General features: G+C 45.0%; 10 protein-coding genes across 10 annotated transcripts; 6 read left to right on the forward strand and 4 right to left on the reverse strand.

Annotated features, from left to right (window-relative positions):
* The first annotated feature begins 17,410 nt into the window (after nt 1-17,410).
* Nucleotides 17,411-20,342, forward strand: LOC142189545 (uncharacterized). Its single transcript, XM_075262158.1, has 4 exons — nt 17,411-17,441; nt 17,485-17,549; nt 18,030-18,141; nt 19,307-20,342. The coding sequence occupies exons 1-4, from the start codon at nt 17,411-17,413 to the stop codon at nt 20,227-20,229; spliced, it is 1,131 nt and encodes a 376-aa protein (XP_075118259.1). The 3' UTR covers nt 20,230-20,342.
* A 10,625-nt stretch (nt 20,343-30,967) lies between these two features.
* Nucleotides 30,968-188,973, reverse strand: LOC142189546 (uncharacterized). The gene is made up of 6 exons (XM_075262159.1): nt 188,799-188,973; nt 187,274-187,459; nt 55,014-55,134; nt 51,968-53,318; nt 34,070-34,137; nt 30,968-31,974 (listed from the first exon to the last, which is right to left on the reverse strand). Exons 1-6 carry the CDS (start codon nt 188,874-188,876, stop codon nt 30,968-30,970), a joined length of 2,811 nt encoding a protein of 936 aa, XP_075118260.1. The 5' UTR covers nt 188,877-188,973.
* Nucleotides 72,736-104,151, reverse strand: LOC142191167 (uncharacterized). Its single transcript, XM_075262335.1, has 4 exons — nt 103,846-104,151; nt 103,636-103,738; nt 101,757-103,011; nt 72,736-73,959 (listed from the first exon to the last, which is right to left on the reverse strand). Exons 2-4 carry the CDS (start codon nt 103,715-103,717, stop codon nt 72,927-72,929), a joined length of 2,370 nt encoding a protein of 789 aa, XP_075118436.1. The 5' UTR covers nt 103,718-103,738; nt 103,846-104,151; the 3' UTR covers nt 72,736-72,926.
* On the forward strand, nt 81,781-90,636 carry LOC142189547 (uncharacterized). Its single transcript, XM_075262160.1, has 11 exons — nt 81,781-81,841; nt 82,509-82,646; nt 85,131-85,313; nt 85,392-85,515; nt 85,599-85,663; nt 85,756-85,864; nt 87,311-89,067; nt 89,349-89,451; nt 89,771-89,923; nt 89,972-90,151; nt 90,473-90,636. Exons 2-11 carry the CDS (start codon nt 82,569-82,571, stop codon nt 90,634-90,636), a joined length of 2,916 nt encoding a protein of 971 aa, XP_075118261.1. The 5' UTR covers nt 81,781-81,841; nt 82,509-82,568.
* On the forward strand, nt 117,793-156,825 carry LOC142189549 (uncharacterized). Its single transcript, XM_075262161.1, has 14 exons — nt 117,793-117,937; nt 118,094-118,279; nt 118,358-118,481; nt 118,565-118,629; nt 118,731-118,833; nt 119,380-120,436; nt 137,996-138,026; nt 139,705-139,842; nt 140,001-140,186; nt 140,265-140,388; nt 140,472-140,536; nt 140,644-140,746; nt 141,776-142,472; nt 154,760-156,825. The coding sequence occupies exons 1-14, from the start codon at nt 117,860-117,862 to the stop codon at nt 155,700-155,702; spliced, it is 3,900 nt and encodes a 1,299-aa protein (XP_075118262.1). The 5' UTR covers nt 117,793-117,859; the 3' UTR covers nt 155,703-156,825.
* LOC142189550 (uncharacterized) lies at nt 149,811-154,648 on the forward strand. The gene is made up of 9 exons (XM_075262162.1): nt 149,811-149,863; nt 152,127-152,254; nt 152,589-152,774; nt 152,853-152,976; nt 153,060-153,175; nt 153,559-153,633; nt 153,764-153,887; nt 154,396-154,542; nt 154,632-154,648. Exons 2-9 carry the CDS (start codon nt 152,177-152,179, stop codon nt 154,646-154,648), a joined length of 867 nt encoding a protein of 288 aa, XP_075118263.1. The 5' UTR covers nt 149,811-149,863; nt 152,127-152,176.
* LOC142189551 (gastrula zinc finger protein XlCGF66.1-like) lies at nt 166,093-187,244 on the reverse strand. Its single transcript, XM_075262163.1, has 8 exons — nt 187,072-187,244; nt 176,539-176,684; nt 176,229-176,408; nt 176,027-176,150; nt 175,879-175,943; nt 175,463-175,571; nt 175,194-175,277; nt 166,093-166,930 (listed from the first exon to the last, which is right to left on the reverse strand). The coding sequence occupies exons 2-8, from the start codon at nt 176,614-176,616 to the stop codon at nt 166,206-166,208; spliced, it is 1,365 nt and encodes a 454-aa protein (XP_075118264.1). The 5' UTR covers nt 176,617-176,684; nt 187,072-187,244; the 3' UTR covers nt 166,093-166,205.
* Nucleotides 188,974-200,950: 11,977 nt separating the features above from the next.
* On the forward strand, nt 200,951-202,536 carry LOC142195901 (uncharacterized). The gene is made up of 4 exons (XM_075266043.1): nt 200,951-201,004; nt 201,590-201,735; nt 201,866-202,395; nt 202,512-202,536. The coding sequence occupies exons 2-4, from the start codon at nt 201,679-201,681 to the stop codon at nt 202,534-202,536; spliced, it is 612 nt and encodes a 203-aa protein (XP_075122144.1). The 5' UTR covers nt 200,951-201,004; nt 201,590-201,678.
* Nucleotides 202,537-203,124: 588 nt separating this feature from the next.
* LOC142190298 (uncharacterized) lies at nt 203,125-204,241 on the forward strand. The gene has a single exon (XM_075262284.1). It carries the CDS (start codon nt 203,149-203,151, stop codon nt 204,172-204,174), a length of 1,026 nt encoding a protein of 341 aa, XP_075118385.1. The 5' UTR covers nt 203,125-203,148; the 3' UTR covers nt 204,175-204,241.
* Nucleotides 204,242-226,984: 22,743 nt separating this feature from the next.
* Nucleotides 226,985-258,605, reverse strand: LOC142189968 (uncharacterized). Its single transcript, XM_075262263.1, has 7 exons — nt 258,490-258,605; nt 258,180-258,359; nt 257,978-258,101; nt 257,830-257,894; nt 257,620-257,722; nt 255,786-256,391; nt 226,985-228,530 (listed from the first exon to the last, which is right to left on the reverse strand). Exons 1-7 carry the CDS (start codon nt 258,565-258,567, stop codon nt 227,383-227,385), a joined length of 2,304 nt encoding a protein of 767 aa, XP_075118364.1. The 5' UTR covers nt 258,568-258,605; the 3' UTR covers nt 226,985-227,382.
* Between the last annotated feature and the right edge of the window lie 6,289 nt (nt 258,606-264,894).

The following is a 264,894-nucleotide window of genomic DNA, read 5'->3' on the forward strand; positions in this document are numbered from 1 at the left end:
ATATGGGTACCATAATCCTATTAATATTATAAATGTGAAAGTTTGTGGGTTTGTGTGTTTGGATGTTTGCATGTTCGGATGTTTGTTCCTCAATCCGCTCCACCGATTTGGCTGAAATTTTCCACAAACATAGTTAATACACTCGATTAAACAATAGGCTACTTTTCGTCACAATAGCGCACATACGTTTGTGCCAAGACCCGCACAAAACCCAAACTCACACCACCATCTCTGCAATCTCACACACTTTGGACCATAGCAAGCCACAAAATTCCTATTGCCCTCTGCAGCCTCGCCCCTAACCCCACACAATGACATATACATATACTTTACCACTTTGCCCCTCACCTTAACGATACTCCAGGAGGTTCTCTTTAACGCTCCGGAGCAGCCATGTTTGCCAACCCCCACCACTCTGACAATCCACGACACCCCCCACCCATGTCAATACCCCTAGGAGGTCTAATAAATGCAAAAAAAAAGTTTTAAAAAAGTAAAAAAAATATTTAAAAAAAAATTAAAAAGGATTAAAAATTCAAATCACCCCCCTTTCCCTAGAACACATATAAAAGTAGTTACAAACTGTGAAACACATACATGTTAGGTATCCCCACGTCCGAAAGCGCCTGCTCTACAAAGCTATACAAATATTTTTCCTGTTCGGTAAACGCAGTAGCGGGAAAAATGGTCAAAAGTGCCAAACCGCCATTTTTTCACTGTTTTGATTCTGATAAAAAATTGAATAAAAAGTGATCAAAGCAATAACATTTCCCGAAAATGGTAGAACTACAAAGTACACCCGTCCCCGCAAAAAAAAGACGCCCTATACATCCCCGTACACAGACGTATAAAAAAGTTACGGCTGTCGGAATATGACGACTTTTCAAAAAAAAAAATTTTTAACACAGTTTTGGATTTTTTTAAGGGGTCAAAATGTAAATAAAACCATATAAATTTGGTATCCCCGGAATCGTAACGAAACACAGAATACAGGGGACATCTCATTTTGGTTGCACAGTGAACGCCGTAAAACCAAAGCCCGTAAGAAAGTCGCAGAAATGCATTTTTTCTTCAAATCCACCCCATTCTGAATTTTTTCCCCTGCTTTCCAGTACATTATATAGAATAATTAATGGTGGCATCATGAAGAAAAATTTGTCCCAGGAAAAATTAAGACCTCATATGGCTCTGGGAGCGGAGAAATAAAAAAATTATAGGTTTTAGAAGGAGGGGAGTCAAAAACGAAAATCAAAAAATGCCATCGGCAGGAAAGGGTTAACTTCAAATACTTCTGTCCCAGTCACTATGTAAAGTTTCTCACAACACCGTATATATAGCAGCTCAAATACAAAGTAACTGCAACACAAAAGTCTCACGTATTCTCTGAATTACAGCAAAAACAAGATACAAAGTTACATTTCATATCCCATACCTTATACACACTACGAAAACCTTACCCGCGCCTGTATATACCCACTGCTACAATCACCGCAGACGAAGTCGCGGGTAACAGCTAGTTATAGATATTTTATAATATAAGTAAATTAGAAGTTAGGTAGGGGAGAGGGTTTATTGGTTAATTCTTATTTTATCCCAGATAACCCCTTTAAGATTGTTGATATTTTTCCACAATTTTGGCTCTCAGGTGAAATTCTTATATTGCCCACACCAAATATTTGTTTGTGATGGCATTATTAAGGATTATGTATGATGTTTTTAGGGTGTTGTTTTTATAGTGGTTGAGTGGTATTGAAAAGTGGATGTGATATGTATGGTATGTTTGTGTTGGATTGCATGGATGGCCAATGAGTGCGGGCTCCAGTGCTGAAACGGCGATGGGGACGTACCCACTGCTGGGCCAGAGCTCTGTTCCAGTGAGGCCTCCATCTTTAGCAGTAAAGTCCGCCTCTTATGTGTTGCGATGCGGTTCAACTGATGGTTGCACAGTAGGGTCCTGTATTGAACTCCAAGAGCAAGAGCGGGCTCCCAAAAATGGCTGCTGGGCGGTGGCCATTTTTGGGTGGCTGCTCTTGTTGTTGTAGTTCAATACAGGAGCGTACTGCGGCGGGGCATCAGGCATTTTTGGGAGGGTGCTGTACGCTCCTGTATTAAACTGCGCAGGCGTGGTAAGTGAAACCGTGTGGGAAGACAGAAGAGGCGGGGTTGCAGCTGAAGATGGAGGCGGGGCTGGAACAGAGCTGTTGTGCAGCAGTGGAGATGTCCCCATCGCCATTTGAGCGCTGGGGCCCGCCCTCATTGCTGTGGAGAGCTCATTAGCATACCGCTTAAAAAACTGTATTTGTAAGGACCGCGGCGGCGGAGAGCACGTGTAACGCTAATAGATTAATAGTCTTTGTTAAGGTTTTTCTGAGGTGTTATCAATCTCAATGGGCACTGACTGCTACACTTTCTCTTATAACAAACAACACTTAGCATAAAACATAACTTTTAATGTCAAATATGGTCAGCTAAAATCTTTCAACGGTATAGCTAGGGCTAAAATTAGAATACATAACTCAATAAGAAAAGTGTCAGACACTGAGTACTGGCTCCCACCATCGGGGAACCGGGAAATGCGGTTTTTACCGCAACATCTTCTTTATTATTTTTCCTTATCCTCTCCTGATGAGAATATGTAATCGAAACGCGTAGAGAGATTAATTATTTACAGCATATCTAGTGTGGACCCTATAAAATGGCATTTTTATCAAGTGGACAGGGACACTAGTTATATGTTTAGGTGTCAGGTTAACTTTGCTATTGAGTGGACGCTTTAGGGCAGTGTGAACAGCATCAAAACAGTAGGGGGGAAGAAGGTATTTACTCTATACAACATTGTTATCAGCTACAGTATCAGTGAGATTATCATCATCTAGGCACCTATTTAGTGCTAACCCTCACCTGTTAAGTTGTGATTATCACTCCCCTAAGCTGAACTACCCTGCAGTATCTAGGAACATTGCAAAAAGCTATATCTCTATAGTGTTCCCTACTTTTCTTATTGAGTTATGTATTCTAATTTTAGCCCTAGCTATACCGTTGAAAGATTTTAGCTGACCATATTTGACATTAAAAGTTATGTTTTATGCTAAGTGTTTTTTGTTTTCTGAGGTGTTAATTAGAAAAAAATGTGGGTTTACTGTTTCAATCCCTTTAATATGTGGTTTGTGCAGTTGTTAGACCCTGCAGGGGTGGCGTCTTTTTTTGCGGGGCCGGATGTACTTTTTAGTTGTAGGATTTTTGGTAAATGTTATTGATTTGATCACTTTAGAAGGCAGTTTTTACCTGAATCAAAACAGTGCAAAAACGTCCATTTGCCACTTGTGACTGTTTGCCGCTACGGCGTTTACGGAATGGGAAAAACATTTTTCTAGATTTGTAGAGCGGGCAATTTGGGAAACAGGGATACCTAATGTATGTGTTTCACAGTAATGAACTACTTTTATATGTGTTGTGGTGAAAGGGGTGTGATTTTAATTTGTAATACATTTTTTTTTTTTTTTTTTTTTTTTTATTAGACCCCCTAGGGGTGTTGAACCCCAGGAGGTCTGATTAATGCAAAGCATTACAATGCTAATGCATTGGAGTTTGGAGGCCAAAATGTACTGTCCCAATACGAACTTACCAGTGTCCTGGAGAGCTTGGGAAGGTAGACTGTCGGGAAGGCGGGAGAGCAGTGAGCTCACAGCAGCGTCGGGGAGTGTGGCGGGCTGGAATAGATGTCGGGTGTTGCGGCCTAGGGTGGAGGCGCAAACTGTTGGCACGCAGGAAGACGTTGTGTTCGTAGGGAAGTTACACATGGTCCTGGAAAGGGTGGGTGGTCGGAGCAAACACTGTGTGGGCGGGCGGTGTGGGGGATGGTGATACCAGTGGGGGTCGGCAAACATGGCAGCTGTGGTGCGTTGAAGAGGTATCCTTCAGTAACGTTAAGGTGAGTGGCGAAGTGGAAACGTATGTTTAAATGTTATAGGCTGGAGTTAGGTGGTAAGCCTGAGAGGGCAATAAGGAGTTTGTGGCTTGCTATGTTGTAAAGTGTGTGGAATTCCAGAGCTGGTGGTTTGAGTTGTGGGTTTGTGGGTGTCCTGTCCAAAAGGTATGTCCGGGATTGGAACGAAAAGTAGCCTATCGTTCAATCCTGCCTAGGAACTATGTTTGTGGAAAATTTGAGGCAAATCGGTTGAGCGCTTTTTGCGTGATTGAGGAACAAACATCCAAATACACAAACCCACAAACATCCAAACACACATACTTTCACATTTATAATATTAAGTAGGATATGCATTTACATATTTTGTGTTGTTTTAATATACACAAAGAAAATAAACATGCATATACCAAGTTATGTGTAATTGCAATAATTTTTTGGGAGAAATACTTAATTTTCTGGGGTGTCAATTTCAATGGTGCCAACACTTACGGCCATGACTGTACATATATTAGGGCAGATTTATTAAAGGGATGAATAGCCTTAAGAAAGGCTATTCTTCACTCACCTTTCTTTTTATGATACGTGCCACTGTTCCTGAGAAATTTCTTATTTCTTTCCTATTTAAATGAGTTTTCAGACCGCACAGGGGGCATTCCCTTTGCTGAAAAAACTCTCCAACGACGTCTCCATCTTCTTCTACCGATCACCACTTCGTCTGCCACATCTTCAGCCAAAAGTGCCCACTGCGCGTATCTGTCGGCCATTTTCCTGTGGAAGAATTAAGAAATTTCTTGTGGCAGAAAACAAGTGTGAGTTATAACGGAAATCATTGCCAGTTCCTCACTTGTGTAGATTCCCATTCTGGCGCAGGGACGTCCAGCCGATACATGAAGAGGCCACAGCTCATTCCCTGCACCACTCGGGACCTTTATTAACACTGACGTGCAATACGCTAGTTATAATACACTTACACCAATAGCTATTGCTATGTTCATAATGGCCCAAGCTGTAAAATTATCATGTTTTTCATTCGATGTAATAAATCCTTAAAGAGTAAAAATAATTTCAAAAACTGCTAAAATAGCTGAGTTTTCACCACTGAAAAAATGTTTTCAAAAGTGATCAAAAAGACTTGTTTTCTAAAATAGCGCCACTAAAATTGGCCATCCTGCTAAAAAAAAAAAAAAAAAACAACACCTTACTCAATACTCTTTAAATGTTTGTTTTTGAAAAAAATTTAAATTTTTATTGGGTTAAACATGTATAGTATAAAAACCAATATAAATGTGGTACTGTTTTAGTCTTGCTGCTTCCCCTCGCTTAACATCATGGTCGCCTGACTGGATAGACTTTAGCAGTTTGTGCATCTTTTCCAAGGAAAAAAACGGCCTGCCAAATCCCCCAGTGTGATCTTCATCCAAAGAATGTGTCTCCTCTAGTACATGATATTATTGTTTATTTACTGTAGCTTACTTGTATAGCACCTTCATATTCCGCAGCACTTTAAGATAAGATAATCCTTTAATAGTCCCACAGTGGGGAAATTTCAGTATGTTACAGCAGCATAGTAATACAGATACAGGATAATACACAGTAATATATTACAGATGTAGACACAAATATGCTGAGAAGAGAAGATATACTAGGAGTCCATATCAGCTAAGGAACAGAAGAAGGAAGACTTCATAGTCATAATCATTAGTTCTCTGTGCGGAGTGTCTTCACTTGATCTGATGTACATTATACAGCCTGGTCGCGGTTGGAAGGAAGGACTTGCGATAGCTCCTTCTCACACTTGGGGTGAAGCAGACAGTCACTTACAGTGCTGCCAAGTGCCATCAAGTTCCCATACATGGGGTGGGATTTGTTCTCCCGCATGGAGGTCACCACAGACAGTATCCTTCTGTCACCCACCACCTGTACTGGGTCCAGGGGGCTCCCCAGGACAGAGCTGGCCCTTCTGATCAGCCTGTCAAGTTTATTTCTGTCCCTGGTTGATATACTGCTCCCCCAGCAGGCCACACCGAAAAAGATGGCTGAAGCAACCACAGAGTTGAAAAAGGCCCTAAGAAGTGGCCCCTAGACTCCGAAGGCCCTCAGCCTCCTGAGCAGGTAGAGTCTACTGTGGCCCTTTCTGTGCAGCGCCTCCAGGTGGTCAGCCCAGTCTAGTTTATTATTGAGGATCACGCCCAGATACTTATAGGCCCTGACTATCTCAATGCATGTCCCTTGGATCTCCACCAGGGTCAGAGCACTTCTCCGTTTACTAAAGTCCACCACCATCTCCTTGGTCTTCCCAGCATTAATCCTGAGGTGGTTCTGCTGGCACCATTTAACAAAATCTTGGTTTAAGTCTCTGTATTTCCTATCGTTGCCATCAGTAATAAGGCCTACTATGGCAGAGTCATCGGAGTACTTCTGTAAGTAACAGCTGGATGAGTTGTGCCTAAAGTCAGCAGTGTACAGTGTGAAGAGAAATGGGGTACCCCCGTACTACAGATCACAGTGTCAGACACACCGTCCTGGGCTCTCACATACTGAGGGCGGGTTGTCAAGTAGTGTAGGATCCAGTTGGACAGGTGGTGGTCCACTCCATCAAGGTTCAGTTTCTCCCTCAGTAGCCCTGGCTGAATGGTGTTGAACGCACTGGAGAAATCAAAGAACATTATTCTCACAGTGTTCCCGGGTTTCTCCAGGTGAGAGAGAGCTTTGTGAAGGTGGATGATGGCGTCATCTACCCCAATGCCCGGCCAATAGGCAAACTGGAGGGGGTCCAGAGCAGAGCTCACTAGGGGGCGTAGGTGTGTCAGGACCAGTCTCTCTAGGACCTTCATCAGGTGGGATGTCAGTGCTACAGGTCGGTAGTCATTGTAGCCCATTGGGTTGGGTTTCTTTGGTACTGGTACCACACAAGATGTCTTCCACAGTTGTGGTACCACTCACAGCTTTAGACTCATATTGTACATGTGTGTAATGATACCACCCAGCTGGTCACCGCACAATTTAAGAACTCTTGCGCTTATTCCATCAGGTCCTCCGGCCTTGTCTGGCCTATCCTCTTGATTTCACACCTGAGACTCCTTGAGGATCAGATAGTCAGATTGCAGTTGACTGCAGGTCGGTGGGGGTTGGGTCTTGGTGTGTGAAGGGAGGGGGGGTTTACTGACATGCTGGTGAAGGGAGAGTCCCTCAATGTCACCTGGAAATGTGTCTTGAAGCACTTCCCATAATGTTATATTAAAACAGTCCCTCGGAGTCTTGACATTTTCCTCTGACCAAATTTTCACTGTACGGGTAACCGCTGGTTCTCTGCGCACCAGTGGAGTATATGTGGGTCGCAGATGTACCAGGTTGTGATCCGATCTGCCTAGGGGCGGTAGGGCAGATGAGTTATATGCGTCCCTTACATTGGCAAAGAGCAAGTCCAGCGTTTTGTTGTCTCTTGTGTGGCAGGTTACATACTGTGTGAAACCTGGTAGAGTGGATGCTGGAGAGACATGGTTGATATACAGACATTGTCAGTCACTGTCCCATGTAGAGCTCACAATCTACTTTCCCTATCAGTATGTCTTTGGAGTGTGAGAGGAAACCCAGTCAAACATGGGGAGAACATACAAACTCCTTGTAGATGTTGTTTTTGGGCAGGATTCAAACCCAGGACTCCAGCGTCCACTGGAAAGTACCACATACTGAGACTGTCTATAAGTATGAGGCTTTTTGTTGATATGGGAGATTGACTCCCTGTCTTGCACATATTCCTTGACCCATACAATAATATCCTTCGGGAGGAACGCCACGGCACTGATGGCAACAGTTGCAATCATATCTGTTAGGAAGAAAGATATCACACTCTGTACAAGCCAGATGTTTGCACTGGGAGGAACTCTTCCTTCTGGATGAATCACAACCAGACTTTTTGTCAAGTGCTTGGGATCCAAGGCAATCTCTCCGGCCCGAGCAATGGCTAAAGAAGGAAACAAAATCGACTCACTACAACGACTGTCAAAGAAAAACCGCTGGGGGCAGCACGGTGGCTCAGTGATTAGCACTGTAGCCATGCAGTGCTGGAGTCTGTATTGCAAAATTGACAGGGATCTCTGGATTCCTGTAAGATTGCTAAGGTTCTTTTGGATTCCTTTAAATAGAATAAAGAAAAAGACAGGCCACACCCACTTATCAGATTACATAGTTTATTATGCAATTAACAGACTGAGCTCATTATGCAAAGTAAGAGACTGACTTAGCTTATTATGCAAATAAACTAGGAGTTACTTACCAATCTGCCACGCCTCATTGATGCCGATCGGTTCCCATCAAACTTCAATGGCAGAATCAATATTGAGTGCCTTCAATACAGGCGTCCCTGTATGGCCTCAATAACGAGTGTCCACTAAAGTGTCATGGCGTAACCGTGCTTATATAACTTGTGGGCGGGTTATTCCTGGACAGCACGCAATTCGCATATGCTAGTTGCGAGCTATTCATCACCTTTCTTGGAAATCCCTCCACAGAGTGGCCATCCCCATGGGAAGACTGCCAAGAAGGAGCCCACTGCTCTGAATAGAGGCGATAACAGCTGTGGCTCGATAGTATTTGCTGATGATATAATATTGTACTTGTTTACTCCACTTGAAGTTGCCTGAGTTGACCTTATAAACTGAGACAAAATGGCTTCCCCGCACTTACTTATGATTTTTCATTACAGAGTCCTGGGTTCGAAATCTGCCTGGAACAACATCTGCAAGTAGAGATGAGCGAGAACTGTTTGGATCAGCCGATCCGAACAGCACGCACGCATTGAAATGAATGGATGTAGCTGGCACGCGGGGGGTTAAGCGGCCGGTGTCAAAGCGGAAGTACCAGGTGCTTCATTCATTTCAATGCGTGCGTGCGTGCTGTTCGGATCGGCTGGTCCGAACAGTACTCGCTCATCTCTATCTGCAAGTAGTTTGTATGTTCTCCCTGTGTTTGCATGGATTTCCTCCTATTCTCAAAGACATATTAATAGAGAAAAAAAATTACATTGTGATCCCTATATGGGGCTCACAATCTACATTTATTTTTTTTATTTATTTTTTTTAAAAAGAAAAATCGCTACTGCAAAATGGCTGATATTTTTGTGAGTACATTCCAACGCATGCACGAACATATTCCCCAACTTTGGTTGACAAGTGTTGCCATCTACATGTGGAGGTCAGAAACTTTTCAGACTACCCTCGTATATATGTACTGCACTATACTGTATACCAGGAGTCAGCAACCCCCGTTACGCATGCCAAGAATGGCAGACAAGGCTTATTTCCCTGGCACGGGCAGCCCAAATCCTCGTCAAAACTGCTATTATTATACTGTGAGGTCTCTTCAGTATGATAAGCCGAGCACCAGGGGAGATGATGAAACATGAAAAATAATGTTACTTACCTTCCCTGCGCTCCGGAGCCGCTCCGTTCTCTTCAGCGCTTCTGCCCGATGTAAGAGACCACTGATAAGGCAGCAGGGGTTACATCGGCGTCATTTCACATATCGTATAACCCCTGAGACCCAATCAGCAGTCACTTACTTCAGGCAGAAGCACAGACTAGAATGGAGCGGCTCCGGAGCACAGAGAAGGTAAGTAGCATTATTTCTTATGTTTCATCATCTCCCCGGGGGCTCCACTTATTATACTCTGGGGTCTGAAGAGAAGCCACAGTATAATAATAGCTAGTGAATGTCCAAAATTGGAATATTATTAAAGTTGGATTATTATACTATGTGGAGGGGCCACTATGGGACATAATACTGTGTGCAGGGGCCACTATGGGACATAATACTGTGTGCAGGGGCCACTATGGGACATAATACTGTGTGCAGGGGTCACTATGGGACATAATACTGTGTGCAGGGGCCACTATGGGACATAATACTGTGTGCAGGGGCCACTATGGGACATAATACTGTGTGCAGGGGCCACTATGGGGCATAATACTGTGTGTAGGGGTCACTATGGGACATTATTCTGTATAAAGGTGTGTTTTTCCATCCAGATACATAGTGGGTTTCTACCACAAGGATGCTGCCATACGGTGCTCCTGGACACATACATTTAGCACTAATGATGTGGCTACACATGGACTTTTATCACTTCTAATATATAACTACACCTACAATGTGTAACCACACATACAATTTATACACACACCTACAATGTATGACCACACCTACAATGCATAACTACACATACAATTTATAGCCACACCCACAATGTATAACCACACCCACAATTTATAGCCACACCCACAATGTCTATAAATTGTCCTTATTGATCACATAATTCTAGATGTGACTGTGACTCTCTGAGCCGCCTCATATTAATTGTACAGGGTTAGGCAGGGAGGTATGGATGATTTGAAATCACAGTTACACACTCATTTTTCAACGAAACTCACATTTTATTTTTTCAATGTGTAGCTTGCCATTACAAAAATCAAATCTGAATCATCTTCCGTAGTCGCTTTGCTGCAACTGTTGGACAACCATCAGCTTATAGGGATGAAAACGCAGGTCCAGGTGAACTGATGGATCCGACATGTGACGAGCTCGAGCACGTTTGGTCACCTTTTCGTGCAGTTCTAGGTCTCAAAGAACCTGTTCGCTGAAAGTTACTCCCCCACTCTTCATTATCGTGTCAAACTTCGGAACACGACCATGACGGCCAACGCTGAAATGATTCCGGAAACGTCTCTGTGTTTGAATGACAGAACGGCGGCTTCAATAAAGTTGTTGTACACGAGCACACGATGCTTTATCACCCAGGTCTCCATTGCTGCTGAAATGGCGGCTGGTGAGGAGCAGATCCCCCCACTCTTTCTCCACCAGGGTTATCCGCACCTTGTGTGGCGCCCCCTATAGTCACCCAGACCTCCCGGCCTAACCCTGTACTAGTCTGGACTTCCATCCGATGACACTTAGACTGCGCTCACTATAGATATAGGGGAGCCCTGAGGGGGGGCTATAGCCATGTCCCGGCACCCAGTGCTGTTACCTGTGAGGTAATTCCTCCCCCTCAGGGGCCGGATAGAACAGCGGCATTTACCACACAACAAGCGGCAGCCATATGTTCTACCAGAGAGAGGCTGAGGGGAAGTTTCCTATCATTAATACTGTCCCGTCAGGCAGCCAATAGGGAGAGGCCACAACCCACCAGCTGTTACTAGGGAACTGCCTGCCACACGGCAAAGCCTACTGAGCTAAAGGACCTTTGATGATGTCACAGTCATGTGATCAGCCACATGTGTGGGAGGAGTCAGGCTCCAGGCTGTGCTGGGGAGAAGTTTCATCTGACTCTTAGTGGAGAGATTGTCCGAGACTGAGAAGGTAAGAGAGACGTGTATACTGTATTATACTATATATATATACACAGCACTGTACCGTATACAGCGTATATACACAGCACTGTACCGTATACAGCATATATACACAGCACTGTACCGTATACAGCGTATATACACAGCACTGTACCGTATACAGCGTATATACACAGCACTGTACCGTATACAGCGTATATACACAGCACTGTACCGTATACAGCGTATATACACAGCACTGTACCGTATACAGCATATATATACACAGCACTGTACCGTATACAGCGTATATACACAGCACTGTACCGTATACAGCGTATATACACAGCACTGTACCGTATACAGCGTATATACACAGCACTGTACCGTATACAGAGTATATACACAGCACTGTACCGTATACAGCGTATATACACAGCACTGTACCGTATACAGCGTATATACACAGCACTGTACCGTATACAGCGTATATACACAGCACTGTACCGTATACAGCGTATATACACAGCACTGTACCGTATACAGCGTATATACACAGCACTGTACCGTATACAGCGTATATACACAGCACTGTACCGTATACAGCGTATATACACAGCACTGTACCGTATACAGCGTATATACACAGCACTGTACCGTATACAGCGTATATACACAGCACTGTACCGTATACAGCGTATATACACAGCACTGTACCGTATACAGCGTATATACACACACTGTACCGTATACAGCGTATATACACAGCACTGTACTGTATACAGCGTATATACACACACTGTACTGTATACAGCATATATACACATATATATTGCATCTGTAGTGTGCAGACTAGACTTAGGCCTGTAAGGATATTGCCTCCATCATTCATAATCTTCATCTGACTCTGCTCTGTCTCCATTCTCAGCTATGTCTTCCTCTTGAATTCACCATGTAACTACCGTCCTGCTTCATGCACTACAACCCCCAGCATTCTCATCCTGCTACTATTGTGTGTTTAATTTGTCATATGTTGTAACCACTCTGTAGTAATGGCAATAGCCTTGCTCCCCTTGTCTCCATACCCTGCCCCCTCCCCCCTGCAGGGGCATTTCATTTGCAGCATGCATCTTAACCAAAGTGCACTTATACATGGCACTTAAACAGGGCACGGAACAGGCTAACCGTGGCAGAACACCAGGTAAATTGCCACCTAAAACAACAAGTTTTACCACATGGTATCCTATAGCTGCACTGTCTCTTACTATCTTAGCCATTGTCTTCCTGCAGACCTCTCCTCCATCTCTACCACCAGTACACACCATCGATGTCAGTCCCTCTCTTCTTCCTTCTCCCATGTACAGCTCTCACACACTTTAATCTCCCCTTTACGTCTTTTAGCAGTGATACCAAATATAAGCGCTCACATAAATCACTGAACCACCTTCTGTCTCTGTCCATGTTACTCCTCCTCGCTGCTGGGGACATCTCTCCTAACCCTGGCCCTCCTTCCTTCACTAACTCTTTTTCCTGCACACATAGAAGGTGTCAAACCTCATCAATATTTACGTGTTCCTTCTCCTCATCTCTCCCCTGTCTCTTTTAACTGCTCTCTCTGGAACGCCCGCTCAGTGTGTAACAAACTAGACTATATTAATGACTTATTCCTTAGTAAATCCCTCGGCCTGCTCGCCCTTACTGAAACCTGGATCCAGCAGGCAGACACAGCCTCCCCTGCTGCTCTGTGTCATGGTGGCCTACAATTCTCACATACCTCTAGGCCTGATAATAGGCAGGGTGGTGGGGTAGGATTACTTCTGTCACCGCAGTGCATTTTTCAGGCCATTCCACTGGTACCCTCACTTACATTCTCCTCATTTGAAGTCCATGCTATCAGACTTTTCCGCCCACTCTCCTTACGTGTAGCCGTGATCTACTGTCCACCTGGCTCACCCTACCAATTTTTGGACCACTTTGCTTCTTGGCTTCCCCACTTTTTATTCAGTGACATTCCTACCCTCATCATGGGTGACTTTAACATTCCTATTGCCCCCCCCTCACTCCCCAGCTGCCTCACAGTTTCTCTCATTAACCACTTCTCTTGGTCTTTCACAATGTTCTTCTTCTGCCACACATGTAGGTGGCAACACAATTGATCTTGTCTTCCATCGACTCCTCACGGTTTCTAAACTTACTAACTCTTCTCTGCCGCTTTCTGATCATAACCTTCTATCTCTCACCATCAGTGCTCTCTCCCCTTCACAAGACACCCCTACCCATCACACATATAGGAATTTGCATGCTATCGACATCCAGCACCTCTCAGATACTCTACAGTCCTCTCTGTCCCCTATCTCCTCAATCTCCTGTCCCAATCTGGCCACCAGTCACTATAATGAAATCCCTAAAAATGCATTGGATGAGGTTGCTCCCCCCTCCACTCGTAAAGTCCCACATAGGAGGCAGCAACCCTGGCAAACGCCACAGACATGATTTCTTCAGTGGTGCTCTAGGTGTGCCCAGCGTCTCTGGAGAAAATCACGTTCACCTGCAGATTTCCTCCACTTCAAATTTATGCTTAAAACATATACCTCTGCTCTTTACCTCACCAAACAAGACTATTTCACCTCCCTCATCTCGTCTCTCTCCAGCAACCCTAAAAAGCTTTTTGAAACGTTTCCAGACCTTAGTGCCGATGACCTTGCCACTTATTTCCATGGTAAAATTGATAAGATCCGTCAGGAAATAATTGCCCGATCCCCAGGTGGCATTGATCCCATCACCTACCATAGTACTGAACCCTTCACCAACCGCACTTCAGACTGTCCATTCTCATCTTTTGAACCTGTTACAGAAGAGGAAGTCTCTCTGCTACTTTCTTCAACTCGCCCTACAACCTTGCAGTAGTGACCCCTTCCCCTCACACCTTCTCCAATCTCTGTCGCCTGCTGTCACGACTTACCTTACTAAAATATTTAACCTCTCTCTCTCTTCTGGAATCTTCCCATCCTCCTTCAAGCATGCTGTTATAACTCCGCTATTGAAAAAAAACCCCTCTCTTGACCTGTCCTGTGCTGCTAACTATCGACCCGTCTCTAACCTCCCCTTCATCTCTAAACTCTTGGAACGCCTGGTCTATTCTCGTTTAATCCGCCATCTCTCTGCTGACTCTCTGCTTGACCCCTTACAATCTGATTTCTGCGCTCTGCACTCTACAGAAACGGCTCTCACAAAAGTCTCCAATGATCTCCTAATGGCTAAATTCAATGGTGACTTCTCTCTTCTTATTCTTCTGGATCTCTCTGCAGCTTTTGACACTGTTGACCATAAACTTCTCCTCACTATGCTCTGCTCAGTCGGCCTCAAAGACACTGCGCTCTCCTGGTTCTCCTCTTCTCTCAGACCACACTTTCAGTGTATCATTTACGGGCTCTGTTTCCTCCCTTCTTTCCCTTGCTGTTGGGGTTCCTCAGGGCTCGGTCCTCGGCCCCCTGCTCTTTTCTCTCTACACAGCCCCCATTGGACAAACCATCAGCAGATTTGGCTTCTGGTACCATCTTTATGCTGATGACACCCAATTATACACATCTTCCCTTGACGTCAACCCTGCATTAATATAGAACACTAGTGACTGTCTCTCTGCTGTCTCTAATATCATGTCCTCGCTCTATCTGAAACTAAATCTCTCCAAGACTGAACTACTACTGTTTCCACCATCTAATAGATCTGTCCCTGATATATCCATTGCAGTCTCAGGCCTTACTATAACTCCTAGGCAGCATGCCCGCTGCCTCAGGGTCATGTTTGACGCAGACCTTTCCTTTACCCCTCATATTGAATCACTCGCATGTTCATGTCACCTCCACCTCAAAAACATCTCCAGAATACGCCCTTTCCTTACCAGAGATACACTAAAGACACTTATTGTCTCTCTGATTCATTCTCGCCTTGACTACTGTAACTCCTTACTAATCGGTCTTCCCCTCACTAAACTCTCGCCTCTACAATCTATTCTGAATTCTGCGGCCAGGCTCATCTATCAGGCTAGACACTACAGCGATGCCTCGGGTCTGTGCCAGTCACTACATTGGCTGCCTATTCATTATAGAATAAAATATAAAGTTATCACCCTCATCCACAAGGCTCTCCATAATGCCGCACCTCCCTACATTTCCTCTCTCATCTCTGCCCAACCCGTGTTCTCCGCTCACTCAATGACCTAACACTTAAATCCTCTATTATCAGAACCTCCCACGCTCGTATACAAGATTTCTCCCGAGCTGCACCAGTTCTCTGGAATACTCTACCCCGGACAATCAGATTATCTCCCAATTTCTACAGTTTCAAGCGCAAACTAAAGACGCATCTTATCAGACAGACCGATCACAATTTCTAACGTAAACCCTTCCGTACTATAATTAGAATCGCCAAAATTTAACCCTCTTCTGTCCCCGCTCCCACACTTCCCCACATGATATGATTCCATTTCAGGCTAACTTTATAGGTCCAAGCTCCATCCACATGTTACAGGACATCACTAGTGTCCACAACCTGGCCCCTCCATATATCTCTGACCTCATCTCCCGCTACCTGCCCACACGTAACCTCAGATCCTCCAATGACCTCCTACTCTGCTCTGCTCTCATCCGCTCCTCACACAACCATCTCCAAGATTTCTCCCGTGCTTCCCCCGTACTCTGGAACTCCTTACCAAGACACATAAGACTGACCCCACAATCACAGGATTCAAGAAGGCCCTGAAGACTCCCCTATTCAGGAAGGCCTACACCCCCCAATAACACTATCACCACACTGCCATCTGTACAGTCTCCCCCTCTCCATCTGTCTCTCCCTCTTCCCTCATAGACTGTAAGCCCTCGCGGGCAGGGCCCTCTACCCCACTGTGCCAGTCGGTCACTGTTAGTATTATATCTACCTGTATATTTTGTGTATTGTATGTAACCCCCAAATGTAAAGCACCATGGGATTAGTATAATAATGTACAGCACCATGGGATTAATGGTGCTATATAAATAAATAATATACACAGCACTGTACTGTATACAGTATATACACACAGTACTGTATACAATCTATATACACAGCACTGTACTGTTTTGTAACAAAAGAAAATTCAGACTGCACATCCCGATGTGAATAGGTGCTTACCCTTATACTATATATGTATATATACTGTGCAGATATTCAGCTGTGTGTCCGTCTCGTGTCCTCAGACTATCGTAGTGCGTTACGTTACAGCCTCTGTACTATGACTACAATTCCCAGCCTGACCACAGGTGTCCGGACCTGGACTTACACCCCTGTAGTATTCAGAGCCTCTCCTGTCTTTCTATGGCCGCCTGCAGGGCTGGATCCTCCAGTTCATCCAACACAGAACGCTCCTTCTCCTCAACAACCCACCAAGGATGGACAAGGACGGGAATGAGATCAGCAGAAGGTTATTAGACTTCACCTTGGAGATCATCTACCTGCTGACCGGAGAGGTGACCTTATTAGATTTCTAGTGACATCTATATAGAAGAGACATAGGAGATGGCCCTTGTATTATGTCTGTTGTATCTTAGTATATTATATCTGTAGATTTTTATCTCTGGTAATGAAACATATATAAAGGTTTCCACCACGACCTCCCTTTCCCTTCTTCTTCCTTTTGTATTGTTTGGTCAAAATTTCTTACTTTTTGCTGAGGGAGAAATACTGGCTTCAGTTCCCTAACCGTCTCTCTATACGCAGGATTGCAAAATAGTGAAGAAAACATTGGGGGACTGTGTGATGTCCAACATCCATCTCCATGAGTCAGGAGGATGGAGCCGAACCCAGAACCCCATCACAGAGCCTCCACCTCACCCCCTGATACAGGAGGAGATCAATGGACAGAAGATCCTAGAACTCACCTACAAGATGCTGGAGCTGCTGACTGGAGAGGTGACACTGCTGGGAATGCTGGGACATTATACAGTAACTGGAGGGGTCGGGGTGATGACTGTATCATTGTGTTGTCAGGTTCCTATAAGGTGTCAGGATGTCGCTGTCTATTTCTCCATGGAGGAGTGGGAGTATTTAGAAGGACACAAGGATCTGTACAAGGAGGTGATGATGGAGGACCACCAGCCCCTCACATCAGCAGGTAATAGACATGACTATATACACATGGACTTCCATTATTTGTATGTACAGAATGAATTCAGTCCCTGTCTGTGTTTCCTACAGGTAGATCCAGTAAGAGGACAACCCCGGAGAGATGTCCCAGTCCTCTTCTTCCACAGGATGATCAGGTAGATGGAGATATTCCCTATGATGTGTAGACGGGCTGTGAAGTCCTTGTGGTCAGTCTTGGGTTCTCCAGCAGTATTAGATGGTTTATACTTGTGTAATGAGAGGTGGAGATGGAGGATAAAGCTGACCATAGACATTACATGTTGTCTGGATCTTCTCACAATCTTCTGGCTATGGAGACTGCTGGTTGGAATAAGGAACCATCAGGTTGGATTTCTACCGATCTGATCCTTTATATCCACTGAGACAAACAACCCCGGATGTATCTGGTAGAATCTGATCTCCTCCACTCACAACCTGAAGCAGGTCTAGCCATGCCGAGTATACATGTGTATTAGGTTCTCTAGGATGAGTTGTCTTCTAATATTTACTGTATGTTCAGCTTTTAGATGATCGGTAGCTATTATAATACTTGCTCTTATAATAATTTCTGTATTTACCACAACTATCTACTGACTTTCACATTATTTGCTTCACAGTTTTTCCATCAGGGCAAAGATCTGAGTGATATTAATGTTATAATAATAAAAGACGAGCCCTATGTGAGTGGTGATGAGTATGAGGAGGACATTCCTACCGGGAACCGCCCAGGTGAGGAGTCAGATCTTTCAGTTGTATATTCCTATAGTTGGATAACTCACACTGTGCATATAAAAATACACATGGAACATGGACTTGAAATCTGTCCATGTGAACAAGGCCATTATCTTCATCTACTATTGTCTGTATTGATAAGGAAATGTGTTTGCTCAGTTTTACGACTAAGGAGCCATTAGCTCCTACCGTACTAGGATCTGAGGCCCAGTAAGTGGTGTATTTGGGCCACATCTCAGAATGGAGCGCCTAAGAAACTAAACCTTTTGCAATTTGTTTTGGATGAACTGTCAAAAATGGTGGCTGCTATAAAAACATGGGAAGGCTTGTTTGGTTATTTGAGTTTATTACGGTTATCTGTTTGCTTATTGTTGTTTTCTATCCTAAAACCTATATTCTCCCTTTTTACGAAGGGTGAGTGTAGGGCTCAGCGTAGACTAGGGTCAAGTTCCACTTGGGGGCACTGACTGTTCAGGGCGAGGGCCCCGAGTTAGGCACATAAGGTTTCATAGCTCTGGCGCTGAGTAGGGTCTTTGTATGTCTTGGGCCATCCTACTTGTTCATGGCCTCCGCTCTATGCCCATCCGTAACCCTATAAACTACCTTCTTGGCTGAATCTCATAATCTGAATCCCGGTAAGACCTGGTTATTTATATCAACCTATTTGAGGCCACCATGCTTGGATTACTTGGCATAAGTATGTTTTTCTTTTGGTTTTGGGTATATATTGTGCACATTTATTTATTTATTTTACACAGTTTTTGACATTTGGTTTATATACGTTTTAAAGAGATGGAATGAAAAGTTATGTATTCTGTCTTTGACGACTTCAGATGACCAACAATTGACAAGTTAAGCGTTGTTTGTTCTGCCTGAATACCGGGCCCTCTCGATATCTACCTTGCTGTTTGTACGGAGGCTTTTATATAGTTTTTAAGGTAACCTATCAGCTGGTTTGGGAGCAAACAGAACATAACAATGGTAGAGGGCCCGCTCTTTCGTCAATATACATCTTGTCATGGCCCAGTCCCGGCCCATAGAATTGGGGCCCTAGACCCTGCTGTATAATGCCATACTGATAGTTTAGTGGTCGCAAACCAGCTGCCAGGTTCCCTTTGAGGCTATATTGTTGAAAAATAAAATCTTCTTTTATTTTTGGCAGATGACTGTACCGAGCACCCATCTTGGCATCTGATATCTTTAAGAGATGATTGTGGTGTCCACCAAGATAAATGTGATCCTAAAAATACTCCAGATATATTCTCAGCCCTTCACAACCAAGATCTATCATCTGATCCTATTATACACGTCCGATCTTCTGATTCATCGCAGAATCTTAAGATAAATAAAAGTCACAAAAATGGGTTTGAACATCAGCGAGATCACACAGGAGAGAAGCCATTTTCTTGTCCCGAATGTGGAAAATGTTTTAGCCGCAAATCGCATCTTGCTCAACATCTGAAAATTCACACTGGAGAGAAGCCATTCTCATGTTCAGAATGTGGGAAATGTTTTAAATCCAAAGCGGAACTTACAATCCACCAGAGAATTCACACAGGGGAGAAGCCATTTTCATGTGGAGAATGTGGAGAATCTTTTAGATATAAAGAAGCCCTTGTTGGACATCAGAGAAGTCACACAGGAGAGAAGCCGTTTTCATGCTCAGAATGTGGGAAATGTTTTTGCTATAAATCAGATCTTGTTAGTCATGAGAGAGCTCACACGAGAGAGAAGACCTTTTCATGTTCACAGTGTGGGAAATGTTATGCTAGTAAATCAAATCTTGTCAGCCATCAAAAAATTCACAAAGGACAAAATCTAAGTTCATGTTCCGAATGTGGAAAGTTCTTCACTGAGCCATCAAAACTGGTTAGACATCTTAGAAGTCACACAGGAGAGAAACCATTTTCATGTTCAGAATGTGGGAAATGTTATACTCATAAAACCCATCTTTTAAGACATCAGAGAACTCACACAGGAGAGAAGCCATTTTCATGTTCAGAATGTGGGAAATGTTATACTCATAAAACCCATCTTGTAAGACATCAGAGCAGTCACACAGGAGAGAAGCCAATTTTACATTGAACATGTAAATGTTTTCACTTTAGATCTTATCACTAATTGGAGAATTCACACAAGAGAGAAGCCATATTCATGTTTATGATGTGACGTGTTTCTTTAATATGAAATCACATCAAAGAGCTCACACAGGACATTCCACATTTATGTACTGTATACAATAAACATTATTTTCCTGTATAACTTATCTGATTCTGTTGTCTATCATTTTTTATCTATTAGATACTAAGATATTACCTATTCATATAATTATAGACCGTCCAGTCGTATTAATGTGATCACCCCCTAATTTTGACTTCAACGTTAAATAACCAATCGCAGAAGGCGTGTGTCATCAGCGATCTGGGTGCACTCATCATTGTGGAAGGCACGATGGATTAGCACAAGTATGCATCTATCCTTGCGGACCATGTTCACCCCTACATGCGAATAGTTTTACCTCAGGATGATGGCATCTACCAGCAGGACAATGCGACATGTCATACAGCTCGCAGTGTACGTGAGCGGTTTGAAGAGCACCAGGATGAGTTTACCGCACTCCCTTGGCCAGCAAATTCCCCGGACTTGTACCCAATTGAGAATCTGTAGGACCACCTCGATTGGGTTGTTCGCGCCATGGATGCTCAACTGCGTAACTTATCGCAGCTGGCGACGGCCTCTGGAGTCGGCATGGCTCAACATCCCATTGAACATCATCACAACATCCCCGCTCTTCCTGCACGTCTCACAGTGGTCCGCTCTGCCAAAGTGGTTATTCTGGATTTTGACAGGTGGTCACATTAATGTGATGGGACTGTGTATATTGTGACCTATATGCAATACAAGTATATCCTACAGAAAGTCAGTAAGCCTTATTACTCAATCAAGTTAAAATACCCAAACATGGAAATAAACTTCCAAGAAATGAGTATAGTGAGGCTGGCTACAATAATGCAGACAAACTAAACTCTGTCTATCTGGGTCCCATTCTCACATAGTCATAGTCTCATAGTTGTCTGAGTCACTACTTCACCCTCTGCTCGCTGCCAAGTTATGGATGGGATCGATACGTGCATGTGTCAGAGGCTGACAGAATGGGAGCAGAGCTATCATTGGTTATAAAGCAGGAATTTCATGCCATTCCTGACGCATGCCAGGGGGTTGCTGAGCCCTGTTATAGGGCAAATATACCATTTTCCAGATTATGCTAATTATATTTTTCTCTGTTTTTCCTAAATGGTCGATACAAATGACAATCAGTCTAATGTTCAAATCTTCTTTCCCCTCCTCACTCCTGCTTGAGTTTTTGTCTTCTATCCCCTTGTTATGAGGATTCGTTTTCTGCTTTTGGTTCCAGGTTTTGGTTAAAAACTCCTTGTCTTTTTGTCCGTAACTTCCAATCCACTGTCTGGTGGTGATGAGTCCTTCAAGGGTTAATCTGCTTCTAAATGCAAATATCTTTGCCAATGACAGCTATGAATTCAATACATGTCACCTGTGCCGCCCAAAGGAACCTTCTAAGGAACAATTATCAGAGATGGGGTTTGGGTCAAGGAATATGTCCAGGACATCAGGAAGGACTTGAAAAAGCCCTTAACTCACTTGTCCAAGCGGTCTAGACCTAGTGAGACATCAGCTTCTGTCATACGATCTGGCGAGAATTCAGGATCATAGAGGAAGCTAATTTTTCATCTGAGGATTCAGATATGGATATAGCAAAAATGCTTTTTCCTCTGGAGAAAATTTGGAGATTATTGGAGTCCATTGGGTCTGGGCACCATGATGTTGACCATGGGGAAGCCTCTAGTAACACTTCTAGGGGAGCCTAGGGCCTTCAAAGTGGACAATATTCTTAAAGGACAAATGTTCATTGAGTGTAAACACTCAGAGAAGTCCTGCATGTTATCCGAAAAGTTCAAGACACTCTTTCCGATATCTAGGACCTGTTGGGATTTGGGGACTTAAGGTTGACATGGCAGTTGCCAAATTGTCCAGGCGAACACTTATACCCTCTGGAGGATGGGTCTAACCTTTAGGATCCGATGGACCGCCAGGCAGAGTTCTCTCAAAAGAAGGCGTATGCAGCTTCTTCCTCTGCACAGTGTTTGATTGGTATAGCTAGCCAGAAAGCTTTTCTTCTGACCTCTCTTCATGAAAGAGATATTGATTCTGGGGTCCCAGAAGGTGGTATTGTCCTCTTTGAAGGGTATAGCCCTTGAGGCTGGTTATGTCAATGAAGCCTCTCTTCACCAGGTGAAGTTATCTGCCAGAGCTATGGCCTTGACTACGACCGCCCGTCGCCCCTATGATCGGGTGGGTACTCATTAAAATTATGGAAGGACTAGTGGACTTTCGTGGAGAGGGTATAGAGCGTCGCAGAAGACAGACTCCTCAAAGACTGCCACCTGCAAGAGGTCAGATACATAGACATTCCAGGTTCCAATGAGGGGACTCCAACCGTTGTTTCTCCGGTGACGACCAGATGTCTGACTTACATTATCCCTCCAAGATACGAAATTCCTCTGGGGGGTGCCTAGCCTTTTTTCTTTATTTCTAGTGAAATATATATAATATATACACTCACCGGCCACTTTATTAGGTACACCTGTCCAACTGCTCGTTAACACTTAATTTCTAATCAGCCAATCACATGGCGGCAACTCAGTGCATTTAGGCATGTAGACATGGTCAAGACAATCTCCTGCAGTTCAAACCGAGCATCAGTATGGGGAAGAAAGGTGATTTGAGTGCCTTTGAACGTGGCATGGTTGTTGGTGCCAGAAGGGCTGGTCTGAGTATTTCAGAAACTGCTGATCTACTGGGATTTTCACGCACAACCATCTCTAGGGTTTACAGAGAATGGTCCGAAAAAGAAAAAACATCCAGTGAGCGGCAGTTCTGTGGGGGGCGGAAATGCGTTGTTGATGCCAGAGGTCAGAGGAGAATGGCCAGACTGGTTCGAGCTGATAGAAAGGCAACAGTGACTCAAATAGCCACCCGTTACAACCAAGGTAGCCAGAAGAGCATCTCTGAACGCCGCACAGTACGTCCAACTTTGAGGCTACAGATGGGCTACAGCAGCAGAAGACCACACCGGGTGCCACTCCTTTCAGCTAAGAACAGGAAACTGAGGCTACAATTTGCACAAGCTCATCGAAATTGGATAATTGAAGATTGGAAAAAGGTTGCCTGGTCTGATGAGTCTCGATTTCTGCTGCGACATTCGGATGGTAGGGTCAGAATTTGGCATTAACAACATGAAAGCATGGATCCATCCTGCCTTGTATCAACGGTTCAGGCTGGTGGTGGTGGTGTCATGGTGTGGGGAATATTTTCTTGGCACTCTTTGGGCCCCTTGGTACCAATTGAGCATCGTTGCAACGCCAAAGCCTACCTGAGTATTGTTGCTGACCATGTCCATCCCTTTATGACCACAATGTACCCAACATCTGATGGCTACTTTCAGCAGGATAATGCAATGCCATGTCATAAAGCTGGAATCATCTCAGACTGGTTTCTTGAACATGACAATGAGTTCACTGTACTCCAATGGCCTCCACAGTCACCAGATCTCAATCCAATAGAGGAGCATCTTTGGGATGTGGTGGAACGGGAGATTCGCATCATGGATGTGCAGCCGACAAATCTACGGCAACTGTGTGATGCCATCATGTCAATATGGACCAAAATCTGAGGAATGCTTCCAGCACCTTGTTGAATCTATGCCACGAAGAATTGAGGCAGTTCTGAAGGCAAAAGGGGGTCCAACCCGTTACTAGCATGGTGTACCTAATAAAGTGGCCGGTGAGTGTAATATATATATATATATATATATCTCCCACCGTCCCAGATTCCGTGGGACATTCACGGATTCGGTGTTCTGTCTCGCGGTCCCGGTCGGCGGAAGGTATGTCCTCGTTTCATCTCAGATCTGCTTCTGTTTTTTTGTGTTAAACATTGAGGTGGAACATAATGAAGGGGGCCCATGAAACTGGGGGGAGATGGGGGAACATGAAACTGGAGGAAGAGATGGGGGACATGAATCTGGGGGAAGAGATGGGGGGGACATTAAACTATGGGCAGAGATGGGGGACATGAATCTGTCGGCAGAGATGGGGGGACATGAATCTGTCGGCAGAGATGGGGGGACATGAATCTGTCGGCAGAGATGGGGGACATGAAACTGGTGGCAGATGAAGGGTGTATATGAAACTGGGGAGAGATGGAGGGGGACATATAATTTATGGGTGACTGTAGGAGGATTATACTGTGTAGGGCCATATGAAAAATGGATGAGAATTGGTGAAGTCAACATAAAAGTGGGTGGGTTGTCTCTCTTTCGGTTCTTCAAAAGTTGGGAAGTATGTGTATATATATATATATATATATATATATATATATGTGTACACAGCAGATTAATTGGAGTTGGCTTGGTCCTGTAACAGCTGAGTTTTTTCTGTGCCTCCAAGGGCGGATTTATATGGCGCACTCACCTCCCTGCTGTCCGTCAGAAGGCTTTAGAATCCTCAATACTGGACTATGTAAGAAAGCTCCATCTTGGAAGAGATTCCACTGCAACATCAACGGTCTGAAACTAATTCAACAGTCTTCCTGGTTCCGAAACCCTCAGGAGTAGAGATGAGCAAATTGAAGCTGATAAAAGTGGAATTCGGTCCGAATCTCAGGAAATCTTCGATTCGACAAGAAGCCGGATTTCCTCATACTTCGATGAATCGAATCGCATTTTTTTCCTAAAATGGCTGCTGCACATGTTAGGACAAGGGGCAAGGAACTCTGTAAACGTGGGATCACCCACAATGTCATGTGCAGCTAATCAGCAGCCAGTCAGCCCTGTCACAGCCCTATAAAAACCCTCCGCCATTTTAGGGTCAGTCATTTTATATTGTACGGTAAGTGGTAGAAAAGACTTCAAAACTGATAGTTTGCTCAATAGAAGTTCAGGGAAAGAGCATTAGGAAATGTGGGAAAGGATACGGAGGAATTTACACAAGAGTATTGCACCACCATCTGGTTGCAGCGTCGGTAGTAGCAACAATCGCACATTGCTGCAATGACTGCCATTATACTGCTGCTCATTGCAGGTTTGCAATAGATCATACCTGTGTATTAGGGCTGAGCTATTGTGTTCGGAAAAGATTGGATTATGATCATCGATTGAGAAAATTTCACGATCGCGAACGGAATTCCAAACACGATCTTTATAGGTGGGATCGAGATTGGTGATCATTTCCCACAATACTTTGCTAGCTAGTCTCCCATTAGAACATCTCTAGTAGCTACTTACCTGCAGAGATGGCTGGTCCGGTGCCCGGTGTTCTCGTTCTTCTTCGCCTTGCTGCCCCTGCCTCCCAGGTTCGTGTTTAAAGAGCTAGGAAGAAGGCGGGGCTTGTGGTTTAGGAGAGTGTGGGCGGGTAGAGGGCGGGGAGCCGTGACGTCTCCCCTCCCAGTACCCGCCCACACTCTCCTAACCTGGGAGGCGGGGGCAGCGAGGCGAAGAAGAAGGAGAACACCGGGCACCGGACCAGCCATCTCTGCAGATCCACTACACAGCGTGGATTCTAACAATTGAAGCGTTCTATTATTAGATTCCATGCTGTATAGTGAATAGGATTGTTTTTAAAATCCAATCTCCGATTAGTAAAAAAAATCCCATTGACTTGCATTGGGATCGGAATTGAGATCGGGTTAGAATGAAAAATGATCGGAAATCGGATTTCAAAATCGATCCTGAAAAGTCAAGATCGGCTCAACCCTACTGTGTATTCAAGGTAGAACATTACAAGCCTTTCTGCAGTGCAGTAGTGTCAAACTCCCCCCCCCCTTCCCCCTGAATTCTTATCCATTAATGGATAAAGTTTACATCTTGGGAGACAGATTTGCATATTCTTCCCACATATCCATTAATGTGCACAGTTATCGATTATATTGCCTTCTCAAGGTGTTTATTCCCCCCCACACACACACACTAATAAAGGTCATTGTCTTGAAGGAAGAAAAATTCCAAGCCTTTTTTCTTCCTATTAATTTCCTTGTCAGATACTTATTTGATCTTACAGTATGTCAGCCAGAGACGTGACAGGCCCTCCACAGGAGAAGGGCACAGGCCTAAATGGTTCTGGCGCAGGCACAGGTTGCAGTAAATTAAGGGGACATGGCAGCAGGGGTCACTCACAGAGGCCTGAGTTCCCAGTGTCAGCTAGCGGTCATATCTTGACCAGCAACCTAACGGTTGTTGAATGGTTGACTCGATCATCCACTTCTTCCCAAGTCAAGAGTTGGTGGGTTCGTCAGACACAGACTTTAGTTGGCATGGCCTGGGAGCAGGCCCTGTGCCCTCAGGTGTCCTCAACCTGCCTCCATCCTTTTCTGTTCCCTCAGCCAGAGAAGTATTCTATGCTGTGGGCTCAAATCCACTATACAGTGATGATGACCTACTACAGGACAGTTAGCGGCTACTGCCCAGCCAAAATCTGGAGGAGACATCCTCCGCTTCCTCCAGTAGGCAGGCAAGTAATGATGAGCAGAGTGGCATGGGAGCTGGTGTTGCGAGCGGTCAGGCTCCTGGCTCAGAGACCGTTGAGGAAGACATCAGTGACCCACAGACAGTAGTGGATGACTGTATAGCCGATCACATTTGGGAGCCGGGTGACGAAGGAGCTTCATCATCATTGGGAGAAGAGGGTGGCAAATTGTGCATGAGGCAGCGGCTGAATCAGCAGGGTGGCAGCAGTGAGAGGTTGGGAGACCAACGTACCCGGGGTAGACCACCTGCTTCGCAGCAGCCTATCTGCCCAAAAGCAGTGGTGCAGGGGTTGACGTAGGCAGTCTTTCTAGCAGTCAGCATGCAGTGTTGGGGGTAAAATCACATTCTTGCCATGTGGCAGTTAAGTAGTTGAACATGGCCATATGTGAAATCTGTGGGCAGAAGGTGAAGTATGACCAGGGTGCCCATGCTGGAACCACAGCCCTGTGTCAGCATATGCAGTGTCACCATAAAGTGGCCTGGACAAAGACCTTAGTCCTTCCACTTTGAAGGTTCAAGTTGCAGCTTAGGAAAGCAGTTTTTTATAAACCTGCTCGTTAAAAAGTTTATTAAGGAAGCATCCAGGCTCAGACGCCTGTTACCCACCCAATTCCCCAATGGGATTTGTCTACAGTTTTGAAGGGGTTATGGGATTCCCCTTTGAGCCTCAGGGAGAGGTTGATGTTACATTTCTTACACTATCCTCAGCTAAGAGAGTTGGAGAACTTCAGACCTTATCTTTGGTGGAACCTCACGTATTTTTCTATCCAGATAGAATGCAATTAGGGGTTATGCCGGGGTTCCTCCCTAAGGTACCCTCATATTCTAAGTTGAACAAAGTTATTTCTTTTCCAGTCTTCTATTACAGTCCGTCAACCCCAGAGGGAGTTAAAATTTACTCCCTGTATGTTGTCAGATGTTTCAGAATTTATATTCAGAGATCTCTGCCCTTTAGGCAGTCGGAGTCTTTTGCTGGGAATAACAAAGGGCCCAAGGCTTCTAAGACCTCTTAGGCCCAAAAAGGAAGCCATAACCTACTTCTACTTCACAGGAGTTAGAACCCCCTGAGTCTGTTCGGACTCATTCTACAAAAGCCATTTCCACCTCCTGGGTGGAAAGGAACTCAGTCCCTTTGGAACAAATCAGTTCTGCAGCTTCATGAAGTTCTCTCTATACCTTTGTAAATCATTATAGATTTAACATTCAGGGTATGGAGGCCAAGTTCTATTCTTCAAGAGCGCCCTCCCTAGGGTTTCTTCTTGCTAGATCCCTAGTATTGTGCTGCTGGTGGGACAAAAGGGAAGCATAGATTATAATGTTCATCTGTTTTCCCTTCATCCCAACAGCAGCACAAGGCTCCCTCCCTATGTGTTATCTATTTTTTCTTTATAATTACACATTGGGGGAGTTGAAACTTCCTTCCTTATATTGCGGAGGGGGAGGGGTTAATGTTTAACCATTTAATTGTTCACTAAAAGTACCATTCTGCCGACCAGCATACAGTGGCAGAAATACCCCTGTATAAGGGACTAAGGGAAAATGGATTCACATTAATTTTTTTTAATTAATTAATTTTCCTGTGTGCTAGTGTGTGGCAAAACCAAAATCCTACTTTAAAGGGTCGATTTAAAGGGACTGGCACACTTATCTTTGTTGATGTCTTATCCTCAATATAGACATGCAAGACTCCCAACTGATGAGCTGTTTCAAGGGGCTGTGACCCCTTCACTGTTTACCTCACACATTGTCTGTTTTCTAGTGGTCATGTGATGTCATTACAGCCTTGTCTCATAAAAGCGAATGTGGTGAGGCTGAAATTAAATTTTACGGCTACTATGAAACAAACGAGGTGGGCTGTAAACAGTGAAGGGGTCGCAACACTTGCAGGAACATCTGATCAGCGAGAGGTACATGATGTCAGACCTCTGATTTTTTTTTCTTTTATTTTGACCTATAAAGTTGGGTATGGGTAATTAAGGGCACAGGTTTTTAGGGAACACAGCATCTATGTCAGGGGTGCCCATTACGTCGATCGCGATCTACCGGTCGATCGCGATCTACCGGTCGATCGCAAAGGACGTATGGGTCGATCACGGGATGTAACCAGGGATCCCCAGTGTCTGCTTGTTCACAGTGCAGGCTGAGAGTCGACTCTCAGCCTGCGCTGTGAACAAGCACTCCGGACACTTGCAGGCCGGGCAGCAGCAGCTCCGGGGGATGACGCGCTCCCCGCTCTTAGGGATGGAGGGAGCCGGGGTGCTGCTTGTTCACATGTTACCCATGTTCTGTATGTTTTACTATCATATCTCCAAGCACATCATATCTGACAACACAAGACTCCCCAGCTTCCAGCTAAACGTAAAGGCAACACTGTTAGTCCTCTAATATTTAACGTGATCTGATTTCTTCGACAAAACATCTAGGACCCTGTGTATGAAAATATTTGTTATCTCTATGTGACGTCTTTATTAAATCAGGTAATTTTTATTGACAACAATTCTCCTTAAAGAGTCAACAAGCAACCAAACTATCAGCACAAACATAGGTAGTCCAGTAAACCCGAGAACCTCCTTTCTCCAGAGCGAGTCTTCATAAAGTTCTGTACATACATCAGAACATTTAGGTCTTATTCACACATGATCCAGGTCATTACACTCAGCCACTAATTGTGCAAGTTCTCCCACTTACAAAGATGAGGTCGGCCTGTAAGTGACATCATAGGTGACCTCAACTACGAGAGACAAAATGAGAAAACAAATCCAGAAGATTACATTGTATGATATGGAAAGAATTTATTTGGTCAATAATAAAAGTTCATCTCAGTACTTTGTTCTGTCTCCTTTGTTGGCAATGACAGAGGTCAGATGTTTTCTGTAAGTCTTCACAAGGTTGGCACACACTGTTGTTGGTATGTTGGCCCATTCTTCCATGCAGATCTCCTCTAGAGCGGTGATGTTTTGGGGCTGTTGCTTGGCAACACGGACTTTCAACTCCCTCTAAAGGTTTTCTATAGGGTTGAGATCTGGAGACCGGCTAGGCCACTCCAGGACCTTGAACTGATTCTTACGATGCTGCTCCTTCGTTGCCCTGGCAGTGTGTTTGGGATCATTGTCATGCTGAAAGACCTAGCCACGTTTCATCTTCAATGCCCTTGCTGATGGAAGGAGGTTTGCACTCAAAATCTCACAATACATGGCCCCATTCATTCTTTCATGTACCCGGATCAGTCGTCCTGGCCCCTTTGCAGAGAAACAGCCCCAAAGCATGATGTTGCCCCCCATGCTTCACCGTAGACATGATATTCTTTGGACACAACTCAGCATTCTTTCTCCTCCAAACACAAGTTGTGTTTCTACCAAACAGTTCTAATTTGGTTTCATCAGACCATAGGACATTCTCCCAATACTCTTCTGGATCATCCAAATTCTCTCTAGCAAACTTCAAATGGGTCCAAACATGTACTGGCTTAAGCAGTGGGACACGTCTGGCACTGCAGGATCTGAGTCCCTAGCGGCGTAGTGTGTTACTGATGGTAGGCTTTGTAACATTGGTCCCAGCTCTCTGCAGGTCATTCACTAGGTCCCCCCGCGTGGTTCTGGGATTTTTCCTCACCGTTTTGAAATGAGATCTTGCGTGGAGCCCCAGATCGAGGGAGATTATCAGTGGTCTTGTATGTCTTCCATTATCTAATTATGGCTCCCACATTTGATTTCTTCAAAACCAACCTGGTTGCCTATTGCAGATTCAGTCTTCCCAGCCTGGTGCAGGGCTACAATTCTGTCTCTGATGTCCTTCGACAGCTCTTTGGTCTTCATCATAGTGGAGTTTGGAGTCTGACTGTTTGAGGATGTGTACAGGTGTGTTGTATACTGATAACAAGTTCAAGCTGGTGCCATTACTACAGGTAAGGAGTGGAGGAAAGAGGAGACTCTTAAAGAAGAAATTACAGGTCTGTGAGAGCCCACCATAATTTACAAATAAATTCTTTCCAAATCAGACAATGTGATTCGCTGGATTTGTTTTCTCATTTTGTCTCTCATGGTTGAGGTCACCTATGATGTCAATTGCAGGCCTCTCTCCTCTTCTTTAGTGGGAGAACTTGCACAATTGGTGGCTGACTAAATACTTTTTTTCCCCACTGTACATACATAACAGGCTATCCATAAGCCGTATGGCCTTGATGGGAGACCAGGGGTATTTATCCATAGGCTTCAGATTTTCTCAAACAATGTGATGTCTTTGATGCCGAACAAAACTTGCTTTCACATTAAAACATTTCCCACATTTTGAACATGAATAAGGCTTCTTCCCCGTGTGAGTTCTCTGACGGTCAATAAAATGTGACTTCCGGCTGAAAGATTTGCCATATTCCGAGCATGAAAATGACTTCTCTCCTGTGTGTTTTCTCTGATGTCTAATGAGATCTGGTTTATAAATATAACGTTTCTCACATTCTGAACATGAATATGGCCTCTCCCCTGTGTGAAGTCTCCAATGACAAACAAGTTTTGATTTCTCCTTAAAACATTTCCCACATTCTGAACACGAATATGGTTTCTCCCCTGTGTGAATTCTGTGATGTCTAATACGTTTTGATTTCTCCTTAAAACTTTTCCCACATTCTGAACATGAATAAGGCTTCTCCCCTGTGTGAATTCTTTGATGTATAACAAAATGTGATTTGCAGCTAAAACACTTGCCACATTCTGAACATGAGAATGGCATATTGCCTGTGTGAATTTTTTCATGCATAAAAAGGTTAGATTTCTCTTTAAAAGATTTGCCACATTTTGAACAAGAAAATGGCTTCTCTCTGATGTGCGTTTTCTGATGTCGGAGAAAATGTGCTTTCTGAATAAAACATCTTTCACATTCTGAACATGAATATGGCTTCACTCCTGTGTGAATTCTCTGATGTCTAACAAGTTTTAATTTCTCCTTAAAACATTTGTCACATTCTGAACATGAGAATGGCTTCTCTCCTGTGTGAATTCTCTGATGTGCAATGAAATCTGATTTAAAACGGTAACATTTCCCACATTCTAAACATGAAAATGGCTTCATTTCCTTAACAGTCTGTGATGAATTAGAAGATTTGACCTTGTTTGAGGGTATATCAGGGGTAATAGCAGGCGTGTTCTTTTCACGTGGATGTTGTATTATACCAACATCATCTCCTTTAAGACCTGAAGATGTTGGGCGTACCTCTGAGCTCCTAGTACAACCACCTGCCAAGAGTATAACATTTTTAAATAACATAATCTTAAAATGATATTCGTTATTTAGATTTTAATTAAAAAAAAAATCAAAAATTTATATTCATATCAACTGGAGGGTCAATTTAAGGGGTAAATGCTCATTGTGGTGTGTAGTATCATCACTCTATAATGGGGAGAATTCAGTGGTGACTCCTCACCTGGGCAGTTCCCGGTAGGAATGTCCTCCTCACACTCCTCATCACCACTCACATAGGGATCTGTAGTATTAATATTCTTCACATCTTTATCCTCAGTCAGAAGCTGTGAAAGAAATATTGTAACTAACATCTAATACTGCTGGATAACCCAAGACTGACCACAAGGACTTCACAGCCCGTCTACACATCATAGGGAATATCTCCATCTACCTGATCATCCTGTGGAAGAAGAGGACTGGGACATCTCTCCGGTGTTGTCCCCTTACTGGATCTACCTGTAGGAAACACAGACAGGGACTGAATTCATTCTGTACATACAAATAATGGAAGTCCATGTGTATATAGTCATGTCTATTACCTGCTGATGTGAGGGGCTGGTGGTCCTCCATCATCACCTCCTTGTACAGATCCTTATGTCCTTCTAAATACTCCTACTCCTCCATGGAGAAATAGACAGCGACATCCTGACACCTTATAGGAACCTGACAACACAATGATACAGTCATCACCCGACCCCTCCAGTTACTGTATAATGTCCCAGCATTCCCAGCAGTGTCACCTCTCCAGTCAGCAGCTCCAGCATCTTGTAGGTGAGTTCTAGGATCTTCTGTCCATTGATCTCATTTCTCAAGGGGTGAGGTGGAGGCCCCGGGAATGGGCTCAGGGTTCCTATCCATCCATCAAATACAAGGGTCTGACAGCGCCCACTAGAGGTCTTCTTCACTACTGTGTAATCCTGGTTATGGGGAGACACATTAATAAATCTCACTACATACATGTCCAGAGTCCATCACCTCTCCAGTCCTATCATCTGTTATTACAATTGTTTGGGGAAAATATCTGTGTAAAGAGAGAGATTAGAATTCATTCTGCCATCTTGATCTGAAAATCTCCATTCTGCCTGTCATGTAGCTTGCTTAAACCTTGAGATTTGCAGTTCTGCTCTCTTGTCTTATTTAGACGAAAAGGTTGGAACGTTCCTAAGTATATCATGTTCCATAACAAGACACATAATCTTCACAAGATATGAAGTCAGTTCTAATCTCTTGTTTTGTGTAGCATCCACTAGCATGAAACCTGGAAGGTCATGGCATCTATTTTATCAGACTGTGCTAACATAATTACACACTAGAATGGATGACACGGACAAATATGTGTTAACTCATGTATTGCTTATGCACGTATTTATCATTTGTGAATGCCCATTTTGTACTCTGACCAATGATAACTCATATTTCTATATGATGTAGTTTGTTATGCCTAAATTAGCATACAGCCATTATTCCTCTATAGAAGCTAACCACTAACCCTGGGCGTAGAGCCAGAAGTAACAGATAAGGTGCTTCCCCAGGATGGGTGCAGTAACCCTGAGACTTATGTTTTGACTAAATGGACTACGACAACATATCCAGGGGCAGTTGCCCCCTAACACTATAGATAGGAATGATGTAATGATGACATCATCAGAATCTCTCACCTCACCAGTAAGCTGGTAGATGATCTCTAGGGTGAGATTTAATAGACTTTCCGCCATCTTGTTCCTGTCTCTTTCCATCCTTGATGGGACAATCAGGAATATTCTCTTATATAGAAGATACTGAGAGGATTCTATATTGTAGGGTCCTGAATGGAGAGAAGATGACACAATGTAATAAATACAGAATTACTGGAGATATTATGGGGAATTCTCTCTATTTGTATGGACTAAGGGACGGTGTTGGGAGGGGAAGGGGGGACTAGGCAATTGCCCAGGGTCCCTCTTATACATACTATAAAAATCGGCATATTTGCTGACATGAGCAGAGTGCACACAGCAGAGAAGGAGGAAGACAGGCGATGCTCCTCGAACTTCTCATCCAGAAGGCAGTGCTGACTGGAGGAGCGGGGATTACTGTGGGGTCACTCACCAGCAGAGATATTCTTACATTGGGTAACTGATAAAGTTTGTCTCTCACATGACCAGGACTGCGGAGAGCTGTGACATCATATGGGCATTGAAGAAGTTACAGCTCACTGAGTTAGCTCCTTATCTTATTTATCTTTGAGTTTGTAGGTGTTATATCTTCCAGGGGAAGCAAAAGCTGATAAATTCTGGGGGAAGGGTGAGCTGATGAATGGTGTGAACTCATGTCCCTGTACTGTGTTGGTCAGGTTGTGACCAGCGCCGCACCTCCCATGAGGCGACCTGAAGTGACCGCTTCAGGCGGCGCTATGCTGGACCACCCGGGGGGGGGTGGCGTTTTTGCTGACCTAAGCCAGTCCAGGACAAGCTGTCCTAGACTGGCTTAGTGTCACCGTCTCGGCAGCCCAGCACGGGAAGCGAGCGGTGGATTGGAGAGGCCCTGTGGACGCAGCGCTGCTCCACCGGCCTCCCCTGACGCTCAGGCAGAGAGCAGGTCCTCTCCCTGCCAGCTAATGCCGCCCCGTCCGCTCCGCCCCCTACACCCCACCCCCTCTGCTCTGCCCCCTCCAACAACACGCTCATTATATGGCGTCCCATCGAGCTGCTGAGATGACGGAACAATCATAGGCACAGCGCGAGGAATGAGTTCAGTGGCAGGCCAGCTTGACAGCTGCCGAAACGTCAGAGCAGCAGGATCATCAATGCCAAGAACACGCTCATTATATGGTGTCCCAGCGAGCTGCTGAGATGCCGGAACAATCATGGACACAGCACATAGAACGAGTTTAGCGGCAGGCCAGCTTGACATCTGCCGAAATGCCAGAGCAGGGAGATTATCAATGCCAAGAACACGCTCATATGGCGTCCCATCGAGCTGCTGAGACGCCGGGACAAACACAGGCACGGCGTGAGTAACAAGTTCAGCAGCAGGACAGCTTAGGAGCTGCTGAAAAGCCAGAGCAGACAAACCATTGACGGCAGCAATTTGCTAAATATAGGCAGATCATCGACGCCAACAACACGCAGACGAAGTTGTGGGCAGAGGCTAGTCTGCCATAATGCATACCAAAAAAAGCCCCTAAACTATCTTCAGCACTGTGATAGCAGAGGCTATGGCTTGTCTATGCACATACACCAGTGAAGTTATACACGCTGCTCCATCACTAAGGGTTAATATTCATCTGAATGGCAGACCGCAAGCACACCCACTGATATTAAAGGCGTTCACCACCTCATAGACACCAATCCCACTTACGCAGAACTACCATGTAGCAGTAGCTCAGCGCTGCATGGTCCATGATCACAGCTGGATAGTGGCGGTGACATCACCCATGACTAGCCCATTACAAAATTTTCAGCGGTACCGTGTGGGTGAAATGAACTCATCTCTCATCCACATGATGTGCTTAAAACCAACTGTGCAAAGTGACCAGCACTGAGGGTTTGTAACACTTGGTTCAAACTAGTGGTCGGCTTTCCTTCATTCAGATCCACATAGCGACCCAAAAGATGGAAACCCTGTCTGCTTAAAGAGGACCTTTTATGTCCTCCTGCATGTGCGGTTTTATATATACCGTATATACTCGAGTACAAGCCGACTCGAATATAAGCCGAGGCCCCTAATTTTACAAAAAAAAAACCTGGGAAAACTTATTGACTCGAGTATAAGCCGGAAGGGGGGGGGGGGGGGGGGATGCAGCAGCTACTGGAAAATTTCAAAAATTAAAATGGTCAGAGATTTTGGGTGCAGTAGATGCTGGGAACGGGGAACGCTTCCCTGAGCTTGAGGACTGTTTTTTTTCCCCCCACTTGAAATTCAGCCTATAGGGTATCCTGACGGAACAGGAGCACTGTAGATACCCTATATTCAGTAGACCGGGCACTGTTTGCGGTGCACAATGTGTTGGTCGTCTTCAGACTTCATAATGCCATGGACACGGTCAAGCAGTCCAGTGCCAGAGGCAGCAAAGCAACCCCAAAACATCAGGGACCCTCCGCCATGTCTGACTGTAGGGGGCGTATTCTTCTCTTTGGAGGCCTCTTTTTTCTCTGTAAACTCTATGTTGAGGCCTTTTCCTACTTTTGTCTCATCTGACCAGAGAACATTCTTCCAAAACGGTTTTGGCTTTCTCAGGTAAGTTTTGGCAAACTCCAGCCTGGCTTATGTCTCTGGGTAAGAAGTGGGGTCTTCCTGGGTCTCCTACCATACAGTCCCTTCTCATTCAGACGGATAGTACGGGATATAAAAATATAAAACTTTTTGTGCACTGAGCTGATCTGCAATTAGAGTGGCTATACCACAAAATGAATAAAGAAGAAAAATAATAAAAAGGTTCCTATGAGCAGCAGTTCTATCAACGCCCCCTTTAGAGGGGGGAGCAGCCAAACACAACAGTAAACCAATTGGGTAGAACCCAAAATATAGATAACTGCGCTGAACCAATAGCTAAAACCACGTGGTTTTAGTTATTGGTTCAGCGCAGTTATCTATATTTTGGGTTCTACCCAATTGGTTTACTGTTGTTTTTGGATAGTACGGGGTGACACTGTTGTACCCTCGGACTGCAGGGCGGCTTGAACTTGTTTGGATGTTAGTCGAGGTTCTTTATCCGCCATCCGCACAATCTTGCGTTGAAATCTCTCATCAATTTTTCTTTTGCGTCCACATCTAGGGAGGTTAGCCACAGTGCCATGGGCTTTACACTTCTTGATGACACTGCGCACGGTAGACACAGGAACATTCAGGTCTTTGGAGATGGACTTGTAGCCTTGAGATTGCTCATGCTTCCTCACAATTTTGCTTCTCAAGTCCTCAGACAGTTCTTTGGCCTTCTTTCTTTTCTCCATGCTCAAGGCACTGCAGTAATGTAGGGCCCAGTGTGAGAAAGCGGGGTCTCCCTCAGAGGTCAGGGCTCTTCCAGCAGGACAAGGACCCAAAACACACTTCAGGTCAGCACTAGAAAATGGTGGTGAGAGAAAGCCCTGGAGACTTGTAAAGTGGCAGCAATGAGTCCAGCCCTGAATCCCATAGAACACCTGTGGGGGAGGGGGAGAGATCTCTTGGTGGCAGTTTGGAGAAGGCCCCCTTCACATCTCAGGGGGGACCTGGAGCAGTTTGCCAAAGAAGAATGGTCTAAGATTCCAGCAGAGCCTTGTAAGAAACTCATTGCTGGTTAGCGGAAGCGGTTGTGCGCAGTTATTGTGTCTAAAGGTTGTGCTACCAAGTATTAGGCTGAGGGCGCCAATACTTTTGGCCAACGCTGTATACTGTCACTGTGAGCTGACTAAATATCACTGCAGTTCAGGACCCGACCACTAGGGGGCAGTTAGTCCTATTTCCCTAATCCCAAATTCTGGAACCTTAAAGGGTTAATAACCCACGGGTGCGGCAGAGATCCTGACACCAGTGTGAATACCCACATACCTCCGTGTGCGGTATCTGTGACAGGACCTCTGATGATGTCACATGTAGGGGAGGAGCCTACAAGTCACATGATCAGATCCTTCCAGATACCAGATTCTAGGGTGTTAAAGAACCTTTGATGATGTCAAAGTCATGTGATCAGTCACGTGTAGGAGGAGTCAGACTGTGCTGGGGGAGGAGCTACTACAGGGTCTTTCTCCACAAGAGGATATAGAGACCCCCAAACCTGTGCTATGTGACCGCAGCTATGAGACCCCCAAACCTGTGCTAATAAGTGACCGCAGCTATGAGACCCCCAATCCTGTGCTAATATGTGACCGCAACTATGAGACCCCCAAACCTGTGCTATGTGACCGCAGCTATGAGACCCCCAAACCTGTGCTAATAAGTGACCGCAGCTATGAGACCCCCAAACCTGTGCTAATAAGTGACCGCAGCTATGAGACCCCCAAACCTGTGCTAATAAGTGACCGCAGCTATGAGACCCCCAAACCTGTGCTAATAAGTGATCGCAGCTATGAGACCCCCAAACCTGTGCTAATAAGTGACCGCAGCTATGAGACCCCCAAACCTGTGCTAATAAGTGACCGCAGCTATGAGACCCCCAAACCTGTGCTAATAAGTGACCACAGCTATGAGACCCCAAACCTGTGCTAATATGTGACCGCAGCTATGAGACCCCCAAACCTGTGCTAATATGTGACCGCAACTATGAGACCCCCAAACCTGTGCTAATATGTGACCGCAGCTATGAGACCCCCAATCCTGTGCTAATAAGTGACCGCAGCTATGAGACCCCCAATCCTGTGCTAATAAGTGACCGCAGCTACGAGACCCCCAAACCTGTGCTATGTGACCGCAGCTATGAGACCCCCAAACCTGTGCTAATATGTGACCGCAGCTATGAGACCCCCAAACCTGTGCTATGTGACCGCAGCTACTAGACCCCCAATCCTGTGCTAATAAGTGACCGCAGCTATGAGACCCCCAAACCTGTGCTAATAAGTGACCGCAGCTATGAGACCCCCAAACCTGTGCTAATAAGTGACCGCAGCTATGAGACCCCCAATCCTGTGCTAATAAGTGACCGCAGCTATGAGACCCCCAATCCTGTGCTAATAAGTGACCACAGCTATGAGACCCCCAAACCTGTGCTAATATGTGACCGCAGCTATGAGACCCCCAATCCTGTGCTAATAAGTGACCGCAGCTATGAGACCCCCAATCCTGTGCTAATAAGTGACCACAGCTATGAGACCCCCAAACCTGTGCTAATATGTGACCGCAGCTATGAGACCCCCAAACCTGTGCTAATATGTGACCGCAGCTATGAGACCCCTGTGCTAATATGTGACTGCAGCTATGAGACCCCCAAACCTGTGCTAATAAGTGATCGCAGCTATGAGACCCCCAATCCTGTGCTAATAAGTGACCGCAGCTATGAGACCCCCAATCCTGTGCTAATAAGTGACCGCAGCTATGAGACCCCCAAACCTGTGTTAATGTGTGACCGCAGCTATGAGACCCCCAAACCTGGGCTAATAAGTGACCGCAGCTATGAGACCCCCAAACCTGTGCTAATAAGTGACCGCAGCTATGAGACCCCCAAACCTGTGCTAATAAGTGACCGCAGCTATGAGACCCCCAAACCTGTGCTAATAAGTGACCGCAGCTATGAGACCCCCAATCCTGTGCTAATATGTGACCGCAACTATGAGACCCCCAAACCTGTGCTAATAAGTGACCGCAGCTATGAGACCCCCAAACCTGTGCTAATAAGTGACCGCAGCTATGAGACCCCCAATCCTGTGCTAATATGTGACCGCAACTATGAGACCCCCAAACCTGTGCTAATAAGTGACCGCAGCTATGAGACCCCCAATCCTGTGCTAATATGTGACCGCAACTATGAGACCCCCAAACCTGTGCTAATAAGTGACCGCAGCTATGAGACCCCCAAACCTGTGCTAATATGTGACCGCAGCTATGAGACCCCCAAACCTGTGCTAATATGTGACCGCAGCTATGAGACCCCCAAACCTGTGCTAATAAGTGACCGCAGCTATGAGACCCCCAAACCTGTGCTATGTGACCGCAGCTATGAGACCCCCAAACCTGTGCTAATATGTGACCGCAACTATGAGACCCCCAAACCTGTGCTAATATGTGACCGCAGCTATGAGACCCCCAAACCTGTGCTAATAAGTGACTGCAGCTATGAGACCCCCAATCCTGTGCTAATAAGTGATCGCAGCTATGAGACCCCCAAACCTGTGCTAATAAGTGACCGCAGCTATGAGACCCCCAATCCTGTGTTAATGTGTGACCGCAGCTATGAGACCCCCAAACCTGGGCTAATAAGTGACCGCAGCTATGAGACCCCCAATCCTGTGCTAATAAGTGACCGCAGCTATGAGACCCCCAAACCTGTGTTAATGTGTGACCGCAGCTATGAGACCCCCAAACCTGGGCTAATAAGTGACCGCAGCTATGAGACCCCCAAACCTGTGCTAATAAGTGACCGCAGCTATGAGACCCCCAAACCTGTGCTAATAAGTGACCGCAGCTATGAGACCCCCAAACCTGTGCTAATAAGTGACCGCAGCTATGAGACCCCCAATCCTGTGCTAATATGTGACCGCAACTATGAGACCCCCAAACCTGTGCTAATAAGTGACCGCAGCTATGAGACCCCCAAACCTGTGCTAATAAGTGACCGCAGCTATGAGACCCCCAATCCTGTGCTAATATGTGACCGCAACTATGAGACCCCCAAACCTGTGCTAATAAGTGACCGCAGCTATGAGACCCCCAAACCTGTGCTAATAAGTGACCGCAGCTATGAGACCCCCAATCCTGTGCTAATATGTGACCGCAACTATGAGACCCCCAAACCTGTGCTAATAAGTGACCGCAGCTATGAGACCCCCAATCCTGTGCTAATATGTGACCGCAACTATGAGACCCCCAAACCTGTGCTAATAAGTGACCGCAGCTATGAGACCCCCAAACCTGTGCTAATATGTGACCGCAGCTATGAGACCCCCAAACCTGTGCTAATATGTGACCGCAGCTATGAGACCCCCAAACCTGTGCTAATAAGTGACCGCAGCTATGAGACCCCCAAACCTGTGCTATGTGACCGCAGCTATGAGACCCCCAAACCTGTGCTAATATGTGACCGCAACTATGAGACCCCCAAACCTGTGCTAATATGTGACCGCAGCTATGAGACCCCCAAACCTGTGCTAATAAGTGACTGCAGCTATGAGACCCCCAATCCTGTGCTAATAAGTGATCGCAGCTATGAGACCCCCAAACCTGTGCTAATAAGTGACCGCAGCTATGAGACCCCCAATCCTGTGTTAATGTGTGACCGCAGCTATGAGACCCCCAAACCTGGGCTAATAAGTGACCGCAGCTATGAGACCCCCAAACCTGGGCTAATAAGTGACCGCAGCTATGAGACCCCCAAACCTGGGCTAATAAGTGACCGCAGCTATGAGACCCCCAAACCTGTGCTAATAAGTGACCGCAGCTATGAGACCCCCAAACCTGTGCTAATAAGTGACCGCAGCTATGAGACCCCCAAACCTGTGCTAATAAGTGATCGCAGCTATGAGACCCCCAATCCTGTGCTAATAAGTGACCGCAGCTATGAGACCCCCAATCCTGTGCTAATATGTGACCGCAGCTATGAGACCCCCAAACCTGTGCTAATAAGTGACCGCAGCTATGAGACCCCCAAACCTGTGCTAATAAGTGACCGCAGCTATGAGACCCCCAATCCTGTGCTAATATGTGACCGCAACTATGAGACCCCCAAACCTGTGCTAATAAGTGACCGCAGCTATGAGACCCCCAAACCTGTGCTAATAAGTGACCGCAGCTATGAGACCCCCAATCCTGTGCTAATATGTGACCGCAACTATGAGACCCCCAAACCTGTGCTAATAAGTGACCGCAGCTATGAGACCCCCAAACCTGTGCTAATAAGTGACCGCAGCTATGAGACCCCCAATCCTGTGCTAATATGTGACCGCAACTATGAGACCCCCAAACCTGTGCTAATAAGTGACCGCAGCTATGAGACCCCCAATCCTGTGCTAATATGTGACCGCAACTATGAGACCCCCAAACCTGTGCTAATAAGTGACCGCAGCTATGAGACCCCCAAACCTGTGCTAATAAGTGACCGCAGCTATGAGACCCCCAATCCTGTGCTAATATGTGACCGCAGCTATGAGACCCCCAAACCTGTGCTAATATGTGACCGCAGCTATGAGACCCCTGTGCTAATATGTGACTGCAGCTATGAGACCCCCAAACCTGGGCTAATATGTGACCGCAGCTATGAGACCCCCAAACCTGTGCTAATATGTGACCGCAGCTATGAGACCCCTGTGCTAATATGTGACTGCAGCTATGAGACCCCCAAACCTGGGCTAATATGTGACCGCAGCTATGAGACCCCCAAACCTGTGATAATATGTGACCGCAGCTATGAAACCCCCAAACCTGTGCTAATATGTGACCGCAGCTATGAGACCCCCAAACCTGTGCTAATATGTGACCGCAGCTATGAGACCCCCAAACCTGTGCTAATATGTGGCCGCGGCGGTGAGACCCCCAAACCTGTGCTAATAAGTGACCGCAGCTATGAGACCCCCAAACCTGTGCTAATATGTGACCGCAGCTATGAGACCCCCAAACCTGTGCTAATATGTGGCCGCGGCGGTGAGACCCTATGATAATACAAGCATTTCTCTGTATATATACATATATATATATATATATATATATATATATATATATATATATATATATAGATCATATGAACTTAGAGTAGGGGAGTAAATCCTACCCAAAAAGGGACAATAAAATATAACCTATAACTGCTCCACTAAAGGCTCCGTTTATAGCCTATCTATTCATGCTATTGCATACTATTTGCTCTAGCCAAGTTTGTACACAGACCAATGACTAGTGCTGTGTGCATTAGCACGAATTGATAGGCTACTAATTAACAAAGGCTACAAAAAGGAGTAGAGCAAACAATGAAAGATAACAGCGATCTCTGCTCTAGCCAAGTGTGTACACAGACGAATGTTTATTGCTGTGTGCAATAGAATGAATAGATAAGGCTATAAACGGAGCCTTTAGTGGAGCAGTGCAGCATTTGGAAAAGACTAATAGGAAATCGATGTAAGAAGTTATTTGTCTAGATTTCCTGTATTAGCAGGGGTTTCTAGGTGTTTAAACAGACACAGTATCTATATTCCCTAGCCTAATCCCCTTTCTTTTTAAATGGGGAATTGTTTGTTTTGTTTGTTTTTTTGTTCCTTTTGGGTGTTTTAATTTTACCAATAAAGGTTATATTTTATTGTCCCTTTTTGGGTAGGATTTACTTCCCTACTCTAAGTTCATATGTTCAAGCTGGGTACATAACAGATAAATCGACACATTTAGTGAATTTTGATATATATAGATCAAGCACATAGTGCATTTAAAAAACTGATTGGAAATAAACAGGGCAGGAGACAGACTGAACTACCACTAGCAATAAAAATGTGGGTGGGAACAGCAACACTGCGTCTGTATCCTGCAGCAAATATCCCACTGGATGGAACCAACTCCAACTGGGCAGCGCTGCCAGCGACAATTGCACCAGTTAGGATAAGTAACACGTTGTCCTTGTATGGTCATGTCCTTAATCTGACGGTTTGCCGCTTTTTTAACCTGTATAGTGGCTTAAAAGAGGTGTCCTCATGGCCAGAACAATCACTCTGCATTTCAGCCATTCGTATATTGCTTGATTTGCAGTGACCTAAAGATCTGCCGGTATCTACCAGGGGTAGCAGTGGTAGCGGCTTTAAGGCGTACATTAAGGTACCTGGTGGGCCCCTGATGTTGTTTTGTTTTTTTTTTTTTATATGCCGTTACCTTCTGGAGTAACCCCATCAGATAACCGGCACCCTATTTACTTACTGATCCCCGCTCCTGCACACAGTTGCCTGCGCTTCCCCTTCTGTGGATGCGGAGGTGGCTGAAAGCAGGGATTGGTAAAGAGGCCGTGGGCCCGCAAACCCCACAAACATTGCTTTGCTATCATTATACTCTGGGGTCTTTTCTGGGGACTCTGTTACTTACCTCTCCATGCTCCGGCAGTCTGCGGGCCTGTTTGGCAACGTTCCAGATGTCACGTAGGCCAGACCTGTTTCATTATGGGTCGCGACGCAGGCCTGGCTCACGTGACGTCTGTGCCACGATTGAAGATAGCCAAAATCAGCGGGGTGTAAAGTTTTATCATTTTGTATCCTGCGTGGGTCTCCAATGATTATACTGATCAGGATTACACTGATGCTGCAGTTATAAATGTTAACAAATTTGGTGGCCTCTGTAAAGGGTCTGAAAAGCTGGAACACTTATCTTATGAGCCTCCAGTGCCACATCTCAAAGTAACACATTGTCACATTATCGCTGTGATCTTATGCATGCCATCATTGTTCACCACAGGGTAACTAGGAATGGCTGGGGCCCCCACTGACCCAGAAGGACCCCAAGCAGAACTTTATTCTCTGCCTGATTCGCACGGACACTGCGAGGAAAACACACGGACCCCATTAAAGTCCATCTAGTTTCATTGCTCACTGCTTTTTAATGCGTTCGGGCTTCCGTTCGTCTGGTCCGCTTGGGAATCCGATGAACGGAAACCTAATCCACTTAAAAAGGCTTTGTCCAAGGAAGACGTTCTCCTAACCATGTTGGGATCTCAATATTGTGTGAATATTGTCTTACGATGCAACTCTTTGTACCTGTGTCCAGAACTAGTATTAAATAACTTTCCTGGAAAAAATGCTTTCTTAGCGGCCATTACTACAGTTAGGAGAGTACCGAATATACTCGAGTATAAGCCGACCCGAATATAAGCCGAGGCCCCTAATTTTACCACAAAAACTGGGAAAACTTATTGACTCGAGTATAAGCCGAGGGGGGGAAATGCAGCAGCTACTTTTCAAAAATTAAAATGGTTTTTGGGTGCAGTAGGTGCTGGGGAAGGGGTGTTTTGGTTGTCTGTCTGCCCCTTCCCTGAGCTTGAGGACTGTTTTTTCTTCCCCCACTTAGAATTCAGTCTGGCTGAATATAGGGGATCTGCAGTGCTCCTATTAACCCCTTCCTGACAGAACAGGAGCACTGCAGATCCCCTATATTCAGTAGACCGGGCACTGTCAGACACAGGGAGACCTAATGTGTGTTTGTGTTTCACAGTCATTTCCTACTTGTATATGTATTCTAGGGAAAGGAGGGATTTACAACTTTTATTTATTTAATTTTTTTATTATATTTTTTAAAGCATCTTTTTTTTTTTTTCACTATATTATGGGAGATTCTATGCATTACTATTGCGGCTGGTCATAGCCCCCCCCCCCCCTCCTTCTCAAAAAAACCCCAGTAAAAATTTTTTTTTTTTTTTTTTTGCTTGACTCGAGTATAAGCCGAGGGGGGCTTTTTCAGTACAAAAACTGTGCTGAAAAATTTGGCTTATACTCGAGTACGGTAAGTGAAATACAGGCTTTCCCTGTCGTCCTCAACAGCGGCACAATGTGGGGTATTTCTGCCCCTGTGTGCTGGTAGGACAGGCGGATATTTAATTAGCCAATAAAATGCGTGGCTGGCCCTATAAGAGGGCACAAGAACCTCCCCTCTGCGTGTTTTTTTCTGTCCTGTGTGGACAGAGGACAGGTGGGAGGACTTGTGTCCTCTTATGGGGCTCAGCAGGGTCACTTACCCTCTGAGCGTCAGTATCATCTTCTTTCTTCAGGATCTTTGATTGAAGTTCATCTTCTTGTCCTGCAAGAGAGAGGGTGTTTGTTGTTTAGCCTGCGTTTGGCTGAAGGCTGTGCATTGTGTACTTGGCTTGGACTTTGCCAGATTGCACTCTATCCAAACCTTATTGGTATCTGTTGCTTCGCTGTCCGGTCTACTAGACCCGGTAAGATCTACCCTTTTATTTTCTGGGTTGTTGTCATGGTGACATTGCTGCATGGTCTATATCTCTCTCTGCAGGATATGTCATCCTCTACTACCCCTCCTGGGGATGGTAGGAGGAAAACCTCTTCCAAGAGGAAGCACCTTTCCTGTTTTGACTGCGACACACCGCTCCCTGATGGTAGGTAGCGGCTTAAAGGGTTAATCCCTTCGGGGTACTACTGGTCCTGTAACTTGCCTATTATTTTCAGGCTACGAGTGGGCCCGTTGTCGCGGGTGCAGAGGTCCTCCACCTGAGGAGCCCTCTCCCAGAGATATGATGGCCTGGGTCAAGGAGATAGTGAGTTTGGGCATCGCTTGGGTAAATAGGTTTTCCCTTGCTTGTACTCTCCTTTTTGTTTTGCAGGATGATTCCCTCAAGGGAATCCATTCCACCTTGTCTCAGCTCACCAAGAGACCATGCTCTGAGCACCGTTCCTCGTCTCTCCCCCCCCTGGAACATCTGCGGGTGGCAGAGGATGATTCCTCCGAGGACGACTCAGTCATTTCCAGCAGACCTGTGTTCCACTATGAACAAACAGGCAGGCTGCTGAAGTCCATCCGGTCTACAGTGGGCCGAGATGTTGACGGGGAAGCCTCCACGTCTGCCTCTGGGGGACATATTGCCTTCCATGCGGACGCCACGCTGACCGACCTTATGGCGCAGCAGTGGAAACAGCCAGAAAAAGGACACTCGCTTTTCAGGATCTTCAAGAACTTATTCCCTGTGGACACTGCACAGTGGGATTCCTGGGGGCCTCCCCCGAAGGTGGATTTGGCCGTAGCGAAGCTGTCCCGCAGAACCCTGGTGCCCCTGGAAGATGGTTCAAATCTTCAGGACCCCCTGGATCGCAGGGCTGACTCCGTTCTAAAGAAGGTCTACTCTGCCTGTTCTGCCCAAGCTTCAGTGGCCATAGCCTCCACCACGGTTGGTGACTTTCTGCGCAGCCGTTTAGCCGCTTTAGCGGGATATAGACTCTGGCGTTGACAGAGATGAGATTCTGGCCTCTATGAAAAATCTTCATAGGGCGGCAGATTATTTGGCAGAATCCTCCCGCCATCAATTAAAGATCTCTGCCAAATCTATGGCACTGTCTACTGCGGCCCGTAGACCCCTATGGCTAAAGCCTTGGCGGACGGACTTTGCGTCCAAAGCTGCTCTTTGTGCTCTCTTTGAGCCGGGAAGAGTGTTTGGCCAAGGCTTGGACGCCATCATGGAGGGGTTAGCTGAAGGTAGGGGAAAGTCCCTACCTCAAGCATCCAGGGGCAGACGTGCTCCCTCTAGAGGCAGAGGGTCCTCCTCTAACTATAGACGCCCATCTCAACAGCGGCGTTCTAGGTACCGCCCTAGGGGAGCTGGGCGAGGCGCTTCCAGGGAGGACTTCAAGAGGAAGCCGGAGTTTTGACATGGGGCAGCTCCCTGTGGCCCCCCCCCTTCCTGTGGGAGGACGCCTTTCTTTTTTTTTTTTCCAGAGCATGGCTCACCCATATCCAAGACCCATGGGTGTTGAAGATCATACAGCACGGGTATCACATCGACTTTCATCTTCCACCTCCAGATCGGTTCGTTTCCACCCGATCTCTTCCACCTTCTCAGCAGGCCAGTCTAGAGACCTTGGTCGCCGAATACGTTACCAAAGGCGCCCTGGAGAAGGTACCAGCCTCAGACCATGGTCTGGGAGTTTACTCCCCCGTCTTTCTGGTCCCCAAGGTCACCGGGGGCTGGAGGATGATAATAGTCCTGAGGTACCTCAATCGGTTATCAGGAAGAGGTCATTTCGTATGGAAACCGTGGATTCCGTGACTACTTTTCTTCAGCCAGGAGAGGTGATGGTTACCCTCGACTTGAAGGACGCATATTTACATGTCCCCATTGCTCGTTCCCACAGGAAGTTCCTCAGGATTGCCGTCTCTATGGCCGGCCACAGGGAGCACTATCAATTCACAGCTCTGCCGTTCGGCATCACATCCGCCCCACTGTATTCACCAAGGTGATCGCTCCGGTCGCCGCGGCCCTCAGACTTCAGGGTCTTTTCATCGTCCCTTATCTAGACGACTGGCTACTGAAAGCTCAGTCTCCTGCTGCTCTCCTCCAGCAGCTCAACCTTGCCATCAACTTCCTACAAGTGTTAGGATGGATCATCAATTGGGAGAAGTCCGAAATCGTTCCATCCACCCGGAGAAAATTCCTCGGATTCATAGTGGATTCGGAAGCGATGCAGATCTTCCTCTCCAGTCCAAGAAAGGAAAGGATCCAAGCCAGTGCACGATTCCTATTGCGCACTCGGCGTGTAACCGTCCGGACTGCCATGAGAGTCCTCGGCCTGATGTCATCCTCGGCCAGGGCGGTCCCTTGGGCTTTATGGCATTTGCGTCCCCTCCAGATGGAAGTGTTGAGAACCTGGAACAGGTCTCCACGGGGATTGCACAAGAAGATCTGCCTTTCTCCCGCTACCGGTCTTTCCCTCAGATGGTGGATACACCTGAAAGACGGAAGGTCCACGGTCCCGACAGTGTGGACCCTGTTGACAACAGATGCATCCCAGTGGGGATGGGGAGCCCATTGTCAAGACAAAACTGTACAAGGACGATGGAGATGTCCGGAGCTGGGGTCATCCAATCTCAAGGAACTCAGAGCAGTGTACCTGGCCCTAGTACACTTTGCCCCAGAATTGAAAGGCAAGTCTGTCAAGATCCGGTCAGACAATACGACGGTGGTTGTTTATATAAACAAACAAAGGGGCACCAGGTCACCAACCTTGCTGAGAGAGACGAACTTCATATTTGCCTGGGCAGAGAAGAATCTGGTCCAGTTATCCGCTGTTCACATAAAGGGCTCCCTGAACATAGTAGCGGATCAGCTGAGTCGGGGTATTACCGTATCAGGAGAATGGTCTCTCAATCCAGACATGTTTCAACAGATCGTCCAGAGATGGGGTCTCCCGGAGGTCGATCTTATGGCTACCCGACTCAACGCCAAGGTAGGGACCTTCTGCTCCCTGTACCAGGAGGACAATCCCTTGGCAGTGGATGCCCTGTCCATCCCATGGAGGTTCAGGCTGTTTTACATATTCCCTCCAATTCCAATCATACCGAAGGTATTGATAAAAATAAGACAGGACCAAGCCTCGGGAATAGCCATAATCCCGTTCTGGCCAAAAAGGGCTTGGTTTGCTCAGCTCATACAAATGAGTCAGGGCATATATTGGAGGCTTCCCCCTCTCCCAGACCTGGTAACCCAAGGAGAGCTGAGATGCCAGGATCTGAGGAGACTCAACCTGACAGCCTGGAGGTTGACCAGTCCCTATTGAGAAATAGAGGACTGTCACAAGCCGTCTTGAAGACCCTATCCAGCGCCAGAGCAGATTCGACTAACAGGAACTACCGTCGAATAAGTAACATCTTTAATGCCTGGTGTCTGCAGCATCAAGTAGACTCCACCGATCCCCCTACGGAGGCGATCCTGGACTTCCTTCACGACGGACTAGACAGAGGTCTTGCTGTGGCCACACTCAAAGTACACGTAGCGGCCCTGTCCGCCTATCTGGGGAGGCGTTTGTCTCAAGATTCCTTAGTGAGCACCTTTATTAAAGGGGCAACTAGGCTGAGACCGGTGGTAAACACCCCCGTCCACCAATGGGACCTTACTCCGGTCCTGAACGCTCTATGTGACCAACTATTAGAGCCTCTGGAGGATATCTCCCTCAAGTCACTAACCGGCAAAATGGCGCTGCTATTGGCAGTCACAACTGCCAAACAGGTTAGTGAACTACAGGCCTTGTCTGCTGAAGAGCCATACACTATCTTCTTTTCTGACCATGTACAGCTTAGGTTCCTCCCGGGGTTCCGTCCCAAGGTTCCATCTGCTGCAAACAGGAATCAACGGATTTCCCTTCCGGTATTTTTTCCTTCCCCTTCTTCACCTGAAGAAGAAAGATGGCACAAGCTGGATGTGGTCAGATGCCTGCAGATCTACTTGCAGCGCACTCGTCCTTTTAGGCGAGCTGAAAACCTGCTGATCAGCTACACGGGGAAAAACAAAGGCGCTAAAGCCGCCAAAGCTACAATATCACGGTGGGTTACCGAGACTATTAAAGTCGCCTACACCGCTCAAGGGCTGTCGGCTCCATCCTTCCTTCATGCCCATTCAACCAGGGCAGTGTCCACCTCACGAGCGGAAAGGAGCGCTTTGTCTATCGACCAAATATGCGCAGCTGCTTCTTGGGCATCTGAATCCACCTTCATCCGGCATTACCGTCTGAAGGACCGGGTGGCAGATTCCACTGCCTTTGCCCAGACCGTCTTAAGCTCGGTCATGGAGTAGTCCCACCCATCTTGGGGACCTGCTTGCTATATCCCCACATTGTGCCGCTGTTGAGGACGACAGGGAACGAGTGATTATGAAGATAATCTTGTTTCCCTTAGTCCTAACAGCGGCACAAGATTTCCCACCCTGGGAATCATATCTTATGTATAAAACTGTATATAAATGTTATGGAGGTACTTTTGTATTAACACGCAGAGGGGAGGTTCTTGTGCCCTCTTATAGGGCCAGCCACGCATTTTATTGGCTAATTAAATATCCGCCTGTCCTACCAGCACACAGGGGCAGAAATACCCCACATTGTGCCGCTGTTAGGACTAAGGAAAACAAGATTATCTTCATAATCACTCGTTGTCAACTAGTGTAAGCCTTTAAGGGCTGGGCCATTTTTTATTTTTGTATTTCCGTTTTTCCCTCCCCACATTCCAAGATCTGTTTTAATTTTTCACTTCACAGACTCACATGATGGCTTATTGTTTGCGGGGCAAATTGTATTTTGTAATGGTTACATTCAATATACCGTGCAATGTACTGTGAAGCTGAAAAAAATCAATTTTAATTTTTTTTTTTTACACTGTAATTATTAAACCCTCTAGGGAACTTGAACCCCAGGGATCTGACGACCGACACTTGTTTTGCAGGCTGCATAAAGCAGCCTCTACTGCATGTGTAAGCAAGATAAACCTAGGAGCCCTCAATAGGCTCCCGGCTGTCTTGGCAATGGTTGCAACCCTTGGATCTTGTTTGATTTTGACTGAGAAGGCAGAAGGGTTAATCCCTATCGTTGGTGTAGTCGGGCATAGTTAGTGATTAGTATGCCTGACTACACCAATGATACAGATCTGATGAAGGGGTGGTATTATGCTTAACACCAAAATCCCGAAACGCGTTCTTCCAATAAAGCTTTGACTTCAATATACGTCTCTCTGGTTGCCGTTCTTAAGGAAGCGTGCGCTCACGCGGGTTTGTTTGGTGGAATTCTTTGGGTTCCACTGTTCTGCTCTGTTTATTCCATATATGTCTCGCCTAGTATAGTTATTTGAATAGGTTAATAATAATACATTTTATTTATATAGCGCCAACATATTCCGCAGCGCTGTACAATGTGTAGGGTTCAAATACAGACAGAAAGATACATTACAAAGAAAGTCATTTCACGCAATGGGACTGAGGGCCCTGCTCGCAAGAGCTTACAATCTATGAGGTAGAGGGGGTGACACAAGAGGTAGCAGGGGCGGCATTGCTTATGCAGAGGTCAGACACTTTTGTAATAGAGGTGACTGTCATTACACAAACATAAGACTTTATGAGCCGTCACTAGTGGTGTCCTGTAACGTGGATGGAGCTTGGACCTATAAAGTTATCCTGAGATGACATCATATCATGTGGGGTAATGTGGAAGCGGGGACAGAGGAGGGTTAGATTTTGGGGATTCTAATTATAGTACGGAAGGGTTTACGTTAGACATTGTGATCAGCCTGTCTGATAAGATGTGTCTTTAGTTTGCGTTTGAAACTGTAGAAATTGGGAGTTAATCTGATTGTCCGGGGTAGAGCATTCCAGAGAAGTGGTGCAGCTCAGGAGAAGTCTTGTACACGAGCGTGGGAGGTTCTGATAATAGAGGATGTAAGTGTTAGGTCATTGAGTGAGCAGAGAACACGGGTTGGGCAGTAGACAGAGATGAGGGAGGAAATGTATGGAGGTGCGGCATTATGGAGAGCCTTGTGGGGGAGGGGGATAACTTTATATTTTATTCTATAATGAATAGGCAGCCAATGTAGTGACCGGCACAGACCAGAGGCATCGCTGTAGCGTCTAGCCTGATAGATGAGCCTGGCCACTCATAGGTTCTGACGTAATATCTTAGCATCTAAAGGTTAGAGCAAAAAAGAAACAGAAGCAGATAAGTTGTACAAGAAAATGTTTATTATATACAGTATATGAATGTGAAATGTTCTCTGCACATAGATGACATCTGAGTTATCTGCTGGTTGGACAACACTTAATGGTATTTCTATACATTTCCTATTCATCACTTACTGTTCTACAACACTCTCCCGTTCCGTTGTATGACATATGACTTTACTTTGATTGTAACTAGTAAATGTACCTTTTTATATCCCTACAGACTTTCCTCTGTATATAGGCACTGTTCTCTGTGAATTTTTTGATGTTCGATAAAACTTGATTTAGTACTATAACATTTCCCACAATGTGAACATGAATATGGCTTCTCCATTATGTGAATTCGCTGATGACTAACAAGGAGCGTTTTAGATCTAAAACCTTTTCCACATTCTAGACATGGATATGGCTTCTCTCCTGTGTGAATTCTCTGGTGAATAACTAGATCTGATTTCTGAGTAAAACATTTGCCACATTCGTTACATGAAAATGGTTTCTCTCCTGTGTGAATTTTCTGATGTTCACCAAGAGTTGATTTCTGAGTAAAACATTTCCCACATTGTGAACATGAGAATGGCTTCTCTCCTGTGTGAATTCGCTGATGTCTAACAAGTTCAGATTTCTTTATAAAGCACTTACCACAATCAGAACATAAATATAGGGACTGTTTTTTGTGACTTCTTTGATGGTTGACAAGACTTGATTTAGTACTGTAACATTTCCCACACTGTGAGCATGAAAATGTATTTGGCCCCGTGTGAGTTTTCTCATGACTAATGAGATCTGATTTATAGCTAAAACATTTCCCACATTCGGGGCATGAAAATGGCTTTTCCCTAGTGTGACTCCTAACATGTCTCACATATTTCGATTTCTGAGTAAAGCCCTTACCACATTCTGAACATGTAAATAGGGAAGGACCTACGTGAATTTTTTGATGGTTGACAAGACTTGATTTAGCATTATAACATTTCCCACACTCGGAACAAGGAAATAACTTCTCACCCGTGTGAGTTTTCTCATGACTAATGAGATTTGACTTAAATCCAAAACATTTTCCACACTGTGAACAAGAAAATGGCTTCTCCCCTGTGTGAACTTTATGATGCTCAACAAGATTTGATTTCTGAGTAAAACTTTTCCCACATTCCGAACATGAATATGGCCTCTCTCCTGTGTGAATTCTCTGATGTGTAACATACTTAGATTTCTGAGTAAAGCATTTCCCACATTCCGAACATGAAATTAGAGACTGTCCTTTGTGAATTTTTTGATGGTCGACAAGACTTGATTTACTAATATAACATTTCCCACATTCTGAACATGAGAATGGCTTCTCTCCTGTGTGAGCTCTTTGATGTTCTCCCCTTCTGTGACTTTTATTTTGCTTCTTTGATGAATCAGAAGATTGGATGTGTATAGTAGGATCAGATGATAGATCTTTGCTGTGAAGGGCTGAGGATATATCTGGGGTAATGATATGTTCTTCATATGGATCTAGTGCGATACCATCATCCTCTACTTTAAACTCTGTAGATATCAGATGTCTCTCTGAACTCCTGGTATAGTCATCTGATAAAAAATAAAGCAGATTTTATTTTTCAATTATATAACCTCAAAGAAAACTCGTCAGCTAATTTGGGTCCCCTACACCATCTACTACCCATCAGGGGTACCAGTAAGAGTTGGGTTTAGTCTAGTACAGACCTGGGCAAAGCCCGGCCCCCGGGCTATATACAGCCCTCTGACTGATTCAGTCCAGCCCGCACAGCTTGACTAGGGAGGCGTGTCTAGGGGGGGGGGGTGTGTCTAGGGGGCGTGTCTTAGTGCCGGCAGGAAGATGGAGACGTGGTGTGTGTCATAAGGTATTGAGAGATGTAAGGTGAGATGCAGGCTGGAGAGTGTGTGTGTGTGTCTATATGTGTCTGTCTGTCTGTGTGTCTCAGTAACCTAGGGGCAGAGATGGAAGGGGATTGTTATACTAGGGCAGAAATGGCAGATGGAGGGGGGGACATGAGACTGGGGGAGAGATGGGGGGAGGACATGAAACTGGGGGAGAGATGGAGGGGACATGAATCTGGGGGCAGAGATGGCAGATGGAGGGGGGACATGAAACTGGGGGAGAGATGGAGGGGACATGAATCTGGGGGCAGAGATGGCAGATGGAGGGGGGAGATGGAGGGGGGGAAATGAAACTGGGGGAGAGATGGAGAGGGGGCATGAAATGGGGCAAATAAAGGGGGATATGAAACTGAGGGAGAAATGGAGGGGGGGACATGAAACTGGGGGTAGATGAAGAGGGCACTTAAACTGGGGACAACTGGAGGGGGCATTAAATCGTGGAGGTAGCTGTAGGGGTACCTGTCTGCCTCTAGTTGCCCCTAGTTTAATGTCACCCTCCAGCTACCCCTACGGTTTATTGTCTGCTTCCAGCTTCCCGATTTTAATGCCTCTAGTTACCCCCAGTTTCATGTCCCGCTCCAGCTGTCAATTTATTGCCCCCCTCCAACTACCCCCACTGTTTAATGTCCCCCACTGTTTAATGTCCCCCTCCAGCTGCCCCAGTTTAATGTCCCCTCTAGTTTCCACCAGTTTACACTGGGGCACCAGGAGAGGGGCTTAATACTTTGGGGCAGTTGGAAGGGAACATTATAATGTGGGGACATGTAATGTACAGGTGACTGTAGGAGGATTATACTTTGTAGGGGCACATGGAAAGATGATTGGGAATGGGCGGAGTCAACATAGAAGTGGGTGGAGCTAAATTTGCTGTGGTGCGGCCCTCTACCATAGTTTCAATTTCTTATGCGGCCCCATGGGAAAATTAATTGCCCACCCCTGGTCTAGTAGCAGACCATCTACTGATGGTAGGTTACCAGGGTGAGTGCACATCATCAGAGGATATAGTGGGTGGGGAAAGAGAACATACGGAGGGTGTACTGAGTGTAGATGAAAACTAGTAGAGTGTTCAAAGGGCTGGGAAGGACTTCCTGGAGATGTACTGACACTCCCCCAACCAGGTAGTGTAAACAAGCTTGAAATGTGAGGAATAAAGATCCTCAGTTGTGTTTGTTATTCATATAACAAGGATTTCCTGCCTTTAATAAGTTTATATTATTTTACTGGCCTATAACTTTATCACATTTCCATTGTATTTCATTTGCGTTTTGGCTGAATGGGGGAATATACAGAGGAAAATCTTGTTGTAGCCAAAGAGTGAGGAGAATCTGCGACTCTCATCTGCTTTATTTAGTGGTGACTCCTCACCTGGGCGGTTCCCTGTAGCAAAGTTCTCTTCAAACTCCTCATCACCACTCACATAGGGCTCTTCTTTTATAGTTATGGATAAAGTATTAATATCGTCCAGATCTTTATCCTGATGGAAAAACTGTAAAATAAATATTGTAAAGTCATCAAACAGAGAGACGTCACAGAAACTGTCTTAGATGACGAGAACAAGTCAATGACCAGTAGGACGACCAAAATGTCACGACAGTAAGTGTTATCTGACAGTCTCAAGGAAGCTGGACATAAGTAGTACATGGTGACCACTGAAAATTGTGAGAAGATCCAGACAACATGTAATGTCTATGGTCAGCTTTATCCTCCATCTCCACCTCTCATTACACAAGTATAAACATCTAATACTGCTGGAGAACCCAAGACTGACCACAAGAACTTCACAGCCCGTCTACACATCATAGGGAATATCTCCATCTACCTGATCATCCTGTGGAAGAAGAGGACTGGGACATCTCTCCGGTGTTGTCCTCTTACTGGATCTACCTGTAGGAAACACAGACAGGGACTGAATTCATTCTGTACATACAAATAATGGAAGTCCATGTGTATATAGTCATGTCTATTACCTGCTGATGTGAGGGGCTGGTGGTCCTCCATCATCACCTCCTTGTACAGATCCTTGTGTCCTTCTAAATACTCCCACTCCTCCATGGAGAAATAGACAGCGACATCCTGACACCTTATAGGAACCTGACAACACAATGATACAGTCATCACCCCGACCCCTCCAGTTACTGTATAATGTCCCAGCATTCCCAGCAGTGTCACCTCTCCAGTCAGCAGCTCCAGCATCTTGTTGGTGAGTTCTAGGATCTTCTGACCATTGATCTCCTCCTGTATTAGGGGGTGAGGGTAAGGCTGTATGATGGGGCTCTGGTTCCATCTTCCTGATTCACCGGTAAGGAAGTTGGAAATCACACGGTCACTTGAGGTCTTCTTCACTATTGTATAATCCTGAGTATGGAGAGAGACATGGCCACCAACTTTTCAGACAACTTAGTCTCGTTTTATAGACAATGTGATTGGACTAAAACATAATGCGCTTTAATTACATAGTAAGTAGCTAGTTTCAGCTTAAAAACTTAAGGTGTCTCTGTTCTGGCTATTTTGCAGTGACCTCTTTTGTTACAAAGGAAGTCCATCCATAGATACTTAGATAAGCAGGATGTGTCACACAGTGATTGGAGAGGGGAGAAGCGGATTCTGCACACACTTCTAAAGCTTCATATATCTTACATGAGGAAGAAGAAGGGAAAGGGAGGACATGATGGAAACCTTTATATCACTCCCTATTATAGATTTGATAAATCCCCCAATAAATCCCATAGAAATCTAATAAGGTCACCTCTCCGGTCAGCAGGTAGATGATCTCCAAGGTGAAGTCTAATAATCTTCTGCTGATCTCATTCCCGTCCTTGTCCATCCTTGGTGGGTTGTTGAGGAGAAGGAGCGGTCTGTGTTGGATGAACTGGAGGATCCAGCCCTGCAGGCGGCCATAGAAAGACAGGAGAGGCTCTGAATACTACAGGGGGGTGACATACTGAGGCTCAGTGAGTACTTGTGTGTGTGAGAGTCTGGACTTCTGGATATACTTCTTAAATGATGTTTTTTTGGGTGTCTAAAGTGCTAATTTAGGTGACCGTATAGTGGGCACATATTAGTGTCCGTATGGCAGCCACAATATAGATACCGCCCTTATGGGAAACAGCGACACAACACAAACTACGATATAAGTGACGTGTCATGTTACTAAGCAGACCCCGGGCCACAGAGGTAATGTCAAGGCCCAAACCCAGAGACGACCAGCTCAGAACCAGCAACGCGTTTCACCATCTAGATCTCTAAAGGGATATATGGGAATATACAATTCTATAAGCTCAGGTCACGACCCCTGGGGTCACCTAACCTGGTCCTAAACCTAGGGAAATGGGACAGACACACAGATGGTATACAGTGTAATGATGTGTGTATATAGTGTACAGTACAGTGTACATATACAGTACATTGCAGTATATATAGTGTACAGTATATACATGGTGTACAGTGATGTGTATACATTACAATGATGTGTATATATAGTGTATAGTATAGTGTACATATACAGTAAAGAGGAGTATATATATAGTGTACAGTATATACATGGTGTACAGTGATGTGTATATATAGTACAGTACATATATGGTATACAGTTCAATGATGTGTATATATAGTGTACAGTGTATATATACACTCACCGGCCACTTTATTAGGTACACCTGTCCAACTGCTCGTTAACACTTAATTTCTAATCAGCCAATCACATGGCGGCAACTCAGTGCATTTAGGCATGTAGACATGGTCAAGACAATCTCCTGCAGTTCAAACCGAGCATCAGTATGGGGAAGAAAGGTGATTTGAGTGCCTTTGAACGTGGCATGGTTGTTGGTGCCAGAAGGGCTGGTCTGAGTATTTCAGAAACTGCTGATCTACTGGGATTTTCACGCACAACCATCTCTAGGGTTTACAGAGAATGGTCCGAAAAAGAAAAAACATCCAGTGAGCGGCAGTTCTGTGGGGGGCGGAAATGCGTTGTTGATGCCAGAGGTCAGAGGAGAATGGCCAGACTGGTTCGAGCTGATAGAAAGGCAACAGTGACTCAAATAGCCACCCGTTACAACCAAGGTAGCCGGAAGAGCATCTCTGAACGCCGCACAGTACGTCGAACTTTGAGGCTACAGATGGGCTACAGCAGCAGAAGACCACACCGGGTGCCACTCCTTTCAGCTAAGAACAGGAAACTGAGGCTACAATTTGCACAAGCTCATCGAAATTGGACAATTGAAGATTGGAAAAACGTTGCCTGGTCTGATGAGTCTCGATTTCTGCTGCGACATTCGGATGGTAGGGTCAGAATTTGGCGTCAACAACATGAAAGCATGGATCCATCCTGCCTTGTATCGGTAACGGTTCAGGCTGGTGGTGGTGGTGTCATGGTGTGGGGAATATTTTCTTGGCACTCTTTGGGCCCCTTGGTACCAATTGAGCATCGTTGCAACGCCAAAGCCTACCTGAGTATTGTTGCTGACCATGTCCATCCCTTTATGACCACAATGTACCCAACATCTGATGGCTACTTTCAGCAGGATAATGCAATGCCATGTCATAAAGCTGGAATCATCTCAGACTGGTTTCTTGAACATGACAATGAGTTCACTGTACTCCAATGGCCTCCACAGTCACCAGATCTCAATCCAATAGAGGAGCATCTTTGGGATGTGGTGGAACGGGAGATTCGCATCATGGATGTGCAGCCGACAAATCTGCGGCAACTGTGTGATGCCATCATGTCAATATGGACCAAAATCTCTGAGGAATGCTTCCAGCACCTTGTTGTATCTATGCCACGAAGAATTGAGGCAGTTCTGAAGGCAAAAGGGGGTCCAACCCGTTACTAGCATGGTGTACCTAATAAAGTGGCCGGTGAGTGTAGATATATATATATATATATATATATATATATATATAGTATAGTGCAGTATATATATGATACAGTATAGTGACGTGTGTATACAGTGCAGTATACAGAGATATTTATAATATAAAGTACAGAATATATATGGTATACAGTACACGGTGGATACATAGTATACAGTACAATGCAGTATACAGATAGATATATAGTATACAGTACAGTGTACATATACAGTATAGTGCAGTATGTATAGCATACAGTACAGTATATATGGTATACAGTACAATGATGTATATACATAGTGTGCAGTGCAGTATACAGAGATATATTGTATACAGTACAGTATATAGAGTATAATGCAGTATATATAGTATACAGTATCAGTATATGGTATACAGTACAATGATGTGTATATACAGTACAGTCTACTTATACAGTACACAGCAGTATATAGATGGTATATAGTACAGTACAGTATACAGTACACAGCAGTATATAGATGGTATACAGTACAGTACAGTACACAGCAGTATATAGATGGTATATAGTACAGTACAGTATACAGTACACAGCAGTATATAGAAGGTATACAGTACAGTACAGTACACAGCAGTATATAGATGGTATACAGTACAGTGTATATATACAGTACACAGCAGTATACAGTAGAGTATACAGTATAGTACACAGCAGTATATAGATGGTATATAGTACAGTACAGTATACAGTACACAGCAGTATATAGATGGTATATAGTACAGTACAGTATACAGCAGTATATACATGGTATACAGTACAGTACACAGCAGTATATAGATGGTATACAGTATAGTACACAGCAGTATATAGATGGTATATAGTACAGTGTACATATACAGTACACAACAGTATATACATGGTATACAGTACAGTACACAGCAGTATATAGATGGTATATAGTACAGTACAGTATACAGCAGTATATACATGGTATACAGTACAGTACACAGCAGTATATAGATGGTATACAGTACAGTACACAGCAGTATATACATGGTATACAGTACAGTGTATATATACAGTACACAACAGTATATAGATGGTATACAGTACAGTACACAGCAGTATATAGATGGTATATAGTACAGTACAGTATACAGCAGTATATACATGGTATACAGTACAGTACACAGCAGTATATAGATGGTATATAGTACAGTATACAGCAGTATATACATGGTATACAGTACAGTACACAGCAGTATATAGATGGTATATAGTACAGTATACAGCAGCATATACATGGTATACAGTACAGTACACAGCAGTATATAGATGGTATACAGTACAGTACACAGCAGTATATACATGGTATACAGTACAGTGTATATATACAGTACACAACAGTATATAGATGGTATACAGTACAGTACACAGCAGTACATAGATGGTATATAGTACAGTACAGTATACAGCAGTATATACATGGTATACAGTACAGTACACAGCAGTATATAGATGGTATATAGTACAGTATACAGCAGTATATACATGGTATACAGTACAGTACACAGCAGTATATAGATGGTATTTAGTACAGTACAGTATACAGCAGTATATAGATGGTATATAGTACAGTACAGTATACAGCAGTATATACATGGTATACAGTACAGTACACAGCAGTATATAGATGGTATATAGTACAGTACAGTATACAGCAGTATATACATGGTATACAGTACAGTACACAGCAGTATATAGATGGTATATAGTACAGTACAGTATACAGAACAAAGCAGTATATAGATGGTATATAGTACAGTACAGTATACAGTACACAGCAGTATATAGATGGTATATAGTACAGTACAGTATACAGTACACAGCAGTATATAGATGGTATATAGTACAGTATACAGCAGTATATACATGGTATACAGTACAGTACACAGCAGTATATAGATGGTATATAGTACAGTATACAGCAGTATATACATGGTATACAGTACAGTACACAGCAGTATATAGATGGTATATAGTACAGTATACAGCAGTATATACATGGTATACAGTACAGTACACAGCAGTATATAGATGGTATATAGTACAGTACAGTATACAGCAGTATATACATGGTATACAGTACAGTACACAGCAGTATATAGATGGTATATAGTACAGTACAGTATACAGCAGTATATACATGGTATACAGTACAGTACACAGCAGTATACACACATATATACGATACATCACGGCTTTAGCTCTCTGTTACCTTCTCATCAGGTCATTTTATGGAGAAAGAACTTCAGGAAACTCCTCCCCCTGCTGAACCTGGAGCCTGGCTCCTCCCACACACGTGACCGATCACATGACATTTACAATGTCCTTTAACCCTTTCGTATCCATTGAGCGGATAATTTAGTACGCGCAGGACCAGATCATGTGACTCTGTGACTCCTCCCCTAGATGTGACATGCCCAGGTCCTGTAACCAGGGGCGACACTGAGGCGGCCTGTGAGCTGACTATAGTGATTAGCGGCCGCTCCACCAGGTGGCGCTGTGCTGAGGCTCCAGCAGGTGGCGCTGTGCTGAGGCTCCACCAGGTGGCGCTGTCTTATTATCTGTGCGGTGTTTCAGGCTCTCCCAGTCACTGCCCTCATCTGCCTGGTGTCTGCAGCGCCCCCTACTGGAGCTTCTCTAACATTGGGATGAATTCTCTTTTGTATAGTGAAGCTTTATTTGTCCTTCCATGGTGACATTTCTGGACATTTCACTGGTCACAACTTCTTCAGGTAATATTTTATAGGTTTGTGTGGCGACGTCTTGTAGGTAAGATAAGCAGATGGGTGAGATTCTCAAGTCACAGCAATGGCGCCTGCTACTGGCCACAGTGCTGAGGTAAAAGCCTCCGCGCTCATGAGGAGATCCCACCATCACACTAAGGCCGCCTTCACATGAGCGAGGAGCAAAGCAACCCTGAGAATGGAGATTCATCACCGCCATCTTACACCCTGAGGAATACCTGAGAGAGAGCAAAAATACAACAAGACACCCCCTAGTGGTGACATACTACATGAAGGAAAACAGCAGGGCGCCCCTAGTGGTCACATACTACATGAAGGATAACAGCAGGGCGCCCCTAGTGGTCACATACTACATGAAGGAAAACAGCACTGCGCCCCTAGTGGTCACATACTACATGAAGGAAAACAGCACTGCGCCCCTAGTGGTCACATACTACATGAAGGAAAACAGCAGGGCGCCCCTAGTGGTCAAATGCTACATGAAGGAAAACAGCACTGCGCCCCTAGTGGTCACATACTACATGAAGGAAAACAGCAGGGCGCCCCTAGTGGTCACATACTACATGAAGGAAAACAGCAGGGCGCCCCTAGTGGTCACATACTACATGAAGGAAAACAGCACTGCGCCCCTAGTGGTCACATACTACATGAAGGAAAACAGCACTGCGCCCCTAGTGGTCACATACTACATGAAGGAAAACAGCAGGGCGCCCCTAGTGGTCACATACTACATGAAGGAAAACAGCAGGGCGCCCCTAGTGGTCACATACTACATGAAGGTAAACAGCACTGCGCCCCTAGTGGTCACATACTACATGAAGGAAAACAGCAGGGCGCCCCTAGTGGTTACATACTACATGAAGGAAAACAGCAGTGCGCCCCTAGTGGTCAAATGCTACATGAAGGAAAACAGCACTGCGCCCCTAGTGGTCACATGCTACATGAAGGAAAACAGCAGGGCGCCCCTAGTGGTCACATACTACATGAAGGAAAACAGCAGGGCGCCCCTAGTGGTTACATACTACATGAAGGAAAACAGCACTGCGCCCCTAGTGGTCACATACTACATGAAGGAAAACAGCAGGGCGCCCCTAGTGGTCACATACTACATGAAGGATAACAGCAGGGCGCCCCTAGTGGTTACATACGACATGAAGGATAACAGCAGGGCGCCCCTAGTGGTGACATACGACATGAAGGATAACAGCAGGGCGCCCCTAGTGGTCACATACTACATGAAGGAAAACAGCAGGGCGCCCCTAGTGGTGACATACTACATGAAGGAAAACAGCAGTGCGCCCCTAGTGGTCACATACTACATGAAGGATAACAGCAGGGCGCCCCTAGTGGTCACATACTACATGAAGGATAACAGCAGGGCGCCCCTAGTGGTCACATACTACATGAAGGATAACAGCAGGGCGCCCCTAGTGGTGACATAGTACATGAAGGAAAACAGCAGGGCGCCCCTAGTGGTCACATACTACATGAAGGAAAACAGCAGGGCGCCCCTAGTGGTCACATACTACATGAAGGAAAACAGCAGGGCGCCCCTAGTGGTCACATACTACATGGAGTATAACAGCAGGGCGCCCCTAGTGGTCACATACTACATGAAGGAAAACAGCAGTGCACCCCTAGTGGTTACATACTACATGAAGGATAACAGCACTGCACCCCTAGTGGTCACATACTACATGGAGTATAACAGCAGGGCGCCCCTAGTGGTCACATACTACATGGAGTATAACAGCAGGGCGCCCCTAGTGGTGACATACTACATGGAGTATAACAGCAGGGCGCCCCTAGTGGTCACATACTACATGAAGGAAAACAGCAGGGCGCCCCTAGTGGTGACATACTACATGAAGGAAAACAGCAGGGCACCCCTAGTGGTTACATACTACATGAAGGAAAACAGCAGGGCGCCCCTAGTGGTGACATACTACATGAAGGAAAACAGCAGTGCGCCCCTAGTGGTTACATACTACATGAAGGATAACAGCAGGGCGCCCCTAGTGGTCACATACTACATGAAGGATAACAGCAGGGCGCCCCTAGTGGTGACATACTACATGAAGGAAAACAGCAGGGCGCCCCTAGTGGTTACATACTACATGAAGGAAAACAGCAGGGCGCCCCTAGTGGTCACATACTACATAAAGGAAAACAGCAGGGCGCCCCTAGTGGTCACATACTACATGGAGTATAACAGCAGGGCGCCCCTAGTGGTCACATACTACATGAAGGAAAACAGCAGTGCGCCCCTAGTGGTCACATACTACATGAAGGAAAACAGCAGGGCGCCCCTAGTGGTTACATACTACATGAAGGATAACAGCAGGGCGCCCCTAGTGGTTACATACTACATGAAGGAAAACAGCAGGGCGCCCCTAGTGGTCACATACTACATGAAGGAAAACAGCAGGGCGCCCCTAGTGGTTACATACTACATGAAGGAAAACAGCACTGCGCCCCTAGTGGTCACATACTACATGAAGGAAAACAGCAGGGCGCCCCTAGTGGTCACATACTACATGAAGGATAACAGCAGGGCGCCCCTAGTGGTTACATACGACATGAAGGATAACAGCAGGGCGCCCCTAGTGGTGACATACGACATGAAGGATAACAGCAGGGCGCCCCTAGTGGTCACATACTACATGAAGGAAAACAGCAGGGCGCCCCTAGTGGTGACATACTACATGAAGGAAAACAGCAGTGCGCCCCTAGTGGTCACATACTACATGAAGGATAACAGCAGGGCGCCCCTAGTGGTCACATACTACATGAAGGATAACAGCAGGGCGCCCCTAGTGGTCACATACTACATGAAGGATAACAGCAGGGCGCCCCTAGTGGTGACATAGTACATGAAGGAAAACAGCAGGGCGCCCCTAGTGGTCACATACTACATGAAGGAAAACAGCAGGGCGCCCCTAGTGGTCACATACTACATGAAGGAAAACAGCAGGGCGCCCCTAGTGGTCACATACTACATGGAGTATAACAGCAGGGCGCCCCTAGTGGTCACATACTACATGAAGGAAAACAGCAGTGCGCCCCTAGTGGTTACATACTACATGAAGGATAACAGCACTGCACCCCTAGTGGTCACATACTACATGGAGTATAACAGCAGGGCGCCCCTAGTGGTCACATACTACATGGAGTATAACAGCAGGGCGCCCCTAGTGGTGACATACTACATGGAGTATAACAGCAGGGCGCCCCTAGTGGTCACATACTACATGAAGGAAAACAGCAGGGCGCCCCTAGTGGTCACATACTACATAAAGGAAAACAGCAGGGCGCCCCTAGTGGTGACATACTACATGAAGGAAAACAGCAGGGCACCCCTAGTGGTTACATACTACATGAAGGAAAACAGCAGGGCGCCCCTAGTGGTGACATACTACATGAAGGAAAACAGCAGTGCGCCCCTAGTGGTTACATACTACATGAAGGATAACAGCAGGGCGCCCCTAGTGGTCACATACTACATGAAGGATAACAGCAGGGCGCCCCTAGTGGTGACATACTACATGAAGGAAAACAGCAGGGCGCCCCTAGTGGTTACATACTACATGAAGGAAAACAGCAGGGCGCCCCTAGTGGTCACATACTACATAAAGGAAAACAGCAGGGCGCCCCTAGTGGTCACATACTACATGGAGTATAACAGCAGGGCGCCCCTAGTGGTCACATACTACATGAAGGAAAACAGCAGTGCGCCCCTAGTGGTCACATACTACATGAAGGAAAACAGCAGGGCGCCCCTAGTGGTTACATACTACATGAAGGATAACAGCAGGGCGCCCCTAGTGGTTACATACTACATGAAGGAAAACAGCAGGGCGCCCCTAGTGGTCACATACTACATGAAGGAAAATAGCAGGGCGCCCCTAGTGGTCACATACTACATGAAGGAAAACAGCAGGGCGCCCCTAGTGGTCACATACTACATGGAGTATAACAGCAGGGCGCCCCTAGTGGTGACATACTACATGAAGGAAAACAGCAGTGCGCCCCTAGTGGTTACATACTACATGAAGGAAAACAGCAGGGCGCCCCTAGTGGTCACATACTACATAAAGGAAAACAGCAGGGCGCCCCTAGTGGTGCCATACTACATGATGGAAAACAGCACTGCGCCCCTAGTGGTCACATACTACATGAAGGAAAACAGCAGGGCGCCCCTAGTGGTCACATACTACATAAAGGAAAACAGCAGGGCGCCCCTAGTGGTCACATACTACATGGAGTATAACAGCAGGGCGCCCCTAGTGGTCACATACTACATGAAGGAAAACAGCAGTGCGCCCCTAGTGGTCACATACTACATGAAGGAAAACAGCAGGGCGCCCCTAGTGGTTACATACTACATGAAGGAAAACAGCAGGGCGCCCCTAGTGGTCACATACTACATGAAGGAAAACAGCAGGGCGCCCCTAGTGGTCACATACTACATGAAGGAAAACAGCAGGGCGCCCCTAGTGGTCACATACTACATGGAGTATAACAGCAGGGCGCCCCTAGTGGTGACATACTACATGAAGGAAAACAGCAGTGCGCCCCTAGTGGTTACATACTACATGAAGGAAAACAGCAGGGCGCCCCTAGTGGTGACATACTACATGAAGGAAAACAGCAGGGCGCCCCTAGTGGTCACATACTACATAAAGGAAAACAGCAGGGCGCCCCTAGTGGTCACATACTACATGGAGTATAACAGCAGGGCGCCCCTAGTGGTCACATACTACATGAAGGAAAACAGCAGTGCGCCCCTAGTGGTCACATACTACATGGAGTATAACAGCAGGGCGCCCCTAGTGGTCACATACTACATGAAGGAAAACAGCACTGCGCCCCTAGTGGTCACATACTACATGAAGGAAAACAGCACTGCGCCCCTAGTGGTCACATACTACATGAAGGAAAACAGCAGGGCGCCCCTAGTGGTCACATACTACATGGAGTATAAAAGCAGGGCGCCCCTAGTGGTCACATACTACATGAAGGATAACAGCAGGGCGCCCCTAGTGGTCACATAGTACATGAAGGATAACAGCAGGGCGCCCCTAGTGGTCACATACTACATGAAGGATAACAGCAGGGCGCCCCTAGTGGTGACATACTACATGAAGGAAAACAGCAGTGCGCCCCTAGTGGTTACATACTACATGAAGGAAAACAGCAGGGCGCCCCTAGTGGTCACATACTACATGGAGTATAACAGCAGGGCGCCCCTAGTGGTCACATACTTTATGAAGGAAAACAGCACTGCGCCCCTAGTGGTCACATACTACATGAAGGAAAACAGCAGTGCGCCCCTAGTGGTGACATACTACATGAAGGAAAACAGCAGGGCGCCCCTAGTGGTCACATACTACATAAAGGAAAACAGCAGGGCGCCCCTAGTGGTCACATACTACATGAAGGAAAACAGCACTGCGCCCCTAGTGGTCACATACTACATGAAGGAAAACAGCAGGGCGCCCCTAGTGGTCACATACTACATGAAGGAAAACAGCACTGCGCCCCTAGTGGTCACATACTACATGGAGGATAACAGCAGTGCGCTCCTAGTGGTTACATACTAAATGGGGGATAAGAGTAGAGTGCCCCTAGTGGTCACATACTACATGAAGGAAAACAGCAGGGCGCCCCTAGTGGTCACATACTACATGAAGGAAAACAGCAGGGCGCCCCTAGTGGTGACATACTACATGAAGGAAAACAGCAGGGCGCCCCTAGTGGTGCCATACTACATGAAGGAAAACAGCAGGGCGCCCCTAGTGGTCACATACTACATGAAGGAAAACAGCAGTGCGCCCCTAGTGGTGACATACTACATGAAGGAAAGCAGCAGGGCGCCCCTAGTGGTCACATACTACATGACGGAAAACAGCACTGCGCCCCTAGTGGTCACATACTACATGAAGGAAAACAGCAGGGCGCCCCTAGTGGTTACATACTACATGAAGGAAAACAGCAGGGCGCCCCTAGTGGTCACATACTACATGAAGGAAAACAGCAGGGCGCCCCTAGTGGTCATATACTACATGAAGGAAAACAGCAGGGCGCCCCTAGTGGTGCCATACTACATGATGGAAAACAGCACTGCGCCCCTAGTGGTCACATACTACATGAAGGAAAACAGCAGGCGCCCCTAGTGGTTACATACTAAATGGGGGATAAGAGTAGGGTGCCCCTAGTGGTGACATACTACATGAAGGAAAACAGCAGGGCGCCCCTAATGGTCACATACTACATGAAGGAAAACAGCAGTGCGCCCCTAGTGGTGACATACTACATGAAGGAAAACAGCAGGGCGCCCCTAGTGGTCACATACTACATGAAGGAAAACAGCAGGGCGCCCCTAGTGGTCACATACTACATGAAGGAAAACAGCAGGGCGCCCCTAGTGGTCACATGATACATGAAGGAAAACAGCAGGGCGCCCCTAGCGGTTACATATACATGAAGGAAAACAGCAGTGCGCCCCTAGTGGTTACAAATTACATGAAGGAAAACAGCAGGGCGCCCCTAGTGGTTACATACTACATGAAGGAAAACAGCAGTGCGCCCCTAGTGGTGACATACTACATGAAGGAAAACAGCACTGCGCCCCTAGTGGTCACATACTACATGAAGGAAAACAGCAGGGCGCCCCTAGTGGTCACATGCTACATGAAGGAAAACAGCAGGGCGCCCCTAGTGGTTACATACTAAATGGGGGATAAGAGTAGGGTGCCCCTAGTGGTTACATACTACATGAAGGATAACAGTGCGCCCCTATTGGTTACATACTACATGGAGTATAACAACAGGGCGCCCCTAGTGGTTACATACTACATGAAGGATAACAGCAGGGCGCCCCTAGTGGTCACATACTACATGAAGGAAAACAGCACTGCGCCCCTAGTGGTCACATACTACATGAAGGAAAACAGCAGGGCGCCCCTAGTGGTCACATGCTACATGAAGGAAAACAGCAGTGCGCCCCTAGTGGTTACATACTACATGAAGGAAAACAGCAGTGCGCCCCTAGTGGTCACATACTACATGAAGGAAAACAGCACTGCGCCCCTAGTGGTCACATACTACATGAAGGAAAACAGCAGGGCGCCCCTAGTGGTTACATACTAAATGGGGGATAAGAGTAGGGTGCCCCTAGTGGTCACATACTACATGGAGTATAACAGCAGGGCGCCCCTAGTGGTTACATACTACATGAAGGAAAACAGCAGGGCGCCCCTAGTGGTCACATACTACATGAAGGAAAACAGCAGTGCGCCCTTAGTGGTGACATACTACATGAAGGAAAACAGCAGTGCGCCCCTAGTGGTTACATACTACATGAAGGATAACAGCAGGGCGCCCCTAGTGGTCACATACTACATGAAGGAAAACAGCAGGGCGCCCCTAGTGGTCACATACTACATGAAGGAAAACAGCAGGGCGCCCCTAGTGGTCACATGCTACATGAAGGAAAACAGCAGTGCGCCCCTAGTGGTTACAAATTACATGAAGGAAAACAGCAGGGCGCCCCTAGTGGTCACATACTACATGAAGGAAAACAGCAGGGTGCCCCTAGTGGTCACATGCTACATGAAGGAAAACAGCAGGGCGCCCCTAGTGGTTACAAATTACATGAAGGAAAACAGCAGGGCGCCCCTAGTGGTTACATAGTACATGGAGGATAGCAACAGGACGTCCCTATTGGTTACATACTACATGGAGTATAACAGTAGGGCACCCCTAGTGGTTACGTACTACATGGAGGATAACAGCAGTGCGCTCCTAGTGGTTACATACTAAATGGGGGGTAAGAGTAGGGTGCCCCTAGTGGTTACATACTACATGAAGGAAAACAGCAGGGCGCCCCTAGTGGATACATACTACATGAAGGAAAACAGCAGGGCGCCCCTAGTAGTTACATATTACATGAAGGAAAACAGCAGGGCGCCCCTAGTGGTTACATACGATATGAAGGAAAACAGCACTGCGCCCCTAGTGGTCACATGCTACATGAAGGAAAACAGCAGTGCGCCCCTAGTGGTTACATACTACATGAAGGATAACAGCAGGGCGCCCCTAGTGGTTACATACTACATGAAGGAAAACAGCAGGGCGCCCCTAGTGGTTACATACTACATGGAGTATAACAGTAGGGCACCCGTAGTGGTTATGTACTACATGGAGGAAAACAGCAGGGTGCTCCTAGTGGTTACATACTAAATGGGGGATAAGAGTAGGGTGCCCCTAGTGGTTACATACTACATGAAGGATAACAACAGTGCGCCCCTAGTGGTTACATACTACATGGAGTATAACAACAGGGCACCCCTAGTAGTTACATATTACATGAAGGAAAACAGCAGGGCGCCCCTAGTGGTTACATACTACATGGAGGAAAACAGCAGGGCGCCCCTAGTGGTCACATACTACATGAAGGAAAACAGCAGGGCGCCCCTAGTGGTTACATACTACATGGAGGATAACAGCAGGGCGCCCCTAGTGGTTACATGTTATCATCTAATGAATCACTTAGGAAAATTGCTGCTGACCTTTGACCAATATTTCACAGGGACAATAAACTAAATATAATATTCTCCGATTTGCCTCTTTCTCGCATATAAACGACCACCAAAGTTGAGGAATCTCCTGGTTAGAAGGGCCCCCGCCTCACCCTGACACCGGCTCATCTCCAGGCATTTCCATTTCCACCATTGCTGCTGTTAACCCTTTACAAACTGCGGTCAAACGCGACCGCTGCATGTAAATTGTGCAGGCGAGACGAGCGCTGCCATTTTCCGCCGATCGCCGCCCTCCTGAACGTCACCGGAGGGCGGTGATTGGTTGCTGTGACCGCCGGAAGCCTATTGAAGGCTTCCAGGATTGTCATAGCATTGGTTCTATTGCAGGATGCCAGAGGCAGCGTCTAATAGAACTGCTGTGATTTTGCTATTCACTACAATACTGTAGTATTGTATGAGCGATCACACCCCCTAGATTTCAAGGTACCTAAGGGGTAGAGGAAGAAAAAAAAAAGTTTTTAAAAGTATTTAAAAAATTCCAAAAATATAAAAGTTCAAATCACCCCCCTTTCCCTAGATCAGATATAAAAGTAAATAAAGAACATTAAACATAAACACATTAGTAGGTCTCCCTGCGCTCCAAAATGCCCGAACTATTAAAATATTAAAACATTTATCCCATACTGCAAACGGTGTAGCGGCAAAAAAAATAAAAATAGCCAAATAGCGTTTTTTTCAACACTTTGCCTCCTATTAAAAAATGTAATAAAAAGTGATCAAACCATCTTTCCCCAAATAGTATCAATAGAAACGTCATCTTGTCCCGCATAAAAAGACACCGCACCCAGCTCCATACATGTAAATATGAAAAAGTTACAGGTGTCAGAATATGACGACAAAGTTTTTTTTCTATTTTGCAAAGTTTTTCATTTTTTAAAAAGTATCAAAACATTACAAATACTATATAAATTTGGTATCGCCGTGTTTGTACTGACACGCAGAATACAGGTAACATGTCATTTGTACCAAACAGTGAATGCTGTAAAAATTAAACCCTCATGAAAATGGCGCAAATGCATTTTTTCTCCAATTGCACCTCGTTCTGAATTGTTTTCCAGCTTCCCAGTACATTGCACAGCATAAAGGAGGTGTTACTCATTGTCAGAAAGGTTTCTTCCCATTTCAGCTTTCCTTTGTGGCTAAAAACATTCTCCTGGACTTGTGCTGACAATATGGTCTGCCCTTGCAGCCCCAAGATCAAAGAGACAATAGATTTGGTCAATGTTTTGTTACACGGACTCACCCACTACGCTGTAAGTAGTGGAGATAAGTTGGTATCCATGTCCTCAAATATAAAAGATGTCACCGGCCACCATTGGTCTCATTTTTTCACTGCCCTCTCACTAACTGCAAATCAGACGCAGATTGAGTCACTACATAGGTCTCGAGGCTCCTTGTTACGTCCTCACTTGTTCGAATGAGGCCGGAGTACGGCGCAGGAGGCATATCCGCTTATGATTACCTGCTCCTGGACTGTTAGGGTTAACTTTTGTGTGCTTGTGATTGACAGCTTATCTGCCAAGCCTGGGGCAGGTTCTGGACTTCCGTAACTGGCCATCAGTCCACACATGGTTGCTGGCTATTGTGTCTCTCACCTTGCTCAATGTTTTTCTAATCTCTTGTATTGTATTCACTGACCTCTGCTTTTTGACTACTCTTTTGTATTGCGATTTGGTACTGTTTTTTTTACCTCTGGTTTGACCCTTGGCTTGCTGACTCCCCTTCTGTGTTGTGTCTTGTCCTGTGCAACACTTATCTAGAGTAGGTTTTGTCTTCCAGTTGTCTCTGTCATTAGAACAGTTGCAGCAAATAGGTAGGGGCACGGGGTGGGCCTAGTTTTAGGTCTCACTATCTCGGTCTTCTCTTTCCCTATCAGCTGTTATTGGAAATTACCTTCAGCAATTCTAACACTCCCTCTACACAGAAAATATCTATCATTACTAACATCACAAGATTCCCTAGTATCCGAACGCACATCGCCATACGATTAGAGAACAAAGACTGGACCTTCCTGTGTCAAAACATTTCTGTAATGAAGATCATAATATCACCAATGACATGAAAATTTAGATTTTAAGAGGTAATTTTAAATAAAAGGAAACAGAGACAGATTTATGAGTACAAGTGCATGACCCTATTTAACACTCTGGAGAATGGAATGAATCTTTCACATGGGTTCATGTCATCCTACAGAAATCACTGAACTTAGACATCCATAAAGATAAGAACCTGGGAACTGTTTGCGTGTATATACCAATAAGCCTCTTCCCCCTTCCCTCCTAAAATTCTATCCCTAATTGTCCTGTTGTACATAAATGTGCAGCCTTCAGAAATTGTTTTTAGTTATATCTGAAGAAGAAGCTGGGAGCTTCGAAACGTTATAATTAGGGTTGAGCCATTCTTGAGATTTCAAGATCGATTTTAAAATCCGATTTCCGATCATTTTCCAGTCGATCTCGATCCCGATCGTGAAATTTGCTCGATCGCCGATCGGAATCCAATCTTTTCTGATCCCGATCTTCAACCCTAGTCAATGCTTTTCTATGGGAAAAGTCACTTTTAGGGTTGAGCCGATCTTGAGATAACCTCCGATCTCGATCCCACTGGAAAAGATCGGGTCGGAATTCCGATCTCGATCGTGAAATTTGCTCGATTGCCGATCGGAATCCGATCTTTTCTGATCCCAATCGCTCAACCCTAGTTATAATCTGTCATCAGATCATCTAGTATCCGACTGAATGTGGAAGCAACACTGAGTTACCCATTATCTAAATTTCTAATAAAATACTTTTCTAGATTCTGCGCACAAAAATGTCTTCTTCGTTTCTAAATCAGCCCATTTTTATTGAACACTGACAACCTTTTTCATAACATAAGGATTCTAAAAGCAGCACAAATACAGGCACAAACATAGACGGGTGCAGTAAATGCAAGTACCTTTCTTCTCCAGATTGAGTTGAGTAGCAGTCCACTAGCATTTGTGGAACCTGTAGGGCCTATACACCCAAGATTATATGGTTTACATTACATGATGTCAAGCTATGTGACGTTTTTGATGTCGAACAAGATGTGATTTGAAAATAAAAGATTTTGCACATTCTGGACATGAGAATGGCTTCTCCCCTGTGTGAATTTTCTGATGTCTAACAAGTTTAGATTTTTCCCTAAAAGTTTTCCCACAATCGGGACATAAAAATGGCTTCTCCCCTGTGTGAGTTCTCTGATGATTAAATAAATGAGACTCCCGACTAAAAGATTTCCCACATTCTGAACATGAAAATAGATTCTCCCCTGTGTGAATTCTTTGATGTTCGACAAGAGCTGATTTACTGCTAAAACATTTCGCACATTCTGAACAAGAAAATGGCTTCTCTCCTGTGTGAATTCTCTGATGATTAACAAGATGCGATTTATAGGTAAAACATTTACCACATTCTGAACAAGCAAATGGTGTTTCTCCTGTGTGAAGTCTTTGATGTGTTACAAGATATGATTTCTCCTTAAAACATTTGCCACATTCTGAACATGAAAATTGCGTCCCCCCGATGTGACTTCTCTGATGTCGAAGCAAATGGGATTTAAAGCTAAAACATTTGCCACATTCTGAACATGAATATGGCTTCTCCCCTGTGTGAGTTCTAAGATGTATAACAAGATCTGATTTATAACTAAAATATTTGCCACAATCTGAACACGAAAACGGCGTCTCCCCCGTGTGAAGTCTCTGATGTGTAACAAGACGTGATTTATAACTAAAACATTTGTCACATTCTGAACATGAAAATGGTTTCTCACTCATGTGAGTTTTCTGATGTCGACAAAAATGTGCTTTCTGTATAAAAGATTTGCCACATTCTGAGCATGAATATGGCTTCTCTCCTGTGTGAATTCTTTGATGTATAACAAGTTTCGATTTCTCCTTAAAATTTTTTCCACATTCTGAACACGAAAATGATTTCACTCCATTGTGATTTCTCTGATGTCTAACAAGTTTTGAGTTCTCCTTAAAAATTTTGCCACATTCTGAACATGACAATGGCTTCTCTCCTGTGTGAGTTCTCTGATGTCTAAAAAGAACTGATTGATAGGTAAAACGTTTCCCACATTCTGAACATGAATATGGCTTCTCTCCTGCATAAAATCTTTTATTCTTTTCCCTTCTGTGAATTTTATTTTTCTTAACAGACTGTGATTGGACCTGGGCTGGGGGTATATCTGGGGTACTAGCAAGCTTGTGCATTTCATTTGGTTGTTGTGTGATTCCACCATCATCTCCAGTAGGATCTGAAGATATCGGATGTACCTCTGAGCTCCTGGTACAGTCATCTGCCAAGAATAAAACAAATATTATCTTTCAATATTGAAACCTTAAGTCCTGGTTCACATCTGCATTCGGTATTCCATTCGAGGAGTCCGCTTGGGGACCCATTACTGAGTGCATTAAAAAGTGGCGAGCAATGAAACCACACGGAACCCATAGATTAGAATGGGGTCCGTGTGTTTTCCGCGCTATGGTATGAGATCAACATATCATGATTTTCGCACCATCATGTCTTTACTTTTCTGTCCTCACAGCGTTTTGTGGCTTGAAATCAGTATTCGCGGCTTCCGACAATCGCGGCTTCCCCTTCCGGAGATGGCTCAAATGAATGGGCCGACTCTGGAGGTTGCTGCTTTGAGGCGGACACCGCGGCTCGGAATCCTCCTGAAGAAAGGGCAGCCCGCTTCTTTTTTTCTGTGAGCGGCAGCATGCCGCTCACGGTAAAAGTAGACTGGTGGTCTACATAGACCACCATTGTGAGGGGGTGGATTATCACGTGGATTACGTGCCATAATCCGCCCCCTCTATGCCCGTGTGAACTAGCCCTAACTATCATATCATACATTTTGATTTACTGAAAAAAATTACAAAACACATAACGATAGTCTAACACAAAATTGTTGTATACAGTGAATATGAAGAATCTGAGACTGCTCTGTAGTGACTCCTCACCTGGGCGGTTCCCTGTAGGAATGTCCTCCTCACACTCCTCATCACCACTCACATCGGGATCTTCCTGTATTCTCATAGATATAGCATTAATGTCGCTCACATCTTTATCCTGATGGAAAATCTGTGAAACAAATAATGTAAAATTCACCGGACAAATGGGGAAGTCACAGAGAATGTTCTAGATCATTAATCCGCAGGAAGATGAAAGATGTCCTGACAGTAGCTGCAGGTCTGTGAGAAGCCGGAGAAACATATTAGATGGCGGCTCAATGACACCGCCCATGTATATAACCATCTAATACTGCTGGATACAACAAGACTGACCACAAGGACTTCACAGCCCGTCTACACATCATAGGGAATATCTCCATCTACCTGATCATCCTGTGGAAGAAGAGGACTGGGACATCTCTCCGGTGTTGTCCTCTTACTGGATCTACCTGTAGGAAACACAGACAGGGACTGAATTCATTCTGTACATACAAATAATGGAAGTCCATGTGTATATAGTCATGTCTATTACCTGCTGATGTGAGGGGCTGGTGGTCCTCCATCATCACCTCCTTGTACAGATCCTTGTGTCCTTCTAAATACTCCCACTCCTCCATGGAGAAATAGACAGCGACATCCTGACATCTTATAGGAACCTGACAACACAATGATACAGTTACAGTTAAAAGGACAATAGTGCTGATGCAAGATACCGAACTATCAGCTGTGAGTAGGAGATCTCACCACCTACCAAAGGAACTGCCACATGTTATCATGATAGCTGCATATGTCCTCACCTCTGCAAAAAATTTCTGCTTGTTATATCCACATGCTGTGACCCCCCTCCTCGTGTCCTACAACCAAGTCGGCTGTATTATTATTATTATTATTATAATTATTATTATTAACATCAATCTGCACAGAGAACTAAATGATCCTGCAGTATGTCTGTGTTTCTTTCTTTTTTAGTTGCTATGATTCCTAGGATTTCTCTATCTGCCATGAGCTTCTATGTGTTTCTCTCTTGTTATATACTACTGTACCATCTATGAAACTGTATCACTGAAATTTCCCCATTGTGGGACTATTAAAGGAATATCTTATCTTATCACCCCGACCCCTCCAGTTACTGTATAATGTCCCAGCATTCCCAGCAGTGTCACCTCTCCAGTCAGCAGCTCCAGCATCTTGTTGGTGACTTCTAGGATCTTCTGTCCATTGATCTCCTCCTGTTTCAAAGGGTGAGGTGGAGGCCCTGGAAATGGGCTCAGGGTTCCTCTCCATCCATCATACACAGGAGCCTGACAGCGCCCACTAGAGGTCTTCTTCACTACTGTGTAATCCTGGATATGGGGAGACACATTAATAAATCTCACTCCATACAGGTTCAGAGTCCATCACCTCTCCAGTCCTATCATCTGTTATTACTATAGATAAGAATGATGTCATGATGACATCATCAGAATCTCTCACCTCTCCAGTAAGCTGGTAGATGATCTCTAGGGTGAGATTTAATAGACTTTCCGCCATCTTGTTCCCATCTCTTTCCATCCTTTGTAGGTCAATCAGGAAAATTCTCTTATAAAGAAGCCCCCAAATGATAGGATTCTATATTGTAGGAACATGAATGGAATGATGCAGAAAGGATTAGACTTGGCTACAAATACGGTCAAATAGACATGGACTGTAAACAAAAAAAAAGCTTTATTATTAACTAGCAAAATCACACAGTTCTATAAGAGTAAATGGTCCACGTGCGGTAGTGATCCTGATATAAGACCACCAGGACAGCAAAAGTGGGAGAGGCCTTGATAAGGGGCGTGGCCTTTATAACAGGGCACAGTTACATATAAGCAGACCCCATATAATAATAGGCCCATATTCTATCTGGTTGTATATAATAAACAATTGTGCCATTTTTATTTATGCCATTTAGTAACTACGTTAAAGATTGTGACAATTCTATCTTGTGGTTGGTAATGATTTCCCATCAATTTAAGCTTTATTGTTACACATTTTTTCATTATGTATGCGCCAAGGCTTGAACCCAAGAAGTCAGCAATGCTCTTGCTGACTGTACTTGCTGAGCCTGAGGCTCTATGAGTTTCTATGGTAGATTTTTCTCACACCAAGCATCAATAGCAGTTTCCTTACTGTGAAGGATCTTGCAATCCAAAGCCACTGGCACACCTGTAATCACCTTTCTTACCTTCCGCTCACGTTCCTTGAGTGTCTAGGCTCATAGGATAATACGAAACGAGCTTTAGAAATTATATATATTTATTAACCCGAGTGGGTCGGTACTAGCCACTAACATATATATAGAAATATATATCAATGGATTGTCAAGCAAATACAGATAAAGTACAATATAGTACATAAAATATTACTTTTGGGTAATTGTTCAGTGTGTGGACCTTTCCCTTGCTCTCAACTGCACAAGATATGGACTGGATATGTGCCTTCACCTGGTGCATCTGAGGAATTTATCAGGGTGACTGCATCATGTTCTCCTAGGCAAATAGTATCATAAAACCATAACAATATTAGCACTTGTGTGTAAACAAAGGCCTGTGTAGGCGCCTCTCTGGAGAAAAAAGGGTTTAATTAAACCAGAAATACCGCATTCCTGTGATCAAGAAGGGTTAATATGAACATATGATATTACACAGGAGAAAAATACATGACTGAAAATACATACGGCATGGTCTCTTCATCACGCCTTTGTCTTTTAGAGCATGCTTGGAGGAAGGAGATTTTTACCTTCACCTTCCTCACGGACCTCTGCGGCCTTATCCGACCAGGGCAGGCCTTGGTACCTGAACCACTTCCAGGCTCACTAATACCCTCTTCTCCTCCAGTATGAGTGGAGACTATTCTAAGGTTCCAGCTCTCAGCCCTGCACATCTGGCTACCTCTGGCCTGCTATGGGTCTCCCGGAGTTCTGGCATCTCGCAGATCCACACTCACAACCCCAGGTCATTGAGGTACCAGTTCAGGGACTCCTTCCTGGCAGTCTCTCAGGGTTTCTAGGGAATTCATTACCTTCCCCCTACATGGGGACACCTCTGGTTCTGGCACAGGTTTAAGTGCCACCTGTTCTCCTTCCCAGACACACTGTCCCCCTGACATCATATTCCCCCAAAACATTCTCCAACAATCCAATGACAGGTAATGCATTTGGCACGTTCCCTTCTTGTATACCAGCCCCACCACACCAGGCCATATGAACCTTGGGCATAGGTACTGCTGGATGGCATCCAGCTACCCCTGTCACAGGCAAAGTCTTTCCAGGAATAATGTCCTCAGATTCTATCACTTATGGCCGGACCATTGAACAACTTGCACCTGAGTCTCTTAATCCCTGCATGACTTTACCTCTCCCACTCACAGGAACAGTCTGATAAGGCTTGAAGACAAAAGGCTATGGTCAACTCCCGCTTTGCCTCTCCTTCCATTTTGGGGGTCTTTGCATTGTGGCTCCTCCCTCTGTCTCTGGTATCCTGTTGGCCACATGGGAGTCTGCAATCCGTGCAGTCCTAATCAAGTTGTTGAAGTTCTCTACATCAGCCATCTGCTGGAAGCCATTGCCAAATAAAAGATAGGATAGCAAACAAAGAAATTTTCACCATATCTTAAAGCTTGATCTAGTACCAAGCTCGATTGATAGGGTTGTCGCAACCCGCAACGTCTGAGTGATACCGCACCCAAAACACTGTTAACCTATATCCACCACTGTCACCGTTGTGAAGAATCTTGCCTTACCAAACTGCTTGGCACACCTGTGATCACCTCTTACCTTCCTACTGGAGTGATACCATATACCCTCCATCTTGAAAACAAATAACTATGAACAGTCATTATTCCTCACCAGATGATCAGTGTCAGGCAGGGGGTATGATGTGTTTGTGGCGAAACCAGTGTCTGAACCTTTCCCTTGCTCTCAACAGCACAATATTGGACTGGAAACATGCGTCTTCGCCTTGTGCACCAGAGGAATTTTTATCAGGAAAACTGTAGCATGTTTTTTGGGGAAATATTGTCCTAAAACCATATTTCCTTTGTTCCAGAGACAGAAGGGCCACCAACAGTGTTAGAAGACAAAGCACAAAGCACTCAATTTCCCTGTTGACTTAAACGGGTTGTCCAGCATAAACTGATAAATAAACTCCTTCCCCCACCTATCTTCTAAGTTACTTTGATAAAAAAAAATAATCTATAATTACGGCTCCTCCCTGCCTTCTAGTAGTGGGCAGAATAGGTTAGCCAGGGAGACAGGGGAGGGCTAGTAATGGGCGGGATCGCTAGTCAGTGAGATTGAGAGGGGCTAGGCTTAGCAAGAAAGTGATGGTAGATGGGGCAAGGCTTAGTGAGACGGAGGGTTTTGTAACAGAGTGAGAGAGGAGGTGAGAGCTGAGCGAGAGGGAGTTAGTGCAGCAGCTACACATGAAGCTGCACAGCAAGAAGCTATCACCATGTAAACAAACACAGAGGATGCCGCAGAAACCAGAGACACCCAGAAATCACCCCAATAACTACTAAAGGTATAGGGTGCACTTATTAACCCCTGACTAGCACTAACACACCTTTATAAAAAGAAAGATTTTCTGACCGGAAAACCCCTTTAATGACTTTCACACTTGTATGTAAAAAAAAGTCCTGTGTAGGCGCCTCTCTGGGAAACAAAGGGTTTGATTAAACCAGAAATACAGCAAGAAGGGTTAATATGAGCACGTGATATTATGCGGGGCTGGAAATACATAACTGATGGTGTGTTCATCACATTTACCCTGCATATGTATAATATATGGAGAGAAATATCTCTATATGTCACTACATTGGTATAAGAATAATCTACCTATAGCCGTGCTGGTGAACCTATGGCACGCCGGAGAGGGCACGTAGAGCTCCCTCTGCTTTCACGCACCCCGTCGCCCGAATCGCACTCTAAGGGTGCATGCACACTACGTAACGCCGGGCGTGTATGAGAGCCGTACACGCCGGCGTTACAGCAGGGCTGCCGAACACTTCCCATTCACTTCAATGGGAGCGCTCGTAACAGCGGCGTTTACGAGCGCTCCCATTGAAGTGAATGGGAAGTGTTCGGCAGCCCTGCTGTAACGCCGGCGTGTACGGCTCTCATACACGCCCGGCGTTACGTAGTGTGCATGCACCCTAACAGGGAATCCAGTTCCGTTAGTGAGCAATCCCTGCTTTCAGCTGGATGTGCAAATGCACAAACATCTGCAAGCTTTCAGTGTAGGCCACGGTCCGCTGCAGTGTGACCTCTACCCCGGCGCAGGCGCGATGATTTAAGTCATCAATGCCCGTAATCAACAAGAGAAGGAATCCCGGCGGGTCTTCAGGTAGGTAGATTTGTGTGTGTTCTGTATGGGGAGGGGGACTACTGTGGAGCATTTTAATACTGTTTGGGGAGGGGGCTACTGTGGAACATTTAATACTGTGTGGGGGCCATTGTGGGACAGATTGTACTGTGTGTAGTGGCCAATGAAGGGCAGATTGTATTGTGTGGGGCCCACTGTGGGACAGATTGTACTGTGTGGGGGCCATTGTGAGGTAGACTGCACTGTTTGGGGGTCACTGTGGGGCAGATTGTACTGTGTGGGGGTCACTGTGGGGCAGATTGTACTGAGTGGGGGTCACTGTGGGGCAGATTGTACTGTGTGGGGGTCACTGTGGGGCAGATTGTACTGTGTGGGGTCACTGTGGGGCAGATTGTACTGTGTGGGGGCCACTGTGGGGCAGATTGTACAGTGTGAGGGTCATTGTGGGGTAGATTGTACTGTGTGGGGGTCGTTGTGGGGCAGATTATACTGTGTGGGGGTCATTGTGGGGCAGATTATACTGTGTGGGGGTCACTGTGGGGCAGATTGCACTGTGTAGGGTCACTGTGGGGCAGATTGTACTACGTGGGGGTCACTGTGGGGCAGATGTTACTGTGTGGGTGTCGCTGTGGGGCAGGTTATACTGTGTGGGGGTCACTGTGGGGCAGATTGCACTGTGTGGGGGCCATTGTGGGGCAGATTGCACTGTGTAGGGTCACTGTGGGGCAGATTGTACTACGTGGGGGTCACTGTGGGGCAGATGTTACTGTGTGGGTGTCACTGTGGGGCAGGTTATACTGTGTGGGGGTCACTGTGGGGCAGATTGCACTGTGTGGGGGTCACTGTGGGGCAGATTGCACTGTGTGGGGGCCATTGTGGGGCAGATTGTACTGTATGGGGGCCACTGTGGGGCAGATTGCACTGTGTGGGGGCCACTGTGGAGCAGATTGTACTGTGTGGAGGTCACTGTGGGGCAGATTGTATTTTGTTTGGGGGTCACTGTGGGGCAGATTGTACTGTGTGTGGGGTCAAAAAGTACTAAATGCAGAGCTCTTTACCTTTCAGTACAAGCTCTGTAAAGCCCCAGTCACATGATTGTAATTTGTGGATCCGCACAGTATTGCGGTTACATTACCATGTTGGCACTCCGAGATAATTTATTGGGTTTTGGGTTGCAGTTTGGGCACTCGGTATCAAAAAGGTTCTCCATCACTGACCTATAGAGACCAAGCGGTGACATTGGTTGGGGTCTTGCCCCTACTGATACCTATAGAACAAACTAAATAGAGTAACCCTATAGACAGACGGAGATCGCTGAGCAACTTCCTCATTGCCATTCACTGCACTCAGGTGATGTCACCGAACTATCAATAATAATAAACCGACAGAACCGAGCGTCAGGTGACCGCGGAGAGGACCTGAAAACGAGGACCCTCCAAGGAAACCCCAAGTCCATACATAGCCACATACCTGAGAGTGCAGGGGAAGATACCACATCACACGGGGAGACAGGACCTGGATGATGTCACAGTCATGTGATCAGCCACATGTGTGGGAGGAGTCAGGCTCCAGGCTGTGTAGGGGCAGAAGTTTCCGGAGCGATTGACTAAGACTGAGAAGGTAAAAGAGACGTGTATACTGTATATACTGTATTAATAATAATAATAATACATTTTATTTATATAGCGCCAACATATTCCGCAGCGCTGTACAATTTATAGGGTTCAGATACAGACATACATAACAAAGAACGTCATTTCACACAATGGGACTGAGGGCCCTGCTCAAAAGAGCTTACAATCTATGAGGTAGAGGGGGGGAACACAAGAGGTAGCAGGGGCGGCATTGCTTATACAGTGTTCAGACAATTTTGTGCATTAGGAATTGTGATAGGCTTGTCTGTATTATACCATATATATATATATATACACAGCACTGTACTGTATACTGTATATATATACACAGTATTATACTATATACACACACAGCATTGTACTGTATACTGTATATATATACACAGTATTATACTATATACACACACAGCATTGTACTGTATACTATATACACACACACACACACACACACATATATAGTTATACACATACCCCTGTACTGTATACTATATATATGTCGTGTGTCCATCCCGTGTCCTCAGACTATCGTAGAGCGTTACGTTACAGCCTCTGTACTATGACTACAATTCCCAGCCTGACCACAGGTGTCCGGACCTGGACTTACACCCCTGTAGTATTCAGAGCCTCTCCTGTCTTTCTATGGCCGCCTGCAGGGCTGGATCCTCCAGTTCATCCAACACAGAACGCTCCTTCTCCTCAACAACCCACCAAGGATGGACAAGGACGGGAATGAGATCAGCAGAAGATTATTAGACTTCACCTTGGAGATCATCTACCTGCTGACCGGAGAGGTGACCTTATTAGATTTCTATGGGATTTATTGGGGGATTTAAAGGGGCTCTGTCATTGGCTATCGTGATTTTTTACTAAGCATATATTAGAAAGGCTATTACAGGGGCAACACAGTGGCTCAGTGGTTAGCACTGCCGCCTTGCAGCGCTGGAGCCCTGGGTTCCAATCCCACCAGGAAGAACATCTGCTAGGAGTTTGTATGTTCCCCCCCCCCCGTGCTTGTTGATTTGCTCCCATTCTACAAAGACCTAGTCATAGAGGGAAAAAAGTACATGGTGATCCTTAAATGGGGCTCGCAAGCTACAAAAAAAAAAAAAATGTTATTCCAGACATACCTTTTATTCAGTAATCCTCCCAGCTGCAAAAAGAGACCCACCTACCAGCTCTCAGTCCTCTGACTGGGGCAATATGGTAAGGTGAATTTTTGAGATCTGTTCACATGGTGTCTGCTGCTCCTGTGGCGCTGTGCCCATGGGGTGGTGTGACCCAGAGCTTGGGGGCTTAGTCTGGTGGCAGGGGTGTTGCCAGACCACTGGGTCGCTCACCCTGTGGGCACCGTGTTGCGGACCTATCTTGCCGTGGATTCCGTGGCTGACTCAGCCGCCGCGCGAGACTCCCTCCTGATGCTGTAACGGGATACCAGGTGCGGTATGTTCACGCACAGAATCCATTTTCCGCCATGTGAACATACCCTAAGAGCATCCTGATCTTCCTAGTGATGGAGAAGAACAGCAGGAAATGTGAAGATCTGACCTAATATGATGACATACCTCTCAACCATACTAGATTCTGCAGGACAGTCCCAGATTCTGGATATGTCCTGCGGCGGGAAGGTATGTCCCAGATTCAACTCATCTGCGTCTAGAGAGGACGCAGATGAGTTGAATACAGTGGTGAAGCAGGAGCAAATAGCCCCTACCTCACCATTGTTACGCTCCCTATGCTCTGGCCCCCGGGATCTGTAAGCAAGATGTGATGACATTAATCAGTGATCAGTATCAGCGATTTTATTATGTTAGGGCTAGTTCACACGGGGACATGGAGGAGGATTTTGACAGCGGAATCCACGTCATAATCCTCCTCCATACAATGTTAGTCTATGTAGACTGCTAGCAGGGAAAAAGAAGCGACATTACCTTTCTTCAGGCGTTTTCCGTGAAGTGAATGGGAAGCGTTTTTTTACCACACATTTTTTTACAAAAAAAGTATCATGTTTTTACAAAAAAACTTGCGGTAAAAAACGCGACACGTTTTTTGCAGCCCGTCCTCTTAAAGGATGGGAAAACCACCTGGAAGCGGTTTTTACAAAAAAAACGCTCCACAAAAAGCGTGTCAAGGTCAAAAAAACGCTTCCTAATTCGGAAGCGTTTTTTTTCTGGTGCCAAAATAAGCCACTGGTTATTTACGTGTGAACTAAGCCTTAAACTTTGGGGGGGACATTAGACTGGGGAGAAATAAAGGGGGACATTAAGCTGGGGGCAGATAAAGGGGGCATTAAGCTGGGGGAAGATGTAGGGGAGTAAATAAACTGGGGCAGATGAAGGGGGAGCATTAAGCTTGGGGCAGATGAAGGGGGCATTAAGCTGGTGGAAGATGTAGGGGAGTAAATAAACTGGGGCCGAGGAAGGGAGACATAAAACTGGGGGCAGATGAAGAGGGGGCATTAAGCTGGGGGCAGATGAAGGGGGTATTAAGCTGGTGGAAGATGTAAGGGAGCAAATAAACTGGGGCAGAGGAAGGGGGACATTAAACTGGGGGCAGATGAAGGGGGGCACAAAGAAAAAAATATTAAATAATTGGATTGGATATATTACCCCCTAAAATAATTCAGAAAAATGAGGAAAAAGTGAAGGGTCAATCACTCTTGGGGTAACTAAATATTAAAATGTTAATCTAAGTTATCTGACTTGTGTGGACCAGACTCTATTACATACATTTGTAGTTTCGGTGGCTTTGGAGAGGGGGCTCATGGTGGTGTCAGTTTCCGAGACCTACATCCAGTAAATACATAATATACTTCTTACACATTGACCCTACTTCAGACCACTCAAATTCTCAATGCTGGTTTGGTCTTTTAATAGGGAGTTTTTCTTATCTTTTAACTATGATATCAATAAAGGTTAACTTTTTAATATTTAGTTACCCCAAGAGTGATTGACCCATCACTTTTTCCGGGGCATTAAATTAGTGGCAGATGAAGGGGGACCTTAAATTGGTGGCGAATGAAGGGGGGCAATTAAATTGGAGAATTATTATACTTAGATTTATATAATTGAACATTTTATTATACCCCCTTTTCTTGCATTTAGTTTCTTCTCTTGTGTAACATATATAAAGGTTTCCATCATGTCGTCCTTTTCTCTTCTTTGTCATCCAGAATCAGTCACTGTGATAAATCTGGTGTATGTTCAGATTGTCTAGCGAAGTAATAGTAAATCAGGGCCATTGGCGTCAGTTCCTTTAATGTCTTTTTCAATTCACAGGATTACAAAATAGTGAAGAAAACATCGGGGGATGGTGGCATTTCCAAGATCCATAACTATGAGTCAGATGGAGGATGGAGCCAGAGCCCAAGGCCTTCCCCTCATCCCCCAATACAGGAGGAGATCAATGGACAGAAGATCCTAGAACTCATCAACAAGATGCTGGAGCTGCTGACTGGAGAGGTGACACTGCTGGGAATGCTGGGACATTATACAGTAACTGGAGGGGTCGGGGTGATGACTGTATCATTGTGTTGTCAGGTTCCTATAAGGTGTCAGGATGTCGCTGTCTATTTCTCCATGGAGGAGTGGGAGTATTTAGAAGGACACAAGGATCTGTACAAGGAGGTGATGATGGAGGACCACCAGCCCCTCACATCAGCAGGTAATAGACATGACTATATACACATGGACTTCCATTATTTGTATGTACAGAATGAATTCAGTCCCTGTCTGTGTTTCCTACAGGTAGATCCAGTAAGAGGACAACACCGGAGAGATGTCCCAGTCCTCTTCTTCCACAGGATGATCAGGTAGATGGAGATATTCCCTATGATGAGTAGACGGGCTGTGAAGTCCTTGTGTCTCTTTCCCTTTTCGCTGGCTTACATTATTTATTTCCCAGCTTCAGGATAAAGATCTGGACAATGTTTTGACCATAACAATAAAAGACGAGCCCTATGTGAGTGGTGATGAGGAGTGTGAGGAGGACATTCCTACCGGGGACCGCCCAGGTGAGGAGTCACCACTATATAAAGCACAGAACAGTCTTATATTCTTCTTATTTATTGACTGCTACAATTTTGTGTAGTTTTTCAGCTCCGTGTTCTATTAGATTTTTTTAACTGTATTTTCCCCCCATTCAGCCAAAATGGAAATTAAATATGGATGACAATGTGATAAGTTATAGGTGATCAGACACACAGGGCAGATAGAATAGGATAGAAAATACTACTGGAATATGGACATACAATATATCTCTATGTGATGTAACAATATGTGAACAAGGACAATTTCTTCATCATCCGGGATGCAGTTTGGGGTAGTTACCATTGGTTTGTGTGGGGACCTTATTTAGGATCTTTGGTCCAGTCAGTGGTATATCTGGGGCCCACTTGGAGATGGTACAGGTAATTCGGAGGACACATTAGATAAACTGAACGAGGGTCAAAATTAAGATTAGATGATAAGTGTAATGGTTGCCGAGTCTATTGTACAGCAGATACAGATGTAGCAAAGTTCATACTTAAAGGGTTTTTTCCCTTATAATGTAGCCATATTTAGATTTGTAGAGAATTAAAAGTTAAACATTTTTCCAAATATAAAGAATTACAAACTTTCTGAGTTTTAAAGATTTTCTCTAACCTTCCATGGTGACATCTGTTATCAGTGGATATGACCATGGTCTGGGACTTCTCAGAAATGAGGGCAGGCCCCAGCGCTCAAACGGTGATGGGGACGTCCCCCTGCTGCCCGAGAACTCCAGCGCCACCTCCATCTTCAGCTGCAACCCCGCCTCTTCTGTCTTCTGTTGGTCCAACTTCCAACTCCTGCACAATAGGCTCCTGTATTGAATTACAAGAGCAAGAGCAGCCTCCCAAAAATGAAGACAGAAGAGGCGGGGCTGCAGCAGCGGGGACGCTCCCATCGCCGTTTGAGCACTGGGGCTTGCCCTCATTGCTGCGGAGAACTCATTAGCATACCAGTAAAAACGGTATTTCTAAGGAACGGCGCGGTGGAGACCGCGTCTAAAGGTAAGAGACGAATAGCCTTTCTAAAAGCTATTCTGATGTCTAAAGCAGAAAAAACTGCGTTTTAGTGGTAGAATCCCTTTAAAAAGTTATAGAATATCAATTTAATTTTCAAGGCTACCTGTCAGCGGGCTTGGGCCACTAAACCACCAGGGTTTAGGGTCCTAAGTTTTTATAGGTTACTGCCTCCCATCCCCAGAATTAGAGCAAAACAGTGGTAGAAGTGGTCGAAGGTCCGCTCATCATAGTTCCCTGCAGATGTCCGACATATGTGTATTATGTCCGCATACCTCTCCTCATTGCACATAAGTTTGGGTCCTATACATTTGCATAACCACATGGTCATGGTTTTGCGATCCCAAACAAGCTGACCGCCTCCCTTAGAGGAAAAATAAATTTGTAAAATAAAATTTGCTTTATTATTGACAGATGACTGTACCGGGATCTCAGAGGGACATCTGATATCTACAAATTATACAGCAGAGGATAATGGTCTCACACAAGATCCATATGAAGAACATGTCATTACCCCAGATATACCCTCATCCCAATCTTCTGATTCATCACAGACTGGGAAGCAAAATGAAAGTCAGAAAAGGAGAAAACATCAAAGAGCTCACATAGGAGAGAAGTCTTTTTCATGTTCAGAATGTATGAAAAGTTTTAGTAGGCAATCAAATCTTGTTAGACATCTGAGGAGTCACACTGGAGAGGAGCCATATTCATGTTCACAATGTGGCAAATGTTATAGTGCTAAATCAAATCTAGCGAGTCATCAAAAAATTCACAAAGGACAGTCTGTATTGTCATGTTCACAATGTGGTAAGGGCTTTATTCACCAATTAGACCTTGTTAAACAGCAGAGAATTCACACCGGAGAGAAGCCATATTCATGTCCAGAATGTGAAGAGTATCAGGGAACTACTTCTGATGATGAGGTTCATGTTCCTTTGCCAGTGCTACCAAAACGTCATCCACTTAATTCACAAATCCCAGTTATAACACACAGACCAGTAAACACTACTCCCGCCTCGATTGTGCAACCCAAAGCGCCTAAAAGTGCTAATCCAAAAAAGAAAGGCTCCAAACAAACTGTGTGGTTATATTTCACAAAAGATAAAAATGACCCAACGAGGGTGATATGCAAGACTTGCGAGCAGTCACTTAGCCGAGGCAAGGACATTAGGCACCTCAATACAAATGCTATGCCTAGGCATCTGAAATCTGTACACCCATCACTTTTTAAAATATTTAAACAACAAGAAAGTGAAGAGAGGGATGTGCCTGTGAACGTTGATCCACCACGAGCTTTGGCTAGTTCTTCCACCTCCTTTTCCATTGCCGGTGTCACGTACACACCAACTTCATGTGCGCCAGGCAGCAGTGCTGGACAGCAGTCAAACAATTGGCATAAAAGAATTACAGGAACCACTGGCCAAAGAGCCACGTCAGAATTTCCCATGTCAATTGCTCCAACATGTTCCTCTCTTTCTGGCTCTACTATTCAGCCCACCCTCCAACAAGTAATGGAAAGGAAGAAAACCTATCCAGCCACACATGAGCATGCTAAGCTGCTTACCTACAGCATTTCAAAACTACTGGCCTTGGAAATGGTCCCTTTCCGCTTTGTGGAATCAAAGGCTTTTCGCTCCCTCATGGCCCATGCTGTGCCCCAATATGTTGTACCCAACCGCCATTACTTTTCACGAAAGGCGGTCCCTGACTTACAGGAGCATGTCAAGCAACAGATAAAGCGTGCCCTAAAGCAATCTGTTAGTGGATGTGTGCATTTGACAACGGACACGTGGACTAGCCAGCATGGGCAGGGCCACTATCTATCTCTGACCGCACATTGGGTCAACATTTTTGACCCGTGTCAAAATGTTGATGGCAGTTTGTCGTCTGTTCTTCCAACACCAAGGAGGGTTGTTAAGTCATTGGGGGTTCCAACTTCCCCATCAACAAATTCGGAAACTTCATTTCCTGAGAGTTCTGGGGACAGAATGACTTCCACACCAGAACCTCCACCAAATCATGGAGCTGGCAATGCACCTCATTTGTATCGGCGTGCTAGTGGGCGAAGGCAACAAGCAGTACTGAAATTAATTAGTTTAGGGGAACTGAGTCACACTGCCAAAAACATTAAAGATGCTATACTTGCTGAAACTGAGTTATGGTTTGGTCCAGTAGACCTCAAAATAGGCAACGTGGTCTGCGACAATGGTAGAAATTTGGTGGCGGCCCTGAATTTGTTCCCATTGACACATATACCTTGCCTTGCGCATGTATTCAATTTGGTGGTGCAAGCGTTCTTGAAACACTATCCCGATCTTGCACCCCTGATTGACAAAGTACGAACATTGTGTGCCCATATACGACGGTCCAAGGTAGCTTCATCTCTCATGGCTCAGTTTCAGCACAAACACCGCTTGCCCGTTCACAGGCTCATATGTGATGTCCCCACCAGGTGGAATTCCACATTGCATATGTTGCAGAGGTTTGTCGAACAGAAGCAAGCAATAATCGATCTTTTAATGACGAGAGGGACCCGACGTGCAAATATTCCCCCAGTAAGCCTCCATCTTATGGCTGTGGAATGGGCACAGCTGCATGACGTCTGTTTGGTTCTTCAGTGTCTAGAATACTGCACAAAAGTGGTCAGCGCAAACAACACCAGCGTCAGCATGACTGTGCCACTTTTGTGCACATTGAAAGACAGCCTCATAACTTTGAGGGATCAAGCATGTCCAACAGAGGAGGAAATTGTCTTTGAAGACAGACAGGACTTAGAAGACCGCCATGGCCACCATGACTCCAGGGCTGGACAGATCAGGCAATGGTTGGAGACTGGGTCACAGACTCGAATAGCCTCTGTGGGTACTTATTCAGAGGAGGAGGATGATGAGGACGATTTTGATCATGAGATTGATGTCACTGAGGAGGAGTCATTCCAGCAGTCAACAGGCATTGTCCGTGGATGGGGGGATGCAGAAGAGACTATAGTCCGCTTAGATGAGTTGGACAGTGATGAATCGCCACCAGGTACATTGGCACACATGTGTCATTTCATGCTTAATTGTCTTCTGGAAGATAAATGTGTGAAAAACATCCTGGCAGATCCTGAATACTGGGTGGCAACCCTACTTGATCCTCGCTTCAGGGATAAAGTTTCGCGCTTCATGTCCATCACACCACAGGCTTATAGGGATATCGATATGTACCATCAAAGACTGCTGGACAACTTAATGGACACATTTTCTACAGAAAACAGTGAGACAAGATCATCTCCAACTCCTGCACACCGTTCACAACGCCGTGGTGGTCCCAGAGACAGAAGCACAGCCCGTTGCAAGGGAAGTGTGGGCATAATGGCTAGTGCTTGGCTGTCTTTGTTGAGGCCTACTACTGCAACATTAAATGTAGAGGTATCAGACCAGAGACAGCATTTTTTGTTACAGGTGCAAGACTATATGAAAACGCACATAGACATCTTACCACAAGAGTCTTTCCTGCTGGACTACTGGGTGTCAAAGCTGGAAATGTGGCCTGAACTTGCCCAGTATGCCCTGGGGTTACATTCCTGTCCTGCAGCTAGTGTCTTCTCAGAACGACTGTTCAGCACTGCTGGTGGTGTTGTCACAGAGCTTCGGACAGGACTCTCTGCTGACAATGTCGATCGCCTGAGTTTCATAAAGATGAACGAGGCCTGGATTGAGAAGGGCTATAACGCACCATTGGCAGATACGGCATTATAAAGAAATTTATGTTGTTACAAAATGTCTCATTGATTTTTCTGTAGCTCCTCCTGCACATAAAATTTTTTTTGTATAGGTTACAATTTTTCAGAGGCTCATGTGCTTCAATTTTGGACTGTGTAGTGATTAAAAAACAATGTTTTATTTAAGTGTTCCCTTGCTCTTTCTATGCATTCCAAGAACTTGTATGTATTTTTTGGTAACTTTTCATAGCTTTTGAAAAAAAAATCCCGTTGACTTGCATTAGGATCGGGATCGGCTGCAAAATGATCGGAAATCGGATTTTAAAATTGATCCTGAAATCTGAAGATCGGCTCAACCCTACAGAGAATCTCTTACATACAAACACTTCTCAGGTCGGCAAGGAAAACTTAGTCACAGCGTCAGAACTGATAATTCTGACAACTCCATGTACGATATGTGGCGAATTAACCACCCCACAGACAAACCGTGTAACTTTTATTCCCCTCCCCATAGGGTACACATTCAAATAAACTTCTCCATGGTCACACCACTCTCCTGTGATGATTTACCAGTCTACTCATGGTGTGTGCACCAGAGTCTGTCACTTGCGGCTCAATGAAGCAATCTCCAGAAGGGTGCTGACGAGTGGGCAACTAAGCTCCCAACTTACCACTTTTTTGAGCTTAATGAGGGATTGGCTTCATGTAGGTAATGCCTTGGGAGGCTCATAAATCCGTAATGTGGGGACACTTTAAAGCTTTAGGGTCTCAGTTGAAACACAATGAAAATTCCTGCTTGATGGACTATGTTCCCAGTTACGTCGTACTGAACAGCCCATACAACCGAGAGGTCTCCTTAATTAATTAACATGTTCCATAGGATGAAGTCCTGTTCACATATTTGAAATATTGCGATTTGCCCTCCCTCACTCCTGCAGGATTCGCTTTCCTGAATAAGCTGCGGACGAAGTAGAACAACTAATTAAGAACCTCCCTAACGGGAAATCACTCAAGCCCCAACGCATTAACATACCTCTATTATAAAGTCTTTGGAGCGCAACTTGTCCCTTGTCTAACCTACTTGTTCAACATCTTCCATGAACGGGCTCCCATCCCTAACTCGCTTTCCTACTCTTTCCTTACCCTCATCCCTAAACCTGGGTAAGGCCATCTAGACAACAACAACTACCGACCCATAGCGCTTTTTGAATGAATCTTAAACTGTTAAACAAGATGCTGGGTTAAAGACTTGATATCTGCCTTCCCTCCCTATTACATAAAGATTGGGTCAGGCTTGTCCCTTGTCAACAAGGTCAGGGTAATATTAGGAAGACGACTGATATTATAGATGTCTCCTCCATGTCCAATATAAGTAGGATAAAAGTTAGGGAACAGATAGAGAACTCAAACTTCACTATTTGCAGAGGATGTGTTTATGATCCTGACCAACCACCATATAACTCTCCCTAATCTCCATGCCCTTCTGAGGCCCAGTTCACATCTGCATTTGGTATTCAGTACCGTCCCCCCGCCGAACAGAAACCTATATGCATTAAAAAGCAGTTAGCAAAGAAACCACACGGACCCCATAGACTATAATGGAGTCCGTGTGGTTTCCGCATGATTCATGTGGAGGGTAAAGTACTGCAAGGTTCCCGTACAAGTGGCAGGACTCCTTACCTGGATTTCCAACTCACAAAATCATTCCCCCTGCTACACCGCCCTAACTACCCTCCACTCTTTAGCCAAATACATGCACTTCTAACCAGATGGCAGACCCTTCCTTTGTCTCTCTTTGGCTAGATTTCCGCAATTAAAATGACTGTTTCCCTGTCGTCCCTACCAGCGGCACAACTGGGGTATTTTCTGCCCCTGTGTGCTGGTAGGACAGGTGGAATTTTAATTAGCCAGTATTGAATTCACATGGTTAGATCCCTTAAAAGAGCACAGCTTCCTCCCCCCTACGTGTTTTTTCTGTCCTGTGTGGACCAGGACAGGTGGAGAGGACGCTGTGTCCTCTTACGGGGTCAGCACCAGGTGCTTACCAGGGTCGTGGCTCCTTTTTTTTTCTTGCTTACTCATTTCTTTCTTCTTTTCTCCTCTCTGTAGGAGAAAGCAGAGGTCTGTAAGAGTTTCTCTCTGTCCTCCCTCCCTCCTCTCTCTCTCGGCAGCCATACTGTCTATACTCTTTGTGCATGTCTACTTACATGATCCTTGGTTATTCGATGCCCTCCGGGGTAGTCGGTGGCCGTCAATCTCTCTGCCACGCTTGTGACTGCCGCGCCGTGCAGTGTGCCGGCACAGGGAACTATCTTGCTGCGGCTGGGTTCCGGCCGGATTCTCTTGCGGGCGCACACTTCCGCTGCGGCCCTGGCGCTTCTGGCAGCAAGGCCGGAAGCGCTCATAGATGTTTTGCCTGTCTCCCTGCTCCATTTGCCATTTAAGGGTGTCGGAGCCTTAAGGGGAGTTGTGGAGAGGATTTGAGGAGCATATTTTAATCAAAGAATTAAATTAATAAGCGTATGGTTGTGCGCTCATTTAGCCCCGCCTCTTCTGGCCAGCAGCTTCAAAAGGAAGCAAGCCGCAGGGCTTTTTGCCCTCTAGTTTACTGGCGGGTTCCCTAGTGTATCTAGGTTTTTTCTACTTTGCCTTGCAAGTCAATTGCTGTGCTCCAAGTAGCAAGTTCTGCTCTAATCTTAAAGGTAAACCTTGCTGTGCCTTTCCAGCCTATAAGTTGCTCCTTACCCATGTCTGTTTCTGCACAGGTGACTTTCACCAGTGTTTCATCTGGGCAATCATGTCATCTTCCACTACACCACCATGTGACCGTGGTAGGAGGAAAAGGCCTACTAAAAGAAGGCGTCTGCCTTGTGTTGATTGTGACATTCCGCTCCCTGAGGGTAGGTGGCGGTCTTTTGTCTTTTCCTTCCTCTTATAACGGGGATTCTAATTGCCATTTTTGATTAGGCTACCACTATTCGCGTTGCCGGGAGAAAGCCTCCACTACAGATGATGTGGCATGGGTCAAGGAGTACATGGTGAGTACGGTGGCCTGGGAAACCTTTTTTCCACTTGACTTTTAAAACATCCTTCCTTTGTTGCAGGATGATCCTCTTAAAGATATCCGTACATCCCTATTTCAGCTCACGAAGAAGCAATGGCTGGAGAGGCGTTCTGTTTCACTACCCTCCATGGAGAGGCTCCATGTTGAGGACGAAGCTGTATCTTCGGATGAACAATCCTCTGGTTCCAGCAGACCTATCTTCCATCGGGATAAAACCCACAGGCTGCTAAAGTCCATCCGGTTGTGGTACCAAGATGTTGAAGTGGAAGCCTCCGCGTCCACCTTTGGAGGGTGGAGGGCCTTTCAAGTGGACACCTCCATGGCCAGTCTAATGGAACAAGAATGGAAGCAGCCAGAGAAGGCCTATGTAACATGAAGAGCCTTTAAGTCAGTCTACCCTATTAATCCATCACAGTTGGAGCGTTGGGGCCCCCCCCAAGGTGGACTTGGCTGTCTCCAAGTTATCTCGTCGGACCGTCATTCTCCTGGATGATGGCTCTAATCTCCAGGATCTCCTGGATAGAAGGGTAGATTTCACCCTGAAGAAAGCCTATGCTTCCGCATCCGCCCAAGCGTCAGTGGCCATCGCCACCATTGAAGTGGCTGATAATCTGCGAGCTCATCTTGATCGTTTGGAACGTGACAACGACTCCGGGGTGAATCGTGATGACATCCTTGCCTCCATAGGCGATTTACATCTTGCATCGGATTACCTCAGGGAGGCATCAAGACAGCAGCTCAAGCTTGCTTCAAAATCCATGGCTCTGACCAACGCCGCCAGGAGGCCCTTGTTGCTCAAGCCCTGGAGGTTGGACGCCGCCTCAAAATTTGCATTGTACTCCCTCCCCTTCGAGCCAGGGAAGGTTTTTGGCTGGGGGCTAGATGATCTGATGGAGGGGCTAGCCGAGGGTAGAGGTAAGTCGCTCCCTAAAGCTGCAAGAGGCAGAAGAAGAAGAGCCCAAAAAGAAATCAAGTTTATGATGGGATGCCTCTCTCTGTGGCCAATCCTCTGGTAGGGGGTCGGCTTTCCCTCTTTTCTGCTGCATGGCGTCAAAACATCTCGGATGCATGGGTCCTTCAAGTCATCCATCAAGGATATGCAATAGAGTTCACCCAGCCTCCTTTCAACCGATTTATTCTCACCCGGTCGCTTCTGGCTATACAACAGTTCTGCCTAGAAACATCAGTGGCAGAGTACATCTCAAAGAGAGCTCTGGAAAGGGTTCCTCCTTCAGAAATAGGTCTGGGGTCTACTCACCGGTTTTTCTTGTTCCAAAATCTACAGGAGACTGGTGCATGATAATCGACTTGAGATATCTCAATCACTACATCAAAAGGAAGCCTTTCAGGATGAAGTCCATAGACTCAGTAACCACTTTTCTCCTGCAGGACGAAGCCATGGTCACGTTGGACTTGAAAGACGCCTATCTTCATATTCCTATTGACCAACCACACATAAAATATCTTCGGATCGCCGTCCTCATATCCGGCCACAGAGAGCACTTACAGTTCACTGCACTCCCATTCGGCATTTCATCAGCCCCGTACGTCTTCACCAAGATGATCACTCCGGTTGCCGCCACTCTCAGACTGCAAGGCCTATTTGTTGTTCCCTACCTCGAGGACTGGCTCATAAAAGCTCAGTCTTCTTCAGTTCTTCATCATCACCTCCAGATAGCCATCTCCTTCCTACAGAAGTTGGGCTGGCTAATCAACTCGACACTAGCTCCACTAGTCCCGTATGAGTTAGCTCCTCTACGCGTTTCGCCGGACCATGTAGGAACGGCTCATCAGGAGGAATTAAAGATACCCTTTCGTAGGAAAACAAAAAAGGTTTTGCAGTGACAACTGCACTTCCCGCGCCCGATGGTAGGACGCGGTACTCAGATTGCCGACATGCGCGGCATTAACCAGGGTTTTTAAAGGATAACCATACTATCAAGGGTCAGCAATAATTGAAAAACATTGTATCGATTATTGGGAATGTGGTTATACAACAGATTGGTTATTATACCCTCACAGTTAGTTTATCTATAGACCACCCCAATCCATCATTTTAAGCTTTGGGGATATTTGGATTTTAATATTGTTATTAAAAGTTAAGTTTTATTAATTACTATTTACTCCTTCTGTGATGTACTCCTTGTAAATACCCGTCAGTGATATCTTTCTCATGGGCAGAGAAGAACCTGTCCCAATTATCCGCTATTCACATCCAGGGCTCCCTGAACATAGTAGCAGATCAGTTGAGTTGGGGCATCCCTGTATCAGGAGAATGGTCTCTCAATCAAGACGTGTTCCAACAAATCGTCCAGAGATGGGGTCTCCTGGAGGTCGATCTTATGGCAACCCGACTCAACGCCAAGGTGGAAACCTTCTGCTCTCTGTACCAGTAAGACAACCCCTTGGCAGGCAGTGGATGCATCCATCCCATGGAGGTTCAGGCTGTTCTACATCTTCCCTCCAATTCCCATCATACCAAAGGTATTGATGAAAATAAGACAGGACCAAGCCTCAGGAATTGCCATAATCCCGTTCTGGCCGAAAAGGCCTTGGTTTGCCCAGCTCATGTGGATGAGTCAAGGCTTGTATTGGAGGCTTGTCCCCCTCCGAGATCTGGTGACCCAAGGAGAGCTGAGATGTTAGGATCTGAGGAGATTCAACCTGACAGCCTGGAGGTTGACCAGTCCCTATTAAGGAAAAGAGGACTGTCTCAAGGCGTCCTGAAGACTCTTGCAAGTGCCAGAGCTGAATCCACAAACCGGAACTACCATTGGATTGGTAACATCTTTAACGCCTGGTGTCTTGATCATGAAGTGGACTCCTCCAATCCCCCAGTGAGGGTGATCCTGGACTTCCTTCAGGACGGCCTAGACAAAGGGCTCTCTGCTGCCACCCTAAAGGTACACGTAGCCGCTAGGGTTGAGCCGATCTTGACTTTTCAGTATCGATTTTGAAATCCGATTTCCGATCATTTTTCATTCGAACCCGATCTCGATTCTAATTCCGTTCCCGATGCAAGTCAATGGGATTTTTTACTAATCGGAGATCAGATTTTAAAAACAATCCTATTCACTATACAGCATGGAATCTAACAATTGTTAGAATCCACGCTGGGTAGTGATTTTTTTAATCACTAAGTAGCCCAAGGATTTTTTTTAATCCTCTAGCTACTTAGTCCCCCCTGGTGTCCACTTACCTGCAGAGATGGCTGGTCCGGTGCCCAGTGTTCTTGTTCTTCTTCGCCTTGCTGCCCCCGCCTCCCAGGTTAGTGTTAAAGAGCTAGGAAGAAGGCGGGGCTTGTTGCTAGGGCGGGGAGACGTGACATTTCCCCTCCCAGTACCTGCCCACACTCTCCTAAGCCACAAGCCCTGCCTTCTTCCTAGCTCTTTACACTAACCTGGAAGGCGGGGGCAGCAAAGCGAAGAAGAACGAGAACACCGGGCACCGGACCAGCCATCTCTGCAGGTAAGTAGCTACTAGAGATGTTAGCTAGTCTCCCTTTAGAATGAATGGACGCAGCCAGCGCGCTGGGGGTTAAGGCTGTGTGCCGGCTGCTTCCATTCTTTCCTATGGAACCGCGGCGGAGCCTTCACACTGAGTATACACTCTGCTCAGAATGAGCGGAGCGTATATATATATACAGTCCTATGAAAAAGTTTGGGCACCCCTATTAATCTTAATCATTTTTAGTTCTAAATATTTTGGTGTTTGCAACAGCCATTTCAGTTTGATATATCTAATAACTGATGGACACAGTAATATTTCAGGATTGAAATGAGGTTTATTGTACTAACAGAAAATGCGCAATATGCATTAAACCAAAATTTGACCGGTGCAAAAATATGGGCACCTCAACAGAAAAGTGACATTAATATTTAGTAGATCCTCCTTTTGCAAAGATAACAGCCTCTAGTCGCTTCCTGTAGCTTTTAATCAGTTCCTGGATCCTGGATGAAGGTATTTTGGACCATTTCTTTCTACAAAACAATTCAAGTTCAGTTAAGTTTGATGGTCGCCGAACATGGACAGCCCGCTCTCAAATGATCTGAAAACAAAGATTGTTCAACATAGTTGTTCAGGGGAAGGATACAAAACGTTGTCTCAGAGATTTAACCTGTCAGTTTCCACTGTGAGGAACATAGTAAGGAAATGGAAGACCACAGGGACAGTTCTTGTTAAGCCCAGAAGTGGCAGGCCAAGAAAAATATCAGAAAGGCAGAGAAGAAGAATGGTGAGAACAGTCAAGGACAATCCACAGACCACCTCCAAAGAGCTGCAGCATCATCTTGCTGCAGATGGTGTCACTGTGCATCGGTCAACTATACAGTGCACTTTGCACAAATAGAAGCTGTATGGGAGAGTGATGAGAAAGAAGCCGTTTCTGCACGTACGCCACAAATAGAGTTGCCTGAGGTATGAAAAAGCACATTTGGACAAGGCAGCTTCATTTTGGAAACAAAAATTGAGTTGTTTGGTTATAAAAAAAGGCGTTATGCATGGCGTCCAAAAAGAAACAGCATTCCAAGAAAAACACATGCTACCCACTGTAAAATTTGGTGGAGGTTCCATCATGCTTTGGGGCTGTGTGGCCAATGCCGGCATCGGGAATCTTGTTAAAGTTGAGGGTCGCATGGATTCCACTCAGTATCAGCAGATTCTTGAGAATAATGTTCAAGAATCAGTGACGAAGTTGAAGTTACGCCGGGGATGGATATTTCAGCAAGACAATGATCCAAAACACCGCTCCAAATCCTCAGGCATTCATGCAGAGGAACAATTACAATGTTCTGGAATGGCCATCCCAGTCCCCAGACCTGAATATCATTGAACATCTGTGGGATGATTTGAAGCGGGCTGTCCATGCTCGGCGACCATCTAACTTAACTGAACTTGAATTGTTTGTCCAAAATACCTTTATCCAGGATCCAGGAACTGATTAAAAGCTACAGGAAGCGACTAGAGGCTGTTATCTTTGCAAAAGGAGGATCTACTAAATATTAATGTCACTTTTCTGTTGAGGTGCCCATACTTTTGCACCGGTCAAATTTTGGTTTAATGCATATTGCGCATTTTCTGTTAGTACAATAAACCTCATTTCAATCCTGAAATATTACTGTGTCCATCAGTTATTAGATATATCAAACTGAAATGGCTGTTGCAAATACCAAAATATTTAGAACTAAAAATGATTAAGATTAATAGGGGTGCCCAAACTTTTTCATAGGACTGTATATATATATATATATATATATATATATATATATATATATATATATATAAAATATATATATATATAAAAATTTATAAAAAAGTAAAAAAAAATTTAAATAAAATAATTTTAAAAAATTAAAAACAATAATAGGCCAATAAATTGCCGGTATTAAAGATTATAGCCTCACCCCCGACAACACCAGACAAAATATAAAATTACCATAACGGAGAGGAAAAACTATTTTATAGAGTTTTTCAGTGACACTTTGTTATTAAATTTAAAAAAAAAAAAAAAAGTGAAAACCAGACACAATTTCCCTCCTATTTTGTTTATATTGCCCCAGATATAAAAAAAAAATGTAAACACATTCGAAAATAAAAACAACATAAAAATAAAGGCCCATGTGTCCCCGAAAAAAGACGCAAAAATTTGACTGAGACGTACGAGAAAAATGTTACAGCCCTCTAACCTGCACATGCAAAATAAACCTAAAATGTGTCTGGTCCTGGACCACAAAATGGCCCGATACTGAAGTGGTTAAAGGGGTTATCAGACAAAGCGAGAACAGGCAGACCTTCCTCCTGCAGCAAATTCGGCTGAACTTTCTTTATTAGTGGAAGTGCGGGGATTATTGCTTGCTTTAATTAAACCTAATTCTTCTTCTCTAGTCCTGAATCCCCACGTTATTATCTGTCCATTATTTCCTACTAGCTTTTACCCGCGTCTTCGTCCGCGGAACCCCGACCCCCTGCGGGACCCACCTGGAGTGGTGCGCAGGCTTGTTCCTTTGCCTTGTGGTAGCAGCGGGCCCTTCCTACACCTGTGGGTCCATGGACCCTCGGGACCCACTGGAACTGTTTACCTCCTCTCCCTCCTGGCTCCCGCCACCCCACTTTCTCCCTACCCGCTTCCCCATGTGGTCACTCCTTCCTCCTACCCCGTGCCCCTTTGCCCCCGAGGAACAGGGCCCCTTCCCCCCAACCCCATTTATTTATATAGCACCATTAATTCCATGGTGCTTTACATTTGGGGTTACACACAATACACAGAATATACAGGTAGATATAATACTAATAGTGACAGACTGGCACGGTGGGGTAGAGGGCCCAGCTCGCGAGGGCTTACAATCTTGCCCCCTCTCCTGTGTTACCTACTCCGTGCCCCCTTTTTTTCCTCTACCCCCGTCTTACCTACCCCATGCCCCCCCACCCTGCTGGAACTCTTTACCTCGTCTCCCTCCTGGCGCCCGCCACCCCCCTTTGTCCCCACCTGTTTCCCCATGTGGTCACTCCTTCCTCCTACCTCGTGCCCCCTTCTTACCTACCCCATGCCCCCTTCCCCCGTCTTACCTACCCCATGCCCCCTTTTCCCCCCACCAGACCCTGTCGACTGTGTGTCCCCTTTCCCCCTACCAACCTGTGGCCCCGTCCTCACCACACCCTGGGCTTCCCGTGCACCGATGTTCCAACTTGTAGTGTCCAGAGACGGCAGACGCTGCGGGACAGCTGGCCGAACCGGCGTTCCAGAGCGCGGCGCAGGCGACCCCCTGTCCGGCCGCAGCAGAGTACTGCGGTCCCGTGGTGAGGCCACACAGGTGGGGCAGTGTATGGACTTGTCGCTACCCCAGAGTAGAGGCCCTTGTGTAGGATGCTCCGGACCTCTCAGAGACGCTATGTTGGTGTGGACGGCGGCCGGACGATAACCCCGCCCACATAGAGCAGCGGCACCCAATCAGGTGAGCTGCTGAAGGGGCTAGGATGATGTCATCCCAGGTCCTACAGCGTGCAAGGTCCCGCAGCAAATTGAACCGTGAAAAGCACCGGGCACGGGAGTGAATTGCGGTGGTGTACGGGAATTTCATGTAGCCAAGGGGACCCAAGGTATGTATGTGCGCATTTTCAGACAAATCCGTTCGCCCGTGTAGGTGTGATTGCGGAACAAACATCCAAACACACAAACATCCAAACACACAAACATCCAAACACACACTTTCACCTTTATAATGTTAGTAGGATCTATCTTCTTATGACTGTCTGAAACCCACTATCTCTCTAATCTCTCCCCACAAAATAGACCCTTTTTCTTTCTGCCTGGAATTTTTATACTGCCTATTTGTAATCCGTGATTTTAGATCCTAGTTCCTCACTTTCGCTTGGTAGCTGCCATTATAGTCAGTATAAATTGTAATGCAAATTGTTCAGAATCAAAATTTTATTTTTTATTTTTTTTAAATCAATCCGTTCAAACCATCTCTAGCCCTGGGTAGTAGAACCTTCTATATATTTGCATGTTAATGCAGACAATTGCTTTTATTGTGGAACATCTCTACACCTCATGAGCACTCGATCCACAACAGAAATTGAGTATTTAGATAAAACCTGAATAAAGTAAGAATTCAGAATTTTGGCAAAATTACTTTTTGAAATTCTTGTACACGGACGATCTATAAATCTGATACTTGGAATCTATATCTATTGGTAATTGTATACCTTTACCATATGTTACTGCTCTAAGTCACTTTCCATTTCTCAGGTGTGACATGTGACTTTACTTTGCCTTTAAGAGTTGAATTTTTTTATTGTACTGTATGGAAACCCTTTCCCAAATTTCTCTTTTTGGAATATTACTCTTCTAAGAATTTTTTTTCTGCTTCTTAATCTAATTCTTCAGCTAAAATGTGTTGACTATTTTTTGGTTTCGGAATACATTCTACTCGCTAATTATTTAAAATCGTAAATATCAATAAATTTTCTAGGTTGAAAAAGTTGAAAAATTCATTTCTTCTTCTTTTTCCAATGACAGGTTGGGGTAAGGTCAATAAATGATATTTACCCACATGGGCACCAGATTACGTCAAACGATGTGACGTCTTTGATGCAGAGTAAGATGTGTTTTCACACCAAAGCATTTCCCACATTCTGAACATGAATATGGCTTCTCCCCTGTGTGAGTTCTCATATGTACAACAAATTGTGATTTATAGCTAAAAGATTTTGCACATTCTGAACATGAATATGGCTTCTCCCCTGTGTGAATTCTTTGATGTCTAACAAGCTTTGACTTCACGTTAAAATATTTTCCGCATTCTGAACATGAAAATGTCTTTTCCCCCGTGTGAGTTTTCTGATGTTCAAATAAATGTGACTTTCGCCTAAAACATTTCCCACATTCTAAACATGAAATAGCATTGTCTCCAGTATGCATTCTCTGATGACTAACAAGATCTGGTTTATAGCTAAAGCTTTTTTCACATTTGGAACATGAATATGGCTTCTCTCCTGTGTGAGTTCTCATATGTACAGCAATTTGTGATTTGTAGCCGAAACATTTTCCACATTCTGGACATGAAAATGGCTTCACCCCTGTGTGAATCCGTTGATGTGTAACAAGAGCTGAATTTTCCCTAAAACACTTTCCACATTCTGAACAGGAAAATGGTTTCTTCTCCTCATGTGTTCTGAGATGTCGCAATAAATGTGATTTTTTGCTAAGAGACTTGCCACATTCTAAACATGAAAATGGGTCCAACCCCCTGTGAACACTCTTATGTGCACTAAGAGCTGATTTAGAGATAAAACATTTCCCACAATCTGAACAAGAAAATGCCTTCTCCCCTGTGTGAATTTTCTGATGTCTAACAAGAGTTGATTTTTCTCCAAAACATTTCCCACATTCTGAACATGAATATGGCTTCTCTCCTGTGTGAATTTTCTGATGTCGGGAAAAATGTGTTTTCTGAATAAAACACTTTCCACATTCTGAACATGAATATGGCTTCTCCCCTGTGTGACTTTTCTGATGTCTAACCAGTTTTGATTTCTCCTTAAAACATTTTTCACATTCCGAACATGAATATGGCTTCTCTCCTGTGTGAATTCTCTGATGTATAACATAATCTGATTTACACTTAAAACATTTTCCACATTCTGAACATGAAAGTAGCTTCTTTCTTTTACATCGTTTTTTATATTTTCCCCTCTTGCATCTTTTAAGTTGCTTAACAGTCTGGTCTGGGAGTATATCTGGGGTAGTGGCATGTTTTTGCTTTTCACATGGATCTTGTATGATACCACCATTATCTCCTTTAAGATCTGAAGATATAGAGTGTAACTCTGGGGTCCTGGTGCAGTCATCTGGAAAGAATAAAACAAATATTTCAAATCTTACATAGTATATTAATATTTTATAAGTTTTGGTTTAGCACAGAACAATCTAATGTACATGGCCAGTTTAAGACAGAGGTTGCAAAACATCACAATCGAACAAACAATTTGCAAACAATTGCAAACAATCCTGCACAATGCAGGATAAGAAAGACATCTTTGGAAAGTCTAGAAGCCGCCCTACAAGGTACTGTCATTACTCTGATATTGATTTTCTTGTTGACAGACTCGCTTTAAAATAATAAACAGTACACACCCATCTGCCCATACAGCTGGGGATTCAGCGGAAAGTCTCTATATAGGTTCCCAGGCTTTCTGACCTTTGGCCTGAATACGAGCACTTCAGCCAATCAGAACATCAGCCACCAATTAGCTTAGACTTGTGTGCAAGAAAAAAAGAAAACAAATTTCAGGGACCCAAATGGAGACTCTCCACTAGATCCCCGAGTGAACGGAAAGGTGCACATGTACCCTTAGTTTCCCTATGGGATAAAAAATTTAACTGGAACACCCTTTTAAATATGCACACAACATTCTTAAAATTGGTGAAAGAATTCTGACTCTCCTGTGATATATTCAGTGGTGACTCCTCACCTGGACGGTTCCCGGTAGGAATGTCCTCCTCACACTCCTCATCACCACTCACATAGGGCTCTGTAGTATTAATATTCTCCATGTCTTTATCCGGAGTCAGAAGCTGTGAAAGAAATATTGTAAGTAACATCTAATACTGGTGGAGAACCCAAGACTGACCACAAGGACTTCACAGCCCGTGTACACATCATAGGGAATATCTCCATCTACCTGATCATCCTGTGGAAGAAGAGGACTGGGACATCTCTCCGGTGTTGTCCTCTTACTGGATCTACCTGTAGGAAACACAGACAGGGACTGAATTCATTCTGTACATACAAATAATGGAAGTCCATGTGTATATAGTCATGTCTATTACCTGCTGATGTGAGGGGCTGGTGGTCCTCCATCATCACCTCCTTGTACAGATCCTTGTGTCCTTCTAAATACTCCCACTCCTCCATGGAGAAATAGACAGCGACATCCTGACACCTTATAGGAACCTGACAACACAATGATACAGTCATCACCCCGACCCCTCCATTTACTGTATAATGTCCCAGCATTCCCAGCAGTGTCACCTCTCCAGTCAGCAGCTCCAGCATCTTGTTGGTGACTTCTAGGATCTTCTGTCCATTGATCTGTTTCAAAGGGTGATGTGGAGGCCCTGGAAATGGGCTCAGGGTTCCTCTCCATCCATCAAATACAAGGGTCTGACAGCGCCCACTAGAGGGCTTCCTCACTACTGTGTAATCCTGGTTATGGGGAGACACATTAATAAATATCACTACATACATGTCCAGAGTCCATCACCTCTCCAGTCCTATCATCTGTTATTACTATAGATAAGAATGATGTCATGATGACATCATCAGAATCTCTCACCTCTCCAGTAAGCTGGTAGATGATCTCTAGGGTGAGATTTAATAGACTTTCCGCCATCTTGTTCCTGTCTCTTTCCATCCTTGATGGGACAATCAGGAATATTCTCTTCTATAGAAGATACTGAGAGGATTCTATATTGTAGGAACCTGAATGGAGAGAAGATGAGACAATGTAATAAATACATATCCCAGATATACAGAATTACTGGAGATATTGTGGGGGATTCTCTCTATTTGAATGGACTGAGGTGAGGACTTGTCCAGGCAGCTCTTCTATGTTTCTAGATATATATATATATATATATATATATATATATATATATATATATATATATATATAGAGAGAGAGAGAGAGAGAGAGAGAGAGAGAGAGAGAGAGAGAGAGAGAGAGAGAGAGAGAGAGAGAGAGAGACAGAGAGAGAGAGAGAGAGAGAGAGAGAGAGAGAACATGACTAGTGTAAGCCATAGTGGTTACAATGGTGATCTGATAAAAGTGAGGTTAGATCTCCATACATTTCCTACTGATTCTCTGGATACAGGTCCTATATGAGACAGGAGGGAGGAGAGCAGTCTGATAGCTTTGTTTCCATTGCTATATATAAGTTAGCCTCTGCCCGCGCCTTCGTCTGCATGTTGTTGGTGTCTTTGATCCGCCTATATTCAACAAATTGCTGCCGTTGATGGTTGGCCTGCTCCGGCGTTTTGGCAACTGTCAAGCTGGCCTGCCACTGAACTTGTTCCTCGCAATGTGCCCATGATTGTTCCGGCATCTCAGCAGCTCACTGGGACACCATATAACGAGTGTGTTGTTGGCGCTGATGATCCCACTGAGCTCCGTTTCACGAGTACTCTGTGACTTCTGGCTCCTTCATATCTCTCGTTGTTTTAGAGTTTTGTGACAAATTAGATTTTCTTTTTCCCGGTATGTTTAAAATTGGGAAGCTGCCAATTTGGATTAAAGGTGTTTTCCCATCCAGTGTGTCAGCACTGCCTGGAGCAGATCAGATAATATGCAAATGCCTGTACATAATCCACTGAGTGTTAGCTGAGTGTCTACACAGAGAGATAACAGACCTGGGACCTGAGATAAGGCTCCTGCATATAGTATATGAACATAAATTCATAACAGTTGTGAAGCCATGTCACCAGGATAAAAAGTAGCCTATGTTTTAATCGAGGTTACAAAACATTTATGCGTTGAATTACATCCAAATCTGTTCAGCCGTTTTTGCGTGATTGAGGAACAAACTGTAACATCTATAATATTAGTAGGATATATAACAGCGCTCCTCATATTCCCTCTATGTAACGGTGTGTTATTATATGGGGTTCGCTGTGACTGATACGTTATCCACAATAGGGACATTGAAAACTACACCTCACACTAGTATATATATATAAATTATGCAAATCTATTCTCCAGGATATAATTAGGAGAACAGTCTCCGTACGCCTGTATAGGTGCACACTCTCCCTAATGAGTATGATTATCCCCTGATACTAGTATATATAGTATAGCTTTACATAAGTTATGGCAGCTGACTGGAGATGAGCGAACACTGTTCGATGGAATACATATTCGATTGAATATCAGGCCGTTCGATTCCAATCGAATACCACGAGGCAAACGCACTAAAAATTTGTATGCCCTCCCACCTTCCCTGGCGTGTTTTTTGCACCAATAACTGTCCAGGGGAGGTGGGACAGGAACTACGACAACAGAGGCATTGAAAAAAAATCTGAAAGAGTAATTAGTGGCTGAAATCAGGTGACCTCCAATTTATATGAATGGTGGATTTAACATTCGACTAATTTGGGACTGTGAACTATGTGACTGTGAGACAGGGACAGATGTACAGGCAGGGTTAGCTAGGGATTACCTTTATTTAGGGGGGAATGTCACTCACCCAGCTCTTTGGGGCTCTATCTGGTCGGGATCCCTGTCAGCTTGCGATATGCACGAGCTACTTTTTCCCATAGGAATGCATTGACCAGTGTTGATTGGCTGAATGCCATACAGAGTACAGCATTCGGCCAATCAACGCTGGTTCTGCCAGAGGAGGTGGAGTCTAAGATTGGTCCACAGCATTTTCCATTGTGGTCCGATCTCAGATGTAGCAAAGCTGAGGGTTCAGCAGCAGTGCAGCAGGGTTCAGTGCACACTCAGCTCTGCTGCATCTCGGCATAGGAATGCATTGACCAGCGTTGATTGGCCGAATGCCATACAGAGCACAGCATTTGGCCAATCAACGCTGGTTCTGCTGGGGGAGGCGGAGTCTAAGATCGGTCCACAGCAGTCTCCATTCTGGTCCGATCTTAGACTCCGCCTCCTCACAGATGAGCCTCCGGCAGAACCAGTGTTGATTGGCCGAATGCTGTACTCTGTATGGCATTTGGCCAATCAACACTGGTCAATGCATTCCTATGGGAAAAAGTCCGCTCCGGCATATCGCAAGTTGACAGGGATCCCGATGTAATACAGGTACTTGATGCCCCCAGACATGCTTCCCCTGCTGTCCCAGTTGCATTGCAGAGGTGTTGGCATCATTTCCTGGGGTGTCATAGTGGACTTGGTGACTCTCCTGAGTCCAATGGTGGGATCCCCTGTAGAAAAGCATTTTCTCCCATAGACATACCTCCCATCCGTCCCGATTTCCGCGGGACAGTCATGATTTGGGTGACATGTCCCGCGGTCCCGGTTGGAGGGAAGCATGTCCCAATTTCAACTCAGATCTGTGTCCAGAGGACGCAGATCTGAGTTGAACACATATGCGGCTGAAGCAAGGAGCTGATCTGTGTCAGCTCCTCGCTTCGCCGCTGCCGCCGGCTACTGGCTTGTAGACGCGATGTGTCACATGACACATCACATGTGTCACATCGCGTCTACAAGCCAGTAGCCGGCGGCAGCGGCGAAGCGAGGAGCTGACACAGGTCAGCTCCTCGCTTCAGCCGCATATGTGTCAGCGAGAGAGACACGCAGAGAGCGATGAGGGAGCGGAGGAGAAGGTAAGTTTAATGTGGAGGTGGAAAGTGAAACTGGGGGCAGAGATGGAGAGGACGGCATGACACTGGGGGCAGAGATGGAGAGGACGGCATGACACTGGGGGCAGAGATGGAGAGGACGGCATGACACTGGGGGCAGAGATGGAGAGGACGGCATGACACTGGGGGCAGAGATGGAGAGGACGGCATGACACTGGGGGCAGAGATGGAGAGGACGGCATGACACTGGGGGCAGAGATGGAGAGGACGGCATGACACTGGGGGCAGAGATGGAGAGGACGGCATGACACTGGGGGCAGAGATGGAGAGGACGGCATGACACTGGGGGCAGAGATGGAGAGGACGGCATGACACTGGGGGCAGAGATGGAGAGGACGGCATGACACTGGGGGCAGAGATGGAGAGGACAGCATGACACTGGGGGCAGAGATGGAGAGGACGGCATGACACTGGGGGCAGAGATGGAGGGGACGGCATGACACTGGGGGCAGAGATGGAGAGGACGGCATGACACTGGGGGCAGAGATGGAGAGGACGGCATGACACTGGGGGCAGAGATGGAGAGGACGGCATGACACTGGGGGCAGAGATGGAGAGGACGGCATGACACTGGGGGCAGAGATGTGGGGACATGAATCGGAAGAGGGACATGAAACTAGGGGTAGATGAAGGGTGTATATGAAACTGGGGGAGAGATAGAGGGGGGACATATAATTTACGGGTCACTCTAGGAGGATTATACTGTGTGCGGGCACATGAAAAATTAACGAGTGGGCGGAGTCAACACAAAAGTGGGCGGGGCTAAATTTGCCACGGCGTGCTACACGCGCCGCACATATTGTCCCTCTTTCGACTCTTCAAAAGTTGGGAGGTATGCATAGACTATAATGGGGTTCGATGTTCATTTGAATAGTTCAATATTGAGTTGCTATTTGTAATGAATATGGAATATTTCACTGTCCGCTGACACGTGACAGAACAATGACAATACACACATCACTGGGAAGGGCCAAAGTCATCTAAAAATGTTCTAAAAATCCGGCAGAGATCCTGACATAAGTGTGAACAGACACGTACCTGAGTGTGCGCTGCCCCTGGTTACAGGATCTGTACAGAGGTCACATGGGGAGGGGGCGGGGACAACCAGTCACATGATCAGCTCATCGCTTTATCTCTCCAAGACTAAAGGACCTTTGATGATGTCACAGTCATGTGATCAGTCACATGAGGGGGAGGAGTCAGGTTGTGCCGGGGGAGGAGTTTCCAGAAGTTCTTTTTCCATAATAAGACAATGTCCTGAGGAGAAGGTAACAGAGACCTGACGTCATGTAATGTATAGCTATATACTGTACTGTACTATATATATACAGAGACCTGACGTCATGTAATGTATAGCTATATACTGTACTGTACTATATATATACAGAGACCTGACGTCATGTAATGTATAGCTATATACTGTACTGTACTATATATATAGAGACCTGACGTCATGTAATGTATAGCTGTATACTGTACTGTACTATATATATACAGAGACCTGACGTCATGTAATGTGTAGCTATATACTGTACTGTACTATATATACAGAGACCTGACGTCATGTAATGTGTAGCTATATACTGTACTGTACTATATATACAGAGACCTGACGTCATGTAATGTATAGCTATATACTGTACTGTACTATATATACAGAGACCTGACGTCATGTAATGTATAGCTATATACTGTACTGTACTATATATATACAGAGACCTGACGTCATGTAATGTATAGCTATATACTGTACTGTACTATATATACAGAGACCTGACGTCATGTAATGTGTAGCTATATACTGTACTGTACTATATATACAGAGACCTGACGTCATGTAATGTATAGCTATATACTGTACTGTACTATATATATAGAGACCTGACGTCATGTAATGTATAGCTATATACTGTACTGTACTATATATACAGAGACCTGACGTCATGTAATGTATAGCTGTATACTGTACTGTACTATATATACAGAGACCTGACGTCATGTAATGTATAGCTATATACTGTACTGTACTATATATACAGAGACCTGACGTCATGTAATGTGTAGCTATATACTGTACTGTACTATATATACAGAGACCTGACGTCATGTAATGTGTAGCTATATACTGTACTGTACTATATATACAGAGACCTGACGTCATGTAATGTGTAGCTATATACTGTACTGTACTATATATACAGAGACCTGACGTCATGTAATGTATAGCTATATACTGTACTGTACTATATATACAGAGACCTGACGTCATGTAATGTATAGCTATATACTGTACTGTACTATATATACAGAGACCTGACGTCATGTAATGTGTAGCTATATACTGTACTGTACTATATATACAGAGACCTGACGTCATGTAATGTATAGCTATATACTGTACTGTACTATATATACAGAGACCTGACGTCATGTAATGTATAGCTATATACTGTACTGTACTATATATACAGAGACCTGACGTCATGTAATGTATAGCTATATACTGTACTGTACTATATATACAGAGACCTGACGTCATGTAATGTATAGCTGTATACTGTACTGTACTATATATACAGAGACCTGACGTCATGTAATGTATAGCTGTATACTGTACTGTACTATATATACAGAGACCTGACGTCATGTAATGTATAGCTGTATACTGTACTGTACTATATATACAGAGACCTGACGTCATGTAATGTATAGCTGTATACTGTACTGTACTATATATACAGAGACCTGACGTCATGTAATGTATAGCTGTATACTGTACTGTACTATATATACAGAGACCTGACGTCATGTAATGTATAGCTGTATACTGTACTGTACTATATATACAGAGACCTGACGTCATGTAATGTATAGCTGTATACTGTACTGTACTATATATACAGAGACCTGACGTCATGTAATGTATAGCTGTATACTGTACTGTACTATATATACAGAGACCTGACGTCATGTAATGTATAGCTGTATACTGTACTGTACTATATATACAGAGACCTGACGTCATGTAATGTATAGCTGTATACTGTACTGTACTATATATACAGAGACCTGACGTCATGTAATGTATAGCTGTATACTGTACTGTACTATATATACAGAGACCTGACGTCATGTAATGTATAGCTATATACTGTACTGTACTATATATATACAGAGACCTGACGTCATGTAATGTATAGCTATATACTGTACTGTACTATATATAGAGAGACCTGACGTCATGTAATGTATAGCTATATACTGTACTGTACTATATATAGAGACCTGACGTCATGTAATGTATAGCTATATACTGTACTGTACTATATATATACAGAGACCTGACGTCATGTAATGTATAGCTATATACTGTACTGTACTATATATATGGAGACCTGACGTCATGTAATGTATAGCTATATACTGTACTGTACTATATATATAGAGACCTGACGTCATGTAATGTATAGCTATATACTGTACTGTACTATATATATACAGAGACCTGACGTCATGTAATGTATAGCTATATACTGTACTGTACTATATATAGAGAGACCTGACGTCATGTAATGTATAGCTATATACTGTACTGTACTATATATAGAGAGACCTGACGTCATGTAATGTATAGCTATATACTGTACTGTACTATATATACAGAGACCTGACGTCATGTAATGTATAGCTATATACTGTACTGTACTATATATATAGAGACCTGACGTCATGTAATGTATAGCTGTATACTGTACTGTACTATATATACAGAGACCTGACGTCATGTAATGTATAGCTGTATACTGTACTGTACTATATATACAGAGACCTGTCGTCATGTAATGTATAGCTATATACTGTACTGTACTATATATACAGAGACCTGACGTCATGTGATGTATAGCTATATACTGTACTGTACTATATATATAGAGACCTGACGTCATGTGATGTATAGCTGTATACTGTACTGTACTATATATACAGAGACCTGACGTCATGTAATGTATAGCTATATACTGTACTGTACTATATATACAGAGACCTGACGTCATGTAATGTATAGCTATATACTGTACTGTACTATATATACAGAGACCTGACGTCATGTAATGTATAGCTGTATACTGTACTGTACTATATATACAGAGACCTGACATCATGTAATGTATAGCTATATACTGTACTGTACTATATATATATATAGAGACCTGACGTCATGTAATGTATAGCTATATACTGTACTGTACTATATATACAGAGACCTGACGTCATGTAATGTATAGCTATATACTGTACTGTACTATATATACAGAGACCTGACGTCATGTAATGTATAGCTATATACTGTACTGTACTATATATACAGAGACCTGACGTCATGTAATGTATAGCTATATACTGTACTGTACTATATATATAGAGACCTGACGTCATGTAATGTATAGCTATATACTGTACTGTACTATATATACAGAGACCTGACGTCATGTAATGTATAGCTGTATACTGTACTGTACTATATATACAGAGACCTGACGTCATGTAATGTATAGCTGTATACTGTACTGTACTATATATATACAGAGACCTGACGTCATGTAATGTATAGCTATATACTGTACTGTACTATATATATAGAGACCTGACGTCATGTAATGTATAGCTATATACTGTACTGTACTATATATAGAGACCTGACGTCATGTAATGTATAGCTATATACTGTACTGTACTATATATACAGAGACCTGACGTCATGTAATGTATAGCTATATACTGTACTGTACTATATATAGAGAGACCTGACGTCATGTAATGTATAGCTATATACTGTACTGTACTATATATACAGAGACCTGACGTCATGTAATGTATAGCTGTATACTGTACTGTACTATATATATAGAGACCTGACGTCATGTAATGTATAGCTGTATACTGTACTGTACTATATATACAGAGACCTGACGTCATGTAATGTATAGCTGTATACTGTACTGTACTATATATACAGAGACCTGACGTCATGTAATGTATAGCTGTATACTGTACTGTACTATATATACAGAGACCTGACGTCATGTAATGTATAGCTATATACTGTACTGTACTATATATACAGAGACCTGACGTCATGTAATGTATAGCTGTATACTGTACTGTACTATATATAGAGACCTGACGTCATGTAATGTATAGCTGTATACTGTACTGTACTATATATACAGAGACCTGACGTCATGTAATGTATAGCTATATACTGTACTGTACTATATATACAGAGACCTGACGTCATGTAATGTATAGCTATATACTGTACTGTACTATATATACAGAGACCTGACGTCATGTAATGTATAGCTGTATACTGTACTGTACTATATATATAGAGACCTGACGTCATGTAATGTATAGCTGTATACTGTACTGTACTATATATACAGAGACCTGACGTCATGTAATGTATAGCTGTATACTGTACTGTACTATATATAGAGACCTGACGTCATGTAATGTATAGCTGTATACTGTACTGTACTATATATACAGAGACCTGACGTCATGTGATGTATAGCTATATACTGTACTGTACTATATATATAGAGACCTGACATCATGTAATGTATAGCTATATACTGTACTGTACTATATATACAGAGACCTGACGTCATGTAATGTATAGCTATATACTGTACTGTACTATATATATATAGAGACCTGACGTCATGTAATGTATAGCTATATACTGTACTGTACTATATATATAGAGAGACCTGACGTCATGTAATGTATAGCTGTATACTGTACTGTACTATATATATAGAGACCTGACGTCATGTAATGTATAGCTATATACTGTACTATATATACAGAGACCTGACGTCATGTGATGTATAGCTATATACTGTACTGTACTATATATATACAGAGACCTGACGTCATGTAATGTATAGCTATATACTGTACTGTACTATATATAGAGAGACCTGACGTCATGTAATGTATAGCTATGTACTGTACTATATATATAGAGACCTGACGTCATGTAATGTATAGCTATATACTGTACTGTACTATATATATACAGAGACCTGACGTCATGTAATGTATAGCTGTATACTGTACTGTACTATATATAGAGACCTGACGTCATGTAATGTATAGCTGTATACTGTACTGTACTATATATACAGAGACCTGACGTCATGTGATGTATAGCTATATACTGTACTGTACTATATATATAGAGACCTGACATCATGTAATGTATAGCTATATACTGTACTGTACTATATATACAGAGACCTGACGTCATGTAATGTATAGCTATATACTGTACTGTACTATATATATATAGAGACCTGACGTCATGTAATGTATAGCTATATACTGTACTGTACTATATATATAGAGAGACCTGACGTCATGTAATGTATAGCTGTATACTGTACTGTACTATATATATAGAGACCTGACGTCATGTAATGTATAGCTATATACTGTACTATATATACAGAGACCTGACGTCATGTGATGTATAGCTATATACTGTACTGTACTATATATATACAGAGACCTGACGTCATGTAATGTATAGCTATATACTGTACTGTACTATATATACAGAGACCTGACGTCATGTAATGTATAGCTATATACTGTACTGTACTATATATATAGAGACCTGACGTCATGTAATGTATAGCTATATACTGTACTGTACTATATATATATAGACCTGACGTCATGTAATGTATAGCTATATACTGTACTGTACAATATATAGAGAGAGACCTGACGTCATGTAATGTATAGCTATATACTGTACTGTACTATATATATAGAGACCTGACGTCATGTAATGTATAGCTATATACTGTACTGTACTATATATACAGAGACCTGACGTCATGTAATGTATAGCTATATACTGTACTGTACTATATATATAGAGACCTGACGTCATGTAATGTATAGCTATATACTGTACTGTACTATATATATACAGAGACCTGACGTCATGTAATGTATAGCTATATACTGTACTGTACTATATATATAGAGACCTGACGTCATGTAATGTATAGCTATATACTGTACTGTACTATATATATACAGAGACCTGACGTCATGTAATGTATAGCTATATACTGTACTGTACTATATATATACAGAGACCTGACGTCATGTAATGTATAGCTGTATACTGTACTGTACTATATATATAGAGACCTGACGTCATGTAATGTATAGCTGTATACTGTACTGTACTATATATACAGAGACCTGACGTCATGTAATGTATAGCTATATACTGTACTGTACTATATATACAGAGACCTGACGTCATGTAATGTATAGCTATATACTGTACTGTACTATATATACAGAGACCTGACGTCATGTAATGTATAGCTATATACTGTACTGTACTATATATACAGAGACCTGACGTCATGTAATGTATAGCTATATACTGTACTGTACTATATATAGAGAGACCTGACGTCATGTAATGTATAGCTGTATACTGTACTGTACTATATATAGAGAGACCTGACGTCATGTAATGTATAGCTGTATACTGTACTGTACTATATATATAGAGAGAGAGACCTGACGTCATGTAATGTATAGCTGTATACTGTACTGTACTATATATGTATCTATATACTGCACTGTACTATATATCTATACTGTACTATATACTATATATATACTGTACTATAGACTATATATACACACACAGCACTGTACTGTATACTATATACTGCATACTATATATATTTACTACACTGTATATTATATTTATGAAGAAAAAAAAAAAAATCCAGCACGCGCAAAAATTTGAAAAATAAAAAATAACTTTTACTTCAAATCATTAAAAACGAACAAAGCTCCATAGAGCATGGATCCAGGATAAAATCGTTGATTTTATGCGTTGCGTTGATTGCGTTGATGCGTTTATGCGTTGATTTTATCCTGGATCAATGCTCCATGGAGTTTTGTTCGTTTTTAATGATTTGAAGTAAAAGTTATTTTTTATTTTTCAAATTTTTGGGCGTGCTGGATTTTTTTTGTTTGTTTGTTTGTTTGTTTTTTGTTTTCTTCATACTTGATTACCACCTGACGGTCGGAGGCTCCGTGCAGCCCGCAACACATTGGATACCATCTGGTTAACAACTCAGGTAGAGCGATTTCCTTTTTGAACTTTGATATTATATTTATATATATACTGTACTGTATACTATACACTGCGCTATACTGTATATTTTATATATATATATATATATATATATATATGCACACACACACACTGTACCATATGCTATATGTACTGCACTGTATGCTATATATACTATAATATATATATATATTTACACACAATGTATACTGCACTGTACTGTATTCTCTCTCTCTCTCTCTCTCTCTCTCTCTAAATATATATATATATATATATATATATATATATATATAGCAAGCCGATAGCTGGTCAGGTAATGGAGGGGTGTACATCTCACCTAGATTACTAAATTGGGTGAGATGAGAAAACTCTGTGGGACCTGTCATTCCACCCCCCTCCAGTCCACAGTTTGGGGATGTTGCGGCAGCGACTCAGCTGCAGAGAGTCTCCTCGTCAAGGAGGCTTAAGAAACCAGCTCCAGCAGCAACACTTGGGCAGAGTTTGGCTGAAGAGCTGACAGAGAGGTCATATGTTTGGAGCTGTGTCCTGAATGATTCTACTGATTTTGGATTCCTGTTCTTCTAGGTGAGGTGACCTATTCTATGTTAGTTAGAGCTGACCTGGGCAGGGAGTTATTTTTGTATTGTTTCCTTATGTTGCTGCACTACTTTTTTTGAGTGAAAATAAACTCTACTTTTGCTGTGCCCGTGATTGTTCTGGAATTTCAGCAGCTCACTGGGACACCATATAATGAGCATGTTGTTGGCGTTGATGATCCGCATGATCCGGCGTTTAGGCAGCTCGCAAGCTGGCCTGCCGCTGAACTTGGTTCTTGCACTGTGCCTGGGATTGTTCCGGCATCTCAGCACCTCACTGGGATACCATATAATGAGCATGTTGTTGGCGTTGATGATCCCCTTCAGCTGTGCTTGACAAGAATTTTGTGACTTCTGGCCCCTTCATAGTTCTGGTTGTTTGTGACAAATTAGATTCTCTTTTTCCAGGCTTGTTAAAAATTGGCAAAATGCCAATTTGGATTAAAAGTGTTTGCCCATGTCAGTGTGTTTGCACTGTCTGGAGCAGATCAGATAATATGCAAATGTATCTCCACACTGAGGGTTAGCGTGTATTTACACATAGAGACAACAGCCCTGGCTGAGATAAGGCTGCAGCTAAGAGCAGTGTAATATAGTATGTGAACATAAATTCATAGCAGTCGTGAAGCCATGTCATTTACCGGGATAAAAAGTAGCCTATATGTTAATCGAGGTTACAATCTATCTATGTGCTGAATTTCATTCAAATCCGTTCAGCCGTTTTTGCGTGATTGAGGAACAAACATCCAAACATACATTTATAATAGTAGGATAGGATGTTTCTATATAGTCACATTACTGAGATTCGGGCCCTCAGTCCATGGCTTCCCTGTCTCTTCCGTAGCTGTTTGAGGGCATCATTTCGCCTCTCCACTTTATCGTACAGTTGTTGTATTTCCACGGCCTCCATTATTTCTCTCGTTGACTGTCCAGTGAAGTGAGTTCCATTGTCACTGTCAGTAGTCTCGGAGACCCCTCTCTCCCCTTTACAATCTGTGCTGAGTGCAACCAAAATCTTTCCAACCCACCAGTACACAGATGCATCTGCCTTGTGTCAGTCATTACACTGTCCAACACAGAAAACACTATAAAATGATCACACTCACTCATGTATCCCTCCATAGCGCTGACCCCTCCTCTCCTCTCTGTCTACCTTTCCTAATCGTCCTCTCCAGTCGGCCAATGACTTTAGACTTGCATCCTCTGGTATTCGAACATCCCACTGTCTCCAAGACTTTTTTGAGCTGCACCAGTGCTCTGGAATGGTTTACCCCGGACAATCCGATTAATTCCCAACTAGAGCAGCTTCAAACATGTCCCAAAGTCACATCTGTTTAGGCGTCTTATCACATGACCTGATCAGATTGTTCAAAACCTCCCAACACTACACTAATATGTCTTCTCCTGAGCTATCCTTCCTCTTCTATTCCTCAGAACCTGACCCCTCCATCTAGAGGTTACCCTGCAATTCACGCACTGTATATTCACACTTTATCCAACCCAGAACGCTCCTTCTCCTCAACAACCCACCAAGGATGGACAAGAACTGGAATCAGATCAGCAGAAGATTATTAGACTTCACCTTGGAGATCATCTACCTGCTGACCGGAGAGGTGACCTTATTAGATTTCTATGGGATTTATTGGGGGATTTAACAAACCTATAATAGGAAGGATCCCGTGTCCTGTATTCGTATTATGCTTGGAGTACAAGTACAATAATCCTGCCCCTACTGTGTTCAGTTCCCTAAGTGTCCTCTCCATACACAGGATTACACAGTAGTGAAGAAGACAACGGGGGTCTGTGTGATGTCCAACATCTATACTGCCGAATCAGGGGAATGGAGTCGGAGCCCCATCACAGATCCTCCACCTCACCCCCTGATACAGGAGGAGATCAATGGACAGAAGATCCTAGAAGTCACCAACAAGATGCTGGAGCTGCTGACTGGAGAGGTGACACTGCTGGGAATGCTGGGACATTATACAGTAACTGGAGGGGTCGGGGTGATGACTGTATCATTGTGTTGTCAGGTTCCTATAAGGTGTCAGGATGTCGCTGTCTATTTCTCCATGGAGGAGTGGGAGTATTTAGAAGGACACAAGGATCTGTACAAGGAGGTGATGATGGAGGACCACCAGCCCCTCACATCAGCAGGTAATAGACATGACTATATACACATGGACTTCCATTATTTGTATGTACAGAATGAATTCAGTCCCTGTCTGTGTTTCCTCCAGGTAGATCCAGTAAGAGGACAACACCGGAGAGATGTCCCAGTCCTCTTCTTCCACAGGATGATCAGGTAGATATTCCCTATGATGTGTAGACGGGCTATGACGTCCTTGTGGTCAGTCTTGGGTTCTCCAGCAGTATTAGATGTTACTTACAATATTTCTTTCACAGCTTCTGACTCCGGATAAAGTTGTGAAGAATATTAGTACTACAGAGGCCTATGTGAGTGGTGATGAGGAGTGTGAGGAGGACATTCCTACCGGGAACCGCCCAGGTGAGGAGTCACCACTGAATTTACCACAGAACAGTCTCAAATTCTATTCATTCTTCAGTGTGAGGTACACTATCCCAAAATATACATTTCCATAGCATTGTCGATGTTTCTTTTTTTTCGCAGTAAATGTATAGGTATGGGAGGTTAGTAAGGTTGGTTTTTTAAAATTTTTTATTTAGTTTTGTTTTTTTGTGTAAAAATATTCTTGGAGTTATGGAGAATGTCCAGAATAACCTGGCAGTGAGAGGGTTACATAGGCTATCTTGTTTAACAACCTTGGCTTATGTCAGTAGGACAGGCAATTTAAGAAATGTTGTAAAGCTCTGGTATATCTTATCAGAGAAAAATGCTTCTTTCTCCACTTATCAGTCTTTTTTTCCTGCCCACTTCCCTTAGCTAAACAGACTTTTACTCTGAATCTCTGATATATCCAACTTGAAAAAGACTGTAGGTCACATGACATAAGTTACATTATATTGGGATCCATATATATTACACCCCTACCACCTACACTGGTGAACAATAATTTTGTTTTCTTCTTGTCAGATGACTGTACCAGGAGCTCAGAGGGACATCTGATATCTACAGATTATAAAGCAGAAGATCCTGGTATCACACAAGATCCATATGAAGAACATGTCATTACACCAGATATACCCTCAGATCTTCACAGCAAAGTTCTATCATCTGATCCTATTATGCACTTCCTATCTTCAAATTCATTTCAGATTATTGAGCAAAATAAAAGTCACAGAAGGGGAGAACATCAGAGAATCTACAACGGGGAAAAGTCATTTTCATGTTCAGAATGCGGGAAATGTTTTAATAAAAAAGCACATCTTATCCAACATCTGAGAATTCACACAGGAGAGAAGCCATATTCATGTTCAGAGTGTGGGAAGTGTTTTAACTTGAAACAAACTCTTGTAAGACATCTGAGAATTCACACAGGAGAGACGCCATTTTCATGTTTAGAATGTGGGAAATGTTATACTCAGAAGTCAAACCTCGTGGAACATCAGAAAAATCACACGGGGGAGAAGCCATTTTCATGTTCAGAATGTGGGAAATGTTTTAGATACAAATCAGTCCTTGTTAGTCATCAGAGAATTCACACAGGTGAGAAGCCATTTTTATGTTCAGAATGTGGGAAATGTTATACTCAGAAAGCAAACCTTGTTGAACATCAGAAAATTCACACAGGAGTGAAACCGTTTTCATGTTCAGTTTGTGGCAAATATTTTAATAAGAAATCAGATCTTCTTCAACATCAAAGAATCCACACAGGGGAGAGGCCATTTGTATGTCCGGAATGTGGGAAATGTTTCAATAAGAAACCACATCTTCTTCAACATCAAAGAAGCCACACAGGGGAGAAGCCATATTCATGTTCCGAATGTGGGAAATGTTATAGTTCTAAGTCAAGTCTTGTTGACCATCAAAAAGTTCACAAAGGACAGTCTCTTTTTTCATGTTCTGAATGTGGGAAATGCTTTTCTAAGCAATTAGAACTTGTTAGACATCAGAGAATTCACACAAAGGAGAAACTTGAGTTTTATCCATCTGTCATCAAAAAAAATGTTATAAAAGATGATCAAAAACTGTTATAAAACGTCTAATGTTCTCCACAATGGCACCATTAAAAATATCAGGTCTGCCTGCAAAAGTTAAGCCCTGAGTTATGAGTTAAACTATATAAACTACTTCAGTTTGACCACTGGAGTCTTGGCCTATCCAACAGATACCCTCACAGCCTGCTTCCAGAGTAAAATCAGGATTTATTCAGCCAAATTCATCTGAAGTCTACTAGCCATGGAGTCTTCCTCCATGCTGTCCATTGTGCTTTTACAGTCGTGAAGTGTATGGGGCTCTGGAATCACATTCCCCAATCTTCATCAGGAATGTCAAAGCGTTGCTTTAATATTTCCACCACCTTCAACCAAATAGGTGCCCCAGTGGCTCCTCATGCAGTCCACAAAATGGCACCCATTGGTATTACTTTCTGACATCATGGGGTACCACAACATAGTTCTGGTCTACTGCCAGAGTCACCCACCATGCTGGGTCGTTATCCTTCACAGGTTCTGCTCACTGGCTCTCAGGAACCTCATGGCCCTTGCACTTATATAGGAGCAGTATTACTGTGTGCCTTTGCATTGAACCAAATTTACACATAACCCACTTTATCATTCCAGTTGGTACAATTTGCAAGCCTCTCAAGGAAACCAAATGCATCGGGCTTCTGAGTAGTCCTGTGTTGGACCTTACATTTCCACCACAAAGGACCCAATAGTAAAATTAGCAATGTGACTTGTGTGTTTTACACCACTGGTTGGGCATTGTGAATGGCGCTTTAGACATCTTCAACTGAACTTGCATAGCTAGTAGAAATGGAGTAAATGGGCCCTCTATAGACCCCTATTTTTGAAGTTTATTAAGCAACAACCCCCAATTATGGGGTCGTATTCTAACTCATCTTGTTTACATCAGTTATTGCTGTCGTGATATTGTTATTGGAAATTTATTTTGCTTTGGGTTGAAGTAGATTTAAAGAGATCCTATCATTAAAAGTAATTTTTTTGTCCCTAACAGGTAGGAATAGCCTTAAGAAAGGCTATTCATCTCCTACCTTTAGATGTCTTCTCCGGGCTGCTGTTTGATATATAATCTGTATGCAAATGAGTTCTCTCACAGCACTGGGGGCGGTCCTCAGCACTCAAACAGCAGTGGGGGCGTCCCCAATGCTGAGAGAGAACTCTCCAGCGCCGCCTCCATCTTCTTCAGGAACGGCCTCTTGTTTGCACAGTATTGTAAGTGACCACTTTCTTGTGGCCGGCAGGCATTTTCTTCTAGGCCTAGAAGTTTGAAGCCACCGCCGGAAAAAGACACATGAAGAGCCTGTTCCAGAAGAAGATGGAGGCGGCGCTGGAGAGTTCACTCGCAGCATTGGGGACGCCCCCACTAATGTTTGAACGCTGGGGCCCGCCCCCAGTACTACAAGAGAACTCCTTTGCATACTGACGAAAACCGGATTATATACCGAACGGCGGCCCGGAGAAGACATCTAAAGGTAGGAGACGAATAGCCTTTCTTAAGGCTATTCCTACGTGTTAGGGACAAAAAATATCGACTTTTAATGATAGGATCCCTTTAAGCCCAATGACAGGCTCCAAATTTAGTCTGTAGAATGACCCCAAACATACAACCAATGGCATTAAGTACTTCAGCATAAAAAACAAGGAGTCCTGAAAGTGATGATATGGCCCCCACTGAACCCTGATCTCAACATCATCCAGTCTGTCTTTGATAACATGAAGAGACAGAAGGATTGGAGTTAATCTACATCCACAGAAGATCTGTGCTAAGTCCTCCAAGATGGCAGGAAGAACCTCTCTGCTGAGTTCCTTCAACAGTGTACTGAGAACAATAGATGGTAGACAAAGGTCACACCAAATATTGATGGGATTTAGTTTAACTTTGTCTATTAGGGATTTTTTTTTTAACTGGCAAAATAAATTATTAAACCTTATTTCTGAAAGCATTCTTACTTTGCAGCATTTTTTCATACCTGCCTAAAACTTTTGAACAATACTATACATATAATATACACAATCCAGTCACATTAATATGACCACCTGTCACAATCCAGAATAACCACCTTTGGCAGAGCGGACCGCTGCGAGACGTGCAGGACGACAGGGGGTGTTGTGATGATGTCACTTGGATGTTGAGCCATGACGACTCCAGCGCCGTGGCCAGCTGCGCTAGGTTACGTGGTTGAGCATCCATGGCACGAACAACCCGATCAAGGTAGTCCCACAGATTCCTGATTGGGTTCAAGTCCGGCGAATTTGTTGGCAGTACGGTAAACAGTACTGGTGCTCCTGGAACCACACACATACACTGAGAGCTTTATGACATGTTGCATTGTCCTGCTGGTAGATACCATTATCCTGAGGAAAAATAATTTGCATGTAGGGGTGAACATGGTCCGCAAGGATAGATGCATACTTGTGTTGATCCATCGTGCCTTCCACAATGATGAGTTCACCCAGATGGCTGATGACACGTGCCTTCTGTGATTGGTTATTTAACGTTGACGTCAAAAGTAGGCGGTGGTCACATTAATATGACTGGACTGTGCAATACGAGTGTGAGCTCTATGAAGAACCAGGTTCCAATCACATGGAAATATGCAGCCATAATGGAGAAGGATGCACATGAGACCAATCAGATAAGATCAGGCGGCCATATTTAAAAGCGTTATATGGGGGCAGCCATGTTTCTTTGGACCAAGCAACGATTAGATAGATAAATTAATAAGACAAGCTGGAAATCATACTTGATAAAGTGAGGCACAAAGTGTATACATCAGTGTGCATGAGCAAGTCCATGGGAAAATGGCACAGACACCGTGTGGATGATATTTGTGCCCTTAGGCCAGGACATTGACTGTTGAGGGTTGATAGTTCTCGGTTCACTGAAACTAGAGGAAAATATGGTTCCTTATGGGGTCCGGCCCTGTTGACACCATTTATTGTCTACATGTGCTGAGACTGAGATCAATCTAATTAGGAAGCTTAAAGAGGACTATAAAGCGCTACGGTACCGGCACCGATAGCGCTTTACCCGGGGCACAGATCAGGAAAGCCGATAGTGCGCTGAATTCAGTATATAGAACTGCCTGTGCCCAAATCGGTGAAAGGTCCTCTTTAATGTCTACTCCAAGCAGACAAGATGTTGCCTCAAAGGATGTGAATGTGGGCCAAGGTATTGGTATCTGATAGACCTCATAGGTGAGCCAATAAATAGCATGAGATTAAATTCGGCACTATCTGAAATATTCTACCTTTGTGCCCTTTGGATAACTTCAGAGACGTCTGGGAGACAATTGAGAATGGATTCTGCATCCTGGGAATTTTATTCTTTGAACCGGAAATAATTCAGGTTTCTCCTAGATCATGAAGTCTGAAGAGTGGAGAGCAGGTCAAAAGAAGGTGACATTGTCTGGGTGGAGCTATAGTCAAAGAATAGTCAAAAACGTGGACATTGCCCTCCGAAAAGATTTATAGATTGTTCTCTAGTTGGAAACTGAATAGATTGATGGTCTGGAAATGTAAGATGGAGAATTGGGTCAAGTCTGGACTTGATCTGCAGCTCAATGACATCTAAGGACTATCTTATAGGATTCATGAACGGTAGACATTAATTGTACAAGGCGTTAATAGTGAATCAGGTGAACCAGGCACTAGAGTATCACAATTTCCAATTTTTCAGACTTGTCCTGGTGTGACATTTGTGCAATATAGTGGCAGGGAAGCTGCAGTGCTCATCCAAGAGACAGTGTGGCCCTATGAAGTTGGTAGGAGGCACTGATTTAACAAAGTGGGGAGCAACTGCTGCAGTAAGGCACAATGGCCATGGTACCTAGATTTACTTTTGTAAAATAGGGGGAACGCCCCCAATCACCAGTACTGCAGTGTGGGAGGGGTGTTCTTAAGCACCCCCCCTCCTGCTGCTAGCAAATTCAGAACACTTGGCACATATGAAGAGGTGACATGGGACCTTCCTCCACCTGTTCGGTAAGACCACATCCAATCTGGTTTTTTTTTATCCAAAGACAGGATTGGATCCAGCAGGAAGTTTTTACGTTAAACCTGGACGAAATAATTGGCCTTACAAAAGAAAATGTCCTATGCATCACCATCCACAGAAAGATTAAAAAAAAGTTATGAGGTAAATTTGGTATCCCCAGCATCATACCGAAATAATAGAATACAGGTGACAGGTCTTTTTGGCTACAGAGGGAATGCCATAAAAACGAAGCCCATAAAGTTGCACAAATACAGTTTTTCTGCAATTCCACCCCATTCTGAAGTTTTTTCCAGCTTCCCAGTATATTGTACAGAATAATAAATGGCAACACGAAGAGCAATTTGTCCTGCAAACATTAAGCCCTCATATGGCTCTGTGAATAGAAAATACTAAAGTTATGGGGATTGTAAGGTGGGATCATCTCATCCTCATCAATCTCATCCATATTATTTGTATATGTAATAAACTTATATTCTAACTCAATTCCCCAATGGGTCCATGCAGTGAATGTAATAGTGGAGCTCTGTCTCATGGCTGGAACAACTCTTCCATAGTACAATCACCCTCGCTTATCCATGGCCCTGAGACGGATTCACATATGACGCGGTTCTGAGACGGATTCACATATCACGCGGTTCTGAGATGGATTCACATATCTCACGGCCCTGAGACGGATTCACATATCTCACGGTTCTGAGACGGATTCACATATCTCACGGCCCTGAGACGGATTCACATATCTCACGGCCCTGAGACGGATTCACATCTCCTGGAACCACATCAATCATTTTTGTAATAATTCCTCTATGACAGATATGAAGTATTGATCTATCTCCTCCTTCTACCTGCAGGAACCATTTTCGATGAGGATTTCCACACAGAACCCGATGCTGATTTTTTTTTTTTTTTTTTTTTTTAAAGGTGCCGAAATAGTGACAACTGTCACCCAAGTACAGGGTGGGGCAAAAGGTATGAACTGGTTTTAAAGGGATATAAAACAAAAACAACTTACAGAAATTCTGTTTATATTGCTTAATTCAGTTCAGAATCTAGTTTTTTTACATTAAGTTTTAAAGATGATATCAGGAAGATGGCGGCCGTCAGCAGCGATACACTCTTGAAGGCGAATTCTGAAGTTTTCAACAGCTCTTCTGCACATTTGGATGGGTATTGCCGTAACTTCCTCCCTGATTCTGTCCTTAAGTTCTTCCAGGGTATGTGGACGATTTTTAAAAACCTTTTCCTTTAGGTACCCCCAAAGGAAAAAGTCACAAATGCTCAAATCTAGTGATCGCGCAGGCCACTCCACGTCACCCCTCACAGAGACGAGGCGCTGGGGGAATATTTGCCTCAATCTCGCCATTGAAATCCTAGCAGTGCGGGATGTGGCCCTGTCCTGTTGGGAGACACTTCAATAGCATTTCTTACCAGGAGGACATTTTGAGGTGTTCTTACTTTTCCGGGTCTTCCAATTGCCAAAGGAGTTGCTGTTGAACCAGTTTTTTCCAATGTCCTAGCCAAACGTCTAATTGCATTACCCCCAGGGACGTTACCCCCAACAGGGATATTGAGGTGTAGTCGGAAAGGCCCTCTGCGTGGTGATAACAGAACGGCCATTTTGAAAAAACGTCCTCACAGCAAACTCACGATGCTCTCCCGTCCAAGGCATGGATGCTACTGACAACTAGACCCTCCCACAACGAAGCCCCGCCCCTCTTCCAACCACCACCACAGGCTGAGCGCTAGCCAGTCAAAACCGGTTCATACCTTTTGCCCCACACTGTACATGAAAAAAGTGGGGATGCCAGTAAAAAAAAGTGCATAGGGATGTGTCTATTGGTCCCCCGAACAAACCTCAACCCTCCGGGCCAAAAGGCACCAAGAAGGCTCGGGCACAACGATTTCCCTTCTGGAACAAGAAGACCGCTAGCTCTGGCCTCCACATGGGCTTTTACCCCAATGTGTAAGACCAAGAGATGACTTGTCCACTTCGGGCCTGCAAAGCCTTGCAGCCCTTTGGCTCTGGACACAACCCCCCTGTATCTCTTTGCTCCCCATCACTGGCGCTCTGTTGCCCCCCTACAATGCGTCACCATCTGAATCAGCGATGACACGTCCAGTGATGTCACCAATCCTATAATCTATAGTCAGTGAGAACCAGCCGGGAGCCCAAACATTGTCATGTCAACCGCACCTCAGGGTGTGCAGTGTCTGAGTGCTGCCCCTGGTTACAGGACATGTGATGATGTCACGTGTAGGGGAGGAGTCACACAGTCACATGATCAGGTCCTTCTGCCGTCAGTTCATACTAGACTAGATCCTAGTGGGTTAAAGGACCTTTGATGATGTCACAGTCATGTGATCATTCACATGTGGGAGGAGTCAGGCTCCAGGCTGTGATGTGGGAGGAGTTTCCAGAAGTTCTGATGTGCAGGTAAGGTTGCGTCTAGAATGGAGTTGCTCCTGGTAGGTCCTCCCTCCAGCAACTCCAATCTAGTCACCTCACTAGTGAACGGGCTAGAATGGAGTTGGTGTAGGTAGGACCTACCAGGAGCAACTCCAATCTAGACAATTCACTACAGAATTGGCTAGAGTGGAGTGTCTATAGGGAGGAGCCATAACTGGCCAAGAGAGACATTGTATATGTATATGGTATCAATAAGAATATAGGAAATACACATTCCTGGACATATATACATATGACACTGAGATATATATATATATTTATTTATTTTATATATATATATATATATATATATATATATATATATATTAAATTACATATATATAGATAGATATACCTATATATATATATTACATATATAGTTTATAAATATATATTTGCCATATGGTCTGAACAGGGCGTTGACGCCGCAGCCTTACGTGTTTTATTATAACTTGCGTCACTTTCTTGTTGTAAGTGATGATGGAAATATATGGCAATTAATAACTGATATAGAGCTAAATTCTGATGTATCGCTGTGCGCCTGATTTATCAGTATATAGTTACTACAGGTAGGTCCATGGTCTGGGTGTATTCTGTAGTTACTATAGGTAGGTACATGGTCCGGGTGTGTTCTGTAGTTACTATAGGTAGGTCCATGGTCCGGGTGTATTCTGTAGTTACTATAGGTAGGTCCATGGTCCGGGTGTATTCTGTAGTTACTATAGGTAGGTCCATGGTCCGGGTGTGTTCTGTAGTTACTATAGGTAGGTCCATGGTCTGGGTGTATTCTGTATTTACTATAGGTAGGTCCATGGTCCGGGTGTGTTCTGTAGTTACTATAGGTAGGTCCATGGTCTGGGTGTATTCTGTATTTACTATAGGTAGGTCCATGATCTGGGTGTATTCTGTAGTTACTATAGGTAGGTCCATGGTCTGGGTATATTCTGTAGTTACTATAGGTAGGTCCATGGTCTGGGTGTATTCTGTATTTACTATAGGTAGGTCCATGATCTGGGTGTATTCTGTATTTACTATAGGTAGGTCCATGGTCCGGGTGTGTTCTGTAGTTACTATAGGTAGGTCCATGGTCTGGGTGTATTCTGTATTTACTATAGGTAGGTCCATGATCTGGGTGTATTCTGTAGTTACTATAGGTAGGTCCATGGTCTGGGTATATTCTGTAGTTACTATAGGTAGGTCCATGGTCTGGGTGTATTCTGTAGTTACTATAGGTAGGTCCATGGTCTGGGTATATTCTGTATTTACTATAGGTAGGTCCATGGTCCGGGTGTGTTCTGTAGTTACTATAGGTAGGTCCATGATCTGGGTGTATTCTGTAGTTACTATAGGTAGGTCCATGGTCCGGGTGTATTCTGTAGTTACTATAGGTAGGTCCATGGTCTGGGTGTGTTCTGTAGTTACTATAGGTAGGTCCATGGTCTGGGTGTGTTCTGTAGTTACTATAGGTAGGTCCATGGTCTGGGTATATTCTGTAGTTACTATAGGTAGGTTCATGGCCTGGGTGTATTCTGTAGTTACTATAGGTAGGTCTATGGTCTGGGTGTATTCTGTAGTTACTATAGGTAGGTTCATGGTCTGGGTGTATTCTGTAGTTACTATAGGTAGGTCCATGGTCTGGGTGTATTCTGTATTTACTATAGGTAGGTCTATGGTCTGGGTGTATTCTGTAGTTACTATAGGTAGGTCCATGGTCTGGGTGTATTCTGTATTTACTATAGGTAGGTCTATGGTCTGGGTATATTCTGTAGTTACTATAGGTAGGTCCATGGTCTGGGTGTATTCTGTATTTACTATAGGTAGGTCTATGGTCTGGGTATATTCTGTAGTTACTATAGGTAGGTCCATGGTCTGGGTATATTCTGTATTTACTATAGGTAGGTCCATGGTCCGGGTGTGTTCTGTAGTTACTATAGGTAGGTCCATGATCTGGGTGTATTCTGTAGTTACTATAGGTAGGTCCATGGTCCGGGTGTATTCTGTAGTTACTATAGGTAGGTCCATGATCTGGGTGTATTCTGTAGTTACTATAGGTAGGTCCATGGTCCGGGTGTATTCTGTAGTTACTATAGGTAGGTCCATGGTCCGGGTGTATTCTGTAGTTACTATAGGTAGGTCCATGGTCTGGGTGTGTTCTGTAGTTACTATAGGTAGGTCCATGGTCTGGGTGTGTTCTGTAGTTACTATAGGTAGGTCCATGGTCTGGGTATATTCTGTAGTTACTATAGGTAGGTTCATGGCCTGGGTGTATTCTGTAGTTACTATAGGTAGGTCTATGGTCTGGGTGTATTCTGTAGTTACTATAGGTAGGTTCATGGTCTGGGTGTATTCTGTAGTTACTATAGGTAGGTCCATGGTCTGGGTGTATTCTGTATTTACTATAGGTAGGTCTATGGTCTGGGTGTATTCTGTAGTTACTATAGGTAGGTCCATGGTCTGGGTGTATTCTGTATTTACTATAGGTAGGTCTATGGTCTGGGTGTATTCTGTAGTTACTATAGGTAGGTCCATGGTCTGGGTGTATTCTGTATTTACTATAGGTAGGTCTATGGTCTGGGTATATTCTGTAGTTACTATAGGTAGGTCCATGGTCTGGGTATATTCTGTATTTACTATAGGTAGGTCCATGGTCCGGGTGTGTTCTGTAGTTACTATAGGTAGGTCCATGATCTGGGTGTATTCTGTAGTTACTATAGGTAGGTCCATGGTCCGGGTGTATTCTGTAGTTACTATAGGTAGGTCCATGGTCTGGGTATATTCTGTAGTTACTATAGGTAGGTTCATGGCCTGGGTGTATTCTGTAGTTACTATAGGTAGGTCTATGGTCTGGGTGTATTCTGTAGTTACTATAGGTAGGTTCATGGTCTGGGTATATTCTCTATAGGTTAGTCAGTATAGAACCTATATCTTATAAGCTCCACCTATAGTAATAATATTACTAAAACAAACACACATTTTAAAAAATATATATTTTATTGAAATAAAACCATCTGCACAATCCTCATCCATTTTAAAAAAACAAAACAATAAACAAACAAAAAACCTCCTCCACTAGTTATCACCATAGTCTATCAACACTCCCCCCCCCCCCCCTACTTACCTGTCCTGGTCTAGTATTGCCTGCTCTCATGGAATAAACCAGCCACTGTCGTCTCATGTGATGGGGTTACTAGAGTACAGACAGGATCACATGTGCGCCAGGCTGTACGTTGTTTAAAGATGACCTTTCACCTCCTGGGGCACATGCGGTGTAATACACCACTAGAAAGCCGACAGTGTGCTGAATTTAGCGCTCTATTGGCTTTCCCGTTCTGTGTCACCGGTGAAGAGCTATCAGTGCCGGTACCGTAGCTCTTCACTGTCAGAAGGGAGTTTATGACAGTCAGGAACGCCCTTCCTCCCATCAGCGCCTATAGCGCTGGACTGCGAAAGCGGGCAGGAACGCCCCCCCCCCCCACTACTAGTCTATGGACGAGTATTATCCCCAGGAACCTTCTCCACCATCACATAGATGACAACCCATCAGGGATCTGACCCCATGCAGACAGGTAGCAGCCTGCCCAGGGACGCCCACAGCCTCCCCTCACATCAGTGCCTATAGTGCTGTACTGTGAGAGCGGGGAGGAACGCCCCCCCAGTACTAGTCTATGGACGAGTACTATTAGGAGAGGGAGGGGGCGTTCCTTCCCGCTCTCACAGTACAGCGCTATAGACGCGCTCTTCCTGACAGAGTATCAGAAACGCCCTTCTGACTATGAAGAGCTCCGGTACCGGCACTGATAGCTCTGCACCGGGGGCACAGAACGGGAAAGCCGATAGAGCGCTGAATTCAGCCCACTGTATAAAACCACATGTGCCCCAAGTGATGAAAGGTCCTCTTTATACACCGTGGAGAGTGAGCAGTGCAGAGTGTTTATGCATACAGCTCACACCCTGGATATAAAGGCTGGGACAGTAGGATGTGGGGGCCATTCTATGTATAATGCAGGAGGAGGGAGAATATATAACACAGGGGGGGCACTACTGTATGTGATAACTTCAGCGTCCCTGCGCTATATAACCAGAGATACGGGATTTACTCTGCTTACACCCAAGCAGCCCCCTTCCCCCAACCACCTACTTCACACAGGGACTCCACACACACTAGAAAAGCGGCACTCCCCAGGAACCCCCTCCACCAACACACAGATGACAACCCACCAGGGACCTGACCCCATGCACACAGGTGGCAGCCTGCCCAGGGACACCCACAGCCTCCCCTCACACAGAGGCAGCACCCCCCACTTACATGAAGATAGCACCCCACACCAGACAGCAACCTCTAAGGGATCCCCCTTCCCAAGACACAGACGGCAGCCCCTAGGGACTGGAACCCGTATCATACAGGCAGCCCCCCAGGGACCAGATCACAACAGCTCACAGACAGCAGTCTCCCAAGTACCGGAGATCCTAGCACACAGATGCAGGCCCCCAGCATACAGGTGGCAGCCCCCCAAGGACCGGACCACCACCCTCCCCCAGCATACAGGTGGCAGCCCCCCAAGGACCGGACCACCACCCTCCCCCAGCATACAGGTGGCAGCCCCCCAAGGACCGGACCACCACCCTCCCCCAGCATACAGGTGGCAGCCCCCCAAGGACCGGACCACCACCCTCCCCTAGCATACAGGCAGCAGCCGCCCATGGACCGGACCACCACCCTCCCCTAGCATACAGGCAGCAGCCGCCCATGGACCGGACCACCACCCTCCCCCAGCATACAGGCAGCAGCCGCCCATGGACCGGGCCCTCCCCCCAACACACAAGTGGTAGCCCCCCAATGCCTGGATCACCCAGCACACAAGCAGCAGCCCCCAGGTCCTGGATCCCCCTAGCATACAGACGGCAGCCCCTGCGCCCATCTCAGGATACAGATGGTAGCCCCCCAGGGACTGAAGCCCCCATCCCCCTCAGCATACAGCAGAAGCACCCTAACACATAGGTGGCAACACCTCAGGTGCCGGACCCCTCCAACACACAGGTAGCATCCCCACACGCACACCGGTGGTAGGATCTCAGAGCCCATCAACAACCCCCGCCCACATACAGGCAGCATTGCAGGAATCCCCCATTTACATGTAGGCAGCAGCCAAATGACCTAAACACTACAAAGCAGTACCCCGGAACCTCCGCCACATGCCCACAGGTGGAAGTACCCAAGGGGCCACCACCAGCACCCCCTCACACACACAGGTAGCATATCAGGGACCTCCAAACAAGGACACAGGTGGCAGCACCCTGGGACCACCTCCAGAACTCCCTCTCACACACAAGCAGTGCCCCAGGAACCCAACCCACAAATTCAATACCCCTGGGATCCTATACAAACGCATGCAGCAGGTCCCCTGCCCACCATTACATGCAAACAGCACCCCAGGGATGATTACTCCCCCTTTAGATGCCAGCAGCACCCTAAAGGCCCTGCCCCTCCTTCAGATGCAAGCCGTACCCCAAAGACCCCCTGCCCCCCTTAGATGCCAGCAGTACCTCAAAGACCCCCTGCCAGGGGCGTAACTATCGTGACCAGCTAGAGATAGCCGGGGTCCAGTACCACTATGACAGCGGTCGAGGAAAGCCTGGTTCCCCGACCACTATATATATTGTAAATGAGAAGGGGCACCGCCATGTTGCCAGGCCCATTTTCTTTTTTTCTATGTAGATTGTGAGCCCCTCCCCCCACATAGAGCGCACAATGTACATTTTTTTGCCTATCAGTATGTCTTTGGAATATGGGATGGAAATCCATGCACACACGGGGAGAACATACAAACTCCTTGCAGATGTTTTTTTTGCCCTTGGCAGGATTTGAACACCAGGACTCCAGCGCTGCAAGGCTGCAGTGCTAACCACTGAGCCACCGTGTGCAGGGGAGGTGACTTAAAATAATAAATAGATATACTCACCTCTCATGGGCTCTGCGTCCTCTCCGGCGTCTTCCATCATATGCATGAGAATAGGCCCCAGCAGTCAGATGGAGCGCAGCGGTGTAATGACGTCAGTGTACCCTCACATGACTGCTGAGGACCAATCACAGGCCTCAACAGAGACGTCGGGAAGATGCTGAAGGCAGCCAGAGACAGGATGCTCAGGAAAGGCGAGGATTAGTGATTGTTATTTTTATTCACCTTCCCTGGGCCTCCGATTATTATACTCCGGGGTGTGAGGAGATCACAGTGTAGAATAATATCACCGGAGCGGAGGGGGGCTGTTGGGAGCAAATAATACTGGGGGGGAGAGGCACTGCTGGAGATATAATACGGTGGGTGGTGGGAACTTCTGGGCATATAATACTGTGGGGTGGGGGGACACTGCTGGGCATGTAATACTGTTTGGGGGTGGGGGACACTGCTGGACAGTGGCGTAACTAGGAATGGCGGGGCCCCATGGCGAACTTTTGACATGCCCCCCCCCCCTTTCCTGACCGACATCGAAGACCTCGACCGACGACCCCCCGCCGCATTCCTGCACGCGCTATTATGCCCCATAGTGGCCCCTGCACACAGTATTATGTCCCATAGTGGCCCCTGCACACAGTATTATGCCCCATAGTGGCCCCTGCGCACAGTATTATGCCCCATAGTGGCCCCTGCGCACAGTATTATCCCCCATAGTGGCCCCTGCACACAGTATTATCCCCCATAGTGGCCCCTGCACACAGTATTATACCCCATAGTGGCCCCTGCACACAGTATTATCCCCCATAGTGGCCCCTGCGCACAGTATTATCCCCCATAGTGGCCCCTGCGCACAGTATTATACCCCATAGTGGCCCCTGCGCACAGTATTATGCCCCATAGTGGCCCCTGCGCACAGTATTATGCCCCATAGTGGCCCCTGCGCACAGTATTATGCCCCATAGTGGCCCCTGCGCACAGTATTATGCCCCATAGTGGCCCCTGCGCACAGTATTATGTCCCATAGTGGCCCCTGCACACAGTATTATGTCCCATAGTGGCCCCTGCACACAGTATTATATCCCATAGTGGCCCCTGCACACAGTATTATCCCCCATAGTGACCCCTGCACAAAGTATTATGTCCCATAGTGGCCCCTGCACACAGTAGTATGTCCCATAGTGGCCCCTGCACACAGTATTATATCCCTTAGTGTCCCCTGCACACAGTATTATACCCCATAGTGGCCCCTGCACACAGTATTATGTCCCATAGTGACCCCTGCACACAGTATTATGTCCCATAGTGGCTCCTGCACACAGTATTATGCCCCATAGTGGCCCCTGCACACAGTATTATGCCCCATAGTGGCCCCTGCACACAGTATTATGTCCCATAGTGGCCCCTGCACACAGTATTATGTCCCATAGTGGCCCCTGCACACAGTAGTATGTCCCTTAGTGGCCCCTGCACACAGTATTATACCCCATAGTGGCCCCTGCACACAGTATTATACCCCATAGTGGCCCCTGCACACAGTATTATGTCCCATAGTGGCCCCTGCACACAGTATTATGCCCCATAGTGGCCCCTGCACACAGTATTATGCCCCATAGTGGCCCCTGCACACAGTATTATGCCCCATAGTGGCCCCTGCACACAGTATTATGTCCCATAGTGGCCCCTGCACACAGTATTATGTCCCATAGTGGCCCCTGCACACAGTATTATGCCCCATAGTGGTCCCTGCACACAGTATTATGCCCCATAGTGGCCCCTGCACACAGTATTATGCCCCATAGTGGCCCCTGCACACAGTATTATGCCCCATAGTGGCCCCTGCACACAGTATTATGCCCCATAGTGGCCCCTGCACACAGTATTATGTCCCATAGTGGCATCTGTACACAGTATTATGCCCCATAGTGACCCTACACACAGTATTATGCCCCATAGTGGCCCCTGCACACAGTATTATGCCCCATAGTGGTCCCTGCACACAGTATTATGCCCCATAGTGACCCTACACACAGTATTATGCCCCATAGCGGCCCCTGCACACAGTATTATGCCCCATAATGACCACCCATGAACAATTATTATACTCTGGTGTCTTTTCAGACCCCAGAGTATAATAAACAGAGACCAAGGGTGATACAAACATAAAAAAACACTGTAACTTGCTGCAGTCTTCGGTGGCGTCGGCCACCTTTAATGACGTACGGACGTCACATGACCCGGGCCTAGTTGTGTGATGTTTATTATGTTCTCTTACCTTTCCGGGGCCTCCGATCATTATACTTGGAGTTCTGAAAATAGTATAATAATAGTGCTTGGGGGCCCCGTGGTGTCACTTACCGATCCCGGCCCCTGCCGGTAACAGCCTATTAAAAAAAGAAAAAAAAGGCAGGGGTAGCGGCTGTCGCCAGGCCCCTAATGTCCCAGGCCCTGTGGCAGCCGCTACCCCGGTAGTGACGCCACTGCTGATGGGCATATAATCCTGTTTGGGGGGGAGGACACTGCTGGGCATGTAATACTATAATACTGTGGCGGGGGGCACTGCTGAGCATAGATGCCAGCAGTACCCCCAAAGATCTTCTGCGCCCCCTTAAATGCCAGGAACACCCAAAGGACCCTCCATGCCAACAGAATCCTATACCACCCTAAACATCAATCCAATCCCCCAGACCCTCCAGGATACAGTCCCATGTAACTACATCACTCTCTCCCCTCAGCCTCATCCAACATACAGTCCCATGTAACTACATCACTCCCTCCCCCTCCTCACATACAGTCCCATGTAACTACATCACTCCCTCCCCCCTCCTCACATACAGTCCCATGTAACTACATCACTCCCTCCCCCGTCCTCACATACAGTCCCATGTAACTACATCCCTCCCTCCCCCGTCCTCACATACAGTCCCATGTAACTACATCCCTCCCCCTCCTCACATACAGTCCCATGTAACTACATCACTCCCTCCCCCCTCCTCACATACAGTCCCATGTAACTACATCACTCCCTCCCCCTCCTCACATACAGTCCCATGTAACTACATCCCTCCCTCCCCCCTCCTCACATACAGTCCCATGTAACTACATCCCTCCCTCCCCCTCCTCACACACAGTCCCATGTAACTACATCACTCCCCCCCTCACATACAGTCCCATGTAAATGCATCACTCCCCCTCCTCACATACAGTCCCATGTAACTACATCACTCCCTCCCCCCTCCTCACATACAGTCCCATGTAACTACATCACTCCCTCCCCCTCCTCACATACAGTCCCATGTAACTACATCACTCCCTCCCCCGTCCTCACATACAGTCCCATGTAACTACATCACTCCCTCCCCCCTCCTCACATACAGTCCCATGTAACTACATCACTCCCTCCCCCCTCCTCACATACAGTCCCATGTAACTACATCACTCCCTCCCCCTCCTCACATACAGTCCCATGTAAATACATCACTCCCTCCCCCTCCTCACATACAGTCCCATGTAACTACATCACTCCCTCCCCCTCCTCACATACAGTCCCATGTAACTACATCACTCCCTCCTCACATACAGTCCCATGTAACTACATCACTCCCTCCCCCTCCTCACATACAGTCCCATGTAACTACATCACTCCCTCCCCCTCCTCACATACAGTCCCATGTAACTACATCACTCCCTCCCCCTCCTCACATACAGTCCCATGTAACTACATCACTCCCCCCTCCTCACATACAGTCCCATGTAACTACATCACTCCCTCCCCCTCCTCACATACAGTCCCATGTAACTACATCACTCCCCCCCTCCTCACATACAGTCCCATGTAACTACATCCCTCCTCCTCCTCACATACAGTCCCATGTAACTACATCACTCCCTCCCCCCTCCTCACATACAGTCCCATGTAACTACATCACTCCCTCCCCCCTCCTCACATACAGTCCCATGTAACTACATCACTCCCTCCCCCCTCCTCACATACAGTCCCATGTAACTACATCACTCCCTCCCCCTCCTCACATACAGTCCCATGTAACTACATCACTCCCTCCCCCTCCTCACATACAGTCCCATGTAACTACATCACTCCCCCCCTCCTCACATACAGTCCCATGTAACTACATCCCTCCTCCTCCTCACATACAGTCCCATGTAACTACATCACTCCCTCCCCCCTCCTCACATACAGTCCCATGTAACTACATCACTCCCTCCCCCCTCCTCACATACAGTCCCATGTAACTACATCACTCCCTCCCCCCTCCTCACATACAGTCCCATGTAACTACATCACTCCCTCCCCCTCCTCACATACAGTCCCATGTAACTACATCACTCCCTCCTCACATACAGTCCCATGTAACTACATCACTCCCTCCTCACATACAGTCCCATGTAACTACATCACTCCCTCCCCCTCCTCACATACAGTCCCATGTAACTACATCACTCCCCCCCTCCTCACATACAGTCCCATGTAACTACATCACTCCCCCCCTCCTCACATACAGTCCCATGTAACTACATCACTCCCTCCCCCCTCCTCACATACAGTCCCATGTAACTACATCACTCCCTCCCCTCCTCACATACAGTCCCATGTAACTACATCACTCCCTCCCCTCCTCACATACAGTCCCATGTAACTACATCACTCCCTCCCCTCCTCACATACAGTCCCATGTAACTACATCACTCCCTCCCCCTCCTCACATACAGTCCCATGTAACTACATCACTCCCTCCCCTCCTCACATACAGTCCCATGTAACTACATCACTCCCTCCCCCCTCCTCACATACAGTCCCATGTAACTACATCACTCCCCCCCTCCTCACATACAGTCCCATGTAACTACATCACTCCCTCCCCCTCCTCACATACAGTCCCATGTAACTACATCACTCCCTCCCCCTCCTCACATACAGTCCCATGTAACTACATCACTCTCTCCCCTCATCCAACATGCCGTCTCATGTAGAACAAACCTCTCTCTCCTCTTCCATCCTCCATTACCACGCTACAATCCCCTCTGCTTTCTCTTCTCCATCTCCATGTGCTCGGCTCCGGCTTCCTCTATACAGCACAGAGCAGTGAGGACCGAAACTCCGCCCTCATTTGAGAGGCCACGCCCCTTCCTGTGACATCATACCTACCAGGAGCAACTCCATTCTAGTCACGACCGTGCAGGTAAGGCGTCATTCACTTTCTTGCCAGTGTTCGGGCGGTGGAGGAGGAGGACGGTCACCTCAGGGTTAACAAGGCAGACCCCATTACAGTCCTATGTGCTTGAGGCGACTGTACTGTGTGTGTACTGTATATATATGTGCTGTACTGTATACCGTATATATATGTACTGTATACCGTATATATATGTACTGCGCTGTACTGTATACTGTATATATATGTACTGCGCTGTACTGTATATATATATGTACTGCGCTGTACTGTATATATATGTACTGTATACCGTATATATATGTACTGCGCTGTACTGTATACTGTATATATATATGTACTGCGCTGTACTGTATATATATATGTACTGTATACCGTATATATATGTACTGCGTTGTACTGTATACTGTATATATATATGTACTGCGCTGTACTGTATATATATGTACTGTATACCGTATATATATGTACTGCGCTGTACTGTATACTGTATATATATATATGAGTCCCCCTGCGAACTTCCGGTTGGCACATGCGCAATGGAAGGGCGGCAAGAAGACTTCCTGTTCCTTAGTGAATTAACCAGGGCTGGGTATGTACTTCAGGGTATGGTCCTCGGGTTACGACGAGCCTGCTGCAGAACCTCATTTTCTGAATGCTATACAGTGTATAGCATTCGGCAAATGAAGGCTGATTGTGTAGCAGGCTCGTCCTTGCTACAAGCAGGTAAGTATGCTGTTACCAGTTGACTTTTTCTCATTGAAATGAATAGACCAGCGTTGATTGGCCAGTGGCCAGTGATTTGGCCAATCAACGCTGGTTCTGCCAGAGGCTCGTCTGAGGAGGCGGAGTCTAACATCGGACTATTCATTCCAATGAGAAAAACTCTTGCCTACCCGTAGCAAGGACGTGCCTGCTGCAGAATCAGTGTTCATTTGCCGAATGCTATACATATATATAGCATTCGGCAAATGAATATATATACTGTATAGCATTCAGCAAATGAGGTTCTGCAGCAGGCTCGTCGTAACCACGAAACAGTATGCCTATACCACTGCTAGACATGGCAAACTCTCAAAACCGGAAAGAGATCTTCGACCGGAAATAGGAAGGGCGGGACATAATCCTTTGTTATTGTTGTCAAAGGGGGACTCATGTATATGTACTGCGCTGTACTGTATACTGTATATATATATGTACTGCGCTGTACTGTATACTGTATATATATATGTACTGCGCTGTACTGTATACTCTCTTTCTATAGATATATAGAGGGAGCACTGTACAGTATACTCTATATACACAGCACTATACTGCATACTATATATATATATATATATATATATATATATATATATATATACACACACACACATCTCTATACTGTCTGCTTACACAGCTACACTGCTTTGGTTCAGAGGTGTTTTTGTGCTTTGGATTTACAGATAATACTTTCCTGTGATCCAGACTTTAGGGTCATCTGAATTAGCACTTTAGTTCTATACACACTGCATTATGCAAATATGTCAACAAAAAAGGAATAAAATGTGATGTGTTAATAAACCATTATGTATGAGGTATATCCAGAAGTCCCGGCAGTCATATACACATATACACATACACTGAGCCTCAGTATGTCACCCCCCTGTAGTATTCAGAGCCTCTCCTGTCTTTCTATGGCCGCCTGCAGGGCTGGATCCTCCAGTTCATCCAACACAGAACGCTCCTTCTCCTCAACAACCCACCAAGGATGGACAAGGACGGGAATGAGATCAGCAGAAGATTATTAGACTTCACCTTGGAGATCATCTACCTGCTGACCGGAGAGGTGACCTTATTAGATTTCTATGGGATTTATCAAACTTATAATAGGAAGTGATAGGAAGGATCTCGAATCCTGTATAATCATATGTGGTCTTTCTGGATGATTGGGTCTCGTTTTACTGAATTAAAAATACTGTGTCAAAGTGTCCTCTGCATACACAGGATTGTACAGTAGTGAAGAAGACATCGGGGAACTGTGTCATATCCAGCATCCATATCCATGACTCAGGAGGATGGAGTCAGAGCCCCATCACAGAGCCTTCCACTTACCCTCTGATACAGGAGGAGATCAATGGACAGAAGATCCTAGAAGTCACCAACAAGATGCTGGAGCTGCTGACTGGAGAGGTGACACTACTGGGAATGCTGGGACATTATACAGTAACTGGAGGGGTCGGGGTGATGACTGTATCATTGTGTTGTCAGGTTCCTATAAGGTGTCAGGATGTCGCTGTCTATTTCTCCATGGAGGAGTGGGAGTATTTAGAAGGACACAAGGATCTGTACAAGGAGGTGATGATGGAGGACCACCAGCCCCTCACATCAGCAGGTAATAGACATGACTATATACACATGGACTTCCATTATTTGTATGTACAGAATGAATTCAGTCCCTGTCTGTGTTTCCTACAGGTAGATCCAGTAAGAGGACAACACCGGAGAGATGTCCCAGTCCTCTTCTTCCACAGGATGATCAGGTAGATGGAGATATTCCCTATGATGTGTAGACGGGCTGTGAAGTCCTTGTGGTCAGTCTTGGGTTCTCCAGCAGTATTAGATGTTACTTACAATATTTCTTTCACAGCTTCTGACTCCGGATAAAGTTGTGAAGAATATTAATACTACAGAGGCCTATGTGAGTGGTGATGAGGAGTGTGAGGAGGACATTCCTACCGGGGACCGCCCAGGTGAGGAGTCACCACTGAATGTACCATAGAAGAGTCACAGATTTGTCTCCTCAATTGTGTGAAATTTGTGTAGATTTTTTGCAGTTCTTTGTTCTCTTAGATTTTTCAGATATATATTACCCCACTCAGTTACATGCATATTATCTCCTTCTCGACATCCATCGTAGTATTTTGGATCTTTACATGTGGTGGGTGCTCAGGAGCCAAGGCCGAGGCATCTTTTTATTGCTAGGGCATAGGCACTGTCCCACGAAATAAGATCTGGGGTCGGTGATCTATTATCTATTGAAGGCTCCCAGGCTTGTCCTCTGTGCAGGTCTATTACAGGTTGCCATAAGCAGCCTTTGATACATGTCTATGGATTTAACAATACACTGCGATGCAATAGCATTACTATGTATTGTATTAGCGATTAGACCGCCTGGGGTTCGAGACCTATTGAATCCTCTTATGAACTCTCTTCTGAGCACTTCCTAAGATAAAAGTGGTGACTGAGATACTGTAACATGGACCGATATAGATATCCAGTAGCCTAAACTGATGATCTGCTAGTTCAAGCTCTGAGGCCTACTGCTATATTGTGATCTGTTTTGCAAGCACTTTCTTAAGACCTATTACACGGCCCAATTTTAGGGGCTATAGAAATACATAAAATCTAATAGAAGCAGTCATATCTGATTACTGGCCCCTGTAATTGTGCTCTTGATACTGTATTAGATGTATTGGCATCAGACTATTGCAGCACTTCACCCCCCCCCCATTTAGTTTTCACCTAATGTACTAGACATATGCAAACTACCACCAATTGACGTTTTTATTGTTGATCGTTGCTTGTCGTACCTGAATTCTGGGCCGTCTAATTGGACTCTTAGATGGTTTTGCTATGTCTTGCTGTTTGTATAAAAACTTATATAGAAATGTTAGAAAATATCAATATATTTTTTAAGGTTATAGTATTTAAACATGTTACAAAATCTCATTTTTAAAGCTATATTATTGAAAAATACTAATTTGTTTTTTTCTCGTCAGATGACTGTTCCAGGAGCTCAGAGAGACATCTGATATCTACAGATTATAAAGCAGAGGATCCTGGTATCACACAAGATCCATATGAAGAACATGTCATTATCCCAGATATACCCTCAGCCCTTCACAGCAAAGATCTATCATTTGATCTTATTATACACGAACAATCTTCTGATGTATCTAAAAATCGCCAAAGAGGTCACATGAGAGAGGAACCAATTTCATGTCCAGAATGTGGGAAATGTTTTGATAAGAAACCGTATCTTATTCGACATCTGAGAATTCACAAAGGAGAGAAGCCATTCTCATGTTCAGAATGTGGGAAATGTTTTTCTTTGAAATCAACTCTTGTTAAACATCAAAAAATTCACACAGGAGAGAAGCCATATTCATGTTTGGAATGTGGGAAATGTTATATTCAGAAATCACACCTTATTGAACATCAGAAGCATCACACAGGAGAGAAGCCATATTCATGTTCAGAATGTGGGAAATGTTTTGGATATAAATCTGTTCTTGTAAGACATCAGATAATTCACACAGGGGAGAAGCCATATTCATGTTCAGAATGTGAGAAATGTTTTGCAAGTAAATCGGCTCTTGTAAGACATCAGAAAATTCACACAGGAGAGAAGAGATATCCATGTTCAGAATGTGAGAAATGTTTTCCGGAGAAAGCAAAACTTGTTAGACATCAGAGAATCCACACAGAATAGAAGACAGAGATAAATCAAAGATCAAAAACCATCAAAAACTTTGACTCGTCCTACAAAATAATGTTGAAAAGAGACTCTCCTTTTTTTGTGTGTGTTTCTAGATGATATTTTATTTCTTTTGAGCAGTGGTTCTCAAAGCGTGGTAGACATACCCTGGAGGTATGTCCCACAATGAGAGTTCCCCTAATGGTAGTTCATGAGTTTTGCCACCTACAGACTGCTATTATACTCTGGGCTCTCTTCAGTGTTACTCACCTTCACTGGGCTCTGGCGCTGCTCTTTTGCCCTCAGAGTTGACATTAGGGACCACTGAGGCCTTTGTTTGGGTCTCAATGGTCACATGGTGCAAAAGGATCTTTGGCAGGAATGGAGGGGTGGGGAGACCGTGCTTTTTAAAGCTGGAAGCCAATGGTACACTTAGTCCACCCTGGTGGCTTACCACTCACCCCTTAAACATCAAGGTTAAGGGCACTGTGGGGGGGGGGGGGTGTCATTATTTCAAAAGTGGAAGCCATTATGCTGAGTATGAGGGCATTGATGTGGACCTTCTACTGAGTGTGGGAGCATTGAGGGGTCATTACGTAACTACTGCTGGGGGCTCCAAACAAAGCCTTATTTTATTAACACTACTTTGGCTGTCCTCAATTGGCACCTTTTGTCACTAGGGGCTACTTCGCTTGAAACGGTTGAGAACCACTGATGTGGAGAGTGGTATAAATATATATATGTGTATTTACGGCCATGACGATCAATCTGGAAGTGGTTCCCATGTTACCTCGCAATGCTTCTTTGTTGGACCATGTATTCTTATTGAATGATACTGTTATTTATCTTAGAAAATAGAAAAACTCAATAAAAATCATTTTAAAAAAATTTCACCAAGGTGTTATGTTCCTAATGAGTTAAATGCTTTATTAAGCAATCCAAACGTTAGACCTCAAAGAACTCACACAGGAGAGAAGCTAGTTTCCTGTTCAGAATGTGGAAATTTTTGAAGTAAAAAAAAAATCAAATCTTCTTAAGCATCAAAGAATTCACACAGGGCGACGGCAATTACATTTTTTTCAGTTTGTAATATTAAAGAGATCACTCAAGCACAATTTTTTCTAGGTACCACGTCAGAATAGCCTTAAGAAAGGCTATTCGTCTCCTACCTTTCGTCGTCTTCTCCGCACCACCGTTCGCCTACAATCCTGTTTTTTTTCGGTATGCAAATTAGCTCTCTTGCAGCACTGGGGGCGTACCCAATGCTGCCAGAGAATTCTCCAGCGCTGCCTCCATCTTCTTCAGGAACGTCATCTTCAGCCTCTTCTTCCGGCGGTGGCTTGTAACTTCTAGGCCTCGGGCAGAGCAGACTGCGCATGCCCACAGGCCACGAGAAAATAGCCGCTTGCACAGTATTGTAAGTGGACATTTTCTCATGGCCTGTGGGCATGCGCATTCTGCTCTGCCCAAGGCCCGAGACCTAGAAGTTACAAGCCACCGCCGGAAGAAGAGGCTGAAGAGGTTGCTGCTGACGAAGATGGAGGCGGCGCTGGAGAGAGTTCTCTCGCAGCATTGGGGACGCCCCCAGTGCTGCGAGAGAACTCATTTACATACTGACAAGAACCGGGATTCCTATGGAACGGCGGCGCAGAGAAGACAATGAAAGGTAGGAGACGAATAGCCTTTCTTAAGGCTATTCCGACGTGTTACTCATAAAAAAAAAAGGGTCTCCATGATAGGATCCCTTTAAAGCCAAAAATCATAATTTTAACTCCAAAAATGGTCCGGACAAAATTACTGACACTCTCAACTTATTTTTTCCAAACGCTGTGTGACCAAATATTAAATGAAATCAATGGCTTCCTATAACCACCCACAAGCTTCTTCTACATCTCAACTGAAATTTTGGACTGATCTACTTTTGAAAACTGCTCCAGGTCTCTCCTATTTGGGGGCGCCTTCTCTTCTCTCAACAGCAGTTTCACTATCTTTCCACAGGTGTTTCATGGGATTTAGATTCAGACTCATTACTGCCACTTCAAAACTGTCCAACACATTGTTTCCATCCATTTCTGGGGGCTAGGACCTGGACCTAGGATGCAAACCGAACTTTCTGACACTGGGCCCTACATTGAGACCTAAAATCCTTTGGTAATCTTCAGATTTCATGATCAAGGCACCCAGTGCCAGCAAAACAATCCCAAAACATCTTTGAACCTCCCGCATATGTGACTGTCAGTCCCGTGTTCTTTTCTTTGTAGGCCTCATTCCGTTTTCGGTAAACAGCAGAATGATGGGCTTTACCAAAATGCTCTATTTTGATCACGTGTGCAAAAGAAATTTTCCCAGAAGGATTTTGGCTTACTCACATACAGTTCGACAAACTGCAGTCTAACTTTTTTATGTCTCTGTGTTGATCATGTTGTGCACCGTGGACAAAGGAACATCAAGATCTCTGGAGATGGACTTGCAACCTTAAGATTGTTGATATTTTTCCACAGTTTTGGTTCTCAAGTCCTCAGACAGTTCTCTTCTCTTTCTGTTCTCCACACACAGTGCAAAGATTGAGTCAACTTCTTTCCTTTTTATCTGGTTTTATGTGTGATTTTTATATTGCCCACACCTGTTACTTGCCGCAATGCTTGAAACAAAGTTAATTTTGAAAAGGTGCCAACAATTTTTTCTGGCCCATTTTTAGAGTTTTGTGTGAAATTGTGAATTTGCCTTTTTTTCTCTGTTTTTTTTTTTAGTGTTGTTCCAATACACACAAAGGAAATAAACGTGTGTATAACAAAATGTGTGTAATTGCAATAAGTACTTCATTTTCAGTGGTGCCAACAGTTACAGTCATGACTGTACACATAATAGAGTAGATTTATCAAGGGATGAAACTGTGGTGCACATTTGTTGCAAGGCCCTTTCCTGTGTGAAACTTGTGGCACAACATTCATTCCACATTGTGCTCACCACATAGTGTGAATTTGGGCAGAGCAGGGCAGGCTCCTAAGGCGACAGTTTCATGATAACTTACGCAGAAAACAGGTGTGAGTTATAATGTAAATCATTGCCAATTCCTCACTTGCTTACACTGGGTTCACACCAGCGTTCGGTCTCTGTACTCAGATTTCCGTCTTCTGCCGGCAGAAGAACCTGTCAGAACGGGTCCGGCCGTGAGCGCCGGTGAGCGTTTTATGCTCTCTGCGGCGAAACCAGTTTTTTAAAACCGGACACAGAGTACTGTATGTCCAACTTTGTGTCGGATTTAAAAAAAACGTTTTCACCGCGGAGAGCATAAAACGCTCACCAGCGCTCATGGCCGGACACTTTTCAAACCCATTCATTTGAAACCCGGGCCTAAACTAATAGATAAAATTTTATCTATTAGTTTAGGCCCGGGGGAGGTGAAAAAAAAGAAAAGAAAAACATACTCCTCTGTCCCTGGTGCCTCACCACGTGGTTTGTTCCCTCCTGGTGGAAGTACCTGCTGCATGTGACTGCTGAGGACAATTAGCGGCCTCAAGAAGGGAACCACAGACGTCACTACCTGTGACATCCCTGGTTCTTTTCCAAAGGCAACTGTTTGGCCTCAGCAGTCATGTGAACGCTCAGGCCAATTAGGAAGGGAACCAGGACGTCACCTATTAAGAACATTCGGAGCCAGTGGTGAACCTAGCCTCTCTGCTGCCTGAAGCTGACGATCAAGAGGCGCCCCCTCTCTCCCCCCCTCCCCCTGTATTGAGTCCGTATTGGGGGGGGGGGGATGTTGTTCATCTTTTCGCCTCAGACAGTGCGCGGGGGGGGGTGAACTGGGGGTACAAAGGAAGCGGGGGTGGCAATGAGCAGGTCCGGAGGGTTGGTACACAGGCCACTACCTGCTGGAGATACTCCAGACGGTGTGTGCGTGTCACTGCAGCCGCAGCATCAGGGGTGACATCCGGCCTCTCCGTGTCCTCCTGGCAGTGGGACGTGCAGCCCGGCCACTGACAAGCTTGTGCTCGCCAACAATCACCGCAATCCCCAAGTCAACCCACACCCCGACCTCGTCACCATCCCCTCCGCACCGCGAGTGAGGGCAGGGTCTGGGCGCCCCTCTCTGGTGAGCCGCTGCTCATTTACACAGCTCCAGTGCCAGCCAGCTTCGGGCCAGCAGTCAGCAGTTCAGCATGTTCCGATGCTGATGCTGAACTGCGATGCTGACCCGATAACAAAAAAGTACCAAAAACAGTAAAAAAAAAAAAAATCACCCGTGCTGCTGCCCCCCTCCGATCCACCGCCTGAGGCGGGCGCCTCACCTCATTAGAGGTGCGGCGCTGTTTGGAGTACACTCAAGCAAAAGATCTATGAGGGTGGGGGTAGGTCACATCAGAACAACAGCTCTGGGAGGCGATTGTGACATCTGGCAAAGAAATATAAGCAGAAAGTATCCAAAAACTCACAAGTTCAATGGATGCAAGAATTATTAAGGTGATATCAGAGAAGGGTCCTATGTTATCATGTAACTTGGCATCTTAAGATGTTTTTGATTGAAGTAGCTAAATTGACCTCAATGCTACAAATTTAACAAATGTCCAATTTCTCAATTTTTTTTACAGCCTATAAAATGTTCAGAAACTCTGATGTGCAGAATAATTGGGAACAGTGGATTTAGATTTGTTTATTTAGAGAAAAAACTGTTATCATTGAGATACAATGATGTACAATAAAATGTGATTTACACACCAGGGCCCCGGCTCCACCTGCTTGCTTACAGCAGCCCAGTTCCTCTTGCACTCAACTGCCATCTGGTTACTGCCAGGGTCTGGGGTTGTCAGGTGGGGCGGCAGAGACACACAAGTCCAGATTCTTTAGTCCAAAAACAAAGGTAGAGTTTATTTTCACTCAAAAAGTTAGTGCAGCAACAAAGTAAACAATGCAAAAATAACTCCCTGCCCGGCTAGGCGCTAACTAACCATAGAATAGGTTACCTCACCTAGAATAACAGAAATCCAAAACCAGGAGAATCATTCAGGACACAGCTCCAAAAATATGGCCTCTCTGTCAGCTCTCCAGCCAAACTCTGCCAAAGTGTTGCTGCTGGAGCTTCTTAAGCTTCCTTGATGAGGAGACTCAAAACAGCTGAGTCACTGCCTGAACATCCCCAAAGTGTGGACTGGAGGGGGGTGGAATGACAGGTCCCACTACCAACCTACCTGCCGTTCCTAAAAATCCAGCCCAATACTGAGCATTTACCAAAATGTTCAGCAGACGAAAGTTACCTACTGAGAACAAACATTCCTGGAGTTTTCTCATCTCACCCACCTGGGTAGTCTGTGTTAGATGTACACCCCCTCCATTATCTGACCAGCCATCGACTTACATTACAATCTGATCTTCACAGAGTCCTACGTGTAGCGAAATTAGGAAGATAAAAGCAGACAAGGCCGGAGGACCCAATTCACTTCAATGTGTAGCGCCGGCACCCATTAAAGTCAAGATAAGATAAGATAATCCTTTAATAGTCCCACAGTGGGGAAATTTCAGCGTGTTACAGCAGCCTAGTAATACAGATACAGGATAATACACAGTAATATATTACAGACATAGACACACATATGCTGAGAAGAGAAGATATACTAGGAGTCCATAGCAGCTAAGGAACAGAAAAGAAAGGAGACGTCATAGTCATAATCATTAGTTCTCTGTGCGCAGTCTTCGCTTGGTCTGATGTAGATTATACAGCCTGGTCGCGGTTGGAAGGAAGGACTTGCGATAGCTCCTTCTCACACTTGGGGCGAAGCAGTCGGTCACTTACAGTGCTGCCAAGTCCCATCAGGGTCCCATACATGGGGTGGGATTTGTTCTCCCGCATGGAGGTCACCACAGACAGTATCCTTCTGTCACCCACCACCTGTACTGGGTCCAGGGGGCTCCCCAGGACAGAGCTGGCCCTCCTGATCAGCCTGCCAAGTCTATTTCTGTCCCTGGTTGATATACTACTCCCCCAGCAGGCCACACCAAAAAAGATGGCTGAAGCAACCACAGAGATGAAAAAGGCCCTAAGAAGTGGCCCCTGGACTCCGAAGGCCCTCAGCCTCCTGAGCAGGTAGAGTCTGCTGTGGCCCTTTCTGTGCAGTGCCTCCAGGTGGTCAGCCCAGTCTAGTTTATTGTTGAGGAGCGCACCCAGATACTTATAGGTCCTATCTCAATGCATGTTCCTTGGATCTCCACTGGGGTCGGAGCACTTCTCCACTTACTAAAGTCCACCACCATCTCCTTGGTCTTCCCAGCATTAATCCTGAGCTGGTTCTGCTGACACCAGTCCACAAAATCCCGGTAAAAGTCTCTGTATTCCCTATTGTCGCCATCAGTGATAAGGCCGACTACAGCAGAGTCATCGGAGTACTTCTGTAAGTAACAGCTGGAGGAGTTGTGCCTAAAGTCAGCAGTGTACAGTGTGAAGAGGAATGGGGCAAGAACTGGACCTTGTGGTGCCCCCGTACTACAGATCACAGTGTCAGACACACAGTCCTGGGCTCTCACATACTGAGGGCGGGGTGTCAGGTAGTCTAGGATCCAGTTGGACAGGTGATGGTCCACACCACCAAGGTTCAGCTTCTCCCTCAGTAGCCCTGGCTGAATGGTGTTGAACGCACTGGAGAAATCACAGAACATTATTCTCACAGTGTTCCCGGGTTTCTCCAGGTGAGAGAGAGCTCTATGAAGAAGGTGGATGATGGCGTCATCTACCCCAATGCCCGGCCGATAGGCAAACTGGAGGGGGTCCAGAGCGGAGCTCACTAGGGGGCGTAGGTGTGTCAGGACCAGTCTCTCTAGGACCTTCATCAGGTGGGATGTCAGCGCTACAGGTCGGTAGTCATTGTAGCCCATCGGATGAGGTGTCTTTGGTACCGGCACCACACAAGATGTTCTCCACACTTGTGATACCACTCCCAGCTTTAGACTCATATTGTACATGTGTATGATGGCGACGACAGGGAATACAGAGACTTATACCGGGACTTTGTGGACTGGTGCCAGCAGAACCAGCTCAGGATTAATGCCGGGAAGACCAAGGAGATGGTGGTGGACTTTAGTAAGCGGAGAAGTGCTCCGACCCCGGTGGAGATCCAGAGACGGGCATTGGGGGAGTCAGGACATATAAGTACCCGGGCGCGATCCTCAATAATAAGCTGGACTGGGCCGATCACCTGTGACAGTGTCTGAGTGCTGCCCCGGCTACGGGACCTCTGATGATGTCACATGTAGGGGAGGAGTCACAGAGTCACATGACCAGGCCCTGCTGGTATCGGTTAAAGGACCTTTGATGACGTCACAGTCATGTGATCAGTCACATGTGTGGGAGGAGTCAGGCTGTGCTGCTGGAAGGGAGTCTAGAAGTTCTGAGGATCAGGTAATAAAGGCGTCTACACAAAGCAATAGGCTGTATACTGTATACACTGTACTGTACTGTATATACCTCTGTACTGTATACTATATACTGCTCTGTACTGTATACTATATATATACTGCACTGTAGTGTACTGTATACTATATACTGCTCTGTACTGTATACTATATATATATATATATATATATATATACACACAGCACTGTATACTATATACTGCTCTGTACTGTACACTATATATATACTGCACTGTAGTGTACTGTATACTATATACTGCTCTGTACTGTATACTATATATATATATATATATATATATATATATACACACAGCACTGTATACTCTATACTATAAATACTTCACCTCAATATACTGTATACAATATATTGCGCTGTATATATATATATATATATATATATATATATAATAATTAGAGATGAGCGAGTACTATTTAAAACTCCCGTTTCACATAGCACGCACCCATAGGAATGAATGGAAGCGTCCATTACAGGTGACTGTAGGAGGACTATACTGTGTGGGAGCATGTGAAAAATGAATGAGAATAGGCGGAGCCAACATAAAAGTGGGTGGAGCTAAATTTGCACCACACATTTTGTCCCTCTTTCGACTTTTCAAAAGTTGTGAGGTATGCACTCAGGAGGACAGGCAGCAACCAATGGTTGTTTAATATGGCACACGCCATATTGCTGTCTGTCCTCCTGAGTGCTGGGTCGGCTCGTCACTTTCCTCAGCACCAATCTGTGTGGGGGGGAGGGGTGACTGAGGAAGGATCATTATTAGAGATGAGCGAGTACTGTTCGGATCAGTCGATCCTAACAGCACGCTCCATAGAAATGAATGGAAGCACCTGGTACTTCCGCTTTGACGCCGGCCGGCCGCTTAACCCCCGCGTGCCGGTTACGTCCATTCAATTCAATGCGTGCGTGCTGTTCGGATCGGCTGATCCAAACAGTTCTCGCTCATCTCTATTCATTATACTATCTATACACTAGATTAGACTTTTCTTCTTTACCACTGGTGGAACTGTTTGGCCATCAGGTCGCCCATCATTGACGGAGCCTTATCCAGCTCATTGGCTGTTCCGCAGCTTCCAGGGCTTAGAGGGAACATTGCTGTATACTCTATACTGTACTATGTGTGTGTGTGTATTATATATATATATATATATATATATATATATATATATATATATATATATATATATATATATATATATATACACACACACATATACCGTTATACTGTATTGTGTGTGTGTGTGTGTGTATATTATCATAGTGGTCTCAATGGGACCATTTAAGTATATTGGATGATAGTCAAATTTAAAGATAAGGACGCATAATGATGCAATCAACACAGAGACACAATTGAACCTGGGTAGAAGCATAAGTTTATTGTATACATCATGTTATATATATATATATATATATATATATATATTATTATTTTTATTTTTATTTATTTTTTTTTACACACAACACTGATATATATATATATATATATATATATATATATATATAAAACTGTATACTATATATACACACAGCATTATACTGTATACTCTATACTGTATTATATGTGTGTAAATATTATACACTGTTATACTGTATAGTGTTTGTATACATACATTTATACACACACAACACTGTATACTATACATGTGCCGGTATGTGCTTGCAGTTTTCAGCAGCTGGACGAGATTGTGCAGCTGCTGAAACAGGATGCCGGCTGTAACTACAGCTGAATCTCCTCTAGAGAAGGCAGGGAAGGTTTATTACTGTCTCTGTCTTTGCTGTGTACACAGTGCTCAATGAGTTTTGAATACACAGCTATGGGCGCCGCCATGATTCAGCTGCCCTCTGACCCAGAAGTCACATGATCCGTCGGGATCGGAGCCTGTTCCTACAGAACCCAGATCACCTCTATAGTAACGGGCAGGAGGCTGTATTCCTCCTGTAACTGGGGCTAACTGTACCAGCCTTAGTTACAGGGAAAATCAGCCTCCCCCTCCCCATAACAAAAAAAGTTATCAGATGTCCCAAAGGTCTATTATGACCTTATGGAGACACAATGTAAAAAAAATAAAGTCTTCCTACAGTTCCATTTATTTATAGGCTCCGCCTTACAATTTAAACTAGGTGACGTCACAGCCAATCAGAACCATGTGCAATAAATATATCAGCATATAAAATGCCGCATAGAGCACATGTTACAGAGCCTCTCCTGTCTTTCTATGGCCGCCTGCAGGGCTGGATCCTCCAGTTCATCCAACACAGATCCTGATCGACCCACCAAGGATGGACAAGGACAGGAATGAGATCAGCAGAAGATTATTAGACTTCACCTTGGAGATCATCTACCTGCTGACCGGAGAGGTGACCTTATTAGATTTCTATGGGATTTATTGGGGGATTTATCAAACCTATAATAGGAAGGATCCCGTGTCCTGTATAAGAGCGTCCAGACCTCCCAAAAATAACAGAACACAACATGATGATTGGGCCCAATATGATGCATGATGTATCATGGTAACCAGTAGTCCTGTAGTAGGCGCCTTTGACCACTCGCCATTTTCGTTAATGTTTGTGAATGCTGGTGAGATTTCCTGAACTAATCCAGGTGCGGTATTTCTAGATGGTTTGGTCAAAATCCCGTTTTTTTTCTGAATTAAAAATTCTGTGTTCCCTAAGTGTCCCTCTCCATACACAGGATTACACAATAGTGAAGAAGACATCGAAAGACCTTGTGTTTTCCAACATCCATGAATCAGGAGAATGTAGCTGGAGCAAGAGCCCCGTCACAGAGCCTTCTCTTCATGCACTGATACAGGAGGAGATCGATGGACAGAAGATCCTAGAACTCACCTACAAGATGCTGGAGCTGCTGACTGGAGAGGTGACACTGCTGGGAATGCTGGGACATTATACAGTAACTGGAGGGGTCGGGGTGATGACTGTATCATTGTGTTGTCAGGTTCCTATAAGGTGTCAGGATGTCGCTGTCTATTTCTCCATGGAGGAGTGGGAGTATTTAGAAGGACACAAGGATCTGTACAAGGAGGTGATGATGGAGGACCACCAGCCCCTCACATCAGCAGGTAATAGACATGACTATATACACATGGACTTCCATTATTTGTATGTACAGAATGAATTCAGTCCCTGTCTGTGTTTCCTACAGGTAGATCCAGTAAGAGGACAACACCGGAGAGATGTCCCAGTCCTCTTCTTCCACAGGATGATCAGGTAGATGGAGATATTCCCTATGATGTGTACACGGGCTGTGAAGTCCTTGTGGTCAGTCTTGGGTTCTCCAGCAGTATTAGATGGTATTAGTATTAGATGGTATTAGTGGTGGAGATGGAGGATAAAGCTGACCATAGACATTACATGTTGTCTGGATCTTCTCACAATCTTCTGGCTATGGAGACTGCTGGTTGGAATAAGGAACCATCGGGTTGGATTTCTACCGAGCTGATCCTTTATAGCCATGAGACAAACAACCCCGGATGTATCTGGTAGAATCTGATCTGCTTCCTCTGAAATAACGTCAAGCACATCTGGCCATTCTGAATACATGTGTGTATTAGGCTTCTGAGGTTAAAGTAATAAAGGCTAGAACATAGCTTGGTCAGGACCTCTGTAATGTCTGTACGTCCACAGAGAACTGTGCGGTTTAGTCTCAGGAGGACACTGCTGGCCTGAGCTTTACACCACACAAGCTCAGCCTGGCCACCAACTTGCCACTTAAACCAGTAAGTGGAGGGGAGAGGAGACAGGGGAGCGGGAGAAACCAATATATGGGAAGACCCCATGAATGTCTATCTCCAGCTTCTAGGGGAACAGCAGCTATTTGGCTCAAGTCATTTTTTTCTGCTCTTCTAGAATATTCTCAGTGACTTCTTCAACTCTCGTCAGAATTTAACAAAGTTTATTTCACAGCTTTCCGATGATTATAAAGATGACATCGCTATAATAGAAGTGCCTTATGTGAGTAGTGATGAGGAGTGTGAGGAGGACATTACTACCGGGAACCGCCCAGGTGAGGAGTCACCACTGAATATATCACAGAACAGTCTCAGAATCTGCTCATTTAGTGTTGTGAAGTTTCCATCACTCTATGTTACACGGCACACACACTTTGTCTGACCTCTTCACTCATGACCTGACGTTATCATCTTTGGGATCAAAATTCCACGCATGTACAGTCGGCATTGCCTCTTCAGGTTCAGGTAGAGCCGACAGCACATGCTCTGCCTGCCATTTTGGCTTGATCACTGAGTACTGAGCATACTCCATAGAACTACATGATCGTACTGCGCCTGTGTGGTACACTCGTGTAGTTATCGAATCAAGTTGGCAGGTGGAACATGTGGTGTTGGCTTTGCCTGAACCCAAAGAGGCAGAGCCATCTGCGCATGCATGGGATTTCGATCCCGAAGATGATATCGTCAGCTCCTGACAATATCATTTATAAGGTTATAGTATCAAAAAATAATTGATTTTGTTATTGGCAGATGAGTGGAACAGGAGCTCAGAAGGACATCTGATATGTAAAGAGTTTAAAGAAGAGGATTGTGGAATCGCACAATATCCAAATGCAGAATATGCCATTACCCCAGATATACCCTCAGTCCTCCAGAAGAATGAGAAATATGAAGAACGTACCATTACCCCAGATATACCCTCAGCCCTTAACAATCAAGACCTATCATCTGATCCTATACATTTCCAATCTTCTGATTTATCACAGACTGTGAAGCAAAATAAAAGTCACAGGAGAGTTATACATGAAAGCGATCATATAAGAGAGAAGAGATTTTCATGTTCAGAATGTTGGAAATGTTTTAATTGCAAAGCACATCTTGTTAAACATGTGAAAATTCACACAGGAGAGAAGCCATATTCATGTTCAGAATGTGGGAAATGTTTTATTCAGAAAGTGAACCTTACTGAACACCAGAAACTTCACACAGGGGAGAAGCCATTTCCATGCTCGGAATGTGGGAAATGTTTTAGACGAAAATCAATTCTCCTTAATCATCAGAGAACTCACACGGGCGAGAAGACTTTTTCATGTTCAGAATGTGGGAAATGTTTTAATACCAAAGCATATCTTATTCAGCATGTGAGAATTCACACAGGAGAGAAGCCATTTTCATGTTCAGAATGTGGGAAAAGTTTTATTCAGAAAGTAAATTTTCTTGAACACCAGAAACACCACACAGGGGAGAAGCCATTTTCATGCTTAGAATGTGGGAAAAGTTTTCGAAGAAAATCCATTCTCATTAATCATCAGAGAAGTCACACAGGAGAGAAGCCATTCTCATGTTTAGAATGTGGCAAATGTTTTACTGAGAAATCTAGTCTTGTTAAACATCAGAAACTTCACACAGGAGAGAAACCATTTTCATGCTTAGAGTGTGGGAAATGTTATGTTAAGAAATTCCATCTTGTTCAACATCAAAGAAGCCACACAGGGGAGAAGCCATTTTCATGTTCTGATTGTGGGAAATGTTACAGTGTTAAATCAAGTCTTGTCGACCATCAAAAAATTCACCAAGGACAGTCTCTCTTTTCATGTTCACAATGTGGGAAATGCTTTACTAAGAAATTAGAACTTGATAGACATCAGAGAGTTCACACAGGAGAGAAGCCATATTCATGTTCAGAATGTGGGAAATGTTTTAGCTGGAAATCAGTTCTTGTTAGTCACCAGAGAACTCACACTGGAGAGAAGCCCTTTTCATGCTCAGTATGTGGGAAATCTTATAATAGGAAATCGAATCTTCTTCAGCATCAAAGTATTCATACAGGACAGTAGCAATTTCATTCATTGCAGTGGCTTTCCACAACTCTATTGCCTTTTCATGGCGTAACTGCTGGGCTGTTCGTCAGTAGGAAGTGAAACTGTGTATTACGTCACACAATTGCGGTGCTGAGGGCTTCCCTTTACATCACTTCCTCTCCTCCTGCTTTCTCAAACTTAACATGGAGAAAACAGAGTTCATCATCTTCACCCCACCCCGTATGGCCCCTCCACCTGACCCATCTATCAAAGTTAACGGAACCACAATTACCCCTGTCTCACCGGCCCGATGCCTTGGGGTAACCCTGGACTCCCACCTATCCTTCAAGTCACATGTTCAAACCCTCAACACCTCCTGCCGCCTCCAACTCAAAAACATCCACCAAATCCGCTCCTTCCTCACCCCTGAAACTACTAAGATGCTCGTCCAGGCCCTCATAATCTCCCGCTTAGACTACTGCAACACCCTTCTCCATGGACTCCCAGCAAACACCCTCGCCCCCCTCCAGTCCACCTTAAACTGTGCTGCTCGTTTAATTCACCTCTCCCCCCGATCTTCATCGGCTGCTCCCCTCTGTCAGTCCCTCCACTGGTTACCTATAGCCCAGCGAATTGAATTCAAGCTACTAACGCTAACATACAAAGCCATCCACAACCTGTCCCCTCCATATATCTCTGAACTAATCTCCCACTACCTGCCCACACGTAACCTCAGATCCTCCAATGACCTCCTACTCTGCTCTGCCCTCATCCGCTCCTCACACAACCGCCTCCAAGATTTCTCCCGTGCATCCCCCATACTCTGGAACTCCTTACCAAGACACATAAGACTGACCCCCACAATCACAGGCTTCAAGAAGGCCCTGAAGACTCCCCTACTCAGGAAGGCCTACAACCTCCAATAACACTATCACCGCACCACCATCTGTACAGTCTCCCCCTCTCCTTCTGTCTCTACCCCCCTTCCCTCATAGATTGTAAGCCCTCGCGGGCAGGGCCCTCTACCCTACTGTGCCAGTCGGTCATTGTTAGTATTATATCTACCTGTATAATTTGCGTATTGTATGTAACCCCTAAATGTAAAGCACCATGGAATTAATGGTGCTATATAAATAAATAATAATCTTCTATTTTCACATGATCCGCTGCCCTCTGGTTTTTCTGTGTGTTTGTCAGATGTTTTTTATCACATACAGAAATATAATTGCAATCATATTATGAGTAATAAAAGCTTATATTGACAGTTAGAATGAGTTAATACAGCAAGTCAATATTTGCAGTGTTGACCCTTCTTCTTCAGGACCTCTGCAGTTCTCCCTGGCATGCTCTCAATCAACTTCTGGACCAAATCCTGACTGATAGCAGTCCATTCTTGCACAATTAATGCTTGCATTTTGTCAGAATTTGTAGGTTTTTGTTTGTCCACCTGTCTCTTGATGATTGACCACAAGTTCTCAATGGGATTAAGATCTGGGGAGTTTCCAGGCCATGGACCCAAAATCTCTATGTTTTGTTCCCTGATCCATTTAGTTCTCACCTTTGCTTTATGGCAAGGTGCTCCATCATGCAGGAAAAGGCATTGTTGATTGCCAAGCTGCTCTTGGACGGTTGGGAGAAGTTGATCTTGGAGGACATTCTGGTACCATTCTTTATTCATGGCTGTGTTTTTAGGCAAGACTGTGAGAGAGCCGATTCCCTTGGCTGAGCAGCAACCCCACACATGAATGGTTTCAGGATGCTTTACAGTTGGCATGAGACAAAACTGGTGGTAGCGCTCACCTTGTCTTCTCCGAATAAGCTGTTTTCCAGATGTCCCAAACAATCGAAAAGGGGATTCATCAGAGAAAATGACTTTACCCCAGTCCTCAGCAGTCCACTCCCTGTACCTTTTGCAGAATATCAGTCTGTCCCTGATGTTTTTTCTGGAGAGAAATGCCGTCTTTGCGGCCCTCCTTGAGACCAGGCCTTGCTCCAAGAATCTCCGCCTCACAGTGCGTGCAGATGCACTCACGCCTGCCTGCTGCCATTCCTCAGCAAGCTAATACTAACAATGACCGACTGGCACAGTGGGGTAGAGGGCCCTGCCCGCGAGGGCTTACAATCTATGAGGGAAGGGGGGTAGAGACAGAAGGAGAGGGGGAGACTCAAAACTCCCCCTCAAAACTTTTGGCCATGACTGTACAAGATGAATTACTTCATACACTCGAGTACTTTTACTATGAAAGACGACCATGACATGAAGCATAGATCAAGATTAGCAAAAAAAATTGGTTCAATGTCAATGAAGTAGAGGTGCTGGATTGGCCCCCACAGTCCCCAACCATTAACCCAATCCAACACTTGTGAGTAGAGTTGAAGAAATAACTGTAGTCGTACCCAAGTGAGTCGACGAGCACCAACATTAGGAACGCGTAGAAGAGACCTGGGATCAGATTTCAGTCGAGACATGCTTGAATCTGATGGAGAGCCCAGAAGGATTCAGGCAGCGGTGAAAGCCAAAGGTGGATTTACAAAATACTAAAAAATAAGATTTAGATAGTCACATTTCTGTATGAGCTAGCCAAGAGGATTGTCTATAAAAGGATGGTAGTCTTATGTTCTGTGTCACAAGTGCAAAACATTGTTACCCTTTTACCTGTCAGTATAAATTTGGTTCTGTTGTAATTGTGTTGTATATACCAGAAGTATTAAGGGGATATCGTCACTCCATAGAGAGAGACCACCATATAGGTGTGTGGAGTCTTATTAAGCCATGAGTGCTCCACTGCAAAGGAACATGGGAAGAATATGCAAATCTGACTTCCATGATGTAATTAGGATGCCAGTGCCTCAAGTATGCACACCAATAGAGGGCGCTCACTGAGAATGTGCAAGTCTATTTTCCATGATGTAATTAGGAAGACAGAGCCTCAGTCAAGCAAACCTATAGAGGGCGCTCCCTTTAACATCATGCTGACCTTCTCAGAGGCCTTTGTTTGCAATGATGTTGGGATTTAACCAGATACAGTCTTCTCAGCCAAGGACAGCTGTTTCGATGTACTTGCATCTCGTCAGCTTGTCGCAGAAAGGACTGATCTGGCAGAGGTGAGAGGCTTAGACAGGGTTAAGGGGATATCGTCACTCCATAGAGAGAGACCACCATATAGGTGTGTGGAGTCTTATTAAGCCATGAGCGCTCCACTGCAAAGGAACATGGGAAGAATATGCAAATCTGACTTCCATGATGTAATTCGGATGCCAGAAGTATATAATAATAATGAATCCCTGAGATATCTGTAACCCCAAATAGTGCCATCAAACACGACAACCTCCTGCAAAAAAACAAGCCCTTGCACAGCTTTGTTGATGGACAAATAAAGAAGTTGTAGGATCTGTGTATGCGATGATGGAAAAATGCTTAAAATGTCTTACTTATTAACGCCGTCCCTCCCGTTATAAACAACTTTTCATAATTAAAAATTACTTGTTAATATACAAAACTTTGTATGAAACTCGTATATCTTATTAAAGAAATACGTTCTCTCCACTTGTCATGTACTTTTTCTACATTGGACTATGAAGATTGGAGGGGGATTAGATAGGAAATTCTAATATTTGCTGCTGTTACACTCTCCTGTTCCTTGTTCTTTTAAAGTGTAACTAAACTTTTGGACAACTTTTGATTTTCTGGCAGTATTTGTCTCATTAATACATTTTGTAATTTACTTTATTAAAGAGGACCTTTCATGTCCTCGGACACATGCGGTTTTATATATACGACTAGAAAGCTTTCCTGTTATGTGCCCCGGGGAAAGAACTACCAAGTACCAGATGTCCGGAAGTTTAGCTATGCTTTAACACTACTAGGTTGTAGATAAAAGGCTAAGAGTGCACAGAATGAGGCGATAAATTAACCAGTCAGCAGGAGAGATCAGCTTCAGCTACCTCTATGACTATAGATGTATAGATGACTTTGTATTGTGGCCTAGCCAGCAGATGAGCGCCAAGGAGAGAGCTGTCAGTCACCAAGTGGGGGCAGAATTGAGTTACCATCAGCAGATAGCGAAGCCCAGAGAGCTAAAGAAACTCCCCTGAAGTCCATTTCTCCTCATTTTCATAAGGATAAAAGGCCGATTTTTTTCAAGAAAGGAACAACAGTCCTGAACAAGGAATTCATTGTAGCTGTGCTGATAGCCCTACAAAGTACTTCTATTAGTTTATATCCCAAATGTGTCATGACAGACCCCCTTTAAGTTTAGTCAGAGTATTATTGTCCTCATATGCCAGGAATGCAAAATACACATTAGGATTTAACACCCAAACAGACCATTAGCTTCACCCTTTTGTCTTTTGCTTATCAGTTGATCTTCCATTCGAGTTTTTCCACTTGACAGAGTTCCATAAGAACTGATGGAAAAAAACGAAACGTCTCCTATCAGTTTTCTCTCTTGCCTCAGATATGTAAATTTCAGTCTATTTAAAGAGGCCCTTTCTTTCACCACCTCCAACAAGTCTTGTTCTTAGCATCATCTAATAGACACTGCTCTGCTGATTCTAGCACAGTTGGAATTTTTTCTCTAGTTCCCACCATTCCTGAGCTATCAGTGCTGTTAGTTTTGGTGCCTGATATGCTGTTAAGGCTCTATACTGTCAGGTGGGCGGTGTCAGGCAGGAGCAGGCAAGGGGTGTGAGTCTGAGCTCTGACACTGGCTGCCTCTGATCAGAGTTCTGAATCACGCCCCCTGCCTGACACTGCCCACCTGACATTACAGAGCTTAAATAGGCACCAAAACTATCTGTGTGCTTGTTGCTCAGGAACGGTGGGGGCTAGAGAAAAAATTCCAACTGTGCTGGAATCAGTGGAGCAGCGCCTATTAACAGATGGTAAGAACTAGAATTGAGGAGGGGGGAGATCTTCTTTCTAGATTTATTTATTCAAAAGATCTTAATGCATTTACTATTGATAATGCTTGTCTTAGCCTTTAGTAACACATTCTCAAGCTCCTATGGCCATAACCATGAATGGTAACTCTTAGCACTTGTTGTACCATGCTCCCACAAATAGAACCAAATAATATTTTTTTCCCCAACGTATTGTAATTTGAGACCCTTTTTATACGTTGACCCCTGTAGTCTTAGCGCGCTTCTCTTGATTAGACCACATTAATACTACATTTATATATCCTATATCAATGTAAGTATATACCTTTATATGACATCACAAAGTAATGAATACTAATAATAATATTAAAAAGTAAATTTTAAAAAAATTTCATGTCATATTCTATCATCAAAAAGTTGAGGACTAGCCATATGATATGTTTGTTCAGACATGAAATATATATTGTGCTTTCACTTTTTTTTTAACTGTAATTTTTATTGGATTTTTACATAAATTTCCAAACAAACAGAAAGGCAGAGCAAACCAAATGTGCAACCAAAAAAGAAGATGGGGACAAACAGAACACAGGACACCCCATGTACAGGATGGGGTGACGAGGAAGTGGGGGGAGTAGAGACCGTGAAGTACAGGGTGGCCATAATATAACCTCAGGTGTTTGGAGTCGTGTGCAGGCTGACCCAATGGACGGAATTGCCTGAAAATTTGTATGTGTGCTAATCAAGGCATGGGGAAATGGACGGCATGAAAAAAAAACAAACCTAAAAATCACCACCAACTGCTTCCTCGTGACAATGACACCCGCATGACATTTGCATTAATGTTTCTGGCCAGAGTGGAAGTGGATACCAATTGGCCATGGAATATCCTGTGGAGCGACGAAGCGCATTTTTACCTGAATGGAACGGTCAACACACAGAACTGTCGCATATGGGCCACCGAAAACCCGCGTGCGCTCGAGGGGGTTCCGCTGCATTCGCCCAAGGTAACCGTTTGGTGTGGGTTCACCTCATCATTCATGATCGGACCGTTCTTTTTCGAAGATTTGGGCCCAACTGGAGTTGCCACCTGTTCCGTCACAGCGGCGAGGTACCGGACAATGCTGGAAACAGTGGTCGTTCCCCAACTCCAACAGCGGCAGTGTCTGCAGACGATCACCTTCTTGCAGGATGGAGCCCCTCCTCACATCGCAAATCCTGTGAAGAACGCTCTTCGTGCACATTTTCCCGATAACAGGATTTTGAGCCGCTCATTCCCTACAGCGTGGCCAGTGCGCTCTCCGGATCTCACTCCTTGTGATTTCTGGTTGTGGGGACACTTGAAGGAGCGTGTTTATCGGGGGAATGTCGAAACCCTGCCTGACCTCAAAGACCGCATCACGTTGGAAGTGCGCAGCATCTCACCAGAGACGTTACACGCAAGCGTCCAGCACGTTCTGCATAGGATGACCATGCTCGCCATCTCACCATGCATGATGGCGGCCACATTGAACAGTCATGCTAGTCAGTGGTCCAAATGGGACATCCCCAAGTATCGACAGACGGGTTTTGCGCCGCGCTCTCACTGTACAGCGCCACATTATCCCCTGGTGGGGAGTTTTCGTATTAAACTTTTTTTTTTTCATGCTGTCTATTTCCCCATGCCTTGATTAACACACATACAAATTTTCAGGCAATTCTGTCCATTGGGTCAGCCGGCACACGACTCCAAACACCTGAGGTTATATTATGGCCACCCTGGTATGCAGTAAGTGTCCCATGGAGACCTGATGGACTGGAAGGCGTCTGTTGCAGTAAGATGCTCAAGACTGCGCACTCCTTGGAAGATGTACACTATTCCAGTTGAGGGCCACAAGTGTTTTAGCAGCTGCACAAGGATACAGGAGGTCTTTTTACCGAGGTGAGTTAAGTAGGTATCTGAGAGGATCCAATGGGACACCCTGGAGAAGGAGCCCATCATTTAATATCTTAACCTCTGTCCTGAATGCACCAATCAAGAGCCAGTTCCAAAAAATGTGGTATAACGTGCCCTCCCCTGAGAGACATCTCCAACAGGTCGTAGGGCTACTGGGGTTGAGGGTCTATAAAAGGAGCGGAGTGTGGTACCAGAACATCAAAACCTTAAGGAATGTAATATGTGTGAGTGATCTGCCATTTTGCTGGGGAGATCGGCTTACCCCGAGCCGCCATCTACCTGACCATATATTTATGGACGGGGGGAGCACGTCCCTCCAGACAAGAGAGTATACGCTAGATACCTGCGCGGCAAATCCTCTTAAAGAGCGGAGGGAGAGACACTCGCAGGACTTAACTTCTTATTTTTATCAAACTTTTTTTATTAATTTTCCTTCCATTAAGAACCAAAATTATTTGACCTATTTAACCATTCATAAGTAAACACAAGAAAGTAATTTGTTTCCCTTTGTCTCTAATTCATGTCAGTATTTAGTAGACAGTTTATAGCACAGATGATATATATATAGTTCACCTCATATTTCATCATGTTATAATAGAACTTTTTAGTATAAAATAATCATTCATTAAAATGTAACCCCGACACGAGTGTCACGTCCTCTGTATAAGGATTTAGATCTTCGCAAACACATTGAAGCCGAAAGTTGAAGCCTCTGTAACCTACGATATATGTAGAATGAATTTATATGGACTTTCCTCTTCATTGTCGTTCTTTTAATCCAAATATATTTCATACTAGCAGGAGGACGCGGCTTTGCACGGGTATATTTCATTTTTTCTTTGTGTAGTGGCCCTGTAAGAATTGCCCAGCTTTGCACTGGTGTATTTTGCATGTCGTTTGTGTGTGTTTGTCCATAAGCGTCATGTGATCATGGATATCAGTGAAAAACCTGCGATCGGTTTCTATGGGTACCTGGAGTAAAGCTGTGTGTATGTGACCTTGTGTAACAGTGTCATCCACAGTGCCCTGCCTCTTTAAAGCTGACATACAGCAGTGAAGAAAAATGGCTGGGTCGTTATGGAAACCTGGAGTAAAGCTCTTGCATGTGATATCTAATCCTCCGACGTGTGATACTCTGTGCTCAGGTGTGTATCTAATCTTCTGACGTGTGTATCTCAGTTTGGATATCAGTGTTGGATACACCTGGAGTAATGCTGTGTACATACGAGAGAGTTGAGACCCTGACTAAAACCTTCCAGGACACCTGACGTATCTATGTGCCAAATTTGGTGAAGATCGGTTCAGTTGGTTGGTCCCGCATAGAGGACAAACAGATGGACAGAAAGACAAACTCATTTTCATATACATAAAAGACTAGCAGGAGGACCCGGTATATTTCATTTTTTGTTTGTGCCCAGTTTTGCACTGGTGTATTTTGTATGTCGTTTGTGTGTGTCCATAAGCGTCATGTGATCATGTGTATCTCAGTTTGGATATCAGTGAAAAACCTGCAATCAGTTGCTATGGATACCTGGAGTAAAACTTTGTGAATGTGACCTTGTGTAACTGTGTCATCCACAGCACCCTGCCCCTTTAAAACTGACCTACAGCAGTGACAAAAAAATGGCTGGGTTGCTATGGAAACCTGGAGTAAAGCTCTAATGTGTGATGGTGTGTGCTGAGCAGTGTATCTAATCCTCCGCCGTGTGATACTGCGTTTTAAGCTATTTATCTAATCCTCTGATATGTGATACTGTGTGCTGAGCCATGTATCTAATCCTCCAACGTGTGATACTGTGTGCTGAGCCATGTATCTAATCCTCCAACGTGTGATACTATGTTCTGAGCTGTGTATCTAATCCTCTGATGGTTGGATATCCGTGTTGGATACCCCTGGAGGAATCCTGTATACATGTGGAGTGACGGTGTGTTTGGAAGTTGGAATATGAGTGAAAGACTTACAGACTTGTGTTGGCTAAGGCAGGTCATTGTTTTGGGAATACTGTATCTCAGGAACGGTATGTCTGAGAGAGTTGAGGCCCAGTCTAAAACCTTCCCACACAGCTGATGTATCTCTGTGCCAAATTTGGTGAAGATCAGTTCAGTCGTTTGGTCGCGCATAAAGAACAGACAGAAACTTATTTTTATATATAAGAGATAAATGCTTACACAACTTTTCCTTAAAGAGAAAGAAAAAGAGCAACCATACAAAAAATGTAAAACTAATTAGCTTTATTAGTATCCCAAACTAAAAACACATGGATACACATGACAACCAATAAACATACATGTAAGACATGGGGGGAACAATGAAGTCATAATACCTGCAGACCAAAGTGGTGGGTGGTACAAAGTATAAACATGGTAGGTATAACAGATAGACAGTATGTTATACTTCCTGGATGTTTATAGTCTATGGGCAGTCCGGAAGTGGTTAAAGGGGTTGTCTGGTATATTTTGAAATCCCTACAATAATCTAAACACCCTCCTACTTTATAAATAACATTATTAATAAAAAAAAATAAAAAAAAAGTGTGTATCTACTCATACCCCTGGGGCGGTCATGCGGTCTTATGTCTGTCTTTAAACAATGGTTTTCCTCTTGCCGCTCTTCCATAAAAGTCAGATTTGTGGAGTGTACGACTTCTAGTTGTCCTGTGGACAGATTGTCCCTGTATTTAAGCTGTGGATTTCTGCAGTCACCATGGGCCTCTTGGCTGTTTCTCTGACAAGGGCTCTCCTTGTTTTCACTGTTTAGGTGGACGGCCATGTCTTGGTAGGTTTGCAGTTGTAGAATACTTTGTCCATTTTTTGATGATGGATTGATCAGTGCCCCTTGGTATGCTCAAAGCTTGGGATATATTTATAACTTAACCCTGCTTTAAACTTCTCCACAACTTTGACCTGTCGGGTGAGTTCCTTGGTCTTCATGATGCTGTTTGTTCTCTAGGGTTCTCTAACAAACCACTAAGGCCTTCACAGAACAGGTGGCTTTATATTGAGACTACATTATAAACAGCCAGACAATTGTGTGTACTGGGTTTTATTTAGGGGTATTATAGATACTAGGCATTATTTTCTTTCCACTTCACAATGAGCTGCGACTTTTTGATGTTACTGCTATTAATTGCATTGTTTTGTATGATATGAGACTTTACTTTGGCTGTAAGTGTTGAATTCTTAAGTGTTCTGTCTGTTAACCCTTGCTGAATTGCAGATGTGTTTTTAGCCTAGAAGACAAGGGCATGCATTTCTATGTGTACCCCATAATGTGCTTTTTTGTGTTTAGATATTTTTTTTTATCTTTACTGAATTCATGTTTTTTTTTTTTATTGATTTAAAATTGGAGAAGACATGAAATAAACCTAAAAAATTAAAATCGTACAAAAATAAGATTTTCCCATACTGTGTTAAGGCAGCTCAATGAATTATACTTACCCCAAAAATGTATTCAAGTCTTCTTTGCATATCAAGAACTCCATGTGATATTTAAATTTTTTTTTTTTTTTTTTATTAAACGTCAACACCCATTTTCCTAACAGGAGCAGTCTACAAGTTTTGAAATAGTGGCACAAAGGTAGGTGACTACAGGAAAGAGAAGAACTTTCCTTTTCCAGTCATTCATGCTGTACATACACAACATATTTGCCTAAGATCCCGGCCACAGATTATCCATAAGTAGAATTCTCAATGGTTGAGCCGGAGTGTTTATCTACCAGGTCTTGTCAAACTATATGATGTCTTTGATGCAGAACAAGATGTGATTTCACAGTAAAACACTTCCCACATTCTAAACATGAATATGGCTTCTCTCCTGTGTGAATTCTCCGATGTCTAACAAGAGATTGTCTTAAAGCAAAACATTTGCCACATTCCGAACATAAATATGGCTTCTCCCCTGTGTGAATTCTCCGATGTAAGGCAAGAGATTGTTTCATAGAAAAACACTTGTCGCATTCCGAACATGAGAATGGCTTCTCCCCTGTGTGAATTCTTTGATGTATAACCAAAGAATGTTTGAAGGAAAAAAATTTGCCACACTCTGAACAGGAGAATGGCTTCTCCCCTGTGTGACTTCTAAGATGTTGAAAAAAATGGGATTTCCGGCTGAAACATTTGCCACATTCTGAACATGAAAATGGCTTCTCTCCTGTGTGAGTTGCCAGATGTCTTTCGAGACCTGATTTATAGCTGAACCGTTTTCCACATTCTGTACATGAAAGTAACTTCTCCCTGGTAGGGTTTAGGTGTCCTTCCCTTCTTTGAGTTTTAGTTTGTGTTACACTCTGTAGTGAATCTGAAAATAACACTTGTGTAAAAGAATCAGATGATAAATTGTTGCTGAGAAGGACGGAAAGTACATCTGAGGTAGTGGCGGGCTCTCCATACGGATATTGGGTCATAAAATCTGGATATATGGGGTATCCCACTGAGCTCCTGATACAGTCATCTGCCAAAAAAAAAATAAATCACGTATTAATACTATAAATGTTTTAAAAGCTAGGGCGGGTTCACACCTTCACCCGTTCTCTGCTTTGTGGGTTTTGATCTTCTGCCCGAGAAGCTGGACAGGAGACGGAAACCCGGCAGTCAGTGTCCGCCATGGCGAAACCGTTTTTGTTTTAACCGGACACAAAGTCCTGCATGTCCGACTTTGTGTCCGGTTAAAAAACGGTTTTGCTGCAGAGAGGCAGAAGATGCTCACGGGCGGACTATTTGCATCCGTTTCTTTAATCGGTTAAACTGATGTACAAACCGTGATGTGAATGGCTTCTTTATTAGAGATGAGCGAACAGTAAAATGTTCGATATTTGATATTCGTTTCGAGTAGCCCCGCAATAATCGACTACTCTAATCGAATATCGAATCCTATTATACTCTATGGGGGAAAATGCTCGTTTCAGGGGTAGGCAACATACGATCAAAGCGGCCATTTTCTTGTAGTGTGCATGTGCAGTCGGCTCTGCCCAGGCCCGATGCCTGGCAGAGTGAATTCAGAGCCGGAAGACGCTGCGGGGACGCTGCGCAGAGAAGACTTCTAAAGGTAGGAGAAGAACCAGTGTTGATTGGCCGACTGTATAGCATTCGGCCAATCAACGCTAGTTCTGCATTGAATTTTTCCATTCGAATAGCAAGTGGTACTCGATCGAGTACGAGTATTTCGAATACCGTAGTATTCCATCGAAACCTACTCGATCGAATACTACTCGCTCATCTCTATTCTTTATACATACTTTACATTATTTCTGTGTAAAACATCCATACGAATTCTAAAGCATGAGCAAAATTCAATTATTACTATGGATGGCCATGTACAATTCCTAACTATCTACTTGCTTGTGTGACATCTCCCTTTTCTGAGGCTGGATAAACCTTATCACTTGTGCTGTTCTAAAAATCTGTTTTTATGTTTTAGGGGTGAGATTGTTGGTGCATGCCTGGTAGAAGTGCGTGATCTGAGCTGCGGAACTGTTTCCTTGATCGCATCACATTAACCAAATACTGGCAGAAGCAACTGTGGTTGAAACTCAAAGCTTGACATGAGGGACAGAAGATCACTTTGCTGAAACATAAAACTGATGGTTAAAGCTTGACGGTTTTCACTGATACTGGTGCCATTAAAGTTGTATTCAGCTCGGTGGCAATTTTAGTTGATTTGTTTGGCTGCAATTTCGCAAAGTGTTCTTCTGTCACTCACGTCAAGCTTTGACTTTCCACAATATCTGCTTTTGTCTTCAAACGTATTGCTGGTCTTTGTATGTGGTGATGTGATGAAGGAAAGACGACACCTCAACAGACCCATAAATTTATCAGCTTGGGTTGCAGATGTCTTTAGTAGGTGCGCGCCCACAATAAGTTCTCTTTTGAACTGACATGGAACGATCCTAAGCAGTAGATCATGATATTCGGCCACCAGACTGCTCTCTTGCAGTGTCACATGTATGTGGTGAATCCCAGTATCTCCATAGCTTCATGTGGCCTCCATCGTTTGCTGGAGAGATATCATTGACATCAGTCACATATGTCACTGGTTCCTTACCAGCAAGCGCTGCGGCTGTGGATTGACTCTCAATGCTCACATGTGGTGCAGGACCTAGGGCATTTTTGTAATGTTATACCTTCCCTGGCCTCCACAGAGATTTGTTCGATTCCTGGACAATCCCTTTGAGGATTTCTAGTGTTACAAAACACAATTGTCTCTGTGACAAATTCCCTCACGAAACCTTCTGTTGCAGAATCTGCCATGCTCTAATAGACTTATTCTAGTTGTCCATACACATTATCCCTTACAGCCATCGTTCCATTCCCAGGATCATATGCTAACTGTAGTACGTTACCCATTATATTCCGCGATCTATCTGGTTTTGTTTGTCAAATACAGTTGAGTATGTGTCTATAGTAGTCACAGTTAGAGATGAGCGAATAGTAAAATATTCCATATTCGATTTGAATACACCCTCAATATTCGACTATTCAAATATCGAATCCCATTATAGTCTATGGGGAAAAAAATATTCATTTCAGAGGAAACCAATATTCAACTAAGGAGAGTCACCAAGTCCACAATGACACCTCAGGAAATGATGCCAACACCTCTGGAATGCAACTGGGACAGCAGGGGAAGCATGTCTGGGGGCATCTAACACGCCCAAGTCCCAGTATTACCCCACTATCACAGCCTATCAACTAGACACTCCAAACTCAATAGAAGCTCCTATGGAAAGTGGAAAAATACTTGGAAACCTTCTTTCCTCTACATTACTATGGACAGAAAGACAAATTTTAAGCTAAAGAAACATTAGCATGCACCCCTTTAAATCTCATTGCCCATGACAACCATAGGCAAGGGGGAAATCAAACAGCACCCACCCTTAACTGTCATTGTGTGTGTGATATGGTGAGACCTCCAAAAATTACTTTTCTGGCTCTTGAGGTGAGCCCTTCCAAATTAAGTTCGAGGCTCTTAAGCTGAGCCATACAAAAATTTACTTTTCAGGCCCTTCGGAGTGAGCCCTCCCAAACTTAGCTTCAGGCCCTTGGGGTGAGGAGATCCTTGTACCAGCAGAGTATTAGGCCCTTGACATGAGTTGAGCCTTGTACCAGCAAAGTATTAGGCCCTTGAGGTGAGTTGAGCCTTGTACCAGCAGAGTTTTAGGCCCTTGAGGTGAATTGAGCCTTGGAGTAGCAGACTATTAGTCTCTTGGGATGAATTGAACCTTTTAGGAGCATAATATTATGCTCTTTGCACTTTAAATGTCGTTTTTCAACAGTGATGATGGAGGAAGAGGATGAACTGGTGAGCTGGAGCACAAACATGGAACTTCATGTTGGGTTGCTTGACCCTGGTGGACATGCAAAACCTGGGTCAATCCAGTGGCTGTTCATTTTGATCAGCGTCAGCCGGGTGCGCTTATCGGTGATGATGCCACCGGGTGCGCTGAAGACCCTTTCAGATAGGACGCTGGCGGCAGGGCATGACAGCACCTCCAAGGCGTAAAACGCCTGTTCCAGCCACAGGTCCAACTTCGACACCCAATACGTGTAGGGCGCAGAGGGATCAGAGAGGACAAGGCTGTGGTCGGCCAAGTACTCACGCAACATGCGCCTATGCTTGTCCCTCCTGGTGACACTAGACCCCTCAGTGGTGGTAGTTTGGCGAGGGGGTGCCATTAACATGTCCCAGACCTTGGAGAGTGTGCCCCTGCCGGGTGTGGACCGGGTGGCAGTTGTTAACCTCTTGGAGGAACTCTCCTCTCTGCCGCCAGTGAGGGTTGATGGAAACATTTCCATCATATTCCTCACCAGTTGCTTGTGGCAATCATTTATGCGATTGGTCCTCCCCTCTACCGGAATGAAAGACGAGATGTTATTTTTTTTACCAGGGGTCGAGGATTGCAAAAATCCAGTATTGGTTGCTCTCCATGATGTGTACAATGCGTTTGTCACTGAAAAAGCAGCCCAACATGAAATCAGCCATGTGTGCCAGAGTGTTACTTGACATGACTTCGCTGCCCCCACTGGAAGGGTCACTCTCCATTTATTCCTCTTCCTCCTCCCCTTCACCCCATCCACACTGAAGCAATGGGACGCACTGAACTTCGCACACGAGGCTAGCGGGGAAGCAGTAGACAACCGGCGCAAATGTCTCCGATTGGTCCCGGGACCAATCGGAGGCATTAACCCCTCCGGCGCCACGGGCCATTTTCCCGACAGCGCATGGGCGCCGCCATTTTGCCGGTGATCGCCGGCACCTGGAGCAAGTTCCAGGGCCGACGTCACATTGCCATGACAGCCGGGAGCCTTTACAAGGCTCCCAGGCTTGTCTGCAATCTCTTTCTTTTGCAGGCTGCTCTATGCAGCCTGCAAAAGAAATGATGATTTTTTGCAATGCATTAGCATTGTAGTGCATTGCATTAGTGATCAGACCCCCTGGGGTTCAACACCCCTAGGGGGTCTAATAAATGCAAAAAAAATTTTTAAAAAAAGTAAAAAAAATAATTAAATAATAATAATAATAGTAATAAAAAAAGTATTAAATATTCAAATCACCCCCCTTTCCCTAGAACACATAGAAAAGTAGTTAAATACTGTGAAGCACATACATGTTAGGTATCACCGTGTCCGAAATCGCCCGCTCTACAAATCTATAAAAATATTTTTCCTGTTCGGTAAACGCCGTATAGGGAAAAATAGTCAAAAGTGCCAAACCGCCGTTTTTTCACTGTTTTGATTCTGATAAAAAATTTGAATAAAAAGTGATCAAAGCAATAACATTTCCCAAAAATGGTAGAACTAAAAAGTACACCCGGTCCCGCAAAAAAAGACGCCCTATGCATCCCCGTACACGGACGTATAAAAAAGTTACGGCTGTCAGAATATGGCGACTTTTAGAAAAAAAAAATTGGGAAAACCTGATGCGGCCCAGCCTCACCCAGACTCTACGTCCAGCAGCCCCGGGGTAAATTGAGTTTGAGACCCCTGCTTTAAACATCATCAACACCGTACCAGTGTGCACGGAAGCGGGCAGACTTGTGCCAGCTGAGGATACTCCAATTGACAGAAAAAGTTGAATCCAGCATCAACCGGACGATTTAAAATGTAACTTTTATTTCATATCCATTAAAAGGTTTACACAGCAACCATAGAGAGACAAGGTGAATATATGAATGCACAGCAGCTACGCGTTTCGGAACATCGTTCCTTCCTCACAACATGATATGAAATAAAAGTTACATTTTAAATTGCCCGGTTGATGCTGGTTTCACTTCTTCTGTCAATTGGAGTATTTCACATAAGTCTGCCATCCATGGCCACTTATGGTGGAGAAACTGAGGGAGTTGACTTTGAGGAACCCTTGAGTTTTGGAGATGGTACTCCATCAAAGGTCTCTGCTGCTCACACACCCTGCTCAACATATGGTACGTCGAGTTCCAGCGTGTGGGGACATCGCACAACAGCCGGTGTTCAGGCAGATGGAGGCATTGCTGGAGGGTTTTCAGGCTAGCAGCGGCTACTTTAGACTTATGAAAGTGGGTGCACAAGCGCTGCACTTTCATCAGTAGCTCAGGCACATTGGGGTAGGTTTTTAAAAACCATTGCACCATCAAGTTGAAAACAGGGACCAGGCATGGAACGTGTTGGAGGCTCACAAGCTCCCGAGCTGCTACCAGGTTCCGGCCATTATCACACACAAGCATGCCTGGGCCCAGGTGTAGCAGCAATGTTATGGGACACGTGCTGGTGCAAGGCAGGGATGGCACACTGGGAGAAGTACTGACGGCTAGGGATGGCATAGCGAGGTGCCGCAGCTGCCATCAGGTCATGGAAGGCCTGAGTCTCCACAAGCCTAAAGGGCAACATCTCCAGGGCCAGCAGTAAGGCTTGGGCATGTGGGTGTCTTGCGCTGTTCTTTTGCCTGCGCTCAAACGCCTGGGAGATGGAGAGTTGCTGGGAAGAGGTGCATGATGGTGCAGGTGAAAGAGCACAGCCAGGAAAAGGGGAGGATGAGGGTGAATTCCCCAAAGTGCCAGTGGCAGATGTGGAGGTGTCTGGCTGGTGGTCTGGACTACAGCGCCAGCACTGGAAACAGTGAAAGAGGCAGTGGCGACAACGCTGGACGATAATTGTCATGCATTTGTGCTCTCCCACTGAGCCCAGTGCTTGCCTTCCAAATGATGGCACATGGCTGAGGTGGCCAGGTTGCTCTTCTCAGAGCCCCTACTCATTTCTGAGTGGCACAGTGTGCAAACCACACTCAGTTTGTCCTCCACGCATACGTTGAAAAATCTCCACACCATCGAGGCACGTGGCCTCGTTCGGCGAGTTTTTCACGAGTGGCTAAAGGGAACATCTTGGGCCTTGCTGGCTCTGGCCTGGCTTCTGTGAAGCAGCTTTCCTATGCCTCTGGACATGCCTCTGCCTCTAGCCACCTTTTTTGGTGCTACACTTGCCTCCACCTCTACACTGCTTTTCCCGCTAGACATCACCCCTGTCCAGGTTGGGTTGGTCGTCTTGTCGTCCACCACCTCCTCTTCCAATTGCTCACTCTGCTCCTCTTCCTGCACACCGCACATAACCACAGCCTGCCCTGATGGCAACTGTGTCTCGTCATGATCACTGAGGACGGGTTGCGGGTCCACAACAACAAAATCGGCAGGAGATGGCGGATGCTCCAGTGTTTGGGCATCAGGACAGAGAAATTTGTCTGGTAGCTCCTGGGATTCGGGAAGTGGTTGAACAGAGTGCGAGAGGGTAATAGGACCCAAAAACAGCTACTGGGAGGGGGCAATGGTGGGATGACTCTGCTGGGAAGATTGGAAATGTTGGGAGGAAGGAGGGGCAGATTCTTGGGTTGGAACACGACTGGAGGTAGTAGCTGACTGGCTGGTTGAAATTCAGCTGGAAACATTATCCGCTAGCCATTGTAACACCTGTTCCTGGTGCTCCGGCCTCGTCAGTGTTGTAGCCTGCACCCTGCTTAACGTTGCCATCAAGCCAGGGATTGTGGATGAGCGCAATGCTGGCTGCCCCTCACCAGTAGGCATTGAATCCACAGTAGCTTGACCACGGCCTTGGACCCCAGCTGCATTTCCACACTCCCATCCTCGTCCTGTTGCGCTAGCCTTACGCATTTCAAGATGTATACAAGCGTACTGTATGGCAAGTATACACAATATATATTTAGAGCGTATAGCAAGTACGGTATATACTATATACTAGTATAAAAGGTGGTAGGGAATTGGAGACCTATAAAGGGCTTTTTTGAAATTTTTTGGCAAGAAGAGTGTATATACTGGAGGTGTATATACCATTTTCAAGCAGTGTAGCTCTTATAAGGGCTGTTGGTTTGATAGGTGGTGAGAACAACCCCGCACCCCTGTTAATACGTCACTGTAAGTAATGACACTGACCCCGCTCCTCTAATAAATGACCACTGGAAAAGTGAGGCCTATGCTGTGTCCACCATGAGCCCAATGTTGGTGGTCGTTCTCCAAGGGTTGTCTGAGGTCTTACTGTAGGAGTTATGGCCCTAACTGAAGCTAATTCCTAACTAACCCTGAGCAGACGTCTCTCCCTATCTAAATCCAAGTCGCATCTGAAACAAATCTCACCGCCACTATTCTTATAAATTGGAGGTCACCTGATTTAGCCAGCCAATGACTTTCCTTTTTTTTCGATGCCTCCGTTTTCCTACTTCCTTTCCCACCTCCCCTGTTCAGTTATTCGTGCCAAAAATGCGCCAGGAAAGGTGGGAGGGGAATCGAATATTTACTGTGAAAAACGCGTGGTATTCGATCGAATACGAATATTTTGAATACCTTAGTATTCAATCCAATACTATTCGCTTATCTCTATTTGCAGCCTATTGCTTAGGTTTCAGCCCACCACTGCTATCTAGCAGCAATGGCTGGGCTGGTGATATCAGCTAAATGCTACAACAGCGCCATGATCAGGCCTCTGTTATCACTGTATGTAAATCCAAATAAGAGTGAAATTTAGTATCAGGAGGAAGGTGCTGATCTGTACATGGAGCTAAGCCCACTCACCAACTCTTCACTGAAACTAGGAAGTAGAGGGGAGAGGAGACAAGAGAGAAGGAGAAACCCTGAAATGGGAAAACCCCTTTACGGTCCACACTGAATGGGCTGTCACCTTTTAATTCTTTCCCTCTGTAGCTGTATGAGAGCTTGTTTTTTTTTTTGTAAGAGTTTTATTTTCTTATGGCAACATCTTGAGTAGTATATTTCTTGAGGTGGGGAGAATGCAACTTTACCGTTTTTTTCAGTCTTTACTGGAAGTTATTTTTATTCTACATGTTAGCATGGACACGGGGATCATGAAGCTGTCTTTTTTGTTAATAATTTGCCCCAAAAAATCTGTTTTATTGAAAACGTATGTACGTATTTTGCCCAATTCTAAACCTTTGCCTTTACAGGAGGTATACAGAATGAAGGTTTCCTTTTTGTGTGTTGTAGATTTTATTGGTATAATTTTTGGAGAAATAAAATTTATGAAATTTTTTTGGGGTGGGGGAATTATAAAAAAATATATATATAATTCTCTCTTTTTTTATGCTTTACGCCTCAATGTTTTTCTACAGGTTGTTACGACTGAGGCAGTTTTCTAATGCACAACAGGCTAGTTTTTTTTTTATTTTTGGTGAGGGGGAGATGGAAATACAATTTATCAATTTTATTTTGTTTATGTCCCACTTGAAGCTTTCAGCAGTTGTTCTCTTACTGGATCTACCTGTAGGAAACTAATCTTGGGAGCTTTGCCCATCTCTTGTCCCAAAACTGAAAATTGAGCAAACACTTTTCCAATATCAATATGGGAAATATGGGAATAGTAGATGAAGAAATTGGCCTCGTATACACAATGTACATCACATTATAAATATACAGTGTGTCCGTTCACCTACAGTATAATGGTATTATCACATAGTCATACATATTTAGTTTGCATACTGGTTACTACTCACCAGAGTGGTTCCCCATGGGAATGTCCTCCTCACACTCCTCATCACCACTCACATAAGGATCATCTTTTATTGCTGTGGCCAAAACATTGCTCAGATCTTCATCCTGAAGCTGGGAAATAAATAATGTAAGTCAGCAACGCGGGGCACAAGGACTTCACAGCCCGTCTACACATTATAGGGAATATCTCCATCTACCTGATCATCCTGTGGAAGAAGAGGACTGGGACATCTCTCCGGTGTTGTCCTCTCACTGGATCTACCTGTAGGAAACACAGACAGGGACTGAATTCATTCTGTACATACAAATAATGGAAGTCCATGTGTATATAGTCATGTCTATTACCTGCTGATGTGAGGGGCTGGTGGTCCTCCATCTTGACCTCCTTGTACAGATCATAGGGAATATCTCCATCTACCTGACCATGCTGTGGAAGATGAGGACTGGGACATCTCTCCGGTGTTGTCTTCTTATTGGATTTACCTGTAGGAAACACAGACAGGGACTGAATTCATTCTGTAGATACAAATAATGGAAGTCCATGTGTATATAGTCATGTCTATTACCTGCTGATGTGAGGGGCTGGTGGTCCTCCATCATCACCTCCTTGTACAGATCCTTGTGTCCTTCTAAATACTCCCACTCCTCCATGGAGAAATAGACAGCGACATCCTGACACCTTATAGGAACCTGACAACACAATGATACAGTCATCACCCCGACCCCTCCAGGTACTGTATAATGTCCCAGCATTCCCAGCAGTGTCACCTCTCCAGTCAGCAGCTCCAGCATCTTGTTGGTGAGTTCTAGGATCTTCTGTCCATTGATCTCTTTCTGTATCAGGGGGTGAGGTGGAGGCCCCGGGATTGGGCTCAGGGTTCCTCCATAACCTTCATACACAGGAGCCTGACAGCGCCCACTAGAGGTCTTCTTCACTACTGTGTAATCCTGGTTATGGGGAGACACATTAATAAATCTCACTCCATACATGTCCAGAGTCCATCACCTCTCCAGTCCTATCATCTGTTATTACTATAGATAAGAATGATGTCATGATGACATCATCAGAATCTCTCACCTCTCCAGTAAGCTGGTAGATGATCTCTAGGGTGAGATTTAATAGACTTTCCGCCATCTTGTTCCTGTCTCTTTCCATCCTTGATGGGACAATCAGGAATATTCTCTTCTATAGAAGATACTGAGAGGATTCTATATTGTAGGAACCTGAATGGAGAGAAGATGAGACAATGTAATAAATACAGAATGACTGGCGATATTATGGGGGATTCTCTCTATTGGTATGGGCTGGAACATGAAGTGAAGACTTAGTCATCAATGATTGTGGTCAAAGCATGTCACCCCGACATTACTACGATCAGTCACTGGCTGCACGGAGCAGGTCTACAAAACTCTCCTATAGACCTCAATGAGTCGGCTCCAGACTATTACTGCCTATAGCCACTGGAAAAGTGAGGCCTATGCTGTGGCCACCATGAGCCCAATGTTGGTGGTCGTTCTCTGAGGGTTATCTGAGGTCTTATTGTAGGAGTTATAGCCCTTATGACAGTGGTCAATCCTGTCAGCCACTTCTCCTGGTCCTCTCTCCTGACAGTCTGAGCCGGAGAGGGATCTCCATATAGTGAGGCTCTTTCCATGATTCATTTCTGTTGGTAATCACTTCCTTTTCTCAGGATGAAAACTGAGATATTTTATATCTCCTCTTCCTTCCTTTAGAAAAAGTTTTAGAACACTGTGGGCAATCACTTTCTGCCTCCACTGAAAACTGACCGAGCGTCTACTTTCCCTATCCTCATATTGTGCGCTCATGGCCTCAGAAACGGATTCCCATATCTTATGGCTTCTTAGATCAAGTTTCATATCTCATGGCTTCCAAGGCAGATTCCCATATCTCATACCCTCTGAGACGGATCTCCATATCTCCTTGCTTCTGAGACAGATTCCCATATCTCATGGCTTCTGAGATGGATTCCCATATCTCATGCCCCCCCCCAAACGGATTCCCATATCTCATGACTTCTGAGATGGATTCCCATAACTCACGGCATCCGAGACAGATTCCCATAGCTCATGCCTTCGAAGATTGATTCCCATATCTCATGCCCTCCGAGACGGAGGCCCATATCGCATTGGCTCCGAAACGGATTCCCGTATCTCATGGCCTCTGAGAAGGATTCCCATATCTCATGGCCTCTGAGGAGGATTCCCATATCTCATGGCCTCTGAGAAGGATTCCCATATCTCATGGCCTCTGAGGAGGATTCCCATATCTCATGGCCTCTGAGGAGGATTCCCATATCTCATGGCCTCTGAGAAGGATTCCCATATCTCATGGCCTCCAAGAAGAATTCCCATATCTCATGACCTCCGAGAAGGATTTCCATATCTCATGCCCTCCGAGACGGAGTCCCATATCTCATGGCCTCTGAGACGGATTCTCATATCTCATGGCCTCTGAGAAGGATTCTCATATCTCATGGCCTCCGAGACGGATTCCCATATCTCATGGCCTCTGAAACGGATTCTCATATCTCATGGACTCCGAGAAGGATTCTAATATCTCATAGCATCTGAGACCGATTCCCATATCTCATGGCTTCCAAGAAGGATTCTAATATCTCATAGCATCCGAGACCGATTCCCGTATCTCATGGCCTCCGAGAAGGATTCCCATATCTCATGGCCTCTGAGAAGGATTCCCGTATCTCATGACCTCCGAGAAGGATTCTAGTATCTCATGGGCTCTGAGAAGGATTCTAATATCTCATGGCCTCCGAGAAGGATTCCCATATCTCATGACCTCCGAGAAGGATTTCCATATCTCATGCCCTCCGAGACGGAGTCCCATATCTCATGGCCTCTGAGACGGATTCTCATATCTCATGGACTCCGAGAAGGATTCTAATATCTCATAGCATCCGAGACCGATTCCCGTATCTCATGGCCTCTGAGAAGGATTCTCATATCTCATGGACTCCGAGAAGGATTCTAATATCTCATAGCATCCGAGACCGATTCCCGTATCTCATGGCCTCTGAAACGGATTCTCATATCTCATGGACTCCGAGAAGGATTCCCGTATCTCATGGCTTCTGAGAAGGATTCCTATATCTCTTGACCTCCGAGAAGGATTCTAATATCTCATGGCCTCCGAGACCGATTCCCGTATCTCATGGCCTCTGAGAAGGATTCCTATATCTCTTGACCTCCGAGAAGGATTCTAGTATCTCATGGCCTCCGAGAAGGATTCCCATAGGTCATGCTTTTGATGGATTCCCATATCTCATGGCCTCTATGCCAGATCTGTCTCGTTGGTAACAATTTCCGCCCTTTCTGATGACAATAATAATATGAAGTGTATATCTATCTTCTCCTACCAGCAGGAATCATTTCCAATGAGTTTTTCCTCCCAAGTTCCCATACAACACCCCCCATGTACCCCCCACTGCCGCCCGGCACTAATGGATCCTCCAGAACTCACCGGTACCGTAATAACTTCTCAGACACGGAGGCGGTCACCTGTACATATCGGCTATTACTAGGAGACCGAAGAGAATCTGTGCGCTGCCCCGGTTACAGGACCTGTGAGGATGTCACATATAGGGGAGGAGTCAAGAAGTCACATGACTAGGTCCTGCTGGGATTAGTTTATCTGCTCAGTGCTTACTAGATATTAGTGGGTTAAAGGACCTTTGATGATGTCACAGTCATGTGATCAGTGACGTGTGTGGGAGGAGACAGACTGTGCTGGGGGAGGGGTTTCCAGAAGTTCTCACGAGCAGGTGAAGAGACCTGTACACTCGATACTATACTGTGTATTCTATTTAGTTAGTGGCTCAGACGAGCAGGGATTTATTTTGTTTTTGCTGAAGTTAAGGCTGTATTTTGTGCCTGACGTGAAGGTTTATTTATTTTCCTGTTTTGTTTTTTTTCTAAATAAACCATTTTGCTGCAAGATTTGTGTCCCTGTCTAGACTGTTTGGGTCAGCACCACTGCTTCTACCGAGCTAACTTCCCCACAATATATACATACATACATACAATGCTATACTGTATACTATATATATATACACTGTAAAGTATAATATACTACACTATACTGTATATCTTACCTTACATATACACCGCACTGTATACTATATATACTGTATACCTTACCTTATATATACACAGTACTGTATAATATATATATATATATACACACTGTAAAGTATAATATATATACTGCACTATACTGTATATCTTACCTTACATATACACCGCACTGTACTGTATACTATATATACTGTATACCTTACCTTTTATATACACAGTACTATATATATATATATATATATATATATATTTATATACTGCACTATAATGTATACCATATACGGTATATACATGCATATCACAAACACCAACAGATGATAACCAAGGCCAAAATAAAGGCGACCACAGAGGCAAACAGAGAGCGGTACATTGAAGAATGGAGAAACGAAATAAATAACTCCAAGAAACTCACCGTGTACCAATCCCTACAAAGGGACTACACCATGGCCACCTACCTGGAGAGAATACACCACCCCAAGCACAGACAGACCCTGAGCCGGTACAGACTGAGCGCCCACAACCTAGAGATAGAGACGGGGCGATACAGACAGACGTACAAGCCACGGGAGAACAGACTGTGCCAGCACTGTGACCAGGGGGTCCTAGAAGACGAGACCCACTTCCTGCTACACTGCAGCAAATACTCAGCTGTGAGGGCCGTCTACTACCAAAGACTCTGCCCACATCCCAGACAAGAAGAGGAAACTCTACATCCTATTGGGAGAAGAAGAGGCCACTGTGGAGATCGCTGCCCAATACGTGTCCAGCTGTCACCAAACAAGAGGAAGATGAGACTCCATGGACTGTTATACCCCACACTACCCACCCCACCCCACCTCCCCATGTAGCGGTCACCAACGAAGAGGAAGATGAGACTCCATGGACTGTTATACCCCAAACCACCCACCCCACCCCCCATACCCACCACTCACCCACCCGAATCCAACTCCCCCCCACACACACACTTTACTAGCTTTGGCAATGCCAAATATCTATTCGGACGTGCCAATAAAGCTTGTTTGATTTGATTTGATTTACTATATACTGTAAATCAGCTGACTATATGTACAATTTTCCTTTTGACACCTTAAGAGTCACTTCCAAGCATCTGGCAGTCACTGTCGCTGCTAGACGGGCAATTCAGCTGAAGCCTTGGGCAGAGGAACCAAATTGTAAAAATTATTAATGCTCCATACCTTTGGAACCTCAAAGATTTGTTGGCGAGGAGTTAGATCAACTTCTAGAAGCCAATAAAACAGGAGATTACTTGTGTTCTCCAAGCCTAAGAGGAAAACCCTGGCCATGCATCAATGACAACAGTAAGTAATAAAACTATACCACTAATCCACAATGATAATTAGCAAAAAGTGGCGCAGTAACCTCCAAAATAACCCCAATGGTCTAATCGGGTATCCTGCATGCCATATCCCCCCCCATACCCACCATGTACTCTGAGATATTAAAGATAGGTCCCCATTCAGGACCACTGTGCTATAATGTCCCGCTACATGTGCCCAATATTGAAGGACCAGGGCCTGAAACCCAGAAACAAAGGAAAGGCAAATCATAGAAATGATGAAAATGACACGGATTCATCGAGCTCCTCCAGTCTCACAGACTTCATGTGGAAGATCCATCGTGTTTCTCTCTTCAGGATCACCACATCCCAGTCACCTCCTCTAGGATCTTTGCGCACCAATTCCACCCCTTGAAAAGATATTGCCGTGGGGTCTCCACCATGGGTTAGCCACACATGGTTAGACATAGAACTGTCCACCCGTCTGGTTATGTACCCTATGTGGTCGAAGATACGACGTCGAAATTGTCTCTTGGTTTTCCCCACGTAATTCATAGGGCATGTACATCAGACCTTCAGTCTGACAGTGGAAAAAGTCTCTCATCTGGTATACATGATCCGTTGATGCAAAAGTATGACCCTGTTTGATAAATCTGCATGCTCTACAGTGGCCACATGGAAACGTACCCATAGGATGGGGCGACACCAACCAAGTGGGATCCGGCGTGACAGGTTGGAGATGACTATGTACCAACCTGTTGCCTAGGTTACGACCCCTATGTGTTTTGTGCCTTATTCATACGGTTAAGTAGAGGCGCCGGGAGAGGGGGGATTTTTTTGGGTTGCATTCGGTACACTTAGTCTTGAAAGGAACCTGGAGAGTTCTCGCGCAGCATTGGAGACACTCCCAGTGCTGCTTGAGCACAGCGAACCGCCCCCAGTGTTGCAAGAGAACTCATTTGCATACAGAAGAAAACCGGGATATCTACTGAACAGCGGTGTGGAGAAGACATCTAAACGTAGGAGAAGAATAGCCTTTCTTAAAGGGGTATTCCCACATCGCATACTCACCAGTCTTCACTGCTGTAAAATCTTCTTTCTTCCTGGTCTCTTGCATCATTTGGTGGGCGGGATCTCACATGCAACCTGCCGTTTAGCCCCGTCCCCATATTAATGGGTAGCTCCGCCCACCGCATAGCGTGATCCTATGGGGTGGCTGAATAGCCTGTGATGTCATCAAAGGTCCTCAAACAACACTATATGCACAATATTGGACTATGAAGTACAGGCAGGAGCAACTCCATTCTGTGTTACATACAGAGACTGCCTGTCTCTGCCATAATGAACACAATTAAATTAGCTAGCCTGATAACCGGGAGAACAGAAGACGAGTTCAGAAATGAAAGCAGCTCCTCTCCCCTATCTGAGTACAGGACCTAGGTCACGTGGTGCAGACACAGGAATAGCTAGAAACACAGGCTCGCTCCCTGCACTTAGCCCCTCCTCCCTCCTCCCTCAGAGCAGCAGATACATCACTTGACTTTTGAGCAGATAAGTCAGGGCTGTGTCAACAATGAATTGAATAAAGTAAGATAGTGGACAAACAAAGCAGCTTTGCTGAAGCAGTGTATTTAGGAAAAGTCTTACATCCACATTACCAAGCAGTATAGATAGGATCCTTGTGATGGGACAACCCCTTTAAGGTTATTCTGTCATGATTGTGTTTATGCCCAAGCAACAGAATATTGAATGCAGCGTGCACCTCTAAGGAAATGGGGAAGGAAACTCTCCCTGGCGCTACAACAGCTAACTAGGCCCTGCCCAGACAACTTCTGGCTCTCTAAACACGAAGACCTAACGGATAGGTAGGGAAAGAACTAAAAGAGGCTAGGGACTGGGGATACTAAAGGCGGTCACCCCTAGCGAAGAACAGGCGCAGCTGCAAACAGAAACCACTAGGACGGGATGTGCTGGGAAACAAACACACAGCACAACATAAACACACAACACAATAGGGGTAAGAGGAGAGGAACAGTGGAATACTGAGGAATCGGCAAAGACAGAGGCCAGCCCTCTGCCTTATACAGGCCCCAGAACAATCTGATAGGCTGAGGAGGATTACAAACACCTGAGGCTCAAATCAAAGAAACCTCAAGTGTAGACTGAAGGCAAATACTCAACACCCAAATGAATAGTAGAGTGGCAAGAAAATGACCAAAGTGCTTCAGGACAGCGGCTCAAATCCCCAACCGAACACCACAAGACATGCAAACTTTTACAAACGACTAAGGTCCTGACATATTCCTCCGCGTTAGGGAGAAGAAAATAGCATTTTAATGATTGAATCCCTTTAATAACACACTCCTCTATCCCAAAAAAGGGGTTAAACCAAGCTAACATTAGTAAAAAAAAAATGTGTAGAACCTTGTAACGAAATGTCATCAGCTGTCAGCGAAGAGCAGTCCTATAGTATAAAAGTAAGAAGGCCTCATTTTATATTATTACGCTATGAGTAAGAAACCTTGTGTTTCGAAACGCGTCAGTGTTTTTAGTTTTTTTTTTTCACTTTTCTTTTTTCCACTGTATGTATTTATTTTTACTTTGAATGGGTTAAAAGTTAAACTTTACTAAACTTCAGTGCGATGCCAGCTGGTTCTCTCTACATGTACTGCTTCAATCCTTTCTTCAAGTCCGGAGTAGCCCGTGCACCCTGAATCTGTCCTCACATGGATCATCTTCAAATACGGAGCTACAGAAAACTTTTTTCTATTTTGGCTTTTCCCCGGTGTGAATTCTCCAATGCCTATTAAGTTCTGATTTTTTGGCAAAAGATTTCCCACATTCCAAGCATGGAAAAGGCTTCTCTCCTGTGTGAGTTCTCTGATGTTCAATAAGAATTGATTTCGTGGATAAACTTTTCCCGCATTCCAAGCATCGATATGGCTTCTCTCCTGTGTGAGTTCTCTGATGACTAATAAGAATTGATTTCGTGGATAAACCTTTCCCACATTCCGGGCACCGATATGCCTTCTCTCCTGTGTGAGTTCTCAGATGATAAATAAGATTTGCTTTTTTAGCAAAACATTTCCCACATTCGGAACATGAATATGGCTTCTCCCCTGTGTGATTTCTCTGATGTATAACAAGATTTGATTTTTTAGTAAAACATTTCTCACATTCTGAACATGAAAATGGCTTCCCCCCGATGTGAATTTTTTGATGTCTGTCAAAACTTGATTTAGAGATAAAGCAAATTCCACATTTTGAACATGGATATAGCTTCTCTCCTGTGTGAGCTCCTTGATGTTCTCTCCTTCGCTGACTTTTCTTAGGCTTCCCAGTCTGTGAGGAATCGGAAGATTGGACGTGTATAATAGGATCAGATGACAGATCTTTGCTGTGAAGGGCTGAGGATATATCTGGGGTAATGACATGTTCTTCATATGGATCTTGTGTGATACCATGATCCTCTGGTTTATAATCTGTAGATATCAGATGTCCCTCTGAGCTCCTGGTACAGTCATCTGACGAGAAGAAAACGGATGTTAATTTTCAATAATATGATCTCATCAGCTGGATTGGGGCCACTAAACTATCAGCATGCCATGATACAGCTGGGTTTAGGGCCCCAATCTGTTGTATGTGCAGGGAGAGATAGACCTTCATTATATTCTGGGGATGGGAGGCTGTAACCTACAAAAGTAGGGTTGAGCGATCAGGTTCGGAAAAGATCAGATCCCGATCGGAATGAGCAAATTTCACGATCGAAATCGGCTGGAAAATGATCGGAAATCAGATTTTGAAATCTCAAGATCGGCTCAACCCTAAAATGGACTATTCCCATAGAGAAGTATTGACTAGGGTTGAGCGATTGGAAAAGGATTGGTGATCGGATTGGTGATCGAGCAAATTTCACGATCGCGATCGGCTGGAAAATGATCGCAAATCGGATTTTAAAACCGATCCTGAAATCTCAACCCTATATAAAAGTTTAGGACCCTAAACCGTACCTGCCTAACAGCATGCTAGTGGTCCCAAACCAGTTGACACGTTGTCTTAAAAAATAATACTGATATTTTAGAAAATTTATATATAAACTGCAAGGCATGTCCCAAAATTCAATTAGTCACGGACTACGGTATTATTTATATTTTAACCCCTTAATAGAAATCCAAAACTGTGACAAAAAATTTTTTCTAAAAGTCGCCACATTCTGACACCCGTAACTTTTTTATACTTCTGTGTACGGGAATGTATAGGGAGTCTGATCACTAATGTAATGCAGTACAATGCTAATTCATTGCAATAAAACAGCAACTCTATTGCAGGCTACATACACTCACCGGCCACTTTATTAGGTACACCATGCTAGTAACGGGTTGGACCCCCTTTTGCCTTTATAACTGCCTCAATTCTTCGTGGCATAGATTCAACAAGGTGCTGGAAGCATTCCTCAGAGATTTTGGTCCATATTGACATGATGGCATCACACAGTTGCCGCAGATTTGTCGGCTGCACATCCATGATGCGAATCTCCTGTTCCACCACATCCCAAAGATGCTCTATTGGATTGAGATCTGGTGACTGTGGAGGCCATTGGAGTACAGTGAACTCATTGTCATGTTCAAGAAACCAGTCTGAGATGATTCCAGCTTTATGACATGGCGCATTATCCTGCTGAAAGTAGCCATCAGATGTTGGGTACATTGTGGTCATAAAGGGATGGACATGGTCAGCAACAATACTCAGGTAGGCTTTGGCGTTGCAACGATGCTCAATTGGTACCAAGGGGCCCAAAGAGTGCCAAGAAAATATTCCCCACACCATGACACCACCACCACCAGCCTGAACCGTTGATACAAGGCAGGATGGATCCATGCTTTCATGTTGTTGACGCCAAATTCTGACCCTACCATCCGAATGTCGCAGCAGAAATCGAGACTCATCAGACCAGGCAACGTTTTTCCAATCTTCAATTGTCCAATTTCGATGAGCTTGTGCAAATTGTAGCCTCAGTTTCCTGTTCTTAGCTGAAAGGAGTGGCACCCGGTGTGGTCTTCTGCTGCTGTAGCCCATCTGCCTCAAAGTTCAACGTACTGTGCGTTCAGAGATGCTCTTCTGGCTACCTTGGTTGTAACGGGTGGCTATTTGAGTCACTGTTGCCTTTCTATCAGCTTGAACCAGTCTGGCCATTCTCCTCTGACCTCTGGCATCAACAACGCATTTCCGCACACAGAACTGCCGCTCACTGGATGTTTTTTCTTTTTCGGACCATTCTCTGTAAACCCTAGAGATGGTTGTGCGTGAAAATCCCAGTAGATCAGCAGTTTCTGAAATACTCAGAGCAGCCCTTCTGGCACCAACAACCATGCCACGTTCAAAGGCACTCAAATCACCTTTCTTCCCCATACTGATGCTCGGTTTGAACTGCAGGAGATTGTCTTGACCATGTCTACATGCCTAAATGCACTGAGTTGCCGCCATGTGATTGGCTGATTAGAAATTAAGTGTTAATGAGCAGTTGGACAGGTGTACCTAATAAAGAGGCCGGTGAGTGTAGAGTATCCATTGAATGACAGGCTGGGGATTCTTCACAAGGCTCGCTTCTGTCATGGCAATGGGATCTCGGACCCGGAGCTTGCTCCGGTTGTGGTGATCACCAGGAAAATGGCACCTTGGTTAGCTTTGACCGAGGCACTAGTGGGGTTGATGCCCGCGATTGGTGCAGGCACTGATCAAGGGCATTAGCACTGGGTATCTACTGTATAAAACAATAGGCACCTGGTGGCTATGGCGGCTGCCATGTTTAAACACCCAGCACTTGTACGGCAGATGTCAGGAAGGGGTTAAAATTGCAAGACCACAAAGAATTTTTGTATTTAGTTTCTTCTCCCCCGAAACATATATAAAGGTTTCCATCATGTCCTCAACAGATTCCTAAAGAGGTTAATGGACACATGTATATAGTCATGTCTATTACCTGGTGATGTGAGGGGCTGGTGGTCCTCCATCTTGACCTCCTTGTACAGATCACAGGGAATATCTCCATCTACCTGATCATCCTGTGGAAGAAGAGGACTGGGACATCTCTCCGGTGTTGTCCTCTTACTGGATCTACCTGTAGGAAACACAGACAGGGACTGAATTCATTCTGTACATACAAATAATGGAAGTCCATGTGTATATAGTCATGTCTATTACCTGCTGATGTGAGGGGCTGGTGGTCCTCCATCATCACCTCCTTGTACAGATCCTTGTGTCCTTCTAAATACTCCCACTCCTCCATGGAGAAATAGACAGCGACATCCTGACACCTTATAGGAACCTGACAACACAATGATACAGTCATCACCCCGACCCCTCCAGTTACTGTATAATGTCCCAGCATTCCCAGCAGTGTCACCTCTCCAGTCAGCAGCTCCAGCATCTTGTTGGTGAGTTCTAGGATCTTCTGTCCATTGATCTCCTCCTGTATCAGGCGGTGAGGTGGAGGCTCTGTGATGGGGCTTTGGCTCCATCCTACTGACTCATGGAGTTGGATGTTGGACATCACAGAGTACTCCAATGTCGTCTTCAATATTTTGCAATCCTGAGTATAGAGAGAGACACTTGAGGAACTGGACTCAGTATTTCTCCGTCAATAGAAATCAAGAAAATTTGACCAAATAATATGGAGATCTAGAAAGACCAAATCTGGATTCTTTTATTCAATTCTAGAGATCTTACCCCTGAAAAGACATAATGGGTCCCAAGATGATTACAAAAATGGTGAAAGGTTGTCAGCACAATGTTTAATGTATAAGAAGTGACTTTAATAGGCTTTCAGATTGAAGATATTGATGATCGGTCATTAGCATAGCACTCAGGGATGTGGAGGTCCAACATCTGTCACCCTCACTCATGAGCAGTTCTTGGCCTCCATTGGCTTCTGGCCCAGCACTGGGGTAGCTGAGAACAGCTGATCGGTGAGGGTACCAGTTGGTGGACCTACAATGACCTGAAAAAGACAAGCCAACTCACCAAGGCTTCCCTGGTCCCCTCACCCCGTCACCCAATAGTCTTTAGTACTCACCGCACTGTGAATATTTAAAGTTTTAATTTATTCATCTTTTTCATTAGGTAGGACCCCAATAATGGAATACACCAGGCTGTTACTCTACCGACTGAGCCACAGGGGCTATTAGTTTCAAAGGAAGCTTTTTCTCATACCAAGCTTCAATAGTAACTCATATTTCTTACAAAATGTAATATATAGAGAAAATATCTCTCTCTGCCTCTATGTTCTATGCTGAAAATGAGATTCAATAGAATTTGTAACAATGTATCGGCAACTAGAAAAGTACTATTGCTGCTTGGTATGGGAAAAGACTTCCACTGACGCTAATAGAGCCCTGAGCTTAATCAGTAAGGTAACCTATGTAGCCTCACATACTCATTTCTTGGGTTCAATCCCTGCTCACACCTAAAGACTGGGGCCGGTCAATCATGACCTAAATAAAAATTGTGAGTAATTAAGCATTTTACCTAGATTACTGGTGATTGTTCAGGTCACGCTCTTTAACCCCTTTCTATCAGTGACATTTATCGAGTTTCAATTTTGACTCCCGATCTCCCAAACCCCATAACTTTTTTATTTTTCCATTCACAGAACTATATGGTTTGTGGGACAAATTATTCTTCATTATGCCACCATTAATTATTCTGTGAAAAAATTCTGAATTGGGTAAAATTGGATAAAAAGTGCATTTGTGTGACTTTCTCTCTATATAGCGGTCACTACTCATCATATTGGGTCAGATCTTCATATCTACTGCTGTTCTTCTCCATCACTTGGGAGGTCTGGACGCTCTTCTACAGGACACGGGATCCTTCCTATTATAGGTTTGATAAATCCCCCAATAAATCCCATAGAAATCTAATAAGGTCACCTCTCCGGTCAGCAGGTAGATGATCTCCAAGGTGAAGTCTAATAATCTTCTGCTGATCTCATTCCCGTCCTTGTCCATCCTTGGTGGGTTGTTGAGGAGAAGGAGCGGTCTGGGTTGGATGAACTGGAGGATCCAGCCCTGCAGGCGGCCATAGAAAGACAGGAGAGGCTCTGAATACTACAGTGGTGTAAGTCCAGGTCCGGACACCTGTGGTCAGGCTGGGAATTGTAGTCATAGTACAGAGGCTGTAACGTAACGCACTACGATAGTCTGACTGTACTATGTCTGAGGACACGGGACGGACACACAGCTGAATGTCTGTCAGGGAGATGCCTAAATATATATATATATATATATATATATATATTACAGTGAAATGTGGATAGACAGACAGATAGATAGATAGATAGATAGATAGATAGATAGATAGATAGATAGATAGATAGATAGATAGAGTGCGGAGGTAGCTCGGTAGAAGCCGTGGTGCGGACCCAAACAGTGAAGACAGGGAAACACAATCCAGCAAACAGGTTTATTTAGAAAAAAAAACAAAACAGGAAAATATCCTTATCATACAGTAAATTGAGGTGTGTGTGTGTGTATATATAGTATAGAGTACAGTGCTGTGTATATACAGTATAGTATACAGTATAGTATACAGTATAGCACAGTATATATATGCAGTATACAGTACAGTGTAGTATATATATATATATATATATATATATATATATATATATATAGTATAACAGTGTATATATGCAGTATACAGTATATATATATAGTATACATATATACACTGTACTATACTGTATACTATATATATACTGCACTGTACTGTATACTATATATATATACTGTATACTGCATATATACACTGTTATACTATATATATATATATATATATACTACACTGTACTGTATACTGCATATATATACTGTGCTATACTGTATACTATACTGTATATACACAGCACTGTACTCTATACTATATATACACACACACACACACCTCAATTTACTGTATGATAAGGATATTTTCCTGTTTTGTTTTTTTTTCTAAATAAACCTGTTTGCTGGATTGTGTTTCCCTGTCTTCACTGTTTGGGTCCGCACCACGGCTTCTACCGAGCTACCTCCGCACTCTATCTATTAAGCAGTAATATAAAGGTATTTTGGACCATTTCTTTCTACAAAACAATTCAAGTTCAGTTAAGTTTGATGGTCGCCGAACATGGACAGCCCGCTCTCAAATGATCTGAAAACAAAGATTTCATAGGACTGTATATAGTACAGTCCTATGAAAAAGTTTGGGCACCCCTATTAATCTTAATCATTTTTAGTTCTAAATATTTTGGTGTTTGCAGCAGCCATGTCAGTCTGATCTATCTAATAACTGATGGACACAGTAATATTTCAGGATTGAAATGAGGTTTATTGTACTAACAGAAAATGCGCAATATGCATTAAACCAAAATTTGACCGGTGCAAAAGTATGGGCACCTCAACAGAAAAGTGACATTAATATTTAGTAGATCCTCCTTTTGCAAAGATAACAGCCTCTAGTCGCTTCCTGTAGCTTTTAATGAGTTCCTGGATCCTGGATGAAGGTATTTTGGACAAACAATTCAAGTTCAGTTAAGTTAGATGGTCGCCGAGCATGGACAGCCCGCTTCAAATCATCCCACAGATGTTCAATGATATTCAGGTCTGGGGACTGGGATGGCCATTCCAGAACATTGTAATTGTTCCTCTGCATGAATGCCTGAGGATTTGGAGCGGTGTTTTGGATCATTGTCTTGCTGAAATATCCATCCCCGGGGTAACTTCAACTTCGTCACTGATTCTTGAACATTATTCTCAAGAATCTGCTGATACTGAGTGGAATCCATGCGACCCTCAACTTTAACAAGATTCCCGGTGCCGGCATTGGCCACACAGCCCCAAAGCATGATGGAACCTCCACCAAATTTTACAGTGGGTAGCAAGTGTTTTTCTTGGAATGCTGTTTCTTTTTGGACGCCATACATAACGCCTTGTTTTTATAACCAAACAACTCAATCTTTGTTTCCAAAATGAAGCTGCCTTGTCCAAATGTGCTTTTTCATACCTCAGGCAACTCTATTTGTGGCGTACGTGCAGAAACGGCTTCTTTCTCATCACTCTCCCATACAGCTTCTATTTGTGCAAAGTGCGCTGTATAGTTGACCGATGCACAGTGACACCATCTGCAGCAAGATGATGCTGCAGCTCTTTGGAGGTGGTCTGTGGATTGTCCTTGACTGTTCTCACCATTCTTCTTCTCTGCCTTTCTGATATTTTTCTTGGCCTGCCACTTCTGGGCTTAACAAGAACTGTCCCTGTGGTCTTCCATTTCCTTACTATGTTCCTCACAGTGGAAACTGACAGGTTAAATCTCTGAGACAACTTTTTGTATCCTTCCCCTGAACAACTATGTTGAACAATCTTTGTTTTCAGATCATTTGAGAGCGGGCTGTCCATGTTCGGCGACCATCAAACTTAACTGAACTTGAATTGTTTTGTAGAAAGAAATGGTCCAAAATACCTTTATCCAGGATCCAGGAACTGATTAAAAGCTACAGGAAGCGACTAGAGGCTGTTATCTCTGCAAAAGGAGGATGTACTAAATATTAATGTCACTTTTCTGTTGAGGTGCCCATATTTTTGCACCGGTCAAATTTTGGTTTAATGCATATTGCGCATTTTCTGTTAGTACAATAAACCTCATTTCAATCCTGAAATATTACTGTGTCCATCAGTTATTAGATATATCAAACTGAAATGGCTGCTGCAAACACCAAAATATTTAGAACTAAAAATGATTAAGATTAATAGGGGTGCCCAAACTTTTTCATAGCACTGTATATACAGTATAGTGCAGTGTGTACAGCAGTGGCGGATCCAGGGTTTGCGGGGCCCTGGGCAATTGACTTTGGCGGGGCCCTACTTACTGGGGGTCTCGCACTTCTAACCTGTACTTCCCAACTGTTGAAGACTAGAAAGAGGGAACAAAATGTGCAGCGCGCCGCAGCAAATTAGGCCCCACCCACTTTTATGTTGACTCCACCCATTCTCATTCAATTTTCATGTGATTCCACACAGTATAATCCTCCTACAGTCACCCGTAAATTATATCCCCCCCCATTTTCATATACACCCTTCATCTACCCCTAGTTTCATGTCCCCCCTCTATCTCTGTCCCCAGTTTCATGCCATTCTCCCCCTTTATCTGCCCACAGTTTCATTTCCCCCCCCGTCTCTGCCCCAGTGTCATGCCGTTCTCCCCCCTTCATCTGCCCCAGTGTCATGCCGTTCTCCCCCCTTCATCTGCCCCAATGTCATGCCATTCCCCCCCCTTCATCTGCCCTAGTGTCATGCCGTTCTCCCCCTCCATCTGCCCCAGTGTCATGCTGTTCTCCCCCCCTTCATCTGCCCCAGTGTCATGCTGTTCTCCCCCCCTCCATCTGCCCCAGTGTCATGCTGTTCTCCCCCCTTCCATCTGCCCCAGTTTCATGCCGTTCTCCCCCTCCATCTGCCCCAGTGTCATGCTGTTCTCCCCCCCTTCATCTGCCCCAGTGTCATGCTGTTCTCCCCCCCCTCCATCTGCCCCAGTGTCATGCTGTTCTCCCCCCTTCCATCTGCCCCAGTGTCATGTCGTTCTCCCCCTTCCATCTGCCCCAGTGTCATGCTGTTCTCTCCCCCTCTATCTGCCCCAGTGTCATACCATTCTCCCCCCTCCATCTGCCCCAGTGTCATGCCATTCTCACCCCTCCATCTGCCCCAGTGTCATTCTGTTCTTCCCCCCTTCATCTGCCCCAGTGTCATGCCATTCTCTCCCCTCCATCTGCCCCAGTGTCATGCTGTTCTTCCCCCCTTCATCTGCCCCAGTGCCATGCCATTCTCCCCCCTCCATCTGCCCCAGTGTCATGCTGTTCTTCCCCCCTTCATCTGCCCCAGTGCCATGCCATTCTCCCCCCTCCATCTGCCCCAGTGTCATGCCGTTCTCCCCCTTCCATCTGCCCCAGTGTCATGCTGTTCTCTCCCCCTCTATCTTCCCCAGTGTCATGCCATTCTCCCCCCTCCATCTGCCCCAGTGTCATGCCATTCTCCCCCCTCCATCTGCCCTAGTGTCATTCTGTTCTTCCCCCCTTCATCTGCCCCAGTGTCATGCCATTCTCCCCCCTCCATCTGCCCCAGTGTCATGCTGTTCTTCCCCCTCCATCTGCCCCAGTGTCATGCCATTCTCCCCCCTCCATCTGCCCCAGTGTCATGCCATTCTCCCCCCTCCATCTGCCCCAGTGTCATGCCATTCTCCCCCCCTCCATCTGCCCCAGTGTCATGCCATTCTCCCCCCTCCATCTGCCCTAGTGTCATTCTGTTCTTCCCCCCTTCATCTGCCCCAGTGCCATGCCATTCTCCCCCCTCCACCTGCCCCAGTGTCATGCTGTTCTCACACACACTCACCATTCCTCGTTCCCCCGCAGCTCTCTCCCTCATACACATATTGTAGCCGCGATGTGATGACGTCATCACATCGCGGCTACAAATGCCGGAGCTCAGCGTTAAAGCAGGAGCTGAGCTGTGACAGAGCCGGCTTTAAACGCCTATGCATTCAGCTCATCGGCGTCCTACCGCCGATGAGCTGAAATACGTAGGCGTTTAAAGCAGGAGCTGTGAGCTCAGCTCCTGCTTTAACGCTGAGCTCAGTTGGAGTCGGGACATGCCGACCGGGACCATTTTGTTAGGTCCCGGCTGCGCCACGGGGCCCCGATAAGCGCGGGGCCCCGGGCGGTTGCCCGGCTCGCCCGGCCCTGGATCCGCCCCTGGTGTACAGGTCTCTATTACCTGCTGATCTGACCTTTACCTTGTAAATCCTGAGTAATCTGATGAGTTGCCGGGTGCAGTGTGACTCCTCCTCCTCACTGATCACATGACTGTGACATCATGAAAGGTCCTCTAACCCACTAGGACCTAGCATCTACCGAGTTCTGATACCAGCAGGACCTGATCATGTGACTATTTGACTCCTCCCCCAACAGTGACATCATTAGTTGTCCGGTAATTGGCTTAGTCCTGGTTCATACCTGCGTTTGGTATTCAGTTTGGGGATTCTGCTCGGGGACCCCTGAATGGAATACCGAGCACATGGACAAGCGGAGCGCAATGAAAGCACATGGACCCCACATGACTACCGACCTGTAGCGCTGACATCCCACCTGATGAAGGTCCTAGAGAGACTGGTCCTGACACACCTACGCCCCCTAGTGAGCTCCGCTCTGGACCCCCTCCAGTTTGCCTACCGGCCGGGCATTGGGATAGATGTCGCCATCATCCACCTTCTCCATAGAGCTCTCTCTCACCTGGAGAAACCCGGGAACACTGTGAGAATAATGTTCTGTGATTTCTCCAGTGCGTTCACCACCATTCAGCCAGGGCTACTGAGGGAGAAGCTGGACCTTGGTGGTGTGGACCATCACCTGTCCAACTGGATCCTAGACTACCTGACACCCCGCCCTCAGTATGTGAGAGCCCAGGACTGTGTGTCTGACACTGTGATCTGTAGTACGGGGGCACCACAAGGTACAGTTCTTGCCCCATTCCTCTTCACACTGTACACTGCTGACTTTAGGCACAACTCCTCCAGCTGTTACTTACAGAAGTACTCCGATGACTCTGCTATAGTCGGCCTTATCACTGATGGCGACGATAGGAAATACAGAGACTTAAACCGGGACTTTGTTAAATGGTGCCAGCAGAACCAGCTCAGGATTAATGCTGGGAAGACCAAGGAGATGGTGGTGGACTTTAGTAAACGGAGAAGTGCCCCGGCCCCGGTGGAGATCCAAGGGACATGTATTGAGATAGTCAGGACCTATAAGTATCTGGGCGTGCTCCTCAATAATAAACTAGACTGGGCTGATCACCTGGAGGCGCTGCACAGAAAGGGCCACAGCAGACTCTACCTGCTCAGGAGGCTGAGGGCCTTCGGAGTCCAGGGGCCACTTCTTAGGGCCTTCTTCAACTCTGTGGTTGCTTCAGCCATCTTTTTCGGTGTGGCATGCTAGGGGAGAAATAGACTTGACAGGCTGATCAGAAGGACCAACTCTGTCCTGGGGAGCCCCCTGGACCCAGTACAGGTGGTGGGTGACAGAAGGATACAGTCCAGAGTGACCTCCATGCGGGAGAACAAATCCCACCCCATGTATGAGACCGTGAATGCACTTGGTAGTACTGTCAGTGACCGTCTGCTTCACCCAAGTGTGAGAAGGAGCTATCGAAGGACCTTCCTCCCAACTGCGGTCAGGCTATATAATTACATCAGGCCAAGCGAAGAGCACTCCACAAAGAGAACTAAATGATCCTGAAGTCTTTCTTTTCTTCTTAGTTGACTCCTAGTATCTTTTCTATCTACTATGAGCTTGTACATGTCTTTCCTCATACGTCAAACAGCAGCACAACGGATGGGGTATTCCTGCCCCTGCGTGCAATTAAGGACAGGTGGAAATTTTAATTAGTTAAATCAATCCTCCCCTATAAGAGATCAGAAGACCTCCCCCCCTGTGTTTTTTTCTGTCCTGTGTGTGGGACAGGTGAGGGGGAAGGCACTTCCCCCCTGGCATTTGTTTTAAACTCTTTTTTGTGTTTTTCCTCCCTTTAGGCTGCTGTTTTTTATACTTTTTCTCCGGTGCTTTTACCTTGGCATTCTGAGTGACGTTATGTCACTCATATCCTCCTGGTAGTTGGAATTTGCCGGTGGGTTTACTCTCGGCCAGTCTGGAGGTTTTCAGCACCTACGGTGCAGCACTGGATGTACGCTGTGTTCCGGGTCCCCTGCGTGGTGCGTGTGTATGTGTCTTAGATGTCTTCCTCAGCTTCTGCCTCAGGAGAGGGTCGGCGAAGGAAGTCCGCATCCAAACGCAGACATGCGCCATGTAGGGATTGTGAAATCCCATTACCAGATAGCTATGATTACTCACGTTGTCGCCAATGCCAAGGCCCTCCAGCTGAGGATTCACAACTCCGTGAAGTCATATCCTGGGTAATGGATTATGTTGAGGAGTCAATGCGCGAGATGAAGGAGTCCATCTCTCACCTCACCGAAAGACCACCGATAGAACCGCCCTCTTGTCCATTTCCTCTGGATGAGGAAGTTCAAGTATTAGATGAGATTTCCACGGATGAGGATTCTGAGGATGCTGCTGGCCCATCCTTTCCACTGGATAAGATGCCGAAGCGCCTTAAATTAATTCGGCCTCAGCGAGGCGAGGATGCAGAGCGTAGAGGGCCAAGGTCTTTTAAGGTGCAGCCCACCTTAGCAAAGAGTATGGAGACAGAGTGGAGACGCCCGGAGAGGTCTTTTCAGATCTCAAAGAGCTTTAGAACCCTTTTTCCCGTGGAGGAAGCAGAATTGGGTCACTGGGGCCCGCCCCCAAGAGTGGATATGGCCATCTCAAAACTGTCCAAGCGCACAGTGATACCATCAGAAGATGGTTCAAATCTTCAAGATGCAATGGATAGACGTACAGAGGGCTCTCTGCGCCGCATATATACTTCAGCCTCTGCCCAAGCCTCTGTGGGAATTTCTACCAATGAGGTGGTGCAATTTCTTCGCTCCAATATATCTACGCTGGAGAGGGATATTGATTTGGGGGTTCCCCGGGATGATTTATTATCCTTCCTATCTTCCATTTCCATGGCGGTTGATTACCTGGCAGAGGCATCACTATATCAAGTGAAGATCGCGGCTAAGGCGATGGCGTTGTCTACAGCAGCAAGACGCCCCTTGTGGTTGAAACCCTGGAGGGCAGATAACACTTCTAAATACAATCTTTGCTCCCTTCCATTTGAACCGGGCAGACTCTTTGGTAAAGAGTTAGATTCTATCATGGAGGGTTTGGCTGATAGCAAGGGGAAGTCTCTTCCCCAAAGCTTGAGGGGAAGGTCAGGTCCTTCATTTTGTGGGAGAGGGTTCTCTAGACAATATTCCTCTAGGGGCTCTTTTCAGAGACGCCCAGGAGGTCAGAGCAGGGGCTCCGGCCGTAGCCTCACTTGTGAGGCTGAAAAGAAGAGGGCGTCCTTCTGACACCTACCCTCTCCCTTCCCCTCCCCTTGTGCCCCCCCCTGCACCCATAGGAGGTCGTCTCTCTCTTCTCTGTCGCATGGGTCCGTCACATCCAAGACCCCTGGGTGCTTCAGCTCGTCAAATCGAGCTACAGAATAAAATTCATTTCCCTTCCGCCCGACACCTTTGTGAAAACCCGCATCCTTTCAGGCCACAAGCAGGTTCTCCTAGAGAAAGCCGTCCAGGAATATCTGGACAAAGGCGCTCTAGAGCCAGTGCCTCGGGAAGAGCATCAATCCGGTGTCTATTCTCCAGTGTTTCTAGTCCCAAAGACTTCAGGAGGCTGGAGAATGGTGGTCGATTTAAGATCGCTCAACCGCTATGTCCTTAGGGTCCGTTTCTGGATGGAGACTATCAAATCTGCTCTGTCTTTCCTGCAGGCCGGCAACAGTTTTGTCACCCTAGATTTAAGGGACACCTACCTTCATTTCCCGATATTCCCACCTCACAGAAGATTCTTGAGGATTGCGGTGATGCTGAACGGTACTGTGTGTCATCTACAATTCACAGCTCTTCCGTTCGGAATATGCTCGGCCCCACACACCTTTACAAAGGTTGTGGCTCCGGTCGTTGCAGCTCTTCAGCTCCAAAGTATCTTCATTGTACCGTACCTAGACGATTGGCTGTTAAAGGCCCAGTCAGCAGAGTTTCTCACTGCCCACCTAAGGACCACTGTCGCTTTCCTGGAAGAACTGGGATGGTTAATAAACTGGCAAAAATCGGTGGTTGTCCCTTCCACCCAAATCCAGTTTTTAGGAATCATTTTGGATTCTCACAAGATGGAGATATCTCTTCCTCCCAGTCGGAAGGAGAAAATTTGTCGGGCAGTGCATCATCTGGCGGTGACGCGGAAGGTTCAGATAAGAACCGCGATGAAGGCCCTAGGATTGATGCCAGCAGCTGTGGAGGCGGTTCTGTGGGCATTGTGGCATATGTGACCCTTGCAGACCGAGATCCATCAAGGTATGGAGCTGGAGAAGACTATCCAGTTAACTATCAGCACCCATCGATCACTCCAATGGTGGTCTCAACCCAAGGATGGGATGTCCACGGTCCAGCCCGGCTGGACGCTGTTGACTACAGATGCCTTTCTCCATGGTTGGGGAGCGCATCTGGGGGAGACCCTAGTGAAAGGGACCTGGAACCAACTGGAGAGATCCCAATCATCGAGTTGGCGCGAACTATGCGCAGTCTACTGGGCTCTGCTGCACTTTGCCCAGCTACTCCGCGGCAAAGCAGTAAAAGTGCTAACGGACAACATCACCTCACTTCTTTACCTGAACAAACAGGGAGGCCCGAGATCACCTTCCCTTCTCAAATTAACGAATTTGATTTCTGTCTTGGCAGAAATAAATCTAAGTCATCTCAAATCGGTGCACATAAAGGGAAATCTGAACACGCTGGCGGACCAGCTCAGCAGAGGCCTGACAATATCTGGCGAATGGTCTGTCAACCAGGACGTCTTTCTTCAACTGACTCGGATGTGGGGTCTTCCCGAGGTGGATCTGATGGCCACCCAGTACAATGCCAAGGTGAGGAGGTTCAGGCTGGCATACATATTCCCTCCACTTCCCATGGTGTCAAAGGCATTGACAGAGATCAAACAGGACCAGGTATCGGTGATTGCGATCATACCGTTCTGGCTGAAAAGGGAATGGTTTACCCACCTCATGCAGATGAGTCGAGGGACATACTGGAGGCTTCCACTTCTTCACAACCTGGTAGCCCAAAACAACTGGCTCTGCCAGGACCTGAAGAGGTTCAACCTGACAGCCTGGAGGTTGACCGCACCGGACATAGAGGATTATCCCAGGCCGTTCAATCAACATTGGCCTGTTCAAGAGCAGTCTCCACTAACAGGAGTTACCTAAGGATCGGTAAGATCTATCACCAATGGTGTACTGACAATCATCCTACTAGCTCATCCATAGAGTCTGCACTGGAGTTTTTGCAGAGTGGCTTGGAGAAGGGCCTTACACGGGCAACATTACAGGTACACGCTGTTTCTGCCATATTGGGTATCAGACTGTCTCAGAATCCTCTGATTAGTCAATTTCTTAAGGGGGCTGCTAGGCTCCGGCCTTCCATTCAAGCCCCAGTCCCGCAATGGGATCTGGACACAGTATTACTTGGGCTGTGTGGAGCTCCATTTGAGCCATTGAATGAAGCGGAATTGAAATTCCTGTCGTACAAGGGCTAGTTCACACGGGGACAAAATCTGCCTCCATATAACGGTGCTCTATGGAGACCGCTAGCGGAAAAAAGAAGCAAGCTGCCCTTTCTTCAGGCGGATTTCGCGGCTCGCTGAGCTGCAGCTTCCCCCTGGCGGCAGCAACCTCCGTTGTCAGCCCATTCATTTCAGCCCCACTCCAGAGGGGGAATCCGCGATCGCGAGGGTCATGGAACGCGGGTTTTGACCTGAGAGTGACGCGGCTCCCCGCGGCATCACTCTCTGTGCCAAAATCCCCCCCCCCCGCCCCCCGTGTGAACGAGCCCTAAGGTGTCTTTTCTCCTGACTGTGACTTCAGCGAAAAGAGCTGGAGAGCTCCAGGCCTTGGCAGCCTCTGAACCTTACTTATTATTTTTTCCTGACAGGGTACAGTTAAGATATCTACCAGGCTTCATACCTAAAGTCCCTTTGGGGCAAAACATTAACCATGTCATCTCCCTACCTACCTTCTACCCTTCCCCTTCATCTCAGGAGGAAGAGAAGTGGCATACCTTAGATCTGGTGAGATGTTTAAAGATCTACCTGGAGCGAACTAAATCTTTCAGGAAATCTGAAAATTTATTAATAAATTTTTCTGGTAGGTACAAGGGGGCTAAAGCTTCCAAGGTAACTCTATCCAGGTGGATTAAGGAAGCCGTTCTTCTTGCTTTCCACTCTCAGGTTCTATCTCCTCCTGAGTTTGTTTGTGCTCACTCCACCAGAGCAGTCGCCACAACTTGTGCAGAACGGTGCTCGGTCTCCTTGGACCAAATTTGCTCAGCCACGACCTGGAGCTCGCATCTGACTTTCCTTAGACATTACAGTCTAGATTGGCGCAGCTCGGAGGCAGTTGTCTTCGGCCGCTCAGTATTGTCATCTGTATGCCAGGAGGTCCCTCCCTAAGGGGGGTTTCTTGCTACCTCCCCATCCGTTGTGCTGCTGTTTGACGTATGGGGAATGGAGGATTCTGTAGATAATCTGTTTTCCTATAGTCCAAACAGCAGCACAAGGCTCCCTCCCTTCTTTTTTCTTTCTGAATATTATTTCGGAGTCCAGTACTTTATAACTAACACGGGGGGTCTTCTGACCTCTTATAGGGGAGAATTGATTTGACTAATTAAAATTTCCACCTGTCCTAAATTGGAATACCCCATCCGTTGTGCTTCTGTTTGCACTATGGGAGAACAGATTCCTAATCCCCCATTCTTGTAATATATCACTCTATTATTCATGCTGCTGTAATACGCTGAATTTCCCCAAGGTGGGACGATTAAAGTATTATCTTATCTTATAAGGGGGCAGTATTATTATTTATAAGGAAGTATTATAATCATTGATGAGTGTGTGAAGAAGTCTATTAGGCGTTACAAGTGTTGTCCTTTTTATTGTGCGGGGGCACATGGGGGTTGTTATTACGATTTGGGGAGCAAATAGGGGGTATTATTAAACCTCTCTTTGCATTGCCCTGATATTAGTATGCGGGCACTTTAACTCTTTGTGGTACATAAGGTAACACTTTTACTTTCTAGCGCACTACTACAGTCAGTTTGTTAGTGTACTTGTACATTGTGTATTGTTCGTGCTCTTTGTATGATGTGTCGTGTTCACTGTTTCTCCCCGGTATAGCGGTATTATAACATAACTACATAGATGTTTATGAATCTTTTTTGTTCCTTTGCTCTTTTGTCTGAAACCGGCCCAGTGTGTACAACGTCTTATCAGAACATCTGGAAACTCCTCCCCCCAACACAGCCTGGAGCCTGACTCCTCCCACACTTGTGACTGATCACATGACTGTGACATCATCAGAGGTCCTGTAACCAGGGGCAGCACACAGATACTGTACACACAGAGGTATGTGGATATTCACACTCGTGACATCATCACTGTCGCACACGGGCATTATTAACCCTTCTAGGACTGGATGTTCTGGCTCCTTAATGACGAAGCTTTGTTTTTGTTTTGTTTTTCCGTTGTCACATTTTACGAGCCGTAACTTTTCTTAACTTTTTATGTTTCCACTGATAAAGTTGTATGAGACTTGTTTCTTGCAGGATGACTTGTATTTTTCAATGGCGCTGTTGGGTCCATATAATGTATCCCCAATATAGCGTACCCCATATTATATACAACGTTACGTAAAGCACTAGTACTGGCGAATATAAGGAATCACATTTTGATTATTTAGTTTAATTGATCAGTTTTGAAGATACAAAAAATTGATTCAAAAAACGGATGTAAAATGATGACCATCTTGGTCTTTCACAATATGCTACAAGATGTGGCTCCACCCAGCACTGGCAGGTTGTCATTGTGGCTAGTGATAGGCTGAATTATTGTTTCCCTTACTGGTTGGGACCTCATATTCTATAGAGAATACTCCATAATATCGCCAGTCATTCTGTAATTATTACATTGTCTCATCTTCTCTCCATTCAGGTTCCTACAATATAGAATCCTCTCAGTATCTTCTATAGAAGAGAATATTCCTGATTGTCCCATCAAGGATTGAAAGAGACAGGAACAAGATGGCGGAAAGTCTATTAAATCTCACCCTAGAGATCATCTACCAGCTTACTGGAGAGGTGAAAGATTCTGATGATGTCATCATGACATCATTCTTATCTATAGTAATAACAGATGATATGACTGGAGAGGTGATGGACTCTGGACATGTATGTAGTGAGATTTATTAATGTGTCTCCCCATATCCAGGATTACACAGTAGTGAAGAAGACCTCTAGTGGGCGCTGTCAGGCTCATGTGTATGAAGGATATGGAGGAACCCTGAGCCCAATCTCCGGGCCTCCACCTCACCCCCTGATACAGGAGAAGATCAATGGACAGAAGATCTTAGAACTCACCAACAAGATGCTGGAGCTGCTGACTGGAGAGGTGACACTGCTGGGAATGCTGGGACATTATACAGTAACTGGAGGGGTCGGGGTGATGACTGTATCATTGTGTTGTCAGGTTCCTATAAGGAGTCAGGACGTCTCTGTCTATTTTTCCATGGAGGAGTGGGAGTATTTAGAAGGACACAAGGATCTGTACAAGGAGGTGATGATGGAGGACCACCAGCCCCTCACATCAGCAGGTAATAGACATGACTATATACACATGGACTTCCATTATTTGTATGTACAGAATGAATTCAGTCCCTGTCTGTGTTTCCTACAGGTAGATCCAGTAAGAGGACAACACCGGAGAGATGCTCCAGTCCTCTTCTTCCACAGGATGATCAGGTAGATGGAGATATTCCCTATGATGTGTAGACGGGCTGTGAAGTCCTTATCCAGCAATGTTCCTTCTTCAGCTCTCTACTGACATGTACGATATTTGTTTCACGTTCTTCTTACAGGATCTGGACGATATTGATGCTATAACCATAATAATAAAAGACGATCCCTATGTGAGTGGTGATGAGGAGTGTGAGGAGGACATTCCTACCGGGAACCGCCCAGGTGAGGAGTCAGCACCAGATAGAGCCAAGAAGGGTCACTGATTCTCCTCATTCACCGACTGCAACAATTTTGGGTTGGATCTTTACGTTCTATGTGCTGTGAGTTTTTACAGCAGTTTACTCCCCCACAGAGTTGATCAAAATGGATGACTACAGATGACTTTCTGCCTCTGGCACTTACTACTGTGTGTGTTTGTGTTCCGTACCCTAAAAAGATGTGCCCTTTCACTTAAATTTTTTAATTAAATTAGCAACAAGTAAAAACATAACATAAAAAAGCTCTTCTCACCAGATAAACCTATATTAGGGCTTTTGTTTTGCAGGATGAGTTGTGGTTTTTAATGGCACCATTTTTAGGGTACATACAGTATAATGTATTACAACACTTTTCTTTTTTCACTTAAATTTATCCTACAATTCAGTATGAATTGAATTTTTTTTTAAATTTGTTTTATATTTTTCAGATTACATTGTAATAATGTAATTTGTTTTATTCTTGGCAGACGACTGTACCAGGAGATTAGAGGGAAACCTGATGGCTTCAGATCGTAAAGGAGACGTTATCACACAACAACCCTATGAAGAGTCCACCATTACCCCCGAGATACCCTCCACTCTTCTCAGGAAAGATCTATCATATAATCCTTTTACAGGTGAACAGACTGTTAAACACAATAGAGGTTTCGGAAGGAGAGAACATCAGAAAGCTCTCACAGAGGAGAATAGGTTTTCATGTTCAGAATGTGGAATGGGTTTTAGCTGGAAATCACATTTGTCTAAACATCTCAGAACTCACACAGGAGAGAAGCCATTGTCATGTTCAGAATGCGGGAAATGCTTTAACCAGAAATCCAAACTTGTTAGACATCGGAGAACTCACACAAGAGAGAAGCCATTGTCATGTTCAGAATGCGGGAAATGCTTTAGGCAGAAATCACATCTTTTTCGACATCTGCACACTCACACGGGGGAGAAGCCATTTTCATGTTCCGAATGTGGAAAACGTTTTATCCAGAAATCAAAATGTTTGCAACATCTGAGAACCCACACAGGGGAGAAGCCATTTTCATGCTCTGAATGTGGAAAATGTTTTAAGGATAAATCAAAACTTGTTACACATCAAAGAATTCACACGGGGGAGAACCTTTATTCATGTTCAGAATGTGGGAAATGTTTTAGCCAGAAATCAGAACTTGTTCGACATCAGAGAACTCACACAGGAGAGAAGCCATATTCATGTTTACAGTGTGGGAAATGTTTTAGCAATAAATCAGATCTTGTTAGACATGAAAAAACTCACAAGGGCGAGAAACCATTTCCATGTTTAGAATGTGGAAAATGTTTTAGTCGGAAATCCCAAGTGTTTCAACATCAGATAATTCACACAGGAGAGAAGCCATTTTCTTGTTTAGAGTGTGGGAAATGTTTCAGCAGGAAGTCACATTTTTTTCACCATCAGAGAACTCACACAGGAGAGAAGCCATATTCATGCTCAGAATGTGGCAAATGTTTTCACGTGAAATCACATCTTGTTCAACATCAAAGACATCACATAGTTTGACAAAATCTGGAGTCCATAAATAAGTACCCCTGATCTCCCATCGAGAATACAGCTTATAGATACCCAGTTGCCTATAATGCCTATAAGTGGAAATGTGCAATGCTGGATCATAGCTACTGGGTTTTATGAGGACTCGCTCCGGGGAAAGATTTTTACTGTGCCCGCTTACTTTTGTGCCAATATGTGATATCTTGCAGACTCTTTATGTTATGAAAATGGATATTGACGGGATAAAGACATTTTCATGGGGGCGTAGCCTAGGCTATGGTGGCATGAAGACCCGGACTTCCAGAGCTCCCGGACCCCGACGGCAATTTCCCCGATATACTCGGGTCACAGCACTCACCCGCTCCTCGTTCCGGCATGGTCCGACGTGTGGACCAAAAATCCACCGCCTCGGCCCAGATTGACCCTCCCATGGCGCGGTTCCTCCTCTCTGCGGCCTCCTTGGCATCCCTGGCCGGCAGCTCCAAAATGGCGCCGGCGCGCGCCCTCAGTGAGACGTCGGAGGTCCCGCTGCTGCAGCCACAGTCTCCTCCAGCGCTGGCTCATGCTTCGGCTGCTTCTCTCCCTCCTGCAGCTCCGGCTCTCCTTCTCCCTAGCGTTGGGACTCCCCGGCAAGCTACTGTCACGGTAACTGCAATACAAGGGGGTGATGGTGGATACCTCATGGCGGCCCCCCTCCCCCCCTCCTCCTCCAGCAGCACTCCTCCTGGCTCTCACCTACTGGACGGCATCCCTCCTGTTCCCCTCCAAAAGGGACTGATGCTGGAGACGGACCCCCCCTGCCTCCAGGACTCTGCTGGGGTCTCCTCTCCTATAGCCTCCCTGGCCCCCTCCTCTCAAGGTCCTGACTGCAGCAGCCCCCCGGCCCACACCACTGCGCCTCTTCCACTGGCTCCTACCCTCTCATCTGGGGTACCTGTGTCCTTTTCCCATGTGGCCCCCCCCTGACCAACTCTCCAGCATCACAGTGGTCTAGGTCAGCCAGGGGTGACCCCCCCTCAGCCTCCCCAACATGCTGATCCTGACATGGATTTCTCTGTTACCCCCACTGTCCTGCGGATCCTGATTTATCTGATTCTTCCTCCTGTGCTTCCTCATCTCAGAAACGGCCCAAGCGCCCTAAGTTGTCGGACATTTGGGAGTTGCTCCGTGCTATGCCTACTAAAATGGACATGGAAGCGATGGTCCGCAGGGTAGAGGAGAGACAGTACCAGATCCTATCTGGCTTTAAAACTGAACTGCATTCTTTGTCGACCCAAGTCTCATCTCATCAGCACCGTACGGATTCTATTGACCAGCGTCTACTTGTGGTGGAGCAATCCCTATCTACTCAGCGCACGTTTAATCGTCACTTGCTGCTACAGGTTGACGACCAAGAAAATAGGGGCCGCCGGAATAACATCAAGTTGCGGGGCATTCCGGATGCTGTTCCCACCAAGGAACTTAGGTCCATTGCAGTATCCGTCTTCAACACTGTCCTCTCCAGGCCGATGGACATTGAAATCGTTATTGATAGGATCCACCGTGTGCTGGGGCCTGGGAGGGCTTCCTCTACTGATTCCAGAGATGTCCTTTGTCGGGTCGACTATTATAGAGAGAAAGAGGACATTCTTCAAGCTGCATGGCGTCATGGCCCGGTCCTGTTCTTGGATGACTCGATTACTCTTCTCCCGGATGTCTCTCGCCGTACTCTGGCCATGCGGTGCCTCCTGAAACCCGTCCTTCGTCTTATCCTGAACTCTGGTGCCACTTATCGTTGGGGTCACCCCTTCCACCTGCAAATATGCCGTAATAGCACTGTCTTCACCCTCCACTCCCCGGATCAAGTCGAGGCCTTGGCTCACTTCTTGGATATCCCGGACTTGTCTTTACCAGACTGTCTGGAGTACCCTCTCCCGACCCCCCCTCCTGCTACAAGGTCTTCCTCCCCCCCATTGCCGCGCCAGAGGCGCCAACCTGTGGACTCTTCTTTGGTCCCTCCCGGAGGATCTGCGTCTCTACCTGCTACATAGACTTTGATGGGCCAGTCGGGGCCTATTGATGTCCACATGTCATTGCTCTGATATATCTCGGTTTACTGTGCACCTTGGATCTCTGTTTATCTTTATCTTTTCACCCTGTGCTAAGATCTGTGCCCCGCATGGGGGCGGTGTTGGACCTCGGTCTTCGCTGCCCTCCTGCGGCGTGTCTCGCCCCCCCCTCCCTTTCCTGGTTGGGCCGGGGCGCCCTGCGTCTCTCTCTCCTCTGCTCCTGGCTGCGATGCACTCCACTTGGGGTGTGCCGCATCTGGGATTGCAGACGAACCTGTTGTTCTTGCTCTTTTCTGCTCGCGGGGTGCTCCGGTTTACCCGGGACTCGGAGGTGTTTGAACCTGAAGGAGCCCATGGCCTTACTGTTGGCTCTTGGCCTTGACCCCTTCATTCCCTCCTTTGCTTTTTGTTAGGTTTTGCTGTTGTGGGAATGGGTAGCTTGGGTTTTCTGATCTACCTCTCCCCCAGTTAGAGTTCTTCGGCAGCGCTCTGAGCGCATACTGCGGTGTGCCTCCGAGACTTGCATTAGTGGGGTTGTCCCACTGCTTGGTGTTTCCCGGGCTTGGGTTAGCCGAGCTCAGCTTTAATTGGTTATCTGTTTTGCCCCTTTTTGGTCTGTCTTACCCAATTTCAGTTTTGTTTCTCTCCTTGGTGTCTGTCCTTGCCTTCCCCCCTCTTCCCCTCCCTACCCTTCCCCTCTCCCCCTTTTTCCCCCTTCTTCCTCTCCCTCCTCCCTTCTTTTGTCCCCCTGGGGTGGGTCCCGGATCCCGAACATGGACTCCCTGACCTTCTCCTCCATTAATGCCAACGGGCTTAACACGCCCGAAAAAAGGTCCTCCCTCTTGCGGTTGTTATGGAGCAAGAGGTCCACTGTAGCGTTTGTACAGGAGACGCACTTCCGTGAAGGCTCTGTGCCCTCTCTTTCTTCCCCGCGCTTTCCAGACGTCTACCATAGCTGCTTCTCTGAGTCCAAGTCCAGGAGAGTTAGTATTCTGATTAGTCGCTCAGTGGCCTGGAAATTCCGGGCTGCTATGTCGGATAACTCGGGTAGGTTCCTGTTTGTTAAGGGGGAGTTGGCCGGCACCCTGTTTACCTCTGCTAATCTCTATCTCCCTAACGCTGACCAGGTTGGCACCCTTGAACACATCTTGGATAAGCTGTCGGACTTTTCTGAAGGCACTCTCTTGGTGGGCGGGGACTTTACCTTTGCTTTGGACCCATCTGTTGATATTTCTAGGGGTGTGTCGTATCTTCCTGCCCGGGCGCTTTGTCGGGTCCGTAGGCTTCTCCACTCCCACCAGTTGATTGATGCTTGGCGCACGATTCACCCTGATGTTAGGGATTACTCCTTCTATTCTCATCCCCGTGACGTTTACTCCAGGCTGGATTATTTTTTTGTCAGACATTCCGATGTCCCCTTGCTTCGTGGCTCTACGATAGACCCCATTACCTTCTCGGACCATGCGATGGTCCATGTTGTGCTATCATCCCCCGCTACGAGACCTCGATCCTGGCAGTGGCGCCTCAATGAGTCGCTCCTCCAGGACACTCCGACCTCACTAGCGGTCTCCTCGGCTCTTCAACTTTATTTCAGGGAGAATGACACGGCTGATGTGTCCCCGGTCACGCTCTGGGCGGCCCACAAATGTGTTCATCGGGGGGTGCTGGTTCAGCATGGAACGCGTATGAAGAAGGAGAGGTCTCGTGAGCTCGCTACCTTGATAGCTGACGTGGTCTCCCTGGAGCAGACTCACAAGCGCTCGCATGCGGCAGATGTACGCTCTGCCCTCCTCTTAGCCCGTAAGAAACTGCGCGAGCGTCTCGATATTAGGACCAAATGCCTCTTGGCTAGGGGCCGTCGCCACTTCTACGAGTTTGGGAACAAGTGCAGTAGGACTTTAGCTAGATCTCTTAGGGAACAGCGCTCCCGTAACTTTGTCCCCCTTATCACTGGCCCTGCGGGTACGCGTCTTACAGATCCGATACGTATTGCGGAGGAATTTGCTAGTTTTTATCACCAGTTGTATAATCTTCCCTCTGCCTCCGCATCCCCTTCGGATTCTTCGCTTCTCCCCGCGATTGCGCAGTACCTTTCCGACTCGGGCTTACCCCGTCTCTCTGACAGAGCCTTGTCTTTGCTGGAAGATCCTATTTCGGGTGAGGAAGTCGCAGAGGCCCTGGCTTCCATGCAACCTAGTAAGGCCCCCGGCCCGGACAGCCTCCCGGCCTCGTATTATAAAAAGTTTTCGTCTTTGCTTTTGGGCCCCCTGACGCATGCCCTTAACTCTATATCTGAAGGCTCCCTCCTCCCTCAGGATTTGACCAGAGCTCACATTGCTGTGATACATAAGGAGGGCAAGGATCCAGCTCTGTGCTCTAGTTATAGGCCCATCTCCCTTCTCAATGTAGACTTGAAGATTTTCTCTAAGGTCCTGGCTACGCGCCTGGCCCCTCTTCTCCTAGACCTAGTGGACTCCGACCAGGTTGGTTTCATTCCTACTCGGGAAGCTAGAGATAACACTGTGAAGGTTGTCAATGCTATACATTTTGCCCATTCCCGTGACCTCCCGCTCTGTCTTCTCTCCACTGATGCGGAGAAGGCATTTGACCGGGTAGGCTGGCCCTTTCTCTTTGTGGTCTTGGACCATATTGGTCTTGGCCCGGTCATGAAGTCTTGGATTACCTCTCTGTACTCTAACCCCTCGGCGTCCACTAGGGTAAATGGGATCTTATCCTCCCCCTTCCCGATTGGTAATGGCACGCGTCAGGATTGTCCCCTCTCCCCCTTAATTTTTGTTCTCACTCTTGAACCCCTCCTTACGAAGCTTAGGGACAATCCTGCTCTATTGGGTCTTGTGATGGGGAAGCATCACCTCAAGATAGCTGCTTATGCGGATGACCTCCTGTTTTTCCTGCGCGACCCGTCCACCTCGCTCCCTGCTTTGATGTCCGAACTAGACGAGTTCCACCGCCTTGCCAACTTTAAAATTAACTATCAGAAATCTGAAGCGCTTGACGTTTCCTTGTCACCAGGGCTTGGATATTCCCTCGCTCTCACTTTTCCCTTTCGCTGGTCTCGTTCGGCAATTAAGTACCTGGGTGTTTGGATCCCTAGTGATCTGCGTGAACTTTTTGCTAAAAATTACTTGCCCCTTCTCAAAACTGTCCGACTGGATTTGAAGAGATGGTCCAGAGGCACCTATACCTGGTTTGGCCGTTGTGCCATTTATAAGATGAATGTGATGCCTAGATTTCTCTACCTACTCCAGACTCTACCAATTCACATTCCTCCTAGTTTCTTCAGGTTGCTCTACACTGATCTTGTCCGCTTTGTCTGGCAGGGTAAGCGGGCTAGGTTGGCCCGTTCCATCTTGACTCTCCCGAAATTGTGGGGTGGCCTGGGCCTACCTGACCCCCGCCGCTATTATGAGGCCGCTCTCTTACAAAGAGTTATAGACTGGTGCCGCCACTCCCCCTTCAAACAATGGATCTCTATGGAGGGCTCTTTTTCGAGTCTTCCGCTTCACTCGCTCCCCTGGTTGGACTCTATTGCCCCCTCCTCTGTTTACTCTCATCCCACTATTGGCCCTACCCTTAAAGTATGTAGGTCGCTTTTTCGGAAAGACTGCCTCTCCCCCTCTCCATCCCCTCTTCTCCCTGTCCTAGGCAACCCAGCCTTTCCAGCTGGCCTCTCTCGGGGTCCATTCCGGTCCTGGCTTGATGCAGGCATGCAGAGAGTCCTCCACTTTCGCTCTGAAGGGTCATGGCGGCCTCTTGAGAGCCTTCATTCTGTCCGTGACCTCCCACCCCTTGGCCCATGGAGGGGGTTGCAGCTTTCCCACTTCCTCTCCTCGTTGTCAGATCCAGACGCCTTTGACAGACCTCTCACGGGCTTTGAGAAGGCCTGTACTGGATCTGGTCTTTTACGCCATTCTCTCTTGGAGCTCTACACGTTATTGGTTTCCCCTCCTCCTGGCCATAGACCCCTCTTCCTAGCCAAATGGGAGACCGATCTCTGTCTCTCCTTTTCGGATGCGGACTGTGTCAGGATCTTGGAGCTCGCCCACAAAAGCTCTGTGGCTTGTAAGTTCCAGGAGGCAGGCTACAAGATTCTAACCAGATGGTATCATGTTCCGGCCCTGCTGCATAAGTTTTTCCCTTCCACTTCTCCGCTTTGTTGGCGCTGTGGTTCAGAGGAGGGGACCCTCCTTCATGTCTTCTGGAGTTGTTCGGCTTTGAGAGACTTCTGGGACGGCGTTCATCGCCTGACTTCTCAAATCTTCCAGTCTTCCCTTCCCAATACCCCGGCTTGTTTCCTTCTACACCTTTCCAACATTCCTCGGCGGGCCTACCGTCGATCGGCGATTCGCCACCTGATCAATGCTGCCAGAGTTTGTATCCCGACCCTCTGGAAGTCTCCTAACCCTCCGTCCCTGCGTCACTGGATCCGTAAGGTGGAGGACATCCAATCTATGGAGGACCTTACGGCGTCTCTTTGAGACAAACATGAGGCCTTCCTGAGGGCCTGGACCCCGTGGATTCTATTTCAGGGGTCCCAGTTGTATAGGGACATCTTGGGACAGGCTTGAGGTCTGACTCTGGGTCTGGACCCCCCCTTCTTCTGTTCTCTTCTCTTCCCTCTCGCCCTCCCCCCTCCCTTCCTTCCTCTCCCCTTTGTCCCCCCTTCACCTCTTGTTTGCTTCGCTCCCCCCTTCCCTTTGATACGTTCGTGCAATGCTGGCGCCTCTCCTCGTCCCTTGGTTGTTGAGGGGCCCCGCTTCCGTATCTCTTGTCCTGTTTTGTACCTCGGGCCTTTGTTGTTTGTATGGGGCTTTTGTTGTTCTAGTATTCATTTGCCTGACATTGCAGATGGTTTTTCTTTCTCTGTATTTGTGTTTATAAATAAAGAATTTATAAAAAAAAAAAAAAAAGACATTTTCATGCCCAGACGGCAGTCGGTAGCACACGGTTTTTCTCTGTAATCAAATCGTACCTAATTTCAGTCAGATGTTGTGATGTCAGTAATGATGTCATAAGGATCACTAGTAACAGCGACCTAGGATTACAAAAATTTACCAATAAAAAAAATGTGATTCTGGCGGCTCGTCCCAGACCTCGGGAACCAGCACCCCATAGTTTGTTACACCACATCTCCTGAACACGGCAATACCCCATATGTGGTTGTACCTGTTGTATGAGTACATGGTGGGGCTCAGAAGCAGTGGCGTAACTAGGAATGGCGGGGCCCTGTGGCGAACATTTGACATGCCCCCCCCCCCCGCGACCGACACCGAAGACCTCGACCGACCCCCTCCTACACATTTCTGCGCATTCTATTACAGTCCTATGAAAAAGTTTGGGCACCCCTATTAATCTTAATCATTTTTAGTTCTAAATATTTTGGTATTTGCAACAGCCATTTCAGTTTGATATATCTAATAACTGATGGACACAGTAATATTTCAGGATTGAAATGAGGTTTGTTGAGGTCAAATCATAATACCCCAGAGATATGCTGTCTGTAAAGGAAAATTAATTAACAGGCCAAGATCGGCTGCCGCCATCTTTAGCCCGGAGAATCAACAGAGACACATGGTGGTCGTGTATCAAAATGGATTCTGATTTATTGTTACAGAAAGTTAGCATTTATACAAACATAAGCAGGTTGGACTTTGACCCGATTGGTTATACATAAGCTGTGGCACATGACTATTGGATAAGTTCTGCATCTCATTACTATACTCCAACCTGGGATGACCTTTCTCATGACATACAGAAGAATTTACAATATTTATGTGTAAACCAACATCTTACACTAATTCTAGATGTATATATCACAGCACGAGAGATAATGATCACATGCTATCTGTCCAGTCCGGTCTGTGGCTAAGGGTCAACTGGTTATAGAACCTGTTATGAGATTCTCACCACAAACAGATAAGGAGTTATAACCCAACCATCAACATTCCACACACCTTATCCCCTAAAGGGGTCTCTTAAACTCTAAACAGACATCCTTATGAAGCTTATATAAGAAAAAGCTTACAAAATGGCTGACAGAATACAAGATGGAAGATGTGATCCTAACAATTCCCCCATTTTGAGATAATTGGATACAGGAATTCATATTTAGGTACTTCAGTGACTTAACGTCTACTGCTGGACCTTTCCAGATTCCCCTCATATGTTCCTGTATTCCAAATTAATCTCAATCATAGTTCTGGCCTGTTATTTTCAGTCTGCTTTGTATTTTTCAAACACTATGTATCATTACTTCCTGTTGTGTTATGAAAACAGCTATATATAACATGACTGAGGCTAATATGGGGCTATGAGTACATATCCTACAGTTTGACACATTCAAATCTTCATTCAAGATCATATGATGTTTAAAGAAAAAAAACTTATTGTTCCACTCATTGTCAAATGTTCTATGCAGGCTTATCGCCAGAATAATCTATAACAGTAATATCAGGAGAATCTTCATCGCTGTGTGTAGAGACTTCTTTGCAATGTGAAGCTTGGATACAGTTACTCTGTCCTTCAAGTTTCATAGGAGTATTAGTAGTTAGCAGCACTTGGAGCGAATCATCAAATCTTGGTTCAAGAGGATTTCTCACGTGTCATCAATCTCTTGGCTTAAATGAATAGGTCCCGTCCACTAACTTAAAATCTGAGAGTGAGGAGAAAACTCAAAACTATACATTAGTCAGATGTTTTTGCCAAGACATCACATAGTCAGTCAGTACACCATAATACAACTGTAACCTAGGGGCTGACCCAAAGAAAGTTTGCTATGGGCTAAAACCAATTCTTCTGTCAGGAGGGTACCTTACAGAAAATACAAATGCAAGTGACACACTACATCTTCAGTATCTGCAGCCCGTTTGTGATGGCTTTCTTCACCAGATATGCCCCAGGCCATCCTGAAGAGAAATCACTATACACACAAGCACGTACTTATACCGTCTCACCTTTAGTAGTTACTAAAGTTATAGTTATAGCATATAGTTATCCTGCAATCCCTGGAACAGGTACAAGGGCTCTGGGCATGGCTAAAAAAAAAACACTTTTCACTTTTTGGCCTACTTTGCACTTACCACATGTCATGCAGGCTCACATATATCTGTCAGTAGTGATACTAAATCCTGCAGCCGCCCATCCTCCGCTCACCAGGTCACACATGGCTACTACTAAACAGTGCACTTAGAAATGAGCTGCTTATGCCATCAGTGGGGACAAATGCTATCAGTAACAATACTCTCTTACCACCGGAGATCAGGACTTGTACATCCTCTTTCAGTCCTGGACCATTTTTGGTGCTTCAGTGTTGTAAAACCTGAAAAGAGAGCTAAAAGGGTTTTTTTGGGCCTAGTATAGTGACCAATTATCAGTAAAGCATATCCCCTAGGCCTCTGCAGCTGTGTTAGTGGCAGTGTCTGCCCACATGTTACCTCTACTTCCTTTCATATCAGCCTTGGTGTGTGTCCTGACTTCTGACTATACCCACCTGTGTGGGGGCAGCAGCAGGGTCCATCACTATCTGAACAGCCTGGAAATCCTTTTAGGCTTCACATTAACCCTACAGAAAGCTCTCGCTCTCCAGATTGGACCATAGTCCCACTATATCAAACACCTACCCTCAGGCCTTGTACCCTGTCTCAGTGATGGCTTCTAGTTCAGCTTCATGAGCTGAGACCCATACAGTTCTATAATGGTTCTACTTGTGCTTGGTTTTACCCTCGGTTTACCTCATATTCAGTGACCATGACATATCTGGTGCAGAATCCACCATCATTCCTAAATCGAGAATCATCTAAAATGAAAGAACTCTCATCAGAGTTAACAATAGATTCATCATTTACATAACCAAATTAGCAAAAATAAAATTAATTTTTAAGTTATCTGACTTTTTCCTCCCCTGAAACTATTGTTAACAGGTTTAGAAGGGACTTGTAGTGCAGCACAGAATGCAAAGCTTACATTAGAAGACATAAATAAGACACACTGCAGTCTGAGATTGTTATCTTTGTTTCCACTGCAAGCAACCCTTGTGTCTTATCATGGAAGCAGCTGAGCTGGCTTTTCCCAAACTTGTTATACCTGTAGTATTACATATCCCAGCAGCTTGTTTAGACAATCCCAAGTAAATTCAGTTCTCTAAAACTTCTAATTATTCCAGAATTACAACTAATTCATTAAATGCTCAAAATATATCAGCAGAGAAGGCAAAAACTTTAAGGGATCAATCTGAATAGAAATGACCAATAACATTTTACAAGTATTAGATACAACTTTTTCACAAAATAATTCCCGATTGTTAACATTCATGGGTTTATAGTATAAACTCATAACCAATAAACACTGAGTACCTAGTACATGTACATGGTATATCAAGTACATCTCATATTCACCAGAAGACATATATACTGTACATATATATATATTTTCAACGATGGAAAGGAACTCATATCTACTTGTCACCACCCTCTGTGGGACTATCAGCATTCAATTTCTTCATCTGCTCCCTGTGGAGACTAAAAATGTAACAATACAGACATAGGCAAACAGAGCATGTACATGTAACACATATGGGCCCATTCACTTCATACATACATGCAACCTTCACACTGGAGCTCCAGACACACACACATCCATTGAATCATAAAGAACTTGTCAAGTTTTCATATATTTTGTACAGTGATATCATCTTATTCTTTTTTTTTCCTACAAGTAATCACAGGGTTAGTTATAATTCCTGCACAGCTCAATATTGAGGAAAAATAAACAAACAAATCATTAGATGGCTTCATCTTCAATGTGTATCACTAAAAAATAAACATAATAATGATTATCTAACATTTATGCCATTAATCCAATTCTAAAGACATTAAATATGATTTAAACAGCCAATACTGATACCAACATTACATATTAATATTTCTGTGCAGTCTTCGAATATTTCCATGGCAGACCCCACTCATCTAGTTGCTACAGATGCTCAGAAACTCTTACACTATATCTGAGATTTGCCTTGAGGGCTGACTGCAAGACTTTTTGACACTTTACTTTACAAGATTCCAATCAAAGTTTTTACCACTGTAACACATCACAATAATCTTACACAAAGTCAAATACTGGTTAGAAACAGCTTACACTATACAGTTCACTTATTATTAAACCATATATTCCTAATTCTCCATACATTATACCAATGATGTTACATTGTATCACTCATAGCTGAAATCTTAGCTACCTGCCGTGTCTCCCCTCCCCCCTTCTGTTGAATCCTAGCAAAACCTGTCTCCTGTATACCTCTGCTGTGGATATACAGAGGACAATAGGAGGTGGGGGGGGGGGGAGGCCTGACATTCATTGTGAATTATCCTGACCTCCATTAGAGACACACAGGAGCTTCTGATCTTTTTCTGCCATTTTTCCTTGCATAAATGCTTCAACAATCATGGTGTTTTTCAAAGCATTATAGACCTGATTTCACCCAGAATCTACTACCTTGGTGAGTAGTCTGCCACAATATACTTCAGCGGACTCTCCCTATATCTTTATCTAGTTACCACTCATATATAGTGCTAACATCACAATGCAGACCACATTTAACCCTTTAGCTGGACTGTGAGTGAGGGCTCACTATACATTCCCTTACACTAAGGAAAATATACAAACACTGAATACCTTATTTCTGTAACCATTCCTTACTTAATGTTTATCCAACTATCCAACATCTTATCAGCAGTTTATCACCTCCATTTCTAACTGCTCTTTCCTTAAACTATCTTTTGGGTTGATTTCCATACCGGCTGACTCTGCACTCCCCCCATTCTGTTCTTCAATTCGAGCACATATCCCTTTGTAACTTATGCTCCTGTATCTGTCCTGCATGATCTAATCTCCATTGGTTCCCAACATTTACTATCAAACAATCCTATCTTAGGAACCCCTGCTCTCTTAAGGATTTTTTATTTATTTATTTATTTATTTATTTTTCTTTTACTTGGGCGGCAACTTCTCTCTCTCATCTCTATTAGTTCATATGGGGTATATTTATTTGGGGGATCACAAAGATTACTCCCCAGAACCACACAGATTTATTTGGGGGATCACAAAGATTACTCCCCAGAACCACACAGATTTATTTGGGGGATCACAAAGATTACTCCCCAGAACCACACAGATTTATTTGGGGGATCACACAGATTACTCCCCAGAACCACACAGATTTATTTGGGGGATCACACAGATTACTCCCCAGAACCACACAGATTTATTTGGGGGATCACAAAGATTACTCCCCAGAACCACACAGATTTATTTGGGGGATCACACAGATTACTCCCCAGAACCACACAGATTTATTTGGGGGATCACACAGATTACTCCCCAGAACCACACAGATTTATTTGGGGGATCACACAGATTACTCCCCAGAACCACACAGATTTATTTGGGGGATCACACAGATTACTCCCCATTTTCACTGAACTAATCTCTGTCTTTTAACTAAGGATGGAGACTGCCTGTACCGCCTTATACACTTTATAACAGATGTATCAATCAAATCACAGCATGGACAGTATACAAAGAATGAGATTTCCCATCCCCCTTTACAGACAATATATATTCTTTTAGGTTCTTTGCAAAAAGCTTGAGCTATCTATATAAGGAACATATGTGTTTACCTCACACTCGGACAGGAATACAAAAGTTCTTAGAAACACAGATCAAACTGGTAAGATTAAAGTTCTTACCTTGCAGCGCTGACTTTGTTGGATCTGTATTTCCAAGCACTCCTGTAATCTGGTCGTCCGGGGGATCAGCAAACCGTCTCCTCATCTCTCAAGCCGCACGTTTGGGCGCCAATTTTCTGTTGGGGTCAAATCATAATACCCCAGAGATATGCTGTCTGTAAAGGAAAATTAATTAACAGGCCAAGATCGGCTGCCGCCATCTTTAGCCCGGAGAATCAACAGAGACACATGGTGGTCGTGTATCAAAATGGATTCTGATTTATTGTTACAGAAAGTTAGCATTTATACAAACATAAGCAGGTTGGACTTTGACCCGATTGGTTATACATAAGCTGTGGCACATGACTATTGGATAAGTTCTGCATCTCATTACTATACTCCAACCTGGGATGACCTTTCTCATGACATACAGAAGAATTTACAATATTTATGTGTAAACCAACATCTTACACTAATTCTAGATGTATATATCACAGCACGAGAGATAATGATCACATGCTATCTGTCCAGTCCGGTCTGTGGCTAAGGGTCAACTGGTTATAGAACCTGTTATGAGATTCTCACCACAAACAGATAAGGAGTTATAACCCAACCATCAACATTCCACACACCTTATCCCCTAAAGGGGTCTCTTAAACTCTAAACAGACATCCTTATGAAGCTTATATAAGAAAAAGCTTACAAAATGGCTGACAGAATACAAGATGGAAGATGTGATCCTAACAGGTTTATTGTACTAACAGAAAATGCGCAATATGCATTAAACCAAAATTTGACCGGTGCAAAAATATGGGCACCTCAACAGAAAAGTGACATTAATATTTAGTACATCCTCCTTTTGCAAAGATAACAGCCTCTAGTCGCTTCCTGTAGCTTTTAATCAGTTCCTGGATCCTGGATGAAGGTATTTTGGACCATTTCTTTCTACAAAACAATTCAAGTTCAGTTAAGTTTGATGGTCGCCGAACATGGACAGCCCGCTCTCAAATGATCTGAAAACAAAGATTGTTCAACATAGTTGTTCAGGGGAAGGATACAAAAAGCTGTCTCAGAGATTTAACCTGTCAGTTTCCACTGTGAGGAACATAGTAAGGAAATGGAAGACCACAGGGACAGTTCTTGTTAAGCCCAGAAGTGGCAGGCCAAGAAAAATATCAGAAAGGCAGAGAAGAAGAATGGTGAGAACAGTCAAGGACAATCCACAGACCACCTCCAAAGAGCTGCAGCATCATCTTGCTGCAGATGGTGTCACTGTGCATCGGTCAACTATACAGCGCACTTTGCACAAATAGAAGCTGTATGGGAGAGTGATGAGAAAGAAGCCGTTTCTGCACGTACGCCACAAATAGAGTTGCCTGAGGTATGAAAAAGCACATTTGGACAAGGCAGCTTCATTTTGGAAACAAAAATTGAGTTGTTTGGTTATAAAAAAAGGCGTTATGCATGGCGTCCAAAAAGAAACAGCATTCCAAGAAAAACACATGCTACCCACTGTAAAATTTGGTGGAGGTTCCATCATGCTTTGGGGCTGTGTGGCCAATGCCGGCACCGGGAATCTTGTTAAAGTTGAGAGTCGCATGGATTCCACTCAGTATCAGCAGATTCTTGAGAATAATGTTCAAGAATCAGTGACGAAGTTGAAGTTACGCCGGGGATGGATATTTCAGCAAGACAATGATCCAAAACACCGCTCCAAATCCTCAGGCATTCATGCAGAGGAACAATTACAATGTTCTGGAATGGCCATCCCAGTCCCCAGACCTGAATATCATTGAACATCTGTGGGATGATTTGAAGCGGGCTGTCCATGCTCGGCGACCATCTAACTTAACTGAACTTGAATTGTTTGTCCAAAATACCTTTATCCAGGATCCAGGAACTGATTAAAAGCTACAGGAAGCGACTAGAGGCTGTTATCTTTGCAAAAGGAGGATCTACTAAATATTAATGTCACTTTTCTGTTGAGGTGCCCATACTTTTGCACCGGTCAAATTTTGGTTTAATGCATATTGCACATTTTCTGTTAGTACAATAAACCTCATTTCAATCCTGAAATATTACTGTGTCCATCAGTTATTAGATATATCAAACTGAAATGGCTGCTGCAAACACCAAAATATTTAGAACTAAAAATGATTAAGATTAATAGGGGTGCCCAAACTTTTTCATAGGACTGTATGTCCCGTAGTGTCCCCTGCACACAGTATTATCCCCCATAGTGGCCCCTGCACACAGTATTATGTCCCATAGTGGCCCCTGCACACAGTATTATGTCCCCATAGTGGTCCCTGCACACAGTATTATGTCCCATAGTGGCCCCCTGCACACAGTATTATCCCCCATAGTGGCCCCTGCACACAGTATTATGTCCCATAGTGGCCACTGCACACAGTATTATGTCCCATAGTGGCCCCCTGCACACAGTATAATGCCCCATAGTGGCCCCTGCACAAAGTATTATTCCCCATAGTGGTCCCTGCACACAGTATTATGCCCCATAGTGGCCCCTGCACACAGTATTATGTCCCATAGTGGCCCCTGCACACAGTATTATGCCCCATAGTCACCCCTGCACACAGTATTATTCCCCATAGTGGTCCCTGCACACAGTATTATACCCCATAGTGGCCCCTGCACATAGTATTATGCCCCATAGTGGCCCCTGCACATAGTATTATGCCCCATAGTGGCCCCCCTACACACAGTATTATACCCCATAGTGGCCCCTGCACATAGTATTATGCCCCATAGTCGCCCCTGCACACAGTATTATACCCCATAGTGGCCCCTGCACATAGTATTATGCCCCATAGTGGCCCCTGCACACAGTATTATGTCCCATAGTGGCCCCCGCACACAGTATTATGTCCCATAGTGGCCCCTGCACACAGTATTATGTTCCATAGTGGCCCCTGCACACAGTATTATCCCCCATAGTGGCCCCTGCACACAGTATTATGTCCCATAGTGGCCCCTGCAGACAGTATTATGTCCCATAGTGGCCCCTGCACACAGTATTATCCCCCATAGTGGCCCCTGCACACAGTATTATGTCCCTTAGTGGTCCCTGCACACAGTATTATACCCCATAGTGGCCCCTGTACACAGTACTATGTCCCTTAGTGGCCCCTGCACACAGTACTATGTCCCTTAGTGGCCCCTGCACACAGTATTATGTCCCACTGTGGACACCCATAAACAATTATTATACTCTGGGGTCTTTTCAGACCCCAGAGTATAATAATCGGAGACCCGGGGAAATAAAAACATAAAAAACTACTGTTACTTACCTGTCCCCTGGCTCCTACGCGGTCTTCTCTGCTGCCTTCTCTGCTGCCGTACTTGTTCAATGACGTCGGACGTCACATGACTCTGGACGCAGACTGGGTTCATGTAATGTCAGAGACATCAGAAAGGATGTCAGGAAGGAGGCCTGCCAGGATTGTGGAGAGGTAAGTAACTTTTTTTTTATGTTTCTTACCTCTCCTGGTCCGCCAGTCATTATACTCGGTGGTCCGAAAAGACCCCCGAGTATAATGATAGCAGCTGTCACCGGGCCCCTAATGTCCCGGGCCCTGTGGCAGCTGCCTCCGCTGCTATGGTGGTAGTTACGCCACTGCTCAGAAGGAAAGAAGCACTATTAGGTTTTTGGAGGGCAGATTTTGGAAGAATAATTTTCAGGCGCCATGTCACATTATTAGAGCCCTTGAGGTATCAGATCTGTGGAGATGGCAACATATGACCCCATTTTAATTCTCTCGAGGAATTTATCAAGGAGTATAGTGAAGATATTAAAAAATTTTCCAATAAAACATTGTGTTTACCCAACATTTTTTATTTTCACAAGACGTAAAGGAGAAAAGAGCCCCCCATGGTACGTTATACTTTTTCTCAACATAGCAATACGGGGCCATACTCCTGTATAGGCATATGGCACTGTGGGTTCACATGGCATGGCTCAGAAGTCAAAGAGTGCCATGAGGATTTTGGAGGGCAGATTTTGCAAGAATAGTTTTCAGGGGTCATGTCACCTCTAAGATACCAAAATAGTGGAGACCTCCAAAAAGTGACCACATTTTTGAAACTTTACTTTTCAAGGGTAAGCTCTTTGACTCCATAGCCGTTCCATAGAATTTGGCAATGTATTATATGAAAAAAAATTTCTTTAGCCCAAAATTTTTCAGGGATTAAAGGAGAAGATACAATCACAAGTGCAGAGATATCCCAGATGTGGTTGTATGTCTGGGCCATAAATTACAATAAACTTCACTTTATCTCTAGTGCTCATAAAATGTCTCCGGAACACGGCAATGCCCCAGATGTTGTTATATACTATGGGGCTCAGAAGCGAAGGAGCACTACATGGCTTTTGGAGGGCATATTTTACTGGAATGGTTTTCAGATGCCATGTTGCACTGAGGTACCAGAACAGAGGAAATTTCCTACTTATGACCCCATTTTAGAAAGGATACCCCTCAAGGAATGCATCAATGGGTCATTTTTAGCCAACAAGAGTTTTCCAAAATTTGATTCATGAAAATTGGAACAACAAATTATCATGCATGTTCTCCTCAGTTATGGCAATACCCCACCTGTGACCATTCTCTCTTATGGGTGCACCTGGCAAAGTTTGGATGGGAAATTGCACCATGACTATTTTGGTGAGATTTTCTAATTTGTGAAATGAGGGTTAGTGGGGTTGAAATCTTAAAAAAAATCCTAAGAAGTGGCCCCTCAAGCTTTGGATGACAGTCAAACAGCCCTCTGTAGGTAAATCTGTCAAATCAAGCCCCACCCCCAGTGCACTTGCCAACTGATTTGTATATATATATATACAAATGCTTTATTGGTTTGTAGCCACGTTTCCAGTCCTCTTAAAGGCCCCTGCAGGGCTCTATTATTGGTTTTGGACCCCCTTTCAGCATTGGGGGCGTTCTCAGGGCTGAGTGAAAACTATCCAGCGCCGCCGCCTTCTTGGTCAACGCCTCCACGTCTTCTTCCTTGTTCCGTCATGTCTTCTTCAAAAAGGGCTGACTGTGCGTGTCCGTCGCCATTTTCCTGTGGCCAAACAGGAAAGAAGAGGTGGGGAACAAGAAGAAGGCGGTGCTGGATAGTTTGGACGCCCCCAGTGCTGTGAGGATACTAATTAGCATATGGACCAAAACTGTGATATCTATGGAATGGCGGCGTGGAGAAGACATCTAAGGGTCTATTCACATGGAGGAAAATGGCGCTGAAAAAAAAAGCCTCTCACTGAGTTCAATGGGTTCCTTTTTCTGCTAACAGAACTGAAATTCTGAAACTGAAGGAATCCATTTTCCTCCATGTGAATGGATCCTAAAGGTAGGGGAAGAGTAGTCTTTCATAAGGCCTTTCTTAAGGCTATTCCGACGTGGGTTTAGCTTAATACGGGATTCTAATGATAGACTCTCTTTAGCTATTAAACCACCGACTTATTTAGGCCTCCCCCATGGATCTGTAAAAAAAATCATGCCGTGTGTAGGGGGCCATTGATATGAATAGCTCTATATTCCATCAAGTCTATAGCTCTCCTTCTTCCCCATAGAGTGAAATATCTTAAGATCTGGAGCAACACGGTGGCTCAGTGGTTAGTACTGAAGCCTTGCAGCGCTGAAGTCTTGAGTTCAAATCCCGTCAGGAACAACATCTGCAAGGAGTTTGTATGTTCTCCCCATGTTTGTGTGGATTTCCTCCCGTTCTACAAAAAAACCCAAAACATACTGATAGGGAAAAAAATGTACGTTGTGTTCCCTATATGGGGCTCACAATCTACATTCAAAAATCCTACTAATATTATAAAGGTGAAAGTATATTTTTTTGGATGTTTGTTCCTCAATGACACCTACACGGGTGAATGGATTTGTCTGAAATTGCGCACATACATACCTTGGGTCCCGGATTGAACAATAGGCTACATGGAATTCCCGTACACCACTGCAATTCACTCCCGTGCCCGATTCTTCTCACGGTTCAATTCGCTGCAGGACCTGGCACGCTGTAGGACCTGATGTCATCCCAGCCCTTTCAGCAGCTCACCTGATTGGGTGCTGCTTCTCTATGTGGGCGGAGTTATTGTCCGGCCGCCGTCCACACCAACATGGCGTCTCTGAGAGCTCCGGAGCGTCCTGCACAAGGGCCTCTACTCTGGGCCAGCGACAAGTCCATATGCTGCCCCACCTGTGTGACCTCACCACAGGACCGCAGTACTCTGCCGCGGCTGGACAGGGGGTCACCTGTGCCGCACTCTGGAACGCCGGTTTGGCCAGTTGTCCCGCAGCATCTGCCGTCTCTGAACACTACAAGTCGGTACATCGGTGCCTGGGAAGCCCAGGGCGTGGTGAGGACGGGGCCACAGGTTGGTAGGGGGAACACAGTCGGCAGGGTCTGGTGGGGGGAAAAGGGGGCACGGAGTAGGTAAGACGGGGGAAGGGGGCATGGGGTAGGAGGAAGGAGTGATCACATGTGGAAGCAGGTAGGGACAAAGGGAGAGTGGCAGGCGCCAGGAGGGAGAGGAGGTAAAGTGTTCCAGCAGGCCGCAGGGTGGGGGGGCACCGGGTAGGTAAGATGGGGGAAGGGGGCATGGGGTAGGGGGGAAAAGGGGGCACGGAGTACGTAACACGGGAGAAGTGGGCATGGGGTTGGGGGGGAAGGGGGCATGTTCCTGGGGGGCAAAGGGGCACGGGGTAGGAGGAAGGAATGACCACATGGGGAAGCGGGTAGGGAGAAAGGGGGGTGGCGGGCGCCAGGAGGGAGAGGAGGTAAACAGTTCCAGTGGACAAAAGGCAAAGGAACAAGCCTGCGCACCGCTCCAGGTGGGTCCCGCAGGGGGTCAGGGTTCCACGGACGAAGTTGTGGGTAAAAGCTAGTGTATATATATATATATATATATATATATATATATATATATATATTAATATCTAAAGGGTAGAGAAGGATCAATCCACACACAGCAGATATGATATGAAACATTTATTAATGACTGCTAATAAGGTCCAGATACAGTTATATATATCTATGTCAGCCCCTTCCCACCAAAGCCAATTTATTAATTTTTGTCTAACTTTTTATCCCCTGCTTTACAAAATCCATATCTTCTTGATTTTTTCAGTTCAGAGCCATTTGGTGCTTAGTATTTGCAGGACAAATTGTACTTTCCAATGGCACCATTTACTATTCTGTACAATGTACTGGGAAAGAATCAGAATGGGGTGGAATTGGAAAAAAATGCAATTGTGCCACTTTCTTTCAGGTTTTGTTCTCACAATGTTCATTGTGCAGTAAAAGTAACACATTAAAGTTATTCTACGGGTCAGGTCGGTACATTCATGTGATGCCACATGTGAGAGCAGTTTCATGTTCTAATATATTTTTTAAAAAGTTCAAGCAACTTTAAAGAAAGAAAAACTTGACTATTTTGTATTTGTGTGTATGGAGCTGTGTGAGGGCTCTTTTTTTGTGGGATAAGATGTAGTTTCCCTTTATACCACTTTGGGTAACGTCTGACGTTTACATCACTTTTTGTTCAATTTGTTTTGCAGGTGAAAAAAATGGTGCTTGGATTATTTGAACTTGTTTCATGCTATAGCATTCACCTTATGGGATATTTGATATTTTTGTGATATTGTCGTGTCTGAGGTGTATAATTTTGTTTTTATATGTATTTTATGTAAACGGAGGTGAAATGAATTTTTATTTTTGGTTTTCTTATATTTAATTAAAAAAAATTTACCGTATTTTTCGGACTATAAGACGCACTTTTTTCCCCAAAAATTTTGGGGGAAAAGAAGGGTGCGTCTTATAGTCTGAATGTGGCGCCTGGCATCTGCTGTAATAGAGAGGCGGATGCCGGGGAGGGATAGACGCCGGGGCCTGAGACATCGCTACGATCCTCTGCCCTGCCTGAAGCCAAGAGCGGGAGGAGTGATGCTATTCCGCTCCTCCGTCCCCCCGCCGCTGGCTTCAGGCAGGGCAGAGGATCGTAGCGATGTCTCAGGCCCCGGCGTCTATCCCTCCCTGGCATCCACCTCTCTAGTACAGCGGATGCCGGGTCTGCAGTCTGTCAGCGGCCTCTTCTCCCCTGGGGCCGGTCCCCACCAGCCCCGTACCTGTAAAGTTGCAGGCCGGCTCCTGCGCGGCGATATCGCAGGAGCCGACCTGTCCGGATGACAGCCGGGAGCCTAATGAGGCTCCCCGGCCTGTCACTGCTATATTAGTATTACGGCTGGTCTCTATGACCAGCCGTAATACTAATAGACAGAATGTCCCATAGACGGCAATACAGTTGTATTGCCGTCTATGGGACTTGCAATCAAGTGACCGCAGGTTCAAGCCCCCGGGGGGGAATAAAATAGTAAAAAAAAAAAAAAAAAAAAAAAACTTTAAAAATATGAAAAATAAAAGTTCTAAATCACCTCCTGTCCCTAGAATATATATATAAAAGTAGAAAATCATATGTCATAAACCACCGGGTTTTTTTTCAATACAAGGTGATCTAAGCAATAGATATTCCCCAAAATGGTATAACTAAAAAGTACTTCTGGCCCCGCAAAAAAACCCACTCTATGCATCCCCGTACAGCTGCAGGGTCACCTGTCAATGTGGCCTTGCAGCTGTTGCAAAACTACAACTCCCATTATATTAAATATTTTACCATTTTTTGCTTCAAATTTTTTTTCCCCTATTTTCCTCCTCTAAAACCTATAAGGTGCATCTTATAGTCCAGTGCGTCTTATAGTCCGAAAAATACGGTACTTTTTATTTTAAGTCACCCCCCCCCCCTTCCTCCCACTAGAAGATCACTTATACCATAGACTACACTATAGTCTAGTGTATAATTTTACCATAGACAGCAATTCTGCAGTCTATGGGAACATTGTTGTATTAATATTGAGGCCAGCCATAGACAAGCCTCAATAGTAATATTGCAATGGCAGACTTCAGAAAGCTCCTGACTGCCATCAAACGGATCCCACCATCTCATTGTATGGGAGCCGTTTGAGAAAGTGTTAGTGTTTGGAACCCCAGATGATGCCATGGCCGCATCCGAGGACTGTAAGTGCTTGAGATCAGAAACATCTCTGATCGTAGGAACCTCCACTAGACATCCGCCATCCTCTTACGATGGATATTGGGAAGGGGTTCCCGATGGTGATGCCATGAAATTTAAAATTTTTTAAAATCCACTTTGAGTCGTTTTTAAACCGTTTCCTCCTCCTGGAAAACCCCTTTCTGGTGAACTATTCTATGCACATAGCGGATAGGTAGGCGTGTTACCTGGATGCTACTTGCTTTTTAGGCAACAGACGTTCATTGGTACACGTAGCTTATTCATCGCTTATTGGTCTACATGGCTTTCTCTACATAAAACTTTTTAATATTTCATAAATCAATAGTAAAGGGAATAATAAGAAAGTTTCTAATATATTTCAATAAAGAGAAATCTTCTTTATTCTTGTTGTTTTTTCCCCCGCCCTTCCCCTGCACTGGTTCCAGCACTCCATACACAAACTACGGAACCGAATTTGCAGGTGAAATATCATCCAGGTCTAGAAGAGGTGACGCCATAGGGCTGAGTTCACGCGGGGTTTTTGGACCGGATTTTGACACGGAATTCGCCTCAGAATTTGGATAAAAAAAAACAGTCTTCCATTGACTTCACTTCCTTTTTCCTCAAATGGTAAGAAACGGGGAAGACAAAGAAGCGAGCTGCTCTTTCAGGCCGTGGACTCCATAGCTGAATCGGCCGTGGGCGCAACACTCCCTCTTGACCAGGCCCATTCATTTGGGACTAAGCTGGAGCAGAATGCCCCGACGGTCGGAATGCTGCGACAGTCACGGAGGTGTTTTTAGGACCAGATTCCGAGGTGGATTCCCGTGTCACAATCCGGGCCAAAAAACCCAGCCGAAGAAGCTTTAGCCACCTCTCTTTATCTGTCTGCCGGACTATGGAACCGGAGATTATTTAGAGACGGTGATCAGTGCAGGGGAAGAAGGACGAAAATAACACAAAGAAGCAAAATTATTAAAATACATTACAACGGTTTACGACTAGAGATGAGCGAGTAGTATTCGATCGACTACGACTATTCAATCGAATACTCGTATCGGTCGAATACCACGCGGGAAAATTCCATTGAATTCAATGCAAAAACCTCCTCGTGCTCCTCGTCCTGCTACTTACGGAACTTGGAGGATCCAATGTGTCGAACTTTGGTTTCCCTGGAAAACGGAACAACAATCCTGTTTTTTCCCATAGACTATAATGTTATTCGATATTCGATCGAATACTACTCGCTCATCTCCATTTACGACTATTATCACTTCCACTATTGGCTTATGAAACTTTTCAAAAAGTTTTAAATGTTTACTTAAAAGAAATAAAATGGCTACTTCCATGTGTGTTTTCTTTGATGTTGAAGAAGATTTGATTTTTGAGCAAAATACTTCTCGCAAACTAGACATGAGAATGGCTTCTCCCCTGTGTGAATTTTTTGATGCTCGACGAGATGGCCTTTCCTCGAGAAACATTTCCCACATTCAGTACACAAAAATGGCTTCTCTATTGTGTGACTCCTCACGTGTTTAACCAGATGAGATTTCACCGTAAAGCATTTGCCACATTGGGAACATGAAAATGGCTTCTCTCCCGTGTGAGTTTTCTGATGTTCAACGAGATTTGATTTCTGAGTAAAACATTTCTCACATTGTGGGCAGGAAAATGGCTTCTCCCCCGTGTGAATTCTCTGATGTATCAAAAGGCTCGATTTCACCGTAAAGCATTTGCCACATTCCGAACATGGAAATGGCTTCTCCCCGGTGTGGGTTCTTTGATGTGTAAGTAGAAATTTTTTGAAGGCAAAACATTTGCCACATTCTGAACATGAAAATGGTTTCTCCCCTGTGTGAAGTATTTGATGTGTCTCGAGAGATTTTTTGATGGCAAAACATCTGCCACATTCGGTACATGAAAACGGTTTCTCCCCTGTGTGGTGTCTTTGATGTGTAACTAGATATTTTTTAAGGGCAAAACTTTTGCCACATTCTGAACATGAATATGGCTTCTCTCCTGTGTGAATTCTCTGGTGTTTAACAAGTTCTGACCTCTGGTTAAAACATTTCCCACACCACGGACATGAAAAAGGCTTCACCCCCGTGTGACTTTTTTCATGGTCAACGAGATTGGATTTCTGAGAATAACATTTATCACATTTATCACATGCGTATGGTTTTTCCCCCGTGTGAGTTCTCAGATGTTGGTCAAGATTAGATTTTTGTGCGAAACATTTGCCACATTCTGAACATAAAAAAGGCTTCGCCCCTGTGTGAGTTCTCTGATGTGTAATGAGAGATTGTTTCAGGGCAAAACATTTTCCGCATTCAGAACATGAAAATGGCTTCACCCCGGTGTGAATTTTTTGATGTGTGACAAGATATTTTTTAAGGGCAAAACATTTGCCACATTCTGAACATGAAAATGGCTTCTCTGCTGTGTGGATTCTCTGATGTTTGGCAAGTTCGGATTTCTTGATGAAACCTTTTCCACATTCTGGGCATGAAAACGGTTTGTCCCCCTTTACAACATTTGCGCTGTGGCTTTCGCTTTGCTCAACAGTCTGTAAAGAATCAAAAGATAGGATGTATTGGAAAGGATCGGGTGATAGATCTTGGTTTTGATGGGCTGAGGGTATATCTGGGGTAATGACATGTTCTCCATATGGATCTTGTGGGAGACCGCATTCATCTGCTTTAAAATAGGACGATATCAGATGTCCCTCTGAGCTCTCGGTAAAGTCATCTGGCAAGAAAAAAAATAAGCGTTATTTTTGAATAATATAAACATAAAAATCATCTTGATATTTTATATTTCAATCTATAAATGTCCCCAAAAATGTTAAGACTTGGCACAAAGTTCAACTATTAAATAAGGCTGGCCTTACATATTAGATAACCCGTTCAGCATGTGTTCTCTATGGGGAAAGAGGACTAGGCCTTTACCAGATTCCTCTGATGGATACTAGAGATGAGCAAACACTATTCGAAACAGCCGTTCCGAATAGCACGCTCCCATAGGAATGAATGGAAGCGGCCGGCACGCAGACTTTGCTCACATGACTCACATGACTATGACATCATCAAAGGTCTTTTTGCAGATCGGCTAAATACCAGTATCGGCTCTTCACTCCCCTGGAGGTATTTACCAAAACCTCAGGGGGTCACAACCCACAATTTGGGAAACAGTGTTTTATACAAAAGTGGAAGAGTTGATATTATAAAGGCAATAATATGTAATTCTGATTTCATTATACAGCACCAACATAGGAATCAAGAGGACGTGTACAGACAGTAAAAAGAAACAAATTAATCAACATGTCAAACATTAGGAGGGAGGAGCCTGTGCCATGATTGGTTGCTATGTTGCTATTTATTGTAGGTAGATACATAAATGTGTTTTAGAATGTTTGGTATTAATCTGATTATCCGGGGTAAAGGATTCCAGAGAATTGTTGCAGCTCAAGAAAAGTCTTGGAGATGGAAGGGGGAGTTATGGATTGCAGAGGATGTCAATCTTAGTTCATTGGCACACCAAAGAGCAGGGGTGGGGTGGCCAACAGACGAGGGAGAAGATAGAGGGTACTGCAGCGCTACGGGGGGATCAGGAGTTAAGAATGAAAAGTTTAAATTGTATTCTATGTTGGATGGGTAACCAGTGCAGTGACTGGCACAAACTGGAGGTATTGATAAAGCGACTGGCACAGACCGGAGGCCTCGCTGTAGTGACTGGCACAGACCGGAGGTATCACTGTAGTGACTGGTACAGACCGGAGTTATTGCTGTAGTGACTGGCACAGACCGGAGGTATCGCTGTAGTGACTGGCACAGACCGGAGGTATCGCTGTAGTGACTGGCACAGACCGGAGGTATCGCTGTAGTGACTGGTACAGACCGGAGTTATCGCTGTAGTGACTGGCACAGACCGGAGGTATCGCTGTAGTGACTGGCACAGACCGGAGGTATCGCTGTAGTGACTGGCACAGACCGGAGGTATCGCTGTAGTGACTGGCACAGACCGGAGGTATCGCTGTAGTGACTGGCACAGACCGGAGGTATCGCTGTAGTGACTGGCACAGACCGGAGGTATCGCTGTAGTGACTGGCACAGACCGGAGGTATCGCTGTAGTGACTGGCACAGACCGGAGGTATCGCTGTAGTGACTGGCACAGACCGGAGGTATCGCTGTAGTGACTGGTACAGACCGGAGGTATCACTGTAGTGACTGGCACAGACCGGAGGTATCGCTGTAGTGACTGGCACAGACCGGAGGTATCGCTGTAGTGACTGGCACAGACCGGAGGTATCGCTGTAGTGACTGGTACAGACCGGAGGTATCGCTGTAGTGACTGGCATTGGTGTAGTTTTCGTGGCTGATGTATTTGGGATACATTGGAGATGGAGAATTTATTGGGAGAATAAATCAGGGTGAGTAAGAAAAGGTCAGATTCTGAAGAGGTTTTTGCGTTGCAGGTGATTGAATATAATGGGTAAAACAAAGCCCCGAGTCAAACATAACCCTCAGGTAATCAGGTGTATTGTGCAGAGTTCTGGGAAAACCACAGACTGAAATGAAATTACTGGGATTAGGCGAGTTGGTGGAAACACAAAATGTTTATGCTTTGAAAGATTTAGATGGAGAGAGAACATGATGGTAGTGAGAGCGGACAGGCAGTCACTGGTGTAGTAGTGCGGGGTGAGGTCATGGGAGCAGGTACAGTATATCATTGGTGTATCAGCACAGAAACGGTATTGATGCTGATAGATTGTCCAAATGGGGTTGTGCAGAGAGGATCCTACAGCGAAAGGGGCAGTGGTGCGAAGAGAGGAAAGAAATCCAGAGACTTTCTCTTTTAGAATTAGGTCAAAGGATAAACATGAACAAAAGTGCGGGAAAGAAAGAGAATGACGCTGCTTGAAGATTGGGCGATGATGTCACTAGTGCCCAGGTCTGCAGTACTGAGGTCTGAGATAGGTGGGTTTGACCTCTATGACCCACACCTATCTTTTTAATATGTTCCCCCGACCCCATTCCATCAGGATGACGTTAGATTCACACTAGTGTTGCCTATCCATTGTTCAGGTCTATCCGAGGACCATATTAACAGATAAGTGGACCACAAAAAAGTGTTTATACCCAAGTCAAAAGGAACCTATTGACTATAATATGGTTTGGCGCAGGAAAAGTCCTCGTGCAGGACACTACAACGGAGTCTCCAACAAAGTCTTTGATGCAGAGGTGATCACAGCCTGAGGTCTATCCACAAGAGTCTTCTTCACTTATTCCTTTCAAGGTCTTATGGACTTTGTTACAGGATCCCCAGATCTCCAAAAATAGTCTTGGATTGATGGTTGTAGTGGTGATGAGTAAGGGTAGTCAGGAAGGAAACCCTCTAAAAATCCTCTTACATGGAGGTGTGGTTTTTGCTTAAAGGGGATCCCAAGGTCATATCCCCCAGAATAGTCTGAGATTGGTGTTGGTAGTGCTTAAGAACAGAGCCAAAAATTTCAATAGAAGCTGAGAAGAATGCAACAAATCAGAGAATAGCCAGGAACACATTCAAGAGTAAGAACCAGGAAAACAGGAACCAGGTAGACGCACCGAAGGATAAAGCAGGAGCTGAAGATCAACACAATCATTGGCAATATAAATGTACAAGAACAGAGCCAGGAAAAAAAATATACCCATATCATAGGTGGTGTCCAGTAGAGATCGGCTTCAAATAGGCCACCAGGCCCGATATCATCCTGAAGAACCCACCAGCTTAGCCAACTCGATGTCCTGTAGATGCCTACAGGAATGAAAATAGCCATGGCCAAAGAACCTTGAACTGGAGCAGTGAGTAGGAGAGTCAGGTTGGTTAACAACCATAGGTGACTGTTGGCGCCCACCACTGCCGATAGAGATTCGGTGCCGGAACGGGGAGTGTTGAGTAACTGGTAGATCTTGCAAAGTTCACTTTGAAATTCACACAAGACGGTAACCCTACTGGAGAGAAATTGGGCAACAAATTGTGGAACGCTTTTTCTTCAATTACCCCTTGTGAAAATGCAAAATGTGAAAATTAAAATTTTTTTTTTTAAAATTGAAAATTTGTAAAATTGTAAACTTATAGGTCTTATATTAAAAAACTGAAAAACTCTACAACTTAAGTTAATATTTTTTGTCTGGGGTCGTTGTCCATTTCAAAAATAGAAGATTTCAAATTTCATAAACTTCAATTGTGGATAATTTTTGTCTAAACACAAAACATATAAAAGAGAAATTTGCCATCAAAAAAGTATCACGAACAAAACATCTCAGAATCATTAGGATAAGTGAAAGTGTTATAGAGCCAATGCCACAAAGTTACACATGAGGAGTTTTCTGGCACTTGTATATTGATGACGTATTCTTAGTGGCTGTTGATACAGTATATTCCGATGTGTGAATGGACCCCTAGGATGATGGCAATATCGAATTGGTGGAAGTCCAATATCTGGGTCCCTCACAAACCAGCTGTTTGAAGAGACTACAGTCTTCAGGTGATCGCTGCAGCCTCTTCACATAAAAACCAAGGGGAGCGCCAGACACTGCAAAGGATTGGGACTGAGCTGACAGGCATGTGACAAATAAGTATCTACATTCAAATGAGCTTAATGGAGCAACGAGGGTGGTGTCATTTACCTCTGTAGAGCAATGGCAGAACCTCCATTGTTCTAAAGGGTCCATTTTAATATTGAGAAAACATCATCTCGACAACACAGGCTCCGATTAACAAGAGGAAGACACTGTTTGATTCAGGTGACACTAACCTATCTATCTGCAGGGCTGGGGCGATATGCTGGGTCTGGTGACAGTAACCTATCTGTCTGCAGGGCTGGGGTGATATACTGGTTCTGCAGTAACCTATCTGTCTGCAGGGCTGGGGTGATATACTGGTTCTGGTGACACTAACCTATCTATCTGCAGGGCTGGGGTGATATGCTGGATCTGGTGACACTAACCTATCTATCTGCAGGGCTGGGGTGATATGCTGGGTCTGGTGACAGTAACCTATCTATCTGCAGGGTTGGGGTGATATTATGGATCTGGTGACACTAACCTATCTATCTGCAGGGCTGGGGTGATATGCTGGTTCTGGTGACAGTAACCTATCTATCTGCAGGGCTGGGGTGATATGCTGGGTCTGGTGACAGTAACCTATCTATCTGCAGGGCTGGAGTGATATGCTGGGTCTGGTGACAGTAACCTATCTATCTGCAGGGCTGGGGTGATAGGTTACTGTCACCAGAACCGGCATATCTATCTGCAGGGCTGGGGCGATATGCTGGGTCTGGTGACAGTAACCTATCTATCTGCAGGACTGGGGTGATATGCTGGGTCTGGTGACAGTAACCTATCTGTCTGCAGGGCTGGGGTGATATACTGGTTCTGGTGACACTAACCTATCTATCTGCAGGGCTGGGGTGATATGCTGGGTCTGGTGACAGTAACCTATCTATCTGCAGAGCTGGGGTGATATGCTGGTTCTGGTGACACTAACCTATCTATCTGCAGAGCTGGGGTGATATGCTGGTTCTGGTGACAGTAACCTATCTATCTGCAGGGCTGGGGTGATATGCTGGTTCTGGTGACAGTAACCTATCTATCTGCAGGGCTGGGGTGATATGCTGGGTCTGGTGACAGTAACCTATCTATCTGCAGGGCTGGGGTGATATGCTGGTTCTGGTGACACTAACCTATCTATCTGCAGGGCTGGGGTGATATGCTGGGTCTGGTGACACTAACCTATCTATCTGCAGGGCTGGGGTGATATGCTGGTTCTGGTGACAGTAACCTATCTATCTGCAGGGCTGGGGTGATATGCTGGTTCTGGTGACACTAACCTATCTATCTGCAGGGTTGGGGTGATATGCTGGTTCTGGTGACACTAACCTATCTATCTGCAGGGCTGGGGTGATATGCTGGTTCTGGTGACACTAACCTATCTATCTGCAGGGTTGGGGTGATATGCTGGTTCTGGTGACACTAACCTATCTATCTGCAGGGCTGGGGTGATATGCTGGTTCTGGAGACAGTAACCTATCTATCTGCAGGACTGGGGTGATATGCTGGGTCTGGTGACACTAACCTATCTATCTGCAGGGCTGGGGTGATATGCTGGTTCTGGTGACACTAACCTATCTATCTGCAGGGCTGGGGTGATATGCTGGTTCTGGTGACACTAACCTATCTATCTGCAGGGTTGGGGTGATATGCTGGTTCTGGTGACAGTAACCTATCTATCTGCAGGGCTGGGGTGATATGCTGGGTCTGGTGACACTAACCTATCTATCTGCAGGGCTGGGGTGATATGCTGGGTCTGGTGACAGTAACCTATCTATCTGCAGGACTGGGGTGATATGCTGGGTCTGGTGACAGTAACCTATCTATCTGCAGGGCTGGGGTGATACGCTGGGTCTGGTGACAGTAACCTATCTATCTGCAGGACTGGGGTGATATGCTGGTTCTGGTGACACTAACCTATCTATCTAACCTATCTATCTGCAGGACTGGGGTGATAGGCTACTTTTGGTGTCACACTCCACACTAAGGGGCTCAATGTACAGTGTATCATATCATATTTTCATCCATATATAGTTTGGATTTCCGCTAAATAGGGAATAACAGACAGAACACGAAATTGTTGCAGTCGGTGAATACGTAGAATCTGTGACTCTCCTGTGATATAGTCAGTGGTGACTCCTCACCTGGGCGGTTCCCGGTAGGAATGTCCTCCTCACACTCCTCATCACCACTCACATAGGGCTCGTCTTTTATTGTTATGGCTACAGCGTTCACATCTTCCAGATCTTTATCTTGATGGAAAATCTGTGATAAAAATAATGTAAAAGTCAGTAGAGAGATGGAGAAATCCTGAAGAATTGGAGCTGGCTGTCTCCTAAAAGTTGACCATAGATATTAGATGACGTTGAGATCCTTATTGACAACCCTAAGACCCTCATACACATGTATACTCGGCATGGCTAGACCTGCTTCAGGTTGTCTCAGTGGAGGAGATCAGATTCTACCAGATACATCCGGGGTTGTTTGTCTCAGGGAAAATAAAGGATCAGATCGGTAGAAATCCAACCTGATGGTTCCTCAGGGGCGGATCCAGGGCCGGGCGAGCCGGGCAACCGCCCGGGGCCCCGCGCCCAGCGGGGCCCCGCGGCAGGGCCCGGACCTATCAAAACTTGGGTCGTTCGGCAGGGCAATTGCCAAGGCCCCAGCACTTGCAGGGGCCCCCTGTCGGTCCTCTATCAATAGCTGCAGCTCCCTGCACACAGTGTGCTTCACACATATATTTTCCCTATTACGAAGTATATGTGGTAAGCAGACTGTGTACTTCCAGCATCGGCTGATAGACAGCAGCCAGCCAGGGAGCTGCAGCTACTGATAGAGGACGCTCCCTCCTCACCCCCCCTTCTCTGGCTGCCCTCTGTCAACCAATGAGAGGGTGAGGAGAGCCGAGGAGGCGGAGCTTATCACTCTACAGAAGATGGAGCCGGCCGTCCTGCATCTTACACACAAGAGGGAGAAGAGGAAGCAAAGTGAAAGTAAAGAAAGAAGACCCAGGTACAGGCTAGAGGGGGGAGGGGGGTTACTATACTTATTAATGTCAGGCACTTGGAGTTATTCAATTAGTTATGGTAACTCCATGTGCCTCATATTAATAGCAGTTAACCCCATCATGTCCTCACATTAATCCCCTGTGTACTTCATCATAAGGGTTACTGATGTGTGAGACATATGGGGTACTAATCATGAAGATACTTCACTATTACCTCCATGTCTCTCACATATCAGTCACTCTTATGTGAGGCACACACGGGGTTAATGTGAGGGACATGATAGGGTTAATTGCTATTAATATGAGGCACATGGAGTAGCTTAGGGGGCGTTCACACTACCGTCAGTGTCCGCTGCTAATGTCGTTCAAAATCTTGCACGGACATTAGCAGCGGACACTAGCTGTGTCCGTGACATTCTGCATTCATTTAAAGGGGCTCTATCAGCAAAATTCTGCTAATAGAGCCCCACATATGCGTGAATAGTCTTTAAAAAGGCTATTCAGGCACCGTAAATGTTATATTAACCCCCAGCTCCATTTTTAAATAAAAGCATTAAAACATATATGCTAATCGTACCTGAACGTGCACCATGGGCGGGGATGCACGATGCGACGTCATCTTCGGGCACGCCTGCCTCTTCTGTCTTCTTGTAGTTACGCCCTCTGGTTCCGTGTCTTCTTCCGTCTTCTTGTCTTCAAATCCCGCGCCTGCGTAGTAGCGCTTCCCTCCGGAGCACTACTGCGCAGGCTCACTTGCCAGTCCCCGTAGAACTACACGAGCGTACTACACGCTTACGAACTGCCATTAAGTAAGATGGCGAGTGAGCCTGCGCAGTAGCGATCCGGAGGGAAGCGCTACTACGCAGGCACGAGATTTGAAGACCTCAAGCCAGAGAAAGACCAATAGGAAGCCGGCAGAAGAGACGGGACCAGAGGGCATCGCTCCAAGAAGAAAGAAGAGGCAGGCGTGCCCGAAGATGACGCGGCAACGTGCATCACCGCCCTCAGTGCATGTTCAGTAAGATTTGCATATATGTTTTTATGCTTTATTTAAAAACGGGACCGGGGGTTAATATAACATTTACGGTGCCTGAATAGCCTTTTTAAAGGCTATTCACGCATATGTGGGGCTCTATTAGCATAATTTTGCTGATAGAGCCCCTTTAAATGGACATCAGGTGCATTGTTTTACATTCCATGCCTGTCCTAAAGATGTCCGACTTTTCAAGCGGACAGAAAAAACCTACATGTCGGGTTTTTGTAAGTAGGGCCCCGCCACAGTCAATTGCCCAGGGCCCCGCAAAGCCTGGATCCGCCACTGTGGTTCCTTATTCCAACCAGCAGTCTCCATAGCCAAAAGATTGTGAGAAGATCCAGACAACATGTAATGTCTATGGTCAGCTTTATCCTCCATCTCCACCTCTCATTACACAAGTATAAACCATCTAATACTGCTGGAGAACCCAAGACTGACCACAAGGACTTCACAGCCCGTCTACACATCATAGGGAATATCTCCATCTACCTGATCATCCTGTGGAAGAAGAGGACTGGCACATCTCTCCGGTGTTGTCCTCTTACTGGATCTACCTGTAGGAAACACAGACAGGGACTGAATTTATTATTAATATACATATAATTAACCCCTTCCCACAAATCTATGCCCAGATACTTTTAAAGGAGGTATCGTGTATCTCTGTACTTCAGAGCTGTAAGGGGTGTTCCTCACACTGAGCAGTAAGCCCCGCCCTTCTGACAGTGGAGAGATGTCAGTGCCAAAACTAACTGCACCGATATCTCCGGCAACTCGGTGTATACCAGGAAAGCTGAATTCAGCGGACTGTGTGACTTTCTTAAAGACAGTTTCTGAATCTTCCAGGGAGCCTCTGACCCAGATGTGAACTTAGCCTAAGAAAAATCTAAAACTTTCCATATTTTGACACCCATAACTTCTTTATGTTCTTTGTATGATGCCGTATACAAGGCTGCATTAGGATTCTATTTTTGCAGGGCCAGATGTACTTTGATAAATTTTTCTTTTTATTTAATTTTTTATGGGAGGGGATATGGTAAAAAGAAAAATGTGGTTTGGCTCTTAAATTTTTTGCCCCACTACGGCATTCACCATATGGGAAAAATATGTAGTGTGTAAGTTAGGTATCCCCACATCCAGTGGTGAACCTGCCCTTTTCGCCGCCCGAGGCGGACGACAGAAAGCCGCCCCCCCCCCCTGGGAGGAGGGGGCGGAGCGGAGGGGGCGTGGTGGAGTGAAGGGGGTGGGGCGAAGCAAAGGGGGTGGGACTTAGCGGTGTTCACAGCCAGAGAGCAGGCAGGGAGAGGACCTGCTCTCTGCCTGAGCGTGAGGGGCAACGCTGCAGCGCTGCTCCAGCGGCCTTCCCAATCCACCGCTCGGTGCTAAGCCAGTCCAGGACAGCTTGTCCTGGACTGGCTTAGGTAAGCAAAAATCTTCAGGTCGCCTCATGGGAGGTACGGCGCTGCCCACATCTAAAAATGCCCAATTTGTCTGTGCTCCACTTTATTTAAAAAAAAAATATGCATTATTTATAGTACAAACTTGGAAGGATCAAAGAAATAAAAAACCCACAAAAAACTAACAAAAATGGCAACAAAAACTCAGTGTAGCCAAATATTTTGGTTGATTCAGTTTTTATTGTAGAATAATTTGCTGGGACCCCTAGGGCTCGTTCACAAGGGCATAGAGGGGGCGGATTATGGCGCGTAATCCACGTCATAATCTATGTAGACCGCCAGGCAGCATGCCGCTCACGGAAAAAAGAAACAGGCGGCCCCTTCTTCAGGCGGCTTCCGGTGTCCGCCTGGCGGCAGCAACCTTTGATGTTGGCCCATTCATTTGAGATTGCTTCAGAGGGGGAAGCTGTGACTGTTGGAAGCCGCGACAGTAGGGGCGGGCGGGTTTTGATTTTGGTGCCAAAATCCGCCATACCGCAGAATGTGAGGGAGAAATCAAACAGAACTTAAGAACGTCAGAAATTTTTATTCAATGGTGACTCCTCACCTGGGGGGTTCCCTGTAGGAATGTCCTCCTCACACTCCTCATCACCACTCACATAGGGCTCCTCCTTTATGGTTACAGCTACAGCATCAATATCGTCCAGATCTTTATCCTGATGGAAAATCTGTGAAATAAGTCATATAAAAGTCAGTAGAGAGATGGAGAAGTCCGGAAGAAAACATCTGGAGATATTGGAGACAAATAGATGGTGGTCTCCTAAAAGCTGGACACACGTGAACAAAATAGTTGTTCCCTCTCGTTTAATGAAAGAAAACCCCACAATGGTCACAGAAGTAACGTAAATCTGACAAAAGTAATAACCAAACTACATGCTGACAAGCCACAAAGATTCTGGGAGAATGTCCTATGGAGAGATGAGACAAAAATCTAAGTTTTTGGCAAGGCACATCAGCTCTATGTTCACAGATGGAACAATGAAGCCTATCCTGAAAAGATCACCGTCCCTACTGTGACACATGGAGGAGGCTCTGTTATGTTCTGGGGCTGCTTTGCTGCATCTGACACAGGGTGTCTTGAATCTGTGCAGGGTACAATGAAATCTCCAAACTATCAAGGGATTCTAGAAAGAAATGAGCTGCCCAGTGTCAGAAAGCTTGGTCTCAAGGGTCTTGTAACAGGATAATGACCCAAAACACACAGCTAAAACACCCAAGAATGGCGAAGAGGAAAACATTGGACTATTCTGAAGTGGCTTCTATGAGCCCGGACCTAAATCCTATGGAGCATCTTTGGAAGGAGCTGAAACATGGCGTCTGGAATAGGCCAAACCCAAGACACCTGGAGCAGTTTGCTCAGGAGGAGGCCAAAATCCCTACTGAGAGGGGCAGAAGTCTCACTGATAGTTACAGGAATCGTCTGATCGCAGCGATCGCCTCAAAAGGTTGTGCAACAAAATATTAAGTTACTGAACCGTCATTTCTGTCCGGGCCGTGTCAGGAGGTTTATTCTTTAAAAAATTCTGTTGAGGCGAAAAGCAAAGTCTGACTTTCATTTGTTCGTTTTCATAGAATTTTTATTTCTTGTTACTTTTGTCAGATACAAGTTATTTCTGTGACCATTGTGGGGTTTTCTTTCATGAAACGAGAGGGACCAACAATTTTGTCCACGTGTGTATTAGATGACGGCTCACTGACATCCTGAAGAACCTCATACACATGTATACTGGGCATGGCTAGATCTGTAGAAATCCAACCAATGGTTCCTTATTCCAACCAGAAGTTTCCATAGCCAGAAGATTGTGAGAAGATCCAGACAACATGTAATGTCTATGGTCAGCTTTATCCTCCATCTCCACCTCTCATTACACAAGTATAAACCATCTAATACTGCTGGAGAACCCAAGACTGACCACAAGGACTTCACAGCCCGTCTACACATCATAGGGAATATCTCCATCTACCTGATCATCCTGTGGAAGAAGAGGACTGGGACATCTCTCCGGTGTTGTCCTCTTACTGGATCTACCTGTAGGAAACACAGACAGGGACTGAACTCATTCTTTATTAACAACTATCTCCAACCTTGGACATTAGATCGCTTAGAGGCCGTGGTAATAGTAATAGTAGCATCATTACAGTGTTGGCGAAAAGTATTGGCCCCCCTGCAGTTCTCTCAGATAATACTCAGTCTCTTCCAGACAATGATTGCAAGCACAAACTCTTTGGTAATATCTTCATTTATTTTGCTTGCAATGAAAAAACACAAAAGAGAATGAAAAAAAAGTCACATCATTGATCATTTTACACAAAACTCCAGAAATGATGCGGACAGAAGTATTGGCGCCCTCAGCCTAATACTTGGTAGCACAACCTTTAGACACAATAACTGCGCACAACCGCTTCCGGTAACCAGCAATGAGTTTCTTACAAGGCTCTGCTGGAATCTTAGACCCTTCTTCTTTGGCAAACTGCTCGCGGTCCCCCCTGAGATGTGAAGGGGGCCTTCTCCAAACTGCCACCAAGAGATCTCTCCCCCTCCCCCACAGGTGTTCTATGGGATTCAGGGCTGGACTCATTGCTGCCACTTTACAAGTCTCCAGGGCTTTCTCTCACCACCATTCTCTAGTGCTGACCTGAAGTGTGTTTTGGGTCCTTGTCCTGCTGGAAGACCCATGACCTCTGAGGGAGACCCCGCTTTCTCACACTGGGCCCTACATTATGCTGCACAATGTGTTGGTCGTCTTCAGACTTCATAATGCCATGCACACGGTCAAGCAGTCCAGTGCCAGAGGCAGCAAAGCAACCCCAAAACATCAGGGACCTCCGCCATGTCTGACTGTAGGGGGCGTCTTCTTTTCTTTGAAGGCCTCTTTTTTCCCTGTAAACTCTATGTTGAGGCCTTTTCCTACTCTTGTCTCCTCTGACCAGAGAACATTCTTCCAGAACATTTTTGGCTTTCTCAGGTAAGTTTTGGTAAACTCCAGCCTGGCTTTATGTCTCTGGGTAAGAAGTGGGGTCTTCCTGGGTCTCCTACCATACAGTCCCTTCTCATTCAGACGCTGATGGATAGTACGGGGTGACACTGTTGTACCCTCGCACTGCAGGGCAGCTTGGACTTGTTTGGATGTTAGTCGAGGTTCTTTATCCACCATCCGCACAATCTTGCGATGAAATCTCTCGTCATTGTTTCTTTTCCGTCCACATCTAGGGAGGTTAGCCACAGTGCCATGGGCTTTACACTTCTTGATGACACTGCACACGGTAGACACAGGAACATTCCGGTCTTTGGAGATGGACTTGTAGCCTTGAGATTGCTCATGCTTCCTCACAATTTTGCTTCTCAAGTCCTCAGACAGTACTTTGGTCTTCTTTCTTTTCTCCACGCTCAATGTGGTACACACAAGGACACAGGACAGAGGTGGAGTCAACTTTAATCCATTTCAACTGGCTGCAAGTGTGATTTAGTTATTGCCACCACCTGTTAGGTGCCTCAGGTAAGTAACAGGTGCTGTTAATTACACAACTTAGAGAAGCATCACATGATTTTTCAAATAGTGCCAATACTTTTGTCCACCCCCTTTTTTATGTTTGGTGTGGAATTATATCCAATTTGACTTTTTGAAAATTCTTTTTGTGGTTTTCCATTGAAGTCTAATTAAATGAAGATAATAATACCAAAGAATTTGTGATTGCAATCATTTTCTGGAAGAACATGAGCACTATCTGACAGAATTGCAGGGGTGCCAATACTTTTGGCCAACACTGTATATAGGTGGATGAGGAGTTAAAATAAAAAAGTTAAAATTATTTTTTTAAACAACACTCAGAAAGATGTAAAAAACAAATTTTTAAATTCCTACTCAATTCACCATCACTCATAGTTCCCCTTCCCAAGTTGTCTGTTGGTTTCTACTTCCATAGGAAATGACCACTCGCTGACCTTAGTGACCTTCTGTGTCGAGAAGGATCAAAATTTACATATTTAATGCTGTAGACAAGCTCATATTACGGTCTCTCTTATAGATCATCACCTCCACCAGCTCAAGTTCTTTTCCTCCTTTAATAGTTATTCCTCCTCTGATTCAAGCACAGTTGGAATTTTTTCTCTACCGTCCGCCATTCCTGAGAAATCAGTGCAGTTATATTCAGTGCCTGATATGCTAAACTAGACTCCCTAATACCAAGAGGGTGAAGTCAGGCAGGATTAGGAAAGGGGATGGGAGTCAGAGCTGTAATACAGTCTGCCTATGATTAAAGCTCTCAGTCACACGCTTTGCCTGCTATTACATGACACCACCCACTTGAAATTAGGGAGTCTAGTTAGGATATTAGGCACCTAAACTAACGGCACTGCAGGAAATAGTGGGGGGTAGACAGAAAATTCTAACCCCTGGAATCAGTGGAAGGGTGACTACTCACAAATACTAAAAACTGGTGCCACTGAGAAATACAACTCATCCCCTAAAAACAAGCGCGCATAACGCTAAAATAATATAAAAAAAAAAACATACTAAATTGAACAAAAGATAAGGCTGTGTGAATGTTCTCTCAATGCAAAAGGGGTTAAAATGAGAATATTTAGTCATGTCTATTACCTGGTGATGTGAGGGGCTGGTGGTCCTCCATCATGATATTCATGTACATATCCGTGTGTTCTATTACATACTCCCACTCCTCCATGGAGAAATAGACAGCGACATCCTGACACCTTATAGGAACCTGACAACACAATGATACAGTCATCACCCCGACCCCTCCAGTTACTGTATAATGTCCCAGCATTCCCAGCAGTGTCACCTCTCCAGTCAGCAGCTCCAGCATCTTGTTGGTGAGTTCTAGGATCTTCTGTTCATTGATCTCCTCCTGTATCCGGGGGCAAGGTGGTGGCCCAGGGATCGGGCTCAGGGTCCGTCCCCATCCTTCAGACACAGGAGCCTGACAGCGCCCACTAGAGGTCTTCTTCACTACTGTGTAATCCTGGTCATGGGGAAACACATTAATAAATTTTAGTACCATAGATAAGAATGATGTAATGATGACATCATCAGAATCTCTCACCTCTCCAGTAAGCTGGTAGATGATCTCTAGGGTGAGATTTAATAGACTTTCTGCCATCTTGTTCCTGTCTCTATCCATTTGATGGGTAAATCAGGAAGATGCTGTTATGGAGAGGCCGATGAGAGGATTCTATATCGCTGGAACCTGAATGTGGAGAAGATGAGAAAAAATAATAAATACAATTTACTATTAGAGATGGGCGAACATCTCAAGATTTGTTTCCTGTTCCATAGCTACAGTACAAACTATACTTTGAATTGGCCTAAAACACAGTGTATAACACTGTCAGAGCTCCTAGGAACCATCTATAAAACATAGTGTATAACACTGTCAGGGCTCCTAGGAACATATCTATAAAACATAGTGTATAACACTGTCAGGGCTCCTAGGAACCATCTATAATACATAGTGTATAACACTGTCAGGGCTCCTAGGAACCATCTATAAGACATAGTGTATAACACTGTCAGGGCTCCTAGGAACCATCTATAATACATAGTGTATAACACTGTCAGGACTCCTAGGAACCTATCTATAATACATAGTGTAAAACACTGTCAGGGCTCCTAGGAAACTATCTATAATACATAGTATATAACACTGTCAGGGCTCCTAGGAACCTATCTATAATACATAGTGTATAACACTGTCAGGGCTCCTAGGAACCATCTATAATACATAGTGTATAACACTGTCAGGGCCTATAGGAACATATCTATAAAACATAGTGTATGACACTGTCAGTGCTCCTAGGAACCCATCTATAAAACATAGCGTATGACACTGTCAGGGCTCCTAGGAACCTATCTATAAAACATAGTGTAGAATACTGTCAGGGCTCCTAGGAACCTATCTATAAAACATAGTGTAGAACACTGTCAGGACTCCTAGGAACCATCTATAAAACATAGTGTATAACACTGTCAGAGCTCCTAGGAACCTATCTATAATACATAGTGTATGACACTGTCAGGGCTCCTAGGAACCTATCTATAAAACATAATGTAGAACACTGTCAGGGCTCCTAGGAACCTATCTATAAAACATAGTGTAGAACACTGTCAGGACTCCTAGGAACCATCTATAAAACATAGTGTATAACACTGTCAGAGCTCCTAGGAACCTATCTATAAAACATAATGTAGAACACTGTCAGGACTCCTAGGAACCATCTATAAAACATAGTGTATGACACTGTCAGGGTTCCTAGGAACCAATCTATAAAACATACTGTAGAACAATGTCAGGGCTCCTAGGAACCTATCTATAAAACATAGTGTAGAATACTGTCAGGGCTCCTAGGAACATATCTATAAAACATAGTGTAGAACACTGTCAGGGCTCCTAGGAACATATCTATAAAACATAGTGTATAACACTGTCAGGACTCCTAGGAACCTATCTATAAAACATAGTGTATAACACTGTCAGGGCTCCTAGGAACCTATCTATAATACATAGTGTATAACACTGTCAGGGCTCCTAGGAACCCATCTATAAAACATAGTGTATAACACTGTCAGGGCTCCTAGGAACCATCTATAAAACATAGTGTAGAACACTGTCAGGGCTCCTAGGAACCTATCTATAAAACATAGTGTATAACACTGTCAGGGCTCCTAGGAACCTATCTATAAAACATAGTGTAGAACACTGTCAGGGCTCCTAGGAACCTATCTATAATACATAGTGTATAACACTGTCAGGACTCCTAGGAACCATCTATAAAACATAGTGTATAACACTGTCAGGACTCCTAGGAACCTATCTATAATACATAGTGCATGACACTGTCAGGGCTCCTAGGAACCTATCTATCCGTTTTCTAGCTCTCTAAGGCAAACACAGCCAAAGTTATGTCAAGGTGAAAAATGATATTATTACACTTTGGGGTTTCTTCAGGCCGGGCTGAGGACATCACAGAAGAGCACCAGATGTCTTGGGGAAGCAAAAAGAGCTGATAGAAGGAGAGTATAAATTTTTTTTTCACCTCACCACCACTTATATGAAAAGTGTCCATCAATTTGTTTTTCACCCCCCCCCCCCAAAAAAAAACAACAAAACAACAAAAAACGAACCTTGTGGAACTCAGTATGAACTCTATTTACTATAAGTAATAGGGGAAGACATTTGAGGAGCTACCGTAGTGTAGATAATGGACTGGGACATGAGGTTGGCAAGTCTGACCCTCCACAAGCTGCAGCCAAAGATGCCAAAAGCGGACAAAGAATCTCAGAAAGTTTAAATCCACTGATAGATCTGTCCTATCACATTAAGAAGTTTAGAATTTACTGTCCTAGCCCTGTTGTATACGACTTTTTTTTTTACCCAGCCTACAGGTGCCCAACTGAACATGGCCCCATCTTGCCCCATAACATATAATAAGTTACTGTATGGCTTTAAAGGGAGTCTATAATTGGAATCCCGTTTTAAGCTAAAACCATGTCGGAATAGCCGTAAGAAAAGCTACTCTTGGGAGGGTGTTTTAATGTGACGGGAGCCTGCAGTGCCTACACACTGGGAGCTGAGGCAGCACAATCTACTAGATCCATGCCAAGTGGGAACCCATACATTCTGGGAACAACCCTATTTCTATCCAGACCTGACTACATGATGGTTGCCAGACATCTTGTTTCCTATGCAGATTTCCTTCTAGATTCTGTTATTGTGATCTTGTTCTTGTTTACTTTGTGTTCTGGAATCTGGAGTTTCATAGAATTGTGTACCGCACATATCAAAAAAAAAAAAATCTACAGGCACATTGGTTTGGATGTCTTATTTGTAACATGCAGCTCTGACTGCAGAGTCTTTTATTGCATTTTTCCTCATCAACTTCTATAGCCCATAGCCTATATATATAAATATTAATGAAATTTGGCAAACCTCGATTAACACATAGGCTAATTGTTATCCCGGTAAAGGACATGGCTTCACGACTGTTCTGAATTTATGTTCACATTTTATATTACACTGCTTTTATCTCAGGTTCTGATAAAGCCAGGGCTGTTATCTCTCTATGTAAACACTCAGCTAACCCTCAGTCCATTCTGTACATGCATCTGCATATTATCTGATCTGCTCCAGGCAGTGCTGATACACTGCATGGGAAAACACCTTTAATCCAAATTGGCAGTTTACTACTTTTAAACATGCTGGGAAAAAGAAAATCTAATTTGTAGCAAACTTCTAAAACAACAGCTATGAATTTAGCCAGAAATCACAGAGTTCTCCTCAAGCGGAGCTGACGGGGATCATCGGTGCCAACAACACGCTCATTATATGGCGTCCCAATGAGCAGCTGAGATGTCAGAACAATCATGGGCACAGCGCAAGGAACGAGTTCAGTGGCAGGCCAGCTTCACAGCTGCCAAAACGCCGGAGCAGGTGGATCATCAACGCCAACAACATGCTCATTATATGGCGTCTCAGCGAGCTGCTGGGATGCTGGAACAATCACAGGCACGGTGTGAGGAACAAGTTCAGCAGCCGGACAACTTAAGAGCTGCCGAAACACCGGAGCAGGCAAACCATCGTCGGCAGCAATTTGCTGACTACAGGCGGATCCTCAACGCCAACAACACGGACCGGCCATTGGAATTTTTGGAACTAATTTTTTTCTTTTCTTTAAACATGTAAAGAGTTCAAAAATGTTGAAAAACAGTGAGTGTGTGTAAAAGGCCTTAGGGTGCTGCAGACTGTATGAGCTTACTATCTGGGGCGGTATAGGTCCTACAATATACCAACATGATTGGTCGTGAAGGGGGGTGGTGGTATTTTTCTCCTAGGTGAGGTGGCAGGCTCAGGCCCTTACCTGCTAATTAATTACTCAGAGGGGGCGGGTATTTAAAAGAGGATAGAGGATAGGAGGACAACTGTGAGCAACAAGCTGCTGAACTTTGTTAGGTTTGTGAGCTAGTTGAGGTTGTTTTGTACGTGCTGGACAGGCCAGGATTTTCTTTTCTTGCGGTTTTATTTTATTTTCTGTACATTTGCAACCCAATAAAAGCGGATCCAGTGTCAATTTACACCAATCTGCGGCCTGGTTTTGATGAAACAGAGACATATCCTTTTGACCCTAGCGAGATCCTGAGTATAATCTCACAATATACACACACAAAAATATCCCGCACCCATATAGAAATGGCAGATTGCCACGGCCCTCGACAATCTATGATTCTAGGTAAGGTTTTGTCCCACGATGACTTAGGCATGCTTCTCCAGCTGACCTATAAAAAGGTTCTCAGAGGCTACGGTCATGACAATGGCCTGCGCCAACTGCCGCATTGCACCTTCCTGCAGAAGAGCGCAGCAAGTTCATTGCTCCTCCACACTGTTTTGCACGTTACTCTACCACTACTGTACCAAGTCCAGTAGTATTCGATCAAATACCTCGCTCCCATAGGAATGCGTGTAAGCGAACGAACAAGGGGTAAAATGCATTGAATATTCACTGTGCTTAACCCCTTGGTGTTGGCCGCTTACACGCATTCCTATGGGAGTGAGGTATTTGATCGAATACTACTCGCTCATCTCTACTGACCACTAGACTTGCCTCCATGACGCACTCAAAACACATTTTGCCCAGTTGACAGACATTGAGAGAAGGCACATTATCGTACTGGTGCTTATTTTTGGATTTGGATTATTTTTGTTAACGACAGTAATATATAATTGGTGTAGTGTGCACTGTATTCCACAAGATGGCACATGTCTCCTGAGGAACCCAACGCAGCGACTGAACTACGATCGAAAAGTGGAGGACTTGGCATCTCCTATCCGTGCGCTTCACAGCTGTCATTTTTGAGATCGGTAGAAAACAGTCAGAGGTGCGGGAAAAGGTGTCCAAGATATTTAGATAATGGTTGAGAAGATCTCTATAGGAGCCGTTCACACTGCAGGGACTTCATAAATACGGTGTCACAATAACGCTATTCCTAGGTATTGAGGACACCCAGCTTTCTTTAGCTCGGATTTTACAAAATGACAAAAACCGACCGCAGTAGACAATGTGTAACTTTAGCAAGCTGAGGCTAGGAAGAGTCAATGGGATGTTCCAGGCTGAAAACATTTCGGACTAATCCTATATTTGGTGGTGGCCTGGTAAAAGAGTCAAGAAATCCAAAAATCCCCCTTTTCCCATTAAAAAGGTTTATCATAAAAAATAAAACACAAAAACTGCATTTTTGGATTAGGCAAATATAGAACATATACTATATACAACGTATATATTACTATAAAGATCGTGAACATCATAGACATTAAGTAAAATACAAAATTTACTAATTTTGGTCATATCGCATTCACAAATGTAGAATAAAAGGGATCAAAAATATCCTAAAGAGCTTGAGATGATGCCGATGAAAAGCACAGCTCGCCGACACAAAAAACAAGCCTGTACGGAGCTCCAAATGTAAAAAAAAGAATACGATTACACAAAACCAACTTTTTTTTCTTAAATAAGGGTTTTTCTATTATGCAAAATTCTTAAAAAAAAACAAAAAAACAATTAAAGGTGAGGTCGGGTTTACAAGAGGGGAAGAATGGACGATACAATAGGATGGATCTGTCGAGAGACACTTAGGGATCCTTCAGGTCTCTGTCATATTCTCAAAGATTTTGCTGACCGAAAAAGTCATGTTTGCTCCCAATGCAGAGGTGAACATAGCCGAACATTATTTATGGTGCAAAGTTTATCATGTACAAAAAAAACAACAACAAAAAATGCCGCTCCCCATCACTCTATAGCCTGTTGGCATTGAAAATTACAAGTCAACGTGCAAAAAACAAGCCCCCGTATGGCCGCATGTACAAAATACAAAAGGGACAGCGTTTAGCATGCAAAAATTACATCCATGCATCTCTAAAATGGTTCTACTGCAAAAATATAACTCATCCGGCAAAAAACGAGCCCCTCGTACTGTGATAGATGGATATGAAAAAAATAACCATTGTTCTAAGACGGTAACAATAGATGAAGAAGGACAGAGAGTGGCATTAGCCTTAAGGTGCAAACTACCTGTGTCCTGAAGGGGTTAATGGAGAATCTGCGCCAGTAATCCTGACATGACGGTAACAATACACATACCTCCTCCTGCACTGCAGCCGTGTGGGTGTTCTGCGCTTTACAGGACCTCTGCTGATGTCACCAATATGTGACCACTCCTCTAGGGGAGGAGCCAAGGGGTCACATGATCTGGTATTAGTTTATATTATGCACAGCACTGTATATAAACACTATTACAGGACCTGGGATGAGGTCACAGTCATGTGATCAGTCAGATGTGTGGGAGGAGTCAGGCTGTGCTGGGGGGGGGCTTTTGTAGTTCTTTGTTGAATGTGTGAGAAGGGAATAGAGACGAGTACACACAAAGCAGTGCAGAACGTAGCTTATATGCACAGCACTGTATACCGTACACACACTGCACTGCAGCATGTACCGTATATACATAGGTCTGCACTGTATACCGTACACACACCGCACTGCAACACGTACCTTATATACATAGGTCTGCACTGTATACCGTACACACGCCACACTGCAGCACGTACCGTATATACACAGTATTACAACACGTACCATATATACATAGGTCTGCACTGTATACCGTACACACACCACACTGCAACACGTACCTTATATACATAGGTCTGCACTGTATACCGTACACACGCCACACTGCAGCATGTTCCGTATATACACAGTATTACAACATGTACCGTATATACATATGTCTGCACTGTATACCGTACACACACCGCACTGCAACACGTACCGTATATACATAGGTCTGCACTGTCTACTGTACACACACCGCACTGCAGCACATACCTTATATACACAGCAACGTGGCGTATATCTTATATACATAAGTCTGTACTATATTCTCTACACATATAGAACGTACCATATAGTGCAAAAAGTATTCCTACCGCTTTTTCACATTTTGTCACCTTACAACCATAATCGAATGTGTTTTATTGATTTTTGAGCGATAGATCAACACAAAGTAGCCGATAATTGTGAAGTGGAAGGAAAATGATTCCTGGTTTTCAAAATTTGAATCAAATAAAAATCTGAAAAGTGTGACGTGCCAAAGTCTTCAGCCCCCTGTACTCTGGTACCCCTAAATATAATCCAGTGCACACAATTGCCTTCAGAAGTCACTTAATGAGTTAATAGATTCCCACTGCGTGTAATGTGGTCTCAGCATAAATCCACCTGTTCTGTGAAGGCCTCAGAGGTTTATTAGAGAACACTAGTGAACAAACAGCATCATGAAGACCAAGGAACTCACCAGATAGGTCAGAGATAAAGTTGTGGAAAAGTTTAAAGCAGGGTTAGGTTATAAAAACATATCCCAAGCTTTGAGCATCCCAAGGAGCGCTGTTCAATCCATCATCCAAAAATGGAAAAAGTATTGTACAACTGCAAACCTACCAAGACATGGCCGCCCACCTAAACTAACAAATCGAGCAAGGAGAGCACTGGTCAGAGAAGCAGCCAAGAGGCCCAGGGTCACTCCGGAGGAGCTGCTGAAATCCACAGCTCAGGTGGGAGAATCTGTCCACAGGGCAACTATGTCATGCACTCCACAAATCTGATAATCTATATGGAAGAGCGGCAAGAAGAAAACCAGTGCTGTAAGAAAGACATAAGAAGTGCCATTTGCAGTTTATGGCCACAGCCATGTAAGGGCCACGGCAAATGTGGAAGAAGGTGAAAGGAGACCAAAGGGGAACTTTTGGGCCTAAATGCAACGCGCTATGTGTGGCGGAAACGTAACCCTACTCATCTCCCTGAACACCCCATCCCCACTGTGACACATAGGGGGCAGCATCATGCTGGGGGAGGCTTTTCTTCAGCAGGGACAGGGAAGCTGCTCAGAGGTGATGGGAAGATGGTTGGAGCCAAATATAGGGCAATCCTGGAAGAAAACTTGAGACTGGGAAGGAGATTTACCTTCCAGCAAGACGATGACCCCAAACCTCCAGCCCGAGCTCCAGTGCATTCGGTTGATATCTTCCGTTCGGTCTGTTTTCGACGGACCATTGTCAGCTAAGAAAACAGTCATCCATTTTTAAGGTATATAACGCATTGACACTACATGGATAAAGCATGGCGGTTTTTTCAATGACCGTTCCTTCTGTCAATAAACGGACATGTGAATACATGAGACTTCTTTTCACTGTAGTGCGAATAAACCCTTCGTAAAAATAATCAGTAATCTCCATTTAGTGCATGCGCTGGTAACGATCTCCGAATACAACTCCGGCCTAGGACTGCAACATATCACGCCATATACAGGGAGATTCATCGCCCGTAATGCACTATTGTAATATAACGACACATGGTCACTGGGGTGTTGTGCCGACTCCAGTGCCGTGGCCAGCTGCGCTAGGTTGCGCGGTTGAGCATCCATGGCATGAACAACCCAATCGAGATGGTCCCACAGATTCTTGATTGGGATCAAGTATGGGGAATTTGCTGGCCAAGGGAGTACGGTAAACTCATCCTGGTGCTCCTCGAACCACACACGTACACTGCGAGGTTTATGACACGTGGCATTGTCCTGCTGGTAGATGCCATCATCCTGAGGAAAAACAATTCGCATGTAGGGGTGCTTCCCCCCTGAGAGCAGGCAGCTACATCACTTGACAAATGAGCAGATAAGCCCAAGGGCCATAGAAACCCCCTGCCGCTGCTGGCTTCATGCGGGGCAGAGGAGCGCAGCGATGTCGCAGGCCCCGGCACCTGTAATGGCGTCTATCACTTACCGGCTTCCGCCTCTCTATTACAGCGGATGCCAGGCGCCACCTTCAGACTATAAGACGCACCCTTCTTTTCCCCAAAAATTTTTGGGAAAAAAAGTGCGTCTTATAGTCCGAAAAATACGGTAGATAGGATCCTTGTGATGGGACAACCCCTTTAACAAACCTAATAAGGCTGCGGTTCTCCTGGTTGCTTGTGCACCTTCTTCCTTCCACTCAATTTCTATTAATATGCTTTAATACAGTGCTGTGTGAACAGCCAGCTTCTATAGCAATGACCTTTTGTGGCTTCCCCTCCTTGTGGAGTTAGTCAATGATAGACCCTCTGAACATCGGTCAGGTCGGCGGTCTTCCCCATGATGGTGTCTCCTACTGAACTAGACTAAGGAACCTAAACACTTAGGAATCCTGTGCAGCTGTTTTGGGTTAATTATTCAAATTTTCTGAGATAATGACTTTTGGGTTTTCCTTGGCTGTAAGCTATAATCATCAACATTACCAGAAGGAAACACTCGAAAAAGTTCACTTTGTTTGTAATGACTCCATATAATATATGCGGGTCACTTTTTCAATTGAATTAATAAAAAAAATAAAATAAATAAAAATATACCTTTTTGATGATATTCTAATGTATTGAGATGCCCTTGTACAGTGTTGGCCAAAAGTATTGGCACCCCTGCAATTCTGTCAGATAATACTCATTTTCTTCCAGAAAATGATTGCAATCACAAATTCTTTGGTATTATTATCTTCATTTAACTTGTCTTCAAAGGAAAAACACAAAAAGAATTGTCAAAAAGCCAAATTGGATATAATTCCACACCAAACATAAAAAGGGGATAGACAAAAGTATTGGCACTGTTTGAAAAATCATGTGATGCTTCTCTAATTTGTGTAATTAACAGCACCTGTTACTTACCTGAGGCACCTAACAGGTGGTGGCAATAACTAAATCACACAGCCAGTTGAAATGGATTAAAGTTGACTCAACCTCTGTCCTGTGTCCTTGTGTGCACCACATTGAGCATGGAGAAAAGAAAGAAGACCAAAGAACTGTCTGAGGACTTGAGAAGCAAAATTGTGAGGAAGCATGAGCAATCTCAAGGCTACAAGTCCATCTCCAAAGACCTGAAGGGTCCTGTGTCTACCGTGCGTTATATAACTGGTGAAAAAAAGCCAAAAATCCTGACCCTGAAAAGCTCACATGGAAACACAAAGGGGTGCAGCGGATAAGTAAGGGCAGTTACTGGATCCAAAAATATAGTTCTGCACCCCCCTGAACGACTCCTAAAACCCAACAGAAATGTCCAAGGTGGTGCGCCTAGATATAACAGTACCTGATCACACCGATCACTGCTGTTGATCAATGGTCACTGACTAAGGCTTTGTCCACATGACCAACCGTGCATGCCGAGGGTTTCCCATTGTAAGATGTGAGATTTGCAGAATCTAGTTCTCTCCACTACGCAACAGTTTGTAGACATTTGTTCAGGCTGGAAGGAGAATCAGCCCCTCCCCTCTCAATTCACTATATGAGGACAGAACAGACTCTAGCCCTCCAATCACTGTGAAGACAACTTATCTAATATATCTGTAGACAGACGGTGGCTAGAATCACCTGATATCTGAAATGAGACTACGTCGCCTTAAAAGTTAGTGGCCATTTAAAGTTTCCCTAGTCCATGAGGACCTTACCTGTATGGAGAGAATCCATAAATATCAGAAATAGTGGTTTACCGTATATACTCGAGTATAAGCCGACCCGAATATAAGCCGAGGCCCCTAATTTTACCACAAAAAAACTGGGAAAACTTATTGACTCTAGGATAAACCAAGGAGGGGGGGGGGGGGGGAAATGCAGCAGCTACTGGAAAATTTCAAAAATTAGAATGGTCAGAGTTTTTGGGTGCAGTAGATGCTTGGAAAGGGGAAAGGGGAGGGGGTGTTTTGGTTGTCTGTCTGTCCCTTCCCTTTTTATTTTTTTTAAAGCTTCTTTTTTTTTCCCCCACTATTTTATGGGAGATTCTATACATTGATATTGCGGCTGGTCATAGACCCCCCCTAAAGAATAATTTTTTTAATTTTTTTTTTTGCTGACTTGAGTATAAGCCAAGGTTGGCTTTTTCAGCACAAAAACTGTGCTGAAAAATTCGGCTTATACTCGAGTATAAATGGTAAGTTCTTTGAGAACTCAAGGACGTAGACCATAAGGTCCAGGGGCAGTATTTACATTCATTTCTTTTAATAGTGGGCTATGTTGATGGCATGATGCTTTGACACAAACCTTTCCTTAAGCATCAGTGCATCCTCATAACTGTAAGGCTTTTTTATACAGTTGGTAGGAATCCTACATGACACTATCATGATGGTGATTTTGTCCATTGGATCGAGTCCTCTCGCCTAAATTTGTATGTTTAAGGCTACACACACTAATATGTGCACGTACAAGTCTGTAAGAAAACAGCACAGAAGGCACATGGAAGATATCCGTGTGCTGTCCGTACCCTCCATGGAGCCATTAGTGAGTCCAGACCTGTCCGGATTTTTGTCCCTGGGGTCAAAGCCCCCTCTTTGGATCCATTGTGCTAGCTGTTAACGACACAGATAGCACACTAGCAAATCAAACTGAAATAGAAGACCTTCTTTCTCCGGGGGTCAGATCTCAAGTACCTGTTGGGTATGTCTAGGGTATCATGACAAGGACCAGTGGCAACATCTTAGCTGAGAATGCAGAGATATAACTAAAGATTCACCGACCAAAAACTCAACTTGGGTCCTCCTGCTCAACTCTTCACAAATCCATCCCATCTGTACATGTTTGCAGTATTTACATTTCCCTTTCCTTTCCTACCTGGCCCAGACCACCATGAAGACTTCTTTACAACATGTTTGTGCCCTCAAGCTTCCCATCATTAGCATCCCATTGGCGCCCCCCACACAGTAATCGTGCCCCTTTGTGACTGTATGCTACTATTTTTTGCCATTAAAGGGTTCCTCCTTTCTGACAGTGGGAGGCTGTGTATTATAAATCTTGTGCAGAGGGGGGATAAATTTATGGTACACAGAAAAGACGTTTATCCAGTCCTAGTGTGGTGATCACTGTGACCCCTATAATTAGGTGCTGGTTAGATAGGTATTTTGTTCATTATACCAGTGAGCCTTGTATGGCAGTCTCCTACAAGTTCATCAACCCTTTAGGTTCTGAGGAAGGATACTGGCATACAAAGGGTAAGGAAAGAACCAAAGACAAGAAGGGAACACATTTTGAGACGCGGTTGTATATATTAATGTGAAATATTCCATGTACATGGCTGATCTATAGATGTGTTATTCGGCTTCTTTTGCATGTTGGATATTGCATAGTTATTGGTAACTATACATTACGGGGTTCACTTTCTCTTGGATGACTGGTGACGTTACTTTTTCCGTATAAAGTGGCTACTGCCGCGTGTGGATCCTTTGATGTTTAAGAAGATATGACCTGCGGGTAAAATATTTCCCACATTCCGGACACGAAAATGTTTTTCCTGTGTGAACTCTCCGGTGGGTCAGTAATACGGACTTTTGACGAAAACACATCCCGCATATGGTACATAAGAACGGCTCACCCGTGTGGATTTTCTGATGTTCGAGAAGACTTCCTTTCCTTGAGAAACACTTCTTACATTCCAGACACAGAAATGGTTTTTCTTCTGTGTGACTTTTCTGATGTTCGACAAAATGTTCTTTCCTTGAGAAACACTTGCCACATTCCGGACATAAGAAGGGCTTCTCCCTTGCGTGAGTTTTTAAATGGTCGATAAGATTTAATTTCTGACTAAAACATTTCCCACATTCTAGGCATAAATATGGCTTTTCTCCCATGTGAGCTTTTCCATGGTCAAGAAGATCTGATTTTTGCATAAAACATTTCCCACATTCTGGACATGAATATGGCTTCTCTCCTGTGTGAGTTCTCAGATGTTGAACGAGATGAGATTTCTGATTAAAACATTTAACACATTGCGGGCATGAAAATGGCTTCGCGCCCGTGTGAATTCTCTGATGTCTAACCAGATTTGATTTATCTGTAAAACACTTGCCACATTCTGAACATGAATATGGCTTCTCTCCTGTGTGAATTCTCTCATGGGTAACAAGATGTGATTTTTGAGTAAAACATTTCCCGCATTCGGAACATGAAAGTGGCTTCTCCCTGATGTAAAGTCTTTGATGTTCCCTCTTTCTGTGACTTTTGTTTTGTTTAACAGTGTGCGGAGAATCCGATGATAGGATGAGTTTAACAGGATCAGATAATAGTTCGCTGGTGAATAGAGCTGAGGGTATATCTGGGATAACCGCAAACTCTTCATATGTATATTGTGTGATATCATGATCCTCTTCTTTAAAATATGATATTAGCTGTTCCTCTGAGCTCCTGGTATAGTCATCTGACAAAAATAAACAGGGTTTTACCATTTTTGAATAATATAGCAATAATTTGTATGTTACTAACTGCAAGGAACCGTGAACTTAAGCGGGGACTCTGTTTCTGCAGTCACCTATCACATTAGGCTAACAAGGAGTGAAGTCCACTCAACATCTGCACATCGTCGATATACCCAATCCACTCACACTTGTACCCTCTGGCACCACACAGTGAACCTCCAGCACACTGGCATACAAAGGGTAACAAATCTAGGTATCTCACAAAGGGGGTCCTGTTCATGATCAATTTTGGAGGGATCCTATCTCTTTTGGGTATCTCTCCACCTGTGATCAGGGCTAGCTAATTACAAGCTCCAAATCTACAGGGATATGAATTATTTTGGGAATATTCTATAACTCTGTAGGAGAATCTGATACAGATACCTGATTTGGGGAGGTTTAGACGATTACTGGTCCACATGCCCGATGTCATAGACAGGCCTGGATTTCCTGGCCATATTGCTGTACACCGACAGTTATGTAACATGTATTATGACATCCATATGTTTGATATTATGTTTTTTTGTTTGCTCCATACAGAGGCCAATACTTTCTTATATACTTAGCTTCTTTGCACCCACCTGTACATTACCTCAATTGTCTACCATTGCATTAACATCCTGGGCCTCATTAGTTACCTGCACCCAAGGTGTGAAGCGAACTTAAAGGGGTTGTCCAGCCTGTCCACTGTGTATTGGTGTGTGCCAGGCAACTGTATCCCTAGCAGTCTGAATGAGAGCAGTGCTGTAGTAACATTAGATCCCGTCTGGTGACATATTGCTCTCTCAGTTCTAGCCTTACTTTCAATGAGCATAGAACGGGCGTGTTACAGCTAGGGGGAATGGCTGGAATGAACTGGGCACAGGGTGGGGGAGACATCATCACATCACACGGGAGGGCAAGTGGGAGGAGAGCAAAGAAGGAAGGGTTTGGGCATTTCCTTGCACTGGTTCTCAAAGGGAATGTAGTCAGAGGGCCTTGGAAGTGCCACGGCAGGATGTATACAATCACAACGCACATAAGGGCCACTAGGGAGATTGTGAGAGATTAAAGGGGTTTTTAGGAAAGTACGTAGGAGATTTAACACAAAACAGAACAAAGAGCTTCAATACCCAACAAAACACAAAAATGTTACAGTCAGTGATTAGAATGTGCGACTCTCCTGTGGTATATTCAGTGGTGACTCCTCACCTGGGCGGTTCCCGGTAGGAATGTCCTCCTCACACTCCTCATCACCACTCACATAGGGATCTGTAGTATTAATATTCTTCTTATCTTTGTCCAGAGTCAGAAGCTGTGAAGGAAATATTGTAAGTAACATCTAATACTGCTGGAGAACCCAAGACTGACCACAAGGACTTCACCGCCCGTCTACACATCATAGGGAATATCTCCATCTACCTGACCATCCTGTGGAAGAAGAGGACTGGGACATCTCTCCGGTGTTGTCCTCTTACTGGATCTACCTGTAGGAAATACAGACAGGGACTGAATTCATTCTGTACATACAAATAATGGAAGTCCATGTGTATATAGTCATGTCTATTACCTGGTGGTGTGAGGGGCTGGTGGTCCTCCATCATCACCTCCTTGTACAGATCCTTGTGTCCTTCTAAATACTCCCACTCCTCCATGGAGAAATAGACAGCGACATCCTGACACCTTATAGGAACCTGACAACACAATGATACAGTCATCACCCCAACCCCTCCAGTTACTGTATAATGTCCCAGCATTCCCAGCAGTGTCACCTCTCCAGTCAGCAGCTCCAGCATCTTGTTGGTGACTTCTAGGATCTTCTGTCCATTGATCTCCTCCTGTATCAGGGGGTGAGGTAGAGGCTCCAGGATTGAGCTCAGGGTTCCTCCATATCCTTCATACACAGGAGCCTGACAGCGCCCACTAGAGGTCTTCTTCACTACTGTGTAATCCTGGTTATGGGGAGACACATTAATAAATCTCACTACATACATGTCCAGAGTCCATCACCTCTCCAGTCCTATCATCTGTTATTACTATAGATAAGAATGATGTCATGATGACATCATCAGAATCTCTCACCTCTCCAGTAAGCTGGTAGATGATCTCTAGGGTGAGATTTAATAGACTTTCCGCCATCTTGTTCCTGTCTCTTTCCATCCTTGACGAGTATCTTATATAGATGATATCAGCATATTATCCGTAAGGACCTGAATGGAAAGAAGATAAGGCAAAGTAAAAAATCTCATTGGTGCTACAGCATATTATACACCGTCTACCAATAAGTGTTTGGACACCCACAAATGAAGGTAAACAGGAAAATGAAAACGTCGTAGCTTTTGGAACGCAGGGAGTAAGAAACGAAAACACAAAAGTGAAAAATGTCACGTAAGGGTTAAAGGGGATGGGTACTTTATTGGGATTGTACACCGATGCTTCTCGTACTTCAGTGCACACCATAAGAGCTTACAATCTAAAGTGTTTCAAAGAAAGTCATAGGTATGTGGTGTAATGTGGCCGGTATCCCACAAGATGGCGCATGTCTACTGAGGAAAGGCGGGCAGTCACAGGAAAGTGGAGGGAAACCAAATATTTGTGCACATCACATCTCCAGACATAGAGATGGTCAATCCATGAGGTTCTTATACTATATGGCGTCATATTCACTCCACACACTCGGAGGAGACCTGGAATATTCTGTAATAACTGTCGCTAGGATGAGACATGAAATAGCGTGCCATGTGCTCTATAATATATGCATACCTCCCAACTTTTGAAAAACAGAAAGAGGGACAAAATGTGCGGCGCGCGTAGCGCACCGCGGCAAATTTACCTCTGCCCACTTTTATGTTGACTCCGCCCATTCTCATTATTTTTTCATGTGCCCGCACACAGTATAATCCTTCTACAGTCACCAGTAAATTATATGTCCCCCCTCTATCTCTCCCCCAGTTTCATGTCCCCCCTCCATCTCTGCCCCCAGATTCATGTCCTCCATCTCTGCCCCCAGATTCCTGTCCCCACATCTCTGTCCCCAGATTCATGTCCCCTCCATCTCTGCTCCCAGATTCATGTCCCCACATCTCTGCCCCCAGATTCCTGTCCCCACATCTCTGTCCCCAGATTCATGTCCCCTCCATCTCTGCTCCCAGATTCATGTCCCCTCCATCTCTGCTCCCAGATTCATGTCCCCCATCTCTGCCCCCAGATTCATGTCCTCCATCTCTGCCCCCAGTTTCATGTCCCTCCATCTCTGCCCCCAGATTCATGTCCCCCCATGTCTGCCCCCAGATTCTTGTCCCCACATCTCTGCCCCCAGTTTCATATCCCCCACATCTCTGCCCCCAGATTCCTGTCCCCACATCTCTGCTCCCAGATTCATGTCCCCTCCATCTCTGCCCCCAGATTCATGTCCCCACATCTCTGCCCCCAGTTTCATATCCCCCACATCTCTGCCCCCAGATTCCTGTCCCCACATCTCTGCTCCCAGATTCATGTCCCCTCCATCTCTGCCCCCAGATTCATGTCCCTCCATCTCTGCCCTCAGATTCATGTCCCCTCCATCTCTGCCCCCAGTTTCATATCCCCCACATCTCTGCCCCCAGATTCATGTCCCTCCATCTCTGCCCCAGATTCATGTCCCCACATCTCTGCCCCCAGTTTCATGTCCCCCCATCTCTGCCCCCAGATTCATGTCCCCTCCATCTCTGCCCCCAGTTTCATGTCCCCCCCATCTCTGCCCTCAGTTTCATGTCCCCTCCATCTCTGCCCCCAGTTTCATATCCCCTCCATCTCTGCCCCCAGATTCATGTCCCCCCAGATTCATATCCCCACATCTCTGCTCCCAGATTCATGTCCTCTCCATCTCTGTCCCCAGATTCATGTCCCCCATCTCTGCCCCCAGATTCATGTCCCCCCATCTCTGCCCCCAGATTCATGTCCCCACATCTCTTCCCCCAGATTCATGTCCCCTCCATCTCTTCCCCCAGATTCATGTCCCCTCCATCTCTTCCCCCAGATTCCTGTCCCCACATCTCTGTCCCCAGATTCATATCCCCCACATCTCTGCCCCCAGATTCATGTCCTCCATCTCTGCCCCCAGTTTCATGTCCCTCCATCTCTGCCCCCAGATTCATGTCCCCCCATGTCTGCCCCCAGATTCTTGTCCCCACATCTCTGCCCCCAGTTTCATATCCCCCACATCTCTGCCCCCAGATTCATGTCCTCCATCTCTGCCCCCAGATTCCTGTCCCCACATCTCTGTCCCCAGATTCATGTCCCCTCCATCTCTGCCCCCAGATTCATGTCCCCACATCTCTGCCCCCAGATTCATGTCCCCTCCATCTCTGCCCCCAGATTCATGTCCCTCCATCTCTGCCCTCAGATTCATGTCCCCTCCATCTCTGCCCCCAGTTTCATATCCCCCACATCTCTGCCCCCAGATTCATGTCCTCCATCTCTGCCCCCAGATTCCTGTCCCCACATCTCTGTCCCCAGATTCATGTCCCCTCCATCTCTGCCCCCAGATTCATGTCCCCACATCTCTGCCCCCAGTTTCATGTCCCCTCCATCTCTGCCCCCAGTTTCATATCCCCTCCATCTCTGCCCCCAGATTCATGTCCCCCCAGATTCATATCCCCACATCTCTGCTCCCAGATTCATGTCCTCTCCATCTCTGTCCCCAGATTCATGTCCCCCATCTCTGCCCCCAGATTCATGTCCCCCCATCTCTTCCCCCAGATTCATGTCCCCACATCTCTTCCCCCAGATTCATGTCCCCTCCATCTCTTCCCCCAGATTCATGTCCCCTCCATCTCTTCCCCCAGATTCATGTCCCCACTTCTCTGCCCCCAGTGTCATGCCTTCCTCTCCTTCATCTGCCCCCAGTTTCATGTTCCACCTCAATGTCTACACACAAAAACCACTTAAACTCACCTCTTCCTCGCTCCTCCGCCGCTCTCTCCACAGTCTCACTAACACAGTTGTAGGCGCGATGTGACGTAATCACATCACGCCTACACATCCACTAGCCGGAGTGCAGCGGTAAAGCAAGGAGCTGAGCTGTGACAGCTCCTTGCTTTAGTCGCGTATGTATTCAACTCAGATCTGTGTCCAGTTCTTTTACTTGTTTTGCAAATTTGTGTAATTTTTGCTAAATTTCTGAAATTGTTGCACTAAAATGACACTCTGAGGGTAAGTTCACATGGGATTTTTTTGGTCCAGAACCTGAGTTGGAGGCCGCCTCAGGTGCTGGACTATAAAACGGGTAGCCGTGACTGAACGACAGTGCGCTGCACCGGCATCCAGTCAAACACTCAGCTCTGGATTAGGCCCAATGAATGGGCCTAGTTGGGAGGGAGTGTCGCGAGGCGAATTGGCCTGAAGAATGAGCAGGTCGCTTCTTTTGAAAGAAACGACTCCTGGAAAAAAAAAAAGAACTGACCAGCTCCCATTGATTTCAATGGGAGCCATCTTTTTGGTCAGGATTTTGAGGCAGATACAGCCTCAAAATCCTGACCAAAAAACCCCATGTGAACTTACCTTAAGGGTAGCCACATTCAACCTTAGCAGACTCATGTGAGAGGGATATAAGATACCAGGTGGTGTCATATAGTCTAGAAAGTAGAGACAGGTCAAACCTGTGGAGGGACATAATGGTGGTAAAGAAGGGAGGGCTGATTAAAGGGGTTATCACTTCCCACAGGTTCTTTATGTGCCGAACCTCAGATTTTCAGGCTGGTTCCAATCCTGGGTTGTGAGATGGGAACTAGCACCTAAACTAAGCTGGCCCCCATTGTATAGGTACTGAGGAGGGGGGAGGCGGATCGACAAGGGTAAAGATTCCCATCACAAGATTGGAACCGGCCCAGAATCCCAAGGTTCAGCACATAAAAAAACCTAAGAGAATAAAAATGTCACACCTCCATGAAAAAACAAGTCCACATTTATATTGAGAAATGTAATGACTTTAGGAATGTGATGACATTAATACAGTGGTGGAAATCTGTCATACTAACTCGCCTATGTCAGATTTGGGGTGTAGATGTGGCGCATCGTTGGTGTACGGCTCTTTTGTGAACCTAAAATTCAAGCACATTCATTTCTGGAGCACTCGAACCACCCCTTCTAAGTTATTAAAGGGGTTTCCCAGGACTTAATGGATTCTAAAATTAAAGCTCGTCAGAGGTGCAACATCGGGGCCCCTGGTCAATCAGCTGATTGTAAAGGCTCCATCACTTGGGTGGGCGCCGCAGTGCTTAGGGTAAGTTCACACAGGGATTTTTAAGAGGATATGGTCTCAAAATCCTGACCAAAAAGATGGCTCCCATTGAAATCAATGGGAGCCGGTCAGTTCTTTTTTTCCGAAAATCGACATGCTCATTCCTTCCGGCAGATTTGCCTCACGACATCCGCCTGAAGACACTCCCTTCTCCCGACTAGGCCCATTCATTTGGGCCTAATCCAGAGCGGAGTGCGTGACTGGATGTCCGTATTTTGGCAGAGGCCGCCTCAGGTTCCGGTCCAAAAAACCCCATGTGAACTTACCCTTACCAAGCAGAGCACCATACATTGTATAATGGCTGTATTTGGTATCATACCTCCGCCATTTTACTTGAATGGGACTGAGCTACTAACAAGCCATGTGACTGATGGACGTGATATCACAAGGCCTTACTGAGCGTTGTGAACTTTCTGTCAAAAGCTCTGTGGGAAGAACGATGGTGCGTTGCCGCCGCGGGACGCCATGTGGGGCCTTAGCCTAAGACGATGGAACTTCTTAATAATTCGGGCACGGCTCGCAACAATGGGGCAATTGATTAGAACTGATAGAAAACTCGCCAATCTTAATAAATTCCCAATTTTTCCACAAAATACGCAATTATTCTTAAAAAAAAAAAGTCGCAAAAACATAACAAAATGACAGATATTTGGGAATGTCCTAATCGTTCCAACCCATAGAATAAAGGGGGACCCGGTGAATGGCGCAAATTAAAAATTGTAAGAAAAAAAAAGAAAAATTCCTATTTTTTTCTCTCTCGTTCCACTAAATAACGTCAAGGATTCTAAAAACAGTTCGTTTCCAAAAATATAAGGATAATGTTAACCCTTCGTGCAGCTACATTGATGGAAAAACTAAAAAGTTCTGGCTCCGGGAATAAAAAACAAAACAAAAAAAAGTGAAAAAAACCACAACAAAGAGCTTTGTCGGTAGGACCCAAAAGAGGCGGGTCCTGAAAGGGTTAACAGTAAACCTACCCCGGTGATCCTGCACATACCTCCATCTGCAGAGCTGCGTGCACTTGCAGGACCTGCGCTGATGTCACCGTCATGTGATCCGTCACACGTATGGGAGGAGTCGCAGAGTCACATGATCGGAGGTTGCTGGTAGTAAGCCCAGGGTTTCCAGTGTTTGAGAGCACATAGACAGTCGTGTAGTATGTAACGGGCGCAGAGACAGATCACGGCTTGGCCTTATGGCTAAGATCAAGTGTAGCATCTGTTCTTATCAGACCGGAGGGTCAGTACTGGGGCCCAATGGCCGGCATAGACAGAACACTATAGAGGTGAGAATGGAGAAGCACTTGGGGCAGGTTGCTGGGAGAAGTAGTTAGTAGCGTGTTCGTTCCATCACTGCAGGGGACCAATGTAAGCTATGGATGCTGGCAACATGACCAGCCGGTAACACAGGATGGGTGCCGGGGGATCTTGGCTGGGGAAGCATCTCGAAGGCTTCTAGTGCAGTGCCCTGGGGGTGCCGAGTGGCCCCTGGGGTGCCTTACATCACTGGGGATGGGATCCCACTGAGCTTCGGCACATATTGCAATATACACACTTTTGTGACACCCACTCCCTATGCCTGGTGTACCCAGTGCTGGGAAATTTTTATAAGATAAGATAATCCTTTAATAGTCCCACAGTGCGGATACTCAGCATGTTACAGCAGCCTAGTAATACCGATACAGGATAATACACAGTAATATATTACAGACGTAGACACACATATGCTGAGAAGAGAAGATATACTAGGAGTCCATAGCAGCTAAGGAACAGAAGAAGAAAGAAGGAAGACTTCATAGTCATAATCATTAGTTCTCTGCGCGGAGTGCTCTTCGTTTGGTCTGATGTAGATTATACAGCCTGGTCGCGGTTGGAAGGAAGGACCTGCGATAGCTCCTTCTCACGCTTGGGGTGAAGCAGACGGTCGCTTACAGTGCTGCCAAGTCCCATCAGGGTCTCATACATGGGGTGGGATTTGTTCTCCCGCATGGAGGTCACCACAGACAGTATCCTTCTGTCACCCACCACCTGTACTGGGTCCAAGGGACTCCCCAGGACAGAGCCGGCCCTTCTAACCAGCCAAGTCTATTTCTGTCCCTGGTTGATATACTGCTCCCTCAGCAGGCCACACCGAAAAAGATGGCTGAAGCAACCACAGAGTTGAAGAAGGCCCTAAGAAGTGTCCCCTGGACTCCGAAGGCCCTCAGC

This window comes from Leptodactylus fuscus, chromosome 1 (genome assembly GCF_031893055.1).
Source record: "Leptodactylus fuscus isolate aLepFus1 chromosome 1, aLepFus1.hap2, whole genome shotgun sequence".
NCBI lineage: Eukaryota > Metazoa > Chordata > Amphibia > Anura > Leptodactylidae > Leptodactylus > Leptodactylus fuscus.

Coding starts and splice junctions, on each gene's coding strand:
- LOC142189549 (XM_075262161.1), top strand. CDS start 117,860: ATGGACAAGAACTGGAATCAGATCAGCAGAAGATTATTAGACTTCACC. Junction 118,482..118,564: donor CCAGCCCCTCACATCAGCAG/GTAATAGACATG, acceptor TGTTTCCTCCAG/GTAGATCCAGTAAGAGGACA. Junction 140,187..140,264: donor TGGAGCTGCTGACTGGAGAG/GTGACACTACTG, acceptor TTGTGTTGTCAG/GTTCCTATAAGGTGTCAGGA.
- LOC142189545 (XM_075262158.1), top strand. CDS start 17,411: ATGACTATATACACATGGACTTCCATTATTT. Junction 17,442..17,484: donor CACATGGACTTCCATTATTT/GTATGTACAGAA, acceptor TGTTTCCTACAG/GTAGATCCAGTAAGAGGACA. Junction 17,550..18,029: donor TTCTTCCACAGGATGATCAG/GTAGATGGAGAT, acceptor TTTGCTTCACAG/TTTTTCCATCAGGGCAAAGA.
- LOC142189547 (XM_075262160.1), top strand. CDS start 82,569: ATGGACAAGGACGGGAATGAGATCAGCAGAAGATTATTAGACTTCACC. Junction 85,516..85,598: donor CCAGCCCCTCACATCAGCAG/GTAATAGACATG, acceptor TGTTTCCTACAG/GTAGATCCAGTAAGAGGACA. Junction 85,664..85,755: donor TTCTTCCACAGGATGATCAG/GTAGATGGAGAT, acceptor TTTATTTCCCAG/CTTCAGGATAAAGATCTGGA.
- LOC142189550 (XM_075262162.1), top strand. CDS start 152,177: ATGGACAAGGACAGGAATGAGATCAGCAGAAGATTATTAGACTTCACC. Junction 152,255..152,588: donor TCTACCTGCTGACCGGAGAG/GTGACCTTATTA, acceptor CTCCATACACAG/GATTACACAATAGTGAAGAA. Junction 153,176..153,558: donor CGGGCTGTGAAGTCCTTGTG/GTCAGTCTTGGG, acceptor TGTGCGGTTTAG/TCTCAGGAGGACACTGCTGG.
- LOC142189546 (XM_075262159.1), bottom strand. CDS start 188,876: ATGGACAAGGACGGGAATGAGATCAGCAGAAGATTATTAGACTTCACC. Junction 53,319..55,013: donor TGCTACAGGGAACCGCCCAG/GTGAGGAGTCAC, acceptor ATTTTTTATCAG/ATGACTATACCAGGAGTTCA. Junction 31,975..34,069: donor ATGTAAGAATATCTCTGCTG/GTGAGTGACCCC, acceptor TACTCTTGGCAG/GTGGTTGTACTAGGAGCTCA.
- LOC142189551 (XM_075262163.1), bottom strand. CDS start 176,616: ATGGAAAGAGACAGGAACAAGATGGCGGAAAGTCTATTAAATCTCACC. Junction 175,278..175,462: donor TCCCATGGGGAACCACTCTG/GTGAGTAGTAAC, acceptor CTCAATTTTCAG/TTTTGGGACAAGAGATGGGC. Junction 166,931..175,193: donor ACAACTGCTGAAAGCTTCAA/GTGGGACATAAA, acceptor TTTTTTTGGCAG/ATGACTGTATCAGGAGCTCA.
- LOC142195901 (XM_075266043.1), top strand. CDS start 201,679: ATGGCGGAAAGTCTATTAAATCTCACCCTAGAGATCATCTACCAGCTT. Junction 201,736..201,865: donor TCTACCAGCTTACTGGAGAG/GTGAAAGATTCT, acceptor CCCCATATCCAG/GATTACACAGTAGTGAAGAA. Junction 202,396..202,511: donor TTCTTCCACAGGATGATCAG/GTAGATGGAGAT, acceptor TTCTTCTTACAG/GATCTGGACGATATTGATGC.
- LOC142189968 (XM_075262263.1), bottom strand. CDS start 258,567: ATGGAAAGAGACAGGAACAAGATGGCGGAAAGTCTATTAAATCTCACC. Junction 258,360..258,489: donor TCTACCAGCTTACTGGAGAG/GTGAGAGATTCT, acceptor CCCCATAACCAG/GATTACACAGTAGTGAAGAA. Junction 256,392..257,619: donor TCCTACCGGGAACCGCCCAG/GTGAGGAGTCAC, acceptor TATTTTTGTCAG/ATGACTATACCAGGAGCTCA.
- LOC142191167 (XM_075262335.1), bottom strand. CDS start 103,717: ATGGAGAATATTAATACTACAGAGCCCTATGTGAGTGGTGATGAGGAG. Junction 103,012..103,635: donor TCCTACCGGGAACCGTCCAG/GTGAGGAGTCAC, acceptor TATTCTTTCCAG/ATGACTGCACCAGGACCCCA. Junction 73,960..101,756: donor GTGAAAACACATCTTACTCT/GCATCAAAGACG, acceptor AGTTCTTTTTAG/ACATCAGAGAACTCACACAG.
- LOC142190298 (XM_075262284.1), top strand. CDS start 203,149: ATGGCTTCAGATCGTAAAGGAGACGTTATCACACAACAACCCTATGAA.